General features: G+C 34.1%; 8 protein-coding genes across 8 annotated transcripts; 4 read left to right on the forward strand and 4 right to left on the reverse strand.

The window, feature by feature from the left end:
• Positions 1 to 3,342: 3,342 nt before the first annotated feature.
• Positions 3,343 to 4,990, forward strand: LOC106118387 (cuticle protein 21-like). The gene is given in 2 exon segments (NM_001312818.1): positions 3,343 to 3,371; positions 4,211 to 4,990. Coding segments are annotated over 2 exon segments (678 nt in total). The 5' UTR covers positions 3,343 to 3,359; the 3' UTR covers positions 4,877 to 4,990.
• A 2,939-nt stretch (positions 4,991 to 7,929) lies between these two features.
• On the forward strand, positions 7,930 to 8,716 carry LOC106118166 (larval/pupal rigid cuticle protein 66-like). Its single transcript, NM_001311880.1, is given in 2 exon segments — positions 7,930 to 7,967; positions 8,169 to 8,716. Coding segments are annotated over 2 exon segments (489 nt in total). The 5' UTR covers positions 7,930 to 7,955; the 3' UTR covers positions 8,646 to 8,716.
• Positions 8,717 to 19,643: 10,927 nt separating this feature from the next.
• Positions 19,644 to 57,328, reverse strand: LOC106118386 (Chronologically inappropriate morphogenesis). The gene is made up of 7 exons (XM_013313047.1): positions 56,822 to 57,328; positions 42,275 to 42,420; positions 23,150 to 23,373; positions 22,698 to 23,014; positions 22,338 to 22,567; positions 21,726 to 21,917; positions 19,644 to 21,534 (listed from the first exon to the last, which is right to left on the reverse strand). Exons 1-7 carry the CDS (start codon positions 56,830 to 56,832, stop codon positions 21,317 to 21,319), a joined length of 1,338 nt encoding a protein of 445 aa, XP_013168501.1. The 5' UTR covers positions 56,833 to 57,328; the 3' UTR covers positions 19,644 to 21,316.
• A 33,824-nt stretch (positions 57,329 to 91,152) lies between these two features.
• Positions 91,153 to 93,431, forward strand: RFeSP (Rieske iron-sulfur protein). The gene is given in 4 exon segments (NM_001312232.1): positions 91,153 to 91,418; positions 91,511 to 91,654; positions 92,384 to 92,561; positions 93,054 to 93,431. Coding segments are annotated over 4 exon segments (813 nt in total). The 5' UTR covers positions 91,153 to 91,213; the 3' UTR covers positions 93,340 to 93,431.
• A 1,697-nt stretch (positions 93,432 to 95,128) lies between these two features.
• spir (spire type actin nucleation factor) lies at positions 95,129 to 202,607 on the reverse strand. Its single transcript, XM_013312853.1, has 17 exons — positions 201,681 to 202,607; positions 170,186 to 170,223; positions 143,923 to 144,046; positions 132,439 to 132,590; positions 128,206 to 128,409; positions 125,555 to 125,727; positions 125,398 to 125,461; positions 125,048 to 125,166; positions 105,103 to 105,223; positions 100,230 to 100,347; positions 98,978 to 99,086; positions 98,431 to 98,575; positions 97,947 to 98,093; positions 97,714 to 97,815; positions 97,495 to 97,629; positions 97,156 to 97,349; positions 95,129 to 97,075 (listed from the first exon to the last, which is right to left on the reverse strand). The coding sequence occupies exons 1-17, from the start codon at positions 201,940 to 201,942 to the stop codon at positions 96,868 to 96,870; spliced, it is 2,415 nt and encodes an 804-aa protein (XP_013168307.1). The 5' UTR covers positions 201,943 to 202,607; the 3' UTR covers positions 95,129 to 96,867.
• Positions 202,608 to 204,047: 1,440 nt separating this feature from the next.
• mop (tyrosine-protein phosphatase non-receptor type protein myopic) lies at positions 204,048 to 216,023 on the reverse strand. The gene is made up of 21 exons (XM_013312884.1): positions 215,788 to 216,023; positions 215,508 to 215,710; positions 214,847 to 215,169; positions 214,525 to 214,698; positions 213,840 to 214,126; positions 213,386 to 213,576; positions 213,158 to 213,302; positions 212,544 to 212,775; positions 212,017 to 212,216; positions 211,585 to 211,717; positions 211,183 to 211,356; positions 210,241 to 210,390; positions 210,045 to 210,131; positions 208,456 to 209,964; positions 207,871 to 208,325; positions 207,473 to 207,616; positions 207,244 to 207,372; positions 206,749 to 206,927; positions 206,168 to 206,352; positions 205,606 to 205,728; positions 204,048 to 204,914 (listed from the first exon to the last, which is right to left on the reverse strand). Exons 1-21 carry the CDS (start codon positions 215,872 to 215,874, stop codon positions 204,661 to 204,663), a joined length of 5,364 nt encoding a protein of 1,787 aa, XP_013168338.1. The 5' UTR covers positions 215,875 to 216,023; the 3' UTR covers positions 204,048 to 204,660.
• A 4,307-nt stretch (positions 216,024 to 220,330) lies between these two features.
• row (relative of woc) lies at positions 220,331 to 226,816 on the forward strand. The gene is made up of 15 exons (XM_013312661.1): positions 220,331 to 220,499; positions 220,570 to 220,838; positions 220,966 to 221,072; positions 221,156 to 221,326; positions 221,439 to 221,603; positions 221,774 to 221,983; positions 222,382 to 222,782; positions 222,963 to 223,291; positions 223,529 to 223,673; positions 223,771 to 223,917; positions 224,012 to 224,266; positions 224,532 to 224,738; positions 224,908 to 225,087; positions 225,716 to 225,848; positions 226,788 to 226,816. Exons 1-15 carry the CDS (start codon positions 220,467 to 220,469, stop codon positions 226,814 to 226,816), a joined length of 2,781 nt encoding a protein of 926 aa, XP_013168115.1. The 5' UTR covers positions 220,331 to 220,466.
• Positions 226,817 to 275,019: 48,203 nt separating this feature from the next.
• Mcm7 (minichromosome maintenance 7) lies at positions 275,020 to 280,952 on the reverse strand. Its single transcript, XM_013312670.1, has 16 exons — positions 280,765 to 280,952; positions 280,571 to 280,674; positions 280,291 to 280,431; positions 279,777 to 279,904; positions 279,562 to 279,653; positions 279,048 to 279,274; positions 278,688 to 278,870; positions 278,328 to 278,512; positions 277,920 to 278,088; positions 277,562 to 277,714; positions 277,177 to 277,343; positions 276,734 to 276,900; positions 276,407 to 276,518; positions 276,079 to 276,177; positions 275,409 to 275,529; positions 275,020 to 275,200 (listed from the first exon to the last, which is right to left on the reverse strand). The coding sequence occupies exons 1-16, from the start codon at positions 280,793 to 280,795 to the stop codon at positions 275,120 to 275,122; spliced, it is 2,160 nt and encodes a 719-aa protein (XP_013168124.1). The 5' UTR covers positions 280,796 to 280,952; the 3' UTR covers positions 275,020 to 275,119.
• Positions 280,953 to 281,154: the final 202 nt, after the last annotated feature.

Below are 281,154 nucleotides of genomic sequence, written 5' to 3' on the forward strand. Positions count from 1 at the left end.
ATATGCATGCAGTCTTATGCTATAAAGAAGAGTATGAGCCAAATTATTATTTTTTTCAATTTTTGCCTGTGAAATGATTAAAAATCATAATTATGAATTACTGCGTAAAAACTAAAGGGGGACGTCTTGGCATGTACTAGTGGTCACCAAGGGGTGGGAGGGGTCGAAAAAACTAAAAAAATAGGTTACGTAGTATGGGTACGTTCCTGTATCCGTTCTCTATATTTGATATGAAAATTTGCTAAATATTTTCTACTGTTATTTTTTGCTGATTATCAACAAACATAAATAATTAATTATAATCAGTAAATTAACTGATTTTGTCTACAGAAAAAAATGATATTGTAAAAAAATATGATAAATGTAATTTACCAAACGTATCTGAATAAGGACACTTTACTCGTACAATAGAATATAATTTTCTGCAGAAACATTTTGCTTTGAAATAAAATGTTTTTTTTTTTTTATCAACCGCTCCATTTTTTACGTCAGTTTGATTTGAGCTTCGTCGAACTTCGCGTTCGACGGCTTTATTTCCGGACGTCGAATTGAAATTCTATCGAAAGATTTTTTTTTGCTTTACCAAGATATCAGAAATTGAGACGAAATATTATTTTCTTTTTTCTCTTTTGTGGTTTAAAATTTAATGAACAATTTTCTTTTTCAATGAATTAATTCATTTCAAGCCAGCTTTATTTATATGTTTATTAATAATAATAATTTATAGAGACTTTAACAGTGGTACTTTAACATCTTCGCACGAATTGGCCCGGCTCGCCCGGTGAAATACCACGACCACACAGAAGACAGGCGTGCAGTGGAAGCAATTCCGCATTTCGTCTGATGATTGTGCGTCCCGGATGCCTAATTTAGTCATCTTTCCTATCCTATCCTTTTTCTTATAAGGAAAGGATGGGAAGTGGAAGTGGACTTTCCGGATGAGAGGATGCCTGGAAAGGGAAAATATTTTCATTCTGTGCATCCTCTCGCATATGCAATTGCGTATGTCTATGGGCAACGGTCACTTCGCTATTTTAGCGATTTCAGGTGGCCGCTCGCTCGTTTGCCACCTATTATAGACCCACACATATCTACATGATACAAAGTATCAAATGACTCAACCCTTTTAACGTAGGTGGTAATAACATCTAGAGCTCGTTCGTTTATCTCTGTTAAGAGATCTGAATGTCTGTCACTATAACTATACTAATGTTACAAAAAAATAACAAAAACCTTACCTACTTTACACTATTCAGGATCGGTCAATACGTTTGAAATACATATTACAATATAGCCCTCTATCAGTTGAGTAAAAAAGAGCTGGTAGATGCATAACTCTAAATAAATATCACTTATTTAAATATATTCATTGTACATAAGTAAAACTGTAACAAAACTGCATACAAAAAACCCAGCAGTTTGATCCACGACATGAATACTAAAATGGTTACAATTTCGTGCCTGCGGTTACCTTAAATAGGGTACATTACATATATCTCGGTGATCTTGCAAACATAATGTCTCGTGTTTCATCATTCAAACCACAAGTACAAAGCCTTAGTCATTTTGGCAATAAATGAATTATTTTTCCTTTTATAATTTCATTGTCTTTGTTAATTTGTTATAATCTATGATTCCACTGTATATATGCATACAATGGGATCCATTTATAATACCTCTTTCACGGTAATCCAATACTGCCGAAGATGTTAGGTTAGGTCACTTAAAGCGAGTCATTATATCCGACTTTTTATAAAGAATTTTATGAACACCAAACTGAACTGTTTAATTACTTTACAAGCTGTTAGTTAAAATTCAAACTTCTTCTACTGTAGTTATATTAAAGATTTTGGATCAATTCACTCCAGATTAGACATAATAAAATTAGAACACCCTGAGCATAACAAAATGTATGATCAGTCGGTTGTATAGCAAACGTAATACATATGTTGAATATAGAATTTATCATAAAAGCAATTAAAATAATCTTTAAATAGCTGTCGCCCACGACTCCGTCTACGCGGAATTTAAAAAAAAATATAATTAATAGCCTATGTGTTCTTCTAGACTATGTTCTATATGCATGCCAAGTATAACGTTGACGTGATATGTGAATTAGTTCCGGTAATCCCAACATAATAATGTAACTAGGTCTTGTCTGTTAAAGATAATTATTTTCATCTATACAAACGAATTCAGTCGCAATTTAAAAACAAAGACTCAGTCTGGTGACTGTACAAAGTGTTTGCGAAGCGCTTTCTGTTATTCAAATTTAAAATGTTTTGCATAAAAATAATCACTAGCCAAATATGTTACAATTGTTTGAAGCGAGCACTATTTTGGAGATGATTTTGAAACGCTTTAACAAACTTCAAAAAAAACTCATAAACTTTTCACTTTTAAAGATAGTTGAGTACCAGGAGACCAAAAGTGAAGGACGGTGTCTCAAGGTGGACGTATGAACTCGATGAATGTGTTTGGATTTGAATAGTAGAGGACTGTTGAAGGCATTGGGCATATATCCAGTAATGGACTGATACAGGCTGATGATGATGATGGTGGAGATGATGATAACGATGATGATGACGATGATGAATCAAATTGATAAACATTTTTTTCATTTTAAATAATAATTCTTAAATTCAGTAGGTGTTAGATGAATTTCTATACGTACATAATATTATCTTGATAAAGGTTAACTAGTTTAGATTAAAGGAACCTTGACTATTACAGTAAATAGATTTGACATTAAAATAGATTAATTTAGATTGAGATTATAGATTATCTTTTTTTAACTAGAAACTTTAAGTTCAAATTCATCTTATATTTAAGCTCTGGTAATTCTCCTACCCTAACTTAGGGTAGACTCCGAGCCCCTCGGTGGGGACGTATAGTGAGCTGATGATGATGATTGTTCACTTTCTAAGCATTTACAGTGTCAGTCGATAAAACTAAATGTTGTTTTCTTTATAACCAAATTGCCAGGTGAATTGTTATGAATTATTTATATTAAATATGACCAACTAAGTCTTCTGCAATTCGCGTTATTTCCGGACACCCTGTACTACAATACAAAAATGTCTTCCATACATTGTCATGGTTTATCATACGCACCTGTTTTAATGACACATTATGGCCTGTACCCATAAATCTTTCTTTATATTGCTTTCCAGCGAGATCAAGCAACGGCCTTGCGTTTCCGGATACATCGTAATGAGCATATGCTTTGACGTACACGCATTTTTTAAAGATCACCAAGTGAGCAAGCCGCGCCCGCGCGTGTATAATCTGTATAAAAGCTCTGCTACGCATTAGTCGGCATTCATTCAACGAGTGGAAATCATCCCGACTAAACCACAATGGCAGCTAAGGTGATTACAGTGCAGTGTTAACGTGATAAATTTTAGGATTAGATAATTGCTGATGGCTATGGGCGTCGATGAACAACTCGGTGTTCCCGCTGTTCGTTTGTCCCCTTCTCTTACAAAAAAAATGTGTCAGTTTCCTATATTTGGTTACATAGATTGAAGTTCCTTTAAAGGCGATCTACAATTCTTAATACTTCAATTGTTTTTTTTCTAAATTCGTTAATTTTATTAATCATTTCAATACTAATAAAGTAAATTATTGGTTTTATGTTTATTCAATTAATTGCTTAATCAAATACTGCACAAATATTATTTGGTTATTTATTTCAAACTTCGACATTTACATAGACGAAAACTTCTTTAAAGAGTTAACTTAGGAATAAATTTTTTCTTTTATATTACTTGTTCAGAATTGTTATAACATGATGTAAATTTGTAATATCCATATCCATACTTGACCTTATTCTTCATATAACTAAAGTAGACTAAAATAAATTAGTGTTTTACTAACTTAGAGTAACCTATTCAAGCACACGGGGCACGTAAGCTCGGACCATTAATATTCTTTTGACGGTTACTTAAGAATGTAGCATCACTTTTTACATTAACTACGTGTAGGCTTGTTATGTATCAATCATTCAAAAGCTCATTCTACTTTGAACACTTTGTATAAAAACTAACAATATGATTCATATTACAAATATTAATATACTAAACTAATCGTGTTCTACTAAACACTTTAAGATAGATTGTGTTAAGAAGATGTTTAAACGGATTAGAATAGACAAAGGTTTCAAACACTGTAATAATTCCTTTATTTATTTTTGAATTTTCATTTGCAGTTCGTCGTAGTGCTCGCTTTGGTGGCCGTGGCCCACAGCTCCGTGGTGCCAGTGGTGCCAGTCGCGAAAGCAGACGACTACACAAGCTTCGCTTACGATGTCGCCGACCCCAATACAGGAGACTACAAGAGCCAGGTGGAGACCCGCGTCGGCGGAACGGTCAAGGGCCAGTACTCACTCCTTGATGCTGATGGCACCAAGCGCACTGTCGACTACGCTGCTGATGACGTCAACGGTTTCAACGCTGTCGTCAGGAAAGACCCAGCTGTTGTGGCCGCTCCAGCCGTTGTAGCGACCGCTCCTGCCGTCGTAGCCTCCGCTCCTGCTGTCGTCTCCGCTGCCCGTACTGTTGTTGCTGCCGGTCCTACTGTTGTAGCTTCAGCTCCTGCCGTCGTCGCCTCCACTCCCGTGGTAGCCTCCGCCCCCGCTGTAGTAGCCGCACGTGCCTACGCTCCATCCCTGTACGCTGGTGCCTTGTACTCCCAGAAGTACTACTCTCCCACCGTGTACGCGGCTGGTACACCTACCGTGGTGACCCGTAACTTGGCCGGCCCTGCCTACTACACCGCGTCTGCCCCTGTCTTCGCCCGCACTGTCGCCGCACCCACATACGTTGCTCAATCCCCCTACAGCTACGCTTACTCTTCCCCAGTTACCTACTGGTAAATACCTCATTGCTCATAGTATAAACGATGTATCCAAATACTTGGCTTGTAAATAGTTAATTTTGTACATAACAAGTGCGTGTGTAATAAAAAAAACTGATTTCCAATTTGTGTATAATTTTATTTTATTTATATTACTTCCTAATGACAAATGTTCAAAAACCATAACAACATTTGATAAACTGAATTTTAAAAAGCATCGCATTTTCAACAGTAGCAGTATCTTGTTGAATCAATATAAGTAAAAACTGCAAATATAAACAAATGTAACAAACCATGAATAATATGCATTCTCAAACAATTCTCACGCCGCAATAGCAAAGGATATCCTATTAATCACACATCCCATCAGAATGAAGGAGGTCTGACCACGACCTGAATACATTATTAAAAACGACTCCCAATGTATACCAAGTTTATTATAATACTAGTTATTGACCGCGACTTTGTGTTGGTTTTTGTTTCGTTGCGGAACTATAGTTATATGGTGAAACAAAAAACAAATCCATCCCACGGGAGCCGTAGATTTTTCGTAATGAAACACTATGGTATACTATTCTAAATATGTTATCAACCTGTCCCAAGTTCGTCAAAATCCATGAATTCGTTTAAAGTTAATTCGCAAGGATCATCTATTCATTCATGCAAACAATGCCATTTAAAATATTACAATAAGACTAGCTGTTTTTCGCGACTTTGTTCGCATGGAACTTTAAAAGAACAGTGTAAGTAGGCTCTACATTATACCAGACTCCGTTCGCGCGAAAAAAACAAACTTAGAAGCCCATATGTTCTTCCAGACTATGTTCTACATCAATGCCAAATTTCAGCGAGATCCATTCAGCCGTTCCGGAGATACCTTCAAACAAACATCCATTCATCTATCTATACATCCAAACATTCGCATTTATAATATATAAGTCTAACATTTCTAGAAGACTTCAAGGTACTCAACATACTACTTATTATAATACTGGATAATAAGTAGATCAAGAAAATATGATAAATAATTTCTTGTACTTACTACCTCAAGGTTAATGTAACCTAATTTCAATTATTCCAGTTGTTACTTTTTTAATAATATAGCATGTCAGACTCTATTTTTTACTTCAAAATAAGTTTATTTAATTTTGTACACAAAAAAGTTCGGAATAATTACAGTACTTAATTTTAACTTAATAATGTCCGTATGAATAAATTGTTACGTAAAATATATTTCATATTGACACAAACAAGTTAGAAAAAATCTAACGTGACTATGTTCTTAAATATAGCTTAACTAGCTGTCGGCCGCGACTCCGTCCGATCGCAATTAAAAAACTTAATTAATAGCCTATGAGTTCCTCCATACTATGCTCTACATCTATGCCAAATTTCAGCGGGATCTGTTTTTTTTTTAAACAGAAGGGGACAAACGAGCAGCGGGTACACCGAGGTGTTCAACGACGTCCATGGACATCAGCAATACCAGAGGAACCGCAGATGCGTTGCCTGCCTTTGAGGTGATAAGCTCGCTTCTTGAAGGACTCTAAGTCGTAGAGGTTTGGAAATACCGCCGAGGACAGACCAGATTAGCCGTTTTATAGATACTTTCAAACATCCATCTAACAAATGAAAGTGTAACTTTTTATGAATAAATTTAATACATACATACATCCAAACATTCGCATTTATATTATTAGTAAGATGACATCAATAAACAAAACAATCAAAAAAGATAATTAACATATTTGTATAAAACAATGGTGTTTGAAAAAAGAACTACCCCTACCCCTACTTTGTACTATTCAGGTAAAAACAGAAGAAAAAATTCTCGTATGCAGCAACGTTGTATTTAAGGAAGTTTTTTTAATCAATATGATTAAGTTATAGGAAATGATGTGTCCATACTGACGCTAAAATATGCCTTTTAATCAGAGGAAATGACTTGGCTGGAACTTTATAAACTAGGCTAATAAGCTTGACCCATAAAACTTATTATAAAACTAACACATTCAAAAAAATAAATATATATTTTTTTATATCAAAAGGTGGTAAACGAGCGAGCGGCCACCTGAAATCGCTGAAATAGCGAAGTGACCGTTGCCCATAGACATACGCAATTGCATATGCGTTGCCTACCTATAATCGACGGAGGAGATGATGCACAGAAAGAAAATATTTTCCCTTTCCATGCATCCTTTCATCCGGAAAGTCCACTTCCACTTCGCATCCTTTCCTTATAAGAAAAAGGGTGGGAAGGGAAAGAGGACTAAATTAGGCTTCCGGGACGCACAGTCATCAGGCGAAACGCAGAATTGCTTCCACTTCACGCGTGTCTTCTGTGTGGTCGTGGTATTTCACCGGGCGAACCTGGCCATTTCGTGCGAAGATGTTAAAGCGGGCTCTACCAATGTTAAGATATATATTCTGTTGTCCATATAAATAATATAGGTGAATGCTACTTATATTACTTAACTAGGATACTCATTAAGGATAATTTATGTCCATTTAAGTGAAGTTTACGTGCAAAAAATCAGTGTGAAAATAAAACTTTCTTTACTAATATTTTTTAAGCTTCATTAACCGAGAACTTAATTTTAATACAACGAGTTCTTCCTTTTCACCCATCTTAAAGCAGCGTATTCAAAATTTCATTCCAAAGTAAAATGGAATAATAAGAGAAAATTAAGGAATGAGACTACTATAATAGTGTTAAAATGAGGTTGAATAGTGTAAAAAATTCTAGGTTAAATTCAACAGACTGTTGTTACATTTCTTTTACAAACTGTTACAACTGATTTAAAGGTTATTTTACTGTTAAATATTTATTCTTTCAAATAAATCTTTTACTACTATTTGACCTATATCCGTCGTTGTATAGACAGGAATTAATAAAATTATAAGATTTATTACAGTACTATATTGACATAAGTTCTCATGTCATTGAATATATCCTATATTAATAGAAATTAACAATTATCGTGTATTTTTAATAGCTAACGACTTCCCATCGCAAATTTAGCAGATTTGTATAAAAATGCTGAGATTTGCTTAAACGACATCATTTAACAACCGACATCGTCCCAATCCCATTAAAAATGGCAGCTAAGGTAAGAGTAATTTTTTAATATTTTACAAACAAAGTCCAATTGGCAGTTACTTAATTAAAAAAAATACAAAATATAATAATTTCCAAAGCTTTTTTCAATCATTTCGTATATGAAACACAAATTCTTTCAAAAATATTCATTGATGATCTTTGAATAACTTATCTTCTCTTGTGCTCTGTAAAACGATTTGTTCTCTTTCAGTTTGTCGTAATCCTCGCCTTCGTGGCCGCGACTCAAGCGTCGATACTTACATCTCAAGATAACGACTACACAAGCTTCGCATACGATGTTGCTGATCCTAACACCGGAGACTACAAGAGTCAAGTGGAATCAAGAATCGGAGGCACGGTCAAAGGTCAATACTCCCTAATCGATCCTGACGGCACAAAACGTATCGTCGACTACACCGCTGATGATATTAATGGATTTAACGCAGTCGTCAGGAAGGAACCGATCACTCAAGCAGTAGTTCCTGTATCTGCTGCCGTTATTCCTGCCGCGACACCAGTCGTATCTACTCCATTCCGTACCATTTCTTCACCATCAGTGTACTCTGTAGGATCTCAGTACTTCGCTTCTCCAAGTGTCTACAACGCTAGGAGTTACGCCACACCTTATTATTATCCGCGTTCTTCCACTTACAACTCTTATGCTGCCCCATTGAATTATTATTATTAAGTACTCAACACGACCTGCGATGTAAATATGTAAAATATTTGTTTTCTTGATAATAAAATGTTTCAGTCCAATAATCTTTTTTTTTCTAACTCTTAGCATTCTTGTTGAGGGACATATAGCTCTCTAAATATTACCTTAAACTGCATCTCTTTAGTTAAAACATTTTAAATAGGGCTTTAAGCAAGACAAGACAAACTTAATACCTTTTCAGTTCAAAAATGAAACAAAGGATAAGAAAATGATCATTATATTTACTCGTATAGTTCATATTTTCTTATTCTAGTAATTTAAAAATAAATACGTATGATTTAATAAGTTTGTGGAATAAAAAAAACTGTATACCATTTAAATAAGAGAAATATTTATGACAATTATTTTTAGTAAATATATAAATCTGTTTATGGCACAAAATTATTATAATATTAATTTTAACATTTGCATCAAAAAGTTTTAAAGTAACTAAAAACGAAAAAGATAAGATATTTTACAATATTTTTTCCAATTTAAAAAAGTAAGATTAAATATATTTATTACAAGAAATATTTCAGTGCTAATGTTAAAGCATATAATGCAAAAAATCGGCAGAAAAACACGTTTAGGGTCATTCATTATCACATAAGGCTCGCATGGGGAGGAGGTGTGGAAAAAATCACGAAATATCACACGAAGGGGAGGCATTTATAATTTCTCTTTAAAACTTAACTTAGTAGTGACTATGTAGACTCGATCACAACACATTCAAGAGGATTGATAAAATTAAATGTCTTTAACACTTATGTTTTTTCATTAAAATGCTTAAATTAATCACAATCATTATATTTATGCAGTTTTATTGAGTCCGACTAAATATATACTTGTTTTTTAAACTATTGCAATAGTAATGCATATTTATATTACATTAATTTAACTTGAAAATTAATGAGGTAACTTTACAATTAGTTAATTTTGTACATTTCATGTACACAAATTATATTTATTAAGCATTTTATATAAGGAACAATACACTTAAATATGTGCGTATATAAATACGATTAAAATTTGTTGATTATATTATTGTAGCAAGATTTCTGTTTTGAAGAAAAACCAAAAACAAAGTTAATAAAAACTAAGTTAAAAATTATTTTATAGTGATCGTATATTTGTATAAAGTTGTATGTATCGTATACTATACAAAATAAACATAAGGATTAACTAACTTTTATCTGTAACTTTACGCAGAATTAAAAAAATGGTTTCCAATTTTACTCGAGTTGTTCTATATCTGTGCCAAATTTCAGTGAAGTGTCTTAAACTGTTTCTAATTCATCAAGTAAATATTTAAATCAAACGTATCCCACGGGAACCGTACACATTTTCTTGATCATAGGTTTAGACTGAGCCCTTCTAGAGATACCTTCTAATAAATATCCATCCATACATCTAAACATTCGCATTTATAATTTTAGTAAGACAAGATAGCTCTGTTATACAGTACAGGGTATGCATATTCAGAGATGTACCTTATAACTAAATCAATAGGTTTATACCAAATATTTATGAATTTAAACATTATTTCCCACTGAACCTATAACTTTTTCTGTTCCCGCAGTTTTGTTACAAGCATAAATAACTAAAATGTGTATATGACATAAAGAGATGATAGTTTATTTTTAGATAAAAATTCTATCTCGAAAAATCAAGGGAATTTTTCATTTACAAAACCAGTTAAAATAATTAAAAATAAGACTATTTGTCCCTTTCTTCAATATCAATGTAAAGTGCAATATGTAATAAATATTTGATAATCCTTATTCATATACAGGATGTCCCAAAAGGTTACGTACATAGGAAAGTGGATGATAGGGGTGGTCACAAGGGTCACCAGAAAAATAAAATAATCCCTATCATCCCCCTTCCTATCTACGTAACCTTTTGGGACATCCTATATACATTTAAAAAATAAACAATACATTCACTCATAAATCACAAGCTAAGCTCTGCTTTACTTGTGTATTTGAGCTCTTTTGTCTTAAAAATATTTATTTTAAAAGAACCATTTCGTCCATTTCATTGAAATATTCTTTGGTAAACGAGTATACTTTGTTCCAATTCAAGACTTTTTTTCTTAATATTTACACAAACTGGTTTGTACTGTTTTTACGTTATCTTAACATAATGGATTATCCATTAATCACGTGTAGCCCGAAAGGGGTGGAGGGATCCCGGAAAAAATTACGATACATCAAAGGAAAGGAAATGGAGGCTAGAATAAGATCTCGTGTGTTTTCTGATTGATTCCAGTTTTTTTTTCAATTTGAAATTTCTATTTTTCTTGAAAAAAAATTGATTGTGTCAAATAGTGTTAAAACTATCATTTGAGGAATGAACACCCTTTATCTATGCATATTGCACAATATCTCTGAATGTTATTTCACAAATTTCACAAACTAAAAAAAAATAGTAAAGTTTGCTTGCACTATTTAGTTCTTGATTTAGAACAGAGTATTAAATATATGCTTCCTCTGACGAGAAACTCGTACCCTCTGTAATTGTTGTGTCTGTGTCCTCAAAAAGAAAGAGAGAGACAACAATGTATTTTATATAGAAATACTCCGAAAGTCTGACTGTGTATTCACGATTAGTTTTTACAATTTTTTACTATATTAATAGGCGGTTATAAAGATAAATATAGTAGAATATATTAATTTTTGGCATGATACATGGCGATGTTTGTTAAAAAATATGCGTAGTGAAGGTTAACAATACCAACATTTTTAAATACATAACGATTAAAAAACTTTTTGGTATTTTTGGAATGCTTAACCGTAATTATATTATTTACATTAATCAATTTATAGGAATATGCGATAATAGAAAAAAAATATGATATAAAGTTACAATTTTCATAAAAAGTTTAGAAATTCCTATCAAGAATTTTTATATCAAAACATTCACAAAATATAGAAATCTAATAAATTTTAGGTAAAGATTTTTTCTTTTAAAATCGCTTAGTTACATTTATTACTAGTACCCTTTTCTATAATAATAACGGGCCGTTTTTTCCGCAAATATTTCTGTTTCCAAATTTAAAAAAAAATTACCAAGATTAATTTCACAATAATATAGAAGTAAATATAGATTATACAATTTAAAATTTTGGATGTTAATTAGGTAGTCTTTTCATTGATATTAATATAAAAGCCTTTATATAAATAAGGTTTAGTTTAAAAAATATCTTTTTTTTTTTCATTCGGTTTTTAAATAGCCGTTTTCGTCCATGGTAAGTCTTAGCCGGAATGCCTCAAAATTTTTATAATCCATTTCTTCTCCTGTCGTTTCCGTATTATCGACAATAGTTATTTCATTTCCTATACTCGTGTCGATCCATTGTATATTTGAAGTGCTGTCACAAGGCACGAAGTATGTCGCTCCGTCAGTCTGAGACATCACAGTAGAAACCAAATTCATTTGTTCCCACGACAAGGACACGTTGTTGAGCAATGGCTCCACATACCTGCGAAAATTAAGAGAATTAATAAAAATTATTTAAAAATAGAATGCGTTCACAAAAAAAAACAAGACATTCTAAATTCAAATTTATAATCAAAATGTTATTTTCTTTTCGATTCGATTCAATCGATTAATAAACTGTAATGAGGTTCACATTTTCTCTACATTTACTCGAGTGTCCTTGTCAAAATTTGGAGGGAAAACTGGCAACTTTTTCCGATTAAACAGTAAATGTTGCAATATGAAATATTTTCTCTAAAACCAAATTTGGGTAACTAGGTTAGGGATGACCTATAAAGTGTTTTGTAAATTTTTGACTAAAATTATGTTTCTTAACATGAAAATATAATCTTCATTACATTTTTTTTAATTAATAAATAACGATGAGTAATCAATGTATAATAATAAAATCAATTTGATGCTGGAAAGTAATTTAGAAATAAAATTTTACTACAGTTTCAAAAATAATTGTTCAAAGCATTCGCTAAAACACAATTTATCTGTGCCCAAATTCAAATTATGAATTTAATCTGTTACTTGACCTACATTTGAAGCTTAATTTATTTCTTTTATATGTAGATATTTTAGTAGTACAACGTACAAAGTGGAATGCGGTAGTTTTGGGCAAATGTTAAGACATTAAGCAATTAGTTTAGATATTACGATAGTAACGAGTAATATTTAATTTAAATGTACCAGTTTTATGATGTCATTACTGAATTTAAATTAATTTATTGAACTAAGATTATTTAAAATACGTACGTAAAGAACCCTAACAACAAAATCTTTGTTATTATATATTATTATGATACATAAGACTATCCTTGTGGAATTTTACATAAGCATAGACGTTGTCTATTGTGATTTCTAAATAAAGTTATTCAAAGTATAGCTTTCAAAAGACCCCGTTTTTGAAAAGTGCAAAAACTTTATATTGCTATTAAAATTTGACAGGCGTTAGTTTTATAACATATTGACAAGACGTTCAAAAACGGGACTTTATACTTTTTTCTCAGTATGATTTATATAAATATAAGTTTACCTATATATGTTGGAGTTCCGCCGCCGCAACTGCTGTCCCCAATCATGACGATAACTTCAATTTGATCCGGATATACTAAGTGCCAATTCAGTTGTAACAGAGTTATAGATTTGGGTGGTTGGTAAGGGATATTAGGTAAACTAGGCAGGAGTAATTTTTGTAGTGTTCTAGTAATTTCTATAAATATGTTTTTTATGAGCTTGAAGTTTAACTTTATCGGAATTATAAAATAGATTATTTTAATTTTACTTACGTTAGCTGTTAAATTGAACTATTAAACTGATTTATCTTGTAATGAATATTTTAACTAAAAATTGTATGTCTGTCGTGTAAGTTAAATGCAAAGGATCTTTGGTATTAGGATTTTTAGGATATTTTTTCAGTAGGTAAAAATCTGTTTTCGTTTTTCTTTAAAATAATTTTGAAAAAGTTCGATATACTCACTCATTGGGGGCAACTTTTTGCAGTTTTTTTATACGTATATGTCATTTAGAAACTTACATGTATTTGACTATGTTTGATACATTACCATAAACACCAAAGTCTACGATTTAATATATTCTATAAAATTCAAGATGATATGAAACAAAATTTTAAAACTACATTTGTTTTTATAATTCAATTAACAAACATAGTTTGTTGTCTAAAAAACATATTAACACTATTTTGCTAACAACTTACCTAAAATAATAATATAAGCGTGTATATAAATAAATTATTTTTTATAAATTTATAATTAAGTTAAGTACAATAGCCACTAATCTATGGGCTCGCATATAGCTACATTTTAAATATTAGGAATAGCAAAGATATACATAAATTCAAAAAACATATTAATTAGTTCTATGGAAAAGACATCAAATATATCACTGACCAAAATTATAATTCTTCAGATAGCTTATTTGCTATTTTAAATTATCAGGCGTCTACAATTTAGCTGAAATATTACGAAATATTACTTAATACAACTAAGAATCATTAAATTAAAGCTATTATACAATTACCTGTTTATATACTTCTTTATTTTACACCGGCCCAACAATTTTAATTATTATATTTTCATTCAATAATTATAGTCTTAAATAATTTTATATCTAATACGCCAATTATAATTAAGGGACAATAAAACACAATTGTACATTTTAGCAACATTTTTTTATTAATTTAAGAATTCCACAATGGAACAAATGTTTCCTTCCATATAATATCTATATCTAAATCTGATGTAGGTACGTGTAGTGGGATCCAACTGCGTTTACTTTTAATAATTGGTGCTCATGGACTATCAGAATATTACCTGTATCAGAATCCTTTAACAAAATGTATTTACATCCTCGTATTGAATATGTTTGAAAACTCTGACATCAAACTTACATAAGAAAGGTAACTGGCATTCAAAAAGTTACCCATTTTATAAAAAAAAAATATAATCCTATTTTTTTTTTTATAAAATATATAGAATACGTATCCGAATCAGCACATCAAGAACGTCAAGCGAAATTACTAACTCACACACAATATAAAATACTTATATGTTCACATGAAACAGGACTCTGAGTACAGTCCCATGCCATACACACATTTAAGTATTCGATCCCAATATTGCCCGCTCCGAAGCAAACATAACATTTACGCCCTAAATTTATTATTAACCTAACAAATTATAATTGCAAATTGTTACCACGCTAAATAATTCGCTAGAATGAATAAAATCATTGTTTAAATATGAAAAAAAAATTGTCTAATACAAAAAAATGGTCGCGCGCCTTCAAATTTCATTATAAATTCGTAACCGGCCTTTGAAATTAAAATCTCGAAGGCGTTTTGTTTTATATTTGAAGTGAACGCGACTTACAACACAAAGAAGCGTTGCATGTGGTCAAACCATTCTCCAAATTCTCCGCTACATCAATCTTATGTTAATATTTGTACATTCATTTTGTATATCTTTATGTACATTCAACCCGCTTCCATCCTACTTGCCTTATCCATATGTCGTATAATATAATACAAAAAAATGAAGTCAACTAATAAATTTCTAATGTAAAATCACAAGTAGTGCTATTCTTACTGTTAAGAAATTTTATATTTTTTTTTCATATATAAAAAAGTCGCTTAAAAAAATCACAGACAATCACTTTCCCCTTTACAGACATATACCATCGATCGATTCCCTTACTAAGCGTTGTTACTTCTACGTACAAAAATCTACTTAGTTTTACAACCATGGTGGTTTACATACAATCTTACAATCGATCCTAACACGATTTTATCATCCTAACATGTACTCGGGCGAGTACGTCAGTATACCCTTGTTCGTCGCGAGACACAAACCAAATCAAAGCTAAATTATACGCATACGTATCATTATATGCAAGGTTCCGTGCTTTTGTTTTACCTAATTATATTTCTCTTTTAAAACTGTATGTAGCTATAATGCCTCTGTTATAAAATAGTTCTTTTGTACGTAATAATTTGGTAGTCTTCAGTTTTGATGGCACGGAACCCTAATACCATGAACAAACATTAAGAGGAAAGTAAATCTAACATTCTCGAACATTCCATTATCCATCCGCGGGCTGTCCGTACATAAGTCGTCAAATTTCACCCGTATTCCCTTTGTACTTTTCACGAATAAACTACGCTAAATAATATAGTACTGATGATGCACCAAAAATATAATTTGGGCAACATATAAAATCCGATATTTCATATTATCTTTTATTTAATTAAATTTGTACTGGCAGTTATTTCTAAGACTTTCCAATTTGTACTATAGTTGTTATATAATGACCGTGTTCGTTGTACCTTATGTGTTGTTAACTTATGTTATTACAAGTAAGTAGACATTCATTCGAATTCGACATTAAGGATATAGTAAAAGTGACATCAAGTTATACGACCAACTTAATAAGTTAGATGTGTAAATATGAAATTTATATTTATATGTACATTTACTGATTAACACATTATCTCAAAACTACATTTAAGTACATCAAATCCATTAAAACATTACCAAGGGCAATATTTACACACGAATAACAAATTAAACAACAAATATAACCTTTTTTTAAATAAAAAGAATAAAAAATAATTTAATTTATTAAATAATATTGCCCCTTGAAATATTAAATATTTTTTTTTAAATTCATTTTTTTTTTTATACAAAAAAAATTTGAAATTTTTTGAAAGTGTCGAAGTGAGGATGATAAATTTCTAGAATGTTCCATCTGTAGTTTACCTACTCTTTGGTGTTATATGGCTTTAAAAACACAGACATTTTGAAAACCTCCTCTTTTTTGAAGTCGGTTAAAAATGCAGCTGTAAAATGGTATTCATTTAAGCCATGTTTACGAGTACCGAGTCCAACTGTGTGTAAACCATTTGTTATAGTAATTTCAATCTCGTTAAATTTTTTTAAACTTCAATAACATTTTCAATACACGCTGTATCCACGAAATCTCAGATGACGAGCTGAAGAGAGTCGTGAAGTTCTCTAGCGAAATCCGCAGTGATGATGTTACCAATACGAATTATGTCTACAAAAGACTAAGAGAACGCTTATACATGATGTTTCTTACGGTCAAATTCGTTGATGAATCCTTGAGAATATCTTACTGTTGAATGTTAGTACACCCTAAGAATATAAACATCGAATGATCATTGAAATATTTCTGATCGAGTGCAAGTTTAGGTACAATTCGAATATTCTTAAATAATTTACTTAAAATTACAATAAACATTAAACACGATGGACGGGTGTAACTTGTCGAGATAAAACAAAAATAAAAAAAAAGGATTTGGATGAAGAATAGCATAACGGGTAAAAGGGAAACGAAAAAAAAAACAAAACAAAAAAATAATTTTGTTACAATTTTTAATTCGCAGAAACCTAACAAACAATAATTTTTTCATTTTTCATCTCCTTAAAACATAGTAACATCTATGCAACACAAAAAATTAACTGGGGAAAAATTAATAATAATAAAGTTATGAATTAAAATGTTTTATACTCCGGAGAGTGAAGAAAGGTACATTTAGATTACGTCAAAATACTCGTGGCCAATCCCCGACACGCAATGTGCTATAAAATGAGGTAGAACATCAGTGAGATTATTATAACTAACCTAATTAACACTTATATACTAAAGTTTTAGGAGCCTAACTCAGGCCAGAGGTAGATTTATATTGCCCGCGGTAACATCTCGACTTACTTGAGCCAGTCGCCGAGTCAAAGCACTCACTACTCAACAGAGATTCAATTCACGTTTATTTAACTCCACATGCATTTTTTTTCAATAATTCAATAAAATTGTATGAACAAACGTACAAATCTCAACAACATTACATTAATTTAATCAATAGACATTCACTTAAAATCTGATATACATTTAATAATATTGTTAAAACGTTAAAAATCTGTGACGGCCTTAAAATCCGTATATCTATCTAGACATGAATCCTGAGGTAGCTTTTTTGTACTCTTTAATTTTTTTTTTAATTTTTCTTAATACACTTAACATCTAGAGTTTTAATTTTTTTTTCTTCATATAAAAATCTATTTAAAAGCTTACTTACGACTAAATTATATTCCTCGAGGTAGATTAACTTACAAGCTAAGTGAACCGGCCAGCATTGTATATTTATAATGCGTTTGAAGATTAAAACATCGAAGATCGACGTCAAAGACATAGTTGTTATCTACATATATAAATAAAATTGAACTGTCTGTATATAATATTGAAAAAAATAGTAAACATGATGTGTTTCCGTAGCTGATAACCAAAAACCATTTTTCTTTATCTGTCTGTCTGTTCTCAAGGTCGCGTTTGTTCCGGTTAATCTCCGGAACAGCTGCACCGATTTTGACAAGACTTTGATATTGGTTACTTTTTAAATCTGACAAAGTCGCGGGCGGCCATGGAGACAATATGAATATACAACACTGCTCGATCCATGTGACGGCAGAGGGTCACCATACCCGTAACAATCTTTGGCTTTACCATCACGATACATCGCGACATATTTACAATTAAAAGAAAACTTAAAAAAAAACTAAACAATAGATATAAAAGATAAACGAAGCGAAATTAAAATAAGCAAAGAAAATGTATAATAGAATTAAAAAATATTTGATTATCCATTCTGATGCTCCTTATTTAATGGTAACAAGTTTTGAGCGTATCATTAGATTTTACCTACATTTTTGTGTGATTTTAAAAGAAATATTTAAAATAATAAGACGAAAGAAACTTAAAACACGAATAGAAACAATCACTGGCCACGTACGCCAAAGACTTGAGATCCACGCGATCCGTGACGTACCTACCGTCCACCAAACATTTTCTTACTTAAACATCGAGCCACAAAGGTAAGGGGATTGACCCGAGCGATCGGGATTGCATACACCGACTAAATGTGAACTCTTATCACATCAATACAACATTATAACTATTGGGGACATCTAGTAAATTGCCCTCTTACATTAGTTATAACAATGCGACAGCTTAATTTAGACAAATTATCCGAATGTTAGTATACTGACCTTTGTACATTCATTACGTCGTACCGTCGAAAGAAAATTGTTTTTTTTTTTAAATTATTGTTACAGAAAAAAATAAATCGACAATATTGTAATCTACAGTACCTTATAAATTTAGAAAAAAAAACCGACCAAAATAACAGCGTACTTTAGTGTCGACCGTCATGACTCCACGCGATACCCCTCGATGACTTATCAAAAACAAAACGAAAGAAATCTAAAAAACTTGATGCATTAATGCAATTCTTTTTTACATATCACAAAAAACATTAAATGTCAAAAAGAAATCACAACTATGAATTTTGAATTCATAAGAGAGAGAAAAAAACAAAATGATAAAAACAGAACAATATTTTTTTCATCCCGCTTTTTTATAATAAACATAATTGTCAACAATTTATAATTGAAACAGGAAAAATGTTTCCATTTAACAATACAAATACGCCTACGTAAGAAAGAAAATTATAAATCTGTTGAATAGCACAAAAATTGTTATAACTTGGGCATAATATAAATTTTGACAAAAAAAAACATAAAAAAAGTTTTACTATAAACAAAGCATGGTTTCAAAAAAAGTGACATCGAGGTTTTTTAAAAATTCGCAACTTTGAGTTTGATATTTAAAAAAAAAACTTCAATTATTTTTAACGTTATTAAATCAAAATGAAATTGAATGAAAAGTAACAAATAAGATGTAAAAAATTACTATCTTTTTAAATTTAATAAAATTTGAAAGACACTAAACCCAAGCATTACAAATGTGTTTTTATATATTTCTGTACTGAACGTCAAAAAATTATCTTTTTAATACTGGCAGTTATTTATAATTCGTTTAATTGTAGTCAATAAAAATATTGTGGTAATAAAATTACAAATCAGTTAAAAAAATGTTACAAAATATAAAAAAAATATATTACTGCTGAGGTATAACATGCGTTTATTTGATTGTTTTTCGTTTAAATTTAATTTGATTTTATAAAATTGTAAAAAATAAACTATTATTGTGTATGACGTGACATTACTAGTATTTCGATCTTGTGTAACTATTTATACTCCGTTTTACGAAAAAAAAAACTGTATATAACGAACCACTTAAATAGAAAAAAAATTGATGACACCTAAGATAAAGAAATCACTGAGCCTTCATAAAGCAAATAGTATATAATAATTCAGTGTATCCTAAATTATAAATAAATATGAATGCAACTCATTCCTAAATATCAGGAATGTAAACACGCAGTCGCTGCATCCACACTTAACAAAAAAGAGGAATAAATAAATAAAATATGTGAACTTAATGAGGATATTTGGCACTGTCCCACTTTAAGTTAAACTTAGTAATTGAATAGCTCGGATATTAAATGTTAGGTTTAAAAGACCGCGGCCGCCGGCGCCGGCGCACACACGTTATAATACAATTGCGCCGACAACGCAACTTAATTAAATATTTATCTTTTAAATCTCAACCGGTTGCACTTGTCATGACTAGGTAAATAAAAGTAGCAAGTGTCCTTCTTATAAATGCACTATCATTAAACAAAACAACGGAATGTTAAAATCGACACCATCGCGTTAAAACATATAATAATTTGGTCTCAATAGTAACATCCGCGCAGGCGATGCGACCCGGTGCGAACGACAGTAACAGATTGTAGGACAATCATGCCTCAAAAACGTACACACAAAAAAAAATTAATAACACTTTTTTACCTAACTACTTATGTATCTAGGGCAAAATTGTACTTGGTACAAACTAAAACTGTTCGGATTCATTGTTTATACCGCTATCTCAACACTTAAAACGTCAACTTTCAATGACAATGTGGCAAAAGTTATATAGAGTTATAACAAATATAGAGCCAGTTCACTATTGTATCACAGATGCGTTTAAAAAATTACAAACTTTAACCCGTATATAACAGACTATTGCATATTGCGTATGTAATGTATATAAAAATAAAATAATAATAATTATAAATTTGCCACAAAGTCATGTTTAACGCGTGTCTCAACCTAGGCCAAGGCGTAATACAATATTCTCCTATTATTTACATACACTTAGCCTATGACCATCAGTCTCAACATCATTTCTAAGATTCCCTAGCTCAGATAATATAAAATAAGCCATGTCTCACTCGACCGAGAGCTCAAAATAAATCGTCTACAAAGGTAACTTTATCTCACAGTCAAATTAAGGTACATAACACTTCCAGGGGTACGAAAAGTAGGGTACTATATTTTTTTAAACACGGTACCGAGGTAGTAAAGACGAGCGATGAGCAACCGTTCGAAGTCAACACGTGACTGACACAATAAAAAAAACAAAATTAAGTAACATTTATAAATCGCAAAACTTCCGAAAACCTTATAAAAATCCTAAGATCAAATTCTGAGGTAGACTGTTTACATAATATGCATCATTGAGGTATAATTATTGTACGTTTTTACGAAAATAGAGACTCGGCTAGGATGACCATGATTTATAAAATATAAACGGGACAATCTTAAATCGTAATTCTAATAGAGGTCACCCTAGCCGGTCGAAGTTTCAGAGGTAGATTGGTTGTTAGAGAATTTGTAGGGAATTAAATGTAAGTCTTACTGCGTGTGGTTGGGGAGAGGGCCCTGGTGGAGGGGCGCGACGGCGTGGCGGTGCTCACGCGCAATGTGCCGGCGCACGGTGTTATTGCGCGTGAATGTGCGCGTGCAGTGAGGACACGGCACGCGGATGCCCTGGTGCCGCTGCCGGATGTGCGCGCGCAAGTTCGTCTCGTACCCGTACAGTCGCTCGCAATATGGACATTTTAGTTTTTTACCTGGAATCATTATATTATTGTGTAAAAATTTACGTTTTAGATTATAACATAACATGCACCATATTTATGATTTATCCGTTTCATCCGGCTCAAAGGAACCAATGAAATTAATTCCAAATGGAATGATAAGCGATATTAAAGGGGGACAATAGTAAACTTTTTTAGCTAAAAATAAATATCTTCGGTCTTACCATCAGCAGTAGCAATTCCTCCGGATTTACTTGTTATGATCTTAGCTGGCCAGATGTCAGGGCTCGTCTTCTGCGGCACGGGCGACGTCTCCGCTGGCTTGTCGTGGTAGTTGGTGGTCGGCATGGGCAATGCCGGTGGCGGCGAATTGTTGTACCCACCCTGGTAGTCGTTCTCACTCTTTATCCGTAAATCTGAAAAAAAAAGAAAGACTGATTGAAGAATCGTTTGGCATATAAAAGTACCACGACACTTTTAGTCACAATTTGCAATTAATTTCCATTTGCAGTTTTATTATAAATGCATATAAATATGGTTTCCTGTCTGCATGTAATTGTTTTGAGTAGCATTATAAAAAAAAACATCCTGTAATCCGAGCTTATCCAAAACAAGATCATGATGAATTATATTTTTCCCACGATGTTCATGTTATTTCCTTTAACAGTTTATATGTGTTTAAAAATTATCTATGGTTTTCCAGTTAAATAAGTACTATGTTCAATTGAAAAAAACGTACTACTTAGAGGTAGCTTCTTTTTTGTATGAGGTCTTGGAAGGTATCAGAGGACAGATTAACAGTGCTTAAGAGTACAGTATGTAAAGATGAAAAGAACCTTCAGCTCCCTGATCATTGGAGAGGCGCTCCATGTCCTCGTTGGCGCTAGCGCTGCGCTCGTAGCCGTTGTTCTTGGGGTTGGCAAGAGTGGAGGTGCACTCCGCGGGCGCGTCCTCGTAACGCGCGCCTGCCCCTGCTCCCGCGCCCCCTCCAGCCCCGGCGCCTGGCGATGACCGCGTATCCGGCTCATCCGCCACGCTGCCGCAGTGCGACGATGACGAACTTTGCCTGCAAAAGTTACAAAATATGTATCAGAAATATGAAAAAAGTGTTACTGGTCAAATAAAACCACACCTCCACGAAGCCTACGCCAACACCCAATTGGTTTGTCGACAGCTCACAGAACACTTCATAGTACCTGTAGTTCCTTGCATGCGGACTGGGTACAGTTTTGGGAGCAGCCGGTCGCCGGTGCGACGGCTGATGCATAGGCATGTGTGCCGGCGGCGCGTACCGACCCATACCGCCGCTGCTGTGTATGGGCACGCCATACTGCGGCATGATGGGCGCGAATGTGGCCGTGTGTGACTGAGGCGTCGCCTCCTGCGCCTCGCAACTCCCCGACCCCGACACCGGGCTCGTCTTGATCCTGGTCTGATGACGCTCGCCGGTCGACTGCTGTGTCTGTTGCTTCACCCAAGCGTCTTGTGACATTTCCATTGACAGGCCCTTAACCTAAAAGTTAAGTTATAAATAATTTACAAAAATCAAAAACTGCATTGGAACTGCTCAAATTTCTTACAAGACCGTTCCACGATGACGATGTAAGCTTAAGATCTTCTCCAAGACGAAATAGCAAATTAAAGTCACCTGTAAGTTTTCTCCGCTCTTGAGGAAGCTGGACAGCGCGTCCTGGCTGACGTGCACTTCGCCCTTGTACATGAACTCGAGCAACGCCTGCATGTTGTCGGCGCTGGTAGCCTCCAGGATGACATAGCAGGCGCCCGCATGGCTCGGAGGCGCGCTGTCGAACAGCTCCTGGAAGTGTTTGCTGCACGCCGCCAGTATCACCTTGTGCGCTTTGAACTGACGACCTGTAACGAAATTATACTTACAATTACTCCGAAGTTTTACTTTTGTAATGTAAATGGGAAAAGAAACAAGGGTCCGACGCGGCTGGTCACATAACTAGCTGATCTAAGTTATTGAGACGACTGGGATTAACCAGTTATATTTATATTAAAATTTTAAAACAACTGAGTCGTTGCCATCCTGTTGTTGGAGCTTGCTACACGACAATCGTCCTTGGGGTAGAAGTCAAAAGTGTATCTAATCGTAAACATATATATGGAAGTGTATACGACACCATAACGCTGACCCTTAAGACAAAACTCACGGTGGTCCGAGAGTTCTAAGAAGTGTACCGGACCATGGAGCTTAAGACGATTTGTTTTTAATTAGAAATGAAATGTTCGGTGTTTTGTAACCTTGCTAGTTTACAAATAATTCTCCGACAGAGACTAAAGTTAAATATATTATAAGCTATTAAACTCTACGTTGATAATTAGAATAACAAATATAATTAATTAAGCAAGTAATTTTGATTTCATCAATGTAAAGTTTGAAAGGTATTTTATTAAGAATATTACCTACTAAAAACCATCTTATAGAAGTTAATAGTTATTAAAAAGTTAATATTGTCCACCCACGTCTTCAAATTACACAATATCTAATTAAAATTTAAACTCATAAATTAATTGTAACTTAACCCGAATACGACGTCACTATTAATTATATATTCAACGCATAAAGATAACGGCAAATGACGTTGACATATTTGGTATTATAATATTCTATGCGCGTACATTTACCATATAAGTTCTTGTCTCTAAACGCATATATTACATCATTATTAATAAGGAAAATTATGAGGACATGTGAGTAAACTATTCGGTAATATGTCGAGTTAGCAACGCGCTTCTATGCAACAATATACGCTACCTAAACCTTGTAAGAGAAACATTTCCTGTTGCTGAGTGTAATGGCATTAGTTTACACATACTGGTACAAAATGTTACAAATTTTCCATGATAAACGCAGTATAATTATTTATCTTTATACTAGTTGTAGATCGCGACTCCATTTGCACGGTATAAAAAAACTAAGTAGACTATGTGTTCTTCTAGACTATGTCTTACATCTGTGCTATATTTCATCTAAGTTACCTTCTAACAAACGTCTGTCCATACATCCATCCTTACATTCGTATTTATGATATTAGTAAGATTAATTTAAAGTTTGAGCTTTGTTTGTGTGCACTTTTAAAGTTTGAATTTCAAAATGATTGCGTTAGTAAACTCTGCTCTCAAAAATCTATGCTTGGCGAGTTTTCTTAACGAACATTTCAATTGAAACGTAACCTATCGATGGAAATCATTAGGCAAGGTCAACACCCTTAAAATTGAGCTTCATCATGGCAACATTTAGAAACAATGGCGTCGAAATAACAAGCGATTGCCTACATCTGGAGTGTGACGTCAGAGAGCATGGCGCGGAACAAAATCATAGCCTTGGCACGGCCGTCGCATGAGATGCGGAAGGCCAAACCTAACGTCAAGACTACACCTGAGCTCCGAACTGTTTCCACTGCCGAAAAATACGTACTAAAATATATAACAGTTTCTTTTATCCTCTTTGAAAAAAAATCTACTATTGTGTAGACGTTTATCAACTACAATTCACGGAAACGCTCTTTTATATGTATGCAAAGTACGATCATTATGATAGTAGGAGGCAAACGATTTACTAGATTTTAAGGGCTTAAGAGCAACTCATAAACTTAAGGAACAATGACAAGTCCATGCTCAATTAACGTTATGAGCAAACAAAGATAACACTCTTTACCTATGTACATATCATAGACAATATAAAAAACGATGTATCGATTAACTGTTAGTTCCAAATATCGATTTATCTTTCGGTGTCGATCGCAAGTCCGCGAGCAGCCTAACTCCGGCCCTGCTCACAGCCGTTCCGCCCACAGATTATCTCGAAACACTTCCTCGTTTCGTTCTCAGCTTCATTTGTTTGCACACACTTGCACTTGATTATCGTCCGTGTATTCGTGTACGCAATAATTCGAAATTCGAATTAAAACTTCTATTAAACTGTACACAAATATTTAAACTCTGCTATTGATAATTGTCATTTGTGCAAACATAGCGTTGGCTTTTGTTTCAATTTACATTTTTAACTATGATTTAATTTATTAAGTACTTATAGTCAAATACTTAAAAAGCATGTTGAAGAAAATACAATTTTAAAACCAATGGAATCATTTATCCCTTCCATTCTCTATACTAAAGTTCTTAGTGTAATCATTTTGTAATTTGAACAGCCAATTTTTTGTATGACACTTTAATTTATAAAGTATATTAGCAACCAATATAATTTATAACTACCGACCTTTCGATATTAGTATGTAAGAACCATTAACCTACTAAATACATGTCTAATTCACATTAATAAAAATATAAGCACCGCATTAATATGTGAGAGTGAATAAAGCTATAGGAACTTGCACTTGTGGAATATTAAACCATTATATTAATATTTTACTTTAGTAACTAGCTGTCGCCTGCGATTCTGTCCGCGCGGACGGAAAATCACTTAATTAGTATCCAATGTGTTCTTCCAGACTATATTGTACATCTATGCCAAATATTAGCAACATCCATGCAGCCGTTCTAGAGATACCTTCACATAAACAAACATCCATCCATCCATCTATCCAAACATTCGCATTTATAATATAACAAAGATTTTAAATAATCAAAAATTTCGATATAACAAAAGAATGAAATGTAATTGAGAATTATAAGTGCGTCTCTAATTTAAATTTTTAGTTTTAAAAGTAGCAATGTATTACATTGTGATAGGCCTAATCTACACATAGGGAAGTGAATTAGAAATAAGAAGTCAAACGCTTAGACTAAGATAAATAGCTTTGTTATCGGATTTATCGATAAGTACGTAAATTACAATAATCGTTAGGTATTCCTAAAAGATTTGGAAGAATGACTCGAAAATGTTGAAGATGATCCGCGCGCAACAAATCATTGTGTAAAGAATTGTTATTGAGTTACAATCTGCACATTTTACGCTAAAACGCGTAAATTAGTAATAATTAAATAAGTTATCTTACTAATATTATAAAAATGCGTAATTTTAAGTGGATGGATGGATGTTTGTTAGAATCGTTATCTCCGTTAACTCAACAGATCTTGATGAAATTTGGTACAGCGAAAATACTCTGGAAGAGCAAATCCAAAATATCTCTGGAAGAAACAATTCCATTGTATACAATGAACAATCTGATTGGCACGATTAAGGAATATACTAATACACTCAACTAAATTTTCGTTGTACACACACGTTTACTTTACTTAATTGCTCGCTATAACTTATACTTAAGTAATTCAAACTTTCGTGAGATATTATAATAAACTTATATAAAAACGGCTAAACACTCACGTATATTCGTCCGGTGGCGGCACTAACTCATTGAGTGAGCGACGGGCCGCGTCCGCGAAATAATACTAATCCCACTCACCCTGATGAAGGGCCCCCGATGGGCTCGAAACTAGTCGGTGCCGCCACCGTACGAATATACGTGAGTGTTTAGCCGTTTTTATATAAGTTTATACTTAAATACTATCCTGTTCGAACCAAGACTTTATAGATGAAAACTAAAAAAACAATTGACAAACGTAACTTAATTAAAATTAGGTCAATAAACATTTACTCGTGTTTCTATGAGCTCGGGAATGCATGAGCGATCGTAACCGCAGCGCCGCGACGGAGTAACGAGGAAACAAACGACATTGGTCGACGCATGCGCTTGCAACATAGCGACATTGGCCCCATTCGGAGACCCACTAACGCTTATCTGACGGCGCTTCGTATGGCATATTTATTTTTTTCTAAATTGGAATTATACACTTCTAGTTTCGGTCACATCGTTGTTTTTAACACATTCACGTACTTACATATTTAAAAATACTTTAAAATCAAATATGTTGTTAAATAAAGCTCACGATCGTACTGCTAGATAAATGTTTCTTTTATTGTAAGACTTAACTTAGAATTTCACTGAAAATGATTTGTAATTAAAATCCATCGTAACGTTTTGTGCAATTTTATGGTTGTAAATAAATTAAAAAAATATGTTTCATAGACCAAGTGAATTTAGTGATAATGTCAAACATTTTATGATGACTTAAGTATAAGGTTACCTAGTTTTCTTTTGAATTAACCTAAAAACTGAAAACCTTTTGTATTGCTTATCTGGATTGGAATCGAATGCCCCTTCATACAAATATAGGATAAATCCACGTAATATTAATATAGTTATCTAAAATACGTAAATTCTCAACTATATAATAAAGCTGTCTAAAACCTTTAATGTTAACATTTATATTAAATATATTAACATATGTATTATCATTAAATTGTAATGTTTTATAGTCGATTCGTCGTTGACGTCATTTGACCTCGCCTAAATGTCTTCTAGTAGGAAATTCGGCCCTTTGTCCTTCATACGAAGGCGATCGATGTACCTAAAGTCGACAAATAAGCTTCCGCATATGCAATTATATAAAACAGTTATATCTAGACAAAAGGACACTAAGACTAGATCATAATATAATGGATACATACATACATATCTGTGAAAAACATACAGTTTTGTTACTGAAGATAAAAAATACCGTAAGTAATCACAGTCATCAAGTCCCCCTTATTGTTGATTGAGTATGAGAAATTTACTATAAGGACTTCAGTGTTGATTTTAAAGACTGAGTGCGGTAGCAAACCATTTCTTTTTCACATTATTAAAAGTTTCATTCATTAAAGTTATAAACTAACAAGCTATACCAAGTCCGTCTTCGGTGAGTTAAAAAAAACTTAATTAGAAGCCTATGTGTTCTTCCATACTATTTTCTACATCTATGCTAAATTTCAGCGAGATTCTTTTTTTTTGTGACTGAGTAGTCACTGTTTGCCTTGAGGAGGCATTTACAGCTTCACCGGGCTTGAGGTGGCCGAGCGCAGATGGCGTTTAGCCTGAACCTCGTTTAAGAGTAACAAGACTCGAGGGCTCCCTCAGGAGCCTCGGCTCGAGCTGTTACTTATTATAGTTACCGGATTGGGAGGTCACCGAGCTCTTAGATCGCTACAGCGAGATTCCTGCAGCCGGAAATATTTACCTATAATATCGTAATGTAGAACAAACAAATATTTTGTTATAAAATTACTATACAACTTCAATTAACAAATAAGTGAAATGTACAATAAATACAAAACATTTGATGCGTTTAATTATATTTAATTGTTAACAGGAACTTATTATTTGTATTACCGCAAAAAAATCTTGCACACAATGTTAACGCTCAAAAATTTTTTTTTTAAACAAGACTACAAAAAAAAATCTTTTCCTCGTTACAAAGTTCACACTGAACGTAATAGAATATGTTTAGTTATGCAACAAATAATTTAAAGCAATAAATGTTGATTTATTTATTAGAAACAATTGAATTACAATTGATGAAATTACATCAAAACTTTTGGAGTAATCAACACTAATAATGAAGTCATTCGTACAATTAAAGCAAATAAGTCCGCGGAAATTAAAAAAAAAATAATTAGTAGCCTAAGTGTTATTTCAAACTCTGTATAGCACATATGCATGCCTAATTTCATCGAGATCCGTTGAGTTATATAGATAACTTTTAACAAACATCCTTCAAAACAAACATTCATATTTATAGCATTAGTAAGATATAATTTAGTTTTAATTTATTACAATCGTTGCTATGATTATCACCCAAAAAAAGTCTTAATTTCATTTAACTGCATAATCTTTGTAAAATAATGTGCCTTTTCCACACAGTGTCAGGACAGTTCTACTTCTTATATCTACATCGGTCTTATCTGAGTTCACATCCTTCTTACGTAAATCCTCTTTCACATAAAACATCTCGACTATCTTCGCTCTAGAATTATCTTATTTCTATATATGTTCTACATTATGTACTTTTAGACATTATAGAATCTTTTGGCGTGAATGGAAAAGTCAAGTAAAAGTATGATTAGTGAGGAGACATAAACGTTGACATTTTACGAGTAGTAAGGCTAGTGTTGCGCCAGTACACCGGCAGTGTCGAGTTTTCTTCCTAACAGTATATAATATAAAATGTTATGCATAAAACATCTAAACGGAATTTTCCGTTTATCGTGTCTATTCTATTTGTGACAAAAATTCATATCTAAATTACTATGTTTCAGATATACCTATTTCATTAACACGCTACTATATTCGTATGTTTGAGCACACATAAAAGGTTATCGCATTTAGGCAAAGGTATTTAAACATTGTGCAACGGTGCAACATCAAAGGATGGAGGGTTACGAGAGTTAATTAGTTTTCGGAACTTTGTTCTGAACAAATATGTATTAAGCGTTAAACTACGCAGCGTTTAGCGTCACAGGAGGGCACAGCGGTGAATTGATTCCTAACACGTGTCCGCTTGCGGGCTTCATTTTATATTTGACCGTATTTATAAAGATGTTCGTTTACTATCAAAGTGTTTTTTACTTTGTCCCATCGTACTAGTGGACAGTTTTAATAAATATGTCCTCTAGTGTGTCCTAAGCTTGGTAGCTTCAAATAGGAGCAGTTATGCACTTCATTTTCTATGCTAGATTGAAATTTTTAAGGCTAAATATTGCTGGTTTTTTATACTGTAATATGTTTATCATCAATCACTGTATGAATTAATTATAAAAAGAAAAAGAAACATTTTCAAAATCAGAGCACCAGGAGCGGAGATACGCGGTAACACACATAAAAAACAGACGAATAGATAACCTTTTTGAGGTCGGTTAAAAAGTAGAAATTTTAAAACAAACTCGTAGGTAATAAAGTTGACTTGTGATGGATAATCAATTGTCAAGTAATAGTTTGGATAAAATTATGAATTTACAGTACAAAATGTTTGTAACATTTAACGTAACCGTAAAATCCTAAAACTTAAACATACAAGCACGATGAGACGATCGATTGTAGTCAGCCTATAGCTAGCTGTAAATGTACATGTAAACTCTACAGGATGCAAGTGAAAGCTTAAATTTGAGGGGGGACTCGACTAACCCCGTTTTCAGACACACCCCCACCCTCCCACGCAAACAGGACGCACATTTTATAGGGTTGCCTCTACTCTACTATTTGTAATTTATTATTTTTTTATATTAGATCTTATTCAGTGAAATTTCTCGGTTAATAAATCATAGTAATTAATGTATAGGTAACAAAACAACTCATAAAGTATGATAAATTCTACTATAATTACGCTTAATAGGTTTGTTCATAGTAATATGCAAGTTTTATGTCATTTAATTCATATAAGAGTGTTTTAACAATTTTTGTTTTTGACCCATAAACCACATGCATAAATAACGTAAAGAAATTCTCCATTCACTTTATTAATTACTTTTTAATTTAAATGTCATACTCTACACAGGCAAAGCCCTGAGGAAGTGAAACCGAACGGTACAGCCCTGTAAGCCAGACGTCAGTGGGCGCTTTCGCCCACATTCCCCCCTTTCAAGGTCGGCTCGAGTGGGCGCGTTGGAGTGAGACAGCTATATCCACCCCCGTTGAAAGTGCAAGTGAATGCGCGAGAGAAAATCAATCTTGCACGGGGCAGCGGGTAGCGGGGAGCGGGAGGCAGTGGGAAACTAGGTGAACCGAACCCGATGTCAGGGCTGGGCGCGTGGACAATATTAATGGAGGTGTAACTAGAGTCAATTGACAATACTTTTTGAAAAACTTTTTTAATAATTTTTAATATTTGACTAACCAATTGATAATTTTGAGTTTATTTGAATTTAAAAGATATATTTCGTCGTATTAAAAACATGCTACAATGATTTAAAATCACCGCATTAAACACAAACACTGGTTCTTGTTTCTATAATATAAAAATCACAGTGAACTCCAATTTTTCTCAATGTATCAAAAACTAGATTATAAACATACTGAAATTTACACACACGAGTAATTAATTCGTAGAAACAGTAGCTTGTATGAGATAATTCACGGCACGCAGCGCTATTGATTTTACAACGTTGATAAACATCCCCCGACGTTCCTGTCTAACAATTTGCATGTCTATAATTACATATATGTATAAGTAACCCTCCCGGTATACATCAACGAGCAATTGTTCAATCCGCTCTCAGTTCTGACATCCTGATACATATTAATGCAAAATAGAATCAACTTGCTAAGAAATATCCGTGTAGGAGATAAACAAAATTAACATAATATATCAAAAAGTTACGTAGATAATTGTTATTTTTAGAAAAATAACTTAGTGAACATTTGACATAGTTAGACACTGACAATTGGTTAACTACTATGGTATTCGTCAACATTATAACACTCTTTGTATTCCTGACATGCATATGTTTTTAATTAGGTTCCTTTCTTTTAGTCTATATTTGTGTTTAAATATAGATAACAATTTAACTGTGACTTTAATTTTCTTCTTAGTTACATTATGTTTGTTATTAGGTAACTCCAAAACGACTTAACTGATCTTGATTAAATTTGCCACAGAGATGGATTAAAGTCGCAGGCAAAAGCTAATTGACTATAAAACTACAACAAACTCTACAATGATGCAGTAAACATCAGTAATATAATCAAATTATAGGCATATCGTCGCAAAGAAAATTTGCGAATCCCCTCTAAATTCACGTTACCATTCTCACGTTCGGCGACTGTAAAATAAAATCGATAAACGCGTTCCCGCAAATTCACTGAATACGGTACATTAGAATATGCACAACTATACTCCCTGTTTAAATTCAGCTAGGGGTGGTTTTGTTTTACGTATGCAGCGTATATTTGTGTGCGAGAGTGCGCGGTAACCACCCTAATACACCCTTAACGGTTTACCTCAAATCAGGTACACTTTGATTTTTCGATGCTTGATAAAACCTAGCGTTTGATTAATTTTATTAATTACTTATTTCATAACAAATATATTGTCAACTAGCTGTCGCCCGCAACACCGTTCGCGCGGAATTAAAAAAATCTTAATTAATAGCCTATGTCTTTTTCGAGATTATTTTCTACATCTATACAAACTTTTAGCGAAATTAGCTGTTCTGGAAATGCCTTCAAACAAACAGCCATCCTTCCATCCATCTCAACTTTCACATTTATAATATAATTAAGATTACTTTCAGTATTAACTAATAACTACAATACAATTACACATTTCATCTCGCATTTGTTTTTTTGTAATTTCAAACTGTTCATATTTTTTTTTATTTTTGCATTTGAAAAATTGTGAAAAGTTTATCTTTTGTCTATTTCATTATACGTGAGACATATTTACCTCATTTTATTATCATTACTTAATTTAATGCATAAATCCTTTTTATTATACGATACTGATATTGTTTATTTTTTGTGTTGATGTTTTTTTATCTATGCGTCATAGGCAAATTTAATGGTTGTGCAAATTAATAAAACACAATCGTGACTTTCAAATCCATTCTTTACTTTTAAAAGCATTTATTTTATCTTTTTAATGTAAAAGAATAAGTAAAAGGTAACTAAGATATATCGATATACTCAATTACAATGCAAATATTTAGTAAAAAATAATAAATATAGCGTTATGTTACTTATTTTATAAGTTCACTTAAAAATACATTAGTCAATCTTACCAATATTATAAATACGAATGTTTGGATGGATATATGTTTGCTTGAAGTTATCCAGAACAGCTGAACATGTCTCGGGAAAATTTGGCATACATATAAAACATAGTTAAGAAGAAAACTTAGCCTACTATATTGTTTTTTCATTCCGCTCGGACGGAGTCGCGGGCGAACGCTAGTTTAATATATGAACTATTTTTGAAATTTGTATTATGATGTAGCGAATTTGGAGATAAGATTGTCGGAGTTTTAATATTCTACAAAGCATCCCCTTAGTGGACGTCAAATGATTGTGAGTGCGGTCGTACTTAGTACGCAAACTTATTATAGGAATCCTTCAAGTATTTTAATTAGAAATTTCGTACTGTCTAGAATTTCTGCAAGCCACGATTGACATTTAGCCCTTCGACTGAGACAGTACTAAAATTTAATTACATATTCAAAAACTTATCAAGCAGGCATTAAATATTAATCAAAGTTATTTCGTTAAACTTCGTATAATAGGTGAAACTTATAATTCGAGATTTTAGGACACAAAGTGACAACCCTTGAAGTTATGAATTCCACAGAAAGCGTGAACAAAACAATATAAATAATAATTATAATAATAGAAAATGAAACTTTTTAACAATACGCTTTTACTATGGTCTTGTTAATTAAAAGAATTAAATTAAAAAAAAATAAACGAGCCAAAACCGCGCGTTCGAACGAAGCGATTCGAAGCATCGTTCCTTGTGCATACCGCAAAGGATTGGAACAAGTTGCCAGCCTCTGTTTTTCCGTCCAAATATGATATTGGGACCTTCAAAAGTAGAGTGAATAGGCACTAACTAAGCTAGCGCGTACCATCTTTCGACCAAATCTCCACTTCACCAGGTGGAATCGTGGTCCAACGCTAGCTTATAAAACGTAAAAAAAAAATTGGGCCATTCTATGACAAAGTTCTTATAGTCACCTTCTAGCTCAAGGATCAACACCATATCATCATAATATTGCATTGTCACGCGATTTACGCATGTATCCAAAATTTTAGCCCAATCAGGGAAGTGGATCAAAATTATTATGCAAAATTGGATCTTATTATTTTACGATACAGTGCATAATAGTTTATTTTGCCCTACCTAATATTCTATCTTATGAACTTGTATCTCCTACAGTAAATTTAATACCGGGTAACTAAACCGTTTTACATAGGCATACACTGCACGACTCTAACCCTGAAACAGGGGCGGCTGCGGGAAGGGCGCGGGGTGAGGGGTGCTGTGCGGCGGTGCGGGTGCGGGGGCGGGTTGCCGAGCGACACACATCAAGCCTGGGTCGATAAGGACACCCCGACGGCGATGCGTTCACCATACGCAACGGCTGCGGTTGTCAGTGATGCCGGAATTAGTGCGTATACCGTACTAAGTACAATGATTTAACACTTTACATGCTACTATAATTATTAGCAATGAAGTTAACTCGCAAAATGCTTGAATGTTGAATGAACTTAAATGTACTTAATTAAATTGCAATTTTGTGAAAATACTAATTTCGTAGTTTAAAGACAAAGTTATAGTCAAAAAGAAAAGTTTTTCGTTTTTATAAACCTAAAAGTTGAGCCTAAACAGCTACTTACCAACATGATAATTATTTTTATAACTTACGTACAGTATTTATAATACGTCGGCATACTTCTATTGGGAATATAAATGGCAATTGTTAAGCGAATGATAGTACTACTGCTAGACTATTAACATTCCTGAACTATAAATAAATAAGAACCTATTTCCACGTATAGATGTTAGCCACGCGACTCTGACCGTGCACGTTACTGTGGTCGTTGTTATACCGCGGACGCACCGGTGGAAATAGGGAAAACGATTCACTCAAATGTGGCTAAGTGGAAAAAAGCTCTAATATGATTTGATATATTATTTCCTAACAATTTTATATTATTAAAATATACATATCATTACGCGCCGTTTGTAAAAAAAAATCAACGACGTACTTGAAGAGCATTTGCAACGTGAATGTAGCCTAGCTAATTCAAATCAGATAGCGACTGAGCACCATCTGGGAACCGCTAACGAATCCCTGAGCCGGCCGACCATGTAACGAGATTCACCCTTCGCCAGCACTCAAGAGCTTGAAGCGTACTGTAGCATAGCCTTTATCAATCTTAAAGCTCTGCGGAAGAAATATTCAAAAAGTCTTCGTAGTAAATATAAAAATGTAAATGCAAATAACAGTTTTCAACATCGTTAGCAAGTTACATTATTTTTAAATCTATACGTATAATACGAAAAATAATAAAAAAAAACGCAGTTAACGCTGCCACAAAAACTTTTTAATTATTTATCGCATCTATTCTGGAATTTAAATATTGTTTAAAATTAATAACGATGAAATTCTACAAAATATAAACCTTCCACGAACTATAGGCGAAGAAATCAGGTCTTTAGTTAACAAGTAGGTGAACTATCCTAACACACCCTGGCCAGTAATAAATAAATCAACGTTCCATTTTCAAGAATAGACGTTAGGTACATCGAGTGCAAACTTCCTCGAGCCCGGTTCTCACGCAGGGGGGCGCACTTCACCTTCCACCCTACACCCTGTAACCTAAATCCTACCTCCTACCTCCCTCCACCGCGTCTAGCCCGAAACGACCTCGAAAAGTCGAGAACCCGAAGTCTTAAAGGAAAAACTCTTACAAATTCAAGCTATTCAGACAGGTAACAAATGAGTTGCAATTATACGGCATTATAAAGTTCAAAGTCAGCGTACGTTTGTTCAATACTTTGCAATTTTCTTTTTCCTGTTACCGGAATATTTCCAACACATGTTTAAACTACTAGTGTAGGATTTTTTAGAATAATGGCCAAAATAAAGCCATTGTTCAAGAAAAAAATTTCTTTATAACTGTAAGAAATTACAAAATAGGTAATCTACTTTTTTATATTTTAGGGTCAAAAAAGTCTATGGCACCCGCATACAATCCTACCAAAGTTTCAAACGCTGTCTGTCCAATGTAAAGAAAGCAACCACCTAAAAGATTCAGGTCATGAATTATAGGAATATAAAATTAAAATGACAGTCGCCCACAAAATTATAGCAATTTATTAGAAACCAAATAATGGATACCGGAGCCTCGATCAATCTTTGTCAGCATTATTGAATAAAGTCATTTGGCTTATTTTCCCGTTTTGCGGTTGAGCGCAAATTTGCTCAACGTAGGCTCACTGCACTATTATAATTTATAGAGGTAACCGTAACCAATATTCTTTAAATAAAAATTTATAGTATTTTTTTTTCGTAAAATCTTCCTTAAATTTTTTATGTATAAATTTATAGATGGCGCTGGTATCACTTTAAATCTTTAATTTCAATAAGATTTGAATAGAGTTTTCTAAAGATGTTTGTCTAGTTTATTATATTTGTTTGAAATCTGTATTAAATAATATATTAAAACTAGCTGTCGCCCGCGACTTCGTCCGCGCGGGATTAAAAATAGATGTTGGCCGATTCTCAGACCTACTCAACATGCTTACAAAATTTCATGAGAATCGGTCAAGCCGTTTCGGAGGAGTATGGAAACGAAAATTGTGACACGAGAATTTTTATATATAAGATATATATTTTTATATGTCATAAAAACATATTTATCTTCTCTATTATTCTTATCTATTTTTCCGTTCAACTAAATACCAGGAAACGAAACATTGCAACGCAATTGCAAAGACTTTCAAATAAACATGTTTGTGCGATGTTGATAACATATGCATTCGTCATCTGATATTTTTATAAAATACGTTACATGACAATCATGAAGCCTAAGTATATTACGCGTAAAAACCATTCAACATAAATAACGTTTAAAATAAAATATTTCCTTAAACAAACCTTACTATCCTCGATGAATATGAACGGTATCTCCCGAACGGTTCAACAGATCTTGATGAAATATGACACAGATGTGTAGAACATAGTCTTGCAAAACACATAGGCTACATATTTAATTTCTTTGATTCCGTACAGACGAAGTCGCGGGCGACAGTTATTATGTAAAATACAGCAGGGAATAACTTCTTCTTAGTTCTATATAAATTCTTAGTGTTTATAATCATAGTAGGAGATACAAAGAAAAGTTATCCGATTCTTTATCATTTCTGTTAACTTGCGTAAAATGATACAAACAACGTCCAAAAAGCAGAAATAATCCCCTAACTCTACGTAATTTAGTCTGAAGCTATCGATATATTTGAAGGTTTTACCGTGGGTTTCTAACACCAAAATCTCTGTATAAAACATATCCCGTTATCTTTGACAGAATAAAGATAACAATATGTTTAAACAGATATTTAGAAATCAGAAACTCACAATACACAATATTTTTGTATCAATTATAAACTAAAAAGATTCATTATAACTTTTCCAACTTGAATATCTGACAGAATATTATGTTAAATGTACACAAGAAAATCAACATATTAAAAAGTTAACTAAATAAAATCATACGATAAAAAACATGTGTTTCCGTTATCAAAATTTGTGCAGTGAACGATAGCCTTCAAATGCTAGGATATAAAAAAAGGCAAATTTTATCACGGCTGATGTCAACGACCCCTTTATCAATTTAGCGAGATTTCGCGGACATGCAAGCTCGACGTCGCAACGATAAGTGATGATAATATAATTATATCTTTACACCGCCTGTTGCGCAATGGGCTACCTTGAGATATTGAACAAATTAATAAGACATCTTCATCCTTTTACTTCCTTATGCTGCTGACCGCGATTCCGTCCGCGCAGTATTAACTTAGTAGCTGTTCTACATCTATACCAAATTTCATCAAAATCTGTTGAGGCATTCCGGAGGTACCTTTGAACAAACATCCAGCGATCCATCCGTACATCCAAATATTCGCATTTATATTATTTTAGACATTATTAGTTAGAATCCTTTGGCACTAATCGCTTGCTTTCGTTACCAAGTGTCAGAATGATTAGTGAGGGGACATAAACGTCGTCATTTTAGTAAAGTTAGTGTTGCGCCAGTACACCGGCACAGTGTCGGATTTTGTTCCTAACAATTAGTAAGATTATATATTATATTATAGTAAGATTAGTAAGATAGCTCTTCTCGGAATCAAAACTTATAGGGCCGGAAATAGATTCAATTTTTGTCGTATTTGTCAAATTGTTAGTACAGTGTGGTTTGCTCCCCACATTTGAAATGTTTGATAGGAAATGTAAACGAAATATAAGAGCTACATAAGGTAACTTTCACATAATCATATTCACCTGTCCCTGTATCTCCTAAATGTTATAAAAAATGTTCTAAACAAAATCATGCACGGAATTTCCGTGCCGGACGTAAACCCGTTTTTCGTAGTTGTTAAAATTCAAGCTTTGAAATGTACAGTCATCCTGATATTTTGATTTTAAATCTCTAGAATAGTGGTTGCTAAATACTAGGCAAGTGTATATAATAAATTCTTTATTTTTAAAATCTTAACATTATATAAAAGAAAATATTTTTTTAGCGCTCATGCAGTCGTTGTCTATGAGGCCTACTAGCTAAATAGAATTACAAATAACCCCCAGGCCTCTACACAACGTCCCCATTTTCTTTCTGGGTCTCTTACCCCTTGAGACCTGCAGCGCCCACAAGGGGGCGCTATCGTCCACTTTGGGAAAGACTGGCCTAGAGCCTTCACGACTAAACTGATTTTGACGAGTGAGGTGTAATTCGATTTTTTTTTCTTTTCCATATTTTATTCTGAATTGGGAAAGTGATAAATTTAATTTAACATTACCGTTTATTACGTTAAAAAAATAAATGTTTAAAGTGCGACCAATAGATGGCGCTTTTTAATTCATTGACGCCCTAGGCAGTAGAGATTATTTGTTCTTTTTTAAATAAAATTTGGGCTATTAAATGTGACAATATTAATTAAGCATAATAATAATAAGTTTGTCAATTTTTTTTAAATAGAAAACTTTTTTGGAAACTTTGAATTTCGTGCGTGGCGCCGGTAATTTTTTGACTCGAGTTTATTTTGCCGAAATCGTAATAATGTGTACGAAACAATAATTTAATTTAATAGGTAATAAAAATAATGATTAACAATGCATCCACATCAAAGCGGCACAAAAATAATTTCCATTCATTATCATAAAAAAAAACTATGTTAATTAACACTTCAAAAAAAATTACTTTAATGTGCCTTAATTATAATTAATCTTCAATTAATAATTAATATATGCAAATACAGATCACGCTAAAATCTTATATTAAGTGCACAAAATAGGCAAAAAAAAGACGCCGGTTTTTCAACTAATTCATAGTTTAAAAAGATACCTAAAATATTTTATATATTGATATCGATCTTGAAACCTCGTCTATTATTAGTCGTCTTTGTGAAGGCTTTGAGAAATAGGTCAGTCGAACCTTTGAAGAGCTATCAAAAGGTAAAAGTACAGACGAAAGCGCTTGAATATTTTATTATGTGTATTCCTTATAATAAGATCCATAAGAAATCATGACTAACATATATTTTACAAAGTCAATATGTTCTACTACTTCGATCTACATACATCATCATCATCATCAGCTGATTAAAAGTCCCCAACGAGGGGCTCGGAGCCTACCCTAAGTTAAGGGGAGTTAAGGTTACTACTACATACTTCTTTCAAATTAATAGATAAGGTATGATAGTATAGTCTCTTTGAATAGAAAGAAATTAATTATATCTCCACCCATATTATGAACTTGCCCGCGACTTCGTCAGCTCAGTAATAAATAAAAACAAAAAGTAGTCATTAACGCACGCGACCAATCCCGTCAAAATTCCTTCAAAATCGGTCTAACTGTATCGGAGAAAAAAATAATTAAAGATTGGTTTTGATCAGCAACATAAATAATTCATGTGTAGGTACGAAATTTAATTATTTTTCAATAAAACGTAGTCTCCATATTATTTAATATGTATAGATGAATAGGATTTCTTTGTTTAAAGATTAAGTGTCCAACCTATTTTAAAACTATTATTGATATATTACTTTCTTACTAACGGCAAGTCTTTTCGAATACAATATGTTATAAATTAGTTCAATCGATAACGGCCCCGAACAGTTATTAAGTAAACGTAAAACGGTTACTAATTATGACAAAATAGGTTCCCTGGGAAATAACAAAACGCCTATATTTTACCATAAAACGATATCTTGCTTTTAGTATTATATTGTCAAAACAGAGGGCGCTACTTAAAAAGTAGTTATCGATTTTCGAAGCTTTAAAAATTCACTCCAACTCGCTGTAATTTGGTGAAGTCTTACTTGCGAAATATTACGTGATTTCGTAACTAAATCTACACGAGGGTACTGAGCGTACAAACGGAACAGAATAATTTTGTTTTGAGATTAAGTGTTCCATCAGTACGAAAACTAAAAGTACTATTATAATAAATAGCAGTACTGTTTTGCCTTATTGCGCTACCCTCGTGTGAAACTAGAATAAATTCGGGCCGCCTAGCAACTTCAAGACGGATGAGGTTCGTACGAATGTTGCATTCTACGAACACAATTGTGTCGACAATTTATCGTCCTATTCATCAGCGGCCGCATGTTTTATGCAACTAGCTTGAGGCCATATGCAAAACGTATTAGGGTTGCTTACAATTAGAAGGATGTACGTTATTTAGATTCAGGGTCGTGATGCAAATAAAAAGTACATCATAGTAAGAGACAACATACACGGACTGATTCAAACATTACCTACAGTTTCAAACGGGCGTCGTCGAGCCATTAGTAGTTGCAGTTTGCGACACAGACCGCACTGTTGCTAAAAACTCTAGCTATTCTATATCCAAGCCAGAACCAGTCCATCTATGACTCTATTTATTATTGATCTGTCTAATAATTACAATTATATTTAACTTATAAACAAAGTATTTACAAGTATAATACGTAAAAATTACGTACATTCGCACGGTAGCAAAATTGAAAACGCACCATTACGAGTTGGCCAATTAGCATATATTAAAGTTAGTCTTGGCATTGGTTGTCGAAGTTCGCAGGCGACCTCGACAATGTGCGGCTCATTTGAATGCTGTTTAGAGTCAACGCACTAACTTATGCTTGCTATAATATACTTGTATATCATAGAAAAATTGTACACTCAGATAACCAGTGATTAAAAACAGTTTTTAACCGTTCGAAAAATGTTGCGTGTTACATGGTCACATTTTTTGAAACATTAAAAACTATCCAGTAATTTTTCAGTTTCAATATAGTTTATGCATACGACCTTAAACCAATAGGGATTGGACTCACGATGTCGATGATCATAAGACGTCATCTAAATGTGTTTTATCTTTTTAATTCATGAGTACGGATCTGTATTTGACTCGTAAAAGCGATGTTAATTTAGTGTCAACTAGAAAAACCGCTGTTCTAAATATATATATTAACCGACTTCAAAGAAGAGGAAGTTTTTGCAGGGAATAAAATTATAAGACTAATATATTATTTATAATAATTAAGCCTCTTTAATTTAGCATGTTTTTATTTAAATTCTCAAAATGCTGATATCTTAACGATTGCAGCGGTTTTATGAATCAAATACAATTGTTATCAATTCTTGTAATTTTATCAAACATTAGGCGCTCCCTTATCTACGCCAATAGATGCGTAGCGCCATTTTTAATTGCAAATCAGTTTGATAAGGCAATACTTCGAACTAAATTATACACAAACACATTGTTTAACGTAATCTATTATGTTCGTTATAACTTTGTACTAAAGTCTTTGTATGTTGATGGATCGGTTACCTTTCAATACGAACAATGTTGTCTTCATAATACATAACATTATTAGACGCACAAAACACAGTTATTAAACAGTGCAAATTAAAAAAAAACATGTTGCAATGCGTCTAGATTTTCTTTACTCTAATGGTATCCACAGCTGGTGGTGGATGGTCTAAACTTTTATTAAATTTCAAATATGACACACAGAACTGACTGTTGCTTTATGAGATTAAAATCTCTGTATGAAACAATTCGTCATCCCTGTCTTTCATCTTTGATAAAACAGAGACAATAATATTTTTAAACGATGATTTACGTTTCAGAAACCCACCGCTAGTGAACTTATTAGTTGGTTAAATACAGTGCCATCTATTGGTAATAAAAAGTACTAATATTGTGGACTTACCTTCGCAGTACAGCGTGACGTCGGCGAGACTCTCCGAATTCCAGAGGTTCGCGAACGACGTGGCCAGGTTGGAGCCGAAGCTGTTCCATTTTAGGCAGTATTGCTGCTGCTGGGAGTCCATACCCGGGCCGCCTCGTATACCTGCCCTGTAACAACAAAGACTGTTATAACTTTGCCTCAAGACAATAGAAAGTAGCATACGATTACCTTAACACAAATAGATTCGTCTGACAACTTTCGATATGTCATTGTTACGTATTTATTCCTAAACATTTTGTGGGTTTTACAAGCGTATTGTCTACAGGTTCATGTGTTGCCAACATAGGGACCGAACTACTAAGACCATGGAGAGTTGAAACTAACGACAATTTCTATACAAAAGGCTAGGAATAGATAACATTTTGAGTGCGGTACTCAGGCAACCGGTGTTTGAACCTACATGTTTTACGTGTAAACGATGTATTACCAAATAATTAAATGCGCTTCTCACTTAGGATCCAGTATGAAACAGCAAATTATTACCATAAGAACTACGATTAAGAACGTAAATATGTTGTCAAATTTTCGACTTAACCGCATTGTGAACGTCAAATAAAATTTCATCTAAGTGGGATTTTTTTTTATATCATGAGGTGGCAAACGAGCGAGCGGCCACCTGAAATCACTGAAATAGCGAAGTGACCGTTGCCCATAGACAAACGCAATTGCAAATACGTTGCCTACCTATAATCGACGGAGGAGAGGACGCACAAAAAGAAAATATTTCCATGCATCCTCTCATCCGGAAAGTACACTTCTACTTTCCATCCTCTACTTATAAGAAAAAGGGAAAGAGGACTACATTAGACCTCCGGGACGCACACTCATCAGACGAAACGCGGAATTGCTTCCACTTCACGCCTGTCTTCTGTGTGGTCGTGGTATTTCACCGGGCGAGCCGGGCCAATTCGTGCGAAGATGTTAAAGCGGGCTCTACCACTGTTAAAATTGGGTTAGAAATATAATCATAAAACTATATAACTAGTAACTAGGGCAATGAATCAATATCGTATCAAGTACCACCTGTTTGGCGCCGGCACCTTATAAAGTTATATGATAATTCGACTATCCAAGGTTAATATAAACTTAACAAACATACATTAAGGAAAATTGTGTAGTGATGTACTCACATTTTTTACACGTATGTTATTATATAAAATTACATAAAATGTATTAATTCTGAAACTATCAAGCGTCCAAAATCAAAAGTACCTTTGACCTTCACTAAGTAATCGTTAATTATTAATAGTTCGTTAGTGTAGTCTATGATAGTACCATTTCGGCTTTGGGTGAACAAACGCCATGACAGATGCGGGCCCCAGCAGTGGCCATGAATTCTTAATACCCATGCCTGCTTGTTCCCACGTTAGAATTCAATTACGCGCCTGTTTTACTAGCCGTTAATATTAGTATTGGTACTACGCATGCTTTTCCTACATATCGTCATATCTAAATGCATGCGTGTGTTATCGTAAGAACATTCACTACATCATAATATCGATAAGAGAAAAAGATCAGAATATCGATAAGTGTATCAACAACACTACTCTTGTACTATTTTTTTATTTGCGTTCGAAAATCAAGTACTATTTAACAAGCCTGAATATATCGTTACAAGGAAATTACACATTGTGCACAAATTTAGTTAATTTGAAGAAAAAGCTTTTCGCGTGTACTCTTTAGTCTCTTATATATTGTTGTTTGCAAACGTTACCAAAAATCAAACCCCAAGCCTGCCTTGTCACGAGAACAAAGCTGAGCCGATATCGTATCGATTTGATTCCCACTCCGTTACAGCCTAACTGTACATTTGCATGCGTGCACGTATACCAACCAGCTTAAGATGAACCGGGCTATATCCATTGTGATCACAAAGTGCAGCACAACGGTTGTTCTATCGCGGGGCGGGAAGAGGGTCAAATAGGATTGGTCTTTGAAAATTTCGGCTGCGACCCGGTTCCGGAATGCAGCACACGCGCAGGCGTACTAGTTACGATGTAGGGGGGTAGGGGGGGAGTCGGTTGCAACGCGTTGCGCAAACCACAACGGTCATTCGTTGATTCTACAAGCCCTGATTTCGTTCGGCACGCACACAAGTTTATCTCATCTTGTACTTGTTAAAATATTACGTTGAATAGAAACCGTTATACCCAAGTATTCGTTGAATAAATATTGTTATACATTGCTTCGTATAACCGAGAAATAATACAAATAAAAGTTTCAAATAATAAACAATATTTATCGCAAGTAGTTGGTTAAAACTACATTGGTTGTAAAATAATAAAAGAATATATAAAATTGTTAACAATGATTTTGTTGCCATTCGCTTTTACGTCTTCAAGATATTGAACGGGAAGCAATTTCCTCACTCACATGCTGACGGAAATGAACCTACAATCTTCTTATTTTATATAAGTCAAATAAAATACAAACAAATTAAAATGCATCATGCTGTATACAAATCGTAGTATAAAGTAGGATTGACAATTTATTTTTGTGTTTATCACCAATTTTTAACATAAATATTTATTTATAAAAATATTCCACACTTATTTGCTATTCTTATATCAAATGTATGTTTCAATTTCATTTCGCTTTCGCATCATTGTCCTCAAACGTAAGTTACTATCGTTCCACCGCGCGTATAATTTGTAACTCAAACGAATTTCATAAGAAACAAATAGGGCACTACCAGACTTAATTACTCCGCTTTACAATAACTAATAAACCATTCACAACAAGAAAATATCCTTATACATAGTTAATGTTAACAACTTTACTATAATTTTGTATTAATGATAACATTAAAAAATTAAGGTATTGCAAAACTTTTTTGCTCTTCAACATTTAATTGAATTCTAGTTGAAAGATTTTTTACTTAATATTCCATTTATTCGCAGCAAATACACAATTTGTTGGTCCAATTAGTTTGGGGTAACCACTCCATCTCTGTCCGCAAAGCAAATGAGTCTGCGTGTATTGATTTTAATAATGGATTTGTGCCTTACTCAATTTAGTTTTAACTTTTAAGGACAAAAAAACTATTATTGTGTCCGGCTTATAATTTCTTTATGGACTTGTAAGTTGAAAAAAAAATTGAAACTGTTCGTAATGAGTTATTAATATTAAAAAAAAACTAATATTTTCAAAGTATATTTATATTAATTGATTTATAAGTCAATACCAACTTTAAATAACATCATCATCATCAACCTGTCCTTATCTCTATTGAGGGTCGGCACAGTATGTACTACTCCTCCATTTGTCTCTATCAGCCGTCATATCCGAATCTACCACCTTCCTACGCATATCTTCTTTCACACAGTCATTCCATACTTTTTTTGGTCTTCCTCTACCTTTGTAGCTATTCACATTCAATCTCATTACTTTTTGCTTATCATCATCATCCATATAAACTTAACTTTAAATAACAACCATCGCTAAACACAGGTTTTCATGGTATTCCTTGGTATATTACACTTATTACGTTAAATAGATCATTAATTTATGTTTTCCTAATATAAAATATGTAGTTTCGACCTTAAATACAGTTACAACGGTACCACGAGTAACCGTCATGTGTGCAGCGAAAGACCATCATTAACTTATTAGTCACGGCTGCGCGTCTCTATGCAGCTGATGGAAACAAAAGATATGCAGGAAACCGTCTCACAAACATACACATAAACCCATCCCACGAAAAGAGTTATATTAAGGAATCTCATAAGATTATGTAACTTTTCATCGGATAGTTCGTTCGATGTTTAAATAAGTATAGTCCTATTCCTCACTCTACCCTTATGAAAGAATGCAAGGGCAAAGATGTTTGGAGTATTCATTTTTTTTTATTGGTTGACCGATACAGGTATGGAACAACTTAACAGTCTGTTTAATGCAAGTTTAGTTAACCTATGTTTTAAACTTGGTAACATGACAACAGTGTTATACGTCATAATCTATTGTACCACTAGCTGTGGCCCCCGACTCCGTCCTCGAGGAATTTAAATATAAGAATTAGCAGCGTTTATGTTTCAGTCGTTCTGGAGATACCTTATAACAAACCTCCATCCATCCAAACATACGTATTTATAATATGAGTAAGTTATTGGCTATTGATCTACTTTGGACAAACATATAGATAAAATGCGTTTCATTTCAAAGAAACATAAACAGAAAATAAAATATTAACATCTTAGAAACGTTAATATAATACGTGTCAGTTAAAGAAATTGTTTGCCTTCTGCATAAGTCATCCCATTGTGAAAGGGCAAAGCGGTACAACAAATGCATATGCATTTCAACGGATAATAGTTGCTATGTTATGGGGTCAAGAGTGAAAGTTGCGTGCACCTTTCGCCTAAATTGTACTAGCGGGTTTGAGAGCGACCCGCACTGCGCTTACGCAACGAATGTCGACATCGCGCTGCTATTAGTTTCTAAATTTTACGCGCGCTTTTAAACTGCATATAATCATGCCCTCTATTAATATGACGATCATTTATTTAAACTAGAACAAAAACATAACAACGCCCGATTTAAAACCTAAGGACCACTTAGTCTTTAAATCTAATAATTAATTCAAACTAGTACATAATAGAAATGTCTACAATATTCATAGTACCTATTTATTTTAAAAGCATCGTTTTCAGCATAAAATATTCTTTAATAAAAAAAGAACTGGATTTTATTTGGAAAATTTCTATTATATAACGTACGAGTAGTACGTAGAGTATTTTTCCTTTGTCCGTCTGACGCGAAGGAGTTTCCAGGTATACGGTATTGTTTTATTGTAACCCACTGTAGCCTAAACAGCTTGAACATATTGAAAAGTGAACCAAATCAACCACAATTTTCCACGAAGTATCATTACATTCCTATAGTTATTAGTTCAAACTTAATACTAACTTTAGTACTTAGTTTAGCGTATCTACAACGGCTTCATGTCTTCTGATACGTTTGTAGGCATTAGCTGCGTACACAGCACACACCCACGCATTACGACAGACAAACTTTCTAAGATTGCACCGGTACGCTTTTCCGACACAGAAAGGCCGCGCTGTGGGCTCGACGCAGCGCGGACAAAATAGAAAGTTGCAGGCGCGTTGCAATGCGTACGCAGCGGTGCGTCTGTGCGCCGCGTCGTGGGAACGATTGCTAAGGCTTCGTACACAAGCCGCACAATATTCCTCTCCAAACATACTAAAGGAAGCCACAAATATGCTGCGTTTGACATCTAATCTAAATCTATATTTCAAAATGCTATCTTAAATTATGTTTTGTGTACATGAAGTTAACGAAATAATCGTGTTCTTTTGGACATTTTATCTGAAAGTGAATGGGTTAATTTAAATGTAATTAAATTAATACTGTAGTACAGAGGAGGAATTAAAAGTATGGTAGGACTATCCACTGTGTGTAGAGGTCCTTACGAAAGTATGACAAATTTTGGCGTTGCTTTACACAGTTAGAACCCGAAGTGAACAATTGTTTGATTTTATAATATCCGTGTTTATTCATGAACATTCAAAATATAGCACGAACCTCCATCTTGTCATACTTTTACATTATTAGTGAATATTAATAATAGAAGTTAGACGTATCCAAACCAAATTTTTATAAAAATTCATAAAGTTTTTCACCTAATAATCTTACATCAACAAAACAATATATTTAGAAACAGCTGGAAATCATATAATAAGTTTCGACCTTGTCGGATTAGTTCTGCATTATCTTCGTAACGGTTCTGGTAAGTCTATAACATTTCTAACAGCTTAACTTTATAGGCGATACGAATTTATTCATCGAGTCATATCTTACAACTTTTATAGCAAAATATTATTAATTCCTTTAAGATTTTATCAATGGCCAATCCTCGTAGACTGTACCTTCGAATTCTCTTTCACCTTTCATCCGACGGATGGATAAGAAAAATCTTAGAGAGCGCCAGCTTTCGGGAATGAGTGGAGACGGCGCGGGATCTGAGAAAGTGGAGACTTGTCAGAGGCCGTCCACTTTATGTCGTTACATTACCCTAGTTAGTTACTTAGTTTTTATTCAATATTAACACATTTAATATTTCTATATATTTACATAGTTTTATATACTTTTATTTATTAAATCCATACTTTCAAATGTGACGAAACTTTTTTATGTTAATGCAAATTAATTCAAGACACTAGATTTAGACTTACCTAGGTTTTATTGCGTGACTAACATCTTTGATAACGCATAATGCATTCGATTTATCAAATTAGGATATTAGTTTCGAAATTCTATTGTTTCTGGCAGTGAGAGTGATAAACGGGTTAGCAGATTTGATACAACTAATGCAAGCTGTAGATCACAGATGACACTGTGAGCTTTTAGTCCACGAACTATTGTAAAAGCTTTTATATTATTAATCTAATTTACTGCAGTGTAAATTAGCCGAATATTTGAATACTTATTTTAAATTATATATAAATTATATATAAATTAGAGTTGTATTTTAATCAACTTCGAAAGAGATTATTTTGTTCGTTGACCATTAACATACGTTCCTATCACCTGCATTACACTCTTTAGAAATAGTATTCCTAATAGTATGTTTATAAAATGACTAGCCGTCGCCCACGACTCCGTCCGCGCTGTCTTAAAAAAAATTAATTAGTAGTCTATCTGTGCCAAATTTCAGCGAGATTCATACAGCCTTTCTGGAAATACCTTCAAACAAACATCCATACATCCATCCATCTAAACATTCGCATTAATAATATCGATCTTTATTTGACATAATTAAAAATATATATCTAGCTATGATCATATTTCTATTAAGGAAATGCTGCTGTAACTTCATACTGCGGTATATAATTTCGGAACCGTTCCCTTTCACTTACACTATCGATCAGAATAATTATCACACGACCTACTTTTAGTTTCATATAAAATTAATTTAACTTTGTCTTCTGCATACTAAACTACTGAATTATTTAAGGCAAATATCCGTATGACAAAGTTTACAAGTTAAAACCACATTTAATAATTACTACGGTTGCCTCTTAGTAAATCAAGCCTGAGAAATCTACTCCAAAGAGGTCCTAAGTTAGTATTACTCACCATAATATCTGGCATAAAACATTCGGTTATCAGCAAATAACGTAGATAGAAAATATTCAATTCCAAATTTAAATTTATTTATGTCATCGCCATTATGTATTAAAAGAAATAATCCTAATTTGAATTCCATTCTCACATAACAAATATTTGAACGTGAATTAAAAATTCTGCCTAATTTGTATTCGTTTCGCCGCATTTCGTTTTTTTTTTCTTTCGTATAACGACATTCAATACATTAATAGATTAGAGTTGTAGATTAAAAAGTAAAACTCATCGAAGGAAAAACAAAAGTCTAATGTGAATGGCCTAATATGACATTCGACATTACGCCTTGCATTAAGATTCTTGAATTAATTTATTATTCGAAAGTTTATATGCAATTTATTTCATTACGAACGAACATAAGGATCTTTATCATTATTTACGAGTTTCGACAGAGGCTTTAAAAGTATTACGAAACTAGCGAAACAGTAAATATTTTAACTATACATTTTTTATCATTTTATGTTATTATGTTGCATATTCAGGTAACTTATTAAATCAACTTACGTATAGAACCACGTGTATTTAATTTAATATCGATTTTACGAAAAAAATATATTAAAAGGTGACCTAAGAAAATATGGATCGGACAAGGGCTTAAGAAAAGAAATCATATAGATACGACAAGGTTGATACAGACATCCTGAAAAGTATCGTCTTTTGAATTATTGTACCGACCCTCCTTAAGGACAAACAGTTTGATAATAACGTTCGCATAAAAAGCTCTATTTTTTTAATCAAATTTATATCAAAATCATTATAATAACATATGAACTATGAAAATGTCCACAGAAACGTTTCGAGATTATTCTATAGTCTCATAAATTGTACCACAGACCATATAAGTAACAAACGAGGTCATTTAGTTGACGTGATAATATTTTAGTTGATTTTATAGAGTTTCGACTTTACGCACTATTTTATTGCTACACCCTGTAGCATTGGTCTCTAGTAGATGTATTCTCTATCACAGCATTTTTGATTAAAAAACTCGAACTGAAAAAAATATTTTTAACATCCTGTATATAGCGCTTCGTATTATTTAAATCAATATTGTCGAAATTTAAAGTATTTCAAGTATTAAAATTATCAAAAATATTTTTCATTTATCTTATAAGGTGATAAACAAGCAACCGGCTACATAAATTCGCCGAAATAGCGAAGCGATCGCTGCCAATATACATCCACAATTGTAGATTCGTTACCTACCTATAATCAACGGATATTCCCTACAAACTGGAAAGTAGAACTCAATTCGCATAAGACCTACGCATTCTAATTTCTTTTTTTGTAAGCGAAACATCTGTTTACTTTATTCAAGCGAAAACGACCAGTATGTTGTTTGGGAAAGAGATCATGATATAAAAAAAAATTGAAAACGAGCCTAACGCAACTCTAATGTATTCTAGCGATAAGAGATTAACAATTTAGAATTTGCAAATTTGTTTAAGAGCGGGTTTATTATGTATCACTTAAAATTATAGCTTTATTTTCATTTCAGGGACATTCAAAAAAAGTTTAACGACCTTATTACCATTAACATTTAGTATGAAAAGTACACAAATTTGTTTATTTTAAAGCGGCAAAAAGTTAATAAAATTATTACTACAAAACATGAGTTTCCATTGCCATAAGTCTTGTAAAAAACACATAATTATCTCATGATTCCTGCAGTTGAAATTTTATTTAACATATAGCGAATTCGGTTACGATAAGGGAATAGCTTTTTAATTTTTTATTGGCAATAATACAAATACCTTGTCATTTATTAAAAAGTTCTTATAACCTCGTTACTTCAGCACTGTCTTGCTACCTTCAAATATGTATTTATACTTACTTTCGTACTTAAATTATTTTATATCACCCTATTGTTGCTATAAAAATTGATTCTATGACATTAGTGAAACTCAAAATATGGTTTCCTAATATAATATTTTTGCATTTTATAACTATTAAGAACTATTAAATTATTCAAACTTTCGTGAGAAATTATACTAAACTGATATATAAACACGGCTAAATACTCACGTATATTCGTCCGGTGGCGGCACCGACTAGTTTCGAGCCCATCGGGGGCCCTTCATCAGGATGAGTGGTACCGGTATTATTTCGCGGACGCGGCCTGTCGCTCACTGGTCGGTGCCGCCACCGGACGAATATACGTGAGTGTTTAGTCGTGTTTATATATCAGTCTATTAAGAACTACTTAGGAAATATCAAATAAGTTCATTGAATTTATTTCTTATGGCTGTCAATAGAAACTCCGTCTGCGTAGAATTGAAAAAACTTAATTAGAAGCCTATGTGTTTTTCCAGACTATGTTTTACATCTATGCCAAACCCCGAGATCCATACATACGTTCTAAAGATACTCTCTAACATCCATCCAAAGATTCGCATTTATAGTAAGATGGTCTACATTAATTAATCGAAGAATATTAATATTTATAATCTTAACTACTGCTAGTTTAATTAGCTGTCATTCACTAAAGCGGCATCTTTAAACGATAATTAAAAAACAACAAGATTGGGCCATTAAATTTTGATGCCAATGAAATATACTAGGAAACCATAAAATTATTTATGCGGATTTTGAACACAAATCTTACATCGTATGAAGATTTTATGAATGATTATATTTAAAACGATTGCTGAAGAAAAAACAACTCAAATACTATTTTAAGACAAGATAGCGTAATATGCTAGACTTCCATTGATATATTTTACAAAACAATGAATTATTGGTATTTTTAATAAATAGCCCCTTAAACCAGCAAAAATTAACAAGGACTAAATAACTTCATGTTATAAACTAACTGTTGCCCGCGACGCCTAACGCGTGGAATTAAAAAAACACAACACAAGTAGTAGCCTATGTGTTCTTATAGATTATGTTCGACATCTATGCCAAATTTTATCGAGATCCGATCAGCTGTTCTCCATCGAAACATTCGCATTTATAATATTAGTAAGATTGACGGAATAATCTAGCCGGTATTTTGATATAAATTCCTTAAATTAACGATTTTTCGTACAGGCGTGCATGACCGGGATTTCACATAGGAAGCGTTTTCAGGATTGTTCTATTTGTACATAATTAAAAAAGCATAAAAAACATGTAATTTAACCTGTGTGGGACACGTTTTACTTACGGGGACTGGTTCCGCGATGTTTTGTGAGAGATTTAGGTCAAGGATTATAACGCTGAGGTCCGACTTGCATTATCCTGGTCGCCCCACGCGGAACAAGCGCGTCCCCAAGGTGCCCTTTGACCCTTTTTTTTACTTTCAAAACATTGTATGTAACTCGTTTTGTAAAGATATCATTACGGCCACGTAAAACTTGATATAAGTCCAGTATGAATACTCCTTAGTTTTTTTTTGTCATTCTTTCATATAAAAAACATGCCAATTATAATCTATCTATCAGTTAAAGACTAGCAACGTATTACAACGTGTACTACAAAATTCTACGATTGTTCAGTTTTAGGTTATTTGGCAATTATCACCTAAACTACCACTCTCAACGGTCAATAAGGGAGCCTCTCACAATTTGTCGTACGACAATTATATAACTCGCAGGGAGACGGTAAGCGACAAAAATTATTATATTTTAGAGAACCTTACTTTTAGTTTAGGTCATAGTATGTAGGATAACCAATTAAATTGTATGTTAAAGTTAAAAAAAAATAACGAAATGTATAAAAAAAATGACCCGATAAAATTTTACGTAGAAGCGCTAGTTAGGTGGCATGTTGCACGGGCACGCATCGAGGCGCCGTGGCCTTGGTTACGTAAGCGTCGCGCCTCGAAGGTCCTCCGAGAGGCTGTCCTTGGCCCTCCTCTCCCTCCACCCCTCCACTCCCGCTGCCTCCCCCGACATCCTCTCCCGCGCCTCACTCTCGCCCCCGCCCCGCCGGGAACGAGCCTAGACGCAGCGCTTCGGAAATGAGAACATTTCGGGAAACATTATTAGAAAATCACTGTAGGCGGTCTATTATGGTTGTTCACATAGATGTTATTACTTAAATGCTCGTGTAACAAAATTAATATGTTGTATTGACAAAATGTAAAATATTTAAAAAAAACATGAAAATTAAAATTTTTGTCAAAATTTTGTCAAGTCTGATATTTGCTGCGCCTATTCCAATAAGCACTTCCTCAAGATGGAAAACCTCAAAGTCTCATGATATTCCATTAATTTCTGATTGCGCCTTCTATTCAACGACACGAGACGCGCGACTTACCCTAAGCAAAAATAGACTCTAACTGTTTAAAACAAAACACATCATAGGAAAATACAAAGAATGGTCTACATCAACTGGCATTTTCTATCACAAACTTGCGATTGCCCCCGACTTCGTCACCGCAGGATAAAAGTAGCCTATAATATGTCCGCGTAACCTTCCACCAAAGTACCATCAAAATCTTTCCAATCGTTCCAGTTAGCCGGAACAAACGCGGCCTTGCGGACAGACATAAAGCCACACACAAATATTTTTAAAATTGATTTTTTGTTATCACCAACGCAAATACTATAATATGATTTTTTTTACTATACATACAGACAATCTAATTTTGATATATGTATTGCTATAGTTTTACGTATCAAATAAATCTTAGTAACAGTAGAATAAGTTTAAAAGGATTACGTTTTGACATGTAGGAAGTGTTAACCCACATTACCGCGGCTAGATAACTAATAGATATGGCCGATAATGCACTGATACACAGCACAATCTATCACGGAAAATATTGCCTATTACAAATGTTACGAGAAAATTATTAATTTTACTATATCATTCAATTATATAACAAATTACTGATACTGTTTTATTAATAATTTTCCATAAAATAAAGCAAATTAAATTAAGAACGCCTACGACGTCAAAATATATTGTCATGACGTCATCGCTATATTTTTTTTAATTTATTAAAAATTAATTTAATTTTCATGCTGCCAGTCGTAAAAAATTAAACCAAAACTTTAAGGTTATGAAATAAGTGACATAAGGCTAGGGAGATGAATTCAATTTATTTGTATATATTTTTAAATTGGCAAACATACTTTGATTATACCCAAAAACCCTCTTGTTAGTCTTTTAAATGGCTTAAAGATGATATAATTTTTTATCCAATGAATGCTTTTCTTCTGTTTTCTTAACATGACATCATTATAATTGTACTGTGGGTTTTTCTAAACATATTGTAGCACCAGCTGCCCTCCGCGACTCCGTTCGCGCGGAATAAAAAATACTTAATAAAAGCCTATGTGTTATTCCAGACTATGTTCTATATGTGTGCCAAATTTCAACAAAATCTGTTGAGTCGTTCCGGAGATACCTTCAAACAAACATCCATCCATTCATCTAAACATTTGCATTTATAATATTAGTAAGATTTCGACCATCGCTTTGCTTTTTACGCAAATGTTATGAAAATGGATGAAAAAACTGGTGAAGAAATTCGTCGTGTGCGTACAATTTTAAAGCTTCTAATTTCGTTTAGAAAATGTATATCTACATCGTTTTAGCTTCATGCATTCGTTGATAACAGTTTTATTATTTTTTCTATGTTCGTCTAATGTCGTTATCTTTGCGGTAGGCCGGCTAGCTATAAGGTTATCTGTGTTGCAAAGACACATTCCGTGTACCAACATGATAACTTAAAAAAAACGTGATTGATTCCAAATTTGAAATTCGTCTATGAGGAATCTATGGAATATTTTATCGATTCAATAAATTTTTCCTTGAAACATAAAGATATTTTTATAATCTTAAAATATTTCTTTTCTTCGTATAAGAAAATCTTCATTCACTTGCAAACTATTTTATCTTGAGCGAATCGGTAGGAAAATTTTTAATTCAGTAAATTATACCTTCGACCTTCATACTTACGTCAAATGCTGATTCTATGGAACAACTTACACTATGACTTCTAAATCGAGAACAGAAAAATCGATTGGCAACGGCACGGAATATTCGGATACATAAATTGTTAATTGGAAAATTAAAATCAAATTTCAGTATGATTGGTTTAGCTGTATTAGACATATCTAATATCAAACGTCATAATATTAATAATATTACTGTAAAAAAATTCCCCAGTGCTAAAGACTAGTTTACCAACATGTAGATTCGTTATTGAATGAAAATAAATAGAAATCGAGTAGGCAAATGATTGTTACTGCACAAGCGAACAATCGATTTAATAAATCGTTTTTAAAATGTATCTTTTTGCTGTACAACGGCAGTGTATACGAAAACGATCAGCCTTGACCTTCGCAGTAACCCTGAACATCATCGAGTGTACTAGCAGCCGTTGAAAAATGCTATTTAAATTATGCAGGAGGTGAAACGAACAAAATAAACTATTTGAAAAATAGCTCACTGAAAATAACTTCTGTGTATATATCAAGACAAATTTTATTCCTATTTCTATTTGAAGTGTTCAAAATTAAGTTTCTTTATTAAATTAGCTATTTCATTTACAGTTTAATGCGATAATTGTAATAACTAATAATCATGGTCTGATGTTATAATGAATTTTCGATGTTAAATTTGAAATTTCCAACGGTCGACATAGATGTTAACTAGGCGTGGAATCGGTCGTCAATCGCGAACAGACGATAAGAGGCAAGTCCGCGCTGTAGGTGCTAATGGGTGACCGCGGGCCGCGGGCCGCTTGACAGTTTCTATGCAAATGTTAATGCCGCTCGGCGAGACCAGTTTTCGCCTCACGGAGCGGTTCCGAGCCTACTCTTACCCGCGGTCTATTCACCACCATAATTATTACCGATCGTACGCCGCTAAACTGGATTTCTCGACGGGCTCGTTAATGGTATGCTTTACATCACAACAGGCCGAAATAATCCGGAGGTCATTGAAATTCAGGAGCCTATTAAATTACTAGATACGCATTTATCGCAGAAACTATCCGCATATCGAATTGAACGGCGAATTTTGAGTAAATATCGCAAACCGGTTCGACGGAGAGCAAAAAAAAATGTTTAATGATGCAATAATAAATGTGCAAAAAATAGAAGATACGGTTGTCTCATTATCAAGTTCAATAGCCCCAGCGCGACAGCACGTGTATGCAAAACCTGGGAGACGCGTGCGCATGTGCAAAAATATCCTCTCGACGCGCGTCGTTAAGGCGCAATATGGTGTATCTCTCTGGACGCTTAAAATTTATCGCATGCTGCAGGGTGTCAACAGAGATTTATCAATGACTGCGTATTTCAGTTCTTTTCGATACAGATTGACTCACAAATCAGATGAGTCTCTTCCGCCTTACCTCAATTGCGGATGAAAAATTATAATCAGTTATTATTTTCACGGCAACAGTTAATAAAAAACAACAATACTTTCCTTGATTCCATGAATATCCAGTAATTCCACAGTCCGTGTGTTCGTCAATAGAGAAACATTAGAGCTCCAGTGAGCCGGTCACAAATATCATAGTTCGCACTAGGCGTCCACTGCGTAATGCGTATCACTGTCGTAACACTAGCACTGTGGTGCGGCGATGTCCGTGCTCGCTGCGTACTGCTCACTTCCGCATAGTGCAGCGCGCCACAATCCCGCGCTCGCGCTCGCGCCAGTGCACAATCCGCGTCACAATCCCGCGCCCGACCCGACCCTCAGCCGTCAGCTCGCTCTAGCCGCCGCACGCTCTCGCTCGCTAATGCGACTGCCGAAAACTCCTCGCGCCGCCCGAATGCAGAAAATTCGGACGCGACGAGTGGGGGACGCTCTACGACTATCCGAAACTTGTGCGCGTACGTGCAGCGCTTCGCTATGAAAAAATCCAAGGTTAACGCGCGCTGCCAAAAAAAGACGCACGCAAAATGAAAAAAGACGGCTCGAGCGGCGCCCCCCGGCCCCCGGCCCGCGGGCCCCGGGCGTTGCAGCCGCGCCCGCCGCCCGCCGCCGCGCGCCCTGCGCCTACTGCGTCGTAGTCGCTAGCTCGCGGGCCGGATCGTGCGCCTCGACCCTCGACTCCGCACCAACATGTACTACTACTACCGCCTCTAGCCTCTAGTACCCACTCCCATAAACGTATACGCATACTGTCTCGTTTATTAAAATTAAATTAATAAAAAATTGTAATTGAATTTACATATCAATTTAAAAAAGGAATTTTCCAAGTTCACGTGTACATTTATCAATAACTTTAATTCACAAAACTTTATGTAAAATTAATTTAATAAATGTTTATTCCTGATTCATTGAGATAACGAAGCAATTGTGTCAATATTGGTACGCTTTGCAAATATAAATTTTGTACTCTTGGACTAGAAATTGTTTGTTGAATCTACATTTCTAGGTGCCATTTAATAAAAGCTATTTGTTGAAGATATAATTTCAATTATTACTTACATTAAATTCTCACGATCGTAGCTTGTAACAATTAGGCGTTACAATGATGTTAAAAACAAGTACAATAAAACAAAACTAACCTTTAGAACACGAGGTATGAATCCAAAAATAAAACATATAAAATATGAGAAAATTTACGGAATCTATTGTAAATGTAAAACTTGGCATCTATTTCTAGTATTTATAGAAAAATTATATAATAAAAAATTGATATACGGTGATATTCACTTGAGAAAATTAAAGCAGCCATAAAAACGTGCAACGTAAAGAAAAAACATTCACACGATACTAACGTACGTGTGGACGAAAAACGTTTGAGAAAATGTAAACACCCTGTACTGCCTACGCCTTCTACGAACGAAGACTATTGAAAAATTAACGGGCATATAAACCATTACAGTTTTCGTATTTCAAATAACAAACAAACTATTTTAATATAACTGAAGTCCAAAACCGAACAATGTGAGAAAAATATTTTTAAAGTGAGTTTTCATTGCCAAATCACATTGTTATCTCCGTTAAATCAAACAGAATGAGAGGGATGATATTATTATGTTCTTGTAAAGTAGTAAGCCACAGTAAAGAAGAAAGATTTCATCGTTCGTTTGTTAAACTCAAAAACTCCTTAACTAATTTTAAACAGCAGTTGGACTTAATCGGCCCAACGATATACTTTTCCCATTGGGACAATTAAGTCCATAGAATCAAAAGAGATCTCATTTAAACATGATTTTTTAAGAAACACGATTACTTCTTCCTGTATAATTTAGAAGATACCAGCAACCTGGAACCTCAATGATCATAGACAAAAATAAATGTTTATTCATGATACTGATTCATATATCAATAAGTCATTGAGTCGTGACAACTTGACTGCAATAAAATAATTTAGAACGACAGTGTTCAACCATTGGTGCATTACAATTGGACGGCCATAACTGTTGACCTTGTGCCGCCAAACATTAGTTCCTTACCGTAGAATACGACTATCGTATTCAAATATTGTTGTCTCTATTTTTTCAAAGTGAATGTAAAGGATGTCAATATGTTTTTCGGCAATGGAAACCCACCCTTAAATAAACACTGGCCACATTAAATGTGCAGCGCTTAAAAGAACAATAACAAAATTCAATACAGACTCTGTTTCCTTATCAACTTTGGCAAGGCCACGTGAACTATGATAACGTGTCAAAATTAGAATACAGGATGTTAAAAAACTGTCAACATTTTTAATGGAAAAAAAATCATAAACCAACTCTATATTGTGACGTCATAGCTGAGAAATCGAAAATATACGGGATTTGTAAAGAATTCTTAAAACCTGAATCTCCGAGCTTAAGAAATATATTTACTCAAACATTTTTTGTTAAATGTTACGGTTTATAAAACCTTGTGCGCTTACCTCACGTGACTTGATAAGATTTAGGAGATGATGATGTTTTGTTAAAAGTCTACTGTAGCAATTATTTTTAGATTAATTTCACATAGTTACATTACATATTTTTTACTATTTTTTTTTTAAATATCGCGCATTAGTTTGAAGGTTTATCATATTTGGGTGTGACTACGTTTTAATTAAACATTCTTTTCAAAACTAGAATCAAATTTTAATGCTAATAAACAATTGTCTTCTAGAAAACATAGTTCTAACATTGAATCGCTCTCAGATTTAGTGTCATTGATCGTCAAAACGATCCTCGTCACGTAATAAAGTTTAGAAATTCACTTGCTCATTCTATTTTATTATTCCAACTATAACTAGTATATATAAACTGGTCCTTGCAAGGTCACATAATCTCATTTACATATACCATCCGAACGGATAAAAACGAGCACCGAATTGTCTTTTATATATATTTTTTTCAAGCCTTTTTTTTCTTTACATCCATATTTAAAACTACTTTATAAGATAAGAATTAGTTGACAAAACTAAGTTAGAAAGTAATAACATGATAATGTCAAAAAAACTTAAATTTACATTTAAAAAAATCATCCTGTATCTCGGAGCATACAAAATTCTTGTCTAAATATCTAATCGCTTTTATCAAACGACTACATTATTCCACTGCATCATATAAGTATATAGTATTACACATAATAAATACATAAGGAAAATTTCGTCACTGCCAAATAAGTATTTTTTTTTAATTTAGTGATGACATTTAATCATTGTGACATTGCAAAGAGTTTACATAGAAACTAAAGTGTTGCTTCTTTATCATGAAAAAAAAATAACGAAAAATAGTGAATATATTTATTACAGAGAGAAATTAAAATAAAATAGTTAAGCTTAGGGGTAACGAATAGTAAAAAAAATATAGGTATTTTTGAAAGGTAATTAACCATTATTCGCAAACAAAGCTCAAAGTAAAAAAAACTAAATTTCCTAACATCAATTAACTATAATAAGATCTTAATTATTTCTGGTTGAAAGTTCGAGACTTTAACGTAACTGATTGAAAGGTTGTGTAAACGAAAAACTTTGAAAAGTTTCTATAAGTTTACCTTGATTTCGAGAACTTGCGAAAATTAAGAAATGAAGGTTAAGAAATTAGGAATAAATTGCTTAATGTTGGTATTATTTTTAAAACTTTAGAAAAATTAGAAGCAAACTTGAACTATTACGTGCAATATTTTGGGTAGTTTGATAACGTATTCGCGTACTTACAGTTTAAATTAAAAAAAAACTTCAAACCAGCCGCCGTCTTATTAAGGCGCTAGGCGAAACATGGATATTAAGAAGTTTCTCGTAACTTAACGTAAGTCGATCATGTTTAATTAAAAATAGGAAGTAAGATTTTAATAAGACAAACAATAATAATACATCATGACATTCGATGGATGAAAACAATAAAATACACATCGGACTCATGAATAATAAACATATAAAAATTAAAAAAAAAACACACAAGATTTATACATTTAAGTTACCTATTATAACAACAAAAAATATAGCCCTGAACATTAATGGCGACGATAAAAATTAAAAATTTCAAAGGTTTGTTTAAAGTTAAAAAATCACAATTAATTATATATAAAAAGTGTTAAAGGGAACTCAATAATAAATTGTAAATTATATTTTTGTTTAAAATAAAAAAAAAGTTAGTAAAATATTAATAAAATGAATGTTGTTTTAAATTGGAATATTAATTTCTTTAACTAAATAAAAAACAAAAGACAAAAATAAAGACTGGCAATTGGAAAAAAAAAGAAATCGAATCTTTGTTCCAAATTTAAAATAACGTTCGAATTAGTAGAGGCGCGGGTTTTCGGCGGGCGAGGATCGCATCTGGTCAAACATTTGCGCATGCGTACCAACGCGCTCAATGCCAAACTCCTGCATCTGACTTGATAAATAGCCACACTTGACGACAATAGACAGAGGATGTTGAATTTAAACATGATATCAATCTAGATAATCTAAATATTGTTTTATAAGAAAAAAACACAGTAACAGCATAACCAACGTTAAATGAACGCACAAGGCAATGAAGTGACTATTCTAATAATATATATTTCTTGTAAGTTAAAATATTTTTTTATCGAAAGTAATTAAAATTAATTTATGTATATCCAAAAAGTAGATACGGAAGCACATTCATTGTTTCACTATTATACGTAATATAATTAAATAATTGTATTTAACATAAAGTATGTTCCACGCCTATTAAATTTTAATAGAATATTTAAAATACAATAAAATAATTCTTTTATCAATATAAGCATTTCAAAAGCAAGCCATAAATTATTGAAAAATAAATAATTAATTTCTATAAATACTTATTTAAACACAGTTGCCAACTAAAACTAATTATAATTGAATAAACAGTAAAACGGGTTAAATAATTTATCTCAACATTACAATATTTTAGTAAGTCAAAACAATAAACACGGAAACACTTTAAAAGTGCGTCTAATTACCTAAGGACGTTACACAGACACAGTTAGTGTGGCTTAGTATGGAAGCCTACATACATCCATATGTACTTACGTGGTGGAATCAATCAAGCCGATCCATCGGCGCAGGGCTGGTTCCCGGGACTCGTTCGCGAAGCTGGCTCGCGTAGTTGGCTTCGGAGCTAATCCGCGGGACTGAATCTAGGGGCGTAGGGCTCGCGGGGCGCAGGGCTCGCGCCGGTTACGTGGCCCGGGAACAGCGCCGGACGCGCGGTATCGAGGAAGTAAGTCCCGAACAACTGTCAAAGGCGAGCGGAAATCGGGCGGCGACGCGGCGGGCTCCGGGCGCACGCGCGCGCCGCCCGTCAACAGCCCTGCAGCCCGAAACACCCCCACCCGCACCCCCTAGCCCCAACCCCCGCCTACCCTTTAAATCGAACGTCATATCGCGCCTACTGCCCCCCTTGCCCTGTAATTTCTGAAAAGCGCTGACTACCCCCTCGCGCCGCCGACAGACCCTAAAAAATGCATTGCGTAACGGTTCTCACGAATTCCGCCTGGCGCTGGCGCCTAGTTTACTGTTTGCCCGATCAATTAATACACCTGCGTTCATAGCTCGGGAAATACAGACCTTATTTTGATATTTTAATGGTGTCACCAACAAATATACTTATAAACTTTGTGAAATTATTGACAGATCATTGTGACACGACAATGTTTGCAGCGATGATTTATTTGACCGTAATGCCATTTAAATTGTAAAGTACTGAAGATTGACTGAATGATGACTATGAATATGGCTGAAAAAATTACATACGCAATACTAAAGAAATATTGTATACAAAAAGTGACCATTGGTATTCATTACCTACTATAATTTGCTAGTCTATGGCCGTGACATTTGTTTTGTCAATGATCATATAGCTGAATGACGAACATCCATTGAACATGAATTAACATAAACAGAACATATTAATTAGCCGGTTTTCTGACGTTACACCTTTATAATATACAATATCTTTCGTATAAGTAATATTCGATAAATTCTTAAATGTAAAAAAAAAATTAACAGAGTATAAATAAGTATAACTAAAAAACTATTTGTCAGATCTTGATAAAAATGGGACCACACGACAAATAGTAACTTATAAATTCAAAAGAATCATCAAAATCGGTTGACCACGTCGATGTTCACGAACGAAGTTCTGTAGTAACAAACATATAAAAACAAACAGACGAATTAAAAATCTCTTTTTTGAAGTTCAATTCTTGGCGCGATCCTAAGATACAAATTATTCTATCTTCGCTCTAAAGAACAGTTTTTTTTAATGAGATTGTCAATATTATTGCGGATTAGCAAAAATTATTCAAGATCGAACTTTACTAGCTTTTTCATTCAGTGCATTGTTCTAATAAAAATACAAACGTGAATTGCGTGGACGGTTGATGGGTAATCAGGTCACCATGGCTGGCGGGAACCAATGCAGGCGCTCTGTTCTCTTTTCCGAAATAGATAGGAGCAAGATAACTGGGTCAGACTGCGCTGCAATCGATAGAGGCGCATAAGGGCCCGCCATCGATCGCTCTCTGCTCTCTTCGTTTGACAACCTGTAGAAGGGAACGTGGAATATTGAAAGTACCTAAAGTATCAAATAATTCAATTGCTAGAAAATGCTTTTGATTTCTAACATAAATTGTTGAATGTCGCACAAACTCCTCATATTTTTAAGGAATTTGGTAGTTTTGTAAAATTTATAAAAAAAAGTCGGAGATATTTTTATTCTTTACATTTTTTATTTGATCAAAATTCTTAATTAGGACAATGAATCAAACAAAAAGTTGTGCAAAGAATGCATCTGCGAAACATCATATTCCTTACGCGTTAAGAAAGTAGGTCGATTCACGCGATTTTTCTGTAACCTATCTATACGTATACTTACCTAGTCCGCCCTACATACGTTCGACCGTTTGTCTGTCTAAGATTGAGGACACAGGTGGGCCCGCGGACAGTTTACAAAGACTTACGCTTTAAGATAAATGTGCCAAAATGTTTGGGTCCTTCTTAACGTTTAACGAAAAAAGAAAGTAATGAATTACTTTTTTACGTATTTTTTTGTCACAAGGTACACATACAATTTTTTTTTGTCATAATTAAGCCCATAAACTCGATATACTCGATTAAGCATGTAATCAAACCCATCTTATGGTCAACATTATTAAGAAAATAGTGCTTTGGAAATGGTTTGAGTTCATATATACATACACTACAATTTTAATAGTGTTAAGAAGAGAATCCGACACTGTGTACTGCCGGTCTACTGGCGCAACACTAGCCTTACTAAAATGTCGACGTTTATGTCACCTCACTATTCATTCTGACACTTGACTTGGTAACGAAAGCGCGCCATTCGCGTAAAGGATTTTAATTAATAATGTCTAAAATACTATAACCATTAATAATTGGAGCTTACTTTTTAAAAGTTAAAGGTCCGATAGACAAATAAAATTCGAAATTTTAGATGATCTTGATTTGACATCTTGACAAAATGAGACGTCACTGGCCACTTTAGACAAATGCGTGACGTAAAATAATTATAAATAAATAAAAAAATAATTAAATAAAACGTAAACTACGTCTGTCATTTTGTTAGTAAACATTAATTTTAATTAACTAATAAACGAGTATCGCTGTGGGCAAAGCTCCAAACCGCGGGAACAGCAAAAATAGTATTTATTCTAAAAGTTTTTTGTTTGGTAATTTCTTTTAAATATTGTAAAGTGTAAATACACAAAAACTTACTTTATAATAACAATAAATAATCTGTCGTGCAAAAAAATTTAGAACATATCCGTAATAGAAATGGACTTCTCTGCCTTTAATTACTTACGTAATGAGGATTAGGAATAAATGAATCAATAATTAATATACGTCGGCTTATAGGTGTCAATTACTATGACAATAACCCTATTATTTATAGGCTGCCTTTGTTCCTTTGCCTTTTATTTCTTTAAATTAAAAAAAAATACACATATGTCAAAAAAAATAACGGAAGTATTTGTCAAACCACAAGACAGATAAACTTACCGATAATAAATTATTGCAAAATTAAATAATGTGACAATATTACAACTACAATACGCAACTTGAACCCCAACATCCTTGGGAAATAAATATTATACACTAGGTGTTACCCGCGATTCCTTCCACGCAGGATTAAAAAAAACACATTATAAGTACCCTATTTGTTCTTCCAGACTATGTTCTATGTGTGTGCCAAATTTCATCGAGATCCGTTCAGCCGTTCTGGAGATACCTTTAAACAAACATCCATCCATTCATCTAATCATTTGCATTTATAATATTAGTATGATTATTAAAATAGCACCATTAAAAACCCAGATAACCCAACTAACTATTCCCTTATTATAGTCGGGAAAAACTACGAATCGAATGACAACTCTCTTGTTAAAATCGGTTCAGTCGCTTAGGGTCCAGGCAGTTACAATAGAACTTAGATAAAAACTTAGATTTGCAGGAAAATCATTTACCCTGAGTCAGTCGGATAAAAAAAAGCTTAAGAGTTCTTGATCGGTAATTTTGTACTTTTACTAGTGCCTCGTAATTGATATATTTTGAAATTATTGTATGCAGATGGCGCTGCCTACAAAAATCGTCGTAGCCTAAATACGCTCCTCACATGTAGCAAATCATCCCTGTAACATATTATAGTTTATATAATAATTTGTAAATATAATGTTTTACATAAATTTATATTTAGTAAAAGACGCTGAATATGTTCATTAACATTGAGTTAAGATTTATTACTTCTGTTAATTTTCCATTCATTTTTTCAGTCATTTTCTCACAAGCCTATAATCTCAATAGTTTGTCGTGTCTTTATTAATTAAAACCAACATTAACCTACTTAGCTGCAGCAAACAATTCTTAAAAAATATATAAAATTAGAAAGACGCTACAATCTGTGTATCAAACCTATAAATAAAATGACAACAAAATAAATTTCAATAAAATTATATAAAGAGATAAACCCGCGAAAATGCATCAACAATACCTACTCGATTCAATTTAAGAAATCACCACAGTAACGACTAACGACGACTTAAATGTTATCTATATGCGCGCGTGCATGTATACAAAGCAAGGCTTGTAGGCGCGAAGCGTGCGGGGCGGGCGCGGGCGAGCGGGAGGCGGGGGAGCGCCAGTGCGCAAATACATGATGCCTGCATACACTGACTGCCAAAGATCGCATCCAGGGGACAAGCGCGGCACGTGTAAGCGCAGAGACGAATCCGAACGGCCCCCTTATCTATGCACTTCGACCGCTGACGTCGGTCAGAAAAGATCAATTTTCGACAATAAAGGGACCCAAATTCAAAGAAATTTTGATACTATCCGAACAACTATGAACCACGCTAATTTTTGGAAGCTATAAAAGAACGAAAACGACAGTAATTTCGCGTAAATAATGCAAAAAGTAGAAAAACGAATAGTGCGGATTAATAGCATTCTGAATACGGCCCTGTAATCGCATTGACGATAACGTCATTCACGCACACGCGCGCGCATTAGCCGAAATTTGTGGATGTATTTTTCTAGGTTGGACATTAGTGTGCGTAGCAGTGAACGAGACGGGTATACGGGTGGAGGCGGTGAACAGAGCAGGACTTGCATAGCGTTATATAACGCATTATTTTTATAATTAACAGGCAAAAATTGAGAGATACGGCCGTGCGACCCTGGGCGCGGACAGCGACCTTACGGCGCACGAAAAATTTGCACAGATCAAATGTGGCCGACCTCGGGGCGACTGGTTGCACGTTTGTATCGCACAAACACAAACACGCACACAGACACAGGAGGTGGGGAAAATTGTCGAGTTCCGCGTGTAACCGGGCGACGCAGCGCGGGCTCGCACCTCGCATGCAATCTCTATCGATCCTCTACCACCTGTGGCCAACACCGACATAGGCGTGAGCGACTTCGCCCTACTAACCGATTCAACATACGAATCTGTGCGTTCTAATAGATTCTACAGCATCCACGTGTAAGCTCTAAGGTCAATACCAAAACTCCTATTGAAATGTAAATATAAATTTTTGATAGTGATAACATGCATTTTTTGTTTCCTGTATAATAATAAAGGTCAATTACAATAAATTTGCTGCGTCTGTAATCTTTTGTATAAAATTTATTGCCTTAGTAAAGACAAATTAAATGATATAAAACAAGATATAACACAATAACTGTACTAGTTATTGTGTTAACTATAACTATTCCATAGAAGCGGCTAGATAATTGATAATTCAAAGGGCCTTGTTACGTGTTACAATACCTGACGCTCGCTCGCTGAATTTTAAAGCTCAGTCCACTCCTTTAAATCCGCCTACGATAGAATTCATTATAATGAATTTGTAATTTAACATTTTTTTTTATAATACTATAATGATATTTCTTCTATAGATCAAAAGCAGGTCCATAATTTTGCTAAAGTACCACAGGTCAATAATTTTGCTAAAGTACCACAGGTCCATAATTTTGCTAAAGCACCACAGGTCCATAATTTTGCTAAAGTACCACAGGTCCATAATTTTGCATTTGTAATACTTTTTCCTTAGCATTCTCATGTTAAATCTTACTTACGTTACTATTACTTCTATGGTCGCAATATACAAAGTGGAACACAGTGAAATTTATCTTATAATATCGTTATAATTCGTCGTAACTATAAATTTATTAACTTATAAATTAACAAAACCGATTAGCATGAACGTTTCTAATTGAACAGTCTAATAGCAATTAAAATAATTTAATTTATAAATACTAATTATAACTTGTTTGATTTTAGCAGATAAAAGACTGGATCTGGATAATTTTATTCAAATGATAACGATAATGTTAAAAAAAATGTACTTTAACGGACTTCTAGTTTTAACTGACATTTTAATTTGGCGTTCATTCATACGTATAATATTTTCAATAGTTTGAAAGTTATCCTGATAAAAAATGAAACTTATTAAACTATAGATTTTGCTCGCTGTTCCGTCTACGCGGAAATAAACAAATAATGAGATGATATGTCAAATTCCTTTTACATACGTCCATCCAAACTTTCGCATTCATAATATTAGATAAAATTATAGATAATGTTATAAGTACCTTAATTCTAATACAAACACAACTTGAAACCAAAACATGGACGTGATATTTGACACGAAGTTTATCTACGACTCAAGTCCCTTACAATAAGCTTTGTTTCAAAACTAAACAACTGAATTAATACTTTCGATTGCATAACATAAACAACTTTTTCTAGTTCAATGTAGTTTAAAGATAATGAATCTCCATTGTTCGACATTTTAATTGTTGTAGCTCGATTTATCTGAAATCCTAAATTTAGCAAAGCTTTGGAATACCCCTTTTCCCAAGCTTTCCAGATAGAGTAGATATCCCGTTTTAAATTATTACTTAGTATTTTGATGGGAGAGGGTCGGTAGCTCAGGAGTTAAGCACTTGGCTTGCAACCTGCAGGTCCTGGGTTCGAATCCCACCAAAGTGATTTTCGATTTACATATGTACAATTATCCGACGTTCTTACGGTGAAGGAAAACATCGTGATGCAACCTGCACATATCTGTGAATTAATTCAAAGATATATGTGAAGTCAACCAATCCGCACTTGGCCAGCGTGGTTGACTATGGCCTAAATCACCCGTAACTTAGGGCAGGCTCTGAGCCCCTCGGTGGGGACGTATAGGTGAGCTGATGATGATGATTTTGATGGAAGAGTGTAGGCTTGTTCATCCACTGTCGTATAAAGTTAATTAGAGATACATATTTTTTTAATTACAGAAATTATAAATCGAAATTTTTTAGGGCTGATTTCACATATGGTCTATTTCATTTACTTGTGATAAGAATTACCATGAGTTTTTTCAATCGGTAACTTAGTCCTATTGTCCTCCGTTGTAGCACGTGTAAGGAATCATATTTCGACTAGCGCCTTACAGGTCCGTACTCACTAAATAAAAACAAATTTTATCAGTTAATTTTTTTTATTCCCATACATAAATTATTTAAACAGGTTCTACAGCGAATGTAAATTAAATACGAATGTATCATTTTGATAATTTATTTTCAGAATAATATGCAATATAAATTCACTCAAATATCATTACATTTCTACGTAATTATAAAATAAATGGCTTTAACAAACAAGAAAGGGTTTAAAGTAATTCAATAACTTATTAGATTTTAATACTTCGTGTCTTTATAATACTTCGCAACATAGATCGATGAATAGGCCCTCGTAGAACACGTTTAATCTATTTTTTAACTTGTGTGTTATAGCAAGTCAAACTAACGTTCAAAAACAAAACAATGAACCAATATTACTAATCCTTCACCTTTACTTCCTTGTGCATTACATATTTTTGCTAAAATATTTGCTATTGCCGGTCTATTTTTTCATTATTTATAATTTTCCTTTTATAATATATTTATAGCAACATTTCATATCAAAATGTAAACTTAACTCTAATTGCCATAAATAGTCATGACGGTATCCAATTTTACCGAAGTCATTATAATTAATGAAAACATTCGAGATGTCGCTCGCGATCTCATTGCACGAGGCGATCTATGAACTTGTTCTACGTCCGTGAACCTGGCGACTAAGTGCTGACGTCATCACGCCCAAACAACCGACCAATTGCATAATACTGAGCAAGTAACGCCCAATATAACATTGTATCTGCAGTAATCTCGCTAGTCTAATGATGATGTGACAGTTAAAACATTCATGCAATACAAATGTATGTAACATATTTGAAAGTAGACATCGCAATCTGAAATTTTTGTGTTTAAAAATTCAAATATACTAAAATATATGGCTCTAGATTGCACCTTAAACTAATATCAAATTATCAGTTCATACACAATAATATTGGTTATTTAAAAACACCAAGATCGTAATCATTTAACGTGTCCAAAATAAATAAGTGTATCGTAGATATTGCTCGTTTTGTTCTGATATATACGCCTTTGATCCTTGTCAGAGCGGTAATGTACGCGCTACCGGAAGCATACTTACGTAACGAACTTGATATTCGTTGACGGTCACGGCTGCGAAAGGTCAAGTTAAGTATCGAGGTGATCATTTATCGCATGAAATAGATCCCATACTTATAATATTAAATATACTATTTGAGACTACAATGAATAACTATCAGAATACTTTGATGACCAGAGGTCAAGAACTTATTGTATATGGGATTAATACATGTTATCCTATTGGCATTGCCTAAAGCTATTCAAATAGAATACTAGTTACATCAATCGATGTATTTGTTAAATGTTTTTAGTGAACTAAACCAAAGGTTTTTTTTTATATCATAAGGTGGCAAACTAGCGAGCGGCCACCTGATATCGCTGAAATAGCGAAGTGACCGTTGCTCATAGACATACACAATATGCGTTGCCTACCTTTAATCGATGGACGAGGATGCACAGAAAGAAAATATTTTCCCTTTCCATGCATTCCATCATCCGGAAGGCCGACTTCCCATCCTTTCCTTGTAAGAAAAAGGATGGGAAGGAAAAGATGACTAAATTAGGCCTCAGGGACGCACACTCATCAGACGAAACGCGGAATTGCTTCCACTTGACGCCTGTTTTCTGTGTGGATTATTTATCCCCTTCTCTTTTAATTTACTATTAAAAAGAAGAAATTATTAATTTACTATTAAAAAGCTAGACTTTTTAATTAATCATTAAGCCATAAATACATAAAATCTAGATGAATAATATTTTTCAATCTTACCGATAGAAAAAGTAAAGTTTATGTTTAAGGTGATTATCGTTAAAACACGAATAAAATGACATTTTCTAAAAATGATTTCTAGCTAGATCGATTTATCGCCCCCGAAACCCCCTATATACTTATTGCTTTATACTATTCCGCGATTTCAATTTATATATAATATATATAGCTCATTTAAAGATATAAAATTATACCGAATAGACAGAAGAAGTTTAAAAAAAATTACAAAGAAGTATTTTAATAACGTATCAAAAACCTAAGATAAACACGAGGTAAATGTCAATTGAGTACAGGAAAGATTTACTGCTAATAAAGAGGTATTAAGTGCTATAAATTTTATGGCACCCGTTGCTCGCTCTATAAATTAGTTTTACTCTAAGCTGTAACAAGTGAATCGTATAATAAAACAATCCGCCTGTAGAACTTAAAATATACTAACATACAGACACCCTTTAGAATTATAAGCTGCACAATAAATCTTTATCTCTAGTATAAAGAATAAACTTTTTAAATAGAAAATTAAAAGTGAAGTTTACAAAAATTTTAACGGAAAAGCCTAGAACCAAAATATCTTGTTACTCAGCAGGTTTTGAGTACTTATTTTAAACTAGCTGTCGCCCGCGACTCCGACCGCTCGGAATAAAAAAAAAACAATTAGTCACAGCGTAATGTTATATAACCTAAAGCCTTCCGTTATAAATGAACTATACAACAAAAAAAGATTTTTTCAAATCGGACCAGTAGTTCCTGAGATTAGCGCGTTTAAACAAACTAAGAAACTCTTTCGCTTTATATTATAATATTAGTACAAATTAACCTCTCACCGATCGTAGGTTTCTGAGACGAAAATTTCCGTTTAAAATATATTGTTATCTCTGTTTTGTCAAAGATATTATAATTACAGGGATTTCGATATGTATACAAAGATTTTGGTCTCAGAAACCAACATGAGACGGTCGAAGTATTATATATTATACATTGTAAAACGTCTCTCGAGCGATCGCTGTTCAAAATTTACGTGAAAATTAATAAGCTCAAGTTTGTAGTCGCCAAGCGCCGTGTAAACATACCAACAATGTAATTATAATGATTTGAGTTCGGAACATTTTGATCTCTACAATCAATAAGTCCCTTTAAATTGAGACCTGCCCAAGTCTCGACGTTGCTATGGTAACGAACCCTTTGACAGAATTTCCCAGGGCCGCTACTTGCCTACATCGATATAAATAGAAGTGTGTCGATTACGTATTAAACTCAACATTCAACAGAATTCTCGCTATAATGAATATTTCGTACAAAGCCAGTAAATATTTACGACACTAATTTACAGGGTAGGCAGGATTTATAAATCTTGATCACATAAGAATTTTTGTTATTATGAAACCTAAATCAAAAGAGGTAATTCGCGTTTTAAAAAATTATACTAAAAGAATTTCGGGATATACCATGTTACGAGTGCACATATTACCAAGGAGTTCTTTTAACTAGACAATGAGCGTTTGTGTATATTGAGTCGCGTAACACTTTGTAGGCCTGAATACAAATACAAGTGCCGTTTCATATAGCATTGAAAGCTGTCATACCAATGCTCTTTCGCAGGTCACGTAATGAACCTGATTTATAAAGGTCAACGCACACTATCAAACCATAAAAAGTAACGAGTTTTTTTACGTCTAAAAATTGGATCTCGTATTTTCCTTTCAATTAATTAGCATATCAGAAGTTTCATTGACAATTAAAAAGATTTTATGCAAAGATATTCGAATTCTCAGTCAAACCTAGTATCTTTGTTTAAATTACAATCGAATCGTTATATACATTAATCGTTATATAAATTACATTAATCATATGGGCTGTTATTAAAGATGTAAAGTTTTTTTTTACAAAATACATTTTGCAATTCGCGATACATCGCGAGGTAATAAATATTTTAAATAGCTATTTCCTCTGTCGCAACTCTCGATTAGAACATTAGTTGTCGATTGTCTAATGCGCGTTAGCCTTTACAATAATATATGTTTGTGATTTAAATGCACGCTTCGCTACGGACGTTTGGGGCAAGCTTTTGCATATATTTAGTGCGTAGAAACCCAATCACTTGCAGAAAACTAACGTGTGCCCTGTAATAAAGTAGAAGAGAAACAAAAATGGTTGCCGTTCTATTTTGGAAACGCTGAAGTCATGCGTACCAGGAATTCTTTTATATAGGCTTTATTTTACGCTATAATTTCAATAAATTATACATAAATTATTTATAGGTTATTTATTTTAAGTTACATCCTCTCAGATTAACAGTTACTTTACTTTGTAACGCTATTTCTCTCGACGAGTTTTTCATCGTGTTCGACGTGAATTAATTCATCCTTTAACGCGATCCATTCGAAAATAGTCTTTATACAGTTTAAAATAAGAGAAAAGTTGCATTTTTCATGCTAATAGAAACAGTGACTTCAGTTCTTTATGTTTTCCTACGTTTCTATTGAATCAGTATCAAATGGCAAATGATCTGTAGCTGAAATGATTGTGGAATATATGAATTATCGGAGCGTATTGAGTAGTTCTGGGTGAGGGGCAGAGGTGGGGCGAGGAGGGGAGAGGGACTCCCCCTTCCCTCCCCTGCGCCTGTGGAGGCGGAGGTAGGTACGAAGTTCAGAGGCCCGGTGCTCACAAATAGCAAGCTGCGACTTGGCATTACAGTGTACTTCCCGGCCAGGGCCGCATCCGATGTAACATAGACTAAATAATAATTATTTATTTATTATTATTTATATATGTAATTTTTTTTTACACTTTACAAATTAGGCTTGCTGCTGCGTTTCTTAATTTTGAACTGGAAGGTGTTACGTCGTTCAAAATTCAATTTATTAATAATCTAAAATATCACTTTATATTAAAAAAAACACTTATACAGTAAAGTATAACTTGGAACTAATATACATTTTACGACTTCAAATTAATAAATTTAGTAATAAAATAAAACTCTACAGTTATTAATTAAAAAAAAAACAATAACTGAAGTTTTATTTTAAAACTTTATCAATTTTAGGGTCCAGGACGTTATACGTCTTCTGAACGAAAAATCACGCTCTGAGAATTTCAAAGGCGCGCCCGCCATTCCTAAGTAGGAAAGAGGTCGAGAATCAAACGCTTTTACCCTCTGTCCAGTAGGACTGTTTTAAAAAAAAACGTCGTTAATATTTTAGGATACAAGCATGGGCTCATGTTAAATCTCAGTCCCTTATCTCGTTTTAAAATATATGTACGAGCAAAAAAACTTGCATATTACGTTTATTTATCGATGTACTTTAGTCATTATAAGTAACTTAATAACAATATTAGTTAATGTATTGTTCACTACAGAGATGGGGTGAAATGTATTAGAGGTATAGAAAATTTAACGTAAATAATAAAAAAACAGTGCGTTAAAAATCTTAAAAAAACAAAAAATATTCTTTTAATTATATTAAATTACAATTTTTGAACTTATATGAAAAAAATATGATTTAAATACTGATTACTTACCAATGGTCACCGATGAATTTATACAGTAAAGCAATAAACTTTTAATCTATAATATAATTTAAATGCAGAACAAATTGTGTTAGTCTAAAATAGTTACATATAATTTATATTTTAAAATCGATAACTAATGTTATCTATTTATATGTATATCATGTAATCATGATATACATATAAATAGATTCTCACATTACAATTTTTCATGCCTGATATAAAAATGTACATGATCTAATACGTGTACTTGATCGGCCTTCAGGTAAAGATTCGGCGTCATTGAGGAATTGAAAAGAACTTGAAATAATCGGAGCGACGGTGGCAGGGCCGGGGAGACTCACAGAGGGCGGCGGGCGCGGAGTGCGGGGGCGCGAGGGGGGCGTCACTATCGCGACGCGCGCGCCCACACGATCGCCATGGCTACGGCCGGTCGGCGTCGAGTGCGGCCCTGGGTGGCCTTGCAATGGAATGGGGAGGGCATTAGCCCCGTCTTGCACGCCGCTATCAACTCCGCGCCTGCCAACATTTTTGGCGACGCGTTTTCCGCTTTAATGTTCATTCTAGCCCAGTTCGGGGTTTTTGTGAGACGCTCCTAAGGTTTTAAAGCCCTTCGCAATAGCGAGGCTTACTTCAATGACCTAAAAAAGTGAAAGGCGGTATAAAAAGTTAGGCTCCATGAGAAATGTAATAACTCTCTAATAAATCAAATATTTTCGTTTTATTTTAAAATGCGTCAACACGGAAATAATAAGAAAAATTGCATTTTCAAAATTGTTAAAAATAAACATAATGCCCTTCTAATATAAGATGTAATATAGATAACCAAAAAGATGTACGAAAACATACATACACACACTTTGTATAAATATTCAAGTGTTCCGTAAACCATTGTAACCATAGTAACATAAGCACACAAACAAAAAGCTAACGACGTCCTAGCTCTTAGTGTATTCAAGGCCGATGACGAATACCGAAATGCATTTGTGAACAATCAGTTGATTCAGTGTTTTTTTTGTCATAACTACGATATAACTAACCATCTTCATATAACTAGTATCAAAAGTTTATTAGTGTTTGTCAAGAAATCAATTTTAAAAATCATTTTATAGACTATTCTTTTACTATTAATACTAATAATTAGAATTTTCTAAATTCATCAACTGTTATACTAATTCCAAAAATAATAGGAACAGTAGATTTTTATAATAGCGTCATACATTGCTTCTTTATTGGGAGCACTCCACTGACGGAACGCAAAAACTTATCATTGTTATCTCTCTTATTTTAATGGAGAGTAAAAGAAAGAGATGACAATAGTTAGTATAAGAGTTTCGGCAATGGAAACAGTAAATGTGAAAACAAATGAAACTGTGTGATAATAAATGGATGGAGACTATGTAAATTAGTCCTATATTCGCCTTTCTGCTTTCTACTATAATATCGTGGTATCTTTATATCAATGCAGATGTCCTGTTTCCCCTAAAAAAGTGTGTACAGGTGGTTTAATTATCTTCACCTGTTTAAAATGCACCTGCTTTACTAAATTATTGCTAGAAATTTATTTATCAACATAATATGAAAAAGTAGTATACTTGTTTTTATAGTGAATAATTAGATTTTATTCGTATTTTACAGCTAAGCGTTAGGTAACAAATTTGTCTTTGTTTCGGTAATCAATTAGAAAATTTCAAATATGGACTAAATTGTTATATAAAGTGACATACTTTGTATAATTTGACAAAATTATCGCTTACTTTAAACTATTTTGGCTTATACATCATCATCAGTTCACTATACGTCCCCACTGAGGGGCTCGGAGCCTACCCTAAGTTAAGGGTGATTAGGTCATAGTCAACCACGCTGGATAAGTGCGGGTTGGTTGACTTCACACATACCTTTGAATTTCTTCTCAGATATGTGCAGGTTGCATCACGATGTTTTCCTTCGCCGTAATATCGTCGGACAAATGTACATATGTAAATCGGAAATCGAAAAACACATTAGCTTATAGCGGGATTCGAACCCAGGACCTGCAGATTGCAAGTCAAGTGCTTGACCACTGAGCCACCGACGTTGGCTTATACAATCAATATAAATTGGTAGAACAAAACGTAAATGGCTTCAGTTTAAAAAGTATTTTCAGAAGTACTTTCGTCATGTGTAAAAATCGATCGACTGTTCCATAACTTATGAGTCGATAATTAAATCTTTATATTTCTAAGAAACATCACCGGAATCGGATCAGAAAGATATCATCGTAGCAAATTGTTACACATCTGTATATTAATGTTTACACTTTTTTTTAATACCCTTATAAAATAAAATTATAAACTAAATAATAACTATAAAATTAATAACTTCCATAGAAATCGGAAAACAGATGAACGTAGACTATTTAATGAACCAAAACATTTCATCATTGATATATGCGCACACCTAGCGACTCAAAGCCTACCCTTAACAATGGTAGAGCCCGCTTGAACATCTTCGCACGTATTGTCCCGGCTCGACCGGTGAAATACCGCGACCACACAGAAGACAGGCGTCAAGTGGAAGCAATTCCGCGTTTCGTCTGATAAGTGTGCGTCCTGGCGGCCTAATTTAGTACTCTTCCCCTTTCCACACTTTTTCTTATAAGGAGAGGATGGGAAGTGGAAGTGGAGTTTCCGAATGAGAGTATGGATGGAAATATTTTATTTCTGTACATCCACTCCTCCGTCGATTAAAGGTAGGTAACGCATATGCGATTGCGTATATCTATGGGCAACGGTCACTTCGCTATTTCAGCGATTTCAGAAGACCGCTCGCTCGTTAGCGATAACCTTATGATATAAAAAAAAACCCTAAGTTAGGGCTAGGCCTTAGTCAATTACGCTGGCCCAGAGCGGGTTGGTTGACATCTTTTAATTTCTGCTCAGTTATTTGCACGATGTGATCCTTCACCGTAAGGAAACTTTCACACTCGTTTTCATAACTAAGTAAAACTACATTTGTTTAGACACTAAATTACGTATAATTGGATAATATTCCCAAAAAAATGGATTTCTCGTAACATATATATGGCTCATATTTCCTAAATGAAATACGCTAGCTAGACTATTCGCGTGCCTCTTTGTGCGTGCCTGCCGCCAGTTTCCTTTGCAGCCGACTCTGCGGCCTCGATTTCCAGACCTGAGTTGCCTATAACTTATCCCACCCCCATAATAAGTATATATAACAAGCGCCTACATTGGCACAATTAAGACAAAGAGCACTGAGCTTTATTCAATTTAAACGTTTAATCTTTTCCTGTTAGCTGTGATGAGACTCTGTAGTTGATATTTGTTTAAAGATATATTAACAATATTTTAACACACATATATTTTAAATAAGCTGTAAGGGCTACAGTTCAGTCCAGTCGAGTCGTTACCGATTACTTTAAGTGGACCTTGTACTGCAAATTGCGGTCCTTATTATGTGGAACGTCAATTCCTAATAGCATTACATATTGCTTAAAGTCATATATGCAAGGAGTACCTAAATCTGCAATTAAAAAGTGTATATCGTTCATCAGCCACCATTGTTTAATTTTTTAAAGTCCTGATAAATTAAAATATTTTCGTAGCGTCTTTTCTAAGTACAACGCTTTGCTGTTTGCGTCGTTGTGTCGTAAAAGGTCATTTCGCGTCGCGGCACAATCCCGGGTCTGTCCTGAGCACTACTAACCTCATTTCTTACGACTTGTAAGTTGCTATAGACCATTTAGCTTTTCACTTTTAACTAAACTTTGTTTCTTTTACAATATTTTGCTCTAAATATACAGCAAAATATTGTAAAAAAAAATAATAAAGTCATTACTATGTACAATCTTTGTATGATTATATGTACGTAAAAAGTAACAAGTATACAATATCTTCGTATATATACTGTGTAAAATATCGTAGACAAACAGCTGTATCTAGATGAAATGAAGATACTGGCGAAACATTTTCTTCAAACACGAGTAAAAATATAACACTTTATAGAGCTTCAAGGCTCTAATTAAAAATGTAGTCAAGTCAAAGGGATCTTTATACATACATTAACTATATAAAGACACAGGGGATCTTTTCCTTTTGATCCTAGACGACAGATAATTTTTTTGTTAGGCAGAAATTGTTTGAAATTGAAACCTTTGGTATGAGTTTTCCTCCCCAGGAGACCTCGTGGGAGGGGGAGGTAAGAAAACAATCCGGGCTGGGGGAGCTTTACTCATTCAGGATCAAAACACGTGTAGACAGATAGTTGAAGGTCGAAACAAATTTAAAATATTAGCTCGCTTTGTACGTGCGATATCACGTAAAAAAATCAGATTTTGTAATTTTTCCTTTACAGATCCTACTTTTAGTGTCAAAATCATTTCAGCCCCTAGCTATATTCAAACGAAAGCCCATAATTAAGGTTCAATTTATAAAATCAAATGAGTACTACAAGTTCGATGATTGCATCAGTTATACGAACTTTAACAGCGCGTATCCACGGTGCACACACGGAAAACGCATCGAGGAAACAGTGTGGTCATCATCCGTTCATACTATGACTTTATTTTGATACGGGAAATTGGTGTCCAATGCGTAGCCGTGGGATCTCGGACCATGGACACGCGCCACATTAGAAACAAAGAGGCCACTGACAACGCATGCGCATAAACATTATAGACTACCGGCTAAAGGCCAAAGGTCAAGCGGCGTGATGCTCTTTTTTTCAGTTACAGCACTGCAAAGATAAAATCAATATCCGTACCGCTAGCTACGGAAAACGTAACCCTATTAACGTTTAGTATTATTTTTTGTCTTACTTCTTACTAATAATATAAATGCGAATGTTTGGATGGATGGATGTTTGACAATGGAAGATCACATAGGCTACTATTAAGTTGTTTATTTAATTCTGCGCGGATGGAGTCGCAGGCGATAGCTAGTGATGAAATAAAAATATAAAGTAAGTTAAAACAAAGGTCTTGCGGCTATGAATAAAAATGTTTGTTGAAAACAGACTTAATTAAAATAAAGGAGTAGCTACATCGCGTTTTATTCTATATGTAACGTTTGGACTGAATTATATAACATATTCCAAAAGGTTGTTAGCAAAAAATATATTTTTTCATGTAACATGAATACAAGGTAGACAAAGATTCCATGAAGCCTTGAATATTTCAGCTTTCAAAATTCATGAAATAATATGAAACATAAAAATTTTGAACTATTATAAAGTACCCATACATAGGTAATAAATAAAAAAATATAAATGCGAAAGTTTGGATGGATGTTTGTTACTACGTATCACTAAAACGACTTAATGGATCTCAATGAATTTTTACATATATGTAGAACATAGTCTGGAAGGACACATAGACTACTACTAAGTTTTTATTACGTGCGGACGTAATCGCGGGCAAAAGCTAGTATCTAATATTACGATATAAGATGCCCTTCAAAGAGTAACAAAGATCACAATGCCAAGGATTTTATACTGGTTTTATAATGTATTTGATCTATATCAAATGACATTCGATTTCTCGGTCACTGGGAAAGTAAGGCCACATTGGCCTCAAAAAGCTCGTTGTTTAACCGTGACTTTCCACGTAAGTGAATTGCTAAGAATATCTTTTCACAACAAATAATTAAAAGAAACTCGTTAAGAACGAGATTTCTTATGTTCCTGTTAATTGAAAGAAACAAAGAACTCATCAAGACATTGAAACGAGCCTAATCTCGATGAGTTTGTACCATTTTGCGAAGTTCCTATGACCTTCTTCCAGCTCATCAGATTAGCACCATGACACTATAATGTTCGATCGTCACACTTAACACAGGTATGCAAAAATTTCAGTTCAGCCACAAACTGTGAAGGGGATCTTTAATTTGCAAGATATGATGAACAACCTCGGCAGATGGAACTAAATAAAAGCGTGTAATAATATAATAGATTTCGTATCACGTTATTTTCCTAACGAAGGGGATATTCCAGCAAGTTGTCATTTGGACGTGTTCCATTTTCGTTCCTTTGTGTCGCGGCAACATAACATCTCGTTTACCTGTAGGAAAAAGATCGTATAACATTACAAAAGCTTATTAATACTGTGGAGAATAAAGGTAAATATATTCCAATGTTTTCAGCAAGCTTAATTGATTTTAACATCAGCCTTAGAAATAAAAGTTTTTAATTCGTTACATCAATTTTATTCTTAAAAATTATTCTCATCTTATTATGTAATCGTATGATTTCAAAATTCTAGAATAAAAAAATATTTTCGAGAGCAAGCTAAGCAGACTATAAAGAAAATGTACAATCGAAATTTCTCATGTAACCGTCAGTCTAACAAACGTCTGTGTTCATTCGGGAAACGCTTTCGGGGGTCTTTTGTACATCAAAAGCGTTTACTTTATTAGATTAAGCGAAATTCGGTCAGATTCCGCGAATCTTCACACACTTTCGACGAATACGGAAAGGGGATGTCAAAAATTGTTTGAATTAAAAGATATTCGATATCTTTTATCTTGAATTTCGAGTTCAATTTGTAATAAATGAATTATCATGGACCTCAGAAAGGGTTGGGAGGTGTGAAACCGTCTAGACGACCCAAAAGGACGGATTTTGATAAGGGTGTGTTGTCCGCGTCCTTGAACTTGCAAATTGCTTAAACAAATAAGCGATACTTCGCGCGTGTCGCGATTGTTTTAACATTTATAAAAAGACTTAGTTTAACTTAGTCATTGCTGACAGTAAATCTCGATGTATCGATAAATTAAACTCCTTTAAAAAGTATAATTGAAATAATAATAAATTCATAGTTCAATGATCAAAGTTTACGAATTCCGAACCGAATGTCCGGTCAGAAATCGATACTAAAATGATATAAAATTTACAACTTACAAAACGAGTTACTGTAAGATATCTTTTTAACTTTTTCCTTAAAATAATGTTCTTTTAAGACAAAAAGGAACAACGGGACCCAATGATATCCACAAGTATTATATAATAACCGTTTTGTTTTATTAGAAGTTCAAAGTTCAATTTTTAATTGAATCCCAGTCAGTGCGCTCGTAAGTTTACGACCGCCCATATAACTTTATCGGAGCCAAATTCCAGCTCACCTACAAAAACAAGGCGGCACCCAGGGCCCGGTGCCGAACGAAAATAAGTTCAGCCAGTTCCTAAACAAAAACTGAAATAAACAAGGTCGAGGAATCAACGCCGCCGTCGCCGCCATAAGACCGACGGCCGTCCTTGAAATCGGGAGGGAGGGGGTCTCGGTCCTTACAAATTGGGTTATTACGACGTGTGGGGGCGTGGGGGGTCGCGGCGCCGAGGGATAGAGAGGGAAGTAACCGCCGGGGTAGTGTGTCAGGAAGGTCGGAGAGAGAGGGATGTTGCGTGGGCGTGCTCCCGCTGCGCCACCCGTGGCACGCCTCTCCAGGAAGGACTCCCGTCCCAGTCTGGGGTTCCGGCGCCGATCATTATAATTACTCTCCAAGGTGAGCCGGGAGCTGCGCCACCGGCTAATCCAGCGGGAGCCCCGGCCTGCCGGTACCCCGCCTGCCGCCGCCGACACTCGCACTGCTAACTGGCACTATTAGAACTAACTGGTCACTATTAAAACTGATTAGCAACTAATCTGCGATTACCAGAACATTTTAAATTATATCTCCTTACCTCGAAAATACAGGCAATACTTAATACTTAGTAACTATCATAGTCTGATCTAGACTTATTAAGAATAAGTAACTTAGTTATAACAACATAGTAAGACAGAAAACTATTTACTTTGTGTATCAACATTGTACTAGTAAACCTAATTACCAGCAGTAGACTTCTACTGAAATTGGTACCGCAAAAAGGCTAACTCTATAATGGACATCGATAACAATGCAAACAAAATTGAAAGTAACGAAGTTAAATAATAGTACAGTGTCAATGAACTTATTAACGCTTACTACATTATATTTAAGTAGGAATTGAGTTATATAATAAATAATTATACCTATACTTAGTGTAGTTTTTACATTTAATTATAGTTTTATTTTAATTTAATGTTGCTAAACTGATATCAATAAAGGTTGCTGCATTTTAACTGAGACTACCGGTCGCCCTCGGCTTCGTCAGCGCAAAGTTATAAAAAACGATCTAGCGGACATACAGATAAACAGACAGATAAATAAATAAAAAAATCGTTTCCCGTTATCAGCAACGCTAATATATCTTGTGTGCAAAATATTTTTTACAGCTACTCCAATGTTATTAAACGTATAGGATAATTTTGACAAATTAGCGGTCGCCCGCGACTCCGTCCGCGCGAAATTAGGAAAAAGATAATTAGTAGCCTATGTGATTTTCCAGGCTACGTTCTATGCTTGTACCAAATTTCATCAAGATCGTCCAGTCGTTCTGGAGATACTTTTAAACAAACATGCATCCATCCATCTAAACATTCGCATATTTAATATTAGTATTAATTATGCCATAAATTACAGAGATTTTGGTCTCAGAAACCAACGGTTAGTCGTTTAAGCTACAGGATGTTTCAATTTAGTTCATATATTTTACATACAAACCCACATTGTAATATACAGACCTGCGTAAAAAAACATTACGATGTTTTCAGTCTGAAATTAACATAAAAATCAAATGTTCTAGCGTATTTTTCTGTATTCCTCAAAGTACTTAAAGCAACACATTTGTATTTTGCCCAAAAAAATATTCGACAGTTCAAACAGAAATAGGGCCTTGAGATTGAATGTATTCGATATCGACTGAGCCTACATTCCGACCGCAGGATGACGTCAGCAAAGCGACCGGATTATGCGTACGCGCTTAGCAACCTACTGCGTACTCGCTTAGCAACATAGTGCGTGTTTGGCGCAACAAAAGGTCATATATAACATGGTCACAACTGATATCCTATGCATTATGATAAATATATTAAATTGTGCGATATACAGTTTAACAAAGATCTATGTTTTATTAATATTTGAAGAAGAATATTAAATAAAATCTTCCTTATTATTTTGTAAGTATTCATTTTAAATAATTCTACTTTCATAGAAAAAAACATTAACAATAGTGGAGTTACTTAATTATTTATTAACTCTTATTGCTATTAAAAATATATAAAGATAGAGTTTAAACTAATTGACATAGCAAAGGCGGCCTGGCCTTATCGCTACCCCGCAAACTAAGTAGGACAGGAGAGACTAATATAGATAGCAGGGTATAAAATACATAAATATCAAGAAAAGTCTGAAATAAATTATTTAAAACATGGAAATACTTTAATTACCAATTTTAATAAATCTTAAAAGATAGTAAAAACCTGTGCTTTCAATAGGCAGTAATGGTTGATGGAATGCCTTTATTCGACCGGTTTGCAAAATTCAAAAGTCGAACGTGAATTGGAAATGACGACCGTTAGAGAATTGAGTCCCAGCTGGTTTTGGGTAAATTAAAAAAAAATCAACATTGAGATAACTGATATGATTTCACTTTACATCTGTTCTTATGTACAGGTTTTTTAATCTTTTATTCTAAACTTGCTGTTGCCCGCGACTCCGTCCGCGGTACTTAATTAGTAAATTATGTTTTCTTCTACATTTATGCCAAATTTCAGCGAGAGCCATACAGCTCTTCTGGAGTTACCTTCAAACAAACATCCATCCATCCAAACATTCCCATTTATAATATTAGAAAGATAACTACGTAGTCAATTTTATTACCGCTTGAATGTAGCACGGAAATCCAGCCTTTTGCATAGCAAACTTAGCTTTAGTAAGTAAAAAATTCCAAATCTCATATTGGCTTTAATAACTTTATGATATCATTACTTATGAATATTCTGAATTTATAAAAAAGGATGATACTTGAGTACGGTAGAAGTGACCTAAATAATTATATTTTATATAGAAATTCGAATTGGGACGTTTCGTGTCGCCGTTGAATTGTGTAAATAAGCAATTAATTCGGAACAGTTGAGCCGTGATCTGGTAGAGGGCGCAGATAAAACAACAAGAGCCAGCCCAGCATTTTGTGTTGCTAATAAACATTTCAATGATAATATTTATTTGTGGAAAAACTGACTGAGTGAAAATACAAAATTTTGTTGTAAAGGTAAAAGAAGACAGAAATTATGACAAAGATATTTTGATCAGGTGGTACTTTCCTACTTATATTAAGGATTTTACATAGATATACTTTTATATCTTAATAATATTATAAATGCCAAACTTTAGGAACTTGATGAAATTTGGCACAGATGTGTAACATAATCTGTAAGAACACATAGGCTACTTAGTTCTTTTTTAATTCCGCGCGGATCGAAACGCAGGCGACAACTAGTTAAAGAAAAAATCTAAAATTATTGCCAAATTAATTTCACACGTTCAAAAATGAATATTCAAATTTTATATTTTATAATAGGGTCGCAACTAATATAAATTACATCAAAAGTAAATAACAAGTATTTTGTTTTTCTATGTTTGTCATTTAATTTGCATTAGTAAAGGCTAAATAATGGCTAAAAATATCTAATGCATTAGCATAATGTGCGTCTAACGCATTTTTATAGCAATAAAAATAAAATGAATATTAAAACATAAATTTCAATGCAAAGATTCAGCCTCGGATAAAAAAAATAAATAGGCAATGGCATTTTGATAAAAACTAAAACTTGTATAATAAATAAATTAGATCTTTAGATGTCTATCTTTTAAGATATTAATAAAAAAAGTAATTCAAAAGTTTTTATTATTAAAAAACTATTTAATACATTCAATGAATAGAATTGTCAATTTTTTTCTCATTTAAATTTTATATCACGATGTATGTTATCATCATACGTCCCCACCGAGGCGCTCGGAGCTTACCCTAAATTAAGGGTGATTAAGCCATAGTCAACCAGGCTGGCCAAGTGAGGATTGATTGACTTCACACATCTTTGAATTTCTTATCAGATATGTGCAGGTTGCATCACGATGTTTTCCTTCACAGTAAGAACGTCAGATAAATGTACATATGTAAATCGGAAATCGAAAAACACATTGGTACATGGCGGGATTCGAACACAGCACCTGCAGATTGCAAGTCAAGGGCTTGACCTCTGAGCCACCGACGCTCTCATGATGTATGTACGGAATAAAATTTGACTTTCTCCTAACTAGTTAGTGTTACTTATGTATAATTTGGTCCTATTTTAAGCATAGCATAGTTTTTATCTTAATAATGTCTAAGTAATGTCGGAGCGTATCACTAGTTTTATATAAAAAATCACACAAATAACAGCCCGTGAATTGCTAATTGAAATTATTAAATTTAAATATTTTATCATACCTATTTCATGATATTATTTAGTGATGCAAACATAGCTACAATGCTAAACTAATTTATATAAAAATAAATTTAAATTTAAAAACTATATATTTACAAAGATAAAAAATAAAATGGCCGATAACAAAAAAAATAAACATTTTCTAGAAAATCTTACTCATTAAGACACAATAGAAAAACGTGAATTAAAAACTAGAAAACAGGTTTTTTCCTTCGTTTTTAACTAGAACTTTATTACAATTACACTTCAATTGTTTGCATTATAAATTTATAGTTATACTGAATTTTTAACAGGTTACTATGTTTCCCCTAATTCCAACAGTAGATACGTGACGATCTAGTTAAATACAATGGTAGAAAGTAATTACTAACAAATCATTATTATAAGCCCTAGAATACAGGTCTGATACTCACCCATAACGGTTCCGTAGATAAAAAAAGTTTGAGAACTGCTGCAATATACTAATACTAAAATGTGTATCTAAAAATAAGGAAGAACTACATATAATAATCTCGCTTAGTTCACTCAACCGTCAATTGCAATGCTGTTCTTTGTCCGCTATTTCTAGACAACGATTTAGTCATCATTCAAAAATGATAGCGTCACATCTAAAAAAAGTCTCAACTCAACATTGTTACAAAAAGCAGTGTACTAAGAAAAAAGTACGGAACACATTTAGTCTGTGGCTTGGGTGATCGTGTTTGTATAGGCTAGAATCTATAGTACCTATTCGTTAGAGTGAGGCACCGGCCAAAACATAGAAATGAAAATAAATTGTGACGGCGTCGAGGTCGTTACCCGGCAGTGTTCTCACACGCATCTTATGTCGCGAGGCAGGCGCGCGCATCAACATGGCGGAACATGTTTTTATATGCACTAATTTTGTAATGCAAAAAATTATTCACTTATAAAAAACACGTACATGAAATAATTCCTTATTTAATATGATAGTCGATATTTTACAATACATATCTTGTTGCATCTGTCAGCCAAATTAAAAAAAAACATAAAGTTAATTGTAGATTTTATATAAAATTGAGCAAAAATCTGATCTAGCTTTATTTTAAATAAAAGAAAATACAAAAACATACTCGTGAGAATAATTTTACATGTTTATCGCTACGAAGCGCATTCAGTCTACGGACTTCTACGCGTGCATCGATGCATCGTAGGTGCAGCTACGATATCTACGGCAAATGTAGCACTGCTACGAAACTGCATGTGCAAATATTATTTGCAACATATTCTATAACTCGTTTACTATTTTTATATGGTTACTAAGTAAATTCAATATGTTTTAAGATAAAAAAAGATTACAAAAAAACATAAATGCACTTGATTGTTAACAGGCTGGATTGAAAAATTAAGTTTGTTCAAAATATAACATATTTTAATACCTAGGTTGTGGTGGGACAAATTTAACAAATGATAAACGTGCGCAGCAGATGTCCCGATGTTAATGACTCCTAAATTCATGCAAAAAGCCTAACGTCTCTATTTCTTAACACACATTGATAAATTTTATAACGTAAATAATTTATGAAAATGAACAAAAAATAGAAGTGTTAGTGTAACTCAGCACTCGTATTGTCGTAAATATACACATTCATAGTTTTTAGTATTGTCATATAATTTAGTATTCTCATATAATTTGTATCAACAACCTTCAACTAGTGTGTTTATTCGATTAGTTCAAGGTTCTTTAAATAATTTTATGTGAATTACAAAATAAAATTAAATAAGTACAATATTTAGATTGAATGCATTTGTGTGGTAGTACGAGTTTCAAACTCCTGATTTATGATTGGTTTCTGAGGCCTTAATATACATCAGATCGTCATCCCTCTCATTATGTTTAACAAAACAAAAATAACAGTATTTAACCTCAGGAACCAACGATAAGTTAACTTCTCTTTCCCTAACTTCCTTTTACGACTTCCGTTTAACAGCCGTTCCTAATAGTGCTTAGATACCTTTTGTTTTGAGATATGGAATATTTAACATCAATCCACTTTTAAATGTTATCTTGGTTAATCAAATTCATTATATCGAATGCTTGTAACCATAAGGAAACTGTTTCCATTCCAAAGTCATAGTAGGAAGTTATGTTAAGATAATGAAAATGAATTTAAATAGTTGGAATGTTATGAAATCCCTGTGCGGTCCAAAACTCATCGTTTGCGTTGCTATTATGATGTTACCGGTCCTAAAACTGGTTCTATGGCCTTGGGCATCAAGAGGTTTCCGCATGCGGCCCCACAACTACGCCATTTCATGTGACACTCAATGAATACAACTTTTTTTAACAAAAATATCATAATATAAAACAAAAACAACACTGTGAAAAAAGCTCATTAGAACTTAATAAAATTTAATTACGTTCTCAATAAAAAATAAGCTTAGGAAGTACTCGTTTTGAATTGAAAACATATTAATTCATTTTAATAGAGTGATCTGTAATTTGGGTAATTAAATTAATATATTGTCGAATTTATCTCCAAATTTATCAGTTTACGCAAGAGGAAACAGTTGTTACTTTAGCAATTGCCGCTTTTTTTATAAGCGGGGTGTTAGAAGTTTTTAAAAAGTAAATGTCGTTCTTAAGAAAAAAAATATTTAATATACCAATTTAATTTAATGTCTTCCATTAAAGCATAAAGGACATGTACTAGCATAGCATATAGCTATTTGAAAACAATTAAGATAGAATAAAATAAATAAATATGTGTAAGAATATATCATTTTAATTGTATTAAAATTGTTGCAAATATTAATTAAACACCTATAATTGCCTTTCAAAAAAAACGTTAATTATTTATTTACAATTCGACACAAAACACAATAATGTGAACTTTGGAAGAGAATCCATTATTGACGATTCGTTTCACAAGTCACGTAATATAAAAAACGCAGACTTGAACTTCGCAGACAACTCGATGACGACAGGTGTCGGCGAAATGGAAAAGTTGCCAAATTACATAAAATGACCGGTCAATTTGGATGGCAGCCAAAAATGTAACACTGAGAATTCAAGATATCAATGCATTGCAACTAAAAAGAACGTGTATAATTTTGATACACGGCTATATTTAATACAGTTTCTAGCCTTGGCTGTATCACTTTTTACTTTAGCCTTTTTTAATTATAAAAATTGTTGCCAGCATTAAAAAAGGATAGGCTATGTCTATGCTAATTGTTGAAGAATTCCGGCGCGCACATGACATGCACGCAATATGTGTCAGCCGTATGCGGCAATAAATTCATTGTGTAATGGGCATGCCGCGCTTCAAATTGGGGCGTCCCTCCCATGAGCGCCCCGCGCATCGCTAGCCGCCATTATCTAAGCCCGCTCTATTCACTTCTGAAACCAGTGACGTGATCGAGACATTTAACTCTCTAAAGTCAGCTGGAATTATAAATTAAAATGTATTCCAATACCCTTGGAAAATAAATTAATTAATATTAAAATCTGCCTATGAAACTATTCACAGAATCATTTACAATTTTACAGAATACATATTATCATGTTCTACTTCTTAATTCTCAATGTATTCAATAACGATTTAAAAGTAAATTATTTTTGATGACATAAAATATATTTCTTTTTGGTTATTGTAACATCGCATTTCAATTCTAGTCGCATTTGACGAAACGATAAAAATCGTCAACATACTACTGCCATCTATCGATAAACTACGCACGCAATTAACGCACAAGTGGCCGGTACACGTGAATACGGAGAATTCGTATAAAATGTGCGTGACATGACGACACAGCGTTGGCACCGCGGAAATGACAGGCCATGCAAGTTAAGGTCGTTCCCATGTACTATTAATTTATTAATAGTTCAAACTACAGTGAACTTTTATTTATATAGTGTTTATTTTAAATTGTAGCCCAAATATATTTATATTAGTGCGAAAAACGGCGTTGAAAAGGGGAAAACTTACAACTAGAAGCTTGAAAATTATTTTTTAGGGTATTAATTTGTAAAAGTTTTTACCCTTGTTAGCCTCAAGGGGGCAACAACAATAGAGAATTGGGGTTGAAAGTTTATATTGGAATATGTAAGGCTTATATGCATGTTTTGTAAATTTAATTTAAATAATTAGTAAAAAAATCAAGAAGACTATTTCACGCGGACGAATTCGCGTTGCACAGCTAGTTATTAATAAATGCACAAAATATACTTCGTAGATATTGAGGAAGTTTAATTTTCATCAAGGCTGTTTGCTATAATAAAAATACAAGTATCATCATAATATGCAATGTGAACGGACATAGGTAGGTACCTAGCCGGCGCACGCAACTGCGTTATTTATTGCCGTTTGCCGCGGCCGAGCTACGGGCGTAGTTGTAGTTGTCAAGGATGCCCGCCGCTGTGTGCGTTAGGCACGTGCAGCGGCGCGTCTGTGTGCTCCACGGACACAAAGGTACGAAACGCAACGGTGACCATGAAATTGTTATATAACTATAGTTCGCTTGAGAATATCTCGAGGTCGCATGAATAGGTGGACATTTGAACATTAATTTATGATAATGACTTTGTTTTATTGATATTTTATTTCTGTTTTGTTTTTAATGTACTGTTGAGTGTTAAATTGTTGAGATTTTCATTGAACTATTTGTTTATGTGTAGGTTACTGAGCTTCCTTAATTTTGGGGCGTATCATAAATGAAAACTTATTTCAAGTGAGATTTGTCGTTTTTATTTCGATTTTAAAATATCTCTATTCAAGTATAGGGTATATTAATTATATTACATTTTCGTTTAAGATGAAAACGAAAACTCCATATTTCAAGAAGTCATTGGCGCCAACAAGAAAATTCAACACAGCGTGGAGATGTCACAACGTTGTCAGTTTCACAGACACAGTTCAGTACGCAAATACGTGTAATCACTATCGAACTGTTTCTTTAAAAGGCAAGAATAGGTATAATATTAGCTGATGACATATTAAATACGGGCGTCGATAGAATAGAAATAGTTCTGAATGAGGTAAGCGCCGGCTTGTCGTGTCACGTATTGAGCGCATCCGCGTCCTATTGTAAAATTGTTTAATTTAAAAATACGTCCATATTTAACTCCGATAACTTCTATTGGGACATCATTGACTTGGATGTTTTTTGAGACAATAATCTCTGTATAAAACACTTAGATATAAATAATCAAATATAATCGTGGCCGTGGCCTATAAACCGTGAAACCATGAAAGGAGAAGAACCGTGAAATCACTATGAAAGGAGAAGGCGAATACCTATAATTCCTTTAATAAAATTAAATTATAAATTGTACGCGTAAACGACAAGCAAGTTCTTACGTATTCGTAACCGTAAAGTTCAGACTTTGAGGTATGCCAAACGGAAAATCTTAATCTGGTTACTGTCATTAAAAACGGGACAGGTAACAAGTGCTTTGAAACGCGATCAAGGAAAGCCCGAGATGATGCTTCTTATGTCCTTGGCAACGCCATCTACATTGAATTCACAAACACTTTTCGAATCACAAATAGTATTTCCGACATCTATCATAAAAATTAATAAAACTTTACAAAATATTTTCAGTTTCCCTTTTAAAAGTAAAATTACCTCATTTTTATTGCGGCAGTAAGTTCACAATAATTCGTTTCAAAATTCTTTGATTATTGATTTTCTTTTTTAAATCGTCTGTGGTTCTGGTTCGGTAAACTATAGCAACACTGCAATTTGACGTTTCATTACGAAACCTGCCAAAATTCGCAGCCAGCGAAAAATTTATAGCAATTATATTGCGTAGAATATAAGTTTAGCAAAATGACTTCCGTAGCAAGGGCTGGACATTTAGCCCCATATTTCAAGGCTACATCCCAAGTGGTGGCCAATGGCTTGAAGCCCGTTGTCGCAGTCCCAACTCCTGTTGACAAACTGGTCGCTCAAACTCTACCGAAGACATCAACTGTGCAATCTTTGCATGGAGCTCTGCCTATTCAGGGTTTGAAAGTTAAGCATACAACCAACCGTAAGTTAATCTTCATATTTTAATAACGTTAGAAAATTATTGATCGATATTATGGGTGAAAATTAATGTTACATAACACATGTCATTTTCAGTGCCCACTCAGGTTCGTTTTGCGCACTCCGATATCGCATACCCTGACTTCTCAGCATACCGTCGCAAGGATACCATAGACCCCAAGTCGAAGGCCAAGGAGAATGTCGACACCCGTAACTCTTTCACATACCTTATTGCTGGAGGTTAGTACACATCTAGTTTTAATTACTAATTTTACATATTCATCAATCTCTTCATTAAACAAACTGCAACATATTAGGCTAGCTTTACTTAGTTACACAATATCAAAACTTTGTTGATATTTATTGAACACCAAATAACACAACTACTAAAAGTTTATTCTGATTATTTAGTTATTAGATAGTTTAATTTTCTCGGAGAACATATTTTAAAGCTTTGTTTCAGTATTGCAAGACTTATTAACTTCTAATCGATTATATGTTCATAGAAATAGTAAATCTATGACTTATTTAGATTTGATGACATAATTGCATTTGAAATTTATTAGTTTGGCTTTTTGCTATTGGTTTACTATTATAGTAAAATCTGTGATAAAGTGATATAGTGAACATTCTTATTTATTTAATGGATCTATTTGAAATTTTGTAAAGGCATAATAGCTTTTAGTTTTTCTATGAATATCAAACATAAATATGTGCTGCTATTAAAAAGCGCAATTGGTTAAATATTGTCGCAAGTCGTAAATATTGCAATTGGTTTACAAATTAATGTTTAAAAAAGAATACAGATGATTTGATAACATCCTTCTTTTTGAAGTCAGCTAAAAAATGGTTGGTTGTTTCATGGTTGACCAGCTATAACCATTTTACAATATAATGCCAGCCTAATACAATCATTTATTTGTTTATTAATCATAAATAAAATCATAATAAATTGTTGGCATTCCTCAGCTGGTGGCGTGGCCGGCGCATATGCTGCAAAGTCCGTGGTCACTCACTTTGTGTCATCAATGGCGGCCGCGGCGGACGTGCTTGCTTTAGCCAAGATCGAGGTCAACCTTGCTGAGATACCCGAGGGCAAGTCTGTCACCTTCAAGTGGCGCGGAAAGCCGCTGTTTATTCGTCACAGGTAAATTTATTTAAATTAACTTTTCTTTCATTAGTTTACAGATAACCTCAAAAATAAGACCTTTTTTGGCTCAGGGATCAATATAATCCCATCATGTACCAATGTGTTTTTCAATTTGCATATGTATATTTATGTACATATAATAAATTCAAAGATATATATGAAGTTAACCCTTTTGGGGATTCATGTATCTGAACCTTGAAAATGAAATCTTTGTCTATTCAGAAATCTATATCTAGTTTTTAGATAAATTCTAGTATCCAAATGTAAAGAAAACGCTTATCATACCATGAATACATTATGTACCAAATCCTAAATCTATCTGTCTATCCACAAATCCACATTTGTTCTCAGTATTATCTCTGAAATGGCTTGACTGGTTTAAAAATAACTTAGGCTATTAACATTTTAGCAAGTTCATTTGTTTTTATATCACCATTATGGTTGGTCTGAATTAAATCAATTCATTATTCACGTTAATTTCTTCTACAGGACAGCAGCAGAGATTAGCACAGAAAAAGCGGTACCGCTTGATGAGCTCCGTGACCCTGAACCCGACGAGAAGAGGGCCACCAACCCTGAGTGGCTTGTTGTTATTGGTGTGTGTACTCACTTGGGCTGCGTGCCCATTGCCAACGCTGGAGACTTTGGTGGCTACTACTGCCCATGCCACGGCTCCCATTACGATGCATCCGGACGTATCCGCAAAGGACCCGCTCCACTTAACCTAGAAATACCTCCCTACGACTTTGTAGGAGACCTCTTGGTAGTAGGTTAAGCGATATTTATTAGACAATTTATTTAATCAACACCATCAATAGTGATCGAAAAATAAAATGTATTGTGATATAATTTTGTTGTATTATTTCAGTGTCATTTTTTGTTTTTATTAAAAAAAAATAAAAATGAATACAATATTGTTTTTTCTTTCTAAATATTTTGATTTTAATGCATCAAAAGACATTGGGAACACTAGTTTCATTGTAGAGTGCACTTACATCGCTTACCGTGGGTTTCAGAGACCAAAATCTCTGTATAAGACATTGTCATTATCATTGACAACACAAAAATAACGTGTTTTAAACGGTGATTTGGGGCTCAGAAACCCACGGTAACTGAGTCATAGTTGTTAATAGGTTACTAAGGATGTCTTTTAGTGTATTTTTTAATAAATTTTCATTGTGGGATTCCCTGAGTGCTTTGGTTAGTTTCTAATTGAAACCTTAAGCTCACTTACCTGTCTGTAGGACATTTGAATAAAACAAGCTAAGAACGATCTGTAATTTGTTTTATTTCCCGTTATTATTTCTTTTATATTCTACATATAACATCTAATATAGACTACGAAGATTTTATATACATTCAAGAAGTTTGTAACTGGGAATTCGATTTTAATAAGGTACAATTTCAATTCGGATACTATGTAACGAGTTTAAAACAAAAGTTTGGTAAATTACATGAAAACATACAATTGGCAGGTTAATATGACTAACTAGGCCTTTTGGGAAAAAAAATCAATAATAAGCAGATTTTATTTTGGACCTAGGTACCAACCGATTCCACAGATTAGACAACAGAGACAAATTCAATATATCAATATTAGTTACACGAACACAGGAATTATTAGATATTCAATATAAAGATGACACTAAAGGAATCTATATTTACATTTAGGTCTTGGATAGGTTACATATTTGGCAAAATAATTTAATTAAAACTAGATTTACCATAGAAATGAGTGAAGAATAAGCAGTGTAATTTTAATTTATATTACAGAAGTGGATGCGAGCTGACCAAATTTCAAATTAAAAAAACACTTTTAGCACCTACATACTTTTCTTGAATAAATACATACATAAAGGGACTCCTTTTATTAACATATTTTAGTGAATTATTCGTTTTTTTTTTAATTTTATTTTATATCATAGATTTAAGACTATACATAAAATAATATAAAAAGGTGTTAAATACTTTTTATAGCAAAGGTAATGATCCACTGGCCACTTAAATTCGCCAAAATAGTGATATGAGTCTTGCCCATAGACATTTGCAGGTGCATTGTTTACCTGTAATTAGCAGAGGTACGCACAGAAAGAGGTTATTTCCCATTCCTGTGCCTCCCTTTATCTGAAAAATCCAGCTCCCTTCCCATCATATCCTTGTAAAGAAAGGGTGGAAAGGGAAAAGGGACTAAAATTAGGCACACATTAGGCGAAATGCGGATGGCATAAGCTGTGATATTTTATATTTAACATTTTTTTGGTAGCCTTTAAGCTATGGCAAGATTTTGCAAAACTTGTTTACTTTTTAAATAATTCAATTATTCAAAAAAAATAGATATGTAGCACATAAATATTTGATATGAAATATATGGTCAGCTCACAAATAGCACATACAGTTTTACAATTACCTTATAAAAATAAATAGAAATTAAAAAATAACCAAAACTGTTTTATTCTTTCTTGATCTATGCGTCGGTGATACGAGCAAATGACATATCGCCCGTATATCGACAATGCAACAGTGGATGGCGGTTATGGCACAGTACTTCGAATTTTTTATTTTTGTATATAAACACAACTACAATGAGAGTCAAATGTAATGGAATAATGACGGATATATGCTCTCTTATGACGCCTCACAAGGATATCTCACAAGGTTACGGTATGCCTCAAATTTAAAACACGAAATGCAATTTTAGCAAAATAAACATGAACATGAACACTTAACATTCAGATATATTACACATCTTTTACACAACATTTATAGTACGTTACGAGTTTTTGAACACAGAACATCATGCTATATATTCAACTTGTAGACATATTTTAAATTCTATTAGGAAAAATATATAAATGTTTGTTACATATATATTAAAAATCTAGGTGACAAAATACAATCTTAGTAATTTCTTGAACATAATCTATTTTTTACTTTAATTTATAGTTATGTTTTTTTGTATTATGAGGTTTTTAGATGGCTAATTGAAGAAGGTTTATAAGTTTTTTGTGCGATAAATAAATATAAAGGAAGCTACGTATTATCTGTCAATGTCAAAGTCTTGTCAATTTTTTTTGTCGACATGAAATTCAATGGTAAAATGTACTTGGTACGGTCCGTCTAGAAACACAACATTAATTCTATACAACCTCGCAAGCTCTTTGTTAAAGAATTTCACTTTTAAGTATTGGAAAAATAAATATTTCTCTGCCTGTAGTCAACTTAATGTCTCTCCGTAAATTTTTACTAAGTGTAATTTTCCTGAAATCTCATTTCGTTTAAACTACTAAACAAAAATTGATCACATGTTAGTTGATAAAGGTCGCTTTTGTTTGACAAAGAAAACGATTTCTTTGCCAGTAGTCAAGAAAAAGTTAAAAGAAATCATTTTGATCTTAACATTATACGAAATTAATAAAACAATTGTACGGTAACAAAAGATCATATTCGATTATAGCGATAATCAAAATGCTTCTAGAACAGAAAACTAATACTTCAAGTATTATGGCTAAATAAATATTCAATTGAACAAACAAAAAATCTATAAAGAATACATGATTTATATTCAAAAAGCGGCTTGTTGTGGTCAAAAACAACCAACTGTTTCACTGAGAAACAAACGACTATACTTTACCTATAACTATGTATTAGAAAGTTGTCCTTTACGAGAATTGCGAAAAAAAAGGGTTTGCCTTCTTAATTCAAATAGGCCTCAAAATTTAAATAGATTTGGATAATTACTAAGAAAAAATCAAAAAAGTACGGAGGGACTCGGGGCACACAAAATCTTGCCATTACAGGTTGCTGAATAAATGTTGTACATTTGTTGGTCAGTCAGGTTCAAAGTCACATTTAATACTCGCAGTTGCCGATAGCACTACCCACTCGGCTGGAATTAAAATGAAAATATGCTGCCAAGTCATCAAGACAACTTCTATCCTTCCGACCATCGAGTTGTCCTTATCAACAGTATGGATAGTGTCAATTTGAGAATGTAGTCAGAAAGGTCATAAACATTTTAACATTTTTCGGGTGAAACACCGCGCTCACTAATAAACCCAATTCTACGCCATCATTATAATCTTTCCGCAAGATATTGACTCATACTGTCCTTGATACAATAACTGACCCAGATCCAACGATGCCTCTGTTGAGTTTGTCGGTTTTCCGCAAGACAACTAACACTGCAGCACTCGTCTGCGTTTGAATAGTTCCATTTCGCTTTCCCGCGCGATACGATCGCTTTACAACTAGTGATATTTGCTAACACTAGGGAAGGGAAGGGATGAGTGGGACGCGGCGGCGACTAACAGTTGTCTGTGTAGACCGGCGCCAGGTCGAGCGTGAGGTGTCGCAGCGCGCGGTCGCGGGAGGCGGAGCGCGCGGCTCGCGACGACTTGATGATCTGCAGCACCATGGCCTTGCAGTCGTGACACACCGCCATCTGCACCCCGCGCAGCCGCTCCGCCGCAGACGCGCCGCCCGAGCCCCGCCCGCACCGCGATCTGGACATACTGATCGACCTCAATTAAATATTGCGCTTTTAAATTAATAGCCATTCATCGTATCTCATCCAGAGGATATGCGGACATACCTGCGGTCGTTGATGACGCAGGGCATGCTGCCGGGCCCGTCCACGGAGCGCGTCATGGCGCCGGGCGCGTGCACGGCGAGGTCCGCGAAGCCGAGCGCGGAGCCCCCGCGCGACCCGCCGCGCGACCCCGGCGCAGACTGCGGGCAAGCGCGCCGCGACACCGGGCTGCTCGGCGCGCTGCCCACGCTGTTGTCCTGCACACACATACGCTAATTAACATTGTGTACTACACTAAGAAAATACTAAGCTACAGTTTTTAGGTGGAATCGGATATGATCCTTCGAGTCCGATAGCTAAAATACTTGTTTCTAAAGGCATGGAAGAGAAAAGATTACTAACGTGGTGCTCCGGGGAGACGAGGCGCGAGACGAGGCTGCGGGGGAAGGAGGGCGCCTCGTCCTCGGGAGAGGGCAGTAGAGAGGGGCTCAGCAGCACCACCGGCACGTGCGCGAAGTGCTCCGTCGGTATGCGCATCTGTACAATAAATATAAATTTAACAAATTTTTATTGAATTAAGAATACGTAGCCGACTAACTATTTAGCGTTCTAGCAACTCACCTTTGAACAACACTTTTGACAGACAGTCTTTTTACATAGCTTGCACTTTTGCCCCCAGGGGCCGAATATTCCAAATCTTGTTTTCAAACATAGGAAACATACCTGAAAGTAAAATTGAAACAAAAGATAAATATAAATTTAAGAAGAAAACTTTTTCTAGTCTTATTTTCATTTTAAAACTTTTGGTAAATATCTCAATCGGTCAAACTGTTGTCAAAAAAATGTAAACTCACTCTTCTCTTCTCGACATCTTCCTTGACTCTGCCCTCGGAGGGCAAGAACTCGAGCTCTGCCTTTGTGAGCACCGATCTGATGTGTACGATCTCCTCCAGAGTCAGCGACAGCCGGTCATCCGACATTATCGCTTCCTGCCATTGCTTCTGCACAAAACATACAAACATAATATAATACAGATTATATCGCAAATCATCTTTAATAAATGCATTGAATACCTTGCTCCGTTTTGTTATAAGGATAGCAAATACAATTTTATTTTATGATGAAAATATGATATGAGGCTTACTTTGAAGTATTTAAAGTTAAAGCATGAAAATAATTAGCAAAACATGTATTAAAAGTAGAATTTAAATTAGCTCTTTGTGTATGTATAGATGCATATGAAGCTAAACGTATAACACAAACTTACCAAAAAATCTTAATAGAACAGATAAATTAGGGTTGGCGATGTAATGCTTAGTTATTCTAGCGTCTACTCACATGCTTGCTACTAGGGCTGCCACTAACCGACTTGATGAGCTCGTCCTGCAGCGAGGAGCGCGACCACGACAACTCGCCCAGCTGCGCGTCCAGCTCGCTGCTGGCTAGCGATGCTGCGCCCGCGCACGACGCACGCGAACCAGGCCTACACATATACACTCTAATTAGTCTAATTAATGTTGGTTTCTGAGACCAAATCTATGAAATCTCATTATCTTTGACAAAACAGACATAACATATTTAAAAAGAAGATTTCGGCCTCAGAAACTCACGGCTGGTCTTACAAACTTATAGTTAAATTCATTCGATCGTTTAGTTTAGATGTAACTTTAGTCTCCCTGTTTCTTCATACTTTTTGGAACTGATTTAGAGTGTACATTTTAGAACCAAAGATCATGTATTCTTTCTAATTAGCTTAATCTAAAATTATGCTTTTAACATCATTTGCTTAATTACACTACAATAAGCCAAACAACTTGGACTTTCGAGTCTTTACTTTCATTGAAGTAATTGGTGTTTTTAAGAAATCTATTAATAAGCAGGTTACCTGGAGTGAGGTAGAGACTGTGCGCCATCGCTGGGAGGGCAGACGTGCGTGACCGTGTGTCGCCGCATGGACGCGCGCCGCGATGGACATTGTGTCGCCAGATCGTATGCTGTGAACCAAATCATCATAAATATACGCAAAATATTTATATTACATAGAATTCAAATATTATTCTATACACATGACATAGAAATTTTATCAATTCTTTAGATATTATAATATTTATTTCAGGATATACGTGAGCAAATTAATTTTAATTACAAAATGATTGACGAAAGCGTGATACAAAAATCGCTTCAGTACTTGTTAAATTACTTACAAAGAAGTCTAACAACCGTATTTAAATATGTTAAGAAGCATAAAAAGGCAAGTAAAGCAAATATGATTTTAAAAACATGTGAAATAATTCGTTCGGAGCTTTATAATGTTATTGTTGCCTATAGTCTAGATAATTTAAAGCAATATTTTTAAACTGTCATAGAATAAGCATTGTGTAAGATTCAATCGGCACATTTTTTGTTACTAAGCACAACTATTAAAATAATAAGTGAAAACATGCCAGTGTAGTCTGCAGAAACTTTACAGATTAACTTGAGTGGTCTTAATGATTGGATTAAATACAAATTCTTAAATAAAATAACGGCATGGGAAAATATCAGAGATGAACAAAATTGTGGTGAACATTTTATAAAAAAAATTCGGGCATTGAAAAATCTTTAAACACCTAAAAGAATATGGAGGATGTTTAAAGATAAAAAAAAACAAATTATAGTACGACCCTTATCTATTGGAAACAGCGACATTGAAAGTGACATTTTATATTTTTAAACATGGATGCAAAAAGAAAGGCAAAAGGCATCGAGTCATGCAGCCAAGTGTAGCAGTCATACACTCGAGCGTCTGGTCGCAGAACTGGTGGTACTCGTCGTGAGAGATGCGCGTGCGCGGCGGCGCGCGCGGGGGCTCGCCAGTGCCCACGCCGGACCCGCCCGGGACAGCGGTAGGAAAGAGCACGACAATTTAACCTTCTATTATCATTGAATTAAATTTTTTAAATATATGTCAATATTTGTTGCTGTATATTGTAGCTTTGTGTCTTGCGTTAGCAGCAAGCGGTTGCACTCGTGTGGCAGTGTCAAGCGATTCGCTGCCATTGCTCATTGACAATATAGATTAAATTGCTTTGTGTTGCCATCTCCATACCTAAGTTTACCAATAGCGTTACTTTGTTACAATAAAGACAGTTTAGTACCAGTTCGCTTCCAAGGTTTAGGCGCGGGTTGCTGCGGCGCTGTATGCCGGGGGAAGGGCTGAGGGATGCACGTCTCCGGACTTATGCATGTTTCGGTGTCGTCTTCGTCTTCGTCGTCCTGGAAAAGGAAATTGAAATTATTCAAACACCCATTACAACATCTATACAAGTTAAACAAAGTTAACCATTACTTACAACAAAGAACAAAAATGTTTAAATAAAAAAGTACATAATTAGGTATGAGTACCAGACTTTCTACCTTCAACATCGTCATAAATTGTGAAAGCGGTTAATTAATTAGTATGCGACGCAATTGCTCAAGTAATTGCATTCTGTCTCGAGCAAGGGAAACCCTATAAACGAACATACGATCAATAAGAATATGGAAGAGAGAACTTCGCATACTAAAAAAGTGTTTTCATCTTCATTCAATTAGAAAGAGATGGCAATATCTCTCATCTCACTCTAAGATTTAACAAAGGACAATTTGGTACATCCCTAATTATCAGATAAACTAGCAAGCTTATTTTTCCTCAATGTTGGTATTACATAGAAAGTGCATACCAAAACAAGAAACATGACGTCATACAGTAAACATCCCAATTCGTATAATTGCGGTTATTCCAACGAAACGGTAATTTGCGAGCCTCAACAACCTTTGTGTGACGTCAATATTGCAACTTCAAAAAACTCAGGATTTCCCCAACGAATTAAAAATACATTTTGAATCTTAAAACTACAGGAAGAAAGTTAAAATTGTAACGTCACAATATAAAGACGTGTAAGGTAACATGAGAAAAATTGAACCTTGACCTAGAAAGAATTCTAAGAATATCCGCTATAGTAGGTACTTCGACAGGTCGTTCGTGATGCTCTACTAAAACTGCCAATTAATCTTAACATTTTCAAAAGTAAAATAAATTAAATAAACAATAATTACAAATAACTATAATTACTAATTTCTTTCATTTCACTGTTTTATGAAACGTCTAGATGTGACTTATTATATACAAAATAAGTAACCAAAATTCGTTCGAAAATTCTAAATCGAACAATGAGTAACATTTATAAAATAAACTTACTTAGTTATTACAAGAAAGTGTAACAGTTCCGGTATCACGGTTAGTGAGTGGCCCTGTAATCTGAGCGACCGTGATGTCTCCTATTTTTTGCCACTGTACGCCCGCGGCATTTCCATTGATGGAAACATCACGGCTTATTCATATAGAAGGGACATATAAAGGAAGCTATGTTTTGGAATATTCATTAAGATTATAAGTATATATCTGTTGACATTATAAGATTCAGAGTTTTTTTTGAAGAAACTCAAAAACTACCAGTTGAAAACTAGGCGATGTCAACATGTATGATTAAAAAAAAGTTACACCAAATATTATAGTTAGACCCAAAAACGTAATTCCGTGCAACAAAAATCCGTACTGGCAATAAAGTACATTGGTTTTAATCATTTATTCATCATAATATGAAAATGGTAACAATTCAATCAATATAAACATAAACATAACTGTACAAATTATTAGCAAGCACACGCAAAACACGCTGCTAACGATGCGGTTAACCACGCTTACGAGTACATTGAAAATGAACTGTCGCTTCCAGCAAAAGGCATATCATTGTATCGACATACTACCGCTATATTTTTCTGATTACTAAGGAAAATTTAATATGAAAAATAAAAAAGGGACTACATAACCCATAAGTAGCTAAATTATAATATGTATTATTTGAGATTAAGTTCACAGTCGTAGCTACTTTAGCAATGTTTTGCTTCGCAAATTTTTGTGCTAAAGTTCGTGAGGGTTGATAAAGTCCGAATTTCTGTCACGTCTGAAAAACTAGGGCACAGAAACCTTGCGCGAGTTTGCACAAGTGTACCTAACTGTTTACTTTCTACAGGATATTTATGTGCCGTTAGAAGACGCTCTTAGTCACTATTAAACACTTATACTTGATAACGTCCAAAGGCAATATTATTCTGACAAACAGCGTTTATTATTCTGACGTTTGATAACTACCTCTAGTTTGATAACTGACTCTTCTATACTAATATTATAAAGCGGAAGAGTTTGTTTGTTTAAATCTCAGGAACTACTGGTCCGATTTGAGAAATTCTTTTTTTGTTGGATAGTCCATTTATAGAGGAAGGCTTTAGGCTATATAACATTACGATGCGACCAATAGTTTTTTTTAATTACGCGCGGACGGAGTCGCGGGCGTCAGCTAGTGTTTAAATAAAGAGGCAAATAATGCAACCACTTGTTTTTAAAACAATCTTGTACTGCTTTAGTATTTCTAAATATCCGGATTCATAAACATAGTTCGCTAGAGCTCAACAAGCATGATACAAAGCTTGTACCAACATATTAATCTCTATGTTAGTTTTCAAACGCTTCAGTTTTATTTGTATTTATTAACAGGGACGCGGAGGCTGTGACCTCCTTTCGAAATAACTCAATACGATCTAGGTATATTTTAAGTACGCTAACTCTGCATTGAAAGTTGAAAAACGACGACCTAATTTCTTTGATTTGCTGCGTTGGTTTGAATTCAAATGCATTGTTGCAGCCCAAAACATCTGTGTCGAAATCATAACGTTGCACAAAACGCGAACAAAACAAAGAAACCGATTAAAAATTATGGTTTTCTCATAAATAATTCAATATACAATTTTACCGAAAGCTAAATCTGAAAATTTCAGAAATAAACGAATTAAAAGGTACAAAAAGATGAGATGAGAAAGATGAGACGTCATATAACAAGCATAAAACTACACAAAAAAATAATGATTTTAAAACTCGATATAAGAAATAAACGAGTACATAACAAGAGATGCTAGCTTTCGCTATACGTTCCGGTTGACTGATTTAAAAAAAAATCCTTTTACAAAATTGTATGTGTGATTACGTTACACCATTAACTTTACCGTTTTACTTATAAATAGGCAATTATTCCAGTCACGCCTGATCGCTAGCACTGAAAAGTATAGTTCGATAAACTTATCAGACCCGGAAAAGAGTCAGTTAGGCCATCTTTTCGACCTGAAATATAATTCCCAGGGGTCCAACTGTTCGTTTTGTAAAAATTTAACATCCTGTATAATGTCAACTCATTGTTATGAGTACTGTTAGATATAAAAGTGTTATTTACTATTTTATTTTTTTACAGAGGAAAAATCTCAAACATATAAAAATAATATAAAAGTAAATCTTTAAAATGACTAATTTAGTACGACAACATACTCGTAGTTAATCTCCATAATAATAATTGTTGTCGACACGCTTGTACAAAAGTACAAATACGTTAAAATTTCCACCTGGACATCTATTACCCATCGGGGGGACTGATGGACCCGGTGCTAACATCGCAATTCGTTCGATCAGGAAATATAAAAGTTTCACTTATTTCCCCCGGGTCAGATAAATTTGTCGGTCTATTAGTACCCGATAAAGTCAACGACACAAAGTCGGATCTTATTCTATACATCCATTAAAACCTCATTGCTCTCGAAAGCTAAACGCAATAAGGAACTGTTGAACAATCGTCTGAAGATTGTGTTCATAATTTGTACGTGATAAATCTAAACGAGAATAGTTGCATCTGAGATGAAAAAAAAAATAACTCGTATAGTTTTACTGTCTTACATTAGCGCATTATATCAATAATGGCTCACAGGCTGTAGTGTTATCATAACAAATATTGTTATTTGTTATAAGCCTTACGAATCTTCTTCAACTTACCGTATTCTAAAAAAAAAATTGTCTATGGTTTTTCAAACAAAATCGGAACAATAACAATTTGTTTTTCTACCTGACGCTGGCTAATACACAAACCGCTGAAGCCAAAAATAAAGAAGAAAAAGATAAATATTTTTTGTACAGCTGAGACGGGAATTCTAAAGTTAAACGATTTCTAAGTCTACCTTTTTAAGAAAATACGACAAAATCAACTTTATAAATAAAAAAGCTATCGCATATATCTGTAGAAGTTACCATGCGATATTTAATCAAGGCATTGGTTTAACTCTATTTATACATAACCTTGTGCTACAAACTGATAAAGGGTTTTAGTATCAGCAATGAAGTCGAGTAGAATCTAGTTATGTTGCGCGCAGTATTTATGAATTATACATAAAACCCATAAAACTATATTAAAATTCAAGGATTAAGTAAACAATATTAAATTGAATTATTATCGTGCTTTTTGCGTTTGTCAATATATTGGTTGGTATGAAACAAATTTGTTATAATTAACTCTGAAACAAAAATTGTTTTGTCACATTTCTTTAGGTTATTTGACATACCAATTTAAGCAAAAATCAGATTATTTTTTTTTATTAAAAAGATTCACTATTCTAGTACACTGTTCACAATTTCCTATTTCAAATGCATGAAACTTTTTGGTTTCCGTTTAAAATTTATTTTCGCTTTCGAAAGTTGTTACCGAATCTAATCTATTCGATGTGAATGAAACGAAATATCGATTTCGAAGTTCCAGTCCTTAGAAAATTCAATATTGCCAGAAAGTCATACGGAACGGTAAAATCAAGGGAATATTATCTGTCAAAATGTTATGACATCTAATCCATCAAAATGTTGAAATGAAATATTTGAGGTATGCTTATGAGGTCGCGTAATCAAAGTTTAGTCGCATGATGTGTTTACATGTATTTACAATTAAATTTACTTCCAACTATTATATTATATTGTATATCAAACTGTTACCATAATATGATTTTACACGATAAATGTTGCTATAACATATTTTCGACGAAATGGATAGGAAATGAATGTCCCTGACTGCGGTTAAGTTTAGTGTATTCCCTCTTAAGGGAAGAAGTCATATCATGTCTTACCTCGAGGTTGTCAAAGTCAACTTTGATGAGCCTGCGCTGCGGCGGCGCATGCGGCGTGACGTCACCGCCCCCGCCGCCGCCGCGCCGCACCTCCCCGCCGCCCGGCCCGCTACCCGCGCCGCTTGAAGCTGTTAATAAAAACACTTTAATTTAAAAAAGTCTATATTGGAAACTTATCTCGTGTTCCATACAAAATAATCAATCCCTCAATGTATTCATGTTAATTTTAGTATAGTATATCATCATATAATAACACTTTATCGAGCTCCATTAGCTATTAACAAGTTGCTGGTATATAATTAAGTAAAACTTCACGCGCCCTGACGTTTGACAAATGACAGGGTTGCGGCAACTCGATACAGCGGCCTTTTACTTTCCCTGTCCTTCGCATTCGCAGTCACGACCGTCCTATAGAGTCCGTTTCCACTACACCCAAGCCTTTAACCGTAACTTTACATTGCGCAAACACGTGTACTAAAATATAAAATGCAAAGCGATAAAAGGTGACAAAGATTTTGAACAACTGGACTAAAGTTGATTAAAGAATTATAAACAAGATGATAAGGTTTTTATTACATGTTCTAACTAGAGTTGACTGATATCTGTACCTTAGGAAGAGATATCTTGCTCATCTCAGAAGATAAAACATAATCGACATTCGTAATCCCCCTGTATATCAATGGATCGTTTAACAACAATGTGGGCACACCCTTATTGTCGCATGCCTTTTTACCGTTCAGAATAGATAATAGTATCATTTGTTAAATGTTTACGATGACTTTATATCTTTTCACCATCGCAATACAATTTATAAAAAAACATTTTAATCGTTTGTGTCACCATCTCAATAATAAACTCAAAACCTCACCCAAATAGAATCACTTAAAATTACATCAAACAGCAAAACCGCATACTTTAATCTAAAATACCACAGTAAATATCAATTATGACCGGTTTACAGTATGCCAGTACAGTAAGACAGTACCGCACGAAATCTGTACTGACATACAACTGGCTTAATGTAAACACTAACTGGTGCCATTGATCCCGTACAACCTTGCCAATCCAGCACTACTGTCTTACTGCACTGGCATAGTGTTAACAGGCATTACACTGTATTACTTTATATCAGCAGTCATGCAATTATTAATCCGCTATATCATAATAGAGAGGTCAGTTAAGGCGCGGCAGCCGCAACGGTTAGCTGCACTGCAGATTTCAATAAAATATAAGTTGCCGACAGTTCACTGCACTAAAGCAGTTTATAAACCTGTTATGCGATTAATAAAGTTATCAAGGATTTTAGATCGTTTACTTGATCCGAAAGTGATTGATGTTAAATTAATGTTCATTAAGTGCACTAAGATTTTTTAGCAATTAGTAGACGTAGATTGCTTTTGTTTTCATATCAATTGCCTACGATTGTCTGTCGGCCTGGTACTTTTGTATCCTCAGAGACGAGTTTCAATTGTTTCTTTTTATCACAAACATTTACTTAGAACAACTTTTAATGTAGAATTTATGTTCCTGAATTAATTATCGGGCTCCATTCGTCCGAAATAGTTAATATGTTGTTAAATAAAATATAAATATGTTATTTGTTAAGAATGGAAGAGAATAATACAATATCATGATCTAATCCCAAGAGAAATAACCTCGAATTACAAGAAATAAAAGAAAAGAACACACCGTAATATAACAAAAACGAACAATAATTTGGCTAATTTAGGCGTGGGCTACATCAATAATAAATATGTAATGTATAGGAGTTATAAATGTTTATCTTAACAAAAATATGAATTAATTTCAGTTGTCTGATTTTTCTATACTATAAAAGTGTATTTTCACAGAGTTATTATTTATTTAACTCTTGTCAACGAAGCATGGTTGTTTTTTTATCTGTTGCTTTGTTTTAACAGACTGAAGTATAAACAATGGCGGAAACTTCGGACGTTCTACGTCTGCTGTTATTCGTAGGAAATTAAAAAAAAAGAAGCGATATTAAGTACGCAATTGTACGGTCTTGACAATGGAATGTTGGAGACTTTTTGTTACATTTTAAATTGCTGCTAATTGATACGGGACAATTGCTATCATTAGTAGAATTGTGAAGAAGAAAGAAAAAACAATGTGAAGAAAATATCGGATCAATAAAACTAAGCAATAGAGCTATGAACTAACTTACTTGATCTTTAAAATGAATCCGAAGAGTAAAAGATTTGAATTGAATGGTCACCAAAATGTTTTCGATGGCGTCTAAATGAGAGATCAGGCGTTTCAAAGATCGATTGCTATTGCGAACCTCAAACTAGTCATTTGATTTGCAACAAAAATTTTGATTAGGAAAAATGGTTTAATATTGATTATTGCATTCTTTGGTAGCTCCAGTAACTATAACTTAATACAACAACTTAAAGAAAGAAATAAACAAGTAACGCTATCAGTTGTAAAGTTAATATTGAAATGGATATCGTAGATTACCTTCAGTAAACATACTCATGTCAAATCAGTACATAAATATCACGTTGGCTTCACTGAACCTAATAGTCAACGTGACATGTGCAGTACGTTACGTAAAACCTCACGTAGATTCCCTCACGTACCGGCACACTGGCACGCGAGCGAGGGACAAAACGTGCTACAATGAAACCTTATAGTAATGTTTGTTTACAGTGAGTTTCCACTACCGAAAACCTGTTAAAAACATATTGTTGTCTCTCCTTTTTTAAAAGAGAATGAAAGAAATGGCAACAATTTTTTTTTTCGAACATGCATGAGTAGGCTAATAAGTCAATACATGTGTAATGTATGTGGAACGAATTACACGTGGAAAGTAAAACTTTTTGTTAAAAAGTTATTTTGAAATTAGAAGAATCACTACAAACAATCCATTTACTAATTACTAAGTAGTTTAAATAGTAATAGCATGGAAACGCATTGAAAGATTACGGAATTAACCTAATTAGCCCTATATGCCTCCATTTCGCATTAACACCGACATACATAAGACCTATACAAAGATATAAGCGGCACCGACTAGTTTCGAGCCCATCGGGGGCCCTTCATCAGGATGAATGGTACTGGTGTTATTTCGCGGACGCGACCCGTGAGCGACGGGCCGCGTGAGTGTTTAGCCGTTTTTATATCAATTAATTATAATGTCTCACGAAAGTGGGAATAATTGAAATACAATGTTATTTGTTGTACGCTACACTATCTATTTGAGAATACTCATATTATCATGTTTGTAAAAGCATCAAACATTGCACTAATACTCTGTTCAATTTGAATATATTTGTAGTGTTTAGTTGCATTGATAAATGTTAAAAAAGTCAATGAAGCGCCGTATAAAGATAAAATGTACAGATTTGTCTTAAGATTCCTAAAACAATCGTAAAAGATAAGTAATTTAAAAAATCGAGTCTATTTAAAATACAAGTTAATTGTTTATAATAAAGTTGATGTTATTACGTGCGTCAAATAGGGATGGAGGTGGGCGTATATTAAAATGACCTGTGACATTTAAATCAAAGGGCGAGGGGTGGACAGGATGCGGGGGTAGCGGCGGCGTGGGTTACGGGGTGCACGGGAAGGTAGGAGGCTGTATTAATTAGTTTGCGTTGCGAAGGGCCGTATTTCAAGGTTGAATAAATATTATAATTTAACGTTTTAATAAAAAAATATAAAGAAATATGTTGGCTGTGTTGTGTCGATTTGTAAACATATTATTGTAAGTCTTGAAAGCGAAATTAAGCTAGGAGATCGATGAATAGGCATTTACTTAGCTAGCACGTACCATCTTTCAACCACATCATTACAACATCAGGTGGGATTGCGGTCAAGCGTTAGCTTATTCAATATAAAAACGCAATATTTGTTTTAAATAAAATAAATGCAAAAAAAGGAAAATCTATCTAAAATTATTGCTTTATTGCAATTATAAGTAGACTGTAAACACTTAAGGCAAATTACATGCAGCAATAGTACTGAGGCGTGCGTTGGAGATTCGAATGTTGACCCGTGAAGTTATTGTTGCAACAAAATGCGCTGCGGCACGCTGACCGACTTCCGACTATTGCTCGGTTTGCGCTCAATTGATTAGATCTATGTAATTTATGGATTTTACGCGAAACTGAACGTGGGAATGAAGTGTAAACTACTTTTTAGACCCGATAGAAGCATGTTTACTAACTTTGTATTATACAAAAAATATCTGCAGTTCATTTTCTATATGACACCATCTATTTTTTTCTTTGCCTATTTGTCCTAAACTATTATAGACCAAAGGCATGTTTGGCAGACTCTTTTATTTCGGCAAAAGCAAAGTTTGTCAGCAAACTAATAGTATAGATATCCAAGTATGAGATATAGGTAATAATTGCTTTACAAGTTAAGTACAGTCCTGTCAATTTGTATAACCTTTATCATTATTTAAAAGTTAAAAATACAACACGATTTATTTCTGCGTACGTTTTTGTAAAATAACTTTCTTAAAATATCTACATTTCTTTAGAGTGAAAGTATGAAGAGTATTTTCATTCACTTTTAATTTATTTTTATTCACCTTGAAACACTTGCGGCAACATCGTTAAAGTTATAAATGTATGTTTTAAGTGAGATTGTGCGGCTTTTAATGATAATTGACTTATAAAAATATAATTATATTAAACTAATTGCATGGATTAAATAGGCAATCTGAAAACAAGAGCGTGAAATTAAATTGTAAATTAAAAAATGATTCACAAAATTCTGACACCGGATTATGACACGTCCGAATATTGTTTTTTTTTTGTAATAGTAATCGGAGATGTGCAAATTTATTCAAGTTTTTAGTTTTAACTTTAATAAATAAGAAACTATTATTAGTCTTTATTACCCTTATCTTGTCTATTTCCGTTTCCTTAAAAATGTCGTTAGCTATTTTTTTTTAATTTTTCAAGTGTTGTTATCGGATAAAATGTAACTGCATTTGAATAAATATACTATTACAAACAAAATGCCAATGTCGCGATTACACATAAAGTTCTTTTACCTTTAAAATACACGACATATTGTATTTGAGTGGGGGTTCTCAGAACTGTTTCTACCGTTGTTATGGATGATTCATAACAACCATAAGGGTACTTTCCCGGACGCTACTTATGGCCGTAAATGGGAGAGAATAAAAATTTGTTCACCAAATAAGTTATTTTAGATAGACCAATGTTATAAATTATACTTGAATGCAACATTAACAGTTAAGATTGCTACAATATATCGTTTACTATAAAAATAGTTTGAGTACAATAATTACAGGTCATGGTGGCAGCAACGCTTCCCCAGAAGGCCTTGTCTTGTGCGACGTCGAGCGCGGGTTCCTCTGGGCTCCGGACCGGCTCGAGAAGCCCCGAGACCGGCCGCGTGCCCAGCAGCAGCGCCGCCGGAGATACCCTCGAGCGACGCAGCTTGGATGATGTATGACACTGGCTGAATTATGTATATGGTATTTGCCTTTCTTCTTAGATAATATTTGACACTGGCTGTATGTCGAGGACCTTTGCCTTTTTTCTTCGATTATAATTAACACTGGCTGAAGGACCCGAAGATCTTTGCCTTTTTATTTTTCAGTGGTGTAGGTTATGTGTTTATAATTTTTTTAATTTTTGATGTGAACAAATTATTGCTTAAGGTAAACTTATTGTTTATTTATTTTTATAATTTGCGCGGGAAAATCATGTAAATATTAAGATATATTATAAACTTTTTACTTTGAAAAACAAATATCACTCACTCTTTGTTTCACATGAATTAATTTTGTATCTGAGTCACAAAGTAATCGTGTCAAAATAATGCTTTACAAATTAGTGATTAATGACTTAAAATATTTTTTCTAACGCTTTTTTCTAACTGGTACACCAAAACAACACAAAATGGCATTGACCTGCAACCGAGCCCTCTAGTAATGTCTCAAAAGCAAACACATATGATTGCACTGCGTCACTTTCGATTTATTACAATTTAAAAAAGAGAACACACTTCTAAGCTCCTGTTATAACTGGCACGTTGTAAGGGTTAATTTAAAAAAATAACAATAGATAAACATTAATTTAGATTTTTGTAGAGCGGATGTAAATAGAAAGCGCGTGCTTAACTTGTGGCGATCGGCGCCATATTGGTTAACACGGTACCCCAAGTTACCGCATGCGCTCTAACTACCCCAGAGACGGGGTGGAATTTCAAATGTCAGCACGACTCGGTGAATATTGTCTTAAAACGATCCATTTTGTGTTTAGTAAAGAGTGAGCAAAATCAAAGTCTTGTTTCAAAAGTATTGAATAAAAACTTTTTTGAAACAAAAAATATATTTTGCATACACAGATGCTAATGACTAATTTATTGTTTAATACTGAACCTTTGAAATGATAGAGCAGATGTTAATAATGATAAAGTTGACATTTCAACAGCTGCAATTTATGACGTCTTATTACGCAAAATACGAATCATAGGTTGTTGCAATAGTTAATAACATTGTTAAGGCTCTAATAACATAATTGTTTACAAGTCCGGTCCACGAAGCTTAAGGTCATATTGAATATAAAAGGTCAGGGGTAACAAGGCATTATGACATTTATATCATCATCTGGAATGGTTGTCAGGAATGTAAGAATTTGCTTTATTCATAGGAAATTTCGTTGAATATTAATCAAGTTAATGTTATTTGATTTTGTATTTAATTTCGAATTTCTCATCTCTTATCATTGTGGTAGTTTTTCTTAAAAATTTTCAAAGAAATTCCACTGCCATTGTATGGACCTCTGTTATCTCTGTTCTTTCTTAAAAGAATGAGTGGGAGAACAATACAATTTAAAACAAGTGCTCCGACACTCGAATCCTATAGTTATTTTCAGCACCATAATTATATTATTGTTTTTTTTTCGCTATAAAAATATGTACTACATTTTGCAATAAAGTTATTCAGGTCGAATGAGTTGAACAAGTTGAGAAAAAGTTGGTATCTGTCGGAAATATCGTTCTATTTAATGGTGCAAGAGAGTTTCCCATCGTTGTTACGATACAAGTGATGTTGCCACGATGTCATGAATTAGCACACCTAATTATTTAATTCATTGATGAAATTCCGCTCTAACTGACGGATTAAACGTGAGTTTCTGATACCAAAATTCACGTTTAAAATATATCGTTACAAGTTGTCGCCCGCGACTCCGTCCGTTAAACATTTATTTTTCACTATAATATCAGAATTTCATGTGTTATATAAGATAAATAAAATTATTAAATGAATATATCGAAGATTACACATAACTTATTATGAATAATATAACAAAATTAATCAGAAAGCGCTTCCTTATGCTATTAGAAATAACAATATTCATACATTCAAATGAAACCATTGAATTTTAAAATTTTATTTTATAATCTGACGCAACTATAGGATATAAAAATTAAAAGTTGTTTTCTATAAAAAGAATATTAAATAAAATATCCGCATGGTCATATATATAAAACTATAGTTTCTTCAATTTGCTACGTCAGTTAATTTTACACAACAATCGATTCCGCGTTACTACTTACTGCTAGTGATGGGTTTTATATCGACAACTAGAAACTATAAAATAAAAAAGGGGTCTTGACAGACGGACGGACGGACAACAAAGTGATCCTATAAGGCTTCCGTTTTTTTTCTATGATGTACGGAACCCTAAAAATATAGAACTAAGTAAAAAGACTTTAATATCAAGATTAATGATTGTTAACTAAATATTATTTGCAATTGCTTAACCACATTGTAATAATATTGATACATTTTAATCCCATTAAGGCCACAGCGTGAAGAAATATATGATTATAGAAAACAATACAATGCTGTTCGATGCATATTATACAAAAGTAAGTACTCGGAACACGTCATTAGTATAGAAATTTAATCAATTTAATGAATTTAATGAACAGTTATCGCAGGCAGAAAATTTTAACCCATCTAATTCATGTTTGTATTTTGGGGCCTGTGACCTTGTTTTCTTTTGTAATTTGTACCATTTAAAATCCAAAATCACATGAAATAAGTAACTAATTCTCCAGCTATGAGTCAACTTTACCTCGTATAAAAATAAAATTTTCAATACAAGTGACGAAATACAAGAGATAAAGTAAATCGATAGGTCTCTTATCGTGTGTCGCAACACTATTTTTTTTAAGTATCAAGAGAACGCGTTCTCCTTGCCCAAAGTAACTTGGCATTTACCGAGCACGTTCGAAACAAGTTTGTGATTGTAAACATGCTGTTATTTTGTGCACGCGAGGAAAAACAATAGGGACGACTTTGAATGTCCCACTTTTGATTTCTGCAGTCATAAAGTTTATCAGACTTGAAAAAATGATAAAAATTGTCAGTGTGAAACTTCATGATTCGGTACTTTGCGTTTTATGAGCAAAGAAGAAGGATACGTAGTAGACAGAACAGTAAACATATATGTAGTAGAGAGAGAGAGAGAGAGAGAGAGAGAGAAGAGTAAACAGTAGATAAAAGCGAGGTAACTACGAACGAAAGGAACATATGGATCAAGTAACTTCAGGAAAAATGCAACTTCGTGAAGTTGTTATAAAAAATGTCTTTAATTAGTAGTGTATTATATATATATGTTTTCTATATATATATATATAGAAAACATTTAAATGCATCAAAAAGAAACTCATTGAATCGATCAACGATTACTTTCAAAACGACAGAAAATCGCTGACATTTGCAACCAAAACAGGTTTAAATGTTACTCGCTAATTTAATCTTCAATTATATTGCTTTTTTTTACAGATTAATAATCATAAATATAACGATTTAATTAGCATATTTGAATGTACGTGAATTACGTAAGCAATATCGTGACCATCGGTCCATCAAACATCAACCATAGCCAACAAAAGAAATAAAATATAATGTTAAAATAATATACTTTTTCGTTAAATCCAAACTCATAATTAAGCCGTAAGCTTTGTATATATCCGGCAAACAAAGCTTACGACTTTACGATGAAAGGAATTTAATTTCAATCCCTATATTAGCGTAATTGTCAAAAGAACTTAAAATCCGATGTATCTTGTAGCTGTCATTAACAAAAAATACATAATTTATCGTACAAACGAGACAGGTCGTTATGACCAGTATTTGGCAACCACCCAGACATCTCCTTGACCTGAGAGCTTTTTGCTTAAAGACGTACGAAGCTTGTATAGATTTGACCTTGAAAGTAAAATATTCAGTCATTTTCATTTATCAAGGCGAAGCTCCTTTGTCAACTTACAGGCTTAATCGACGGCCTAGTTGATTTTTTATATTTTTATCGGATAAATTAAAAGTTTTATAATCGTGTTATTTTTTCTTATATACTAAAAATTATGCAATTAAAACTTAATCAATGTTTTAAAAGATCAACGCCTTCAGAATATAATCAATATTTTTTCATTATTTTACTTGAATTTCGATTGTTAATTGTATTTTCACAAAAATTTGATATACCAATTTAAATATAATTATCAATACAGATTTTTATATCATTCATAGTCCATTGATGCGTTCATTCTTTATTCTGTGCATTTTTTCAATGCATAATCTATATGATGGCATAAAACGATGCATTGTTATATCATGGGAAAGATTAAGATAAAAAATTATATATTAACTGCCACTCTCAGAATTTAATTATTGATTTAGCTGTCTCTTAGTGTAGATATCTTATTCTCAATTTAGCCTAAGAGAGATTTGCAGTGGCATTACGTGTGGAACTTAGTTGTGGTATTTAATTTTGTAATCTACATCTACACAAGTTATTAAGAGAAAAGATTTTGTATTATATACAATATTTTTGTTTATTATTAATAAACTTAAAAACTATTAAACTGATTATGAAAATACTTTTGCCATTTGAAAGCTACATTATGACTGAGTGACATGGGCTATACTTATTAAGAGTTTTTTTTCCACGTCCACGAAGTCGGGGGAAGAAGTAGTTATATATTAATGTGAACCCTAAATAACTTTGTTGAAGAAACAGATTGGTATAATATTAAAAAAGTACTCACATCAAAGTGTAAAATTAAGAATAATTTATCTTCATTTAACAAAATAAACGATTTAATTTAGCGTGTACAACACAATGGGCGGTCGCGGTGTTTTGATACGATACTACAATAGTACAAAAGAAACATTGGCATTGTTTTCTCTAGTTTCGAATGGTATAAAAACTTTCATTATTTCATAAAAGAGGCATTTTTCAATTTGAAAAATTAAAAACTTTTTTCAATGAATTATTGAAAATGAAATTTTTAACTACTAACTATGATTTTTTCTGAAATAAGACATACATTTTTGTCACTTATTATTAACTAGCTGTTGCCTGCGACTCCGTCCGGACGGAATTATAAAAAAAACTTAATTAGTAGCCTATGTGTTCTTCCAGACACATTTCATCGAGATCAGTCTAGCCGTTATGGAGATAACATCAAACAAACATCCATCCATCTGAACTGAACTATCAAATACGATTCCTACCTTAAAACTGTTCTTATTTTTTTTATTTAAATTACTAGTAAATTTGTAATAGGGATGTAGAATATATATTTACATCCTTTTGATAACGTTAAAATTTAGACACAATTTTGTACCGTTATAGATTTTTTCTAACGTTTTTGCAAATTAGAAACACACGAACGCCCCGATTGTAACTTACAGTTATTAGATACGGTTACATCTGCGTACACATGTAACATGTCGTCATTTAGTATAAATTGTTACAGTAAACAAAAATATCTAATTAAAGACACGAAAAATGTATTATAATTGCTATTTAATTTAATTAGTCATTACAGCTTATTTTCTTTTAATTAAATGAACGATCATTTGCATTTTTTCCGATCTATACAACACGTGACACGACCAACAATGGACAACATGTGGCAGTTAAAAATGTAGCCGAAGATATCACGTAAACTGTAAATATTTCTTCACAAAATATATGTCTATCTCTATTCTTTCGTTGATAATGAGAGGGATGACATAAAAGTCTTGTGTATAGATATTTTGTTAATATAAACTAGGGGTTAAATAGGAAGTATTAAAAGGAGGTCGGTCGATGCTCCAGCTGTCAATGCAGCGGGCTTCCGGCGTGTAATCCGCCTGCCATATCGGCCACTAGTTAACCCTATAATAGGATTATAGCAGTACGGCTTCCCTACTCGATACGATAGACCTCGATTACTTGATATAACTGAGTTAAATGCAATTAAATGTATTAAAAATGCAGTAATTCCTAAGCAAACTATGTTGCATTTTATTCGCTTCTTTGGTGGATTTGTGAACAATTAGTACGATTAAAAAGTAACTTAAGAGATATATCTTTAAACAAAATTTATGCACCCTCTTGCTGAAAAATTTAAATTATGTTTTCGTCTTGTCTTAATTTTTAAACGCTTTCTAAGTAGTTCTTTCTCTTGTATTTTTTTTAACGATAAGAAATTAGAGCAAAGTCAAAAAATGTTTTATTTACGGTGAGTTCTCATTCCCAAATATAAAAATAAAAGTGATGGCAGTTATTCAGACATAATAAAGCATGTTTTCTGTGTTAATAGTGCGGAATCGCAACAATCTATTTAACTTGGCCAAATCTCTGAGAGATCGTACATTACTCGTGCGAAACATGCTCGCTCAATAGCTTTATTCCGATGTTATCTCACTACGATTTCCTATCATATCTACGGTGTTGTAATGCCCTACTTTATGTACCAACTATAGTTGTAGACCTTTTCTTGTTATGCGAGGAATTACTTTCACCATTGGAATGGACTACAAAATATCTAACTAATACTTTAGAGTATAAATGTCGATATTATAATTTTCTAAATGGCCAGTTAAGTCTTCCCTTAGTATAAAATCTTCATTCTAAATTTAGGACTGGTAGAAGACTGTTCAAAGTATTTTATTAGTACCAGTTCTCAGTTTTTCTAATCATCGTATCTATTGTCTAATGTACGCATGACTTAATACAACAGTCGAAATAAACAGTAACAAATTAACAATTTCAACGAAAGTTTTGCGAAACAATTCGTTCTCACTTTTCTGATGAAATCGTTAGATTATTCGTAAACGTAATGGTCCGCAATCAGACGGATAAACAACGGATTTTATTATCGTGTCTGTGAAATTATTCTTTTTCTATTAGTTGCCAGTATAACAAGTGATATTTTTCTTTTATTATAAAATTTTTATCGCCAGTAATAAGAAGGCAACTCGAGTAACTAATACTATGGAATATCAATTTTATCTTACTATTATATTATTATAAATACGAATGTTTAGATGGATGAATGGACGAATGGATAGATGGATAGATGTTTGAAGGTATCTCCATAACATAACGGATCTCTATAAAATTTGGCATACATATAGAACATAGGCTACTAATCATGTTTTAAAAAATTATGTTTAACCGTTAGTACGGAGTTAATTTAAATTAACGGTAGTTGGTTAAACTACGTATAACATATTTAAACAATTAGGTCCAAACGCAAATAGGTTAAGATTGAGATCCCTGTGCTAAATCAGTTGAATAAATGTAAAGAAATTTGTTCCTGGAATCTAGACAGATATTAGTACTTTCAAAATAGTTCTAGCGGACTACATAGTCCTGTAAGAACTAAATTCGAATTTATTATCGTTGCGTTTTCTTTAAACAATAACTGTTGGTCTATTTACGATCGATTCGAAGTAGAATAACATGTAATTTAAACTTAATTGGCCATTTACAGTGTAAATTATTGTCTCTTGAGATATTTTCAAAGTTCATGTCATCTTATCTTGCTAAGTGGGTCATAGAATGTATTTTAAAATATCTCAGTTAAATGTTATATTTATTTCGTGGTTTATGTTTCTGTAAGATGTAGCTTTATGCATTATGTATGTTGGCAGTATTGCGTGCTCTGCGAAATTGCCAATGTCGTTCCGAAGGTCACAAAACGAATGGATCTAGACCAGTTTCTTTTGAGTAATAATTTTAAAATTCAATCGACATATAGAATTTTAAATAATACTCACGTTTCGGTGATACTTTCTAAATGTTTTATAGCGGCCTTGATCGTTTGGATTGTTCCAAATTAATTTTGCAGAATATATTTACCAAAAAATGGAGTCAAATAAATATGTTTTGTAATTTTATTTTCATCAAAGTTTTAAATTAAAGAAACAACTGCCGATCTAATTTGAAATTGCCTAAAATTTTTATTTTCTTTTTTGGAAGCATCAATAAGCCTCTAAAAGCATCTAGTCTACTTTTGCTACCAAAAACAAATCTATATATATAAAAATCAACTGCTGTTCGTTAGTTTCGCTAAAACTCGAGAACGGCTGAACGGATTTTTCTTATCTTGGTCTTGAAATGTTCGTGGAGGTCTAGGGAAGGTTTAAAAGGTGAGAAAAATTTGAATAATTACCGGGAACTAATAGTTTTTTTCCAGGCGGGCGAAGTCGCGGGCGACAGCTAGTACGTTAATAAATAACAGTTATATAGAACATACGAAAGCGCATGTAATAAATTATATTCTAGACTGGAAATTCCAGTTAATATTCTCCAATTACTAAAGAGCAAAACAATATATACGATAACATTCTAATTAACGCTATGCAAATCATTGCATACGATTTCATGTTGGAAAACACACTGACTTTATCGCTTGTCAATCTAAAATAAACTTTAATACAACACAGATAAGATTTTTAATAAACAATCAAGTATGCTATCAAGATGCAATCCAAAACTTCCTCGTCTATGAAATTACTCACGGCTTATTTCCATGGCTAAAGTGCTCGTGATGCAGACACCCATTGTCACACGAAAATAGTCTCTGTTTGTATACGAAATAAATATTACACTTCGATAACTTTTTATAAAATTATAAAACTTTTATTCCGAATAAATTCGAATAGAAAACAACAGAAATGTCCACCTTTATTCTCGCTATAAATCAAGTTCAACATTTATATTTCTAATAAAATCCGATTAGTTTTTCTTTATCGGAAACCGGTACAATGAAGCCACACAAATCACACACTTCCGATAATTTAATTAAAAATAAAAAAAATATTTAAATCAATAAATTGAAAATCAAATTAAACACTGATTCCCGCATATTTTATTCAATTATTAAACTAGTCTTTCACTGTTATTACAATCGAATCAAAACCACATCCACACTATGTGAGAGTCAACAACGAACTGCGGTAAAGGAGGTTGTTTTGCGCTTTGCTTTACGGCCAGTGGCTCTCAAACTATACGTTAAATAAATACAATTAATTAGAATGATGGTAATCGAAATAATTAATTACAGTTATATTTTAAATGATAATTCACATAAGTCACGATGTTATAAAATAATCCTCAGGTATTATTTTTGTAAAATTAACATTTTAACAACTGTGGAAAAATTATGTATGACTTAATTTTTACATTATTTACACTACAGATTAATAGGACACTTTATTTATATAAATATCAAAATTGGTTTAATTAGAGGTACTAATTATGATGAACTGAGGAAGGCGTAAATTCTACTTTCTAAATATTAAAAGTTTGACAAGCACTGAATTTTTCCTACAAATTATTTTCTTGTACAATTTTAATAAAAGCATGTCTTTGAAGAGTAAATTAATATTTTTATACGGCCTCTTTGCGTGGTCTTTAAATGCTCCAACCTCCCTTCTCTCCAACCTTTACAAATATAAATGAATAAGAAAAAAAGTAAATGGTTTTAATACGCCATTTAATCCATATTAAAAAGTTAGAGATAGTCACAAAGGTTAAATTTTTTCAGCCTTTTACAGACACGAATTTTTAATAAGTGTTTATAATAGTGTATGTACGTTGAATGTGTGAACCCGATAAAGTTAACCTTTTTTTTCAGACTAGCTATCGCTCGCGACTCCGTCCTAATTAAAAAAAAATAATTAGTAGCCTATGTAATCGTCTAGACTATGTGAAACATTTATACCAAATTTCAGTGAGATCCATGTAGGTTCTGGAGATACCTTCAAACAAAGATCCATCCATGCAAACATTCGCATTTTTAATATTAGTAAGATTAGTGTGAACCTCTGATCAGATTATATGATACATAGGACATAGCTAGGTCGTCAATCGTCATTGCTTTTCTATTTACAATAATTGAAAATCATTCAATGTTTTAATTCCAATGCACGTAGAACAAACAATAACACAATTACTACTTCAATACATCCGATAACTCATTCTAGACACAAGGATATAAACATATATACAATCGTATATCATTTATATACTACGCTATGTACATTTAAACAGCTTCAACTAAAACATATACTTACACTATCACCAATTTTTGCTCTTAACGGGCAATAATAATTAATAGTTGGTTTCTGAGACTTAAGTCCTCGTTTAAAACTCATTGTTATCTTTGCCAAAGATAACAAGGATGACGATATGTTTTATAGAGATTTTGGTCTTGGAACCCGACGGTAGGTAGTATTTAAAGCAATATTGCTCATATTAATCATTTTTGAACTAAAGTTGCTATTTTTAAACTTTGCTTCTTGCTTGTTCTTTGAACAGAAGGGGGAAACGAGCAGCGGGAACACCGAGGTGTTCAACGACGCCCATGGACATCAGCAATACCAGAGGAACCGCAGATTCGTTGCCGGCCTTTAAGGTGGTGATAAGCTCGCTTCTTGTAGGACCGTAAGTCGTAGCGGTTTGGAAATACCGCCAAGGACAGACCATTCCACAACGCTGCTGTACGAGGCAGGAAGTTTCGCGCAAACCGCACGTTTGTGGATTGCCAGCCATCGAAATAATAGTGTAATAGTTTTGGAAGGATCAATACAAGATGCTCGGTACGGTAGAGACGCTGAGGCGCCGCGCGGACCTATATTTTCGTCTAAAGTCTATTACGTAACTCTTGTGACCTAAATCTAAACGTTGTATCACTAGATAAGAATACTTTCACTGCTTTGTCCACTTCTGTTTACTTGTATAAATTGAACTCAAAGCAACAATGATATTTTGGTAATCTGTTCTTATTTCCAAAAAGGTTTACAGACTAAAAATTACTTTTTAAAGTCACTATTTAAATTACAAACTACGTGGGTTATAGCTTGTAGGTAACTTTATAATTATAATTTTATAAAAATAATGACGCACTATTTTGTCGGAAGTATAGTCCGATCTTGTATGTGCAAGGTCGTGATGAAATGAAGCGAATGTGTAATACAATATTGCAATAGTACACGTTGTGACGCAAAGAGGTTTGCTAAGCGAAATACTTCCTGATCGAATACGATTAAGGCCACATAGAAAATAATTTCCTTTTATTTTTTTTTCGTAAACTCATCAACTTACTATTACTTTCTGAAAGACCTTATGTCTGGTCAATTTTATTTTCCAAAACATTGATCAGAGAAACTCGATTTTTTTGACAATCGTTCGGTAAATGAAGATTGTGGTTAGGTTGTAGTTACCTGATCTGTTAAGATATAAGAAGAAAAAATAAATAAATTTCAGAAACGGTGCGTTAATGTTGTATAACAACTTGTCTGATTGTATTAGGCACTAGCTGTAGCCCTTTCGACGCGAAATTATAAAAAGTAGCCTATGTTACTCCCGCATGCATCAGCTGCCTTCCAGTAAAAGTCCGGATACCGTTTCGGAGATTATCCGGAACAAACGCGAACTTGCACTTAGCACCATTTGGTTTTCATAGAAAACTACAACTTTTGTTTTTTTTTTCATATTTTAAAAATACATTGCGGTTAAAAGAATAAATACATAGATGCGTTGTCCTTTCTAATCATAGTATGATGCTATACTTTGAAAATATATAAAAAACCTTCTACACCTATATAAGAAAAACATTTAGCATATATTAAGCAAGTTTTTGACGTGACAATTGATACCATATTCAAATATGGATTCATCTAAACCATACTATTTGTTTTTAGGAATTAAGAAGAACTATATAGTTTTAGACAGTATTAGTTAGAATCTTATGGCGCGAATGACGTGCTTTCGTTACAAAGTCCAGTGTCAGAGTGAATAGTGAGGGGACACAAACGTCTTCATTTTAGTAAGGCTAGTGTTGAGTCAAACGACTTGTTCCAGGAGCTGCTCGTTGCGGAACACTTCAAATTGAACAGGCTTAGATGAGCCGGCCACGTGGAGCGGATGGATGAAGCCAGAGTCCCTAAGAATGTTATGGCGAGTAATCCTGCAGGTCATCGAAGTCAAGGGAGACCAAAGCTCCCATGGATAGAAGGCGTAAATAAAGACGCAAAAAAGTGAGCATAGCAAATTGGAAGTCCGTGGCCAGAGATAGACCGAAGTGGAAAAAGTTGCTGGACCAAGCGAAGGCCCACAAAGTGCTGCAGAGTTAGAAGAAGTAGTGTTGAGTCAATACACTACCATTTTCAGATTTTCTTCCTAACAATAGCATGAACCAAAACTTTCTACACATTCATAATATGTTTTGAAATAATATTATACGAGTAAACTTAATCAGAATAACTATTACAATCTGACTATCTATATTGCCTCTTATTTAATTAAAATGAGTTCATCATTCAAGCACCTATCCAATAAGTTGTTATCAGAAATCACTTGAAAACTACTTTATTACCATCTGATATAATTTTTTCCTACACCTACATATAGTAAATATCTGTACAATTGGAGTGTCGATATGCAATAACGAAAAAAAATCGTTCACATCATGTATATGCGTTGCTTAGCTAAAAACCGATCATTAATATTTTTTCTGTATCTCTGTCCGCAAATCCGCGTTTGGTCTGAGTAACCTCCAAAATTAAATTACACTGAAAGGTAGCTGATGAATGTGGAAACATCATGTTTTTTTAATTGCGCGCTGACAAAGTCGCTAGCGACCACTAGTATACAATAAACGTTGCATAAATTTTGTTATATATATTCGTGTTTAAATTGTGTATTAAATTAAACAAACGACGGCGTACTTTACGCGTTAATTGTAAACATGTCCATCTTGTTATAAATTCAACTGTTTTATCTTTTCCCGTGCATACTGTCTGCTCATCAAATATTGTCTCTCATTATTTACTAGCAAGATTATTATAAGATAAGAAAAGATAAAAGAAGAGAAAAGGAAAGATAGGAAAAAAGATCCATCTCTTTCACATGACGAAATATAGTAAGTATATTTAGAACGCAGTTTTTTTTTGTGACTGGTTAGTCACTGCTTTGAAGAGGCATTTACAGCTTCACAGGGCTTGAGGTGGCCAAGCGCTGATGACGCTTAGCCTGAACCTCGATTATAACATAGAGTTTTGTGTCTATTGTATACGTAATACATAGTATTGGAAGTATTTTGTAATAGTTCAAGCTATCTTCGTCCTTAAAGACTTGTTACGACATAAGGCATTCAAGCACCGCACGATCTAGTTTCGAAACGCACACAATGGGGTAATAAATGTACCAGTATATGATTTAGGACACCATATCGACACCTACGCATAACACGGAATATGCGATTTTAAAAAATCTCCATATTACATTGAAGTTTGTTATACTAAGATTTTATTTAATATCTCGTGATTTAAAGAAGATATTTAAAAGTTACAAAGATTTTGCTTAGAAATGTTCGAAAAACACAAAAAGATTTTTTGCCATTTTACTCAAAACGAGACTCGACCATCGTATGCAATGATTAGACACTTATTTGAAAATATTTGTAGATTACGATCACATAATTAAGTATATTTAAGCATAAGAAAATAAAGTCAGGAGTAATAAGTTTTTATTATCAGAAAGATCAAGAACATTATTTGTCTTAAACTAGACTGAATATTGAACTTTTGTAAATATTGAATAGAACACTAACATTTTTATTTGAATATTATTTCGTAGACAGAAATACGTAATTTAAAAACGCGTACATAAGAAATTATCTATAGGAGTTCATAAGTGACTAATGAAAATTTTTGATTATATTTTTATATAAAAATCATAATTTATAGTTTAGTTTGTCTTCTTCGCCGCTTCAATATTTCATAATAAATAATCATTGTTCTTAAACTACAGAAAATAAATAAGCAAAATGTATATAAACACTGAGGTAAATTCTTCTCAAAGGAAAAGAGGACACAGGATAGGGGACTCCGGGTAAAGATTAGAATTCTGGAACAAGGATTTAAAAGTTAGTTTTTCTTTTTAAAACTGTTGCTACGCATTTGGTTTTCATCTCTTTTAATTAATCTATGGCGCCAGTATTTTTATATTATTTCGTATTGTATTTTAAATACACAGATTATTTATTAATTAAACTAAGCAATAATGATGAAACTTTCACATCTGTTCTATCAAGTTATAAAACGGATATCCACCATTGACATAACTTTGTGGGAATCTAATCGTTCTATAAGTAATAACAAGCAAATTCATATAATTTCTATGATAAATATACCGGATGACTTTACAACCTTTACCGGTATTTCATATCGTGGGATAAAAATTTTGATTCATTAAATGAGACACGAGTGCCCTCTATACGTTTGTATGTTTATTCTACATGTTTATGTAGAAATTATAAATCGTATTTTACGGACAATAGATGGCGCTGTAATACATTTACCAAAGAGATGATAGTTACCATCTCACCTCTATAAATGCACTGGCTATAAGGCATTGTATTTTGTGCCTATTTCATTTTCGTCTTTTTGCATTGATGGTAGAGGTGATGTGGATTCGAACTAATAATATAGATAGAATTAACTATAAAGTAACATGAAGAGGCACTTATTGGAACAAAGCAAAAACTGTCATTTTCAAGTAATTGCCTAACCATTTATAAAGATCAGTGGCAAGATAGCATTAGAATGGTTCATGTATTAAGCAATAGTATGTACTTACTGTATGTGCGCGAGTATGGCGTGGGTCTGAGCGGACGGCCGCGCTGGATGGAAGCTAGCAGCTGCTCCCGCGGCGTGCTTTCCCGTCGGGGCGGCGGTAATTTACGTTCCGAGGCCTGACAACACACAAATTAAATGACAATAATTATCAGTTGATATCGATAAGCGTTATTAGAAATTTGAAGATCGAACTGACCAAATAAAGATAAAAAGTCCACCATTCGACTATTGTCATACTCCTCTGTCTTGGCTTTCCATTTTGGATTGTCTTTACTATAGAAGAATTGAGGTGCACAACTTGTACTATTTCTGTCGAGTGTTTGTAGTACTAAATAATATTTCCTTACCTTTCTGAGTGGCGGCCTACTTCTAATAAATTCGAGAATCATAGCATGAGCGTCCTTCTTCACACTGTTGAAAAAAGGAAATTGCTATTATTTCTACCTAACAGATTATTTTTCACCAGAAATTACATTACAGTAATTATTGAATTGTTGGTTTTACCTCTGAGGTATTGATCCGTCCACTTTTCTTAAAGTATACCTTCTTGACCTGATGTCATCCATTAGAATTTCGTACGGTGTCAGCTCGTACTCGATGGGGGTCCTAGAATAGTTCACCTTCTTCAGTTTCACACCCATCCGCAACTCTCCAATCACTTGCATCCAGAAACGCGCCTGTAAAATATAAATAGCAACAACCTGTCACTGATGTTTGCTATAAAATTAAGCCAGGCGCTATCAATAAACAACACTAAAATATGAACAAAAGAATATGGTTACAGCAATAACATTTCAAACTGAATTGAACATGCATATTAAAAGGCACGACAGTAAAGAAATATAAAAAAATAACAATTATGATAGTTGATTTTGTTTGAAGCAACGTTCTTTCCAGCACTGTCAGTACATACTTGCAAAGCTCTCCAAATCCTTCGGTTTGACTATAAAGGAGATTAAATGTGAATTATTTTAAAGCATGGATCAGTTTATAGTAATTTTGATTAAACATTTTGTTATATTTATTTTTTTGTTACAAATCCAAAGAAGACACAAATGAATAAAATTAGATTTATCTTATTTGTAACATCACGTAAAAAAACTGTAAGTGAATATTTACTGCGCCTTTAAAGTCTTACTTTAAAGAAAGTATTGAAAGGGTCAGCAAAGTTAAACCTACTTTAATTTCAGTAAAAGAGGTCACGGTCTACCGCTGCATAAAATGTCAACTATTTTAGACCGTAAATAATGTTCAGTGACATTTTAATGTCCTGTTTTATTTCACACGTTGGCTGTGATTCAACGAAATATCAGTATAAATGGTTTAAAAAATAATTTTGATTTTATTTAATAAATTATATGAAATGGTCAATAATTGCTGATATGCTTATCCTGGTCATTATATAAATTAATTTTCAGTCACCAGACGATGATTATTTCATTGCTAAAATCGTAATTTTATAACAATGTCAAGAACAAGTTTAATATCTTTAATAGTGCGAACCTCAAAAAGTATTCCATCGCAATGAAGTAGTCCTCTTTAAGCGTTTGTAATCGTCCGGAAAACATCTAAACTAACCTAAAATAAATATTTGCGTACAAGGAATGTCCATTAGCGTCCACCAGGTGACTCCTGTGTTCACACGGTTGGCCATTTGCAATTAATTCACCACTGGATTCCTAGATCATTGTCCGCCATTAATATTACATGGTTCATTACAACGCACGCATTCGCGCGCTTTTCATAACCTATTACCTCACTGAATTTAAACAACTTACAAATATTTTATAGTTGTTTACGAATAGTGTACCGTATGTTAAGGTACTAAAGTTTGTTTTCCTCTGCAGTGTTTAAACAATTTGAAAAGAAATATGCAGTACGCGTTATATAGTTTAAATTTGCGACATTGTAAAGCGTTTGGTACAAAACGTTTTTTTCGTCCTTGAATACAAATCGATGAGGATTTGCATTGCAGGGCTTTGAACTTGAGACATGTAATGACATGTCAATTTGAGATTTAACACAACCCATTGTTAAAATAGTTGCCTTGCTACGTGGTCCGCGCGAAATTTAAAAAATCAAGTATTATATATAATCTACGTCATCTAGGGAGAGTGTAGCTGCCAACCCGTGGAAGAATTTTTCAAATCGGTTCCGTAGTTTCGGTGCCTATTCAAATCAAACAATCAAATCATTCCCCTTTATTGCTCGAACGCCCGAAAATTTTCCCGACTTAATTGGAGAATTTTAATGAAATTAGCGCAGAAATATCCTATTGAAATTGGAGAAAGTTTTATTCAAACTATTAATATTATACTTTAATATAACTTTAAACATTAATCGACTACTATTCTCGAAATTATCTTTAAGACCAGAAAGAAGTCAAGTTGTTCATTTACATCACCTCTTACAACACACAAACTAATTGGAAAACGACGATGTATACCGAAGCTTAGTTATATCACTCACTAAATTTGTACAGCAGTTAGAATAAATTACGTCTTAGCTTAGCTTACACTACGTTATATCACAGGCGATTAGCGTATTTAATATGTCATTTCCTATATTTATATTTATCTAAACTATAATCTTTGTGAAACTCAACCAAACATCTACAACTACATGTATAATTCCAGCTATTTGATAATCCATAACACTCCATAAGTAAATGTATCACGTAACTTGTCGTTCAGGACAGAATTCCTGGGAATCTAGTTACGATATATAGTAATAAAATTGGAGTGTCTATTTGTAATATCGAAAAAAATACATATTTCGTAAACATTTGTCGGTCTGTTCGCATGTCTACATTTGTTCCTGGTTATCTTTAATCGTAAGTTAAAGGACATTCACGGGAAGTTTAAGGCGCCTAAGAGTTTTAAATCTGCGCCAGCGAAATCGAGGGCGCTCTGTAGTCTCAAAAAGTCGAATTATGGATTCCCGGACAACAACCATTCAATCCAGGACAGTGTTTCTCAGTGTTTTATATGTGTCTCAAACCTAAGGTACACTGCCTTACAACCGTTTTGATTTAACATCCTTTAAATTTGGAAAATAAGATCTGGTGGATGAATAAGCCTCGACCCCACATGACCGGGATAAGGACAGTGAGATGGTGAATCCCAGTAGCAGGTATAGTTGAAACCCTAACGTACCCAATCTGAGAAGTGCAACGTATCAAGATGGGTTGCTGAGTCCTCCGCGGCGCCCATATTGCGCGCGCCGCCGACTCGCACGCGCGCCAGGAATGAGGCCAGCTCAAGCGCCTCGGAGAGCAGCGCGCGGCACACGGCGCGGTAGTGCGCACCAGCCGCCTCGCGTGCGCCGCGCCCCACGCCGCCGCAATGCCACACGCAGCGCTGCACACAAAGAAAGCTAAGTTAGGACAATAATATGACAACAGATAGGCATAAAGGAAACCAACTCTATGCAAGGTGGAGGAGAATATTGGTCTAAATTGAGAGAGGTACATCCATGCATTAAAGTTCAGAGAGCCGCAATTTTCCAGGCAAGGCAGCAGATAATTATGATTGTATGTACATCTGATGTTTTTAGCAAACTATAGCATAATAGTGACAAACAAGGCGAGTCACCAACCATTGTAGAGAGATGCTGTGCCTTTCTACAACATCTTGATCAGTACAGACTTTTTAAAACCTAACCAGTACATATACTACCAAGTGCAATACGCTTTCTCATTGACGTCAGCTCAATTATTTGACATTAACCGACACTAAACATCTGCACAGATAAGATAATGCTATTTTTAAAAATTAAAAACGTCCTTTGTATTGAAAATATGCTAATCATGTTTACGCAAATATATCTTATCTGTCAATTTTATAAAAATATACTGTTCTATTAAGTTACAATGAGCTTGTGGTATATTTTCATATGCTAACGACGTGTGAACCCTTAAAACAACATAAATGTAGGCCACATTTCTAGGTTAAGCTGGATTTGCACAATTTTCTATACAAGCTATTCAAAGGTTTGAGTTTTATATTGAACTGTGATCTGAATAACATTTACTGGAAAGGAATAATACTAAATAGGATTGTAAATAGTAAATATCAGCACAAGTAGCATTCAAACACGTAAGTTTAAAATACAACCGTAGCAATTTGTTTAAGACAGGGTTAACCTTTAGTGTAATATTAATGCGGACCGCGCGATATGACCCATATCATGTACGCATATTGCGGTGAAAAGCGTACAAAATCTACCCGACCTTTGAGGCTATTTATATCTTACTGTAAAGATAAAATAGGGCAAATGTTCGTGTACCACGATTAATGTCGACTATTAATTTTCAATATTTGCAGTACAAAATAGCAGAGTATCGAAATTAATATTTCATTAAACATCTGTACAAATTTAATTGAGTATTTGGATAGTAGTAACTATCGCCCGCAACTTTGTCCACGCGGAATTAAAAAAAAATAAAAAAGTAGCCTATACGTTCTTCTAAACTATGTTCTACATCTGTGCTAAATTTCATCAAGATCCGTTGAGCCCTTCGGGAGATACCTACTAACAAATATCCATTAATCCGTTCATCAAAAACTTTCGCATTTATAATATTAGTTAAAAGAAATATATAAATAATACCTTGCTTTAGACCGGCACAATTATTTTAGGTTGTTATTTTTGTATTGCTTAGGGCTGTTCGTAAGTATTAAATCATCTTAAAGAGATGATAATACCTAATTAATATTCTACTTACATTTGTCAAGGCGTACGTCGAAGATCGATTGACACACGAACGTAATGCGAAATAAAAACTGAGAGCTTTTTGACGACTACCAGAATCGTTTATAGAAACACTTATCCTCTCAAAAACAACACGTAAAATAGTTAAAAATGAAATAAATGAAAGCAAACACAAGAAATAAAACATTTCAACAGGAAGATATATCACAAAACACAAATCAAAATCGAATGCATGTCACCATGCATTTATTATGCTATTTTAAATCCACCCACATTATATGTCAAAACAATTTGGTGAACAGATAATAAAAGATCATTAAGTAAAAGAAAACGACAGAGTATATTTCTGTAGATCTAAAATCGTTTTAAAATTAACGTACTTTTATATTAATTTTAAAGAAATATAGTCGACGTTATTGTAATTTTAATGTTTGATGTAGATAAAGTTAAATAAATTAAATAACCATATCATCGGAACAATTAATATAAATAATTGTGCAATAGAAACAAACGAAAGGCTATTGATAAACTAATTCATTGCGCTTTTAAATATGCAAAATAAGTACAAAGTCAAACAAATGTATCAACATCCAAGCAATGCAAATTAACGTAATCAATCAATCTCATTGCCTTAAAAGTATTGTCTTAACGATATAAATATAGCTAATTTAATTCTTTATATCGTACTTATATTTGTTAAAAAAACAAATCGAGATTTTAAATTCTAAGAAAACTAGTTTCAATAATGACGATATATTTATTGAAGATAACACTTTTATTTATTAATCAGTCATTAAATCGACTGCTAAAGAACGTGTGTGGGATGTAATGTTTATTGGAAAGAAAGTGATATAGATGACTTGTTCGTTGCTTGAATTGGAGTATATTTTCCATGAGTAAACTGAATTTATTTCTAGTTAACACAGAGGAAAAATGTTTTTTTTTTTATTTTGCTTAAAGCTTTCAACGGAACTAAGCCTTAGAATGAGCAATATTATTTTCTTTTAACCTGGAAATAATAGATTTACTGATATAAAAAAGGTCTATTTAAGAATTCTAAAGTCCTTTTTTTTCAGAGGGGAATGCTTTAGGCATACTCCGTGCCTCGGGGAAGGCACGGTAGTTATAGGGATTCTCTCCCCGAATGGGAGCATACCCACTAAAACCCTCTGTCCTCTCATAGCCATAATGTGGGACGCCACGGGATCGTCTTAACTTATCACCGCGACGCCCCACTGACCAGCCCGAGAATAGGGCTCCTCAATGCGCCCCCAATGGGCCGCTGCACCCGTAGGCGCTCCTCAGAGACGACACCGTGCAATGCATGTTCGGGTTAGGAAGAATTCTAAAGTCCTACGCAACTTATCTGTGCACTTAATAGTTACTTTCTAAAGATGCAATTATTTAAAATGCAGACTTTTAAGATGATGATTACATAAAAACATTCTCATTTTAATGTCAACAATATCTATGATACATTAAATATTTCAAAAGAAACATGGCCACCATAATCGACGTACAATATTTAAGTCTTGCATTGCGCAAGCGATGAAACGTTGAGAACAAATTACTTGGCATTAGAGACCGAAATGCATGGAAATGCACTCTACTGATCTCTTATCTTTACATTTAAATACACATAATAATATAGATTCACTTAACAAGTCCATCGGGAGTACGACCCGAGGCGGCTAATCTGACGCCAGTGAAAGTCCACGTCACGATGGTCGCGCGTGACGCAACGTAACGTCATATTGAAGAGTAATTTAGAGCGGGTTTACATGCACGTTAAAGTAGCTAAATATATTGAACAATAACATAACCTGGTCTTTTAACAATATAACTATGTAAATCCAAATTTTTAGAATGGCTTCTTATGGAATAATTTAAAAACATTATTTTAAGCATTAAAGCCATTCGAATAAACCGCATTAAGATATTACGTAAAACTGTTCGCTAAAAATCTCATACGAAATTCATTTCTTTGGTTAAATCATTTTCGAAGATAGAGGCATATTTGGAACCACCAAATTGTACCAATTTTTTTTTCATAGTATTTAAAATTTCTCTGTGCGTGTAAACCTAACTTATAATATATATATCAACAAGAATGTTTTGAACTATAAATACAGCTAAAAAAAACACCATTCTACACAACATGGACTATAAATTGAATAATCGATGTTACACATCTCCGGAGATAAGAAGGTGCACAGTATTAGTAAAAGTTAGGGCTATTAAAATGTTTATCGACCATGGATATATCTAGAAACTCTTCCTATGTACGTGACCTGATTAGCTTTATGTTAATCAACATTGTGTAGGATGATTAAAAATAAAAAGCTTTACATGACCAAGAACTTAACGAAATCTGTGTGTCAAATGTGAATCTAGAACACCCAAGTTTTGTAAATGTAGGACTTCCTGCCGATAAGTGGTTCCCCTTACCATGATTAGTTTTAGAAATCTACACTAAGGGACTCACTTAGGTCTTAATCATCTATTCGGGATATGGCGACTATGCGTCTAAACTTCAAAAAGGTCTGAGATCGTAACCAAGGGATATTTACAGGAGACAAAACATTGGACAACATCATGGTTGAAATGTCGAAATCCATGACTTTCGACCTGACATCATGCATTCAACCACTGATCTGATAGTTTGTGGTGCTCACCTCAATAACATCTTTGAGCATGAACCGGCGGCAGTGAGTGGTGCGGCGAGGAGCAGGGTCAGCGTCGCGCTCGATGCCCTCGTCATCAGTGTCGGCGCGTCCACTCTCCGACGTCTCCGACCCCTCCGACATGCCGCACTCCTCTTCCTCCTCTGAAACACATAACAAACATATTGGTAATTCACTCAAAAAGTCAATAATCACCCCGGACACAATCCAGGAAACAAAATGTATCGGACGACCCTCCTCTCTTCAAAATCTGTCACAACATTGAGGGTAAAGACGGTTATGATGGAGATACATACACACTAACCCACTAAATTAAGTTTAATTAATGTTTTGGTTTATTATAATTATTTAGTTTCTTTGCTTGGGAGTTATAAAACATTAGAATGAAAGTCTGTCTACCACAGTGCTTACGTTACAACTTGGAAATTTTTACCAGACAGTAATTAACATGCTAATTTAATTTGTTCATATTTCGCTGGCAAAGTAATGAATAGAAACCGAGTGAAATTACAGTTAATATCGTAATATGAACGTACAAACTGACGAAGACCTTGAGAGCCACGTGTGGACCACTTCGTATTGCAAAGCTCTTCGATCACGATTAGTTACACTTTATTGACACTACTGTAGGGTTACCATGTTACTGACGTTTCCTAGAACGATGTCCAATTATTCTAAACGCATATTTTTTTACCTGAAAACAACATTCAACCCATAAAATAGGAAAATAGAGTTATCCAACCGTTCAGTTTAATGTAATTTATTTATAGAGAGTAACATTTAAAAACGTGTTTAAAATTTGTTACTTTTTCTAAATATGCAGAAGAACATCGACTTTGGTACTTAACAGGGTTTTGTTTTTTGTGGTAACCCTATTAGTGCACGCAGAATAACGAAATGTGATTGCGCAAGCGCACATTTACACGATCGATCAATAGGGGGCGTTAACTTCATACTTGACATTGGTCACGGATTACCCGCGCATATACACTATGTCGTATCGCGTGCCGATCGCGCAACCAACACACCACTGCCAATGAACTTACAACATTGTCTCAACTATTCAACTATCCTTACAGCATGTATCAACGCAAAAAGAATATCAATTAACTTTCAAATTATTCCATTTTACTTGTTTTATATCAAGAAGTGACAACGAGCAAGCGGCCACTTGATTTAGCTCAAATTGCGAAGTGACCGCTGGCCAAAGACATCCCTTCTTGAAACTTCCCTCACGACCAAGCGACACCCCTTGCCATAAATTCCTGTTAAAAAAATGTTGGAAAGACGTTGACTATTAAGGCTAAAATTTGACCTCTCGACTTCTATTAGTCTTGACCTGTCAGATTTAGACCACTTCCCTCAAAATCAATAAGATGAAAACAATTTCTTATTTTGTAATACTGTTTGAGATATTGTAAACAATGCGTGTACAATGGTCAGTGTGCGAATGTCGTACAACAATGGACACGTAGTAGGCGCCGGCGTCAACGCGCCGCGCGTCCGTCTTCCTATTGGCTGCAAATTGCCTAATCGACTATGACTAGCTGTACTCTAACTTAGTCATGATCGCCTGGTACTTTGTATTTACTAAGCCAACACTATTTTGCAACATACATCAAATTCTATCGTCGCTACGTTTAAACATACGAGGCGATAATGTTGGTGATCGTATCATGGATGAAATCATGTTATCCCTCTCAGCCTCTCAAAAAACAAAAGAGACAACATGGTTGCCATTATAAGTGTCACGGAGAAGGGAACTTCAAGATTACAGATAGAGTTTTGTTTCTTTACTCCAGTCAGATAAAAGATATACAACTCGTGGGACCTTTAGTACCCGTTGCATTATAAACCGTTGGCCGAGTCGATTGTGGTGGATTCCCAGAGATGTCTCCTAACGGAACGTAATTAGACGTTACGCACTATGTTAATGACTATCGAACAGTTAACGCAAACACATTAACTGCACAAGTGCAGTGCACAGTTGTTCGACATGGTAACTAACGACATATAACTTTAAACATAAATTTTAACACATTTACATATTTTACAAAACTTCAAACATAACGGAGAGTGAGTTAAGTATTTTACTAATATTTCCATCTATAAATTTTCATGTCTTCTTACACTAATTGTTATGAATGTTTACCAACAAATGTAAAAAAAAGATATGTTCATTTTCAGAAAGAAAATCGTAATCATTTTGTACATTGTACATAAAATCCATTATTTTTTTGGAAGAATACATAGTAATCCTGCATTTGTGGTCTGCATATGCTTAAAAATATATTTACTTTCTCAATAAGATGAAATCAAAAAAACAAAGAATTTATTTCATGTCGATAAAGAGAAGATTTTCAATAACTCATGCGCATTTTAGGTTACAGTTAATTTAACTAACGACTCAAGCAAAAAACATAATCATATTATACTTGCGAAATAAGCATATTGAGATGAACATAAATCAAAATTAACTGCAATAATAAATGCTTAAACGACATGAGACAGTTGTGTTAAATTTATGCAAGTGTCCGTTTATTTAAAACCAATCGAAAGGATGTTATTTATCTAACTGTACGCGAAAATAAAATAATCATGGTTTAAAAGTGATAAAAATATTTATAAGCTAAATGCTTGTACATTGCTGAATATTAGAGTAATATATTACAAGTTAATGTTTAATCTTCGGCAGCCGATCAATTCTATCTGTTTGAATAATGACACTCTCTGAGAGAACCTTTTAAATTGTAACTTTTACTCACGATCAATTTCTATACCTCCCAGTCGATTGAGTGCAGCCATATCTTAAAACCTTATGGTAATATACATAAATTACATTATTTTGTATCAAAATATTAAAAGAATCATGTTTAATTATCTACAACAGTGGACCAACTCGAATATTTATCACAATCGCCATCGTATCGTCATCGACAAAATTTATGCATCGCTCCAAACGGGCATAAAGTACACCAAAAATCTCATATTAATTTTGACATAAATGAAGATGACAATACAAAGGTCATAGTCACCAATATACGTCCTAAATCCAATGAAATACCAACTTCAATGGTAAAGCAAACTAATCCTCATCATCATCAACCTGCCCTTATCCCTATCGGGGGTCGGCACAGTATGTACTACTCCTCCATACATCTCTATTAGCCGTCATATCCGAATCTACCACCTTCCTACGCAAATCCTCTTTCACACAGTCATTCCATATTTTTTTTTGGCCTTCCTCTATCTTTGTAGCCATCCACATTCAAACTCATTACTTTTTTGATTATATCATCATCATCTCTCCGCAAAGCATGTCCAAACCACGCTAATCTTTTACTTCTCAATTTCTCGATCAATGTCGCTATCAAAAAGCAAACTAATCCTAATTATTATAAAAATCATAAGAACGACACTGTATTAAAACGAATAACAAATTGTTTTCGCCCACATTTGTTTTCTTAAACTATGTTCTCACTATAAGCCTTCGACTTAACATTAATGATATGAGAAGGCGATAATGATTACAATTAACGATTCAAATCATTAAAATTAACAACGTCGCCTAGATTTGGGTATCAAATTAATACTTGATCAAGCAGCAGTCGCAACAAAGACGCCCACGAGTGCAGCCACGCGCCGCATTCTTCACAGTCTATGACACACAATGACACACTGACGTGTGACGAAATGAGCACGATGCAAAAACATTGTGTCATTACCCAAGCCCTGCTAAACTAAAATTCTTTACATTCAGAGCTTTTCATGCATTATGAAAATAGAAAATTAATTAAATTAACATGAGTTTATTATACTACCATTTTTTTTTAATTTCGCAAAGGAGCAATCGACCAACGTAATATTGCTAAATTGCGACGTCCTGTAAGGCTCTCTATGACCTCAAGTTTTTGTAAATTAAAAAAAAATATACTGTAAAAATCACTATAATCTTTTTGTATAAGGAATATGTGCAAAAAAAGTAGGGACCAAGAGGCTATAGATGTCGTTTATCGATGTCGTTTATTGTAATTAAAAAAAATAGTCAAGTGACCATTGCAAACAAAAATTCACAACTCATTTAACATATAGATAACGGGAGATACGAGATAAACATCAATACAATGAAAAGAATGCAAAGGAAAGTAAAAGAGGTATAAAAGAATAACATATGGATAATGTTAGTGAGAGTATACAGATGTTGGACACACGCATTTCCCGCGAATTACGTGCAAATGCATCAATCATCTGCAGCGAGCCGCCAAGCATTACAACTAGTGTTGGACCGACTACTTCGATATAGATAAGTATTTGCAATTTTATCGATATCTAGGGCAGGGAAACTATAACAATCTTTTACAACTTTAAAACATATCGTAAGATTTATATCGAAAACATACTATCTAAAAGAAGTTTAGGTATCGATACAATACTTAATATATGTATTATATACGTGATTTCTACACACTATAAATTTATCGTCACATCTAGAGACGACCATTAATCACCAATGATTCTTAGATTTAGAACACTAAGTACACAAAGGGTGTGTTAAAATATTTAATATTCAAGTACAAACTATTGATAGAATTGCAAGAGATTTCGAATTTAAAATGATAGATAGTGTAGACTGAATCAATAAAGATAGCAAAAAGTTTTTATATACGGAAGAGAAATTAAGATTAATGAACACACAGCGACAATGGACTCACATCGGAAACAGTTTAAAAGTCAATTTGTCGTCAGCTGGGCGTTTTCATCAATATATAACACTGCCGGTGATAAAAGGAAGTGGAGAGACTTAGAAAGGTTTTCAATAAACTGTAATCGAAAGAAACTAACAAATAAAATAATACGTATGAACACAGATGATGTGCATATGCAATACCTCTAAAGCATATCTTCTGGATTTTTAAAAATGTAGTTCAAATAAAATTCATATAGAAAATAATACCCTCAATTGAATTTATCATTTATCTTTTTTTTTAATTTTTATATAATTTCAAAATAACGAAACCAATAAAACCTCTACTCAATTCACGTAAGTCACATCCCTATTCGCACGCTGCTTTTAAAACTATTTAATTCAAAATTTACTTATTTAATGTTCTCATTTAATTTATAAATCAAGATAAAATCCAAACGTGAAAATACGATTAAAACGTATCCATTACGATATAGTCTATCTAAATAAATACATTACATGCTATCCTGGTAGAAGACTAATAGATTACTTATCTGGACAGATATTTAAACGTACAATGTTATAGCAGACAGTTTGGCGTTTTGTATTTACATCGGTCTTTACAGAATTTACACTCACTCCATAGATAGCAAAGCGTTAACTACTTTATCGGCATACATTCAAATAATTCTGCAATGTCTAATTTAAAGTTGACAGCGGTGGAATTTAATTCACAGTCCAGAGGATAATATTGCTTGGTATGTGTCGAAATTTTAAACCGCCTAGGGAAATTAACTTGCCAAATTATTATTTGTATTTTAAGTTATTTCGCTACTAAATAAAATGTATGTTAAAAATGCGAAATCCATTAAGATATATTGGTAGTGTGTTTCATTATTTATAATTCACCTATTCTTTTTTCCGGAGTTTTTATTTTCAGCCAGGATTAAGAAGGCGTGAGTAAAACAAACAACAATCTTTAAAACACAATATAAAAATGGCAGGAGTGTTAAAGTTAGGAATTAATATGAGGAACCAGTTACTTAAAACTATAAAAAAGCAGATGATCGTTTCTATTTTAGGCACATAGAGATTATGATCTATGTCAGTATTTCCATACGAATAGCTCAGGGCGAGCGCCAGAGGTTCGGCCAAAGGCGTGGGAACATCGCGGTCACTCTTTAGATCTGCGAATAAAAGCGGCGATGATAAAAGCAACGCACTTTCTTCTCGTTTCATTTTCTAAGTTATTGTTATCGTGGCTGCAGTTTATCGTATGCCAGATTGTTTGTGTTGAAGTTATTTAAAAAAATAAGTTGGTGAATAAATCTAATAATATACCATCAATCATGTATTGTCCGATGTACTTAGATATTGTCAATATTAAAGATATAGATGAAATTATGAGATGAGATATCAAACTACGTTCAATATTTTATTTTCTTTCTGTGCATCCTCTCCTCCGTCGATGAAAGGTAGGCAATGCATATGCAATTGCGTATGTCTATAGGCAACGGTCACTTCGCTATTTCAGCGATTTCTCGCGACCACTCGCTCGTTTGCCACCTTATGTTATAAAAAATATATATATATTATCAAAGCTACATTTATTTACATTGTTGTAGTTCTAAAATTCCTTTACCAAGGTAACATATTCCTCAAAGTAGTTACACGTAAAAACCATAGACTAACTGATAATTTCCCATTGTCACTTTTCTCATCTTGACGTTATAAATTAACGTATCGTATCGTCCAATGGAGAATACGGCGACCTTACTATTATATGGACTCGATCACCTGCTTGTCCGATTGACCCACATTACCGGCATTTGCGATGCCCTAAAATGCTATTCCGATAAAAAATCTTAAGCACTTACTCTCTCTCATTGTTCCCTTGTACTTGATTTCAATCATCAAAGTAACAGATAAGCAAAGTGATTCTTTATTTAAGTAACTTTGTAATTTGTATGTTATAACAAAAGATTCGCTAAGAACAATTTAAAATCGATTTTATTATTTGTCATGAAGTAAATACCTTAAAACGATGAAATCCGATTAAAGGTAAATAATAAGAAATATATGACGTAATCGTTACTTATTTTTTTCTCCAAAATATAATATTTATAAACATTACATGATAGCAGACGATGTCAAAGGTGACATTGTGCAGATTTTATGTACATCTAAATATTTGAAAACACAAATGTGTGTGTAATTTGATTTTTTGCTACTATTGTTTTTAATAGTTGAACGAGTTGTTTTTTATTTCCTTATACCAGAAAACAAATAAGGAAACAAGACCTACCCTGCATCATTAAATTTCTTTTGGTTTAAAAGATTTTTGCATGGATTACTTAAAATTGTTTACAATTAATCTATTCTGGAAACACAATCCTAATTAATGTTATGATAAATTTCATACATTTGTAAAAATTAATCATACAACATGATCCATAAACTTTAGCACACGTAGCAGATGTTTCATTTCGATGTACAATCGTTAGCTATACAAAACGGCACCTCTTCCGTTGCGGGTCTATTATAAAGCTATAAATCCACCGCACCCGACTGTCTTCGTCTGTCGGCATGTCGCATTTCTTCTTGAACAAGGAAACCGTAAACGTGTCGCGAGATTGCAACTCGATTACAAAGCAGAACGACTATGATCGATAAAAACCTTTATAGAGAAACGTAGAAAATACGATGCGCTTATAATGGACTGACACACACACAACTGCTTAACAAATATAAATAAAAGATTTTGTGATAATAATAAGAGATGATTCAGGCAGATCAAAACTAAATAAGAATCACAGACACAACGACATACGTTTATGTATAATATTTTATCTTATATAAAACTAGCTGTCGCCCACAACTGCGTCCGCGAGGATTTAAAAAAAACTTTAAAAGAAGCCTATGTGTTCTTCCAAGCTACGTTCTAAATCTATGCCAAATTTCAGCAACATCCATTAAGCCGTTCCGGAGCTACCTTCAAACATCCATTCATCCATCCATCCATCTAAACATTCGAATTTATAATATTAATGATAAAATCGTGTCAAATAATTCACATTAGATAACGCTTACACATTTCCTTACTAAAGTGTTATGCGCGTGACTGTACGTAAGAATGAATATAACAAAGGTGGGAGGTGAAATGCAAGTGTGGAAAATCAACTATTTCATTGTTAAACGATGTGTGGCGCTTGAGTCGGTGTCGGTGCAGAGGTCAGGCACAATGTGCCAACAACTTTACCGCGATATAAACTCAAATAACAACGCCTCTAAATTCACAATTAATGCGAATATAAGAGAAAGTGTACATTATGAGAACTTCTAAGTCTATTTATTATATTTCCTTTATTACTAAATTACAAACAAAGGTTCTTAGCTAACGCTGCAATGATTTTAGATTTCTAAAACATTTAACCCGAGGACAAAGGTTGATATTGCATTGTAAGATTTCTGGTTACGAAGATATTTTAAGTAAGAGACAAACAAGATTTTCTTCCCATATTGTCGCATAGCTTTTATGTAATAACATAGTTATTCAACATTAATTTTAATTAGCAAATTTTAAGAATAATAATAATATTATTATTTTAGTCAATATTAAAAAAGTCTAAAATTTCGTTTTATGGTCAATTAACACGCATTTTTCCAATGCAAATATCGAGTACAATCGTGCACAATTTTCACCTAATATTTCAATGTAAAATAATGAAATCTAAACGTAAGCGAGTACAAGTTGTTTTAAATTTATTCTCTACTTTAATATGCTGTTAAAGTGTTAGTAGAAAGTGAAAATTATTATCCTATCCGCGAGGCATTTAACAATTCTGTCATTTAAGGTAAACGAAGTAGCTTTTGCGACAACTTAACATGTTGAACTCAAACTTAAGTTATACTTAACTTACAAGCTTACTATATTTATTAAAACGAAGGTACGTCACTTTAGATTTATACCACAAATGCAAATCGTGTGAACGTTTTAATAAGTAATTAATAGGTATACTTGAAACAGAATGCTCAATAGAATAAAATAGCCGGAAGCTGTGAATAACGCATCCAGAGTACAGTTCCATTCAAACTTAAAGGCGGCTCGAAATATAGGAACACAATTTGAGATAAAGGTGGAATCAAAAGAAATGACGGCTAATTTCCTGCAAGCCATTTATAAATCACAACAATGTTTTTCAACAACAATACTGGACCCACACGGTATCTCTAGATATATCTTGGTAGCTTAGCAGTACCAGTCATAAGTTTGAATCTTATTATACCAAAAATAAATGAATGTAGATTTCCCGCAATTGTTCTTTCGTCTAGTTTAAATAGAGCTTAGAACCCTATCTCTTGTAACTTAATTAGTTGTGCGCTGCACGTAGCAATTGTAAACCACCATTTTCAAAAAGCATTTAAAGTTTGAAAGGAAACCTTCCACCAGCATATGACCTTAATGAAGCCAATGAGAATCCGGGAATAATTGTAGCTATCGAAATTATCAAATGTGTTCTATTATTTAACTGCCGAAAAGCATGTAATGGCTTGTTCATAAGTATGGCCAAACAACGGAGGTGCATCACAAAAAAATGAAGGCCAGTAACACTACGACTACAAACTTGGATCAAACCAATAATAATGACAATAAAACTCGTATGACATTAAATATAATTAAGAAAACATTCCCAAAGCAAAGATCAAGGTTCAAAACATGAACATCGATTTTCATACCTATCGTAACCCTAACTGTAAACGAAAGTTCTTAGTTACCAACAACGCACGTCTTCCCATTCAGATCTCAGCATGGGACAAATAAATCCAACATTCCAATTACACGCAATCATCAGTGACCATAACTTACAAAAAACACTATCAATTCTGTAACATAACTTAAAACTTGAAAGGGCTAAACAATTAATATTTTAAATTTATTGATCCTTTTCATATTTTTTTTTTATAATATAAGGGGGCAAACTAGCGGCGGAAACACCGAGGTGATCAAAGACACCCATGGACATCTGCAACACCAGAGGAACTGCAGATGCGTTGCCGGCCTTTAAGAAAATGGTAAGCTCGCTTCTTGAAGGTCCCCAATTTATGTAGATCTTTAAAAATTCCCCCAATAAATAACACCCATATTATCAAAAGTGGATTTTTTTAATTAATGGACTTCAAACAGGATATATTGAAAAAAAAAACAGAATATCGTTAGAAATGATAGTCCTTCAATCTCAGATTTGCAAACATTGTAAGCATTACAGTTTCTTAATTAAAATAAACGGAAGGAAGTAAATCGTATCGCAAATATCTTTTTTTTAACACACTTATCAATATCGCTTTTGATATCAGTATGGAGTTTGGACTTTGGAGTGTGATGAGGAATAATTCCATAGAACATTGATAATTTTGACATAAATGCAACCCTTTCCGGATCAATTTCCATAATTCCAAAAGACATCAATCAATTCTCGTCACATTTTCTAAGTTCTTCCGTATAACAATCTTTCTTAACTGTACGGTTTAATAGTAAATGTCATCTTCTCAGTATCTTACTAATATTATAAATGTGCATGGATGGATGGAACATTGTTTGGAAGAACATATGGGCTTATTAACGTATTTTTTAATTGCGGTCGGACGGAGTCGCTGGTGACAGCTAGTGTTCAATATTTTCCAATTAATTTTAAAACGGTAGCTAGTGCAGATTCAAATCCGTCACACAAAGGCAGCGTTTGCGACAAATAACGTGATCTGGCGAAAGGTCAGCGAGGGGAAAGTTCAAGCGGAGAAACCCGCACTCTCTGTAGGTGCCATATCTCTAACCACAAGGGCTATTCACCGTCCGTTACATTTCTTTCAATTCCCTTTCTATTACTTCAAATTATCACGAATTTGGTTTAGAAAAAAAAATTCGCCGTTAAAAGATCCACTTTTATAAAGATTTCTCTTATCAAGTGGTAGAACGCGATAATAGCTTTAAATATTTTGTTCACATTTCTAATTAAAGTCTAGATTACACGCGTAATTTTGATTCCTCTGACTAGGTTTATAGATGTCTGCAAATAATATCTTTAAACTGACAAGCCAACTTTTTCGTTTCTGACTTCCTTGTAGTCAGTGCAGGATTAAAAGTAATAAAAAGTAGTAAAATACTTGTATCGGTAAAGTATCAATAATTTCTAAGAAATATAGAACAAATTAACATAGAAAGATTTATGCTAAAATAAAAGTAAGCCTATCTTCAAAAATGGTGAAACGCGTCATCTTTGCAACAGTTAATCCGGTTACAGGGAGCTCTCGTTACGACAAATCCTGCCAACTTTGGACTGGCCAACGTACAGAAATGGATAGCTTAAATATTTACAGTGCTAATGATGATCTACGATAGTGTGTAATAGCATTTAGATATTACGAAATCTCACGATAGATCTCGTACCGTATCTTGATTGTAAATTAATGAAGCGTTATAAAAGACGCACTTTTACAAATTAAAATAATTCTACGTAAATGAATTAATTTTGTTAGGAATAAAATCCGAAAATGTAGCAGTGTATTGACCCAACACTAGCCTTACTAAAATGTCTACGTTTGTGTCCCCTCACTATTCATTCTGACACTGGACTTTGTAACGAAAGCACGTTATTCGCGCTAAAAGATTCTAACTAATAATGTTTTAAATTATGTATGCTTGAGATTGAAGACTAAAATCTGAGACCACGAGATTCAGTACTATTACAAAAGACATGTGTCCTAAATAAAGCCAAGCGTAACTCGTTTGAACTTACCAGCATCGCAGGCAGTCATATCGGTGATAAGGCCCTCGAGGTCCGGCGAGATTAGCCGCTCCTCATCCTCCGCGTGCGTGTAATCCAGCGCATGGTAGATCACCAGCGCCAAGTTCACCACCATCTGAAACAAACCCATCAAGAGATTACGGATAGATTCCTTTTGACTCCATACTTGTACATCTTATCCTCTTCTATTCCGTACATCTGTCTTCGTTCCATAGTCATCTTCTGAAGACTTAACATTTGAGATTTGAGTGTTTTATCATTCAAGTCATAATCTTCGTAGTACATTCAATCGGAATTTGTGTAACTATAAATAACCTATTGCTTGTTTCAATGTATTCAGTTTTAATTTATTTCAATGCATCTATAGTCAAAAGAAGCACACCGCGTGACTATCAGATGAACGAAACAGGGGTCCGGCATTGTATGTTGTGTGTTGGCCAACCGACCTCGCACCGCGCCCGTACACCGCGCTTTGGCAACGCAACACTGCACACCCCATTACCCGCTTTTGTAACAACTGATACCACCTGATTAATGATGACTGCCGAATATAAAAAAAATAGATAACGCTTAAATTATTTTGTTCTATAAGAGTTTTGAAAGAACTATAACACGGTCAACTAACTCTACCCTATACCCTAATCCGTTCGCACGAAATTAAAAAAAAAAACTTTTTAGCAGCCTATGTATTCTACCAGACTGTGCATTACATATATGCCAAATTTCATCGAGATCCGTTGAGCCGTTTTGGAGATACCTTGTAAAAACCTTCCATCTAAACATTCCCATTTATAATATTAATAAGATAACGAGAGGAACAATGACAACAGATCCATCTGTTACCGAAGTCTAAATGATAAAAGATAGAAATTGTTGACGTACATATTCTCAGATATTCACTTGTTTCTAGTAAAACAAAAGACGCCCAACATGTGTAGAAAACGGTAAGATACGATTTACGGTCAGAATTTGCTGGCCGATGCTATGGCAACGCAAAAGAGGCATTGTATGCAAATCACGTGCGATATCGAGTTCAGTCGTGTTGCAGCGTGTTGCGTAACCAACCAAAGCCATAACAACAACATCCGATATGCAAGGTGTTTACACACTTAAGTGGTGGCCAAACAAAAAATATACTATTTGACAGGAAATATTCTTCCTATAATTTTGTCATAAAGCAAAATACGTAAATTTTAAAGTATACTTTCGAGACATCCTACTAATAACAACATAAGAGTAAACGTACTACTATTGATTTCAAGATTGCACTAGTATATAACCATCCTTATCACTCTTCGATCAAAACTGATTATTAGGGTAATGGAAGGGTTTTCTTGAGATATTGTTTATAGCACAATCAGATGAAATCTGAGCAAATATTTTGCGATAATACTGGCTCGTTACAGTTTGCACGACCGAAAAAAAAGTTTAACAACAATGAAAAGAATTATCGCCGCTTCCTTTTAATGGCGCACGGTTATTCTGAGAAAATTTCGGCCAGTTATACCACCTTAAGTTTTCCCTCCTTCGCCTTATTTGAATATTAAAAAATTAAGATAATAATACGAGAAGCCGGATATTACAGCATAGAAATAATTTAACATCATCTGCAGGTCCTTATGTTACTTCTTACTGTACTTAAGATGATAGATGCGACACTAATGCTCGTAAAAACATTGCTGTTTAACACTCATTGTGCTTATGATTGTGCCGCGGAAGCTATCTCCATGAATCACGCCATTTAAAATCTTATCTCACAAACCAGTAGAGTTTAAAATGACTTGACAGTAAGTAAGATGGTCAGCGCATCATAAAGATGCGGTTGTTGCAATTTAGAATTTGCAGTGACGTGATAAAGTTTATTATGCTACACCAATGCCAAAGCTTTGATGATACCAACCGCACGCAAAGCACGTATGTGAAACAAATGGCCGTGGGAAGAAATTATGCTACGCGAATAGATTTGATATTATACGAGAATGTTTACGGAAACGACGACCGGTGAGGTATACTCATTTTAACCGTTATATTATAAAATATCTTGTCATATTATGTTTCCATCATCGCTTTACGTTTTACAGTAATTAATTACCTACATATGATATTCCTCAAGGTATGCATTGAACAGATACGAATTAAGAGAACAGTCTTAATACTTAAAGTCAATCTACTAACAACGTGGTATTGCGTGCTTCACCGCATTCTCAACAGTGTCAAGATGAAGCTGTCGATAGCCTCTCCGAGGCTGTTAGGCCAGTGTTATACAAACACGGTGCCCAAATGACCCCTGACACGGTAAAGGAATAGGGAGAAAGTTCACTTGTACAAATAGAATTGTTTGCGCCATTAAGATTAAACAGAGAGTAACACAGATGTAGGCGTGTGTCTGTTTTTAAATTGTAAAACCTCTTATAGTATTATAATAAAGTGTTCACGTTTTGACATGTGTAACTGTAAAATCTGAGAAGCTAAGAGAAGAAAGAAAAAATTTAAATTGTCTGTTTCATTTATTTATGAAGCGAACTTATAACTTCCGATCAAAAATATACATAAACTAGATATAAGCCTAATTAAAATACCCTTTCTTTGATATTTCCGCATTACAAACTCAAGAATATCTTAAACAGACTAAACAATAGTTTATCAATGCCATCACAAAATAGCGTCGCTTTGAAAGAATGTATGTTGCTACAAATTTCCTTTGGCGCCACAGATTATAACATTAATGTAGCTTCATTTACTAAAATATACGAAAACTAGCACAACCGACTGCTTGTTTACGTAACCTACGTTTTGCTGCCAAAATATTGCTCCGAATATTCCAACATTCCTTTGCTCGAATTCTGCCTTAAAACTGCGGGATAAAAGTAAAATAGAACACTCAAATATTTCTGTAAAAGAATGCCAGATACTTTGAAAATGATTACAAAGGATTCTTTCGAACAATTCATCTAGAAGAAGATCGGTATAAGACGAAAGATGGCGGAGCATTGTTGAAATTCATGTTATGAAGTGTTAGCCAATTAAGTTTTTTTTTAAGTAATTTAATTAAAAAAGGATCAATCAATAAATTGGTGCCTTTAGGAAAATACTAAAACAACACATCGCATCGTAGCCTGTAGACTTCGTAGCTCTGGCAAGAAGCTCGCAACAACTAATTAATTTGATTTGTCGCCCGTCCGCCTCAATCAATGAGACCCTTGAAGTATAATTATACAGGATGTTACTTTTTTAATTTTACTTGAATTACTTAGCACTTAAATGTTACTATAGATACTTGAATACTTAAATTATACAGTAGTTTGTCTAGAGTTCAATACACTATGTGCACCATATGTCGTATTATTCCATTTCAATCATTGTCAATGACAAAAAAACATCCGATATGTTAAATTCAACAAAAACAATTGAATAGCAGATAAATATGACACAATCATTACAAGGGGAAATACGATGGAAGAATAATTAAGCGATATCAATTATTTTCGTTTATCGAACATCCTGTAGATACGAGTAAGTACTAAACCAATTTAATCGAATTGGCGCTCGCGTCGCCTCAGACAATTATCGTGTAAACATCGTTATGAAGAATTACGACACATTCAATTCCATTCAACAGATGTACAGACAGACAACGCTACACTATTCACATGAATGAGACATAAGTTGAAGACTAAACGGAGTATGTATTAACATTTATGGCAACATTGTCAAAAAAATTTAAAAAACATAAGAAAAAAAAATTGTCAACCCTATTAAAAAAAAACTTGCATAGACGGTTAAACATTCCCCCTCCTTGGTCAGTTGGGTAATAAGAGTTACTATTATACACTTCTAGATCCGCTGTAGCTTATGATTTAAAACAATTAGGTACTAGTTCTCGAAATAGTGCAAATAACAAAGGCAGATAACGAGAGCTTAGTGCGTGCGACGTCGGCGTATGTCCGTTGTTAGTACAAAGGTGAAACGCTCTCTCCGCGATGCAATTCTAGTGACGTAATAGATTATGCGCTTTGCTAACAGTCTCAATCATTCGCTGTATTATGGCTAGGAAAATTTTAATGGCCGTTATAATTCAATGGCCGTTATACGGAATCATATTTAATTTTTTTTTTAATAAAAACATAAGCAGATTATTTTTAATTTGCCTCGTGCTTTGGTTTACGACAATAGTCGAATAGCGGAATTCGAACTCTCAACCACCTGATCGGAAATCCATACACTTAACCATTGGGTTATTGGCGTTTCATATAACAAGGAGAACTCGCAAAATTTCTTTAACTCAAGAAACTACCATATTTAATTATATCATAAACATTAAAACAATTCATTAAACAATAAATAATCTCATACTTTAGTTCATAAATAGAAAGAGGAACTGCATGACGTCATAACAAAAGCCGACTGACAAAAGGAACAATCTCTCAGCGACTTCATTTCAACTGAGATGGGAACACTTTACAGTCCCGAACCCAAGCGAATGCATAATAGAATTCAAAGCAGTGTTCGAATGTGATAGGAGTGTATTTAGTGGACCGAGAGGATTAACTGGGAGACAGTTGCTGCATTAAGGGAGCCTTAACCATTATTAAATCTACGTAATAATAACTCTGATTGTATCAGTATTTTGTGTATTTTAAAATTGAAATTTATAATCAGTTTTATTTAAAAACAAAGAGGCATATAAATAGAATCTTAGTGAAAGCAGCGAAGAATTCCTACAACGTGCATAAGAATAGAATTAGTTACGAGAAAGGGCATTTTAATTAAGACATGATTATGAGAACTATTTACTTAGGCGACGAACTAAGCGTGCGAATACAAAACACTATTTCCGACAGTAACATTTCTCCATTGGGATTCACACGAAGTTTTGGAGGGTAGCCAACTGATAGGTAAATTATAGGACAGTCTTACGACCTTTGAGGTGACATGATATGTATTTCCTAAGCTTGGGAACCTGTTAAACTTGCAAAGAAGCAAGTTTAAGTTAATCTATCACAGGACAGGTGGTTACATAAACGTGTTGTGTACATGATACGTCATTAGATAGCCTTCTAGGAAAAATTATTATAGAAAGCCTGTTTTAATAGAGTTCTTAAGTGATATTTATATAAGACATAATGTTCACTAGCGTTAAGTTGTGGTCAGTTTTCCGGGGTGAAACGTACAACTTAAATTTGCATTTTTGCAATAGCTATGTATTTCGTTATGATATAAATTTAACATTATTTCGGTTATGTTAGATTTCTACAGATTGAATCATATAAATGGACATTATTTAATATTTCACGCCAACGCTAACAATATCTTATATATAAAATTCTCGTGTCACAATTTTCGTTCCCATACTCCTCCGAAATGGCTTGACCGATTCTCATGAAATTTTGTGAGCATATTGAGTAGGTCTGAGAATCGGCCAACATCTACATTTTTAATACCGCGCGGATGGAGTCGCGGGCGACAGCTAGTTTTTAATAAAAATAATTAATTTAGAAAACATAGTTTTTTTCTTTATACCTAAAATCATTCGCTAGTAAAATAATCTAGACTAAGTATCCGTATACTAGGTTAGATATAAATAAAAAATATTTTTACTACGTTAACATAGTTGTCCAAAGTAATTAATTACAATAATCTAATTAACTTAAATACAAAAATATATTAAAATTATTATAAAATATAATCCCAATTTTACGGCCAGTTTTAATGTTCACTGACAATGCTTATACTTTGATAAATTACGCGCGTTAATTACAGATAGGATTTTACTCACAAAAGTGTACACAAAATTTACTCTACGTTACCACGAGCAAAACACTAATATAACCATCCATCTCACTCTCTTTCTCTGTATAAACTGAGACAGCTATATGTATTTGAACAGGTGATTCCGCAATGGAAATTCACGCTTAGATGAATGATGATCTTCGTATATGACTATGATGCAGCGTTTTCTCGTTAATTTGTTATTTGAGTATTTCTCTAAACAAGATAACGTTTTTAATTACACGTTGATGTAAAAGTAACGCTTTAATTTCATATCTACAATTATTCTCATATTTTTAACAAAGACTTTCGAATCACGTGAATATATTTAGAAGAAAGATTTTTAAATTAATTAAGAAATATTGAATGCAATAATGGTAATCCAGCGGAGTGTGTAAGCTTGTCTTTTATTTTTTTTAAATACATCACCGTATTCTAATTTAAGCTATAAAGAACAACACATTTTTTAACCTTATCGTTGTTTCTATAACTTCATATCTATAAAATTATATATATATATATATATCATGAGGTGGCAAACGAGCGAGCGGTCACCTGAAATCGCTGAAATAGCGAAGTGACCGTTGGCCATAGACATACGGAATTGCATATGCGTTGCCGACCTTTAATCGACGGAGGAGAGGATGCACAGAATGAAAACATTTTCCCCTTCCATGCATCCTCTCATCCGGAAAGTCCACTTCCACTTCCCATCCTTTCCTTATGAGAAAAAGGGTGGGAAGGGAAATAGACTTATTATTTCTTTATTTACGGTTACTTAACATAGTTATATGATGATTAAACCAACATCCAACTATATTGGCGAAAAATAAATTTATAAATAACAAAGGAAATTCCGAACAACGGAATTTAGCAACGTTCACTCTATCTTTTGAGGCGGATGATCGTTATGCAAATGACAGATCTGTAACGATTACGCAAGTTACCAGAGGAACGGACACCGCAGGGGCCAACTTAGATAATGTACGGGTCATACAGAATTATCGTAACAAAGAAGGTTATATCAACAAAGGTCGAATTAGATTGCACAGCGATTTAATACTCTTATTGAAAGAGTCAAGTTGCTTGAATCGCTGTCAAATAGATAAATATCATATAATGAGACAAAATACACCGTAATCCAAAGATATTGTTGCGCTTATAGAATGAAATAGTGTTTAATTTTTTTTTACAATCCTTATAACGGTAATATCTTAGAAGGGCTGATAGAAAAAGAGATGATTGGCTCTTCTAGTTGCAAGTTTTAAGACAATTGATGAATAAACAGAAAGAAATAAGGAAAGCCTTTTTTGGTTTAATTACGCAATATCGTAATAAATATAAATAACGGTTTTAACGCGGTATTACAATCCTCTAGTGCAAAGGGTGAGGTTCCCGAATCTAAATGTGTTACCATAATAAAGTCATATTATCATTTTTTACAAAAGGATGATATTATTTCTATGTGCACCTGTATAATTCGTAGTCTGTGGGCGGTTGACGTTCTCACAGTCGTCGACTAGCGAACCGCCCACAATGTACAACTAATTCGTACCTGATAAACAAATGTCTATCACATTTAAGGTTAGAAAGCGAGAGTTGCCTTTCGCTTACATTGATTAAAAAAAAACAAACACGCGCAAAAAGTTCGCATTTAATTTGAATTTGGAAGTCGCGCGATAGCTTTATATGAACTCACGTTTTACATGAAAGGAAATGGAAAAAGTATGATTATATTTTTATAAAAAAAATAATGTATTACTCCAAGTGGTACAGTTAGACGTGAATTAGTTAAAAAGGGTTATAAAATAGGTTGCAACAATCAATGAATGCACTTAAAGTCAGTCAGCTGCATATGTCTTTATAACAATGCTCCAAAAATATGTACACGTTTGCGATTTCAATATGTACACAATACAAAATATATGTTGCGTACTCTTGGTTTAATTTTTATGTACTTCGTTTTGGAAACCAAAGTTGTGCACATAGTTTTGCATCGTCGTCTGTCTTATCTTGGTCTTGAAATGTTTGTGGAGGTCTAGGGAAAGTTTAAAAGGTAAGAAAAATTCGAATAATTGCCGGGAAAAGCCTAAAAACAGTCCTTTTCTTTTTCCCATATAAACGGCTGAATGCATCTCGCTGAAACTTGGCAGAGATGTAGACTGTAAAAACACATAGGCTAATAAATATGTTTTTTTTTTTAAATTACGCGCGGACGGAATCGTGGGCGACAGCTAGTATATACATATTTACGAAGCTGACTGTACAATCAAATCAAAAATAAAGCACATGTCATCACTTCCTTATATCATTTATAACTAATTCGGTCTTAACCATTATTTAAAGCTGTTCATTTAATGACAACTTCAAGGAAGTTAATTCGTAAGTGGGCGAGAATTACGTAATGTACAGGTAGCTAACTTAGTGTTGACGTTCACAAAACCTTAGTAAAAAAATAGTAATATTAAGAACATGGACCATGACAGATTCATACTAGATGCCAAGGACATGTTGAGATGACTACAAGTACAAAATTATCACTGTAATCAGTCACATAGTTTGGAAAACGTATTTAAGAAATTTTAGACATTATTAGGCGTAAAGGCACGCTTTCTTTACAAAGTCAAGTGTCAGAATTCTTAGTGAGGGTACATAAACGTTGGCATTTTAATAAGTCTAGTGTTGCGCCGGTACACCGGCACAGTATCGGATTTTCTTCCTAACAGAAAGAAGATATTAAAATCACTTTACTAGTTTCAAATCTTTCCGTTTAATTATTCTATTAGATCCATTTATAAATATTAAATAATCACTCTCTAAGGTTACAACAATGACGTGCTGTTTAAAGCTAATAGATAATTAACTTTTCACTTCCGATATCAAAAAGTGAACGTATATCCTGTAATAATAGCCTGTAGGCATAAATAATTACTCCGCAATATAAATAAAGGTGAAGAAAGTTTGTTAACAAAATCCATTTGTTACATTACGCGGCATATTTCCATGTTCATAACAATGTGACTTTAATCGTAACATGTTACATGCATCTATTACATAGTTTGATTTGAACCTGTATTCCAACAAAAGACCACCTTATTACATTTCTAATTAGCGAATGGCTTGTATTAGTGATTAAAAACTTTCGAGTCGTTTGTCCAATTTAGTATTGTATCGCGCTATCAACCTGACGAGAAGATATTGGATGAGAAATACTATTAAATACAATACTACCAATTGTAGTGCGACTTTCACTATCTCTTCTCGAGATAATACGATCAAATCGATTTGAAATAATTAAAAATCTCACTTTTATGTTTATTAGAAGTACTAATTTTAAAATAATACTTCCCGTAAAAGAAAAAAGAATATATTTGTGTTTTGTTACTATTGAGAAATTAATAATATGTCATACAATGAAATAACCTATAATCCTATTACATAATGTACTTACAGCGCAAACATTAAAAGCATTTTAATATAAATGCTGCACATTAAATAGTCGAACGTATATTAGACCGCGTGGGCGCCCCATTATGCGACAAATTGAACAATAAGCTTGTCTCAAGCAAATACTAAATAACCAATAGAAATAGCGGCGTTATAATTTAAAAACGTGAACTTTCAAAACAATTTCGATAAGTAGCGCAACGAGTTGGACAACTATTGTAATGTTTGCTACCGCACGCGAAATATTTTTATGTGAGAGTCAAAGGTTACAATGAAAAATGTGTCAACCTAACTTTTACTAAACTCGTAAAAGAAATTGAGGCAATCCGTACACTTTGTGTATTTACTACAGTAATCAAAATTTTAGCAAACATAATACAGTCATTTTTGTTACAATTTAGGTTAATTTTTTTAACTTTCATTGCCTATTCTTATTTATTGGTTATGTTCTATCAATTTAACATAATTTTCATATAATATAGCCCTTCGCCCGCGACTCAGTTCGCGCGGAATTAAAAAAAAAAACATAATTAGTAGCCTGTGTGTTCTTCCAGACTATGTTCTATATTTATGCCAAATTTCATCGAGATCATTTCAGGCGTTCTGGAGATACCTTCAAACAAAAATCCATCCATCCATCTAAACATTCACACTCATAAAATTAGTAAAAAAGAAGTAAGAAGTAACATTAGTAAGATTTCACTCTTACCTAAAATACCAAAAATTGTTTATACTATAGCAGTTGGTGTACAGCATTCTTTAACTCGTAACCTGTTTTCTCCCGTCGCTAGCATCTTCGCAACATCAATCACTCTCCAAATAAAAACACCTGATTTGATTACTCATCATTAAACGTATAGATTGTTACACTACGCGCGAGTAAAAAGAAAATCAATTTGCCGTTTAGACTATTGTCAATTTTACTTTCGTATGCGCTGCTTACATACAACAGAATAAGCCGAGATGCTCTGAAGAGAATGTTGAATTACAATGCAAGAGAAATTTGTACATACAATATATTTGATGTTATAGAAATTTCGATAATTTATAATCGTAGCTTCACTAACAGTGATTTGGGATTTGAGGCAGAAAAAAATGTTGTTTTACTAGTAAAGTTCTTAGGAATAGTATAATAAGAAATTACCTTTTTCTGACGGTTAATTTACAAATATTCCAGGCACTTGATAATTTAAAGAAAATTATCTGATAGTGTACTGTACTTTATACTTTACTTGTGTTAAATGCATCTGTATCAGAACGGCTCAACGGATCTTGGTGAAATTTGGCATGGATGTAGAACATAGCCTTAAACACATTGGCTACTATTTATGTTTGTGTCGCGATCGGCAGCTAATAATCTATAAAATGTTTTCTGTCAGTGGGATCGGTACCTACAACACGCGAACATGTGATTATTGAAAGGCTGTCATGACAAAACGACGGAAACATGGGAGGGCCGAGCAGTGGATTGTGACCACTGCACTAATGTCACCCTGACATACATGTATATGTGAAAATTGATTGCTTTATGCTTCAATTACATGAACACTAAACTTATTGATCTGATACAATAAACGACCCAGAATCGTTTATAGGATTACATGTTTCAAATTTTACTTCAATGAAAATAATGGCATTGGGAAGGCTGACTCCACCACCTTGTGGGATGCAAGCTGGGGAGAGAGACTTCAATGAAAATAATGCTAATTAAAAAAAGTCTACGTTTCCATTTCCATGTAGCGATGTGATAGGTTTCGTTTTTCACATAATTAGCAAAAATATGAAAAGAAACAATTGAAATATATATAGGGCTAGCACAAATATTTTACAATCGTATCGACAAAAAGATTAAGATTTGTAAAGCGCTTTCATATATAACGGCCGTAAAGCAAACCATAAATATAATTTTGACATAACTGACAATAACGTTACAAAGGTGATTGTCACAAATATTCGAGCTAGGCCCACTGATTCCAATATGGTCGTAAGTTAAATAAGGGCATGCTCCGTGCTCCACAGACCTTGGTAGGGCATCAGAAGTTCAGAAACTTCAATATTCGCGTGTGCCGCTAACCCAGTTGTTACCGGTCGCGGCGAGAGTTTCGCGCGAGATCAACAATAAATATGGAAAGTAATTTGGTGAAAGAATTCAAATTAGCGAGGCTGAAGAGGGTCGCGACTCCCGCACGTTATGCCGATAGTGCCGTTATACTCAGACTATATACTGACTGATATATACTGACAGGTGGCAGGAGAAGCGATAATTGCACACTCTTACTTTTCTTCAATTTCTTGTTAACGATAAAATATTGACAGCCTTGACAGTGGACTTTTTTTTTAAAGTAAAGTGCAACATACTTTTTTGGCCCGGAAGGACAAGTAAATCTAAGCTCACAGGCGCCCAAATGTTAAAAAAGTGCCAAAATATTTTTTGTACTATCATGTAGTTGCCATATCATGTTTCGTGTTATATTATTATGTAACTAAGTCTCCGGGATATTAATTTTACGAAATAATTCAATTATGAAACTGAATTGTTACATAGAGTGTCTTATAAGCTCGCTCATTTGTTTGGTAATAATACACAACAAAAGATTAGAAACAATAAAGTCGATTATCGCATACATTACGTACAAAGGTCAATGACATCGGAATGATAACAGAAATATCGACAATTTTGTTTCTACGACTGTACTAAACACGTGTCGATCATGAAACTTTTTGCGTTTCGAAAATATTTACTAGTTTTAGACAGTATTAGTTAGAATCATTTGGCGCGAATGACGTGTTTTCATTACAAAGTTAAGTGTCAGAATGAATATTGAGGGTGAGACAAAAACGTCGACATTTTAGTAATGCTAGTGTTGCGTCAATACACTGGCACAATTTCGGATTTTTTTCCTAATCCTAGAAAATTCGAGTATTGAAAATTTGACTGTGATTTTTAAATTGTCGTATATGATATTCAGTGAAATGTAACTAGTTTGACAACTAAAATGACGATGATATCATCGTTTGACATACTATACAAGTAGACAAGCTTAAGTCAAACAACACAGTCCTACATTTTTCTTAAGCACTCGTGAATCAATGAGACATTAACTTCATAAATAATACTATTAAAGTCTATACATAATACAAGTTTAACTTCCGCACTCAGAGTGCCTTAGTTTATATTCTGTAGAAATCTAAGGGCTACCTTTAGTGAACGACTTTAGTCTTCCAGATTTTTGCCCGTTAGTTGTAGAATAAATTTATTCAAGTTTAAAAACATACCTATAATTATTAAAACACCTTCAATAGACCGATTATAATTACAATTTCCGAAACAAACTCGCTACAGCCTTCAGCCATAAAAAAAAATTCTCACGTCTTAGTTTATATCTAACAGGTATAATTTAATTTGACGCGGGTGTATTCTGAAAGTGTTTTAGGTCGAATATTATCCACGGTTATTATCCTATTAAATTCATGTGTTTTTATATATATTTAAGAAAGGCCCATATTATCTTTTTTGAAGCTTATCAAACGGCCAAAAAAGAAACGAGCTTTTTTAAACTAAAGTCAAATACTTTTTACTATCTTACTAATATTATAAATGCGAATATTTAAATGTGTAGACGGATAGATGGATGTTTGTTAGAAGGTATCTGCAGAACAGCTGCATTGATCTCGCTGAAATTTGGCATAAATGTAGAAAATAGGCTGAAAGTGCACATAAGCTGCTAAATAAGTTTTTTTTTTAATTCTGTGCGTACGGAGCCGCAGACGACGGCTAGTATAGTTATAAAGAAGCCCCTAGTAAGGTCAATAACTATAGCGCAAACTTAAATATATATCATTTGCTTCACAACCATAGTTCAGGAATGAGGATACAAAGTCTCGAATTCTTTAAGTCGGTGCATACTTACCACATTCCTTATCATAACACAAACTATATCTTCAAATCGATGTATTCAATTATATTGCGAACATTCATAAACCTGTTGTAGAAACAGGTCGATCGAATCGAGTACAATTCGGGTCAATCGATCGCCGGCATCACTCCGACGTAGTTTATTTTACACCATACGCCACTGTGACATACATAGGACGCTTCGGATGCCCATAAATTCTCCTCACCCACTGATTGCCTCTGGCGATACGTTTGTAGCCCCTACTACAAGTATAATCAACTCGAATGTACATCGTTATTGGTTGCAGCCTATCATGGTTCGGAACCACTACTACTATTTTCATTAGAATTTATTCAAAACATTTTACACAACTAATAGTTACTGTTTTTAAATAATTTCTACAATGTAATAAATAGTTTTATGTCATTTTATTAAAAATTAAACATAATTTAAAACCATGATAAACAAAAAAAAGGCTGCGACAATACCACGAAAAATTGATTCGTTCCTCCATTACTTTAATCTTACTAATATTATAAATGCGAATGTTTAGATGGATGGATGGATGTTTGTTTGAATGTATATCCGAAACGGCGCAACGGATCTTAATGAAAATTGGCAATATGTAAAACATAGTCTGGCAGAACACATATAATACTTATTATGTTTTTATTAATTCCGCGCAGACGGAGACGCGGACGACAGCTAGTAGTAATCATAAAGTAATTGACGATCGTCTTGAGATAAACACACATTTAGAATGTGCGTGCTCGACGTAGTGTGACAAGAGCACGCGTCAGACTCGCGGGCACCGCTTGTCTGCTTGATTTATTGTTTGCAGCTTGACATTAATAAATAATGCTAACACTTAATTAAAATAAAGCGCTATTTAAAAGATAAATGCAACATCAGTGCTTGTAGACAAGAAATATAACTAAAGAATTGTTTGCAAAACCTTCACAAAACACAGCTGCATCACAATTAAAATGTACATAACGAACAGCTGATAACTAACAATGTCACTTAAAGGTCACAAGTACAAAAAAGTCCAGCCTCTTTCAGAATAACAACAAACATTCATAGAATGGGATAGTATTCGTATAAATGCGTCTGCAATTCAATTAAGCGCTACAAATAGACAAGCAGACGGTAATTGAATTGGCGTGTATGTGTTGTAATTAGATGAAAAACAGCGGAATGTACCAGGGTATCATCAAAGACGCAGGTGAGTTGAGCCGGCTGCAGTCGACTAGCGCGACATTCCGACGCATCTCTCCTGTACAGGGTTGATACCTACATATACGAAAATAAAAAATCAATGAAATTGTACATGTGAATATTTTCAATAATATATTAATTATAAATTTTCTAATAAAGAATTTCAATTCAAAACATTTGTTTTTATTATTATAATAAAACAACAGCAAAACCGCGTAAAAGCATTCATAAATTAATTTCGATTAATGTACCGATATATGTACGATGTTTTCCCATAGGTATATTTTTATTTCAATATAATTTCATTACAAATGCTTTGACAACCCTACGTCGAGCCTGTAATTTAGAACACACTGCGCGCGCAAAAACTGTAATAACAACGATTACGTAGAAGGCACGTGGAGCCCCGTCGATGTTACTTTTGGTAATAGAACAAAAAATTATTTACGTTAAGATAAAAATAGCAATGCACCTGACTACAATGCACGTGCAGTCTATCTTTTATAGCTCTAGTTAACATTTTTTCATATGAAATGCAAACAAAAACACCTTCGTTTCCTACTTTAATATATTACTCGTCTATCAATAAATTAAAGTTATTACCATTACCCATTCGGACGTGCGCTTTTTTATCGCGCGTTAGAACAAATGCATTTCCATGTATATGTTCTTAAGGAAACGCTTTTAACGCGACGCTAATTTATCGCGCGGTGTTGCATTTTTAGCGCCGGACGAACGCAACAAGGCTGATTTTAAAGCGATCATCGCCGAGTTTAAACGCAGCGTTAAAAACCGCTTATGCGAATAAGCCCTTATCCACATATGTTATCACTAATTAACTCCGTTAAGTTAAGGGATCATGTTTATTATTTTTATGCGTTTATTTTGGTATTGAAAGTACATAAATGTGTAAAAAGATAATATCTGACTTTAAGTAAGTCTGGACACGTATATAAATAAAGATTTTCATCGATCGCTACAAGACATACGACATAGGCTCGCCAGCATTTCATAGATACACCGATAGCCGTGGCATAGACAAAAGGAGCGAAAATAGATGTCCGACGCGATACCTAACGATACCATCGACAAGAGACGACACTCAATGACCCGATAGAAAGTGCTTACACTGTCTGCCTGTAAATGTCAATACGGCGTAGTAATACCTTACAGAGATTCCATATATGCATGGAAAGTTTATAACAAGACCAAAGTTATGGACTGATAAGCAAATTTCATCTTGAGTCGTACATGAACTTTTACATTGTTCGATTCGAATTGCATGAATATTTTTTTATAATAACAAATTTGGCATAATCATAGAAAATCTCCTTACATCCGGGATCGTTTTAGGTAATTAAAAAGCTATAAATCATGTTATGAAGGAAATACCTTAATAAGTATGACACTTCGATATACTACAAGCTGGGAGATCTCTGTAGATAATTTTCTTCCGTCATTTTCACTCAGCCTAGAAAATTACTAACTTAATAATGCTTCTTCCCGAGAATTAAATTTTCTAATGTTATTATCGTACTAATGACATTTAAAACTAATTACTAATTTCCAAACATTTTTAACGTAACTTTTAATTCGAATCGATTTAAATGATGTTTATTTCTAATTACTTAAACGCACGCAAAACAGCTGTCGGATTAAAAGATTAAAAATATTTAGGTTAAAAGAAGTCATGCTATGAACTACAATAGCGAGTTTTCCGTACACATTAATAGTTTATTCAGATCTAAAGACCTAGAAACACTAAAACCAAAGGTTATAACAGTAGCTAGTTATCATAGAGATGCGAAAACCGATCGAACATTCAAAATTATCACTCAAGCGACAATAACCGATCGCGAACGAACTTTAACGGTCATCCGAAAACCGGTTTTGGTGTTTCCAATCAAATATCGTCAATGGATACGACCGGTTACGTTTAAATTTTAACAATATTATTATTACGAACGACGCAAATCATATATGACCACATCTACGTGTGACTTCTTCATTCGAACAGGTTCCAAAATCAGAATAAGCGGATAATTTGAAATTGGTCACAGATACAAAGTCGGTTAAAATGCTATAAACTAGACCACTTGTACAAACATAGATTTATTTCTAGTTCTATTTTTAAATTATTTTATTTGATGGAATATCATAACATAAGCAATTGAATCAAATTAAGTTGGCACTAAATGATTGCTTTTGCTAATGTTGGTAGCAATTAATTAGTACCACAATAATAATTATTAATCTGTATTTAATTGATCATACTAATAGTTAAAAGAATTAATTATTTTTTTATCATGCGTTATTAAACACTATTTTCTACTATAATGTTTACTTTATACGGATTCGTACACTTTGTAATACAAATTGTATTTTTTTTAATCAGCAGAAGATTTTCACACTGGCCGTTAAAAGTTGCTATAAATGTAACTCAAGATTTGCATTTCAAATTAAAAGTAAAAAATAATTCTATTCCTTAGCCATTGGGATTTCACAAGAAATGTGGAATGCAGGCAACACGGCGTAAACACAATTTATCTTTTTTTTTAACTGGGTAGAAATCGCGAATCCGGTAAATTCTAATTATTAAGCGAAATGTGTAATACTCGCTTGATGTTTATAATGAAATTCCAGTGCCGAAATACTTGGATTAAAAGAGTCTTCTCTATAAGTAGACTAGCCTGGCTATAAGACGTATTATTTTGTGCCTTTATTATTTTCGCCATTTTTGCACTAATGCGGTTTGTAAATCAGAACGAAGGAAAAGCTGTCATTTCCAAGAAATCGCCTAACCATTAACTTATACTCTGTTCCTTCAAAAAGAGTAAGAGGGAAATTATATTTCTTCAACCGTAGAACTATAGAAAAAAATCTACATCATCATCATCAACCTGCCCTTATCCCTATCGAGGGTCGGCACAGCATGTACTACTCCTCCATACATCTCTATCAGCCGTCATATCCGAGTCTACCCCCTTCTTACGCATATCCTCTTTCACACAGTCATTCCATACTTTTTTTGGTCTTCCTCTACCCTTGTAGCCATCCACATTCAATCTCATTACTTTTTTGCTTATATCATCATCATCCCTCCTCATAACATGTCCAAACCACGCTAATCTTTTACTCCTCAATTTCTCGATCACTGGCGCTACTTTCAAACTTCCTCTAATATACACATTTTTAACTTTTAACATTAACATTTTAACTAACATTTTAGAAAAAAATCTACATGAATTATCGAATTTTATTACAATAACACGAAACTGTTAAAAGAAAAAGTGTGAGAAGGGCTACAAAAGATCTGCTCTAAAGTTACCGACGATAATGTCTCTGAATGAAAATTAATATAAAAATATTGATGTACAAAGAATTAATTTATGTTACCAGATATACAAACTACGGTAAATGAAGTAGGAAACAGACGTTGTGGTTTGACACTCGATCTACCATGAGTTTAGCCACGTGTACGACTGGCCGCGGAAACCGCAGAGTAGAGACGGTTTCTGCACGTTCTTGTGAAAAACGCAACAGTTTTATCTTATATATAAAATTCTCCTGTCTCAATGATAGTTACCATAATCAGAAACGACTTGACCGATTTTTTTGAAATTTTATAAACATATTCAGTAGGGCTGAGAAACGGCTAAAATTGCAGAATCAGGGGCGACAACGAGTTTCTGTATAACATATAATAATGTCAATCATATTTAATTTTTACACCAATGTTTTACAAGTTAGAAATTCTTTGAACTGAAAATTAAATATATACTTAACGGTGTGCTGTGTACGTTGTGATACTTAAACTAAAATATAAATCATAAATAATGGAATTTTGATAATTCTGTAATCTTCCGACAAACCTGTCGTCAGAATGCATATAAGAGGGCGCGGTCACTGTTATTAACATATTTTAATGCGGCCACGATTTACGGCTAACTGTGCCGAAGCCAAAGGTCTCTATTATAGTAGTATATTTTAATATACGACACAATGATGCCAAAGTTTTGTTTCGCAGAAATTGAATGAAATTAATTGAATTAATACAAATTGATGTGTCGATTGTGACATTTTTATGCATTTAATCCGATTAGGAATTGAGTTCACTGTAAGATTTATGTAACAGAGTTTTATACTTTTCAACTTTAGTCGATTATATGCGTTGCTTCGTTGACAACTGCATAATGCGATAGTTACATCCCGATGAAGCATTATTAGACGAACTCAGAGACGTTTAATTCGACAAAATTTTTTGTAGCAAAAAAACAGATTTTTTTTTAGTAAAGTCATATTACGTAATTTTCTCTAAACTAGTTCAATAGATTTTTTTAATTAGTTGTTCGTCACACTGGACACCATTGAATTAAGGGTTAAGTAACCTTAATAATGATTCTGGCGATTCATTGCTGCAGTAAGAGATTGTCAACAAAAAAAGATGTATCAGTAAAATAGACGATTTAAAATAATGTACCACTAATTCAATACTTTCATGTAATTGACTAACCCCGCATGTCGTATCGTTCAACGCTTTCCTTGTATCAACAAAGTGAAACCTATAAATGCAAATACAATGTAGTTATCTGAACACAAAACGGGAAATTGTTTCCATAATGGGGGCCGCATAATTCTGTACGTAATCTCTTAGTCGGCATCTGAACATCTAACACTTGCGCCCGACTATCTTTATGACCATGTGTGTCTTTTTATTCTGCCTCCCTGCGCTGAAAATTATTACCATATTAAGTTTAATATGTGTATAGTCATCAGAAAATCTTTTCACGCCTTGCATGTCTTTTATTAAAAAAAATATTAACACACTCTGTACTTAATTTTTTATATATAATCTGTAGCAAAATTAGAAAAAAATGTCTTTCTACCGAAGAGACAACTCAATTATCGATTTTCTTTTAATATCCAGCCATATTTAGTATTAAGTCACTGCACAGCACAGAGGGCGCTGAACTTTTGCGCGCCAATAAAAAGCGAGCGGTTAGCCTTGACCGTGCGCGCACGCCGCGCCGCCCCGCGCCTCGGACGCGCACTTCATATTTATTTACTCTGTGCGTCGCGTCAATGAGTGGCGCGAAAACGTTCTCTATTCATAACCTAATTCATCAAACAAACCAAGTTTTAATTACAACTTATACGATAACGTAACAAATTGTTTTAAGACGCAGTTATTTTTATTTAAATTACTTACGCTTTAGTACTTGGTAGATGCCTTAATAGATTTATTTGTGGTTGAAATTATATTCTACGTACACGTATAAAAACTTAATATCTCTTTAATTTGTTAAAATTAATCGATTCAGATATACGTCTTGTAGACCAATAAATAACGAATCGTGCAGGTCTGCATTTACGTACGAACTTTTTTTTTTTAATTAAAAGGTACAATTATTAATGAGGTTGCACCCAAAACTGAATAAAAAAAGTTTACTCAGTGTTTGTTCTAATTTAAGATATATTTTTTACATTTATAAGTGAGAAATGTAACCCTAGTCAACCCACAAGTTCGTTTATTCTTAATACATTTTTAATTACATATATAAGTAGATTTTAATAGTGTTTAAATTCCCAAAAGATTCGTAGTTTATAGTTAAAACAGTAAATCCGGAACAAGGTCAAGAACTGTCCCACAACATTTGGTCCGGACAATAGCTCAGCATTTGGAGCGTACATCGTGGGATTATTCTTGAAAAAAAAAACTTGACAGCATAAGCTAGTTCACTTTTCTACCGTTACTGGATCGCTGATTTGAATAACATTCGTAATGATGTTCTTATATTCAACTTCAATTAAAATGACATTATCACTGCCATGAATACGGTTTCTAGGACACATAGGAAATAGAACATACAAGACAGATATCATTTACCTTCTTATCGTAGATTTTATCGTTAAGTATTAAACGGTTAATGGAGTCACAAGGGCGAGGTTAATGTCATACATTGAATGTAAGTACTCAATTAATTTACTATCAGAACCAAGCAAATGGTAGATCGTACTTTAATTACGATTTTAATTTTTCGTAGTTTAATATTATTATTTTTTTATACCATAAGGTGGCAAACGAGCGAGCGGCCAACTGAAATCGCTGAAATATCAAAGTGACTGTTGCCCATAGACATACGCAATTGCATATGCGTTGCCTACCTTTATTAGACGATTCGCAGTTATGCTAGTAGGTACGGTTAGCAAATATAGAATAAACTTGGGTCAATCTCCTTTTAAAAAAAGTGTAAAATCATTTACAAATCTAATGCGCTTTACAAGCTTGTGTAAAGCAGAAAAACGTACATTAACATTGTATTGATCGAGCAAGAAAAAAACTAGCAAAGACCGGAACAAGTTTTTGCAAACACATCGTTCGAGCCAATTCAGTTTTGTTTTCTAATTACATGAATTAATGAACAAAACATAGAATCAGATCGGCAGGATTGTTACGCTTTATAAATCATGGCCGCCAAATGAGACATGACCGCAATGAGCGAGCACTCGCATTACCAGCCCCTACCATTGACCAAATGATATATCCGTCCCCGATCATTTCAAGGCTGATTTGTCCGTTTTTCTACCACAAACTATCATAAGTACAGGGCAAAGTAACTGTTACATGATTACTGCGAACAAGTCCATTAGCTTGGATATCATCTTGCTGCGTTCAATTCTATTATATTCTACCGCCATCTACAGTTTATCGTGTTTGACTTGATTTTGATAAGCGATAAGATTGTAGTTTATAGTGTGACACGAGATGACTGCGCTTATCACGACCTACAGTTTCCTGTGTAAACAATCATTCAGCTATAGAAAATCAGATTTTAAGTAGTTATTCTGTTACATTTAAGACTAACATTAACAATTAGTAGGGGACGGCGAAATATTGGCAAGTTCAATAGCGCTTCAAGCGTTGTAGCTTGTTTTAATTACTGACCGCAAATGTTACAACTGCCCTGTTAATTTTAGTAGCAAATCCATCACTACAGAGATAATAAAAGAAAACAATTTTTAAGTGAAACAAAGGAAGGCATCACAAATAGATTTATCAAGGAATGATCGCACAATCTCCTCGACATGACACCATTGATCGAAAGGAAGTTTCACCCGAGTACTGGAAAGCGACTATTTTATGTGCAATAAAACTGCCGTAGTCGTTTCGGCGAATGCGGAAACGATGCACGTACGAGTTTACGTAAATAAATAAGTCGCAGTACATGAGTACAATCAACAGACGCGCATTTACAACCTCACAAACCCCCCAAACGGTCCGTAAACATTAATCGAATTGAATGCGCTAAACCAACCGTAGTATCATCCATTACTCACACCGGAATTGAAATCAGAAAGGTACATAAATTGATATAAACAATAACTACACAGATAATATAACATACTATTTAAAAAAATAAAATAGGTCCTACGAATCGTATTTGTCTATATTTCAAATTAAAATCAACGCGTCAAAATTGTTTAAATACATTAAATATCGATAAATGTTTAAATTTTTATTAACTGAACAATACATTAATCGTTCGTATTTTTAGATATTATTATAATAGTTAGAATCCTTTATAGCGAATAGTGTTTTCGTTACCAAGTCAAGTGTCATAAACGTTGATATTTTAATAAGGCTAGCGTTGCGCCGATACACCGACAGTATCGTATTTTCTTCCTAACAGTATATAACAAAAAAAAATATACATTAAACATTATAGGGTTCTTCACGAAAAACTACTAAGGTGCTTAGTACTACCAAATTTAAAAGTCGAACACACACATAAACTGATGTGAGTTGAACCCGTGGCCGCATTATAACGGAAGTAATTAGAATCCGGAAGCAATAGGCGCGGCGGATGCAATACGTTGATATTACCGCACTAGCTTGCGCACTGTGTCAAAGGTGGAAAATAATGGTAATATCTACTCTATAGAATGTTACGTAAAGCTAGGAAACTAATGCATTATTCTATATGTTGCGCACGTTACCGCAAACTGCAGATACTTCTAATCTGTTGTAATAGACGAGAAAAGAAGATACACATTTTTTAACACGTGCCATGACAATACGATTGTATGATAACTTGACAAGCAAGTCGGCAGTTCTAAACGTGTTAACAACCCTCCACAAATTGAATGTAGTTAAGAATATAAGTAATAGTAGTTTAATTTTAAATCTAGTGTAAATAAGAAAAATAAAAAACTGAAACTAAGGAAGCTAATATTACGTTAATGTAAACAAAAAGCCGTTATCTCTAGCAATTTAATCATATGCAAGCTACATCGATGTGTGCAGATTATAAAACAATTTTGCATTCGATTATCCCGTAACTGTGGCTGAGGTGGTCGCGAGCTGATGACTCGGCAGTATAACGTCGGGTTTAATCAACTTATAAGACTTTGGAACAAATTAAGCATTAGACATAGTAATGTAGCGATTAAATGACCCGTGTACATCCTTTTTACACCTGAGAAACTAGAAAAAGACATCATTTAAAAGTTTAGTTTCTACAACAATTGAGACATTTGCTATTTAGATTGTCATTATAAATAATACGTTTAACTTAAACTGAACGTGTAACAAATGAGAAACATCGATATAAAATGTAGATAATTAAATATATAGAGTAACTTTAAAAACTTCGACAGACCAATCGCCAATGCAGCAAGCAGCAATTATCGGATGCTCGTATGCAGGCATCCGATAATTGAAACACTGCCGTCAAAAATAACGGTAAAATGGCTGCATCACTTGACGGCATAGACTTGACGGCATAAGTTGACGGCATTAGTTGTCGGTATCACTTGGAGCTAATGAAGTGAAACTCTCTGAACATATAACATGTCGTTTAATGTGTTATTGAATACGAGTAAACTGCGATTAATGTTAACATATCCGTTAACTATAATATCGTAAACACTTTATTACACATCACTAAGAAAAGCTCTACTTTTCAACTAGTAATCAGTGTAGAGTAATCTAAATTAAGTAAAAGCTGACTGGCTGTTAACATTAGTTATAGTATAAAATTATAGAAGCAAGATAAGCGAAGAAAAAAAAATAACTTCATTATTGAGGGTCACGAAATTCTCACAGATCTACATGAAACAAAAACTCAATTAGCATATCTCGCTTCCTGCATCATTAGGAGACGATAGACTCGGCCAATCGATTCACTTTCCCCGCGCACTCGCGTAAAAAGCAACCCAACTAGTAGACGCTGCTTCCTCGCATTCCTGTTCCCAGTAAAACCTTAACAAATTACAATGGACCTCACTTTCCATATACATATAAGAAAAGTAAGTAATTTCAATTCAGCAGGGTTTTGTTTCATTCACCGCATTCGATGTGATTGAACCCAGGCGGCTGGTATCCTTGAGCTGGCTACTTGATATTGTATACAAATATTGATATTTGTGGTTATAAGTTATGATTACTTCGTAATATAGCAGCCGTATGAGCATTTATGTTGTACGCAAGTTACGAAGATAGTTGTAAAAAAGAAAAAAAAAGCCTACAAATTACAAGATTTTATATAAATAAAATATTATGAATCATTTATACTCGTTAAAACCTTGATAAAACAATAATCCGTATTATATAAGACCAATAAATTGTATCATCCTACGCAATAGTTTTTAAAAGAGCAAAGGCTACCGTCGAGGCGACTTGTCCGCGCCAAACGACCTTCCCACGACTGATACAAATTTGTCAACGTTTGAGTCAATCGCACTAAAAGCTTAATGTCCTGCCCACCTTACAATTTAATGCCGGACCTTAAGCGACGTGTTTTGAATTGCTTCGTGGTTTCAAACTAAAGGATAATTTCACGGGCTCTACTTTAGTGAAACAAGAATAAAAGATGAATTCAAATAGTCGTTTTAGAATTCCATAACGCTTGGTTTCAACTGCAGTGAAACTTTTATCAATTCATATTGTTGTCTCTGTTTTGTTAAAGGGAGGGAAAGGGATGACGAGTATGTATTAATACAGGTCTCAGTGCAATGGAGTTCTAATGTAACACGTTCAATAATTACAGAGAAGAGCTATTTGCTCGGAATAAGACATATGATGACACTTATCTAAATGGAGGCTTGCGTATAAAACTTGATGCTACTAACACAGTGAACCAGTTTACTAGGTAAATTAAGAATTAACTGTAACTTAACGAAAGTAGATTGTAAGAAAGGGCTACCTTATTCTAGATAGATAAATTTATATAAGTATGTGTTTCAAAATTATTCAAAATACTGTTCGCAAGCGACTTCATCAATGTGGAATTTAAAAAAAGAGCAGCATTTATATGCCCGCATGCATCACCTCCCTTAGAAATCAGGTCAGTCGTTTTGAAGTTTGCCCGGAACAAACGGAGATTTGCGGACAGATAGGATTTAATATAAAAAAAGTATTTTCACTATGAACTACGCGAATACACAGATCCATATGCCAACATAAATTTTCATCGTTTGCGCATTCATAGAAAAATACAAATCGAATACAAACCACAACAAATTCAATATGGAAGAGCATCTGTATATAATTAACCCAATATAAGTACGGACGAAAAATTATTGATACGTGGATTCTTGGTTATAACTCCACAAAGCACCGTTGCGAACCTTAGTTGATTTAGGAGACAGTCAACAAGACGGAGGTTGAGTCCTCAAACAACATATCAAAGCGACGTCGCCGTACACAAGCACTTATAGCAAAACGTACATCGCCATCTAGACATTAAATTAATAACTAAATAAAAACCACTTATGTAATAACGAAGCATTAAATACAACTAGACTACGTAACTTTATCTTATATAATTTTCTGTCACACAATCAATTATTGAAACCCGTGTCCTATTATATACAACTAGTAAATAAATAATTTATAAGTTTTTAGCTACTTGTGACTAGCAGAATAACGATGGAATTATTTGACTGCTTGACGCTTTAGTCCACATTCGAAATCTATGATGAATATTTCGATCAAACAAATTCAACAAAAAAAAAATGACCATTTATCAAACGCTTATATCAAAACTATTCTTAGAAGAAATATTATGTTTATAGTCCGAGGAAAAATTATGTTAGGTAATAAATTGTAAATGGATTCGCTTTAAAATAAACACAGAGCGATATTAACAAGGAACCGTTTATGTTTACAACCAACGCAACCAAAGTAATTAACACATACGAGTACATTCAGCATTAGCATTGCGAGATCGTTAATTTTGTTAATAGCGGTTTAGCTGACTGCACACATGAAATTAAACTTTACAATCCTACACAGATTCTTTAAATAGTAACTCAGTACACCCCTTAGTGCAGATTCACTAAATATGGAACTAAATAAAGTATGGGGTATAACCGCACGATACAACACAGGTTATTGAAGGTCATATAAGAAATAATCTCAACTAAAAGAGACTCACTATCTCCACATAGCATCAGATAACTCTCTAATTGGGCCAGTGATACGCAGGGCTCGATATCTCTGTCCGTATCTAATCTGTGGCAAGTACATTGCTGTTATAATTGCATAGCAAACAAGGACCGCCCTTAGTACCTTGGATACTCTTCACGGCATAGTATAATAAGTCAAATGGAAGTGTGCCGCGGTGTTACAATTTTCCTGTTCGTATTTCACGACTGAACAGCTAACCGTTGCTTTGGTCCTGTCTGTATTCAATATATCTGAATGTAGAGTATTAAATTGCAACAAATATGTACTGCTGTTGTTAAGAAAAATCAGTACGTACTAAAAACTTTTCTTAGCTTATCTGTGTACAATCTCCTCCACATCAAAGAACAGCCGACAATATCCACACGACCACACGTCGCGGCGGCATTAGTGTTATGTTTTTTGCACGTTAATAAAGTAATTTAACTTAATGATAATACGACAAAAACGTGCGTACCTGCTGCTCCGACGTGACTTCCTCCCTGCTGCTGTCATCTGTAACAGGACGGGGTAATAAATTAGATATATGACACACAATCCACAGATTATAAAAGTACTAATGACATGGAAACTGCCACAAATAAGATTAACTATATAAAGTTACAAAAACGAAAACTCTTATTCAAGGAAAAAATAAAAATACAAAATCGTTTCTATTCTAGCAGCATAAATAATTAGAATATTTAAATTGCTTCCATATAATGAAAGTAATTCTGTAGATACGTTTTATTGAAATAGCTATATGCATGAAATTTGATTTAGAAATGGCCTCTGTTATTGTTTCCACAAGAGCCGAAACAAAGTGAATCTTAATTATTGTTCGAGAAAATTGAATTTGTATAACCTTAAGTGTGAGAGTTAACTGTACTCTCTACATTGTTTAATACTCTGCGATTTTAAGGTTTTTGTATTAAATTAAATTATACGTTCGCGTGATACAACCTGCACATATCTGAGTAGACATTCAAAAGATATGTGTGAAGTCAACCAACCCGCACTTGGCCAGCGTGGTTGACTATGGCCTAGTGACCCATAACTTAGGGTGGGCTCCGAGCCTCTCGGTGGAGACATATAGTGAGCTGATAATGATACGTTCTCGACATTTAAAATCGATATGAAGAAAACACTAAAAAAAAATTCAATAATAACAATGTTTTTTAAAATAATCTACATATAATGTATGTATAGTATTTTATTAACAAATCACCGGTTGCATCGCTCCAAATGATTGCTCAATCGCGTCAACGCATAGAATAAAAAGATTGCATCGCATTAAACAATTTCCTTTAGTCGACGTCTCATTTCGAATGACATGTAAATAGGCCCCCGACGTCTGAATGAGCATGACACATGTCGCAGACTCGTCACCGGGGATTGTCGTGCGATACCGGGGTGCAGGGGTACTGAACCTTTTAGGGCACACATTCGATATAAAAACGATAATCTATAAAAATGTAATAAATATATTTTTACATTTACAAATTTAAGTCAAGTTTCAAACATAAAATAACGTTATCACAGATGTGTTTAACTAAACTTAACGTTAAATTTAGTTTGTCACCCCTGGCCGTACCTTTCATCGGGTCGTTGACCTCGCAATCCCGTGAACAATTTTACGCTTGCACACATGACTACGGTGTAATTTAGCGAGACTGTAGACATCCGAACTGTCATGCCCGTTACTGTATCACTTGTGTTTTGTTTTAGTTATTACTGCATATTTAATGCGCATTTCACCCGTATTTTTGGACGGATGATTTTATCCGACAGGTAGATACAACAGTCGCAAAATTTTAAAAAATTTACACTTAAAATCAAAACAATCCTAAAATCCGTTATGCTTCAAAAATTTATTTCATTCATCAAATATTCAAAAGTTACGTAAAGACGCTCAAAACGTAGGAATGTCCTTTAGTTAAAGAAAAAAAACAACAAAGAAATTCCTCGTTAGATATAATTTCAAAAAAGGAATCCTAATCACAAAGAAATAAAGCTCAGTTTAGGATGCATCTTAAAGATTGGGATATGCAAATACGGGGATTATTTAACAGGCGACTTTATTTACAAAGTGCATTCACCCTCGCAACTCTCGTGACAAGCTCATCCCGCTGTTGTTATGACACAAAAGACAAATTTGTGCACTAATGCCTTAATTAAGAAACACAATTATCACCTTTGTATAATATAATTAGTATTAAGATAAAAATTCAAATAAAATAAAACACAAATGATAGCCATCGAACAATATGTTCTGTTTACGGGAATGGGTTTCCAAAGTTAAGACTAAGTTTCTAAATAAGAAAAAAAAGTTTTACCCAAATAAATGTTCAAACATTTAATTAACAATGCATATTTTATGTGTATATTCATGACTGTTCACAAGAATATAAATAATTTTGCAAATCAGACAAACGGTCGTATATCAAACCATCAGTTCATTTAACGGTTGCGTGTACGGGAATTCAAGAAGGTAAGTTGTGACTTTGACAGTCAAGTCAACAAGTAACAATCTTCGCGTTACAGTCATAAAGTGCGCGGCTAATTCGCAATGTAACGTCTTCGGCGTAACATTTCGCGTGGTTTTGCGAAATATCGCATACCGTTCCGTTAATTTAAGCACAGCGGGTCACTGCACCCCATTATCTTGAAACCTTTGCGTGGTAAATATTATATCACGCATCACATCGTACCTCGATGTGGGTCGCTTCAGAAATAGCTTGGACGCATTAAACGGTATTTAGAATGTGACATAAAACGTTAATGTCTGAAAGACTTTGTATAAACTCATAGGAGTATCCACTGTCAAAATAGTAACATCATTTATATGACAGTTTTGTCAAGGAGAAGCATGACAATACATTTATGTGTCAAGCCTGTTCTAAATAGTACGTCGATAGATGGGAGTGGAAGTCTGCAATACGATTAATTAGTTTGTTCATATTACATCGATTTAAAAAAACAATTTAAACCCAAACTAAAATTTTCTGCAATTTAAACACTAAAAAAACTCATAGTAATATTATCAACGTAATTATCAGTTGAACGAATTGTTTAAAAGCCCACATGCACAGTATGACGTGACCTTTTTGCGACGGAACGTTTCAATATTCGGTTACATTATTTACTGTTCATTAGTAACTAATTGAAGGAAAACATTTTTATACCCAGCCTTTTCACTGACATTAACATAATTTATAACCACTCGCAAAGGTTTGGCCTTTCTGTTGTATAAACCAATAACATCCCACACAATGTTATTTATAATTTAAACAAAGTTTCAATAATTAATCTTCATTCTATTAAACGTATTTGGTCAAAAAGTCATATCAAACACCTTTAATGTTGTTACTATGAGAAGTCATCTTTTACAACACAGCACGAAAAATAACTAAACCGGAATAATATTTAATGCCTCTTTTAACCCTTACTAATATTATAAATGCGTAAGTTATATTAATATAAAAGTACATGTTTAATGAAACAAAAACGTCTTGTATCAGTACATCGACGTTGTCACAAAGCACGTGGCCTGCCTTTGTCAACGGTTTATCCAGTTTACATATGTATCGCTCAGTCTGCGGTCATCGGTATGTTTTACATCACATTTTATCATCAAATGTATGAAATATCATCCAGTCCTACGGAAGTGAATAAATACAGACATTGATATAAACTGAGCGTACATTGTTCGTTATTATTTCCAAATACATTCGAACATTAGTAAGAACTGGAAAAGTGAGAAATCTCTAAAAGCGAGAGTCATTGGCAAGTCCCGAAGTATCATCTTCATAAGGACCCCCACACACTAGGGACTTTGAATCGCCCGATAGTTTGATATGGCGCTTAATCAGTATGAGCATATAATCGGTGTAATGTGCGCACCTCAATACTATCTGGCGACTAAAAATCTGTAGTATGCGGGAGCCCTTAGCTAGAAACTCTAGTAAGAAAGTGACTCTCACTTATCCAGGTTTCATGAAGAAAATTAAATATTAAATATGCATTAAATTGATAAATCTGTCTTTATTTATCTTTATTTAGTCATCAACCATTTGGCAATAACGCACGATCCGAATCCGGTTTTAAAATGTATTATAATGGGGAAGGTTATTTTTTTTAGCAACAGAGACAAGTTTTATTGCAAAAACTTGTTCAATGTATTTATCAATTACGGAAGCAATGATGACTAACATAAAGTCTAGTCCAATATTTAATTTAGTATTATATTAACACAAAAAAACACAAAATATATATCGTTATCTATGTGCAAAAATATTCTGCCATACTCTAAAAAAATTAAGTCTAGTATATAATCTTAAAAATAACCAAAGTGACTTGCAGTGTAAGATATTGATAATTCAAGGAAGATATTGGTTAATTTACTGGAAATAAAATAACCAACAGTTTTCTTCTCCCTTCAAAGCAAACACGTACAGTCAGCTTCAAACAGACCATATTTCAAATCATCGCCTTGACGATAGCTTATCAATTTGCCTCGTATCTGCCGTGTTCAGTTGTGTGCACAAGCTATTTTGCAACACCAGTTTTGTAAGGTGTGTAATCGTAAACAAAACGCGTTTGTACTTACAACGGTATAAACATACAACACTTTTAAACGTCACGATAATCGAGTAGTTGTATATTTATTTCAGTAATCTAGGGAGCCTGGGAAGAACCTCGATGGTAACATCATCAGAAAATCGCAACAATTTAAAAATAATAAACGCTATGAAGTGGATATGACCTATTATTTATTTTTATATCAATATTCCATCTCTAAAGATGTTTCCTAACTTTTTACATCTATGTATATTTTCATTTTGTATTCATAAATCTTAACATTAGACTAAAATCTTTACAATGTACAAATGAAGAACAATAAATACTTCGTACATTCTCATATTACAGTTGAAATAGTGGCGGGAAAATATTTACGTTTCCCGCCATCGTAGACGTAAGCAACGATTGTTTGGCGCGCGACGCGAACGTGTCAAAAACAAACTGTGTTGTCGGTGGAGTGCGGTCACGTGTCGCTATTCTCTTACAGAACCCTTGCTGCTAAAACCTCGTCTATTAAGCTTTAGATACGAGCTTTAGGTGCATTAATGATTACTTAGAAAAGAGATTACATTAACTACACAACTTTAATATAATAGCTTTCGCCCGCGACTGCGTCTGCGCAGAACTAAAACAAGTAATTAATACGACTACGACTTAGGGGCCTTCAAGAAAAGAGCGTACACCTTCCTTAAAGGCCGGCAACGCATCTGCAGTTCCTCTGGCGTTGCGGATGTCCATGGGCGTCGAATCAAATAATATTAGGCGATTCGTTGCTCGTTTGCCCCCTTCTCCTATAAACAAAAAAATATTATGATATATTCAAAACATTAACAAACTAATTGCGGGGACAGTGTTTTGCAAGCCAAAGCCGATGTGAGCACAGGCTGTGATTGTGATAAGATAAAACTGCGCGGGCGCTGACGGGGCAAGGCCGTGCTAACGACCTTCACACTAATCGCACATTGATTTTAGAAAAACACTATGTTCATACTAATATAACGATATTATACAAAAATAGTGGAAAATTTCTAAAAATCATAAAAAAAACATTTTTGACTAATAAATAGGTTTGTTTCTTTCGATATTAACGTCTATAGTACTTCATTATTTATTAGTTAAATATTCAAGTTAACAAATGAATATATGAAATAATCTGAATTTAATAAATTAATTCATTGTTTGGTTTTTCCCACCTTAGCTATGCTAAAGTTTGAAAATTGTATAATTCTTAATATAAAGATAAAGAAACGAAGTAATCATTATAAAAAAAACGTTACAATTACCGTCATTTTGTACTTGTAGAATTTATAAAGCACACTTTCTTGTCGTTTGCGTCACACTACAACACCTATGTCCGACCACATTATCACAATTATATCTGTCGTTATCATTTAATTGCCGCTGCATTCTACACCACAGATAAAATATAAACCTTTATTTATTGTAAATTAACGGTTAGTCAAACGGTATCCGATAACTGAAATGTTTTTTGTAACCTAAATATAACAAATTAAAAATAGACATTTTTCATTTCGTTATCATAAAACAACGACTTATAAAATTAGTTGAATCCACGTGTTATCGATTATAATCTAGGTATTAACATTCCGCGAAATATCATTTTCTAACAATTGAAAAATACCGCGCATAATTAACAAAAATCAAATCTAATCATATTTAAGTAAGATAATATCCCTGAACTTTAGTTACGTACTAGCTGTTGAACGCGAATCTATCAGCACGGATAAAAAAAAACTTAATTAGCAGCCTATGTATTCTTCCAGACTATGTTCTGTATGTGTGCCAAATTTCATCGAGGCCAGTTGAGCCGTTGTGGAGACAGCTTCAAAGACATCCATCCATATAAAAATTCGCATTTTAAAATTTGGAATGACGAAAAATTTACGTAAAATCTTTAAAAAAAACTATTCCATTAGCTATATTGAGACAACCCTGTTACAGATACCGCGGAGATCATAATTTCTGCAAGCTTCCGCTCTTAGGAGAAGCTTCGAAAGTTAATTCTAATGTGACAGACCGCCAAGCGCTGAATATAGGCCGCCGCGGGGCGAATGCTTTCTAACGTTTTGCAGGAAAGCTCGGCCAGCTAATGTAGTGCTTAGAATCAGCTGATTGAGAGGTTAGTCTTGTAACATTGTACGATTCAGTTAACGTAGTATGTTCATAAATATGTCATTTAATTCTATTTGCGTTTGATGAGTAAATACTATTATAGATAATTTAACACAATCCGATGAATGGATCACTGACAAATCTGGTGGAATCTGACCAAAACCTAGGGTTGTCAGACTTATAAATTTTGCTTTTATTACTCCGCTGGCACAGAGACTCTTCTCTTTTGTCGGTTTCGTAACAATTATGGTTTAGTACAATAGATTATTAAAAATAAAAAAGGTTCCTTTCACACTATTCAAGGTAACAAAAATTAATTTCTTATACCTACCTATGCCATACGAGAATGATTATTGCTTGGTATTGGTTAAGACAATTCAATTTTAATGATATTAAGAAATCTACGACAAGATGAAGAAACTAAGTCATTTAAAGTCCGTTATGGTTTAGCAACGGAACGTCCAATTTCAACTGATGTCATTTAGTAATGATTGTGGGTCCCACAGCGGGACTGTTCTCATCGCTTACACAAACTAGGGTCACTTGCTCATGCGAGAGGAGTCACGGAAAACTGTCGCCCCGGGCAATCGTGCGCGCCTCATTTTCTAAACGCCGAAAACGAATAATGGAATAGCCACTCCATTGGACATGTTATTATAAAAACAGAAGGAAGTAACTACGCTAGATGTGAAAGCCAAAACCCTCGTTCAATCTCTATTTTTACAAGCTTACGGTATAGTCAATTAACGATTCTTTCCTCTTTACAGCATTAGTCTATAGCAAGTATCCATAAAATTAAGACTCATTTCAGGTTACAAAAATGCATTCCGCTATTTCGGTTCATTAATGCATAATGTTGCACAACAAAAGAATAAATGCATAGCGATTCAATCATTGTATTATTTACAAGTATAATGCGGAGTACAATTCGTCTAATCCAGAGTTGTGCAACCGAGGCAAATGTATGTATGATGTATGGACGGTGTTATTCGACGCCGGAATTACATGTGCGTATCTAATCTGTGATGTATTGAGATATAGCAATGATAACGCGGCGTCATTAGTCTGGTGAAAAAATGAATAACACCATCCATTTAATTTTTATGCAATAGACACGGTCTGCTTACGATGATGATTCCGACTTGAGTGTTATATAGCTTGTGAAAAGTTATCTAAATTCTCATACTTATAATATCTCGCAATCGTAATTTACTAATTACATTCAATCGCGATCATAAAATTGGTAAACACTTAAGTTTTTTAAATAACCGCGTACACACCTAATGCAAACCTCAATAGATCAAATCAAACAAAAAGAGATGTATCGATAATTGAATTATAAAACGTCAGAACAAAACTCTTCATAGCCCACTATTGAGCTGAGGAATGAAATCGAAAACCGAACAATATCGGAACTCTAATAAGGACATGTCGTGAAAGTGAGATCGGCCGAGTAAAAGATCGCGTCACGACGACTGAACGTTGCTGATAAAAAAATATTATTAAATGAGGTTTAATAAACGTTTAGAAAGTTGCAATTTTATCATTAACTTGGGGTCAGCGCCGGTGTCGAAGGGAGACATGCGCTTCCACGATACCGCTCAAGATGACAACCTGATATTGAAGACTTCCAGACATTAAAAAAAAATTTATAGTACTTTATGATTTGTTCATGAATGATAAGGCCTTTGTTGGCCTTAAAGTCATAGTATTTATTGCCCGATCATAGTTCAGATCTACCAATCTGCTTATATTTCAACACATACTTAAAGTTTATGTGTCTTCGTGTCTATATATGTCATTTGACATATCATGTCAAAACAGCACCGTTCGATCATCAATAACCACGACTTTTAACCACATTTAAAAAACACATTACTCCGATAAACATGCAACATGTAATTGAAGATAATAAATAACACGACATCAAGCTCATTACTCACGGATCACAAAGAAGTGCTTCGAACTTATAGAAAGCAAAATGATTCGGTGTAGTAAATCACACAAACTTGTGTACGTACAGTTTCACCCATTAAGTCGAGATGTGAGCCGTGGGTCATAATTTCAGATGCGATCAATCCAAACATTTTGGAGCGTACGGACAATGGCGAGCGAATAGATAAAAAAAACATGTAATTTCACCGAGGCGTTCGCTGATCGCACGGAGATTGCTTGCAATAAACGAGCGGTAGCCAGCCTGCTACGGAATGCAAGCTTTTATTTTTAACTTTACGGCGTGGACTTTGTCGCTTAAACTACGATATTTACAAGTGCTCACATTGAAATGACATTAACAACTAAACGCTAACGGGAAATTAATACATAATATTTCTATTTCTGACGTGGCATATACTAACAACAGATTATTTATACAAAAACGTTGACGTATTTGGAGACTATTTCAGCATCATTTCATTTTGAAAGTAAATCATTTCAGTAGCACAAAAACACACACACAAATTTTGCAGACCGGAAAGATGTTACGTCAAAGAATCCTAACTATGCCATGAGGTATATAACCTTATATTTCGAGAAATATGGGACTTACTCAAAGATTCCCGCGCATAAAAACTCACATGTGTACAAGGATACATTATATAGGTATTACAAGTCTGTCATAAAATGTACAAGCTTTTAAATCGTGTCAATGAATTTATATTTGCTTATGCATATGTAAACAGAAATATTACATTTTTTAGAAAGTTATGATGGACATTTTGAGGTGATAATTGAGTTAAGAATGTTAAAAAAATTAATAGCAAAATATGTTTTAATTTAACCACTTAATTTAGAAGATGTAGTAGAAATTAATTAGGATTAGTTGAGGTAACTACTACTACTACGGAGTAATGTAGTCCAATGATAGGATTATCGTAGCCTAATCAGCACGTAGAAGGATTTTTCATAATCGGATTTAGGTTTCAACAGACGCTATGACATAAATGCGAGCGTTTAGTCTGATGAATTTCGTATGCCATTATTATTATCCGTTATTTTAGGATCAAAGACATATTTAACCTTTGTAGAATTTTCATCAATGAAAAAAATAAAAAAGAATTTGTTCGTTTTTTGCAATGAAAATACATATTTTACTGCATTGAACTCTCAATTAGATGTTAATGAACTTTGCGACGAACAAGTTCTATATGACAGTTGTACAATATAAATGTTCCTACAGTTCGTATACATTATTACGCTAATGTAAAGCTTGAATTTTACAACCGATCAATTAAAGTCGGACCGAGCGTTAAGACAAACATCTCTGTAATTTAATAAGCAACGTCTTACATTGTTGCATCTAACATTCCTCGATACAACGTGTATTTGCATTACAAGATACTAGGATAACAGCATTTTAACTATAATTTAATGTAAGCATTTAATTTCTCAAATAGAGAGGGGTAGTACTGGCAGTTATGAAGTATAGAAAAAATAAGAAATTAAATTGGAAAGTTGCAAAATTACTCTGAAGAACTAGAAAGCTCTTTCGCTTGTAATCAGAACGAAATTGTAAGATAAGATATCACTGAAGTGTGAAACTGTATCATTAGGTTGGTATTTAATTAAGATCCCAAGCATATCTTTTGGGATCTTATCTCTGGAATCCATCGTACACGCAGAATAAATTACCAACAAAATACGAAACCAAAAACATGCACAGAAAATAAACATAATTATCGGCGCACTTTCTTCCGAAGTCATATTTCTTGTAGTTGGCCAACTTTAATATACATTCGAACATCAGTACTACCAACATTAAACCAAAACACATAAGACCTCATTACGAATTAAAAAAACAACCTAAAGTTATATAGTTGAAGAGTAATTTTATATTGTCAGTGGTGAAAATAAGAAAAGCGACGTATGCGATGAAAGGCGTCCTGAATACTGCTAGCTCAGTTCCTTTGCTTTAATGAGTCGGAAACATGTCTAGTAGAAACGCTTTGATAGCGCTTAATTGAAAAAAAATAAAGTGCACCTAATTACAGTCATCTCTGTAAGAGAAATCGTAAAATGCTTATAGTATAATTGAAATCGTCCATTTATATGCGTCATTTCATATTAATTTCTAAACAATAAAATCATTGTGGAAGCAAAGGATTTTCACGCTTTGACAAACAAGAAATCGTCGTAAATCGTTACAATCCGGACAAATAAGAAAGCTGTTTCTAAAAGTTATAACTAACTCTTTTAATAACGTACTCTCAGTTGTAAAACACCGCGATAAAATAAAACAGTTACATTTTATAATTGTAAAATAGCAGATGACATGCGATTCGATAACGTCGAACGGAACGTGACATGAATTGGCGGGAATGGCAATGACATCACTCTTTGATACTTAATTCAAAATCCGCAGGTGGTACGCATTGTCAGTCGAATTTGTTCTACAACAGTAAAAACACCACGTTATCTGCGATGGCTTTTTTGACACTTCCATTTATTACTATGCCTTGTATTACGTCAGTATTACTATTGAGTATAGTTAAATATGGATGAAAAACTAAGTTAACAATCTTCACCATATTCAAAATGCTTTTAAGCTTATAGGAAGGTAAATTAATGATGACAAAAGAGAAAAATACTCATGAATTAAAATCGGCATGTTACCTGCGTGTCCAAACATTAGAGGGAAGCAACAATAGTGGAATACATAATGCATTAAACCGGACACAATGGCACCTGAATCCCATGGGAACTTTCGCAGGCGAGGGCGTTCCGCGCCACGGGACTGATAGCACCCTGCCTCTGCTCGTTAAAATGACTCAAGATATCAGCCACGTTGATCACTATCTTAGAATTTTTACTATTGTACAGAAACATTTCAAATAAATAAATCGTGAACTAAAACGCCTTAAATTTTCAGTACTGCTGGTACTAGGCTTTCAGAGATGCGAAAGGAATCGCTGCAAGTTTAGTGCATATCATAAAAATGTAAACGCCATCGTTGACGCAAACAAAATACTACGATACGTTAAAATTAATTATCAATCGAGCATCGCAATATCATAAAACAGTGTCAAGTGCAATCTACTCAAGTGGTTTAAACACGTCGTACTCTTCAAAGACGTGGGTGTAACGTAACGCGAGACCCACCGGCTGGCTAACCAGGCCGAGTGGGTTTGAATGTGAGTCCAAAACACGACAAACAAAATATCCGTACATTGACGGACGACCTTAACCTTCTCGCTTAGAAAAAGTATCAATTCAAATATACTAGGATAACATAAGCTATGTATGTACAAGAAACATTAGTCGTCACTAGAACACAAGCTTTCCTTGTTTTACTTTGAGTATGCAGTATTTTGTACCATTGTTAAAATATGTTGACAAATTTTAACTGGCTGGGAAGAAACTGTCTAATAGTTTGATGAATAAATTGATTTCATTTATTTTAAACGACAATAAAAAGTAAAGTATTAAGGAAATGAGTAAAACAGATTAAAAATAATCACTTAAACTTTCACAGATGTAATATGTTTAAACTAACAATCACATTGAAGCGACCAGCATTAATGATTATCCGGCGAAACGATTCTAAGCTTCGTGAAATCTAATGAACGCAAATTATAGACAGCACAGCACTAAAGATACACTTACTATGCAATCATAAAATAATCATGTAAAACCATATAATCGAAACATGCAATAAAACGAGAAAACATATTAGTTTTACACAACTGCGTAATAGAACTATCTCTTTATTTTAAGATTGGGATACGTTATCATGTACATAAAATAAAATAGTAAAAAAATGAAGTAATAACAAACTTTTGTTTTTCAAACAACAAAAATGCATGCTAGGTCAATTTCTTAAGATAGTCAATTGGCTCTCACGCTTGGAACCTAAAACCTTTAGCCGTAGAAAAATTGTCGATGGTCATGTCTCAATCGTAGACAAGTGAACATTGACATTGAGGCGATCGGCCGTGGCGATCTCCGTGTAATTATAAAGCTCGCGCAATCTGTCGCGACCTGGCTTATCTGACAGCCGGACTGAAGATCGCCGGCTAATGGAAAGCGCATTTACAAATAAATTAAAACAAAATTCTTGGTCGTAAGTGCGATTGCAATGAGACTAGCAAGTTATTTTTGCTTATTCACATGACAGAGTCATTTAAAACAAGATCTACAGGGTCTCATAGACAACAATGTGACTATAGATTTGTTATTACATAATGCCCTTTAACCATTATAAAACTACCAACATAAGAAAAGAACCTAATATCACACTTCAGGGAAGAGGACGTAAAAGAAGAAATGCATTTAGTATTACTTTGGATATCATGACAAAGATTCTTTGCAAGCTTTATAAAGTCCTTAACGAAGCTCGGAGACGGACAAATTCAATTGCAAATTATAAGGATGAATTAATGATAAAGTAGTCCGGTGCAGACATGATTTACAACCCTCTCGAGACGCTGACGCTTCGCGACGGCGGGATGCTCTTGTTTAAGATTTATACGATAACCGTGTGAAACAAACAGATGGTTCATTCTTCTCAGTAACTGTGTACGAGATAATCTGTCACAATAACAACTTTAAAACTGAAGGGGAAAATGTATGCGAAGACAGTACTATCATAAATTTTGATTCGATTGCACCGGTGAATAAAAAATCGAATACGAATATCGAATCGATAGCTTAAATAATAAAGTGTTTCATTATCGATACCGTTATGTTTGGCGGGCGGTCGTAATATAACGAAGGGCTGGCCGCGGCGCATCGAGAGCCACAATTTATCTAAGAGACAAAGCGGCTTACCGTTATAGCCTCCACTCGAGACCTCTTCAATGGAAAGTAACACAAGTGGAACGAGAATTACAACCGCTAATTGAGGCTATCGCCCGTTTGAGATATCGAATAATTAACGACTGTCAAAACGTCGTAAACTTTGCGCTTACAGTAAGCACAAACTGACATCTCCCTGAATTAAACCACAGCCACATCTTTCTAATATTAAAAACGCGAATGTTTAGATGGATGGATGGATATTTGTTAGAAGGTATCCTCAAAAGAACTCAATAGATCTCGCTGAAATTCGGCATAAGTGTAGAGTACAGTCTGGAAGAAGACATAGTTTACAAAGTTTTTTTTTTAAATTCAGAGCTGATGGAGTTGCGGTCGATAGTTAGTAATTAGATAAATTAAGCAAACTACCAGACAAACAAATCGTACAAAACAGTATATTTAAACACATTATACATATCTGACTGTGGTCCAGCTTTGAAAACCGTAAATTGAAGAATGTAGCCTGACCCAATAAACTATCCACAGTTTTCAATCTCGATTAAATCAAAAAAGCTTTTAAAATGTTCTCTCCTTTCCAGTATTCGTTTTAACCACATTTCCCGCAACTTTTTTTACCAATTTTAAAACATGGTCCGCGATTTTATACCCTCCAAAAGTTTAGAAGACACGTAAAATAGCTTGTCTGATTTATAAACATACACTTTTTGCACTAATTGTGACAATTTAAGTTAAACGACTCAGTTTTAACCCAAACTATCATTCATCACGAATCCATTTTCCTAACTGTACTCCGAGTCCAATCTAATTTTGACATTATCAAGGTCATATTAGTCATGTTAAGCTGTTATCAGTGTTGACTTCACAGTTACTGATGCGTTGCGACTGCAGAGTAACGTAGAAAAAACTTCAAGGTCTCAATCTACACTCTTTGAATCAATCAGGGTTGTCCAAAATATAAAACATTGTTTTTAAATCAAACTATTGCAACATACGACTTTTTGTAGGGATTGGGAAAGTCCTAAAACATAACCGTGCGTTTCCACTGTTGTAACACCTGTATAATAGCATTCCTCTGAACATTCATTGAAAACGCACAGTAAATAGCAAAGCTTTGTATAGGCAGCCCCATGCGTGCCGCTCGAGCGCGGCGTAAACACAGCGCCGTGAGGATTTCACGGCCGATTGGTTCGGCGGCAAAAAGCGCCCGCGCGACGGCGATTGATGTGGCTTCACAACTCACGACAACCGACGCAACGCAACCAGGTGTCGCCGCACAAGTTCATTGTCAAATCCGATGGTAGTTATATGATATGACATGATAATATAATTTATGTAAACGTCTCACTCAAAGCCGTTTATTTAAACTCAAAGTAGTACGTAATATTTAGTAATTCTTCGGCATTGTGATATTTCCCCGAATTCCTTTCAGTAAATTCTTCTCCAGAACATCACAAGGGCATTATGGATCTATTGCTTTTTATTTATTAACTTTCAATTGTTTCAATTGCTTTTAATACTCCAAGTACATCGTTTCCCAAGACAAATATTTAGTTATCAAGTTACAGTTTTTTTTTTAAATTATTATACATAATCTTTATAGATTTAATATAAACGTGCGTGAAATCACGCATAGTTTACATTACTGAAATCCATATCCGTATTACAGGATGTAATAAATTATTGTATAATCGGCTTTTCTATGCAACGCTGCGGTAACCTGGAATCGAGTTACAAATAAGGAAGTAAAGATTAAGCCCTGAGTTATTACAATAAATCGGTCACTGCCGATAAACATTATGGAAACTGTTCGTATTATCACAATTACTAAGTATTATCCTTTTCGTGGGAATAAATTATTACTACGTGCAGAGCTCACTTAGTAACCCTTGAAAAAAACTCAATAAAAAAAACATTAGACAATATTATTCATAAAGTAATTATACAAAAAAAAACAAGGTTTAACGGAAGTTTAGCATTAATGACCATCGAAATTACAAAAGTTTGTACGAGTATAAAAATGAAAATTTTTAATAATTCAAGTAAGGTTCATTGGTTGATTGATATTCGTAACGTGTAAAATATTTAAGTTTTTTACTTTAAGCATTTTTTTCTCTAGACTTTATCTGCGATCAGTATTTAGTACTTTAAGCAGATGTGAAGAAGGAGTAATTTTTTTAGAATATTATCTCCATAATTTTAAACATAAATACGACAAAAAACGTTTGATGCCTTTCTTTAGTCACTCACTATGCGTCTTCCTGATACCAAAACCCTCCTTTAAACATATGTTATCTCTGTTTTGTCTAAGCTAATGATATGGATGACAATATGATTTATACAAAGATTTTAGTCTCAGGAACCAAACATTTCTTAATAATTTGACAGCCCTAATATCTAGGTGGTGACGCGTAATCATGATGCGGTCGGCGAGTTAGAACATCAAGTTACCACAGTACGCGGCTACTTACCTGTCGCTTGCTTGCACGCGCCGATCTACTTGCACGTTCTTCCCGCTACTTGTAGAGTTTGTGATCGAAGATCATTTGAACTAGAAAAAATGCGAGGCTAAAAACTAAATCTTAGCACCTTGATTCGATCACCAACCCATAAGAACAAAAGCAAGCTCCCTAGTCAATGCATACTTATCTTGGGACTTAGGCAGAAATAATCCCTAATATTAGTAAAGAGTATTCGCCATATGGAAGTTACTACATAACAGTTACCAGTAGGTAACGAGCATTGATCACATGAATTCTACTGTCCACCCACTGAATCCAAGGCCGGCCGACACCCACGACCCACTTACTAGAAAGGAACCCATTGTGATACTTTATGTAGCTACAGGCGATGCATTGCAGCTAACAGCCTCGACAACCTGCCCCATTGTATCTACTGCTCGCAATTAAGACTTATAGTCGATGCTTAGTGAGGCGATAGCATCTACTAAAACATAGACAAGAAATATTCGTAACGTTAAACCGCTTATTAAATCTATCTTTGTTAGAAGTCTAACCGGTGCTCTGCGGATAAGCTAAGTCCTACAATAGTCTATAATAGAATCGTAGAAAGCTATCCAAATAAATTAAGAGACCAGCACAACAGATTAGTGCCAAAGGAGTACTGATGCAATTGTGTAGAAGAGGGACAGCTACGACTAGAACTTAGAAGGAGTAACACACTGAAAGGTGGGGTCAAAAAAGTAATATTCATAAAGTTATAGAATTACCATGGCTGTACTGCATTTATTACAATTATTCAATGTTAATATACTATACACTGTATCACATTTACAGGGTAAGTAGTAAAGGGAATGGTCGCTGCTTGTTGAGTCGTCATAGAGGTCGTGGTGACCAATATCGGGTGATCCGTGGTGTGTTAATAGCTGCATACGCGCGAGGGGTCAGGGTGCGCGGCCTTGCGAGCACGCTCTGATTGCGTCGCGGCGCGCGATTATCCGCCCTGTAGTGTATCAGCTTGCATTGCGCGCTACCAATATGCATATTCATTATGATGCAGTAAAAGATTAGTAGCAAATATGATAATGAAAAGACCGAAAAGGTTTAACGATGAAACGACATTTCTTTCCACTAAATAACAATGGCCAGTTTAACAGTGGTTGACTATGGCCTAGTCACCCCTGGCTAAAACTAGGCTCCGAGTTTTTCAGTGGAAACGTATAGTGAGCTGATGATAAACTAAAAATTCTGTTAAGTTTAAATTAATGATGTAAAATAAAAACAAATGGTGCAATCTAGAACATACTTATAGAAAACACTTTTAAACAAATCTTATACAACGTAATAACCTATTGTCAAGATTTTGATCGATTACACTTGGATAAAACACTTCCAAACTATCCTACAAATCTTCTGACAGCGGATCGAGTTTGTTTCCATTGAGATCGGAGACAATCTGTCGTGACGCACGAGATAGTGTGAAAATCAATCGTGATAAAACCAACCGCGGTGTCAGCTCGACGCGTGACTTCCGCACAAAGAACATGCAAAATAGCATTTTAAAACATAGAACACAATAGCTATTTTGCATCGTAGCACATTTCAGAACTAAATATAAACCACTCATCGTACAACAAAGTGCTTTGAAATGTCTTAGTTATTAACGTTTAAGTTTTCAATCTCGCTTCATAGAGTTACGACGGAAGGAAGATTATCCTAAGGCAAACAATCTTACTAATATTATAAATGCGAATGTTGGGATGGATAATTTTATGAATGGATGTTTGTTAGAAGGTATGTCCTGAACGGCTTAACGGATCTTGATGAAATTGGGCATAGATATATAGTCTGGAAGAAAACATAGGTTACTAATATAGTTCTTTTTTAATTCCCAGCGAACAGAGAAGCATTCTAAAACTAGTAAGGAATAAGTTCAAAATTTCTTTATAGAAGAACGATTCAAGGTAGCAGCAAGTTGCATAATATTAAGAGATCCGACGTCAATTAAATACTCTTGTGTCAAATAAATATGATGTAAATTATAGTAATTGCGATATACTTACATATGTTTTTTTTAGTCAAAACCAAGCACAACAACCCGGCGCGATTAAGAAACCAAACCAATCTCATTATAATTATCATCGTCCCATGCGGACAGGTAACGTGTACTAAAATTATTAACAAACGAACCCCGGGGCCTATTTAAATTTCTTACTGATTAAGATAAGTACACCATGCCGCATTGGACGCACAAACGTCCCTTAACTTTACAAGCAATATTCACACCAAACAAGATGGAATAGAAACTAAAATACAATGCGTTATATTCATTCATGGAAACGATTTTCTGTTTAACTGTTCAGTGGCCGCCATAAAGTCGATAATTCACGAATGAAAACATCATTTGTCGAAGAAATTATGAATGTAATAGCGTTTAAACGAGAAAAACAAATTATGCTCGGTCATATTACCTGATTCAAACTTTATGGAAGCTCGTGGTTAGCCGAGAATGCATGACTGTGTAGGTGCCATACCAGATGGTTATACTGGAGTGGAGAAAAGCGCGCGTAATTATACACCGCGCTCCTGCAATTTACAAAATTTTCGAGCTTCCTTAAAGTTTTGGTAGAACTATACTCAGTTCAGGGATCCGTCAAGTTTACGGTCGAAACATTTTCTGCGGTATTTTATATCCGTTTAGAGAATCATTGTCCGTTTTGTTGTCGACGTAAGAATAAAACGGTTTATCATTTAACCAACATGTTCCGTTTCCTATTCTTAGAGCTCTCTTGTTAAAATTGTACAGTTATGAAATATTTTCTGCAGATGGAATTTATTACTGTTTTAAGCAAATTTTTAATTTATTTGTCGTAAATGTAAAATTTGAATAAAATCATCTATAACTTGGAAGCGAAAGTTACAGTATTATTTTGAATATAACAATGTAGTATATATTCAGAATATCGTTCATTATAAATTTCGATGCGCTCCTTGCCCCATCAATCTGTATAAACGCCTCATTACATGACTAACACAAAAGCGTTACCTAAGCACTCCGGTCGATGCCATCCGTTACTTAATATTACGAGTACGTGCTATGCCAACACTTCGAGTGATTAATTTTGACTGATCGATTTATATTAATTGGTGCATCAAAAGTTATCACCGGCTTTACACTATCCTGTATGACGATGCATAAAATACTTCATATACAAAAAGTCTGTTCACAGAAAAAGCGACCATAACACAAGTCACTAAATCATATTTCAGGTTACTCCCATTCATGTTCTTTGAGAGCTCGACAAAAGTAAACATTTTGTGATTGAAAATGACAGTAGCTATTTTTCACAACCATTGATCAGTGCAAACGGAACTAAACATATTAAGTCCAAATATAACAAGCAATGAATGTCAACGATAAACAAATATACGTGTGTTTACTCTCAAACAATCATGATATCGTGAAGTCGTGTATTCGGGGTTAGTATGACGATGAGCCTAGTGGTTTTAGGTTAACAAAACACTACTGCTGTATACTATTGGAATAGTTTCCACGGATACTTTTCATTTTTAAAACAAAAAGAATGATATCGTTTTGGTTTCTCTAGACTTTATAAAGGCATTGTACATCAATTTTTAGATTTACTTCGTTTCGTAAGCTTGAAATCTCTTGTGTTGCAGAAATTAATTCTCCAATATTCTAATTACATAAATTAGTGTACAAATCACGCATTAATTAGATATATTTGACCCCGTATAAATTCGAAGTTATGTCATTGTTTATTGAATATAAATTCTAATTTATTTCCAAGTGGATGACTCATCGTCATGTATTAGCTATGGATAAAATTTAAATATAAAATAATAAACAAATATTACTTATTTTCAATGCCAATGATGTGAATTAAATAGTCTCTTTAAAAAAAACATGTAAACTAAATTTGACTAACAATTTACATCTTGGGACCTACTTCTCCGCCATAAAATTCCTAATTAAACAAGAGATGAAAATATTGCGGTCACAAGACAGTTTGTATAAGCTGACTGACCGATAAGATAACTTTTTTTATGACAAATGTTTTGCAACAATTACACACGCCTCAGGTTACGAGTATATTTTTTATTAAAAGATATGCTTCCAGTTTACTATTGCAAAAACCTAACTACTATACTTGTACAAATAAAAATAATTAGGTCTAACTATTCGGCTTTATTATGTAAAGTACCAGGCAGACAGAACTTCACTAATATGTCATTAAAAGAAATAAAAAAAAATTTAAAACTTTATAGCAATACATATAAATTTACATAGAAGATTTTATATTATCGTAAACAGCAATTACATATTGCAAAATTCAAAATAAACATTTAAACAGATCGCTTACAGCGTACTATCAAGAAATAAACAAAACTAAAGTGATTACACACAATGGTAAATAAAAGCAATCTGTGCTTCCAAGCACACAAATAAAATTCAAAACGATTGATACGTATCTTGCACCTTTCTTTTCATTCTACTTTCACTTTTCAATGTATTTTTATTATAATTGAGTTCGAATAGTTCATATAAAGTCATCCTTTATTACCTACACGGCTTGTTCCTTTTTCAAAATTCATTTTATTGCTTAAGTACCTTGAAGAAACTTTCTTTGAAATAACTTTCATTGGATCGATTAACCTTAATTAATATAGAGTACTTAAATCTGATAATCGCAATAAATATCTTAAAAGCACCTGTTTTATTTGTTTACATAAAATTTCAACGGCTCTGTTTATTTCCTTTTTTAACAGCAATTGGTGACAAATGGTTAAAAAATAACTCTTATATTTATAAAAAAAAAATTATACGATTATACGTGCATTTTTTTATTACAAGCTAAAACGTAAAACAGTTAATTTCCTAAGAGCTTACAAAATATTTTTCTAACATATCACGGTGTTCGTACGAAAAAAGTTCCCGTATGTTTTCTATAGGCGCTTTCACCACTCGTCGAAACGTCAATCAAGCCTAGAAAAAGGTCTAAAGCAAACGTACTTGCAACTTAAAGCAGAACATGGGGGCAAAAAAACTGTATAACGTCTTCGCATCCAACATGGATTGTTTTATATGGATTCATATTGCAGTTATGGATACTTTAACACCAAATGGATACTCGTTTTGCCCATATATACTCTGACTTATAATTTACGGTCAGCAATACTTTTCTATAAACATAAAAGGTGAAATATTTCCACACGTACAGGCTTAATTTCTGTGAGAAAGACGTGCAAACACGGTTATGACACTTTTTTAATGTCATTTCATCTTGGGACCTACCATCTTTCATCATAAATGTTCATCTATCCGTACTATTTCAAACCTCTTCTAACAACTTGCAAGTACCCATTTACATATGTATGTATGATGATGTCTTCCTATGAGTTCCTAGTACAAATCTTCTCTAAGAGTAGAGTTAATTTAACTTCTAAAATTAATCTAAGAAAGTCAATCTAGCTATTTTTTACTTAAAGGCAAAGGACAAAAGTAACAAAATAATTTTTCAATAGCAAGATTTTAAAAACAAACAACCCTAACACCCCAATTTGCAAGTTTTCCTCCATTATGTCAATTAAACTCACAGTAAACAGCATCAACGCAAGTGAGCCGCTTAATTCGTTATTATTAAAACAATATGTTCTACATAAAATTGCCTTAATCTTTGTTTATAGACTGCAATATGTCCGTCACTATGGTACCGCAATCGATATAGTGCAGTAATCGCCCAGTGTGCAAGGGCGCGCGTCTCGATCGATACTGTATTCCACAATAGTATACTCTGCATTATGTTCCCCTAGTACTATATAGCGAGAAATATATTTCTAATTTATTTTTGTATCTCTGTGTCCTCACTACCGAAACATTTGTAGAAAAACATGTTGTCTGCAACAAGTTGTCCCACAGTGAAAACTGACGATTATATAAAATTAAAGACAGTTGTTTGCTGATGTAAGAAATCACGGATTCCGTTTGTCGATTCTATTTTCTTATAATCTTGTTTAAAGTAATCTTTGAAACGTTTTATACTAAGCTTAGTATAATTCTTTTTAATACTATTATTGTGAGGATTTTTTCTCTATGCTTTTTTATTAACGTCTAGTGCATTTTTCAAGAATTTTGTCAAATACACTTACTTTCTAATACAACCCAAAACTACTATACAATTACTTTTTCAAAGTATTATTTAACTTTTTTAAATGAAGTCGCATTTGTCATCTATTTTAGTTGAGCTATTCTTTATTGGCATTGCCGTAAATTAAAAAAATAAGTGATAAAGCATACCAATTTACATTCGATATTTTATAAAAAATATATTTATAGAGAAAACTTAAGACTAATCTCTTCCTTCTTCTAAAATTTCTATACTACACAAAGTAATGACATCGGATCAAATATACACTTTCATTATCAAACAACTCATCACCATAAATCATACAACTACAAACTACAAGGACTGACGTAAGTAAAGTCCCGAGTGTACGGGATGACGTCACGAGGGGGGGTTAAAATTGTACGGGATGTGGGGCGTGGGCGAGGGCGAGGGAGGGAGGAGCGGTATCGATCTGCCGACCTTGAGGGACAAGGACGCTCCCCGTTCCAAAGCTCGCTACGAGCTCCGCTACGTTCATGTTGTCCTGGTACTTTGCGCGCGGTTGGGGAATAACTATGACGTCACTGTTTCACTCGCGAACATTTTAAAGAGAAGTTATTTTGCAACTCGTTAGGCCAATTTATTATAGTAATTATCCTTTCATAGAAATTGAAATAATGAATTCGTAAAATACTTAAACAACAATAACAAATTAAGTTGTGTTTAGTACAATAACCCATTAATATCTCTCATACAAGTCTCTTTATCTAAAAATAAAAATCCACAATTAAAGCCTATACTTACTTGAATGCCACGTCAAATTCAAAACAAAAAAATCGTAATAATTCACAGTTCATACATAAAACATGTATTTAAATATAATTTTAAAACAAAAAACCCGTCGATCGAAAAGCTTCGCCTACATACGACCTTCCGCATATCCTATACGTTACGTAACGTAGGGTGGAAAATGGGTGGAGACCAATTGCTTACAAACGCCTGTTTATGGTCCGTTACGCTTTAAAATAATTTTTAAGTAATGTTTAATCGGTGTAATTAAAACTAATGTCATTTACATAGCAGTATATAATTTTATACCCACTTACCGTAGGTTTCTAAGACCATATTCCGCGTTTAAAACATATTCTTATCTCTGTTATGTCAATAATGACAGGGATAACGGAATGTTTTTACAGATATTTTGGCTTCAGAAACTAACAGTTAGTAACATAATCTTAGAAACTACGAGAAATTCCTAAACACACAACACTACACATCTTAGACTACGCCAAATATTCTACAACCGAACACTAAAAACATTCAACGATAAAATATAAATAAAACCTTTTTATTGTCACTTATCAAATAAATGAATAGCCAAAGTCTTATGGAGTTGTTAATTTATTAATTCAAAATGTTGCGACTTCTTTAGAACTCATCAAAGGTCAATAATGAATGGTCACAGCTGATTGACGTCCCAATGCAATTAAATTGTGAAATTTAATTACGTTTGCATTGGAAAAGCGGTTTTATTTGATAGCATTATTCAAGGGAATAGGATGACATTGAATGGGTTGGCACAAAAATAATATTGCCAGCTATTTTCTCGACATTAGATCATTTCTTTAAAAGACGCCAAAGTGAATCTAGCACGAACTTTTCTGACAAACGCCATCGTATCATCATCCACAAAATTATTATTAAAATTTGAGCAGCGCCACCTATTGGACGTCAAGTACACCAAAAATCTCATACTAATTTTAACCTATTGTCAACTTGGTACATATCGTCAAAATCTTTCAAGAATCTTGACGGCCTTTATTTTTCTTACTAATATTAACGCTACAAAATATGTTACATTATAATATGTAAAGTTATCAGCCGTATGAATTATTCGTTACAAATGCGCCAATCCACTTGGCAATACTAAAAAGCTTTTTATGTTTTACGTGTCGTTTGTTTTGTAATAAACATCAAGACTGTTGTTTATTCGTAAACAACCTACTGTAAGCCTAAAACGTACTGAATCGAGTGATTTATTTCTGGGATAAGCACTATAAAAAAACAGTTGTTTGAACCTATGAATTATTTATTAATTCACAATTTACTAATTATAATTAATAATTAGTACTATTATTTATAATTCTAACAATCAACTAGACCAAATGATTGCGTTGAGGAGCCAAAGACAAAAACCATCAGAATTTTTCCTTGATTTTTTTTTTAAAGTTGAAGTTAAGTAAATTAATTAAATTGAATAGGACAAAACTTTACAATAAATTTAAAAAATATATATAATGATCTTACAAACTACTTATAAAACAAATAAGTTTAAAACAATATTTAAACGTGCGGGGTGTGGGCGGAACATGAATATGTAAGTAGTGACCAAGGGGCACGGACATTTGCTGGGAAATTATCACTTATCGTAATCTAACACGCAATAAAAAGCCAAAAGTAACCGTTTTAAGGACTAAATTCGTGCGTCCGTCTTATTCAAAAACAAGCAGGCTGTACCAGTAATAACGAATTATTTTCTTCAACAAAGAACGAGAAACAAAACAAAACTTTTGTAAACAATCGCAACCTTCGGGCCATCACTAAGTATGTATTGTTTCTATTATAATTTCTGCAATTCACTGAATGTTGGATTCTTACTACAGAAGAATATGTTATCTACAATTGTTTATTTTGTTCTAGCTACATTTATATCTACTACACAAGTATAGTATTCTATTATCTGACATTTATATTTTTCTAACCTAGATTTTATGAATACCTCAATAATTACTACACTTGCAACTTACTTTTTTTATCCTTTAACATACCTTAGTTGTGTTTTCGGATAATAAAAAACTGTAGTATTAAATTAGAGAATCAAAAAATTAAAAAAAAAAATATTCTCGCACATTACTCTGCAAATACTCATGTTCGATATTGAAATTTAATTTTTTACTCCCATTCGTATTTTGATCACGTAAATAAATATCAAGATGGGTTTTTTCCTTTCGCATCGTGTCCAAGAAAAAGTATCAAGAAGTTTTATCTTAAAATGTAATCTACAATGGAGGAAAAGACGACAAGACCGCATCTGCTGAACCACATTCCGAGTAAAGGCATAAACAAAGTTTGTGCAAATTTAACAAAACATTTGAAGAATGTTATATATTTCGTTTGTGTATATTTTACGAAAATAAAAAAAAATGTACACACATTGTAAAGAATAAAAAAACTTAAAATTTGGGTCTAGTCCAGTAATTTTTAATCTAAGTTTTAGTTTAGTTATCCGGAAGCGAAAAGTGTGAAACCAACACAAACTCTAAAACTATTTTCGTATACAAAATGATACGTCGCTCGTTACTACATCTACCTGTTTACTTGAATGAAGACCATTCTAGGAAACTGTTCAACAGGTAGGAAAAAGTACATCATAAAAGCAGGGGTTCCAAACTACGGTCTACTAAGGACAATATTATTAGATGGCACAATACGATAGATCTGTTTTCTATATTGTTGTAATTAATTTATGACACGTCTAATCTAAAAATGACTACCTTTGTATTGTAGTTTTTTAATATCAATAACCCGAATCAAATTGTGTGTTCTATGAGCCAAAATGTTGATGACCCCTGTCCGTGAACTAAAAAAAAAGTTTAAAAAGTCCCAGAAGTTTCGATGCCATTGTTGCCCGCACGGTCCGTTTTTTCAACGATCGGAAACTGCTCACTAGAGCGATTTTATTTATTAGCATGTCGTAAAAAGGATTCCAATGTAAATAGATTTTTACTGCCTCTAACAGAAAGACCGGTATGTATATTTTTTTGTTACGATTTACATGGAAATGTGATATAGGGTGTGTAACATCTGCAAATATGTGGTGAAACGCATAAATATTTATAGATTTTGAAATCAGCCGATGACCGGAATATATATTTGTATGCCAATGTAATATAATTTGCTGATTCTATGCATAATTTTTATTGTGAAGATAAAATGTTGACAACGTAAAGCTTTAAAAGAGCATTTACAATTAGAATCTGCCGGAAATTATAACCTTTAAAAAATATATATTTAATCTACTCGTATATACGCGTGCAAAGGTGTATATATTTACATCGTGAAGATATTAATTGGGCTATATAGATAAAGCCATGAATTCTAAATATGTGTTTTGATTGAAGAGAATTAAATAATTAATAAATATAAACCTTTGCGAGGCTTTACATGTTCCAATGTCGATGGACCGGTTAGCGGTTTGATAACAGTTAAAATTGATACAATTTGCATATTTTTGTATCAGTTTCCTCAATGAGATAGGAGATAGCCTCGCAGTTTTGTGGATGTAAAAATAGAATTGCGTTATTCTTTACTAAGGTAACAATTGAATCGTTACAATTTTCGAGTATTTTATAACCTTAATTAAAGTAAGATTTATCTTTAAAGAGATTTATTCAAGTTTTATCATCAATTTTGGTATACCACCTCTGTATTTATAGCAGTAGGTCATCCACATCGACAATTACGTCAAAATAAGTACAAGGTGTTTAGTGTATTTGACACCCGATAGAGGGCGCTACACAAATTTTAATTCAAACGACACGATGGCGATTGTCACAAATAATAGTACTAGGACTACAGTAGACGAGAAGTAGATCTTGAAGAAGTTATATTACTTTTATAAACATAAAACGAAACTGGTATGAGACGAATTTGATACAGTATGTGTAAAATGATTAAATTCATATGTTCAAAACTTATTAACATTTACGATATTATGGTATGATTCATATGAACCACGTTGCGGTAAAGGGTACAGTATTCAGGAAATCGGTATAGACATCGATTATTTTTTTTATTATAAGGTGGCAAACGAGCGAACGGCCATCTGAAATCTATGAAGAGTAAAGTGACCGTTGCCCATAGACATACGCAATTGCATATGCACAGAAAGAAAAAAAATCCCTTTCCATGCATCCTCTCATCCGGAAAGTCCACTTCTACTTCCCCTCCTTTCCTTATAAGAAAAAGGGTGGGAAGGGAAAGAGGACTAAATTAGGCCTCAGGGACGCACACTCATCAGACGAAACGCGGAATTGCTTCCACTTCACGCCTGTCTTCTGTGTGGTCGTGGTATTTCACCGGGCGAGCCGGGCCAATTCGTGCGAAGATGTTAAAAATTTTCGTCATTCGATTATTTTCGTCAGTTGATTCCAATTACAGTAACGGTCATAATTATTACAAAATGTCCATATAACTCATATTATATCAATCTATAAACCGTTAACTAAATTATATAAATAATAAATTGCCGTGAAGATCATTGAATGTTTATAGCATATGCGTGATCCATTTTACTTTTAGGGTCACTCGACTTTGTATAGTTCAATTGGAGGGGAAATGTCATTAAATATTATGACTTGGCTAACTTTTATTTAAGACGTAGTAAAATATCACAAACAAAAATGAAAGAGCAAAGCCATAGTGACCTCTATCAAAAATAATCAATCGTAATGATGTGACGTCAGAGATAATGAACTTACTGAATCATTAATATGATAAGTAGATAATCATAAACCGCCAAAAATGGAAATACCTCGCCTTTATCAGACTGGAGATTCAATTTAGTGATTCTAGACTAAAGTCAATTCTTGTTTCATTTGAATTCATCAAAGTGCAAAGGTAACATTTAATGTTTTCGCTGTGTAAAATAGGATTTCCAGTCTTTTTATCTTCCTTAATTACATTTAAAAACCAAAACTGAACGTTTTGCAATCTATAGTACATTTCGAAATTCAAATGAGAGTTTAAGAAAAAAAAACTTGGACATTGTCGTCTTCCGGAAGAGGGCGCTGCGTTTCCCACGCACCAGTCTGCCGGAGAAACCTCCGATACATTGACAGAACAATAAGCGCCCCCATTCATAACCACTCCACATTCGCAAAAACTAACTACCAACGTGTACGAAACGTTGAAACTTTGAAAAGCGGTACTTCATTAAAATTTTCGTCAATGTATACAAGCTGTCGCCAGCTGCTATCCGCGCGGAATTAAAAAAAAAACACTTGTGTGAATAACCTATGCGTTTTTCCTGATAAAAACTTTATTAAGATCCGTTGAGCCGTTCCGGAGATACCTTAAAACAAACATCCATTCAAACATTCGCATTTATAATATTAGTAAGATTATTCAATTATTAATCTATTTCAATAAAAACATCTCCAACTTTAACAAAACATTTATGGATTTCTGTTAAAATCCGTATAAAATCACCATGTGCAGCTAATACTATTGTTCTCTCGAAGTAAACTTTCAGTGAGAAAGTAATCAAGATAATACAATATTCTTTAACAAACAAACAAACACGTCCTGACTTGACCCTCACTGCTACTCGCAACTGAAAGTGGATGCTTCTCTTTATTTTATTCATTGCACAAATAAAATTGCACTCACTCTTATCGCGTTGTTGAAATTAGATAAAAAGAAATAAACGAAACAGAACAAACTAGTACGTTATCTTAAAACGTCAAGAAAGTGAGATTATGTCAACAATTCTGGTTTATAGTAAACTAGCTGTCGCCCGCGACTCAGTCCGCGCGGAATAAAAAAAACATAATTAGTAGCCTATGTGTTTTTCCAGACTTTGTTCTATATGCATGTGAAATTTCATCGAGATTCGTTCAGCCGTTCTGGTGATACCTTCAAACAAACATCCATCCATCCAATCATTCCAACTAAGCTCTATGCTTATGCTAGGATTTGGTTTACGGCAGTAGTCGAATGGCGGAATTCGAACCTCCGACTTCGTGATCGTATTGACGATATTTGTAAGATTGATCCAAACTTTTTATTAATAAACAGAATGTATAGTACAGTAATAAGGTCAAATCAACAAAATTGCTAAGAATTGTCGTGTTGTACGCGACAATTTCTGTTAGCTCGTTTCGCTGTACCGATTCCTAAATTTATCACCAATTGACGCTCAGAGGTCTACTGCGGCTTCATATGAATTGACAGGTACTAAATTCACAGAAAATAGGCCAACTGATAATAAACATACCGCACATGTGGTACATAAATAGTCGCAACGTTACCGTACGAGCATACGACAAATCATAAAAGAAAAAGTCAGATCAGATTTCAAACTGAATTTAAATACACAATATGGGAACATATTTAGTAGTAAATGTACGTTAATGTTCGTATGGGAAGTACATACAAACTACGTTTGTCTCGCTCTGAAGTGACTGCCGAACGTTATTTGTACGATTTTGGATTACGTCAATAAAAATTAAGAATTTCAATAATAATTAACACCAACGTAAGCACAAGGAGTCTATCTAAACTTTCACGTTTATAAATACATTAGTAAGAAGTAAAATAAGTGTTAAGTTTAAATTCCCAGTTAATTGTATTTCATTTTAAACATTGTTATCAGAACGAAAATTTAACTAGGATTTAGTAGAACTATGCCAAGCTCTAAATACATAGAAATTGTCACTGGACATTCATAGTTGCTGGAACTGTTTCACAATACGACATATCTTCTTGGAACGCTCGTTACTAAGTTGAGATTTCGTGAGAACGAAATGTAACTAGGTACCCTAAATTTATCTGTGTTTTTAAAACACAAAAAGAAGTACAGTCAACAAAGAAGCCAGATGAATCTAGAGTAATAAAATAAAAGTATTAATTTGTTACACGCCAGTGCGACAATATCAAAGGGATGTATTTTTTAATCTGTGGAAGACGTAACTACGATGTAGGTTGAGGGCACCAGACACAAGGTCGAGACTTGTGGCTACAGTTAACGCTGCAGACCAACCGTGCAATAATCGCATTAAAAACTTCTTTTTAACCCGATATGTTGATGAGGTTTTCATTTTGCAACGCAGTGTACAAGTTAGTGGTATAATTTTGGTACATTAAGTAGAAGACAAATATATATACACTCCTACTTCCGCAATTTGAAACTTATTACTTAAGAATTTAAGATGAATTTACAACTGTTTTGTTTAGAAAAGATTTATTTTAATACTATCTAATTTAAACAGTACTTTTCCATTTATAACCTTTTACATATAATTACAAAATAATCAGTACACTCAAGCTGTAAAGTGTTCCTTGTTACATTACGTAATCTGTTTCTAAGATTAATTGTCTAAAGAGTACACTTATGTTATATTAACAAATAACACCTAGGTACTTGCTGTGATTTAGACTCGTTTATAGAGTGTCTTATATAATCGTAACTTTAATATATAACGGCGGCGCTAACGCGTAACAATTTAATTTAGTTTTTATGTACCAGGATAACATAGACAGGTAGAAAATCATAGAAAAAAATGTGGCGATCAACGATATGGGAGAAATTATTATTTTAATGTGATGTCATTATGATCGTGTCATCAACCAAGACCACTGTTGTACGTGTTTCTTACAAGTTTTTTCTGTTCATACAAAGTTTTGACGAAATCTATACATCGTGGGTGGCTTATTTAATTTGATAAATGATTACAAAAAAAAATAATTAAAATCAATGTTCAATATTTTAAATCAAATCAAACCATCCAGTTGTCTCTAATCATAACCCAGCACTTGACCTTATATCAAACTTAGATAAAATAACCTTAAACACCGTTTATGCAAAACAAAGCTGTAATTAAATATGACACAATCGCCATTTTGACCATAAACAAAATTTATTTTTTTAGTAAAAGGACAATTTTGCAAACTAGGTTAGCAAATTTGGCAGTAATATTAACTTTAAACTCCTAATTTGATAACTTCGTGAAGGCAAATTGCGTTTGAGTGTATATTTTGACCTCTAGGATGACAAAATGTTTTTGTATGTATTTTTCGACAGTGGAAACTCAATCATAATCTAATATTACAAAGAATATATTTTTATTCTTTCTCTCTCATTTTCGAAATACAGTCCAACCTTGGTAAGCGAGAACTGAAAATCAAGAAACCTCTATAAACGAGATTTATTTTACTTGTCCCAAAGAACGACCTTCATATGCGAAAAACATGGGTTAAAGAGAACCTCTACAAGCGTGAAACGTATCACGGTCCTTGGATTCTCGCTTCGCTCAGTTCAACTGTACTTAGATGTATAGCGACCTGGAGGAAGAAGACCTGGTGCGTCGACCTGGCATTGGAATAGCTACAGGATGATGATAATTATATAACGATTATCATCGTCATAGATCGGCGCAAAAAAAAGGTAAAACTGAAACATCGATGTAAGCTTACTAAAGCATTGTAATAAAAAATCATGCCAGTAATACATATAACATGTATTTAAAATGTTGCAATCTGTAGTATAGGTAACTATTTATTGTGCGATATACGTGTAGCAGTTTTTTTTAAAGTTGATATCGTATGGGCACTTGTGTTCGTAACCGGTGAAATCAAGTTTAGATAAACATATTCGCTGTCATCATTATAATTAAATGCCAAATGGACCACAGGCCATGGTCATTACATTTAAAAAAGATAATAAAAAACAAAACTTATTCAAATACATCATGTCTATTAATATTCAACGATAAACGTAACGTATAGAGAAATGGATGATATCATTTTCATATCGCTAAATTGTTTATAAAAGGTTTCTTTTGAATAAAATAAATCTCCCGCAATTTTAACCTAAATGATTCTTCTTTTGCAAAAATAGGTTTGCCCATTTCCCCAGACTAGGAAACCTAAACGCATTTGGAAAACTAAGGGGTTAATTTTCATTAGCAACCTTATCGTATTATCACAGGTCCCATCACTACATAATGTTATTATTTATGGAAAATAAAAATAATTATATGGTTATTGAAAACCAAATTAAATACGAATAAAAAGCAATTGGTTAAGTGCATTTTTACAAACTAGTTTATTGCGTTTAGTTGTAATGTTTGTTTCTGCTTACCTCCTGGATGCGTGAGCGTGTTCGGATGCACGAAGCCATCTTTATGCAGCAACAGATGCCTTGGCTCCGTTGCCAGGTAACAGGTCGAGCCGTCAGCGAGACATTTCTGAAAACACTTGGCGGCCTGATAGAACAAGGCCCAAGCGTACTCCTCGCCGATGGTCGAGTTGAACGCCTGAAGAATCTGCTGGAGATTTAAGCAATCGTAAGCGTCCAGGGAGACGTCGGCCCCGGGCGCGCCGGCACCCTCCTTGCGCATCATCGCGCTACCCGGCAGCTATCGGTGGCATTCTAATGTTTACACACTGCAATATATGCACAACACAGGTCAATTTTGTTCACCATGAATTTGTTCTATTTCACGCGGCACTGTAAATTTGTGATACGGAATATTGAAATTTGCGTTTACATTAATACACTACGTGCTGAACTGTCATCGCGTCCACTGAAACGTCACTGTCAAATTGTTTGCGTTTTTTAAGTGGGTGGTGTAAAAATTTGTTTCGAATTGTTTTGCGTGGTTTAGATCGCGAGAGCGCGTGCGCGACCGCTCGCTTGACGAACACACACGACGTACATTCACGACGAAGGCTCGTGCCGGACTGGCGGCCGGCGGCGTACACGGGCGCACTTCTCCGCAACCTCCCGGCTCCGGATCCAATCCAAGATGCTCTCCGTCCCTACCGCGGGCCCGGGCCGCATTACTTCCTTCATCATTAAGGCGCTAAACCAACACTGAACCACTGCATTGCCGGTAACCGTCGTTATGGCAACATCGATAAAAAAGTGTTCTTTACTTATCGAAAAAATTAAATTATAGACACTAACACAACAAATACTAATAATCCGTAATTGCGCGTTTATTTTTAAAATTGCACTAATTCACAACTATCCAAACTTTGAAAACACAAACCGAAACGTACTGTATCCTTACACTTGAAATTCGTAAATGAAAAATGGCAATCGCCTTTTAATACTGATAAGGTAATTATTGATATTGAACTATTTTATTACAGTTTATCTTATCAAGTTGATTGAAGTTCGCTCTTTGATAAACGGACAGTAGCTCAGGATTGAAATAAAATAACAGCTCGTTTATAAGTTTTTTTATTGATTAATACATGTAAACATTACACAGCGATTAATTATATAATTTAATTAATACACATAAGTCCAAAATTCGATACTATATAATGTAAATGGTTCACAATGTCTGATTTTAATTTTCATTTAATATTGCCGATAAATTTTGAAAGAAATCAAATCACTCGATGACGAGTACAATGTATAATCACATTATAATTAAATCAGTTCATTCTAATCTAGCCTTTATGAACAAAATGCATAATTAGCCTAGCTAATAATATCGTTATTCTACCAATACATTTTACATTATACCACTTGTTTTTATTAACTCTTAATTTGATGGTGTCCAGTGTGACGAACTAATTAAAAAAAATCTTCTGAACTAGTTTAGAGAAAATTACGTAAGTCTTTACTAAAAAACAGTTTGTTTTATAGTGTTTTTGTTAATAGTGTAGAGAATGCGAAAAGAAATACTTGGATGATTATTTGTTGTATATAAAATGATATAAACATAGGAATACTCGTAGTTTTATAGCGGCCGTAACCAACTTGTAGGAATGTAGAAGTGAGACAGAGTTGTGGATGTAATCAAGGATCCATTTCCTAAGCAACTTATCTCGATTTCAAAAAGAGAACAAAAGTCAAGACATAATATTTATATTGTATTTGTTTACGTGTTTTGGCTTGTATTTACATATGTTTTGTTTAGTATTTTTAATTGAAATAAAATAAATCTAAAGTTGTGGACTTTGACATCAGATAAATTTTAGCAATAACAACTTTTTGTTGAATATCATAATTTCAAAATACGTATTAGTGTTGTAAGAGATAGCAACATTTGAAATGCAATGAGAGTGAATGAGACAAGCACAATTTCGTTTTTAATTTATGTGACAGAGGTTTTTATGGGTAATGTAAAATTGCAATGCATATTTTAAATCTTTGAATACACTTGAATTCGAGATAAAACACGAGCATTGATAGAAAATATTATAAGTATAAATATAAGTTGAAACAAGGATTTATTCAAATACGCGATGCATTGGATAAAGTAGAAAAAGATTTTATTGTTGCGACGATGCACGGAATTCAATTCTACATATGTTGGATTGTGATGTTTTAATTATCTTGTTATCTCTGTTCTTTACAAACAGAATGAAAGGGATGACAATACATTTTTGTTCAAGTGTTTCAAAATTTGAAAGACACTATTCGAAGTTCTTTTAATATAACAAAATGGATCTTTTCTCGTAACCGTGGGTTTCTTAAACCAAAATCTCTCTGTTGTCAAAGATAATGAGAAGGATGACGATATACAGAGATTCGGGTCTCAGAAACCAATAATGAAAGAGAAGTAAATTAAGCGACAATCCTTGAGAACTGAAGGAACTTTGACTTTGACCTTAAGGTCATATCTTTGATCGACATATAATTCAGTCGCATAATTACAAATCCAATTACATATATCAAAGTCTATATTTAATGATAATTTCTCGTAATTAACAGGTTAATACATATATACTGAACTAATAAATGTTTGCTTTATAATAACTCTACCTATGTACTATCCACGTGTTGAACGAAAGAAATGTATAGATGCGCTTGTAATATTTGATCCCAAAGTATCACAAACCTTTTATACGACGCACCATTAATATGTTTCGCTTTTCTTGTGTAATTTATGCTCAAAATCGAATAAGAAAAAGATATTACGTAAGGTCATGTCTATATTAATATTAACGTGTGTGGATACTTCAAAATTCTGGGATATCAATAAATTAAAATTTAAAATACTTTCATCGTTTATAGCTACGCAATAAATATTGAACAAGTGGAATTTTGGCAAAAAATCTATATATTTAAAACATTATCACATTTGTAAGGTCATAAATTATCACTTTTTCTTCAGGCTCCAGAGTGGGTCTAGGAAATTGAGAGGGTCCTTCATATCCCCGCTCTTAAGGCCGGGAGATTGTCGCATCTCTTCGAAGGATTCACGGGAGAACTTCTGTACGCGGGTAGCGGTAGCATCACTACCTGTAGGGGTAGTGTTCGGGGTAGCCGCGGATATCGCAGCGGTAGGCCCTCGCGGTAGTACTCCCGCCCCACTTTGCATTGATACCGCTTCTCCGTTGAACATTGTGGTACCTAGTAAATGATACCATGAGTGTGGGGTCTACTCTGATGTAACATATCGTTCTCTCTCTCATGCTCTTGATAAAATTGGAGACAACAATCTCTTTGGACATTGTTTCAAATAATTTATTCCATTAAATTCTTAATTTCGTGCATTGATTTTGTCTTTTTTGACAGTTTTTTTGCTCACAGTATTTTGTAAACTACAAAGTCGAAAAACAAACAACTACGTAGTAAAAAGTAAACTATTCGAGTCACGAAATCCGCCGTCAATTTTTAAGTAAACATCAACAGCGAGTTTATTGTTTTCAACAACGTCAATAACAAGTTAATTCGGTGATAAGTTAATTTAATCCAACTATTGAAGCTATTAGTAAATTATACATGTGTCCATTTACTTGTTTTTCGTTTTAAATAAACAATAACATTGACAGTCGAACCTGGATAAGCGAGAGTCCAAGAAACCGCGACATTTTTTTTGTTTATAGTGTTTTCTCGCTCATCTAGTACTCCATTATCCAGGTTCAACTGTAATACCGTCATACCACATTTTGCACGTGCATTAAATATAAAACTTAAAAAAAATCCTGTAAGTCAAGTCGTTATCACTAAGGAATGCCTTATAGTAGTTTTAGTACGAGAATCTACACTAAAATATGTATTTAAGAAACAATTAAAGGTTACAAATGTAAAAATATCTCACCGGAGCAGAGGACGCCTTGCGCGTAGAAGAGGACACTTTTGTAGGCGTCCGCCAAGTATTTGGTGTCCTCCAGCACATTGGTGCGATGCTTGTACAGATTTATGCACGCATTCTCCAACATATCTAAAGTGGGGTTTAAATATTTTTAATGAATATAGTGGCATCAGCTATTGCAGGACTGATGCTAATGTCGTATGACTAAAGAAGTCACGAAAGAATAGCCGTCTCCCGCAACTCCGTCCGCGTGAAATTGTACATATAAACTATTGAGCTGTTCTGGAGGTACCTTCTAACAAACATCCATCTATCCATACATCCAAACATTCATATTTTTAATATTAGTAAATGAGGTAACAGAAAAAGTTTTTAATTTAATTTTCTGTTAGAAGTAAATACTGGTAATATTGGTTAGCGGTCACTTCCAGCTAGCCTATTTACTAGTTTCCCATTATCTTCCATATAAATGAATGATATCGCATTTACATAACAATGTTTTACAGTTTATACTTATATTTTACGTTATTTTATTAAATAGAATTAGAAATAGAGAAAGCTATATTACCGCAGAGTGCGACGTCACCGGCGCGCACCTGGCACATGGCGAGGAGCAGCACGGCGAGCAGCGCGCTGCGACCTGCGCCCGCGCCGCACTGCAGGCACGCGCCGCGCAACTGGTTGCTCACCCGCCCCGAGTACGTGCGCGACATCACGCGCTCGCACACCACCACCAGCCCGCTGCATGATATACTGAACCACAACCACATATCCACTTGCATCACAACTCAAACTGTACAAACATTGCAGCGGCTCAGATTGGAATGTAAGGGCATACCATGGATGCGAGAGAACTACGCAGCGCGCAGTGCACCTTAAAATGACATGTAACTATGCCTATATCTAGTAAGAAGATGCACTTTGGCTTACTATCAATTAACTTTGATATACCGTTTCTTCATACATATAAGATAGTATGAAACAATTCCTTTTGGTCACGAAACGAAAGATTTTATAGAACTTTCTAAGCTACTTTAATGACAATAGCAGTCGGAAACACATGCACTTGACATACAAATAAAAAACCAAAGCTTACCAAACACAATTAACAAAATTAAACAATCCAATCTAGTTAATGATTACACTTACTTGGCTGGAAACACATTAATCTGGTAATGAGTGACATTGTGAACTGTTTTCCCGTTGCTCAGGATCAGGATTCTCTCTGTCCAGTGCACGGTGCAAGTCACTTCCTCCAGAGTTACCCTCACACCGCCCAGGTCTAGGGATTGGCCCTTTCCTGTTGGCCAGTATGATTTACCTTGCATCTGAAATAAAAACTATCATTATTAATACGTCTACGGTTAAATATATGTAAATACTAACTGTCGACCGCGACTTCGTCAGCGCAGAATTAAAAAAAAAAGTAGCCTGTAATATGACCGCACGCATCCGGTACTTTCCCTACAAAGTTTAGGCAGAATCGGTAAATTCGATAGTTTTCAATTTGACACCTAGGCATAAATAAAAAAAAACGTTTGTATCGTATGCAAAAAAAGTTAACAAAATATGTTTTTTTTTGTATATTGCTATATAAATAATATTTTTATGAAATCTTAAAAATGTATGGTAGATCCATCTTACCTCAATCTCACTCAACAAGCAAACAACGCACGCAATCTTGTATTCGAGAATTGCCTTCCAGAATGTTCCGGCGTCATTTTCCGTCGGACATTTTGATATCATTAGAGGTATACACCATGGAGACAATTGCTATAAAAAAAAAGTTTTACAATTTTAAACCTGCTATCGAAAATGTAGCACTTCACGTGATTTTAAGCTTTAATTATATGCTGTATAAAGTTTAAAATACCTTATAATAAGAAGCATTGATGTAAGCATCAGGATCAGATTTAAGCACGACCATAGAGTCATCGTAAGGTACAACTGCAGATGCAATATTTCCTTCAGAATACTGCATAGCAACTGTTTTCGTTCGACTCATGTTTTCTTTCATCTAAAAACATAGTAAAACCTATAATTTTGGCAAAAAAAAAACACTGCTTGCTACAAATCAAAAGTTAAATTAATTATTAACAAAAGTAGCTGTCGCCCGCGACCAACACGAAACTATGTGTTCTTCCAGACTATGTTCTACATCTATACAAAATTCAACAGTTTAGAAGTTCTGGAATTTCTTCTACATCCATCTATACATTCGCATTTATAATATTAATAAGATAAGAAGCAAGATATAAAAATGCTTCTAACCTGAACATCCTGTAACATCTTCCATTTAGCATCTAAAATAGTAACACCCCCTATAGTTCTATTTGTCAATGAATCAGTCATATTCTGCAATTGTTTCACTTCCTGTGTGAATTTGTTCAACAAACTTGGATCGGAGAAGATATCTTGTTTTGCTGGACGTTCTATAGTTTCTTCCTTTGGTACCGGTTTAGATATAGGTTCTAGTTTTGGTACGATAGTTGGTTTTATAACAACTTTATCAGATACTTGAGGCACTTTTATTTCAGGCATCAATGGCTTGTAATCTACATTGAAATCTATATCAGAGAGTAAATCAAAAGCAGACGGTTCAGATTTTACTTCCAATTTCTCTTCAGTCTGTTTCACTTCAGGCTCCGATTCGACTGTCTTTATTACTGCATTCTCCTTCTTCGTCTCGATGTTTCGTTCGATTTTTTTTTCTTTCGGTGGTGAAACTAAAAAGGAAGAATTATTTTTATAAATAAAATGCATTTTCTTGTAAACAAATCTTTATTGCTAACTATATTACAATAAATTCGGTTAAAAATTATACAAATCGCTGTAAAAATGATTACAATATCTTACCTTGATTATCAATATAAGTGACATTTGTTCCGGGAACAACTCCGGACTGCATATATGTAGAGTGATTCATTTCTGAAGTGTAATTTGTTGCTTCCGGAAAGTTCTGTTGAGGAGCTACGTTAGGCTGACTGGCATTAGGCACTTGGTTATTTTGATAGCCATAAGGATGATTATAGTATATCTGAGTATTAATCGGATGTTCATTAGAGACCTGTTGTATCTGAGGATTGTCCGAAGGTGACTGCACTGTGTTACACACTCCTGCATTTGTGTACATCGTTTGTTGATTCCAATTTGGATCTTTGCCAGTTAACTGAGGGTCCATATTCGTTTGCTCGACACCTCCATAGTTGGAATACGAATTCTGTGATCCATAGTTGTAGTCATAACTACCGGTGGAATTGTTAAAAGTGTATCCCGGATGATTTTGATAATTTTGATCCTGGTAATAGGTATTAGGATTTTGATAGTTTGGGTCATTCGAGGCATTTAAGCCGGTTGTATAATTCTGATAGCTCGATTGGATATCCATGGATGACAATGCTTCTCCAGTGACATGTGACTTGATAGGTTTGTCCAATGCCTCAAGTTGTGACATTGAAGTATTGTATTCCGGATTAGGCTCAGCGGGGACACTGTAAGGATTAGAGACAGTGACTGGAGCGTTGACAACACAAGTAGTAGAAGTAACGGAGCTCTCCGCGTTTGTATACATGTAATTTTGCGATATGTTTGCAGTATCTTGATACTGGGTACCATACGCACTGGATACATTCGGTTGAATATTTTGTGGGTACTGGTTAGCCATTTCTGCGGTGTAGTTATAATTTAAACTATATTCTGAAGGCAGCTGGGAGGAAACGCTGCTCGTTTGGGAGTCCTGAGGCGCGTGGCTGTACGTGGCCATGTTGGCTGAGGGCACATGTTGGTACTGCATCGTGTAAAACGTTTGCGAATATTCAGTACCCAAGTTGGTGGAGGATTCAGATTTGTTCTGTTGATTGAGCGGTGCGGTGACTTGCATCTGGGCAAAGTTCGCCGTCAACTGTTCTTGATTCGCCGAATTATACATCGACATACTATCTGGTATAGGACCAGCTTGGCTCACGTGCGAATACGGATCGTATACATTATAAGGTTGCACGTTCGTGTTCGCGTTCGGGTTCGCTTGATTGATATTTTGGTAGTTAATAGAACCTTGAGAATCTGTGAGAATCGTAGCATTATTGTGAGTGGCGGAGTAATACGGATTCGTATAAGTCTGAGGGTCGGCCATACTGGAGTACTGCGGCGGTGTGTAAGATGTATAGCTGTATGTGGACATATCATCTATAGGTTTGTCGACGTTAGCTTTCCCAGGCACGGGATATGCGTATGTATGTTGACCAGCATAAGGGTCAACTTCGCTCGGAGCGTACGGAGTGCCGTAACGTCCGTAAGGATTTTGTAAATTATGCATCGCGGATGGTACTACACCATCTGGTAAACTCATTTGTGTCATATCTGTAGCTGAAACAATATAATGAAATTTATCATTTTAGTATTTTTTTTTACTAAAAAATGTAATTTAAATGTATCAGTATAATTACCTTCAGATCCGACAGGCGCTGGTCTGACTGAAGTGGGATAAATAGATTCTGGGTAATAAGTTTCAGCTGGTAAAGGATCAACTTGGGCTAAAACACAATTCATACTTTTTATAACTTATGATTTATTGATCGCAAGAATAATTTTAACTAAATAATTAAATTAACTGGTTACATAAAGTTTAGTTAAATACGTTACCTTGAGGAGTACGGCTTCTCGCCAGACCCCGGTTCTTCATATAAGGCAGATAATCTTTAAGTTTTGGTGTGGCTGTTGTACTTAATGGTATAGGAATCGTGTCTGGAGTTTTTGCTGCAGATGCAGTGCTTGCCGGTGGTACGCTGCCAGCTATAGAATTACATTAAAATAAATAAGAATGATTCCCATCCCAACTTATTCTGGACTAGCTGTCGCACGCGACTCCGTTCCCTTTTATTTAAATAAAAACTTAATTACTAGCCTTTGTGTTCTTTCAGACTATGTTCTACATCTGTTTCAAATTATATCAAAATCCGTGGAGCTGTTTCAATGATACCATCTAACAAACATCTATTAATCTAATCTAAACATTTATAATATTAATAACACTATGTAAGATGTATGGCAAGGGAAAATAGATTTGGCAGGTGAGAAGACGTACAGTATGTAGAAAAATCTATCTATGCGTCTTTAACTATTTAAGTCTTACATTTGTCTGTAGTATTTTTTTTTATATCACAAGGTGGCAAACGAGCGAGCGGCCACCTGAAATCGCTGAAATAGCGAAGTGACCGTTGCCCATAGACATACGCAATTGCATATGCGTTACCTACCTTTAATCGACGGAGGAGATGCACAGAAAGAAAATATTTTCCCTTCTCATGCATCCTCTCATCCGGAAAGTCCACTTCCACTTCCCATCCTTCCCTTATAGGAAAAAGGGTGGGAAGGGAAAGAGGACTGAATTAGGCCTCAGGGACACACACTCATCAGACTGCACGCGGAATTGCTTCCACTTCACGCCTGTCTTCTGTGTGGTCGTGGTATTTCACCGGGCGAGTCGGGCCGATTCGTGCGAAGATGTTAAAACGGACTCTACCACTGTTATTTTTTTTAATTTGTCTATAAAACTGTAATTTTTATTGATATAATACAATATACCTTTATTATTCTGGTTGGCGAGCATCTGCTGGCGCTCCTCGTGCAGCACCTGACAGGTGCTGCGCAGACGAGCCAGCAGTTGCGTCACATTGTGCGACAGCTTGCGGTAGAACTCCAGACCCTTCTGTGACTTGCCCAGCAGCTCCTCGTACGCGTCGTATGATGTTACTAGAGCTATAGGAAAAAAATAAACACTTTTATAACCTTAAGAGAACGTCTAAATCATTACTTGACAAATATACATGGGTCATATCTGCCTATTTCTTAAGTCTATATTTATATACTAATGATACTAGGCGATGATAAACTGTGTCTAGATTTGTATACTTGCAACCGCTAAAATAAAAATCTATATAATAAACAACTTCGATACGTCATCGTACTCGCTCACACTACACTGACCATTGATAAGTCCGTCTCTCTTCCGCAGCACGTCAGCGAGCATGCGCCGCGAATCCGCGTACGTGGCGTACAGCGTCGTCAGCTTGTTGATTATGTTCTCCTGAGCCGCTAAGTTCTGTTCTATTATTTTCACCTAAACGTTGAAAAAAATGTAGTAAAATTTACATGATTCCAATAATTTTATAGAATATATAATACATACATGAAAAATAACTAATAACAGTATACGAGTGTAATGATTTAACTTAGTATCTTACTAAAGTTATTAGCTAAAGACTGGTTTCCACGGCAGCAAAAAAAGTAGTAATGTCATTTAAATGTGCAATATCAAATGAATACCTGTACAGATAAAGCAATATCTTGTTGTCTCTTTTTATTCTAAAGAGAATGAGAGAGATGACAATATTTATGTTAGTGTCGCGGCAGTGTTACCTTTGGTGCGTGCTTCTCAATCTCCTCGCGGAAGATGTCGTCGGCGGAGTCGTTGGTGCGCGCGAGCAGCTTGGCGGTGACGTCATCAGCGGTGAGCGCGGCACGTAGCTGCTGCACGAGCGCGTCCCGCTGCGTCTGCATCTCGCGCGCCTTGCCCACCACGCGACGCATCTCCTTCATCGTGTCCCGGTCCAAACCCTCTGCACAAATCATTAACAACTAACTTGGTTACGTCGCAAGGAAATTGCAGACTTTTCCCACTAAGATCATGTGTACGAGAAGCCTTACTGTTGCATTGCAAACTTTAATTTTACAATTTTCAATAATTTCTAATTTTATGAGTTAACCCAATAATCGGTAGGGACACGCCTAGGACTTGATTAAAATGAGCACTCCCACGACAGAAATGACGAATAAAAAAACCCATCAGGTGGAGGAGTAGGAAGATGACTGAATATGTTCAAAAAGATATCAAATATCAACGTTGAGCTTATATAGATATAAGAATAAAATGTTACACTACAAACCTATATTATCAATACTGGGTATCTTGGCTTGCAACACGTCGAGGGGTTGCGACAACAGTTTCAGGTTGGCAATATGCAGGGTCATCGCCTTGTGAAGCACCTGGTTACTCTCGTTGGTCCTTGTATGTGCTTCTTGGTACTTGTGGAACTCTCGGGAAATCTCCGTCTGAACTATCGACGGGGGACGTGGACCCATTACTTTCTGGTATTCCTTTTCTTTTAATGTCTCCTCCTAAAAAAAAAATCTGATACTAAGCGGTGGACTCAAAGGCGTTATTTGAAAAATAAATTTAAATCTACTATTTTCCTACATTTAAAGTAATAGTCTATAAGGAACTTTCTTGATTTTAGTCCCTTTCCTTTCTCATCGTTTTCTTATAAGGATTTGAAAGAGAAGTAGATATGACAGAGGGGACGCATAGGAAAAGGAAATATCGTATTTTTGTGAGTCTCCCTCTGTGTCAATAAAAGGTAGGCCACGTTTTTCCATTTGCGCATGTCAAGGCCACGGTTGCTTCGCTATTTCGGCGAATTCAGATGACCGCTTACTAGTTTGACACCTTATGATACAAAGACAATAAGCTATTTAATATTAACTGAGTTAAAATACTTACTTGAATAATTCCTTTTATTTCAGAAAGAGAATGTTCAACATCACTGATCACTTCAGCCAAGTTGTTCATGGAATCGACTAAAGATTGAATTATTTCCGTTTTAGCGTTCATGGCCGCACATCTGTCTACAATATCTTGAGGTATCCTATTAAAAAAAATAGAATAAAAATTAACAATGCCCTAAAATCTGATGGGTAAATCCGAATTATTGTCAGTTTACAAACTTACTTCTGATCAGAATCGAGTACTTCCAGCTGATCAATTTGCAACGAGGACATGAATTCTGTCAGTTCAGTATTCTTAGCATCAACTTGGCTGACGACCAGTCGGAGTAGCTTGGCCTTCTCCTCAGAGTACAACGAGGCAGCTTCGTGCGCACCCATCGGTACTAACCTACTGAAAATGTCGTTACCGGAGATCTGAAAGTGTAAAGTTCAATTGGAAATGTTCATATTTCCTATTAGACCTCTTTCAAACTGAATTAATTATATAATTTGTTAATAGATAGGGACCACAAAAATAGTTTTCATCCTGCCGATATTTTAAAATTGATAGACCAAATTCCTAGAAATCAGTTGAATCAAGATTGTTTGTCTCAAAAAAAGGAATAAAAAAATGCGAAAAAAATGAAATTATATTAGAAACTATAAAGTTTATGCTATAAATATTTAAATTTCAGTACCTCAGGGTCATTGAAATTGATAGGCACAGCTTTAACAAGACAAGCCGGCTTTAAATCCATCAACAAATCTTTTTCGGGCACTTCCTCATGATAAATAAACTCATTTTCATTCTTAGCAGCCTTCCTCTTTCCCTCAACAACATCGTTAGTGAATGTCAATGCTTCTTGTGTCACTTGCACAGGTTCTATGTATTTAGCGAGTTTCCTCGCTTCTGCTAGTTTATCTACCGACTGTTGGTAATAAGCCACTCTTTCTCCAAACTTCTGTTGTTCTTCTGCATTCAGTCCTTAAAAATATATATTCAAATTTTATAATGAGGAATGTTACTAATCCTACTAATTGCGCATCTTCAGGTAGATGGATGGATGGATGTTTGTTAGAAGGTATCTCCAGAATTGCTCAATGGATCTTGATGAAAAGAACTTAGTTTGTAGGAACACATAGTCTAATATTTTTTTTTTAATTCCGCGCAAATACTAAGGTTGGGCGAAGCCAGTATAATCATAAATTTCAAAGTGTCACTTTGTATTTAAAATTAGGCAAAAGTAAAAATTATTTTGCATCACATTGTGATGTTTAACATCATGAATGGTTATTCACAACAAAGACATGGTGTTCGCATAATAGTATGTATATTTGACGTTTATATCTTATCAAAACGTCTTTGTCATAGATGATTCATACCTTGATATAAACAAACAATGCAGCCAATGTACGCTGCTTTAAAAGACAGGTACCGATGCCACTGGTTGTATAGCTTTGTGCCAATTATTTCATGAATATTATCAGTCCCCGATGATGGTCCTAGATGAGCCAAGGAGTTTTTGTAAAATAATAAAACTTGAGTTGCTACCGCACCTGGAATTATTTTTCAGTTATGGAACAACACTTTCTATACTCAAACCTTGCAATAATGAGAGCTGTTAAATTATCAAACTTCGGAAACCTTAAAGACACTTAAAATGTACATACTTCAGAAAATATACTAAAATGAAATCTAACTTACCGATAACACTAGGTTTTCTGGTATCCTGAATACTTTTATTCAAAATACATTCTTGGGCCTGTGCAAAGCATATTTCTTGTAATAGCGACAGTATTTCAGAGGATACATCAGCACCAGGTGGCTGAGGGAACTGTTCTTTCAGGTGGTTGAAAGCCCAAGCAGCCTGCTGATAGTGGGTGCAGGCTGCTTTCAAACTATCAGGTGTGGTACGGGCCTCTGCTGCACCTAACTGGGTATGGAGTGCTCCAATGTTGTACAAGATGCTCGCCATCTCAAACCGAATGTCGGCTAAAGAGCAACTCATATTTGCATAAAGGTCCTTCCTAAAATTATATTACATTCATTAAACTATTTCATTAACACTGATTTAGACATTCATATTATTTTTGCATTAATATGACCTGTTTTTAATGTTAAAATTGAATCGAAACCTTTTTATCAAAAATATTATGACATCAACTTAAAAAAAGGTTAACTTTGCATTTAATAATGTAGGAAAAAATTGTTTCTATGTATTTACAATCTTCATGGAATCTTAGTGTATTATTTTCCTACATAAAATGTGATGCAACTCATACAAGCATAATTGACAATTGTAAAGTAGGACAACAAAAGATCAATATGTCTCAGTGTATTGTCTATAATCTAATTAAGTTATTACCAAGCAAAAGTGCAGGCGACTGGTTGACCTTTTGCCATTGGAAATCGGCTCTGCATTGCCCTCAGCTGACAAAAATATCGGTTCAGGGAACTAAGACCTGCTGCGTCAATAGTTGCTCTCACGGCGGCCGATCGCAAGCCTTCCAATTGATGTATTTCGTTTCCATAGCTATCAGGATCTTCTCTATACGCCTCTGCTATATACTAAAGTATACAAGGAATATAAAAACAAAGATCTAAATATTAAGATGACAACAAAAATAACAATACGTTCAGTTTACCTGTTTTAGTTTAGGTCCAAAATGAGTATTCTCAGGGCTTACTTTCAATTCAAAACTGATCAAAGGTAATTTTGGAACCGCCTCCATGGTGCCTCACCTTGTATTTAAAACTTGATCCTGCTATTTAGATTAATTGAACAAATTTCATAAGTCTGGAATTTGTAGTAACTAGATTGCTAACATTTTTTGTTTGGGAGAAAATGATAAGTGATTAGAGATGACAAGTCCAAGTTTACAAAGTTATCGTTATCGAATATTGATAGTCTTTGTTGGTCTATGGTTATTGTACTTTCACGCACAAAATCGATACTAAGCAAATTAATGGGAATTAGGTAAATGAAAAATAAGTAAGAACGTGAATAAAAACGGAATATTACATTACTTTATTTTTTAATTAATGCAAGACATTACCATTTTCTTCTCGATCTTTGGTTGTTGCAACGTAATTTGTATCTGTCCTTTCCATACTCTTTGCGCCCAAAGAGTATATAAAATAAGAGACGGGACTCTTGACTAATTAGATACACAAACGGAGAATAAAAATTGACATTTTCAATGCTAGCAATATTATGAACAAGTCTACGTTGCTACCAACCTAAAAAAAATCAATCTGTCAATTTCCGTTTGGACGTTTGAAAGTATTATCCGAGGGAAAACAATTTTGGAAAAATAAAACAATTTCGTTAATTGCAACTTTATTTAATCTTCTGACTAAAGCGAACATATTTTAAGAACGCAACATAATGCTCATTGCTTTCGTAATAATACCATTATTGTTTAGTTCACCAACAAAATACCCCAACTTTGATAAATGCTTATTTGTTCCAGTTTGTTTATTTGATAGATCATATTTTCTGATAGAACTGGAGTAGTAGTGCCACTCTTGTCTTGAGAAAAAGAATAACACTGGAAAGAGATTAGCTCCTCTCTGTTGGTAAAATATTTAGAAAATTGCTAACAAGACAATATGCATTGAAGCAAAACAAATCGTCATCATCAAGCTCACTATACGGACACACTATACTCCACTGAGGAGCTCGGAGCCTACCCTCAAGAATGCGACTAGGTCTTATTCAACAATGCAGAGCCAGTGAGGCTTAGTTGACTTCGCACATATCTTTGAATTTCTATGCAGTTGTATGCAATTTGTAATTACAGTAAGAATGTCTGATGGATGTTATCATGAAATTCGAAGAACTCATTACTATATAGCGGAGATCGTACCTGGATATGTAAAATATGATCCGGTCAAGCGCCAACTGCACTGCCGACGCTCCAAATAGTCCCCTAATCCAAACTTTTCCTATCAAAACATTGCAAATGTACAAGTCATGTTAAATATTATGTACTGTAAAAATAGAATACAATATTTAAGTTTTACTTCTCAAATAAATTCATAAAATTATCATGAACCTAAAGATTCCGCATTTTAACTCTTTTGTTATTACTATTCTCCATAGATGTGTAACCTATAGATTCCTTAACGAGGAAAAATAATGAGCTTAGGAGGCATCATTTTGGGGAAAAGTACCTGTGTTGAAATTTAAATTACTTGTAAGAAAATTGTATACAATCTCTGTTTATTTTTTATTACTTAGTTCAAAAAAAGTATAAGATCTATAATAAGGTGTGACATTTGTAAAATCCAAATTTAATAAATTAATTTTGTTTCATATTTTTCACTAAATGGTTTTTTTTTTTTATCTTTTGTACTTGATACTTAATTCCCTATATTTTAGTATATTTTTATTTTCTATACACTGCATTTCCCAATTTCGAGAAAATCTTATTATGTTAGTGTATATTTTATATTAAAGTCTAATACATATTTCTAAAAATTGTCATAATATTAACATCAAACTAATATAAAACACTAAATTATAATATAAATAATGTATAGGTTACACATCTATATATCAATAATGACATTAATATAGTTATTATGCTAGTGCATTTCCTGCAACATGGTGACTCTTTTTTAGATTTGCGGTTAAACTACTCTATATAATAAGTTATTTTTCAAAATTTAGTTTAGAATTACAATATTTTAAACAGTCAAACTTTGTAGCACAGATGTTGCAGCGACATGCAGTCAGCAATTCTGAAGCAGATTCCTTCATTTAATAATTCTGTAGAACTTGAAGAGGTGCAATCATTCATCTGCAACAGTATGAACATAATCAACATCAATTTAATTATTGCTTTTCACCTAATTACATACCTTATTAAAAAAAAACTGGTTTTCTTTGATTATATAGATTTCTCCCCATTTACTTACAAAACTTCTTTGAAATTCAATTCTCTACAATGATGGAACTCACAAACCATGTAAAAATGATGATTAGTTTTTACAGGTACAGATTTTTTGGAACTTTTATTGCCTGCCCATTTTTGTGAAATGTCTATGATAGAATCATAAATCAAATTAGTTTGAAAAACTTGTCATGACATGACCAATTTACAGTTTAATCTACAATATTTGAAACAATAATAGAGAGATATCCTACACACAACCTAAATAATGTTTAAGTTAATTTTTATTATTGAATCTTTTTCATGTTTCGAGCAAACCATATCATACTAAATATCAAGCCAATTTAAAAGGTTAAAATTGTTCAAATAATTGCTGGAAATATGTGCTTTGGGAATTATTATTAATACTTAATATTTACCACTTACCATGTAGAATTTGGCATATGTCTTGTACTTACTTTTATGTTATTTTCATCAATTTTTGTTGTAAATTTACTTTTCAGCAATCAGCAAAAGGTCATAAGTTCTAGTTCAACATTTAGTTCTTTTAAATATGAATAGAATGTAGAATTTTATCTTTGTTCAAATTCTATTTCTGTGAATCCATAGATTATGTTTTCTACTGCTTTTTACTTGTTTCACACCTAAAAACAGAAAGTATTAAAAATTGATAAGTTGTTCATACAATGTTCTTCCTTTGTAGTTAATTATAACTGTAAAGCTTATTCTTATAATTTAATAAGTTACAAAAACTTCAGTGGTTGGATGTAACTGCTGGTAACTTAGTTTAAATAGAAAAATAAACTATTACAGATATCTTTATTTTTATTAAATCACATATTGTTGATGTTATTCATAATTTTATTATAAACAAACCTAAAGATGTGTACTTTTTAATAATAAATTTCGGTCAATTTGTCATTGGAAAGTGAGTCACACTCCCATTTTAAAGTCCAACCCAAACACAACAATAAACAAAGTCTTTTAACATTTGAATAATAATTTTATTTGGAACAACTTTACAACAGCGAATCAAACCAAGTTTTCATAAAATCAATTTTAAACTTTAGGAAATGATCATCATGAGTATTATTGCTATGAAGATTGCTGAAGATGAATATATTGCTATGAAGATTTTTTTTCGGGGTCTTAATTTATTTCATTAAGATATTAAAATTGTTTCATATGTTTTCAGTTTTGTAACAGGTATGCTGACACTCACAATTTTTATAAAATCACATGTTATAATAGAAAATATTTTCGCTTTTTCGATGTTTTTTTATGGTATTAAAAATGTTCCAAACCTAACCTTTCCAGTTTGCTTTTGGTGTTTTATTACATGTTATAAACCTAGCTTTACTTATCCTGCGCTTTTCTATTGTTCCAAACTTAACTTACCCTATGTAGTTTTCTTGGTTTTTTTTTCAACTTAAGTTACGACTCCAAAAAAAAACTTCCAAAACAGTGTAAGAATATTCCCTATCGTTTAAGACATATGTAATGGAAATTTGGCTTGATTCGGTTTTATAAAGCATTACCTTTTATGTTATTTAGAACTTCTATACAATTTCAAAGCGAACTTTCATTTCATTGACTTTTACTAAGTAATTACGAATATAAAAACATTTAGCAACATTTTAACGTAAATATGGAATAAGATTTATTTACGTACATAAAATATCAAGTATAGTCATTGATACTTTATTTGATATGTAGTGAGATAGAATATGATGAGATAGTCAAAACAACAAAAAATACAAAATATAATACTAAAAAACACAATGTAATTACCACATGGTTCTTGGAAATCTTCTTAGAAGAAAACATCAGCTTTCGAACTCTCAAAATTATTATACACTTAATCCCACAATTCACACTGAAACTACAATATTCTTACCAAATAAGGTTAGATTTTAAATATAATAATATCATAAAAAATTTCGTTTGTTATATGAGAGAATGAAAGTTTAATGGCGGACGGCGGAGGACATCGTTGTCGGGGGGGGGGGGGGGTGTTTTCATGATGAATACAAATAAATTGTAAATTTTAAATTACATACTTCAAATAACTTAATTAAATTGTTGTTTATTTATTATCTAAACTTTAAATATAAAGAAATTATAAATTTTTAAATCACAATTTATTCATATGCACTATGGTTTTTTTTTAAACAGCCCAAAAATTATAGAGAAACTTATGAGTGGGATAGACACAATTTTCAAGATGGAGGATCTCCGTTTGCGTTCAATTTGTACCATAGACTAATAGAGTTTCGCATGCCTGTTTGCGCCGGTATTTTTGACAAGACGCTGACGCTTCTGAAAGTAGTGTAATTGTTACAAAATAAATCATATAGCAGAAATAAGAATTAAAAGACCTTCTACAATAATATATTATTGTTAGAGAAGAGTAATATGCCGTAAAAATGAAACTTAAAAAGTTAAAAGTTGACAATGAGGTAAGTTAAGACATTTGTAAACAAACATGTATTGTTATTGGTTGTTGGTATATATATCACGATTTTATAGGCTCCTGTACAACCGGAACCTGTAGTGCCGCCCCAAGCAGAAATAATAGAGGCGGACTTATACAAGAGATCATACTTCGGTCCCGATGTTCCCACACTGGAACTAGAATGTTGGGAAGAGGAATTGTCGGAAGCACAACTTCAGGCTTATAAGAATGCCGACGAAGAATATAAGAGTATTCAGAACAAACTTGACGACATAGTTAAGAGTACAGGAGGTGAAATAGTATACAATGGTGATCAATTCACAGCTTATCAACTTCTAGGAAAGTAAGTATTGTTTTTAGCCAACTTCAAAAAGAAGGAGGTTATCATTGGTTAATGTTGCCCTGCTGACTTAATAGAAAAGTTACGAATTATTATGGAGGTAAAATTATAATGTCTATTCTCATTTTAGACAACCTGTACTGAAGGACTTGGAAAGACAAAGTGCTGAAATAATTAGATCCCGATCTCGTTCCCTTTCTATTAGCAGGGAAACTCTGCCAAAGGGTGGGAAAAGAGGTACGAAGTTCATAAGCTAATAATGTAATATTCTATGCATAAGCTATGTTATCCTAATATTTATATGTGTTTTGTTATTGTAGGACGCCCCCGTAAATACAGAGAAGAAGATCGTGATTATTCACCATCATCTGACAGAGCTAAATCCCCTGAACTTAAACATAAGAAGAAAAAGAAGGACAAAGACAGGAATAAGGACAGAGAAAAAGACAAGGATAGCACTAAAACTAAGGACAAGACTCTTGCACCTTCCAGTAAGTAGTACAGTATTTACATTTCCATACAATAACCAATTTTTTTGTTGTTTTTGTGATAAAATTCATGACTTTAATTTCTATAATAATATAATTAATTATTTGTTGACAGATGTTCATAGTGTGGTTACAAATGTTAGACCATCGGAAGCAACAGCCATAGGTGGCTTACTAACTGGCAGTGCTACAAAAACAACCGCTATTGTAGATCTCACTAAAGAAGATAGCACTAAGAATGTTGCTGATTCAAGAGAGGTGTCATTTAATAAACTACAAGGTAAAAAACAAAATTCATGAAACATTTAAGTAAAACTATTGTGTTTGTCTATTCTTTACTTCTTAGTTCAGATTATGTGAAAATAATTTTTAACAATGTGATATAAAAAAAATTAAAGATTTTAGATTACTATGTCCTTTTATGATAATTATTATTATTTATTCTTATAGGTAAAACATTCCCATCACTGGTGGTGGTTGCACGACCATATCTGCGTGCTAAGGAAGTACCAGCACCAGCTGATAGGGCCCTGCTGGATAGTAAGGTGAAGTCAGTGCTCATCCACACACCTATGAAGTTCACCGAGTGGCTCATACAGCAGGGCTTGGTACGCTGTGAGCAGTGGTGTGCCATACATCCAGGCAATAAGCTTAAACTTGGTCAGTACAACAAAAATTAGCTAATCATATCTCCTTACATATATACTAACTTAATAATATGGCCACATAGTTATTGCCCAAACTGTTATTGCTACATTTATTTAGAACTAGCTGTTGCTCTTGTCTCCATCTGTGTGGAATAAAAAAATAACATATTTAGTTGCCGGTATTTTTTCAGACTATGTTTAATAGGTTCGCCAAATTTCATTGTGATCCGTTCAGCCGTTCAGGAGATACCACCACCTCCACCTAAACATTGGCATTTATAATATTAATAAGACTAGCAGTTTTGTTAGCAAAACACATGTTTTCTGTTTTTTTTTCATAAATCAAATATAACAGTATATTTTTATATAAATTTTTTGGCAGTGAAAAATTAATAATTTTTATGTTTTCAGGGATGTACTCGGATGTAACTAAATTTCCTTATTCCGGTGGCTATGTATGGATATCTGAATGTTGTCCAACAAGATTTGTCTCTGTATTTTCAAGCTCTATCTTCGAAGGAGCCACATTCCCACCTAGTGTACTACTTAAACTGATTTACCATTGGGCTTGTCAGACTAATGTACAAAATGTAGTACAATGGGTAAAAGTGGATAATTTGTATGTAAAAGGATTGTTCACATGGCTACGATCTGTTTGTACATTGGCTGTACATCAACATATGGGATTATTGGGTGGTGCTGGAAAGAAAGTTGAAGTGGGTGTCATATCACTGGGAACAACAAGCCATGATGGCACACAGAGGCAGGTCAAAGTTGAAGTGTTGGGTGTATTGGATCCAGTCGATAAATTGGTAAGCTAATACTTTATTTCACAAAGTTTATTATCTCTTACTGCTTATCGTAATTTGATCATTAAAGACCTTGTCGTACATTTATTATAAGGAGATTGCGCTAAGATACTGCTTAAAACCATTTAATCCAGCCAGGATATAGCAATACAGTTTAAAGAAACAAAAATATTTTCTTTTCAGATTCGTCTCCGCGCAGTAGAGCCTTTAGCGGAATACGAAAAGAACTATAAGAAACGTTTCCAGAAGATTCTAGAACCATTAAGTAATTGGGTGCATCCATCTTCAGTTATACTAACAGACCTGACTGTGGACAAAGGAACTTTAGTTTCGATGGGCTTCAAACATGTTGTACAATCATCCACACATTCGGACCAACCAATGAGAAACAGCAATGCCAATATAATGGAATACTTAAGACGTATTGTACCAAGAATGTTCCAGAATACATTGTCACTGTTATCCAGACAAATTATACAACAATTCTTGGATGAATTGGTCTGGAGAGAGAGGTATGTGCACCATAAACACTTAGAGAAAATAGTTTTAAATGACTTCAAACTGTTCAAAAGAATTTCTTATCTAATTTTGTGAAAAACTACAATTTTATATCAACATTATTATAAAATGATAATTAGTATATTTTGTATCTCAGATAGTTTATTAAACTTCATCATAAATTATTATTTATTAACCAATTTAAAAATGGAGAAGATTCTCAATATGTTTGTATGTTTTTATTTGGTTAGGTTCGGTGTATCACCGGGGCAAGCATTCGACAACATAGTCTTACACATATCGGAACAAACTAAATTCGAGGCGAAGGAGCCTATCACGGTGCGGCTCAACAGGATCGCAGCTAATCCGTTTAAAAACTGGAAGTTCCCCGGAAAGGTGAGAATACTTATGTTAAATAAGAATCAATATTTTGTTTTGATGACAACATTTATTATATTATTTATGTTTAACTCACTTCATTTGTTATTTGCAGAAAAAAGACAGAGATCCAGATCCCGAGCCGGAGACGGCACGAGGAAAACGCGGGAGGAAAAAGAAGGAGCTGTCACCACTACCTCCTCCTTCGAAAAAGAAGAAGAAAGAAAAAACCACTTATATAGAGGATGATGATGATGAAGAGGTGTGTTAAATTACATTTTATTTATAAGCCTAAAAAATATCAAAAATTATATTAAAATATTTTCAACATAATTGTTTATTTTTTTATGTTTCAGGTTCCTTTAGCCCTGCGGCGTACAAAGATCAAACAAGAAAAAAGTAAAGACAAAGATAAGGACGGTGAGTCGGCAGAGAAACCACGTTCACGTCGCAAAACTGCCCGCTCATATGTGGATGATGAACTGGACGATGTACCACTGAAAAGTATTAAGAAGGAGATCAAACAGGAAGAGACAGTGTCCCTGGAACGATATTACTTTGGACAAACTGGAGGCAATGAAGATATTCCAGAAGTTTCTATCGCTGTAGAGGTAAGATTTTTTATAATATATGTAAAATTAATTCAATGCAATGTCTTCAACTTTGAAAGTAGGTTAAAGGAACTTAAAAAATCTAGTCATGTTAAAATGAAAATTTTAGTAATTTTTTTGATGTGCCATCATAAAATATACTGTAATCGTGTAATAATATATATCAACAAATATATCTTTATATTCTTTACATGTTTTTCTGATAATTTATTATAAGAAATTCGTCAGTATGAAGCTTCAAACGATATTATTATGTTTATTTCAGTGTCCCGAGTGTCACGTGGAGTTTAACGACGCGCTGTCCCTGACGCGTCACATCTTCGAGCACGTGTCCGCGGGTGCGGGCGCGCTCTGCCCGTACTGCCTCGCGCGCTTCCCTGATCACGCGGACCTCGCCGTGCACCTCAAACACAACCACCCTGTTGACACCAAGTCACCTGAGTTATTCACATATGCCTGTCTCATCTGTGAGGTCAGTTGTTTTTTTTTTATTTGTAGAATATTTGAAACAATTGTTCACTTTCGTGCTGAAAAAGTGACAGCTCTTCATATATTAACAATAGGCAATCATTTTTTTTTGTTATTGGAAAAAGTTTTAATAAACAAGTAAGTATATTAATTCTAATTGTTGCATTTATCAGGTGCGTTTCGCGGCGGTGCTCACACTAGCGGCGCACATGCAGAAGGCGCACGCGCCGCACGAGCTGCCGTACGCGTGCGCGGCGTGCGACTACCGCGCCAGTGCACACCGCGCCGCACTCGACCACTTCGCCGCACGACACGCACACCACGCGCGTCTGCACTGCCCGCACTGTCTCAAGGTCACTATATCACTACTAAATATAGCAGCGTTGTGGAATGCTCTGCCCTCGGCGGTATTTCCAAACCGCTACGACTTAGGGTCCTTCAAGAAGCGAGCTTATCACTATCTCAAAGGTCGGCAACGCATCTGCGGTTCCTCTGATATTGCTGATGTCCATTGGCGTCGTTGAACACCTCGATGTTCCCGCCGCTCGTTTCCCCCTTCTGTTATAAAAAAAATATTCCCACCATAGACAAAATGTATATGTCATATTCATTTTTTTTTATCAAACTGTAACCACTGTGACTAGGCCATAGTAAAAACCTCGCACAGTGCGGTTGGAACCACAAGATACATTTAAAATTTATTATCATTAGATTTTATGGAAAAGAACAGCCTTTATCCTTAAATATTACTCGTCTAATGTACAATGTACAGTTCGAGTTTTCTATAATTTTTCAACAGCAAACATTGTACACTACAGTAGAAATCCATAAGCAAAAGTTCTCCCGGAAGTCGTCCGTCTGGAAAATAACTCGGTTATTCAATTTTTGCTTACCCCGATTTGACTGTTCTTGTAAGCTACCATTTCGTCTCATAGTAGAACGCAGTGATTGGTTACATAACTAAAGTTTTAAATGCTGCAGATGATCACAGTGTACGCGGACGGTCACGAGCTGTCAGCCAACGTGCTGCTGTACATCGATCACCTCAAGCTGCACCAGAACAAAGACCTCGAGATCAGCTGCAACAGATGTGTGCTCAAGTTTGTGCATCTTGGTATGTTATTAATATTTTTAGCAATTAAAACAAAAATTTATTAAAAAAAAAAGAAAGAATCACAATTAGGTTTACTATCTTTTTACAAAATAAAGTTTTAGCAATTTTACTAAGTTACGAACAAACAATCAACCGTTAATTTACACAATTATTCGACACTACGCACTTTGACACTACCTAACGCCTTGAAAGTCAACGAGCAAATGCCCCCTCTGTGAGGTTGGCTGCCTTTAAATAGGGTGTCAAGGCACCTCCATATTTTGTTATTTTATTTTTTTGTCTTAATTTATTTTATCCTTATACGGCCTCTCCTGACCGTGCACCGTCCCGGGGCACTGCTTCATCTTCGTCTCTGGAGTCATCGTGAGCCACGTTCACCTGGCCAACAGACGATGGTCCAGCTTCTGCATCGTTCCTTAATAAGTTTGTAAACAGCCGCCTTGTGTCTCCACCGTTTCAGACTCAGAGTCAGTATCTGTCAAATTCATAATTTGGTTAAAGTTTGATAAACAATAATAAGTGTGCCTATCTTTCATCCTTCTCACAATCAAGGCCCCTTCACACTGTCTAACATAACCAGCTAGTTTCCTATTTAACTCATACACTTATAATTCACACATCAACATTCATAATCTCAGTCATACTAAACTATCTACATGGCGGGTGACTCCGCGACAGTCAACCACCACATAACACGACCCCTGCGTGTTTGTCACATGCACAGTAAAGCCCCTGTCTTTACGGTGCATCCGACCAGTCAAAGCCCACCCAGACCACGATAAAGCCCCTGTCTCTAAACGTGTCTGAGAGGACCCGACTAAAGCTTGACCACGTCAGAGCCTTTAATCTCTGAGCGTGTCTTAAAGTGCTAGAGCTCAGCCTGCACGTCATCCATAACTGCCAGATCACAATAGAACCCTTGCCTATATGTGTCTGCAGGAAAAGCTATTCATCCGGACCGCACCTGAGGCCAGCCAGATCCTACCAGATCACAATAGAACCCTTGTCTAAATGTGTCTGCAGAAAGAGTTCTTCATACGGACCGCAACTGAGGCCAGCCAGATCCTACCAGATCACAATAGAACCCTTGTCTAAATGTGTCTGCAGGAAGAGTACTTCATCCGGACCGCAACTGAGGCCAGCCGGATCGACCATATCTGAACAAAATAAAAGGCATTAGATTGATTTCAAAACTCATTCTCAAAGAACGTTGCACAACTCTCAGGACACCACTATCCTTTCCACAACACCATGTATTGAGCCGCTTGTGTAGTCTTACCACAGGCTCCACAGAGTTCGTATAGATCGTTTGCAAGCACCTTTGTACGGGCCTCGCATACCCGAGTCTAGCTTACCAGTGGATTGGGAGTATTTGATAACAAACACTAAGTCATCAACTTGAAATACTCTCGAAGGGTGCCGACGCTGGATGACACACACGTGCATCCTGCTCTTCTCGATTACTTCTTGATAAAGTTCTGGTTCGAGTCCTGCAAACTTCTCTCCACCCTTCGCGGTTTGGTCGGTGCTCCTCAAGTGTCACATCGCGGATCAACGCACGGATAACAGGAGTGGTTGCTTCAATAAAAATCAACAAATTTAACGCGGACAATTTGTTGTAAAGTTGTATTTTACAAAGTGAATCAGACTAAATGCTGTTATTATAATAAATCTCAACATGAATCAAATTTAAAACTGTTCGTACATAACGCTCGACTTGACCATTTGCATGGTGCATTTCGGACGTTACGTAGTGAACTTCGCAACCCAACTCTTTTTGTAGCGGTGAAAGATTCAAACATTCTTACTCGGTCACAAACCTACATCTTTGATACGCCAAACATTAGTATTGCGTAATCAAAGGTGCGTTTAAGCTCGTCGGGATCATGTCGGTAAATAGGAAAACCAGAATTTAGTGGAGGAATGTACTAAAATCAACACAAACTTGGTAGTCATTTGACTTAGAGAAAGGACCGAGAACATCAAAATGAACCGTACTGAACAGAATATCGTTGTTTTTTTTTGTGTTTCTTTGAAATATAGATAAGGCAATGGGAGGTTTTTTTTTTTTACGAAATGTTTTAGACTTGAAAACCAAAAATGTTTATGTACAAGATCGTAAGTTTTATCTGCTCCTATATGTTGGTGCTCATCATGGAAAATTTGCAATAAGCTCGAGCGATAACCTTTAGGGATGTAACACAACAGTCTAGATTCCTCCCCTACCGGGGAATACCGGTAAAACAGGAGTTCATTTTGACACACATAACGTGTAGGGTCCAATTGACCATCTGATAACTATTTTTGTAATAGGGTTTGTGTTTCGGTGTCTGCGGCCTGGGCAATCTGTGCCCAGTTTAAAGATCTTTCGATGTTGTCCACCTGCGCCGCTCGTGGACAACGTCGCATAATCTTTCATATACCGATGAAAATAGCCGGCAAAACCAAGGAGCTACCAGACATTTAGCATTACATCTTGCCAGGGCTCGGCCTAACCTGACCATGGCATATCTGTCGTCTTAAAATTATATCGCGCACTTTTAACTTTTCTAAATGGGATAGTCGATAAGGATGATAGACCACCGGTATTGAACTGGATAACCTAATACTCATGTTTTACGCCTTAACCATTGTGGACGCCGTACCGGTTATTAAAAATGATTGAAATTTTAGTGATAACGGACTTTAATAATTCTCACTCGGAACTCTGGAGAGGAGTGTTAACATTAATAGGTTCATCTATTTTCTGTACTACGTTGACGTGTAATTCGAATTCTAATACTGACTACCCATCCCTATTCAGTACATCGGTAAAAATAATAATCGACATCTTCATACAAATGGCGGGTACAACTACAAAATCTATTTTTAGTGCTATGTGTAAAAATTCAATTTGGAAGTTCTTTACATAAGTTAATATTTCTCCGATTTGTACCCTGAGTTAATGATTTAGACTTGGTAAAACAAACGTCTTCTTTATGACCAACTTTTTTACAAAAGGTACACGTAGTTCTAGAACCACTATCCCTAGTATTTGCATGTTGTTGAGCCGGAGTGCGACAGTTAACTTCAGTATGTCCAGGCTTACCACAACCAAAACATTTCTGATCTGAACCAGAATTGCGCGACTTATTCTTATGTATGGTTGGTATGAATGGTTTATGATTATCAGATTTAACATTAAACTTAGGTTTAGTATAGTTGGCTAAGAACGAAACTACATTCTCGACCGTTAAATTAGAGTTTGAAGCTACTGCCTTGATTTGCGCATCAGTTATTCCACGGATTATAATTTGAATCATGAGTTCTTCACCGAGTCCTTTAACTATACGAAGTCGTAAAAGTGACCGACGAGGGTACTCGGCATAAGATTGAAAGTTGTCCGAGGATGTGATCATTACGTCGAAAAGAATATTAGCGTAATCGATCTTATTCGGACAAAGAGACTTAAATTCTTTAGTAAAATTTGACCACGACCGGTCATTCGTCGTCCATTCGTTAAGCCAGGTCTTAGCGTCACCTTTAAGGCAAACCGCGACACGCGATAAACACTCTAAGTCAGTCCAGCCGTTAGATAATTTAGCTCGTTCTACCTCACAACACCACACCTCAAAGTCATGTACTGAAGGATCGAAATTGGATACAAAGTAACCACGATTTGCACGATTAATACTGAGGATGGTGTCCGCCAGTGCTTGCGTGGCATTCGCAAATGGTTCACGATTGCCTTGAGGTGTGTTGTCACGTTGAGATGGCATCGAGGACGTAACCGCCGTCTTTTGTTCGATATTACTAAGTCTCGACATAATAGCGTTCAATGTTTCCTTCATCGAAGTTTCACGACTACGCGAACGACGACGTTCGTCTGGCCTAAACGATTGCTCGCACCGATACTCATTTGAACGTTCTCGAATACGCACACACGAACGATCTCTATCTGTGTCAGATGAATCTACGCGACGACGGTGTCGCAAAGAACGGTTGTGGACACGATCATGACGTCGCTTTCGATCACTACCTAATCTTGAATAACGTTTTTGACTACATACCGATGATCGTTCACTGTCACTATCACTAGACGCAGACGTGTCCCTACTACGACCAGCACCACGCCTTCTCTTACGAGACCTACTTGTTCGCAACGGTGGAGTACCACCTTCCGACCTACTACGCGATCTGAACCGGTTACGCATTCCGAGCAAATTTTTATTAAAACACGAAAGAGATTCAACTAACGGCTGTTTGTTTGTTCACCCTCCTAAAAAATAATTTAGAAAGCAGACAGTGAGCTGGGTGGCCAATCCCACTTCTGATTTTAGCAATTATAACAAAAATTTATTAAAGAAAAAGAAAGAATCACAATTAGGTTTACTATCTTTTTACAAAACAAAGTTTCAGCAATTTTACTAAATTACGCACAAACAATCAACCGTTAATTTACACAATTATTCGACACTACGCACTTTGACACGACCTAACGCCTTCAAAGGCAACGAGCAAATGCCCCCTCTGTGAGGTTGGCTGCCTTTAAATAGGGTGTCAAGGCACCTCCATATTTTGTTATTTTATTTTTTTGTCTTAATTTATTTTATCCTTATAGTATATTAATATAAGATACACGTGTAATGTATCTTTTTAACTTTTATTATTGCTTAGTAGAATAATATTAATCTTATTTTTATCATTGTACTCGCTGTCGCCGGCGATTCCGTTCGCGCGAACTAAAAAAATAAATAGTAGCCTATGTGATCCGTTCTGGCGATAACTTCTAAGAAACATCCATCCATCTAAACATTCACAAAATGTATTCGCGAAACCTTAAGAATAGTTATTTATGGTACAAAATATTCTGGTTTAATTATAACTGAAAATAAACTCAAGTCACTCCCAGTAAATACTATCAAGTATTTCAAGCGACGCTTCAGCCGCGACTATTGTTTTTCACTAACGAGCTCTTACAAAATATAAATCATTGCATTTTCAACCTTTATGCACTCGACCATAAAATTGAAAATAACAGCATCATTGCAGCAAACTCAATGCTCTATTTAACTTCACATATTGTTGACGTCTTTTGGAAATTCTAGACTCTGCCTGAGCTTAATTGGGTAACTATTTATTCTTCATATTAAGCTAGCCGACTTAAACGATAAATGCAGTAGGTCGTTGAAACATTTAATAAATTTAAATATTTATTTTCCAAACTGTTTGAAAGTTACAATTGACTCTTAAAACATATGTGGTCGAATTTTACGCCCCACCAGCCGAATGGGAACTTCATTAGTTTATAATTCAACTTTGGAACAACTGAGGAAATATATACGAAGATCTAACAATAGACAAAGAAGTTGACACATAGCGTGATATTTTGCATAAGCATTTCTGTTAGAAATGGGGCTGCAATCGATCGTCGGCCGCCGTCGCCGGATGCGCCTCCCCATTATTTATGCACGCTCGCCGCCGAAACAACCAGCCTCACTCCCACCTGCCACTCTCACCTTGTATCTCTTTGCCTTACCTCCAACATTACTGATGAAATATTCCAATAGAGCGTTAGACACCTTATCACCAAATAATTCATCAAAAAAGTAATTAAACTAAAAACGGCTAAACACTCACTTATATTCACCGGACGAATATAGGTGAGTGTTTAGCCGTTTTTATATAAGTTTATTATAATGTCTCACGAAAGTTAGAATAATTTAATAAAAAAGTAATTGTATAATTATGTTGCAAAACTTTTATGTGTGTTTGACAGTTTGTGGTTCCATGCTTAATATCTCCGTCTAACGGACATGAACACTCATTTTGAAATGACAAAATTATCAAACCGCAATTCTTTAGGGACATGTATCAAATCATTTATAAATACCGTTTTGTTAAGTCACACGTAAACTTAATTATATTCATCACAATTTACACATAGAAATTTGAACCGATAGTGATCTCTTTAAGCTTCAAATTGGCGGAATTGATTGGTAATTGTGGTTAAATCAGCGAGCAGATGGGTAAGCCTTATACGGGCCCCCGCGACAGGCTCCCACTGCGCCGCCTTCATTATTCTCACGCGTGTTTTTGTTGCCACTGTAAAGCAACTTAATTACACCTCGAAGCGTTAACAGTCGTATTCGTGTGTACGTAATTTATTCATATTTCTTTTTTTTATATCAACGCGCGATCAAACCTGTCTAAGTTGCCAGTAATACGGGTAATTACCTGAAATAAAACAAAGAATAAGGATTATAACGAGCTTTTGTAATGATATCTCTATATCAAATTAAACTGACTTTATTGCTTCATAAGGTATTATTAGATTGTACAAATCAAAGCAGAATTGTATTTCAAAGCTACTAAACTACTATATATAACACACTAAATATATTTGTAAACTTGATTTAACCAATACTTGTTTTGGTACACATTAAACAAGTGCAATTAACATTTACGTATCGAATTATATTAAAGGACAAGAATTACGTGTTTGTTTGTTTCTCACCGTTGGTTTCGGACACCAATATTTCTGTATAAAACATATCGTCATTCCTGGCATTATCTTTGACAAAAAAGAGGTAGCGATATGTTTTAAACAAAGGATTTGGCCTTAGAAACTCATGGTTAGTGTTGTATAATATGTAGGTTGTATTATAAACACAACAGACTATATGGCGTTGGTATTTTCATTCTATATTGGGCCGGGTCCGGGAGCTCCGAGCTGGAGGCGCCGCAGCACGTGACCAGCGCCCCCTTGCTCCCCCGCGTCACCCCGCATTGAATTATTTCGAGAACATTCGCACACGCGCATAAAACTCCGATAACTTAACGTTTACATTCCCCATTGGTGTGCAATTAGCGAATATGGCGCTTCAACTTTCCCGTCAATGCGCCTTAAAGTGTGCTTCCACTGACGCAGCCCTTGATTTTCCACAAAAACCAACATGTACGGAACGGATTACTGATATTATAGTCAAAGTATATCTGTTAGTAACCATGTGTATTAATGAAACAAAAATAAGGGCAGCCTTAATTATTTTTAGTTTTAGAATGACACTTTTTTTAGCATATTCATAACACAACGAATTAGTATCAAAGCACTGATTCATCTCATCCTGAACTTAAAAAGAGACTTAGCGTATATATTATATTGATTAAAAAGCATCTTGTCTCCATTAATCTTTAAAAAGCTCCTTTCTCTGAATCGTCAGTGGAATCGCTCCCTTATTCCCGCCCGCTGTGCAAGTATTGACAATGCAGCGATAAATTTCATGGCTGCCAACTTTCGTAGTAGGCGGCTACGTATTGCCGGCACGATGTGATGCCAACTTTGTTTCATTCCGCTCCTATACAGAGATTCTCGCTTGTTTAATTACGAATAGTTTTCATACGTGAAACGGAATTGATGACTTTGTATAAATGTTCGTCTGCATTATTTTGATTCACATAGATAGAAACAAAGCTCTATCCATAGTAAGTCTTTATGTTTTTAACACCCTGTATTACCTTATAATTACTTCCTTTTCTGTTGCATAGAAAGTATATGAGCTTCTACGCAACAGCAATGGTGTTATTGTAAATGTTGGACGGTCTTTATCCCGAAATCGATTTGAGCTTGCGTCACTTGCTAAGTATGTGGAGGCGAAGATTGAATATAGTCTCATATTGTGTTTTAAACAATAAGAGGACAGCGTTGGGCGTTTTTTTGTTCATATTTCGCGTGCACCGGTCCGCGCGCGCCGACTCATTCGACACAAGACGGCGGCCTTTTTTTGATGATCGAACTTCGCGCAAAAAGAATAGCGCGCAGCGATACAAAAGGCACGCGGATTAGTAAAGGAGCAACAAGAGCGATGGAGCGCGGGTGACCGGCCGAAGAACGGGTTTCGTGAGATTGCACCTTAATGTATTCGACACAAAACAATGTTACTGTCGATGCCGCGCCCGGCTCGGCGCCGACGCCTCCGCTAAATTATGCCTCTTTACACATGTCACTTAGCTTTTTAGTCGATGCCAATCTCGCCGTCTGCCGAATCGACGGATGAAGCATGTATGTTTCATGTACCGATCACTTGTTCTTACATTGAAGTACATACAGAATTGTTTTTGTGAGGATCGTTGGCACTTACAACAACATTCTACCCACCTCGTTAAAGAATCAGAATATAGAGTAGTTCAAGCATAACCATTGTATTGCACAGTGTTTCTTGTAGTCGCTCTTAAAACCAGAACTCTGCATCTTTACAAACGATTTATGGCCATACTCAACACAATTTGCACACTCAATTTAAAGCGTTGAAAGCTATATTTTCTATTGGTAAAATAAGTTAAGCTGAAATACGTAGCTGGCGCGAAAAGCTTCTCGGCAAAAAAAAACGATTTCCGCAAAAATATCTCAACTTGAAAGTGAACAACAACGATTCCTGCTGCAGATACCACATTATTGCGTTTGGTTTGTACTATAATTTGCGTTTTACTACATAGCAGAATGGAAACGATTAGGTACATTTTGACTGACCAAATAATTTTAAATAAATGATAGTTGGTTCAAAACAAGTGGTAATGCGCTTTAAGCACAGCTGCACGAGCTCTACCAATCGCAACAGGATCTCGGTTCGTTAAAGCTGTACATTAAAATAAAACTCCGCGCTGTCGAAACAAAAAAAGAAAAATCTCAGTACAGCGTACGCGCCTGACTCAAATTCGCAACGGCGTTAATGCAAAATACAATCGAGCAAAATACAATCTATTGTCGTTTGAAATAGATTGCATTTCCGCTTGACCGATAACGGACGAATTTCAGGATCCATTTCCGATACACGAATGTTACTTTTCAATTGTCTGATGCGGATGAATTGTCCCATTGCGAATGCATAATAACGCGAACATTTATCGTATAAAATAGCGGACACGAGGTTTATAAAATCCTGTGCGCCAACCCCACGTGAATGGGTTAAGGCCAAGCAAAGGAAGGCAATAATTATTCGTTGTATAAAATATAAAAACTTTATGCAGTAGCAGCGTTTAAAAAACATTTTCTTTTTCATTACTGGCAATTGATTTTGATTATTGCCATTAAAAGAAAAAAAATGAAGCAGCCTAATGAATTGTAATCGTGTTACAGGCGAGGGCAGTCTTCCATTGATTGAGTTAAATTAGTTGTGATTGCGGAACGGGATCGGGTTTCTCAGGGCACAGGGTAGCCGTCGCTATTCCCGACGTCAGCACTTTTTATCCTCCAGACAAAATGGCGGCGGCCACGGCTGCGTATCGTATATCTTTTATAAATTATGAATGAAAGTTACTCATTATCTTTAATTAAAATTACTTTAGTCTAATTTGTAGTATGAAAACATTTATTAAATATTTATTAAACGACTCATTTCATTATTGTAATTCACGACAAAACCCAATTGCAAACAACTTGGTGACGCATAGGATATTGTGCCTTATTATATCAATAAAATTCCATTTATCCTCACAAACGGAATAGTTTTATACATGCATGTATGTATAACTATTATACTGTTGTTCCTGTCATTGATAGTAATTTCCTGATATTGAATTCCGGTGTATCGATTAAATTGTCGCAACAGAGCGTCTATGATGGAATGCAAAACACAATTATAAATGCAATATTAGTTTAGTAATATACTTAATTCTTTTCTCGATAAAGATTTTCTTAAAATAATTGAAAACTATTTCAGCTACATGATGTCATTTTAAATTCTCTGTTTTATAAAAGCGATAGGCGCGGTAAAGAATAATAAAAACGCGTGAGCAGTAAAACGAGCGCAAGGCAATCGTTTACACGGAGCGGGGGGTAATTAAAAACAAACAGTCGACGATCACAATAATGGGCTCGCGATTTGTTTGAACACTCCAATTACGTATGCTAATAAAGATCGATTAATGGATATTGACAACAATGATACTTTTAACAAATATGTTTAAGCACATTATTGCTGTATATCTAATTGATTCAAACATGCCTTGGATTTAAAACCACATATATGACGAGAGGCAAAGCTGCAAGAAAGGTGTAATAAAGCCTTCGTCCTTATTATTAGAAAAATAGAAGTGAAAAGTATAGGGCCAGACATGTAAAATTGTTTAATCTTTTTAAAACATTACTTTAAGTAAACTACACCACTAATACGTCAATGCTACGACGCGTCAATAGCCTAATGGTTAAGGGTACGGATTTCTGACCACGGGGTCGGGGCTTCGAATCCCGCACTTCGACTATTGTCGTAAACCATATCCTAGCACAAGCCTTGAGCTTAGTTGGAATGGTTAAAGAAATATTAGTATTTACAAAAAAATCAGCTAAAATTTTTTTAATAAAAAAAATACGTGGTTATAACAAAACATTTTACATTCGATATGCGATAAGTATACGTAATACGCATTGAGTATTCACCTTTAACATTTATAGTCGACAGAAAAGACCCACATCACAAAGTAATGAATTACGACACAGGAACGCACTCCCGGCAATATACAAACACGCTCCTCGCGCCAAGTTATATTGAAAAACTTTTAATCCGTATATTAGTTACTTGAACACGACTTTAAGACTTCGTTGATCATGGCCGACGGCAAAATATTAGTAAACACCTTCATATATTATAAATTAAAGGAAGCTTGACATCGTTATGGATTTAGGATGAGAAATACTATTACGTATAATACAATTTACAGGTGACTTTATTTCTATTTAAATTATATTATTTCAATAAAAGATGAACAATTGTGGGAAGCTGTCATGGATAGATAGCTATAAAAAAGTCGCTAAATGTAGTAGGGATACTGTGCAAGAAAAAAATGGCGACTAAACAATTGAAATCTAATAAAAGTACAATTGTATTGAATTTGAACTTTCAATTTGAACTGTCCTTAATAATTGTAAACGGAATTTAGCCATGTAAATTTATGTCTGAAAGCTTTATTGAACCTTCTTGTATAGACCTTACAAATGTCTACAATTCTCAGATTCCAATAAAATACAGAGCATGGCAATATACGTCGTAACACAATAGTTTAGAATTTAAATTGCGTTGTAGTTAATACTCGAGACGTTCAAGGATTTTCAAATAGAACCAGAACTAATCAGACAATAAACTCTGAACATGGTACGACTGTATCTAAGTTATTTAAATCTAGATAAATTATAATACAGAAAAGAATGTATAAGTTACAGATTTCCATTCGAAACAATAATAACGATGGTACTAAATAAAAGAAGAACAAGAATTATAATTAGATCTTTGTTGTTAAAACATCAAAGGCGCCATTCGCCTAGTTCATTGAAATTAACTCTCTAAGAAACAATTTAAGAAAAGTCAGCGCAAATGGGGACCAATAAAATGAGATGTTTTACGCCTCAGAAGACAACAGATGGTCAGAATCGATTTGCAATTAAGGCCAGTCGTACATTCAACCGTCTATTTTCTTCCTATTCAGTAAAATGTAGCAAGCTACCACGCTGTGCCGTGCGACCGACTCTACTATTTCGTTTGAATGTTGGTTCTTTTATCTTTAAGCTCAATGTAATTAGTGCTTTATTGCGTTGCTAGATTGTGCAGATCTGAACGGTAGTCTGAAGATTTGAGATTCATTCGTTCCTGTTTCAACATACTATAGTATAATACAAACAATCAAAGTTGCTACATGTAACTGAAATGAAAGTTGAACACGTTCAGTGCTACTGAATCGCCTGGCGAGTTCACTTTCTGACGGATAATTCATTGTAGCATTGAACGTGTTAATTCTATTCCTAAGTGTGCACAAAATCTCGTTTCTTTCTTAGAAATATTAGATCTAAATAATGCTACTGCTTTTTTTTAACTTTAAGTATTAATTACTTATTTAAAACTTTAATATATTAATCACAAACTACACGATAACTATTAAGTTAAAATGTTAACTATCACATAACAGACCATAACAGTATATTTATGAGAAAATTAATGAATTGCAGTGGCTACATATAAACGTTATTTCGTCGTGTTACTAACGAAGCTAATGGAATTGTAATTAGTAATAAAACGGAATCAATTTATAGTTTCAATTTAAAATTAATAATTTAAAAGTTAAAAGCCACTTCGGTGGTCCTCAGCCAAGTAAATCTTTTAAATTAATTGAAATTGATATCTTTAGTATATAGCTGTATTTTAGTAATGAATATTTTATTTTAAATTATTACATTCATTTCTACGTAATCAGAAATACTCCATAAATGATTTTTTAATTAAAATAAGCCTAGAGGATATGTTTGCTAAAAAAAACTCAAAGGGACTTGTCATTTCAACAGTCAACTTTTCAATAAGTATAGAAAAAATATTTTGGCTATTAAAACTTGTTATAAATCTTTAAATTGGATAAGACATTATCCCAAACTCTGCATTGAAGTGTTAGTACGTGCTTTTAATACTGTATTTCATATATTTTCTTCATAATTGGAATTTTAACCTATACGATTCAGGTCAATTTTATCCAATATATTTTACACATGTGGATTTTAAAATTCATGTTACTAAACGGATGATTTCAAACGCATATTTTACTTCTTATCTTACTAATATAATAAATGCGTATGTTAGGATGGATATTTGTTAGAAGGTATCCTCGGAATGATAGAACGGATCTCGATCAAATTTGGCATAAATATAGAACATAGTCTGGAAGAACACATAGGGTTCTAATTAAGTATTACTTAATACCGCGCTGACGGAGTCGCGGGCAGCAACGAGTATTAGAATAAACTAGGGAAATGTTCAATGACCACGCACAATATTCTTAGCCTATTAATAAAAGGTGATAAATGCTTTTGTATTGTTCCTATCAAAGTAACCAGACAATTCAAACGTATCTACCATTCGATCAAATAACTGTAGGTTTCTGAGACCAAAAGCCACGTTCAAAACATATTGTTATCTCTATGTTGTTAAAGATAATGACAGAGATGACGATAAGTTTACTACAGAGATTTTGTTCTCAGAAACCAATAGTAAGAGCTAGCTGTTTCGCGCGCTTGTTGCGTTGTTCGCATTTAATCTCGACTATATCTCGAACGGTCCACTCTTAATGTCACAACGGTATATTCGAATCAAATTGCTATCCGATGTCGTAGTTCAAAGTTATAGTTATTTTATTCGCTATATCAGATTATGTTATACTAGCTGTCGCACGCGACTCTGTCGGCGCGGTACTAAAAAAAACTTAATCAGTAGTATGTTTTCTTCCAAAGAATGTTTTAAAACTATGCCAAATTTCAGCGAGAAGTATGCAGCCGTTCTGGTGATACCCTCTAACAAACATCCATTCGTCCATTCTCATTTATAATATTAGTAAGATTTCTATCGAACTTTTTCTTTAAGATTTTCAGTGCTTGAAAGCTTTCAGTGTCATTTAAATTACATTTCAATCAAAGATTTATTCTTTTTGATAGGTAACATATGACATAATAAGAATGACAATAGAATAAGAATGAGTAAACAATGTTATCTATGATGATAAATCGAAAGAACAAATCCCAGATATAGAGGTTTACCTCGTCCCACTAACAGAGGTAATTCAGTGCCAAAGTGTTGGGACCTCAGCATGAGTTCCAGTTGTGGAGGTTTCTCACTTATCCAGGTCCCACTTAACCAAGTTTCACTGTACAACATTTCTGTTGATTACTAGAGAAAACGTGTAAAATTGTCAGACATTTAACAAATATTCAGGAAATATTTCAATTTCCGTGCATACGTCGTTTCGTCGCTGCATTTCAGAAGTAGGTCAACTCAGCAAATAGGTAATTAATGCCAATAGAACAACGGTACGTGACGAAACACAAAACAGTTTACTCGTTTCATAGTAAGTGGATTAGCTATGGCGTTTTTTTTTAGTTTATTTCAACTAAAAATCTTTAAAAACAATTTTGTGTGTTGTGAAATGTCGAGATAGATAGTAAATGTAACATTATTCGAAAAAGTTAATTTTTGCAAAGGTTTTTAAAATTTACGAAGTAAAGTTTTTTTTTTTCAAATTCTGATTTTGATATAATACAAATTGAAGCTAACACTAACTAACTAATCCGAAAAAAATACGAATAAAACTCATTGCATAAAAATACTAGGAGTATTTCCACTAAATAGTATAAGAATAATAATAAATTTTCTAGTAATTGAAGATATTCAGATGTTGGGAGAAGGTTCCCCGAAGGTACGGCGGTACACCACACACCGAATGCTTAATTACGAGATATCAATCGGGCCTTTGTGCATGCAAACGATCGCACAACAATGAATAAATATCATCTATAAAAGACTATGATTTCCCTGCGGATTCTCTTTGTAGCTAACACCGAGCTAACAACGATGGACGAACCGCCAGTGCAATATAAACATGCAGTGTTTTTTTCATTATGTCAATTGTTTTCTCATGCAGCCAGTATCGTGAATTTAGTTCGATTGTAACTTATTAGTTGTCATTGTCTTGGATAAATGTAGATATTGAAATATTATAAAAAGTATTTTATTAAAAAACGTAACTTAAAAAACTTTCACATAAATCATTATAAAATCTAAATATTTCGCTTTGTAAATCTATTAGTGGGTTGGGCGCAGACTGATTAACATGGCGCCATCTTGAAGGTGAAAGGTCCGATCGTTTATAATGCCACGATAATATTCAACGGATTAATAGTGTTTTGGCAATCGATACGCTGTTATAAGATGTAACTGGCCGTTCTACGGCCTATAAACTGTATTCATAAATAATTTCTGTTTTGTTTTTTTACATATAAGTTTCGAATGGAATCCAAATTTAAAATATTTTTGTACATAATAGAAACAAGATTGTTTCTTTTTTTCATTTGAATTGAATGTCGATCACTCGATTCTTATAATAGCATATATTACTATAGAAGAATAATAAATTATTTTTTATATATTGATAATATATATTTTTTATAAACTGGATCTATTATTGTTATCCTCAACTATTTTTTATAATTCTCGTAATCTCATAACCTAAACTTTATATCTACATAATAATGCGATCTCTCTCATTAAGATATGAAAATTTGTGGCACATGACTGAACGTTGCGTAGGCGTCGCCTCAATATACTACAGAGATTTTAATAAAGATGCAATATACATTTTTACTCTAACGAATCATCATTGCTTTAATTTAAATACACGTTAAAAGTAACAACATCACTAAAATAAAACACTATATTACCTTCTCTAACTTTATGCTACTAAATTATACAATCATTTTTTAAATTTAATTATTTTATCTGGCAAGTATTTTATTCAGTTGATATGGATAATAACGTACCTTTTACATTAAATATTACTTCAATAAATCACTAAGTTTTCAACATTAACCATCGAACTGTAATTTAACTTTTCAAACAATTACAAAGTGATAACTCATTGTAATTTCATGTGAGTTTGCTTCGAGAAGAAGGACATTAGTAGAGGTTGTCAGTTTCAAATATAAATAAACGTCGGAGTGCAAGTGGCACTAAACTAGCGTGTAAATAGTCTCACATCTCGGCCGCGCGCCTTCTATCTCAACTGCCGGCTTGTTTTAGCAACAGTTATCGAATGACAAACGACAGCTAATACTGAAAACCGCTATCCCATTACTGGCTTATAGAATGTAATCGAATTGCTGAAGTACAGATAAGTATACATAAAATATAGCCATCTTTGTGAGCAAAGTAGCTGTCGTCCGCGAGGAATTAAAAAAGTTAGTAACATGTGTTCTTCCAGACTACGTTCTATATCTATGCCAAATTTCAGCGCGATTCATGCAGTTGTTTAAGATACCTTCATCCATCCATCCATCCATCTAAACATTCGCATTTATAATATTAGTAAGATAGTAACGGATAAGAACTAACCATTATTCAGTGGTGTTTTGCTGTAGGTTTAAAAACCGTCAGATTATAAATACTAAGTCCATATATATTAAAAACTGAAGTCTACAAATATTTTTATGAAAATTCTGACCAAACTTTGTAATGATTAAACATCTACCTATCTTTTATAAATTGACTAATATTGGTTTGTTTATATTCTACTAGGATAATTTTATTGCATTTAGTTCCAAAATATTCTAAACTCGAACAAATAATTTTCTACCAGTATTGAATTAGTTAAGTGGGTTTAAGCTATTAACCATTTTGTAATAGTTTGACCTTCCAAAGACTGAATGATTCACGTTAATTTGTATACATTTAGCTTTCTTATTCATTGAACATTGTTGGAATACGTAAAATGTTCATTTTGGATCTTTTTAAAGGAAACGATATGTTTGCTTTTTGAAGGACTCTAGGTCGTATATTAATATTAATCAAAAAAACGAAATCTATTGATAATTGAAACTGTCATTAAATTCAATATAGCGTTTGAAATTTCATCCCTTGACTGTATGAAGATATTCCGAGCGTAGTGGTATTCGATCGTAACAATGATGTTCTTATGTAAGTGGCGATTTGTATGCCGCGGACGATGTCACTGGCCAGCGCTGCATTCGTCATTGCGATCTGTGCCAAGGGAGTTTAGAGCACACAATACATAATTAACATTTCATTCTTAGGACATACGAAATGTTCACATGAGATAAAACGCGAACGACAAAAAATAAAATGAATGCAACATAGTTATATCTTATCAGATTTGTACATGTTCTCACGTTTTCTTTAAAGTTAAGGATTTTAAAATGAGTAATGGTTAATGGCCAGTATTAAGACATCTTTTTTAGGATGTTAATAAGAACAACATTCAGACACATATCTGTCTAATATAAAAACTTACAACTTATCAAATCATCTATAATTCGATGTACCGGACGTAGACCCAATAAAATATCTTGAATGTTTAATAGGTGCGACAAAATTAATGAATTAAATACAACATCGTTAATTAACTTGCAACATTCTTTAACTTTGACTTCCTGTCTATAATCTAACATACATTCAATTCCCGATGTTACAAAAACAACACAACTATCTACATGATAAACACAACCTATTTAAAATACGTCATGTCGGTTCGTGTTACTCGTCATTAACTTAACTATTACTTAACAAAGTTGCGTAAGTTAAGTAGCTCGTACAAAAAGTAAACGTGTCTATTAAATTTATCAGGCCTAGACAGTTCCATTTACGACTAACGCTATTAAAAGAAAACATTAAGCTTCATAAAAAAATATCTAAAAGTAGTAAAACGACTCAAGTTCAAATCCAGTCAATAAAAGTTTAACTAAATATTAATCGTTACACCTACGCTTAAGCAAACTTTTATATAAAACCGTAAATACCTAAATAAACATTTTAAAAATGCAGGATATATAAAAAGATTAAATATAGAGCAATAAATATATTTCTAACTTGATATTATAAGTAACATGTTATATAAACACAATTTCATTTAGGTAAATGGAATAACTTTCCCTAACTCATAATGCTATATTAGTTCGAACGAATAAGAATATTATTGAACACATCGCGTTATTTTCGATCTCGTTATCCTTACGAGGGTGTTGGGGCATATTACTAAGGGGAAAGTTCTCCAAATGTTCGTGAAATGTTCGCGAAGCCGCCTTGCATTTGCTGCGAATAATTAATATCTTTCTTCGCTTCGGACGACGCTGTCTAGAACAGATAACTGGAATGTTTTATTAAATTTTCCCTTTACAAATTTAGCTTAGTCCAGCTTTACTTATTTTAATTTTAAAGAGTTTAATTATAATTTAAATATTTTATGTTCGAGATTCGTATCTTCAGACTTCTGGCGAAGGATATTTTTACATAGATAAAGACGATCTCTTGCCACAATTTGAATAAAATAAAATAGGTGTGATTAAAATCTGTAATTTCATACAATAAAGGTAACTTTATACAATAACAATATAATAATTTATATTCCCACAATTCTACATTTAAAATTGACTGAATAAACATGATTCTGAACAAAAGCGAACCATAAACAAGCTCTCAGCGTTATACAAAGATATCCGACATTTCCCTCTACAGGGAATTACATTTATCTACATTCCGGGTCAAAGCAAGCGTTGAATATCATAGCCGATTCATATTTACGTAGATAATGTAAAGCCTTTGAGAAATTTGTAGTATATTGTCATACATTTCATGACACTGCTATGTGCTATTTGATGATTGTTTCATTGTTCATTCATTGTTTTTGTAATAAATTATTTTGAAGGTAATAAAAGTTGTACCTGCCAATTCTATTTAACGCGATGAAATAAGCTGTGACTGTGATTTACCTGAAAACAAAAAATGTACCATTATACAAAGTGTTACGACATAATAAAAAAAATGCGTAAATTCAATGTTATTGGATAATTTGTAACGTTAAAGCTACTAGGAAAAATGTAAATTATTTATTTCGAAATCATTCATTTTCACGGCGGACATATTAACTATGTTCCTGTAATATTAACAACAATATTGTCATATTCGTATCAGTGGTAATAGTACAGAGAACTGCATACACGGATGCACGTAGAGTTCGCCTCGCGCATCGCTGATGCCCCGCATTAATATCTCGTTCGTCTGTCCGTTCGTCATGCACTTGTCATTAGTTCTAGCTTTGAATAACACAGCGCATACATTTCTACGAATGCATAGTTTTAGAGTAGCGAATACGTTATGAGGCCACTTCCATTTTATTTAAATCTATTCCAAGACAAGCGGTTACCATGTATTGTCGGCCTATTAGATATTTATATTCAAAATCTTTGCTGGTTTTTTTTTCATTTTTTTTGCTATCTTTTGTGTTTTGCATGCATTTGTCAAAACGCCTGTAAAATGAAAATAAATATTTTGCAAGTTCTTACAACTGGAAATTGTAAAAACCGTACTCGTAAAATCTTTTATATTCATAGGTCGATCGTCGCGAACTAATTAAATTTCGTACAAACACAGCGCCTAAACAAATTTCATAAGCCGAAACAAACGGCAACAAAAGGTCCGTTATTAACAATTTATCCATCCATTTGTTACCCGATAATTAATATTAATGTATTCGTTAACCTAAAACCTCTCCTTAACCTAAAATACAGCAAAAATAATGTCACAAAGGTACATTGACTGCTGATTTAATTGTTATTAAAATCCTCATTTTTTTCCACCACTGTTATACATATTTTTAGCATTTTGTGATTATATAATTAGTCAACAAATGGAAGTAAGTTAACTAGTTACAAATTTTGTACGTTATTATTAACGTTTGTTAGAAGATAACTAAAGAACGGCTGCATGGATCAAACATAGACTGGAAGGATACATACGCTACTAAATAAGTTTTTTTTTTAATTCCGCGCGGACGAATTCGCGGGCGACAGCTAGTACGTTTATAAATCTAACAAGTTGCTCAGTGTTCTGATTCCATGATGTAACCAAGTAATTGTGTGTTCTGGGAAACGGTATGTCTGCGGACGATGGACGGGGGTTAGCGAGTAATTCGCTAATCAACGCCAATTAACTTCTCGTCACTCTCTGCCACACAGCGTGAATATCTGATGTGACAAACGCTTATTTATTTTGCCTCAATCGGCTACACTTTTCTCGCCCATTGAATTTGTTAAATAGTAGAGAGAACTAAAATTTAAATAGTCAAATTATTTGATAATAATCACCCTTAACCTGTACAAAAACGAGATTTTGGTTCCTACTTAATTTACAAACTATAGGTAATCGAGTTTAAAATGTGCACTGACCATAAATTTTCACTTTATAATCGAACAAGGGCGAGAAGCGATTTGTAGGGATGTGTATTCAAACAACCTTAATTATTGTTGATCTAATGAATCAATTTAGGATTTAATATCGGGGCGTCATTAATTATTTTTTAACGTAATTCACAATATTACCAAATATAAAATTAAGCAAAAATTCAAACTTAAGATCCATTTAACATAATGTTATTTGAATTTTAACAGTGGTAGAGCCCTCTTTAACATCTTCACACGAATTGTCCCGGCTAGCCCGGTAAATTACCACGACCACACAGAAGACAGGCGTGAAGTGGAAGCAATTCCGCTTTTCGTCTGATGAGTGTGCGTCCCGGAGGTCTAATTTAGTCCTCTTACCCTTCCCACCCTTTTTCTTACGGTCTTTCAACGGTCACTTCGCTATTTCAGCGATTTCAGGAGGCCGCTCGCTCGTTTATAATAAAAAAATGTAAGTACCAATATATTACCTTTTCATAGGACTTAATTATAAAAGTTCGCACGGACTAAATAAATAAAAGGAAGCAAAGAGCCGGTTAATTTGCATAAAATTTGAAACGGCGTTAAAGGGCACATCGCTCGCGGCTCCGTGAATCCCCGGAGATAAGATATCTGATTAAGCCGGCGAATAGTATGAAATATGTCGCTTGGCTCGAGTTGCCTTGTTTTAATTTAATTCAAAGACTATGCCGCCGGGAAAATGAATCGCTTACTGATAATGAGGAGTGATAATTCACGCCTCGACACTAACGCGGTCTGCAGACAGGACCGGCCGCGTCTACAGCACCATATACAGGCCATATAATAATGACAGCGCAGATTGCATAGCTTCGATAACATTATGATATGGCTGAGATCAGATTTGTTTATTACGTTCTGCGTTTAAGGCGTGGAACAAATTAAGTTGTTCATCAGTTTAGTGCTCACAACAGCTACAATGGTCTGATGATAATGATAAGATAAATTCTGTACTAAATTTATATTTGTTTGTAAACAAATATATTCATATTTAGTAAGCATTCTCGTGGTCTATCACAGCTTTCTATATATATTTCGTGTACACTTTGATACTAACAAAGTGACGATTAAAGCTCATTACGCTCATCCATATCTTCTTGATTGTTAAAATGATTGCTCAGAATATAATTCACAATAATATTGTGCTCACATTATGAGCAAGTCGCAAATTAAAGTCAAAGTGATATAAGAAATTCTCAGACGGGTTCATTATACGTATGTCTCGTGCCCGCATGATTGCCCTTCGCCGGCCGACCTAAACAAATACAAATTGACGTTACAGCGATTGGGATCTCCTTGAGAATTTATCTCGACGATCTGATGAATTGCTTCAATGTTTTTGCTAATTTAAAGGTTTTTTTATATTGATCAGTTCGGCCAGGAAGCCGCAGCTATGTTAATTAACTTTTAGCACGAACGTCGACGCACTCCATTAGCTGCCGGTACGATTCGCGGAAATGCCGCCAAAACATTATTTATTTGGTGCGCAGTACACAGTAATGGATTTTGAAATTGACATTAAAAGCCTGCTTAAGTTATTATTGTGAACATAAATATTAACAATCGATAAAGTCAATTTTCACCTAGTTCATTCATTTGTACGTGTTTATATAGGTATTTTAATGTGTATTTCCATATGAATGTAAATGGCTAGATAATTGCGACCACTTAAAACAAATTACAGCAAAGTATCGCATAAACAAATGACAAGTGCTATCCTAATTGCACCTCTATGTGTCACAAGATGGGTGTTTTTCCGTTCAAGTGCTATAATCTTGAATATTAACATAAACGCAGTGCGTGCTTTCAACTAACCATGAGTTTCTAAGACCAAAAACTCCGTAAAAACATATCATCTCTTTCATTACCTTTGACAAAACAGATATAACAATATGTTTTACGTGGATTTTAGTCTTAAAAAGCCACGATAAGAGAGATGCTGCAGAGGTACTAGACGGCAAATACTTAGCTCAATATTTAAACAACAATACAGTTTAATGAATATAAAGAGCTGATGATAATGATATAACTGATGGTGATCCACATGCGTACCAACGCCTTGTGATATCCTTGAACAATTTTACGGTCATTTCCTTCGCAAATTTGTCAGTTTAGATGAACCAGTTGGGCGCCGCATTACGACTAGATGTGGCGCAGCGCCTGACTTTATCTCGGCCTTTTCTAACGACATTTTTATCGCGCACCGCCACCGCCATTAGTTGTAAACCTATTATGTAGTAAGCCCGACGCTACCCGCTGCCGTTCTCCACAAACAAAATTAATTTGAAGCGAGCAACAGCGTCAATAATGTCACGTAGCTTAATGTATTTTCTCCGCGGCGCCTGTTCTTTTCCTTGCTATATTTTAGCGCGCTTTCTCGAGCGACGTCGAGCTTAAAGATGTATTTATTACACTTTTCTATACGTGACGTAAATTAAATTTTACCTTTGTATATTACTAAAAGATTGCACTTTGTAAATCTAATTTTCCGATTAAAATAAAAAGCCGTTACAAATGCAAGAAAATTAAAGTTTTTTGATTGCTATAGGTAAGTTAATATTATGAATAAATTACAAATTACTAGAGTAATCTAATTCTTCCTTTGCATTAATACGCACGAATGTAGTTAACCTTTATAGATTTAATTCTCTCAATTCAATTCGTTAACATAAAATCACAGAAGAACTTTACATAAAACTAAAAGGATTTTGCTATTAAGTTTAAAGAGAACATAAAAACATAAAACAAATTCTCCTACATTATTCTGAATTTATTTCGTAGCGGCTAATGCAATAATGTGAGCCTCCGACGCCTACGGCCGCCAACAAACATACCTTTTTCGTATTGTGCATAATAAATTAGTTAAAAGAATTCCCTTGTAGGGATAAAATGTTACATTCAAAGTGAAATAACAACGCCCATGTTTGTGCAATCATTTTAAAAGTTTTTGGTTATTTTCTAGATAATATCGTTTAAGATGTTTGAACTATTATAATGAAAATTTAGAGAGTATTCTTTAATGATTAAGTATTGATATTTAAATATTATTTATTCTATAGATAGATTGTTAACAACAATAAAAAATAACATACAGTGTGCGATTTTTTCGCACCGAAAACACAAAGGTTGCAGCTCTTCCAAATCGTGAAGTATCAATTACATGCTGTATACTATTAATTCAACAACACGTTTTCTCTATTAAACTTTATTAGACAGACCGATTTGTGGATTAACAATATACAATTTGTATGCTTCGTCATGGAGTTTTAACAAAGAAAAGGTCATTGAACTATAGACCATCTATTCTAAAAATACATGTTTTTATAACAGCAGTTTTAATGAAAGGATCAAGCGTCGTCTATTATCACCTCACGGCTAGCGATTTGCATGTAAAGCCACTCATTTTTGCCTCGATGAAGCTTGAAGCTACATAGTTAAATGTACTCGTACTTACAAACTTGATAATGTAACGAGTTTTATCTTCTGTTTCTAACATTTTTCTTATCAAAAATGTTAGAAACAGAATAGTATACTAAAAATAAGTACAAGATCAATTGTCAACCATACTAATATTGCTATACTAATATTCTAAATGCAAATTTTTAGATGGATGGAAGGATGGAAGTTTGTTTGAAGGTATCTTTGGAACGGCTTAACGGATCTTGATGAAATTTGGCACAGATGTAGAACATGGTCTGGAAGAACACATAGGGTACTCATTAAGTTTTTTTTTAATTTTATGTGGACGCAGTCACGGGCGACAGCTAGTACTATTATTAAAGTTAGATATAAACAGATGGAAAGAGTAAGTTTAGAAATATAAAATTCATGACTATGCAACGACAAATCAAGATTAAATATTAAATATATAAGTTGGTAGTATATAGAATTATTTATGTAATTCATACAGCATATACTTCATTACATAAACATTATATTTTATGATCCGTTCATGTATGACATGTGCATATTACTGTGAAGTGCGACAAACTTATTTGGCGCGGTGATAAAAGCAGTGTTATCATTTTTAAGTTTAGTTCTTTTCACTTACGGACGACCCACAAGACGAAGCATCAACTCAAGCAAGTTAAAGACGGAATGAAGTCAAATTTATAATATACTGCCGCAAAAAGCCTTGCATTTATTCGTGAATTAGAAACTGTATTTAATATAAAGACATAAATCTTATTTTTTGTGCTTAAAGAACATAGTTATATCATCAATATTTCTTAGTAAAAAATTACCTGTAATAAAATAATCTATGTATAAAAATAGTTATATCTACATCCGATATCAGTTTGAAATAAACTATATCTATATATCTTTGATAGTTGGAAGTTTCCTTGACATAGCTGTAGGAGACATATGGTGAGGCTGTATCATACATATTCCAACACGTGAGCTAATTCATAATGCGACCCGTTTATACAGAACAGCGAACTATTGTGCTCAATTAAAATGATGCACCAAGTACAACATATGCAATTCAATCTTTAATCGTATTAAATAATATTTAGTATAAATCTACAACTCACTTTGTTAAGCGATATCGAAGCCACGACTTTAGCTAAGTCGTATTATCGTTATCGCCTAATATTAATCCTTTTTCTCTTCCCATCCTGTTCTTATAAGGAAAGAATGAGGACGGGAAGTGTATTTGGCGAAAGAGGTGACGCATAGGAAGAGATAATACTGTTTCTGTGCCTCCCCTCCTCCGTCAATTAAAGGTAGGCAATGCATCTGTAATTACGGATGTCTATAGCGAATTCAGGTGACCGCTTGCTTGTTTGCCACCTATTAATATAAAAAAAAAATTATAACCATCTGCTTCTATAAAGATATTTTTTATTATATCCAACGCATTGCATTTTATCTTTGAATAAAGAAGCATGTGCATTAAACATGTAACAGAAGGACCAACACGTAGTAATTGCATCCTGCGTTGTTAATTAGCGGGTTGTGTTCGGTCATCAACGTTTACGTCGACGCAGCATTCGTATATTCATTTTAGTGGTGCTGACAGTCGTTGGTAATTAAAATCAATTCCAAACTGTTGAAGTACGTAGATAGGATATCCATAAATAATTTGAACTAAAGTACTAATATTTATGTTAACCTAATTAATCGACATAGGTTATTTCCGCCAACAATTATACCAACCAACAAAAAGGCAAAATATTAAATGTCCTAAAAATCATTGCAAATTTCATGAACGTATTCTATACTCCAAAATTTAACCCCAATATTATTGAAATTTACTAGTATCTGGATTATTAATAAACAGATCAAAGGCTCCACTCACGCCAGATCATCATACTACTCAATATAAAGCGAACTCACTACCCAGACATTGCAATACAATGAATAAGGTAACAAGAACTCGCATATGTGCACGGGAATCTAATTCAAGTTATAATTGAAATAGAAGAGCTTTTAGTGTGTATTGAAACTTGGACTATTCGAGTAAGGTCGGCATATCAATAATCTTAGAATAAACGTAAATATGTCACACTATATAGCTCTTGGTAAATTATTCTATTCTATGGAATCATTTTAAGATTTTAGAACTTTTACTGCTCTTTAGAGCGGATTACAAAATTATTTCTTATTATTAGCTTTTTAATCAACTTCGCAATGACACAAAGATAAATATGGACCAAAAAAGGTAACCATTTTAAACACTTTATAAGCATTTTTGCCAAAAAGTATACAAAAAAGTACAGGATAGTGTTACAACGTTGAATATTTTTAAATTGATCGAAATTCCAACAGTAAAGTTGGAACAACTCATTCCGTATAAACCCAAAAACAAAAGATAATAAACCGACTGCATACTTCTTTCGTTAGTCAATTTAAAATTCTACAATACCTTTGAATTTAGAACGTCGAATTTAAAAAGTAAATAAGTTTTTTTTTTCTAGAATTACAAACGAGGTGTTCCGTTTTAAGATATAAGAAATATTGACGTCTCAAAGTCATGGCCTTTTACATTTTATGTAAGTTGACTTGACAAAAAGTCGTTTTAATTAACCCCCCGAAGACGTACCGAAAGTTGCATTTACATCTCTAAAAGCATTACTAAAGTCATATTACTTATGTAGTATCAGTAAAACTTTACTATTATAAAATCTTAAATTTTAATTATATTTATTATAAAACGTCTCTAATATCAATATACTACATAGAATTACGTCTTGTCTGAATGTTCGCTTTACCTATGCTGTGATAAGTGTACTAAAATGCTAAACATTTACAACTCGTACTTTCATAAACTGTGAAAAACTTTGAAACATTTAAACGTAACGTTCATAATTCATATGAACATCTAGATTTCGTATCAGGTCTGGAAAAAGGCATTCACATATTCCATTGAATCACATCGAGGTATAACTCTTGAATAATTCATGAACTCCACATACTAATTTCTAAACGAAACTGCATTGTTGCTGGAACTGTATGAATTTTAATGAATGAATAAATGTACCATTAACAAACATTTGCCTTAAATTTACAAGATATAAATAAGTTAATAATTAGCTTATCGTGGGTTTCTGGTACCAAAATCCCCGTTTAAATCATATTGTTATCTCTGTTTCGTCAAAGATTATAAGATATTGATGTGTTTTATATAGAGGTTTTAGTCTTAGAAACCAACGATTAATTGCGGCGAATTAACAATATTATAATATAAAAAATGACCGTATATAATATAAATAAAATAAACTTGTATATTGAATATGATTTGAACAAAATCTGTCATCTGACATTGATACAACCGGCAGCCATTCCATTTTTGAATTTTAAAAAGAATAATGTTAATTTTTTATTTTTATTATTAATGTATGATGTTACACTGTATTTAATTCTTTGATACAGATAATAAAACATCTCTTTTAACTCAAACAAGGAACTTCAGTGAGAGGTCTTGTCAAGTAATAAGGATTCTTGGTAAAATTAAAGTAAACAAGTAATTACAATGGCAACACTGTCTAGATTACGAAGAAAAAAAATGATTACATTTAATAATTGTTATTAACAATGATTTAATATGATGATATGTCAATGAAATCTTTAATGTTGAACTTTTTCAAATTATCCGCGATCCCTAACGAGGTTATGATTTTTTTTAATAAAAAATAGAGTGAAAAAGTTTGAATTCTCTAAAAGTACTCTATTTTTAAAGATACTTTTTATGTTGAATACAACGTAAATGTTACGTATTTTATAATCTAAAATAGTCTTTTTTAATTCTGTAAATGGGTTTGAGCATTTTTAAAGCTATGCAAAATTTGCATTAAACAGATTATATAAAAGTCAAGAGCATATTTTAAATAAAAATTTACGTGAAAATAAAAGTTACGTTTATATTTGAATGAGAAAAAACTTTTAACCCATTTGAAAGAACAGAATTTCAGTAAGTTTTTTAATGTTTTAGCATGCAGTTGAGGTGAAAGTTAGTGCATTTTGGTACAAAAGAAACTAACCCTTGGCTTCGAATTACGATTACTGAATTGCGAGCCCATAAATGTCCATAAATATAAATACAATCTTTAATTACTCGATAAATTTTTAAAGGATTGCAAAACATGTCACCTGATAAGTTAATCGTACCCGAATTATCAACATATCATTCTCATCTTATTCTCTTATGAATTTTAACATGGAATTAATGTTTTTCGTACTCAAACACCTGAGTGTGAAATTCGGCCTAATGGGGCCCGTAAATATTCCTAAAGACCCGAAACGTGTCCAGAATGTAATGGAGGAATGTCGCGATGAACACGCGGCTACTTGTCCGCCCACTACAACGGACGGGAACGAATTACTCCATATTATTCCCTCCCAGTCCCTACAATAGCCTTGTCCGAATTGTTATGACATACAAACCAATTTAGAATCTAAATCTATGTAACATAAAGTCTATTTTATATTTTCATACGATAATTTGGTGTGTTGAAACGTAGAGAATTGGCAATAATTACTTAGCGTTCAAAGTCCTTTACAGACTGTAATAATAGAGTGTACCTTCACGTGTCATGCTATGAAATACAAAACCCAGTAGATTTTGATATTGTTATTAAATACTTATGTATAGATATACTAGTATATGGAATGTAAGAAAGCAAACGCTCTAATAGACAATGGCAAGGTTTTAAAATATAATTACTTTATTAAAAAAAAAATCTAATGAACTGGAGACCTCTTTAGATGGAAGAAGAATATTATATTTTTTTAATAACATTTTTATCTTATTAAAAAGTGAATTATAAAGCATCTTAACATATATTGGAATCATTTCACTAATCATAATTAAGGTTAGCTTAATTTTTGAATAACGATAAAGCAAGGTAAGGTCGAAACTTTCATTATACCCACGTGACCGCTCATCAATTCAGGCTGACTGCGACGCACCAGATACCTATAACATCAACACGTGTCACTTTTATAAATGACTTTGGTCCCTCGCTGTGACGTCACCGACTGCCGGCCGTGGGATAGCAGCTCGCCCAAACCACGCCGACACTGATTGATATTGATAGAAGGATACTGGACAGGACTGGACAACGACGAGAAATTATGGTACATACCCGGATAGTTAGGGTATAAAATAATCTCAGTGTACATAAAGGTGCACGGACACCACATAAAATCTGATAATAGCTCAATGATGATGACTCACAACTCTTGAAATTGACTACAATTAGTACATATACTTATATACTTTTGTTTATATGTTATTGTAATGAGAAAGTGATAATTTTCTTGACCAAGGAATAATAAGGGTATATTCGCATTTTTAAATGCATTATTAGGTACTGTATCTAATATTAACTTTTATAGAAAATTTGCTCGTATAAAATAACCCTTATTTTGGCGAGATTTCTTTTTAAAAAAAGCAAAAAACTAAGTTGATCGTATATTTTTGTTAAGTTGTATGTATGGTATACTATACAAAATGAACATAAGGGTTAAGAGTCTCAAACTGCATAAAACTGTAAAGCTCTCCAATATAATGGCTTGTAGAAATATTAAGAGGTATTTTAATATTAACTTAATGTTACATTTATAAACGTTATAAAAGATAAAAACAGTTCATAGTGCTATTGAAAAAATAAAATCTTGTTAATATTCTTATTCTCAGTGGAAACAACGGAGTTAATGTAAAGTATTCAATCGTAAACGTAAGTTATTTGAAACGACACTTTAATAGAGCACTTTATAAACCATTTTAAGTTTACATTACAATAAACATGGTAAATAAAACAATGCTTTCTTATTCGGTTAAAAGAATAATAACATTCATAGAAAATTTTATTAAAGCAATTACATTATCGTATTTCTATAAAGATTATGAAGAAATGTTTGTAACACCTACGCAGCATTTTATTACACACTCCAGAGGATATATAACAGTAACAAATGTATCACTAATTTGTTAATCTCAACCCCAAAGGAATCATATCACTTAAAAATATTACCGAAATAAGCTGTCATTCACAATGTAAAATATAGTGACGAATGATTGTCGTATGAAAATTCTTCTTTCTTTCTGCTTACCACAAATACTGGCAGTGTATATTGCCAGTATTAAAAAAATCGATTATATTCAACAAAGCAATGAACCTTATTTTTCCTAATGAAAAGGTCATATAAAATTTAAAAAAAATGTAAATATTCCAATGTTATAAATGCCCTACTTTAACAGAGTATACGATCATGCATAAAGTTAAAAACAATTAGAGTAATAACTTAAAAGGTTACTATTACTATAAATGGACCATAACTTAGGACAAAATGGTAATTATGTAATTATGACCTTTTAACACGCTATATTTTCATTGTATACAGAATTGTATATTAGAAACATTCAAGAATAAATATGACAGAGCTTTTGTTATAAGAGTCCTTTTGTTTTATACAAATATCAATTGTTCAATGAAAGGCATATTAGCTTGATTGACTGTGTATACAGACTAAGACAATAATCTCATTCCGGTCTGTGGGATAAAATCATAGCAAAATAAATCTGCCCTTGACTACTCACCGAGACAATAAACTATCTCAAAAGACTATTAGATTGTAAGTATCGTAATAGAGAATCATTTTCAATAGAATAATGTAATAAATATTTTTAGGGCGACGTCGATAGTAATTTTTGTTTTATATACCATTGCGTCATGTTAGATTTAATAACCAAGATAAAAATATAACAAACAATCTACAAAAAGGTCCTTTTATCGCAATTATTTCAAAGAGGTTGTTGTTGTATTATTGTAACGCAGTTAGTTAAGCTGGTTTTTGTACAGACTTTTAGCATTGGAAACAGTTATGAAACAATATCTTTAAATTCATCTGGACTACATTCCACTATTCAGCTGTCAAATGGATCAAACATCTATCTTGCTGACGATACCTATTCATCGATGTCAATAACTTTGGTGTTGTAAAAAAAAGTTTCCGCAGCACGTAATGAACATTCCGCCCGTAGCGCAACTTGGAGATAGGGATCTTCACTGCGGCCTTCAATAGGCCTCGTGGATACGTGAATACTGATCTTATTAACTATGTCAAACATTCAAGGCGCTCTATAAAAGCAAATGTCACTTCATAAGCTTATCTTTATTATTTTTTTAATTAATTCCTATACAAAATGTCAGTTAAATTGCATGTAGAGTTTAAGTAACTTATTAATTTTAGAAGGTCATATTGAAGACGGCTTTATAGTAATCAATAATTGTGCTAAAAGTTATTTAAATTATAAAAAATCCAGTATACTTAATAATTAATATATACCTTGTTAACTACGATTCAAAGACAGGGAAATTAGGTCAGTTCTGTGTTTGTTTCCTTGTCTGTTATATAAAGTAGTTCGAGCGAGGCGACCAACGGCGCGGCGACGCGCGCATTGTGTCAACGTTCGGTTCATTAGCATCGTTACTGCCGCACTGACGCAGCTCGGACTCCGTTCTCACGGAATTTATCGCAGAAATAGATATCGTTTGGGCAAAAATAATCGAGTTTTCTTATAATAATTATATAACTACTTAAGGAATCGCCGAAACTTTGACATGTTCTGTCGCACCTATATCGCTTCTCACGCTCTGTTAAGGCTCAGTGCACACTAAAATTATTTTTTTGCTCGACTTTTGTTGTGATTCATTATCATACAGTCTAAACCTGAACTCTATCTCTATGCAATACAGTCATAAAAATCGTCTAACATAGTCCGTAGTAAGTTAGATATATAAACTTCGGGCGCAGTGGTAAAGCAAAACTTTTATAGCAAACCCAATAAGAGTAAAAAGTTTAAAGCGGAATCTTCGACTTCTCGTGCCACTCGAACCGCACCGAAAAATGACATGTCCGCTCCGGAACTAGCGCCATACTTTTAAAACCGTTTTAAAGTTCTCTCCTACTATAAGGTTCTCTAATCGAAATCAAACATACCTTAATCTCAAAAACTCTACCAGGATTACCGGATATACCTTTTGTATGTATTTCTTATCCTACAACTTTCACATAATCTCCGTAAATTAATTAACGCAGCAAAAAACTTAATAATATTAGGTGCGTAAAATATTGCAAAAACATTAATGTTAGTTGACTATGACTAAGAAGATTATTTTCGACGACACGGATTTATCATCTAAATACATCGCATTCGTTGCAAATGAAATCGGGTGATCTGATAAATTATTCGATACCGATGATTCGGAACGTTGCAGCGAACAGACAAATCTTAATTAATCGGGCGCTCACTTTGATTCGTAGAGCGCTATTCTTAACAACAAAACAAATCGACTGATGAAGATTTAACGTTCGAATATCGTACAATTTACGAGCGGGATTATAGCAACTGCACACCGAATGAATCATTGGATATTCAAAGTTAAAAGAACAATAAAAATGCATAAAAGTAGTAGAGGCGTAAGTGTGAGTATAGCGCAATCTGCCATGCGCCAACTTGAAATAGCCCTGTAAATTTTAGAACTAAAAAAAGTCACACTATAGTGATCGCATATTAATGGTCAATTCTTACTACATTTAGATGCGACCAAACGCTTGTTTAATTTATCTTTCACGCAAAGGATATTCAGGTCTCAAATATTAACAATAACTTTTGAAGTAAATTATAATATTTAAAACAAAAACGTAAGCCTCTTGCAATACTATTGGTATTTGAAGCGAGTAAAACCTCTATGGATTATATCCAAGTAATGCACAATTAACAAAAGGCAACCACGGAAGTAAGCGAAATTACAGATCTGCCTAAAGGCTACTCTATAATTTTTCTATTCAATATAAAAGCTTTGACGTCAACAATAGTCTTTAAAGAGAATATTAAGAGGACTCTGCAAATATTTACAACAATGAGGTACATTGTAGCTAATTGTCTGTCAATGAATAACGCTTACCTGCTATGACTAAACATCTCGGAGGCACAAAAAAACTTATCTTTTTCGTCGCTTCACGGCGGTAAATTCCTGATCTGAATAACACGTTGCAGTATATTTATAAAAAATCTATAAATCAGTTAGCTATAACTATGTAACAATAAAATATTTATCAAGAGTTTTTGAACAGAACTTACAGCATTTTTTTATTCTATGTTATTATTCCTAATTTAATTAGATTTGTTAATCTTATGTATAAAATTCTCGTGTTACAATTTTCGTTCCCATACTCCTGCGAAACGGGTTGACCGATTCTTACGAAATTTTGTGAGCATATTGAGTAGGTCTGAGAATCGGCCAACATCTATTTTTAATCCCGTGCGGACGGAGTCGCGGGCGACAGCTAGTAATATATAAAGGTGGAATTTGTTGTTGTTTGTAGCGTCTTCTAAAGTTTTTTTTGGTGCACTATCCTATCTCAAAAATTGTACCTAATTAATTTAATTAAACCAAAACTTGCTACTTCAAATCATTAGCACCATTAATCAAAGTATGTAGTTCCAGTTTTATAATACATCACTTTAATATGTGCTTCGCAAAAAGAGAGTGCATTTCTTAGAAAAATTCTTTAATAGATTCTACATTACAAATCCGGCAGCCATTGAACGCGACTGAATGTGGATCCGGCGTTTTCGGATGAATTCTTATTGTTAACGAGCTATAATGTCAGGTTCCGAAGTGGCAGGAAAAGGCCTATTTTACTGTCACGGATAAATTGATTTAATCTAATCATGCAATAAATTGACGATCGGATACGTTGACGTCACATGTCTCACTCGAATACATTGCGAAGATCGCTTCCTCATGCTCATCACAGCTTGATCAAATTAATTATTATAATCATGATATAATTATACGTGTTCATAGCATTTACATATAATGGAGATTCATAATCGTAAGTGCGTCGTAAAATCTTGGGAAGTAAAGACAATTTTTTTTTGCTATTATTTTTTATCGCTAGGATGAAAATATATTTTCTAATTATAGTTAGTTAAATTAAGGAATTTATAATTGAAATTAAAAAGTTATCAATCAAATATATTGTGCTTGTGCACGTTATCCGTGCGAGCACGTGCGCGAGCGCGGGTGCTATTGAAAATGTCTTCGATAAAGTTAGACTAGTTCTGTCAGTAACTAATTTATCAATAAATTAGTAATGCTTTTGAACACATATTTATAACCAATATTCTAAAGAAACTTTAAAATACTAATTGGAAACCAATGGACTATCATTTTTTATTATTGGAACAACAACTTCGACACCACAAATGTAAAAAAAGTAAATTGTATTCATAATTTTATTTGATTGAGGAAAATAGTCTCTACTCAGCCATTACATGGATTTTGATGACGGTGACGTAGCATTGGTTTTTTTTTAATTATTCCTCCAGATAATTTTATCAAATTTGTTTAATTGGTCGTCAAATATTTCGACCTTGAAATAAATATCGTCATTGTTGGCAACGAAATACTGAAACATATAATTTTTTTATTTATAAATTGACTCGCGACACGTACATATTACAAAGCAGCTTACTAATTATAGGTAAGAGAATGATTAAAACCAGTTCGGTAGTTCAAATTACTAGTGGTTTACAAAAGGAAATGTTTCAATTCCTTATTGCAATAGTTTGTTGTATCCTTTATATTGACTTTATATCATCATGACTTAAAAGTTGCGTTCCGTTTCAAGTATACATTTGGCAGGGTTTATTGATTTCAAGTCGGTTCTCGGCTCTCCGTCCACAGTATGAAGGGGCCTTAGCTTCACGTTGCGATGGTCGCGACATAAAATATATTTAGCACATCCGGTGACGTCAACGAGTGCTGAAAAACCACATGTCCGCCAAACCACCGGCACCCGCTTCTAAATCTCTTAATTGGGATTAAAAATAATACCAATTATAAAGAGTAGGTGTTTAATTGTATAGAAGATCATTGCCCTTCGCACTAGTGATTTAAATAAAAATTATTTAATGTCTAAGTAACAAATAAATTAAGGAAAATCTCAAATTATAGATGAAAAGTCGCTATAATGAGTGTACTGCATATATTTACATTAAAGTTGTCTGTTGTTGTCTTTATGTAAATTTCAATGCATTTATAAAATACGCGTAAAAGCGTAATTCAATCTATTTTTACCCATACTTAAATAAAGTGTGATTCTGTGTATCCTAATTGCATGTTCACATTATACCTACACAGAACTTATAAAACTTAATATGCCCTTGATCGCTGCTATCTTACTGCATAATATTGTCCATGTGCAGAATGGCACAAGTATTATAAATGACGTGTGGCTGCCAGTGACAGAGCAGCGGACATACGAGTCGTGACAGACGGCACGACTCCCAGCTCCCACCTCCCAGCTGCCAGCGCTAAACAGTCATTGCACTCCATTTTATTATCTCCTATTTATAATGTCGTACCACTCAATTATATTAATCAATTGCTTTAAGACATAATTCAAAGTTAGAAGATTAACTTTGAAGGAATATTCTCGTTTTTAGCAGGAATAATTATATTATTTGTTCAAAATATTAAGATCGCTTATATTAAATTCGCTTCCCGCCTTTCATTTTTTCAAGGTCAGATACGACAATGTTAACAAAATAATGGACAACCTTCAAATAGGAAAGCCTATTCCTACAACATTTTATAATTACAGTCAGTAGACTGACGATAAGGAACCTATATAAGTACATATTTGCGTTTGTTATACGAACCCAGTCTGCAGGAAACGGACAAGAAAACTCGGCGAACATAAAAATATGCATATTCTTTAATGTCGGAAATAATAAAAGGTAAAGAACATTGTAGTGAGGGCAAACGTCGCGGTAACTGGAGCGTGGCAGAGATGGCGCTCGGGGCGCGGCGCTCGGCGGCGGGCGCCTGCTCAGCTTAGCTTTGTGTCACTCGATATAACTCCGCGATAACTTGCATTCCGCGTTACGACTCAGCTCCTTGGACAGCGGATAGCGCCGTCGCCGCATTCCAAGCTAGGAGTTCATATGCCCCTTTTATTGAATTTGCCGCATTAGTTGAAATAAAACATAAATAATAGGAGAGAACTAGAAATGTAAAAGAGAAGTAATGTATGTTGGTTCGCATGTCTTGTGATATTACCTACACCTAAAAGTCTCTGTATCCTAATTAACTGTTTTTTTTTAAATCTTAAAACCATGTGATTTTTTGATGCGATCCCTGCTTCATGAATAGACAATGTTCTCTGTTGCCGGTCCCCTTATCTGCGTAGACTGCTGTTTTTAAATTTAATTCATCGCGGCATCGTACAGCAGATGTCAATTGTGAAGGCCAGCTATCAGTTTCAGTTTAGGCCCGGACGGCTTCCCGCTCATGTTACCGTGGCCGCGGCGCGTGACTCACGTGCCCGGGAGCGCCCTCACCATAGCCACAATCGACACCCCTACACTAATGCATCAGTGGTCACTGGATGGGCACTATGACTCATCAATGGACAGTTTTCATTCATTGATTTGTAGCGATTTACTTATCTTTCGTTACCATTAAGTCATTTTAAAATTACAACTAAAAAATTCTATTATATAAAAGCACAATATAAAATAAGTACGAGAAATAAAATCTCATAAATGAAAAAATCTCTATCGACATTTCTCACGAATGAAGAAATAAAAACAAAATACGTGAAACGCTACTGAAATTTTGCAAATTACGTTATAAATTATTCAAGATGTTTATAAATCACTCTAATAAATGTATTCGTTTGTAAGACAGCCATAAAATCACACGAGCCGTTGATAAATATTTATTGGATGCTTACTTTTTCTCCGATAAGGCTCCGAGACGTCAATTTAGAACTGAGCGTATAAGGATAATGAATTCAAACAAAGCTTCTTAAACCTAAAACGGAGGTACTCCAAGATTAGTATGTACTTGAAGAAAAAGTTGCTACAAAATTTGATCCTTATCAAGGGGGTCTAGCAGCCTATTTAAAACAAAATACTACCAAAATAAATTTTAGATTTAACTCCTTGTCTTAGTTGTAGAACTTAGGTTATTTCGTAATATTAAATGTAAAGATCCTCATCAAACATACCACGTAATATTAAGGGATAAAAATCCTCGCCACAGTCGGAGCTTTACTGAAAACAAAATAACTTTTTTGTTAAATATTTAAAGCTGGCCGCGACAGCGACAGTGTCGGGGATAGGACAGGTAACAGCGCGTCCTCCATTCAGTACCGAGGCCGAGGCCGGGGGAGAGCTCGGAAAATCCCTCGTTATTACGAGAATATGTCGACATGTATACCGGATTTCGACATCATGAACGTGCCAAGTTTTCACTTTCTATTTGCATTCGGATGTTAGTTGAATTATAATAGAAAAAGTTTACGAAATATGTATATGTATAAAGTTTGATAATCAGACCAGACCACCCACAATGTCAATTATTTTAAACAAATATTTATCAATTTAATTTTAGTATGTAAAATAAAATATGTACATAATTAAAAGGTACAAAAAGAATCGTTTGTATAATGTACTAAGACCGTTCAAGAGATCGTGAACCTTAAAGATAACCCAGCGATAGGGACGCGGCCTCTAACGCGCGCTCGCGAAATTGGAGGAATTATCACCACCTCTTATCTGCTGTTAATTAATTCGGTCCAGCATACAGATCGGTCAAATTCCATCTGTAACCCGGGCGTTGATCTAACTGTTGTGTTTAATTAAATTCCCGTGGGCTCGCCGCGAGTTAACCGAGTTTAACCAGCGCCTATTGAGCACTGCAGTTGTACCGAAAAATTTTGTTAGCTATTACAATAATACTAACAGTTTATCTAGAAATATACCAGGATATTTCACAGTAAAACCTTAAGAGTAACGTAATGCATTTGTAAAAGAATACAGATAGTCTCTTCTTTGTATGTTATTTAAAATCCTATCAAATAGGAATATAACGTACAACTAAATTTCTCTTAAGCTTGTAAAAAATTAAAAACAAAGTGTTGGGTATGTCGCGGTACCTGCCTCCGCGCAGGTAGAGCCGGCCACAATGGCATTCCGGCATCCAAAATGAATCAAAATTCGTCCGACGACCACCGATGACTAACGCGCCCCGCGGCCCGCGTAGTGCTCCTCGGGACTAAACCCACCTGATAAATTACAATAATAATACCCATCTCTATTGTTATTATTAGGGATGTTTTCATTAGTGCGTGGCGCTGGGCGCTGCGCAGGTGAACGCATCTGAACGGAGCGGCGCTGCCCCGCGCCTCGACTTTACGAAGTCGTTTGATACACATTATCGAAATGAGCGTAATAAATTGTTCAAATGTTTCTCTCCGTCGATTATAGATAAAACCACTTTTTCATCGATGCTCGGAGTCGCCTCGCTCGCCCTAAATGCCGTTTATGGATAGTCCGAGCGTGTTTATTGGAGTGCGCCAACTAGTCCTCCCCACTTAACGACTGGTTCCATTATTTGTCCGCGGAGCGGCGACCTCCCGCGCCGACAGGAACAATGAAAGTGAGAGAGGGCAGGAATGCGTGCAGGGGTAAAGAGGCAGGCGGTAGGCGGGGGGCAGGAGGGTCGGTTCCCGGTTCCCAGGCGAGGAATGCCAGCGCGAGCAACAAAGCCTGCCCGCCGCCATTCACCCCGCATCACCCCGCGTGTCCCCGCCGCCGCTCCGCCCGCCGCTCTAGCGGTTCTTTACTCAGTAATTTTTCGTGACTTTCCCCGAAAGTAACGATTACAATTCCGTGAATTGAAAAACGATTCGATTTCGACATTCGATTCATTGGACATTTTCATAATTTATTAGGTTATCAAAGCTTATACAATTTCTCGTTATTATGTATATGTCGAAAAACTATATGAGAGTGAGGTTGATACGATATAGAACCCGAGCGCGATGCGGTATGCAATATGTAATATAACGATGTGTTTCCTTCCATTCATTCAGCACGAGCACGACTCGAGGTCCAGGGTCGAATGTCGCCCAGTAACAGTACAGATACAGCGCAACGCGTTTCGTCGTACATTATGTATGTAATAGGTACATTGAAAGTGACGGAAATTGATTTTGTATCATTGTACATATGTGAACGATGAGTTTTCCTAGTTTGTATTTTATTCCAAAGTTGAAATGAATACGGCGACTAAAACTAGTACTCTAGTCATAGTAGGAGAACTTTAGTAATATATCGTAACATAATAATACTTACTACAACTTTCTTATCTATTTCAAAGAAATGCATTTTTATTTTCAAAGAGTAGAGAGTAAAAGTGAACTAAATTATCTATGAATTGGGTCATTAAAACGTATACATACATGATATACGGAGTCTACTTTAAATTCTAAAGTAGCTTATAACTTATTACAAACTGCTCAACGAAGCGAAGAAAGTTTGAGATAGCTCCCTAATTATAATTTAAAGGCAACTGGCACTTATCTCCTAATTAGGCGATATTTTCATAAAATAAAGTTCTCCTTTTATTGCGTCTTATGTAATGATAATAATAACGAACTTTAGACCTTTTCAACAAGGGCTTATTGATTTAAACAAATACAATATAAAAAAAGTTGTTTCGATTGTTAACCGAAAAAGGGGAATATAAGAACTTAATAAATATGTTTTAGTTAATTATTCTCTGGTGGGATTGGAAAGTATATAATTATGACTAACCGTAATAATATTAATAGTTAATCTTATAAGTACACTTCAGGTCTATCCTTGAAAACCTATCGCCCATCGTTAAAATGTACACACATTAACAAAAAAAAATCACTATTAAGGATAAGGGTTATTAAATTAACAGACGAGAAGAAAATGAAGTTTTATATTGTAGTAAAAATTAAATATTTTAAAGTTCAATGATCTTTCTAAATGCAGAGCAAATATAAAACAATAGAAATGTAATCAGTAACACAATCCCAGAGACGTGCGGTAATTACCAAGCTAGGAAACTTATTTTACATAACTAGTACTCCAGTTTATAAATAAATTATTGGCTGTTAATAATAGTTGACGATCAAACAAAAAAAAATGTCACGAGTTTCTGGATTCATCGACACATATTCATTTACATATACTCTATAATACTCGAAAAGGTAAAAGAGATAGCTCTAGTTCATTCTACTTACGATGATGCTATGCAAATTATATCCAACCTGTACAATCTTTGAAAAAGATGTGCCTTTTCAAGTAAAATTGAATTAACTGCTTCTATAATGTATTAGCAATTGAGTTATTAATTGTGTGTACTGTGTAATTAAATAATAAAGTGGTATTGTAAATGCCCACAGCACGTGTATAAGACCAGACCAGCTGACAGCGCGGCCGTAGCTGCGGTACGGCGGCGCGTGCGTCGACATCCGACACCGCCCGGCGCACCACTAGACATACAACACCGGTAAAGGCTTCACCGCATTAGGGTTCAAACACACCAAAATTATTGTTAAATCATTAACCTACATGTACACAATAATAGAAATTAAACGATGTTAAGTCCAATGGGATTTGACAATAAAATTTCTCACTACTAGTTATATTACTAAAGGTACGATATCTATTGGATTAGGCTAAGAAACCTCACAGGTATGAGATTTCTAAACCAAAATACCGACGCGGTCTCTGAGTATGACTGTAAGACGACTTAGAAAACTTTAAATTGTTTACACAAGTCCGGTCTATTATAATTTTACATTCTTAAGAGCTTTCCATGTCTTTTTAAAGTTTAAACAAACCGGAGAAAATAACGAATATTTACTTTGTGTACGTGATATATAACACATTTAAGTCGGTGGAATGTGATAAGTCCCGGCAAGAGCAACTACATTGTGTATCGTATAAATAAAGGTCTTTGATAAGCACTAGACGCTCGTAAACATTGCTCCTATATAAATACCAGAGTGTTTGTGCCCAAGTTTTATAGAAGGTATTATGTATTTAGATATATTCTTGATAAACTGTTGGCTCCAGTCCAGTCGGCGGTAAACTTATTTTACAATAATCTTCATAATATATTTGATAAAGCATATTTCCAGATTTATCAATTAATTTTAAACATTAACTTTAATTTAATCGATTGTTTCCTTAATACATTAAAATTATCAGTTATTTAAGTAATTAAAAGATAATAATTAATTGAAAAGAAATAAAGTTGGCAGAATAAACAATCACACTGATAAAGTGTTAATTCCACGTATATGTCTTACTGCCAACAAACTCAAATCAAGTTACTTTGTTTATATTACTGAGATAAGGTAGTATCCCAGTAAAAAGTTTTCTTTGAAAGTTTTTTTGTTGAATTTTTCTTAATGATTTTCCCTTAAAATAAAAATGTGAGAGACGCGTGGTAAGCACCTGGTCCATCGTTATCATCAGCTGACAGGTTGTGCCTCGCAAAGTACTCCTGTGGGCGCAGGCAGGACGCGGCGGCGGCGTCCCCGGAGCCCGCGCACACCAGCAGCCCTAACAACACTACTGCACACTTCATCTTCACTACGGCACACAGATAGAGAAATAAAAAAATGTGTTTGTTTTATTTTTTAAATTTCAAACTTTTTTTGTTTTTTTGAACACTCGCGAGCGCGCGTACGTGTTACTGGCCAGTGAGAGACGCGCGTGCACCCTCATCGGTGCGCCTGCCCGAACTGACGGACGGAGAGCACAGCCGGCGACAGTCCAACAGCGGGAAACGACGGCTACAGTTCGACGTTTTAAATTAGTGACTGAAATAAAATTAATAGAAGCCGCCGAACTCTGAAGTGGTCATGTTGATTTGGCAAATTGATTGATTTAGCGGCAACTTTTCGCGTCTATTCAATTCGCAATTTTTGAAACGTTTTAATGAAACGCAGGCATCAATAGTTTATATTATATGAAGAATTTAAAAAAAATTGGCACAAATCGTAAATAATTCGAAGCACTTCGAAATATGTCGTAACAATATTTTATAGATTCTTAGACATCCTTATTTCATATAAAGTTATCATAAGTAAAAAGAGTCGACATGTCCCTCTTGAAGGTTAAGAAACTAGGCAATACGAGTGTGATTTAGAACATAATGTAGTCATTAGTGGCAGCCCTGTAAGGCGGTGAGCGAGTATGCGACAAGCGTGCGCGCGCAGTCTATCGAGCGCGCGCCTCAAGCCCACTCTAGCGGGCGCACTGACAATCCGCTATACTCCGCCACCAGTCCTACAGGGCTTGGAGATTGGCGAAACGTTTTTGCAAACTTTTTTAATTTACATGTAATATTTTGCTATCCCAAAAATGTACTATTTCAAGCTCCACGTATTTTAATAACAACCATTTGCGATTAAAGGTTGCTATTATATTTAATTTGGTATTATAATAAACATAGATTCTCCGATTTGATCTTATTTGTTTACAAATACATGGAAAATTTGCTCTTAAGCGTTAGACACGTGTGAAAAATTGATAACCATATTTATTTTAAGTATCGAGAAAACATTGTCAATTCATAATTGTAGAGATTTACAAACCGATAACTTACAGACTTCAAAACTAAGACGAAACCACAAGAATCGCATTTCTAAGTAAAACAAAACGAAACACGAATTGCATAGAGATGACTTATACGAGAATATTAGACAATAGCCGTGAAGGTCGAAGTGGCCCATTGCTATGATGAATACTGTGCGTATGGCATATTTTTAATTTATCACCGGTCAGATTATTCAGGTAGATGCTTCATTGAGGCTGTTAAGGCCCGCCGCCGTCAGCCGCCCGCCGCCCGCCGCCCGCCGCGCAGTGTAACCGCTCGGACCGCTCGCACCTTGCCCCAAGCGATAAGCTTACCCACTTCGCACGTAAACGACACTTATTGCTACGTCAAGTCGAGGGTTACTTTAAAAAATCAGGTAAACACCTTTGTATTGTTCTTGTTAGCGCCTTCGAACAGTTCTTCCATTTTTAGAAGCAATTATAAATTTTCTCTTTTTACGATTAGTATCGTATTGGGCGTTCAGTTAAAAGCAAATAATACATACTGACAATATACTAAGCGTTTTGTTTTTTAATCCATTTTCTACTTCTATATATTCTCAATGAATGAATGTAAAAGTTGAGAAAAATATCCGTCATCGTCACATCTCACATCCAAATACAATACTGTGCTTTATATTTGAAATAAATAACTTCTATTTTCATTTTTACAATAATAAACAGCTAAGCAATCACTTTACCTTCAATATATCTAATACTGTCGCCATCTGTACTATTTTTTTTTGCGCTAAGAGAGGGGGAAAGTCGCAAACAAAAGCATTACGTAATTTGCATTGAAACAAAAGAATTCATTTAAAAAGTAGAATTACTTTTACTAAGACAAAGCTTCTATTCTCGATTTTGTTTCACGTAATTTTACACTTGTACAAGAAACGTTTTTGACATGAATCAAATATTTCCGCTTTAGTCTTATCTCTTAAGCCTCACTTTATTTATATGGGCCCAAAATTTACTACAGCCTATGAATACGGGCAATAAAAGGGACGTCTCATTTATTATTGACAAATATTTCGCGTCCAAGAAGTTCTAAAGGATCCTAACGGAAGGCGCCAGGTTCCATTTTATTTCATTTATTATTTACAATGAAAGAGTCACTTTGTCGGTAAATCTTTTTAAAAATTCCTGACACAAAGATTTAAATTAATAGCCAACTTTTATCTGTACTATGATTTGTGTATGATAAACATGTGTTTTGGGAAATGTATACAATTTTAGGTTATAAATTAAACTTATTCTATGGGACTAGATTCTTATAATTTTCTCAATTTAACCAAGTTTGTAAAAATAAAAAAAGCTTTGGGTTTAGTTAATTACGATTCTATAACATTTTAACATTTTAAAATTAAATCAACCATCACAAAGTAAATGCAATGAATATGATATTTTAAAGGATTTTTTTTATAAAATACGATAAAATTTTAAGTTAAACAATTTATTTAAGCTATGAAATGAAGCACAGGAAATCATTTACATCCCTCAAGTGACAGAAACCTCCGCGACAAAGACGTGCGCGCGTTTATGTCTATTGTATGTAAGTGCGCTTGCGCATCGAGTCGCTAATTTATTTACGAAACTGAATATAGACGACTTTATTACACACTAATTTACATTACATACAAAATGTCGTTTAGCATTATTTTATTTATATATTATTATCTTTTTTTTAATTATTTTTATCATTATTGTTATAAATTTTACACAGTAAAATCACCCGAAATTAATTATCTTACTTAAGTAGCAGTCCCTGTGTGAAAAACGAGATAACACTTAGCATTGACACGCCATCCGGCAATTAAAGCCTTCCAAACTAACCTTTATTACCTCATAGTAAAATTCAGAGACCGAAGCCGACCCGCGGCCGACTGATATCCAACCCGTGTCGCGACTTGTCGACACAAGTTAGAACGATTAGCGCGGCGCACAAAAAAAAACAACAAAAACGAGCGTGCACAATGCCATGAGATACCGTGAAAAATCCCCACAAATAAAACAACCTTTGAATCACCCGCCGCGTTTTGATGTTTATTCACTTTATCGCATAAAAATGTACACATTATCCATTCAAAACGCGACGTCATCATTTACCTACGCGGTGGGACCGGGTAAGCTCGTACAATTGCCTGTATAATGTTAATGGGACCCTTCAGATTCTACCTGCCGGCACCACCACGCCACGGCGCGCCGGACCCGCGCTCACATCGACAACTACGCGTTTCATTTTAATTAATTGTTCGGAATTCAGCTACTCACCTCGCAGCGTGCCTCTGCAATGCATCTGAATGCTGCAATACATTCACGCGGATTCGTGAATAAAAATTTTCCGAATACAAAAGCGCCTAGGAACGCGCCGACCGTTTAGAAGAAATAAACACTCGTTTTATTATACGACCAAGATCCCAGTCATTAATAATGCAAAGAAAGAAATTCTTTAACAAAAGAAAATAATGAAAAGAAAATCCGTCCGCCGTTATTTACGCCTTGTTATTGGCGAGAAAAATATTTTCATTGATAAAAACTTTACCGATTTCAAAACTTTGTTAATATGGAGACGATTATTTCCCAAAATACTATAGTTTACTAATGTTAGCATCAATTAAAAAATACTGTTTTTTTACTTTAAACAATCATAACACTATCGTTCCCAGATCTTAAATCATGATCCCGGAACCACATTTTTATCTATTATCTCGCTTTCCTGGTCGTATGGAATTTAATAGAGCAAACAAGGCAATGTACACACGAGGCCGGAGGCGACGACGCTCCCACCCTGTCACAGCCGTCATCGATCTCCTGATATCAACGTATACGAGTAATTTATAACGTCGCCGCCGCTGATGCAGCCGATAAAAACTAGATCACTCGATCATTAGGCGCGTTACGATTCCGAATAAATAAATACGTTTGGATCGGTGACAAACGTGCCTAATATATATCTTCCCAATGATCATTTATCACACATTTTTTTTACACAGACTAAAGTTGAGTAGATTTCTACATCACGTTTATTGACGGTAAATTTTATAGTAATAAACACGAAATGCTATTTAATATTCAATTTTAATTTCTTATATATCAATAATGTTCTCATCATTTATGTAAATTAAATTAATTTTAACAACATTTCGACTTTAAGTTATATGAAATCTTCAAACTACTGTTAAAATCTACACACTTTAAGCACACTTGATTCCTCAAAGTTTGAAGTTCTATAGAAAAAGTGTAGAGTTTTGTCTCTGAGCAACTTATTCGACTTTCATATTTTCTATTTCAAAGCTCAATTCTGTAGTAGTAGCCGCTATATTTTAACGAGTTACTTGGCAGCATGGACTCACTTTTCGCATGAAAAAGAGACCTTTCTATAGACATTAGGATATAAAGATATAAAATGCATACTTTTCAAAACCGAAAGGCAATTACAGCGTAGCACAGACCAGTCGGAATTCGCAACGACGCAAACGTTAAATCATTAAAGATAGAAAAATTTAGATCATTTATTTAATATAACAGTATTCAAATACATACAAACATGAGTTTTTAACTTGCTACACGAAAGCCCTGCCCATTTGTATAATCAGGGAATAAGTTGCGTGTGAACAAGCGCCATAAATGTATAGTCATTACGATGACAAAAGAAACGCCCATTCCCTTATAAACAACTCGAAACAATGCCATTCTTATCCTGTACACACAAACACTTGATAATTCTAAAATAGTTTTTAATATAATGTCTCTTTGATATAATATTATTGGATTTATTCTCATAAAATACTTCAGGCCTTATTTCATTCATGTTTGTTAAAAATTGTAGCTAAGAGCTCTCTTTTATTTTTTTTAATTAAGTCATAAAATATAAACATCATAGAAAAATGTGTGCGCTGTATTATCCTTTAATGATGGCGGCCCACCCCGATCTGATAGCGCTATCTCCGTTCTAATCCAGCGCCGGTGTGACTAACGCGCGAGGAATGCGCAAGCGCCGGCGCGGACTCCGCTCTTCCGACACAAACCTGCCCCTGCCAGTGCACGCTAACACCAACTATAAACCACCCGCCTCAACATACTACTAGAGAACAGACTTTATTTCTAACGTTTAAGGTTCAATTTTAGAAAACATATAATATTACATCTCTCTTAAGACGTTACGACGCTCTTGTGACAGGCTTCTTCAGTTCACGGAGCAGTTTTCACAAAGGTTATAAAGCAGTGATGCAGTTAACATTCTTTCACTTTTATTCGAAAAAAAAATCGATGTAATTCGATATAATAGGAAAGATACTAGCGCCATTTTTTTAATATTAAACGTATCAAATATAACAAATGATTCTTTTAAATACAAACACGTCATTATTTCGAATAGAATAGCCATATTTATTGCAAAAGACGGCCATTTTCGCCGTTCTTCAGCGCGCAGTTCACGCCATAAGCGTTTCCGGAGGCAGCGAAGCGACCGAAGGCGTTCCACATTTTACTACAAAGGACATCCGTCGACCGACAAACTGCAGACGTAACAAAAGCGTATTATGAACGCACGCCCGCAAATATAAGGACCGTCGTACACGGGCAGCTTAAGCAGTTGGAAGCGACAACTTCAAGCTGACGTGTCATGTCAGCGCGCTGCCAGGAGAACTTTTTTAAAAGACGACAATACTGGTGGCCCGTGTACGGCGAATCTTAACAAGCGCGCCATACAAATGAAATAGCGCTGTATCACCAAATGTGTAAACACCATTGTGAAATGTTTATCTTTTTAAATTACGTACTGTATAAACAATTAACCATATCTAGCCATAGGTACATAGTCCGATAAATTTATCTGACCCGATAGACTTAAGTAAATCTAGCTTCCTGACAATCGGAAAAAACAGTCAAGGTCGAACAACTTTTCATATTCCAACAACAAATGTCACAAAACACTACGACTTCGCTAGAAAACTTGACATTAAATAAGTGGGCACTATAAACGATAGCGCTGAGCTTTTCTTAAAAAGATCAAAAAGTTTGAAGATGAAGAGGTCGTCTTAGAATCATAGAGTATCATGGAGACTAGAATATATCTTCGTTAGACTAGTCATAGACTGTACAAATATATATGATGCGTTTGAATAAAAATGTCTTCTATTTTTTATGATTGAATATCACCAATATATTCCATCACTTTTGTTTCAATCTGCAATATGTTAGTCGGTAGAACATAAGGCCAAGGGCTCTTTGCTATAAATGCACCACCTCCACAATGATAGGCGAAAAAAGACTTTAGATAGCGACGCAGTGATTAAAAAAGCGCAGTCACAGCTCTTTGATAGATCGTGCTAACTTTATATGAATTTTTGTAAGCTAAGAACGCTGACATACTTCATAAATTTAAACAAACCTTATTGTTTGTAAAGCCTAGACATACAATACTTATTTTGAACAATAATATTTATCACAACACAAATATAAATACATAATTAAAAAGTTTTAAAAAATTTATATCTTTAATCAATTTATTTCTATCATAAATAACCGTTAAAATAGATTGTATCTGCATATTTGAGTTGACGCAACGAATATTCGCGTTCACATTTTAATTGAATTGACACACTAATAGCGTAGCAATAAAGCAAACAATAGCTTCATATTACGTTGATCAAAGCAAATGCCCAGTCGTGTGGAATGCGCGGACATTTATTGATAAGGTTACGTTCATAAAACATTGAGACCCCCGTTAATATGACCTACTTCATTGGTTTGCGGATTTAATGTTGAAATTAGATGTTTTTTAACTAAGGAATTCACATTTTAAATCATTACTAAATGTAAATTTTATTGGATTGCTTAAATTAGATTGGGTACGGTTATTAATTGCACAGAAATAAATAATTTAAGCAATTCTTGATCGCTTTCCATAAAATAAAAATATGCTTAGTGTATTATGAATATGCGTCAACTATCTAAATACCTAAACAAATCTAGCGTTGGTAAACAAGTCAGCAATCTCATGAAATTTTCTTCATACCATTCAGCTAGGTTAAAATAAAATAACTAGAGCATAGAATATTTCAATGTGTGAGTGGACACGTGTGCCGTAGTGGCATGAAAGAGTTTTCTTAAAAAGACTTCTAAGTTTCGAGGTGAGGGATCACTTTGGGAAACAAAAAGTAAAAATGAAAGCCCCAGACACTTTTAGTTACGTAAACCTGAAATGGGAAGGTATACGATAAATTTAGAAGTTAAAAATTAAATGTAAAATTAATCGAGTTATAATTTTTGACATTCGTTACATACCGAATTGATTTTGCAGTTTGATTTTATTACCTCTTTATGGTATAAGAACAGACAACAAATTTATGAAAAAAAAACCTGTTCTTAATTAATACCATATATCAATTTCAATAAGAAACTATTATGTTAATGTATAAAAAGCTAACAATGAACATTAATGGTAATAGACGGCGAATAAATTCGCAAGTGAAAAAGCTTTGCGAATAATGCTATCTTAAATCTCGCCGGAGCGGACCTTCGTTTATCGTTATTACTTTTATAACCTCTTACAAAAGCCGAGTAAATTTCCTGCACTTAAATAGCAACGTACACAAGGAAAAAGTTTTTAGGTATGCTATCAACCATGACTTGGTACGCATAGAAACATATGTGTTCTTTCAAAATTGATGTTTTCAATTCACTTATATTATCTTCACTACTGAATCGATTAATTTAGAACTAATACAAACATTATTATAAGACATTTTTACAGCCAACTCATTAACTTTGTAAGTAATCATTAGGGAATTTATCCGAATTACTTGCTCAACGTTTATGTTGCCCACTCAAAAACGTTCAAAAATATATACCTACATATTATATTTTGAATCTCTTTGTACCCAATGCAGAATGAATGTAATTTCTTTTCCCACCTCGTCTAATGATTAATGAGGGTTGAAAAACTTTTTCTTAACGACGGAGTAACAGCTTTGTGCTACCAAAGAACGATATTTTTATACGAAAGGAAATTGCTTTTTCATAGTAAGCACAATTTTCGTAATTTTTGTGGCAACGAAAACAAAATCATCAAATCAATTTAGTACGAAATACTAACGTGAATATTTGTTTAATTTGTACATTAATAGAGCACAAATAGTAAAATTAGGAAATGTAAGTAAATATTGTAAGTTGCTCATATAAAAAAATCAAGTCAACACCCAGTAGAAGAAAATGAAGACTCATTTTAGTTAGATTGTCATAAGAATCAGGTCACGACGACTCTAGGGAGTTCAAAATGGATTACATTCTCGTATACATATGTGAACTTACTTTCTTAGGGACAAGTTATCCTGCCTCCAAAGGACCAAGATTTATTTGGTTAGATATTGTTAGAGATCTGGACCGTTGGCTTAATGTAAATAATCTATTAATATAAGGATTGTAAATAATTAAGGAATTAAAACACATAATGCATTATCAATTTATCTCATCAAAAACTTATAATTAGCAATTACAAAAATATCAAAACAATTGTACTGAAGGCGGTATTCATGATTAAAGCTAGATTCACATGAATGTGATCTTTGTCCGTACTTGGTTCACTTGCCATACATTCAAATTCTCATACTCCTCAATGCAAGCATCAACCTGAAGAAGAAAAAAACAAAAAAGTTTTAATATAAACAAATACAAGTGTGGGTTAGATAAAAAATAAAATGTAGTATAACTGTTTTTAGTAGTAAATTATTGCTGGAATTTAGAATATCGATTAAATTAGAAGCAATTTTTGAATTAATTTTGTCTTTGTATACCATGAAGGTAAAGTTAAGTTTGAAGGTATAGGGTAGTGGTTGACCTGATCTGGTTTGAATCCCTTGTCAACGCAACGCTCGATGACGTCAGCGATCTTGACGGTGTTGCTGGAGCCCGCCAGGTCGCGCACTACTGCGAAGATGCGGTCCGTCGCGCTTATACCTCTGCGCAATAAATACAACATGAATACATAACAGCTCACTATACGTCTCCATTAATTGGCTCGGAGCCTATACTAATTTAAGGGTAACTAAACCAAAGTTAACCACGTTGGCCCAGTGCAGGTTGACTTCACACATATCTTTGAATTTCTTCGCAAATATGTTTTTTTTTTAATTTAAATATTAGCATATTTTTTGTAAATTTACTAATATTTATTTTACCATTCCAACTAAGCTCTAGGCTTGTGCTAGGATATAGTGTACGACAATAGTCGAATGGCGGGATTCGAACCCCCGACCTCGTGATCGGAAATCTGTACCCTTAACCATTAGGCTATTGACGCTTCAAAATGTGCAGGTTGCAGCACGATCTTTTCCTTCAACGTTATGTCGGATAAATGTATATATGTAAATCGAAAATATATTGGTACATGACGGGATTCGAACCAAGGACCTATAGTTACAAGTCAAGTGCTTTAAAAAAGTTGCGATTAAAATTTTTAAAACTACTTTGAATAAATTCCTAAGAATAGGTTTATAAATGTTGTTTACCTTTGCACATTTTCTTCAACATGTTGCAGTGACTGTTTGGACATTTCTACAAGACGAATCGCTTCTGAAACATCTTCTTTCTCTACCACATCTGATAACCTGAAATTATTTATTCCATTACACAAATATTTTAAAATAATGAATCGGGTTAAAAGTACTAAGAGAAAATACAAATGTTAATATGAAGGTCCCAAAAGTGTGCACATTGTATTTGAAAAACAGTGAAATATTTTTTAAAAGGAAATGGTCCTTCGAGTTGGATATTTTTCTGTGTTTCTCCTAAACTTAGTAAAATATTAGTTCATTAAAATTATAGAAAGAGATATACCTAAGTCTCGCGAGGGCAGTAGAGAGACGTAGGATGGCGAGCAGGTTTCTGGCAGATGTGAATGTGACATCTCTTGCATTTCTCGCCTCCCGTCTTAACTCCACATAGGAAGCTAAAATAAAGAGCTATAATTAGCTTTTCCTTTTTAATCCAACGGCATGCATTTAAAAAATGGAAACCATTACAAATTACATTGTAGTTTCTTTGAATATAGAAAAACCTAATATAATTTTGTGGCAGTTCTATTTGTTTTTGCCCCCTAGCATATAGTTTGTCAGATAACAAAGTTGAGTAGTAATATAGTAGCAATATAATGTGTGTACTGACAGACGAGGTAGTCAGCGAGTGCGCGGGGCACTACGGGCTGCTTGCGCTTGGTGAGGGCGAGGTAGCGACGCATGAGGCGCATGGGCAGCGCGCGCAACCGGCTCGGCGGCTGGGACGAGTGCTGGTGCACGTATGCTATGTGCTTCGCCAGCTCCAAGTCCTTGTCTCTGTGTACATATACAACAACTTCATATAAATACCACCACACTCCTAACTGAAAAACTGCTCCAAATCTCTATATAAAACATATCATCGTCCCTTTTAGTATTTTTTCCAAAACAGAGCACATTATATTTTATATATGGATGTAGGTGTCAGAAACCAAGGATTACTGTTTAATTCGGGAGGAGGTTTTTGTTGAAAGAAAGTAGACACAAAGAATAAAACATTATTGTCAGTCAATGGTATAAAGAATTAAAAAGTGATGTATTTAGTGGTTGTACCTGTTGGGTTTGTCCTGTATAAGCCAGAGCAGGTCGAAACGGGAGAGCAGCGCGGCGGGCAGCTGTATATTCTGCTCGACGGTGCGCTTGGGGTTGTAGCGCCCGTACGCTGGGTTCGCCGCCGCCAGGATCGATACACGCGCGTTCAGACACGTCATTATACCCGCCTACACACAAACACACATGCAAATAATATACAAACACAAGTAAGTCAACCAATAGTCTAGTCTGACTATAAATCTATGTAACTCATGAGAACCAAAGGATTTTTATAAATCTAATATAGAAGCTGTAATATTTTTCTTGTAAAGGCATTTTAAATACGTAAGTCTTTCGTTTAAGTACGATGTACGTCTATTAACACTTAAATTATAGTATGTTATACCTTGGCAATGCTGATGGTCTGCTGCTCCATGACCTCGTGTATGGCGGTGCGGTCGTTTTCCGCCATCTTGTCGAACTCATCGATGCAACACACGCCCTGGTCCGCCAGCACCAGCGCCCCACCCTCCAGCATCATCTCACCGGTGAATGGGTCCTACGTCATTAAATTACTTCGTTAACATATATAATTTTAGAATTTCAGGGCATCGATGGCTCAACTACTTGAGACATACTGCAGGTCCTGGGTTCGAGCGCAGTGGAGATGTATAGCGAGCTGATGATGATAATTATTTTAAGATTTAAAATGTTCCATCAGTTAGCGGGTTATCGTGGTGGGAGCAGTGGGGATGTTAGGTTACCTTAAGCACAGCTGCGGTGAGACCGACGCCGGAGGAGCCGCGGCCGGTGGTGTACTGAGAGCGCGGTGCGAGACGCGTGATGTAGTTGAGCAGCTGCGACTTGGCCACGCCGGGGTCGCCCATCAGGCAGATGTTGATGTTGCCGCGGATCTTCATGCCGTTGGGACGTCTGCATACAATACACAAGTTGTCAAGTCAGCTCGTTAAACGCTTACGTCAACTTATTTGGACCAATATAGTGATAATAATTTCTTCTGAGTTAGTACGAATGAACATCCACAATACCACTACAGTTTTTTTTTTTTATCGGTAGAATACTCGCATAGAAGCTTAAGTTAAATATATTATTAAAAAACTGTTATCTCTAAGCAGTAGTGGATATAGCCTCTAATAATTTTAAACACGTACTTATCAACTCCGCCAACGAGGAGCAACAGTAGGGCCTTCTTGACATCCTCGTGTCCGTATATCTCAGGCGCGAGGCTCTGCGCCATGCGCGAGTACAGCTCCTCGTCAGCCAGCTCCGACAGCTCCTCCTCCGTCAGAGCCTCGCATGCCTCATTCTCCTCGCTCTGGTTCAGACATGTCACACTCTGCAACATAAATTAAACAAGTTATTCTCATTGAATGAAATACACTAATTACATAAACATATATTTATACAGTATGTTTATTTCTCAATAATTTTGGTGCAATAATGACACTGCTATACGATCCTCAGTGGGAAGGAAATTTAATTCTTTGACTGGAAAAATTTCTATGACTCACATGTGCTTCTAGATAAGTATCGGACAGCAGGCCCTGTACGATCTGTCGGAAGCCGGCGCTGAGCAGGGGCAGGAAGACCCCGGCGATGGCAACGTGGTCGCCGGGCTGTGCGCGCCGCGTCGTCTCCCCGCGACAGTACACCGATAGCTGCCGCGGGATGTGTCCCACTGGTACTTGATCTGACTGCAATAAACATTACAAGGTTATTGGAAAAAACAATTTCATCTCAGTTACTCTAAACTTTAGAGTCAAAATCATTATTAGTAAATATAAAAGAAGGTTGTAAATCAATTGAAAATACTCACATAAAATTACATTTTTAACCAATTGTTATTGAGTCCATACAAAAACAGTACATACATGCTCCTGTATCTTCAGTTCCTGGAACTTCTGGAAGCGGGAGCCCCTGGTCTGTAGGTACAACTGTCCAGCGGTCTTGTTCACCCTGCACTCGTCAGCGGAGCAGGCGGCTGGCGGCGTGAACTGCAAACCACGCACCGGCTGGTACGTCTCCGCACCGCACGCGCTGCATGAGTATGTTGCCACCACTAGTAGGGGCTTCACGTCTGTACACCGTGTTACTATACCTAGTAATAAACACAAAAAAAAACACTTATTAAATTTTTCATACTAAAAATTCTTATAGAATTTGAGTGTTTTGGCCTAAAATTCCATTGGGCAGAGTGAATCCATAGAATAAAACAGACCAATAAGACATAGAAAAACTAAATCAGCCTAAAAGCAAAAAATATAAATTAAACAAAAGCAATAAATAATCCATTTGATGAGGACACAAGATAGAATAAACCTAGACTTTTTTATAAATTGACTAAAGGTTATTTTCAAGCTATTATTTATATGTTTTTATGATTACCTCTTACAGTCACCAGCTTTCCAATATGTTCAGCTCTGACATCACGAACTGCCAATGACTTTGCATTTGAAACATCTTTAAAGTAGACTTCACTGTAATTATAAGTACATACTTTTAATATAAATTGCAATATGAACTATTATCAATAAATATAATTTAATAATCAATAAATAATTATTATTATGGAATAAAGGAATTAATAATATGTAACTAACAATCTTCTGATTAGTTCCGGAGGATATCTATTTCTTGGATCTCTCATTTCTCCGGGCATCCTGTGGTTCCTTGCCTCCAACATTATTCTGTGCTCTATGTAAACATCTAATGCATCTTTTGCTGCTACCTAAAAATAAACACATAATAACATTGAAACTTTTGAAATTGCAGCAGAATTCACTAATTTTGTATTGATTACAACTGTAGATCAATATAATATGTTACTATCTAATATTATGAATATGAATGTTAGATAGATGGATGTTTGTTTGAAGGTATCTCGAGAATGGCTGTATAGATCTCACTGAAATTTGACATAGATATAAAACATAGTCTGGAAGAACACAGACTACTCATTAAGTTTTTTTTTTAATTCCATACAGATGGAGTCGCAGACAACAGCTGGTTGGTTATAAAAACTTTAGTTAATATTAAATATTGTCGGTCACTTCAATATTGTTACAACCAGTTTATAATGTATTTAATGTTGTGAAAATTAGATATAAAACAAACCTCTTTATGTTTATAATCAGGTAGCATTTCATACACCAAGTCTGATACAATATTTGTGTACCGTCTTGTATTTTGTTTGACTGCTTCTGCAAGCTCTGCATTTGTCTCATATAAGTCATCCAAATCAACAACAAATGCTGTCTGTATAAACAAAAAAAATATCAAATATGAATTTTCATTATAAAAGTGTTTTTGCATAGTAAGGCTTGTGACAACAAATCAGCAACAACAAACATTCGTCACCATTATAGAGATAGTTTGAATATACTTTTCAACACACCTGTTCTCTGTGTGCAACTTGTGTAAGTTGCTCCGAATATTTAAAAAACTTTTGGCCGTCATCATTTGTTTCGCAAAAATCCACAAAGAAATTCTTTATTGTTTCTGTAACAGATAGGGTGTAAAAACAATATTACTATTTTTAAATAAATTACAGCATTAAATTGTGTATTTAAAATGGATATTTTAAATTACCTTTGTCAGCGGCATAATCTCTCATTGCCATTGTTGAATAGTCAATACGAATAGTTAATACTGGATATTATCGAAAAACTTTTGATAAAATTTATAAAATAATGTATACTTTTAATAGATCACGGATATTTTAACGTTAGCGAATTAAACAAACACGCTTATGTCTTCGATGCTTTATTGACAGCAGTTTTGGCGCGAAACGAAAAACTTTCAATTTGACAATGTCAAAATCACGGCTAACAACAGGCAGACGAAACTCTATTAGTCTATGGTACAAATTGAACGCAAACGGAGATCCTCCATCTTGAAAATTGTGTCTATCCCACTCATAAGTATTCTCTATAATTTTTGGGCTGTTTAAAAAAAAAAAAACATAGTGCATATGAATAA

The sequence above is a fragment of the Papilio xuthus genome, unplaced genomic scaffold (genome assembly GCF_000836235.2).
Source record: "Papilio xuthus unplaced genomic scaffold, Pxut_1.1 DF827597.1, whole genome shotgun sequence".
NCBI lineage: Eukaryota > Metazoa > Arthropoda > Insecta > Lepidoptera > Papilionidae > Papilio > Papilio xuthus.

What these genes read in the sequence shown, in the direction of transcription:
- LOC106118386 (XM_013313047.1), bottom strand. An exon ending in CGTCACGCTGTACTGCGAAG is followed by an intron (nt 23,374 to 42,274) that starts GTAAGTCCACAA and finishes ATTTCGTTACAG; the next exon opens with GTCGTCAGTTCAAAGCGCAC. An exon ending in CCGCATGCAAGGAACTACAG is followed by an intron (nt 22,568 to 22,697) that starts GTACTATGAAGT and finishes TAACTTTTGCAG; the next exon opens with GCAAAGTTCGTCATCGTCGC.
- mop (XM_013312884.1), bottom strand. Translation starts at nt 215,874, where the DNA reads ATGGAGGCGGTTCCAAAATTACCTTTGATCAGTTTTGAATTGAAAGTA. An exon ending in ATTAATGTGTTTCCAGCCAA is followed by an intron (nt 206,353 to 206,748) that starts GTAAGTGTAATC and finishes GTTGTGGTTCAG; the next exon opens with TATATCATGCAGCGGGCTGG. An exon ending in GCAAGGCGTCCTCTGCTCCG is followed by an intron (nt 204,915 to 205,605) that starts GTGAGATATTTT and finishes ATCATTTACTAG; the next exon opens with GTACCACAATGTTCAACGGA.
- Mcm7 (XM_013312670.1), bottom strand. Translation starts at nt 280,795, where the DNA reads ATGGCAATGAGAGATTATGCCGCTGACAAAG. An exon ending in ACTCGCTGACTACCTCGTCT is followed by an intron (nt 276,519 to 276,733) that starts GTCAGTACACAC and finishes TCTTTATTTTAG; the next exon opens with CTTCCTATGTGGAGTTAAGA. An exon ending in AGGGATTCAAACCAGATCAG is followed by an intron (nt 275,201 to 275,408) that starts GTCAACCACTAC and finishes TTTCTTCTTCAG; the next exon opens with GTTGATGCTTGCATTGAGGA.
- spir (XM_013312853.1), bottom strand. Translation starts at nt 201,942, where the DNA reads ATGATGCGCAAGGAGGGTGCCGGCGCGCCCGGGGCCGACGTCTCCCTG. An exon ending in AAGTCACGTCGGAGCAGCAG is followed by an intron (nt 144,047 to 170,185) that starts GTACGCACGTTT and finishes GGTTTGTTTCAG; the next exon opens with ATGGTGGTGAACTTGGCGCT. An exon ending in CGTTGCACTTCTCAGATTGG is followed by an intron (nt 125,728 to 128,205) that starts GTACGTTAGGGT and finishes TATATTTTACAG; the next exon opens with GCGCGTTTCTGGATGCAAGT.
- row (XM_013312661.1), top strand. Translation starts at nt 220,467, where the DNA reads ATGAAACTTAAAAAGTTAAAAGTTGACAATGAG. An exon ending in GCCAAAGGGTGGGAAAAGAG is followed by an intron (nt 221,073 to 221,155) that starts GTACGAAGTTCA and finishes TTGTTATTGTAG; the next exon opens with GACGCCCCCGTAAATACAGA. An exon ending in ACTGCCCGCACTGTCTCAAG is followed by an intron (nt 225,088 to 225,715) that starts GTCACTATATCA and finishes TAAATGCTGCAG; the next exon opens with ATGATCACAGTGTACGCGGA.